Here is a 224,570-nt window from a genome sequence, read left to right on the forward strand (position 1 = left end):
ATTGGAATAATGCTGCCATGGACACCTGTGTACAAGTTTTTGCGTGGATGTACGTTTTCATCTATCTTGGGTATATACCTGAGGAGTAGAATTGCTAGGTCAAATGGTACTGTATGTTTAACTTTTTGAGCGACTACTAGACTGTTTTCCCAAGTGGCAGCACCATTTTACATTCCCACTAGCAATAACTGAGGCTTCCAGTTTCTCCACACCCTTGTTAGCACTTACCATCTTATTATAGCCATCCTACTGGGTGTGAAGCGGTACCTCATTATTGATTTCCATTTCCCTGATAACTAATGACATTGAGCTTTTTTTTTTTTTCCTGAGGAAGATTAGCCCTGAGCTAACTACTGCCAGTCCTCCTCTTTTTGCTGAGGAAGCCTGGCCCTGAGCCAACATCGTGCCCATCTTCCTCTACTTTATATGTGGGATGAACAACACGGCATGGCGTGCCAAGCAGTGCCATGTCCGCACCCGGGATCCGAACTGGCGAACCCCGGGCCGCTGACAAGCGGAACATGGGAACTTAACCGCTGCGCCACCGGGCCAGCCCCCCTGAGCATCTTTTTGTGTACTTATTGGCCATTTGTATGTTATCTTCAGAGAAATATCTAATCAGATCTCTTGGCCATTTTTTTGTGTTGTCTTTTTATTGTTGAGCTGTAAGAATTCTTTATATATTCTGGACACTGGATTTTCTTTCTTAATCCTCAATCACCCTGCCAAAGCAGGTAGATCTATCTCTGTTTTACAGATGAAGAGACCAGAGCCTGAGGGTTTTAGTAAGAGGCATGATTGCTTCTACATCCGAGTCTCCAAAGCCCATGCTCTTTCCACTACTCTACACTGCTTCTTGGTGACGGAGTAGTTTTAACTGATGATGAGGTTTAGAGAGTGGCTATACTAGTGGGTAGTTAACACAAAGATGAATGTCATTGGAATTGAGGCCAAGGTGTTAGAAACATTATCAACTGATTGCTGAAGTCAATGGTGGCAGGCCTCAAAGTCACATATAAAATTAAAAATTTGGATTATATGATCTCCAAGATTCCTTCTTACTCTGAAATTCTATGATTTAATAAGACTTTTTGTTTTGCCCAGCATCAAAACAGCAGTAATCATGAAAAGCCAGTTCCTTAAGTGTTGGACGAAAGGAAGAACCATCCACTTATGCACATCCCTCTAAAGCCCAGGACTGGGCCCTGTAAGAACTCCAGTCCCAGTTTATTGTGAAAAAAATCTGACCTGGTGTCACAGGCTTTTTTTTAATTGGCACCTGAGCTACCATCTGTTGCCAATCCTTTTTTTTCTTCTTCTTCACCTTCTTTTCTCCCCAGAGCCCCCCAGGACATAGTTGTATATTCTAGTTGTGGCATGTGGGCCGTCACCTCAGCATGGCCTGATGAGCAGTGCCATGTCCGTGCCCAGGATCCAAACCAGTGAACCCTGGGCTGCCGAAGTGGAGCGCGCGAACTTACCCGCTTGGCCACGGGGCGGCCCCTCTCACAGGCTTCTAAAAAGAAGGCAGCACCTCCTGACAGCACTTCATCCACCACTTTCCTCAACGCAAACACGAAGACGTGAATTCTTCCCTTTGTCCCGGGTAAGTACCAAGCTAAGACCAACTGACTTCTCAGAGGCTGTCCAGGAACACACACAGTTATTTTGCTCCAAATGCATAGCAATTTGCCTAAAAAAGCATATAGATGGAAGAAATGGATAAAGTTTTAGTGCCATCACCTTTGTGCTATCTCTGTTACCTCCAACAGCAGATGAGTTCAATGGATGCAGCTGGGAAACCAGTACTTGTGCAGAACTGCAGACACCAGGGACCAAGTAAGTAAACTCAGTCATTAACAAAGTATAAACGTGGTTTTAACAAGAAATTACAGAAAACTCAAATAGAATATTTTCAATTACTTATTTTATTGAAAATAGTTAATTTAAAATATATACATTATTTTTAAAAAACCATGTTACTGGTATAATAATGAACTTTTTATACAAAGATCATTTAAGTTTCACTCGCTCTTAGCAAAGTGGCACCTTTATCTTCCTAGATGAACATTTTGCTTGAGAGTAGGGTCTCTGGTGCCCTCTGGTGAAACTTCATGAGACTGGTTGTCCCAAAATGTAACTCGGGCCCTACAGCTCACGAACACAGTCACACAGCAGAATGCCTGCCTAGTCACATTTCACAAGCTGTGGTTTGCTGCCTTCCCTCTGCCTGGGAGGAAGGTGAGCTCTGTGGATGCCTTTCTCTCCTCAGGAAAGGTGTTCCCATTGACACTCAGCCAAGCTCACAGAAAAATACTTTCTTCCTAAGTTTTCATCGTCATTGTCTTCTTAAAAAAACAAAAGCTGTCATTATAAATGTGGGAAAATGTCTAACTAATTCAGGTTATAGTCCAGACCAAAACAACTAAAAGGTTAACAGGACAGCAAAAACTATAGATAAAGCTTAACACGCAAGAAAAGCTTTATAAGCAGTCCTGATGCTTCTTCACTCTGTCTCTATAATAACAGATAGCACTATCCCAGGCATCTCTCTGCCTGTAGTTCCTGGGAGAAGACGACATTTTGTTTTCAGATTTCAGGAAGCAGGCCTATTCCAGATGAGAGTCATTTCCAAAAGTAAAGATCAACAGAGTCTAAGTTCATTCTCCAGACCAAATACTTTGGACTTCAGGTTCTTCAGTTCTCCTTGTATCTTATGTGCCCGTCTATTGCTGTCCCGGACCTCACAGAGGATGGCAAGGTCCTGGTTTGCCCGCGCGTTAAGTGTTGCCTAGAGATATGAAAAGAAGAAAAAATGATCATGGCATACGTCAGGGAAGAAAAGTCCATCATAAAGAACAGGCTATGCTGGCTCCTTTTTGAGACTTTTAGTATGCAGAATAATTCGATCCTTAGTCTGTTTAGTGACCAACGAAAAGAAGGGAAATGTAGAGCAGAATTAAAGCAGAAAAAGGAATGAGACTCTCTGCTTTCTCATACAACAGCAAAGGAGTCTTCAGATAGAGCTCGACAAACAGTGAGTAAAAAGCAGAGACCAATATAAACAGTATTGGTAAATCTGCCAAAGAATGAAAGCATCTCTTCTTTTCTACAATTAACCTTTAGGATATGTGGATGACTGGTTAAATCTCTTTAAGAAGGCTCCTGAGGCAACTTGGATTCTAAATACAGCTGAGTCCGATGGGGGAAAATTATTACTCAACTGCTCAGTCGCACTATTTGTGAAACAGACACAGTTCTTTAAATCTACTTCTTGAATTGAGAGGGATAAAAATTTGTTAAGTTTAGCTTTGATGGAAGTATAGTGATGCAGTCATTCAATTATTTCGGTCTATTTTGGTCTTCCCTCTAGCATGTACTTGTTAAACCGATTTCAGTGAGGCTTAAAGGATGGTGATCCATTAGTGTCTACCGTCAGGGAAACACACCTTTCTCCTGAGGAGCCCTCAGGACCATGTTTCCTCACTTGCACCCCTAAACCTCTTGCTAATTCAGGATCAGCACCTACCTTATAGAGCATTTGCTCCAAGTCTTTCAGTTTCTGCCGGAGAGCCTTAATATCCGTCTTAAAGCCTTCTACTTCCAAGACACGCCGATTCTCCAAGGCCTCATAGCGTTTTGTCATTACCTGTAAACGCTTCCCCATCTTGTTGGTGCGATCCTAAATAGAGGGAAACAGGAAGGCATTTGTGAAGATGAGAGAAGCCTCCCGGAGCCATTCGCACTTCCCGCTCCACGGTAAGGGGCAGAGAATTCTGTACCTTGAAGATCTCTCTCCTCACCCCCTCCTCCTCCCGAATTCGGGCAAGTTCTTCTTCCAGGGCAATGCACTGCTCTTGGTACATGCTGGACAGCTTCTTCTCTTGTACTAACTTATCCTTTAGGGACTGCAGGGCAAAAGGAACAACATCCATTACTATTCAGTTCTACAATTTAGGTAACTCAAAGAGCACTTAAAGCAAGAAGGGAAAGGAAGGATTTCCAGAAGTACAAAACGAGTTAAGGAACAAGACAGAAAGGAACTCTGAAGAACATTTGAAAACCTCCTACTTCTAAAGGATTCTCTTAGCCTTTTCTAAAGTGTACACAGTAGAAATTGTTTAAAATAAAACAAATATTTCTAGCTCCAGGAAGAGTCAGATAATGGATCTCAGAATTGTCCCAAGTAAGACATTACAATATATGTTTTGGGACGCATTTCTGAAGTTCTCCTTTAAAGAGAAAGAAACCATCATCAGAACAACAATAATAATGCTTATTATCCATACCCCACTGAGCAGCCAGAATGAGCTTTAAAAACCTTAACCACATCATGTTATTTCCTTGCACACAACGCTTCAAAGACAGAACACCATTGAGAGCTAAATATTCTCACCAAGCATACGAAGGCCCTAGAAAGCCCTCCGTGACTGGCTGCTGCGCGCCCCTCCACCTGCACCCACTTCCTCCTTGCTGACTCCTTTACAAGCACAATGGCACCCTTCCTTCTCCTTCAGGATACTCCAGGGCCTTGCTCTCCCCTCGGCCTGGAATGCTCTTTCCCTAGGTCTATATGGCAAGCTCGGTCCCATTTTTCAGGTCTCAGCAAAAACACCAGACTTAAGAGTGTCCTTGTACTTCCCTACAAAAGTAGACTTCCAGCAACTACATATGATCCTTTTCATTCCTTAAAACCACTTTCCTATAATCTATCATTTTCTTGTTTGTTAATGTTTCTGTTCTTTCTCACCCACTAAAATATAAATGCCATGAAGGCAGATCTGCTCTAGCGCATTTACTCACGTAGCCTCAAAGCCTAGCCCAGAGTATCAGTACAGTAAATATTTGCTACGGTTTTTTTTTTTTTCAAGATTTTATTTTTCCTTTTTTTTTTTTTCTCCCCAAGGCTCCCTGGTACATGGTTGTGTATTTTTAGTGGTGGGTCCTTCCAGTTGTGGCATGTGGGATGCTGCCTCAGCATGGCCTGATAAGCAGTGCCATGTCCTCGCCCAGGATTCAAACTGGCGAAACCTTGGGCCACTGAAGCGGAGCGCACTAACTTAACCACTGGGCCACGGGGCTGGCCCCTAAATACTTGTTGAATGAATGAATGGTTTCATTTTCTAAATCCCCAAACACCATAAGGATGAGCTACTCTTTGAAACCTATTTCTTGAGGTTGCTGCCACAACAGCTTCGTGGACTGAATGGATCTTGCACAACAATTCTTAGGTGTGGTGGCATTCTCTGAATTCCTTCAAGTGTTCCAGAAAAATAACCAATTTCTGTAAGACATAAGGAAACTACCTTAATATATTCGTTTTGGTTATGACGACTCTCATGAACAACTGGCCAAACTTTTCCAATTTTATCTTCTTTCTTCTTAAACTGCACCCTGTACTGCTTAAGCTTTGATATCAAATGATCCTTTTCAAGCATCCATGACTTTTCTTTATTTTGGTTTTCAAATCTGAGTTGCAAAAAGTCTTTGGTGCTCTCATAGAGTAGTTCTTGGGTGTGATGGAGACTATGAAAGAAAGTACACATGTGGACATGAAGATGCTTACACAGCACATATGACATACAGTTATTCCAACAAAGGGAAGATACAGGTTCTTTAAATATTGTGTAATAGATAAGTTCTGTAAAATATTATTAGCAGTTTTAAAAATATACTAATGTGATCACTGACAACCTTACTTTTTTACCAGACAATGCATGATGTATCTATCCATGCTCACTGTTTCAGACTGGTCTTTACAGACATTTTCCGGAGAGCTAATCTCAGGTTATACACTTAGAAGGACTACAGAAATATTTATACACAGCCTGCGTAAGTATGGACTATTTCCAGGCACAACACTTTACAATAAAGAAATAAACCATGGTGTTCTGACTGAGGGTTAACCCAAGTTCTATAACGTCAAAAACAGTTTTGCTTTTGCTTCTGCTGTGCTCCACGTGTAAACTGCCCCATAGCAAATCTCATTCTTGTTTCAAGACCAACCTCCTCTATGAAGTCATCTCGACAACTGTAGCCCATTTAATTTCTCCTTCTCCAAAATACCCTATCAGTTTAAATCTATCAACGTGATACACTACATTAACAAAATGAGAAACAAAAACCACATGATCATCTCAATAGATGCAGAGAAAGCATTCGACAAGATCCAACATCCATTTATGATAAAAACTCTCAATAAAATGGGTATAGAAGGAAACTATCTCAACATAATAAAGGCCATATATGACAAACCCAAAGCCAACATCATACTCAATGGGCAAAAACTGAAAGCCATCCCTCTGAGAACAGGAACAAGACAAGGGTGCCCACTCTCACCACTCTTCTTCAACATAGTACTGGAGGTTTTAGCCAGAGAAATTTGGCAGGAAAAAGAAAAGAAATAAAAGGAATCCAAATAGACAATTAAGAAGTGAAACTCTCGCTGTTTGCAGACTACATGATCTTATATAGAGAAAAAACCCTACAACCATCAAGAAGCTACTAGAAGCAATCAACAATTAAAGCAAAGTTACAGGGTACAAAATCAACTTACGTAAATCAGTTGCATGTTTATACTCTAATAACAAAGTAATAGAAAGAGAACTCAGGAACACAATCCCATTCACAATCACAACAAAAAGTATAAAATATCTTGGAATAGATTTAACCAGGGAAGTGAAAGATTTATACAACGAAAACTACAAGACTTTACTGAAAGAAGTTGATGACGACATAAAGAGATGGAAAGACATTCCATGCACGTGGATTGGAAGAATAAACATAGTTAAAATGTCCATACTACCTAAAGCAATCTACAGATTCAACATCATCCCAATCAGAATCCCAATGACATTCTTTACAGGAATAGAATACTGAATCCTAAAATTCATATGGGGCAACAAAAGACCCTGAATTGCTAAAGCAATCCTGAGAAAAAAGAACAAAGCTGGAGGCATCACAATTCCTGACTTCAAAACATACTACAAAGCTACAGTAATCAAAACAGCATGGTACTGGTACAAAAACAGATGCACAGATCAATGGAACAGAATTGAAAGCCAAGAATCAAAACGACACATCTATGGACGGCTAATCTTTGAAAAAGGAGCTGAGGGCATACATGGAGAAAAGAAAGTCTCTTCAACAAATGGTGCTGGGAAAACTGGACAGCCACATGCAAGAGAATGAAAATTGACCATTCTTTTTTACCATTCACAAAAATAAACTCAAAATGGATCAAAGATCTAAAGATTAGATCTGAAACAATAAGTCTTCTGGAAGAAAATACAGGCAATACACTCTTTGACATCAGTATCAAAAGGATCTTTTCGGACACCATATCTCCTCAGATGAGGGAAACAATAGAAAGAATAAACAAATGGGACTTCATCGGACTAACGACCTTCTTCAAGTCAAGGGAAAACAGGATTGAAACAAAAAAACAACCCACTAGTTGGGAAAAAATATTTACAAGTTATATATCCGACAAAGGGTTAATCCCCATAATATATAAAGAACTCACACAACCAACAACAAAAAATCAAACAACCTGATCAAAAAAATGGGCAGGAGACATGAACAGACATTTCTCCAAAGAAGATATACGGATGGCCAAGAGACACATGACAAGATGCTCATCATCACTGATCATCAGGGAAATGCAAATCAAAACTACACTAAGATATCACCTTACACCTGTTAGAATGGCAAAAATAACCAAAACAAAAAGTGACAAATGTTGGAGAGGTTGTGGAGAAAAAGGAACCCTCATACACTGCTGGTGGGAATGCAAACTGGTGCAGCCACTGTGGAAAACAGTATGGAGATTTCTCAAAAAATTAAAAACAGAAATACCACATGACCCAGCCATCCCACTACTGGGTATCTATCCAAAGAGCTTGAAGTCAGCAATTCCGAAAGTCCCATGCTATAGCCAAGACGTGGAAGCAACCTAAGTGCCCATCAGCTGATGATTGGATAAAGAAGATATGGTATACATATACAATGGAATACTACTCGGCCATAAAAAAGGATAAAATCGTCCCATTCACAACAACATGGATGGACCTTGAGGGTAAATGTTAAGTGAAATCAGCCAGATAGAGAAAGACAATCTCTGTATGATTCCACTCCTATGTGGAAGTTAAACATACAGACAAAGAGAACTGATCGGTGGTTACCAGGGGAAAGAAGGGGGTGGGGGAAGGGCACAAAGGCTGAAGTGGTGCATCTACAACATGACTGACAATAATGTACAACTGAAATTTCACAAGGTTGTAAACTCTCATAATCTCAATAAAAAGTAAAAAAACCCCCAAAAAACAGGCCAATGAAAAGTGAAGATGCTATGCTCAAGTACATAGTTGTTTATTCTAATTGCAGATCCTTCTAGTTCTGCTATGTGGGTCGCTGCCTCAGCATGGCTTGACGGGCAGTGCCATGTCCACGCCCAGGATCCGAACCAGTGAAACACTGGGCCACTGAAGCGGAGTGCATGAACCTAACCACTCAGCCATGGGGCTGGCCCACTGCCCCACTGGGCAGGACCCTGAAAAAGTATTTTTAATGTAGGCTGTTTAACGCAGAGAATAGGCAATAAGATGCAACTTGATAAGGATCATAAAGTAGTCAACAAATGTTTATTATGAGCCTATTTATGCACACAGGCCAAGAGAGAGGCTACAGGAAGACGCAGGGGGGACAAAGACATAATTATAATAGGTAGTGCTAAGAATCATCATAGAGGCATGTGAATCATTATGGGAATGTGCAGGAAGAAAAATTTAATTCTCCCTGGGGAAGTCTGCAGAGAAGGGTGACAGTGCACAGCAAGGTGCCTGCCACACAGCAAGTGTTCCATACAATAGACACTATTAGTCTGGCAGGAGGATGAGGTGAACTACGGGAACAGAGGAGGCGCTGAGACTGAAAAGGTTAATTTGGAGCCAGATGATGAAGCTCCTAATAATTCATGCTAAGGAATCAGAACTTTATCGTAAGATAAATGGGGAGCTATCAAACGTTCTTAGCAGTTGATAACTCCTAATGGAGGAGCTAAGTCATAACAGTGAGGAAGACTGCAAAATACAAAGGGACCAGTGACAGGTCGAACAGTGGCATTACGGTAACCATTTAAACAAGAACATAGCTTTAACCAATGTGGTAAGAATGACAGGGCAGAGAACGGATTTGAGAGGCTTCTCAGGCTTACACTTGATAGGGTTTGGAATGAGGGAATAAGAGAGCGAGGAGTTGAAGATAACCCCGAGGTTTCAAGCTTGGGAAAGTGGATGGTGTGCTGTCATTACACTAAACGAAGAGAAGAATGACGTAGTAGATTGGAGATGGGGGAGGAGGTGATGCTGCGAAAGAAAAACAGTTTGGTTTCATCCATGGTAAATTTGAGGTGTTCAAACATGTTCGTCTGAAGATGTCTTTACAGCACAGATCTGGCCACTGGAACAAGACAGAAGGCAGAGGAGGGTTAGACAGGTAGAAGAATCAAGAAAGACAGAAATCAAGGGAGACGGGGCCGGCCCGTGGCCCAGTGGTTAAGTTCTCGCGCTCTGCTTTGGTGGCCCACGGTTTCACCGGTTCAGTTCCTGGGCGTGGACATGGCACCGCTCATTAGGCCATGTTGAGGCAGCATCCCACATAGCACAACCAGAAGGACCGACAACTACAATATACAACTATGTACTGGGGGTCTTTGGGGAGAAGAAAAAAAAAATTAAAAAGGGAAAACGCCAACAGATGTTAGCTCAGGTGCCAATCTTTAAAAACAAACCACAAAAGACAGAAATCAAGGGAGATTAACTTCAAAGAGAGGGTAATCAGAGGTGCCAAATACAGAGAAATATACTAATTTCAATGAGGACTGTAAAGAGATAATTGATCCCAGAAATTAAGAAGTCAATGATGACCTCAGAAGGGCATGCTTAGTAAAATGATGGGGATGGAATCAGACTGCAGAGAGGCAAGGAAGACAGGCAGGTAAGCAGCAAAAACAGTGAGTCCAGAGACTCAGTGCTTCTTTGGTACAGCTATGTCAAGTTACATGTCTCCATATGCACAAGGGCCAACACAAGAGAAGAGCCTACCACACTGAGCCAAATAACACATTAGTGGATAAAAGAACATTTCTTAACCAATGAGATCAAACTACATCATGAAAATGGGTTAAATAGAGCATATGGAACACTCACCAGCTCTCCAAGAAAAGAATCAACAATATTCCTGGAAAAGCCTGGACACTCACCTACATAGAGGCAGCACTGCCTGATGACGACGATTCTTTCCAGGTCCCTTCAGTCCCAGGATGCTATGCTCAAGCACAGCACCGTTACCTTTCAAACCATTCAGAAAAATTAAAAAGTCTGTTAGGCACAGGTTTCTTGAACACTTACTTTTTGGTAAGCTCTTTGATTTTGTCCTGATTCCTCTGATGATGAACTTGTATCTCTTCAATGCGGATCCGTCTGTCCTCCATGAGCCCTTCAACTTGCTCTCTAGAAAGCTTGGTTTGTTCTTCCATCTGAGCCTGCAGGGCTTCCACCTGGAAAGGCCAAAATGGGGGAGGCATCTGCTTCCATTTATTTCTTACCTCTAAAAGGGAGTCCTTCTGCAGAAAAATTTAAAGAACCCACAAACCAAAAACCAAAAGCACAGCAGCAAAACAAATAGAGAAAGTATCTCAACTATACTCCCCTGTATGTAACATCTTATAAATGGGGTTAGGCGACACAAGAGCAGACTCAGTCCACTCTGAACAGAGCACCTCCATCACATGAAGAAAGCTAGAAAATCCAGTTTCCTCTACCCTAAGATTCTCACCTTTGCACTATCTCCTTTTTTGGACTTTTAAGACTATCTTTCTTTTAAGACTCCCTAATTGCCCAGAAATAGAATGACTCTTTTCTTCATTTTTTAATTTAAAAAGCGGAGCAAAACGAGTATAATGTAGGGGGCTGGCCCCGTGGCCGAGTGGTTAAGTTCGCGAGCTCCGCTTTGGCAGCCCAGGGTTTCGCTGGTTCAGATCCTGGGCGCAGACACAGCACTGCTCATCAGGCCATGTTGAGGCGGCGTCCCACATGCCACAACTAAAAATATACAACTATGTACTGGGGGGATTCGGGGAGATAAAGCAAAAAAGAAAAAAGAGTATAATGTAATTTCCTTCTCCGAGTCTGGGTCTCAGAACTCCAAAAGTGGATACTGGCCAAAGGCAGAAACTGTCATTTAAATCAAGACATCCCACTGATAAGGACATGAACTTGCGTGCAACTAGATGAAAAATCATGCTTGTAGATGATATACAATTACCAGGTGGTAAGAGGATAATTCATTACTTTCCTAGACTTCAGAACACACGCACTAATAAACGGACATACCCCTAAAGCTCTATCTATCAGCAGAGACAGCTGCAACTCTCTGGCATCCCCCAGGCCAACCACGAAAGAACTCTGACTGTGTGCAGACTCGGTTGGGTGGGGCTTTGGAGGTAGGCTGGATGAACTGAAGGTTCGGGACAGCACTTCTAGAACGGCTGAGTACAGAACAATGGTTTTAAAATGGAAGCTCCTGGAAATTAGGAACACCCTCGATTTTATCAATCACACGATGCCTGGATGTAACGTGTATAGAGAGCTACTTCTCACATGATAAGGAAGACATGCTGTGCAAAGCTAAGCTCGGGGACAGAAACTGTTTGGGTCTGCCAAAGCGAATGCTTTACCTGGAGGATAAGAGTTTGTATGTCTCCTTGGTATTGCTCAGAACTCTCCTCCTTCTCTCTCATTGCTGGTTTTCTTTTGCTCACTTTAGAATCTAAAATACGAAACAAAGATTAAGGAAGACCTTTACTCAGCTCTTCTTTCTCCTATTCAAGCATCAGCACTAACTTTGCAGAAGAGTTTGCCTTCATTTACTGAGAAGAGAAGGAAAGGAAGAAAAAGGAAAACATACAATGACTATAGTGTTTAATTTTTCAAACAGGACTCTCCAGGAGGGAACTCTGCTAGGATGTCACTTGGATAAAATATTCATTTTCCTAAAGAATAAACCACTGAATTTTCCTTTGGAGTTGTATCTGTTTTCTTTGTAAATGCGTATTTAATCAGAAAGGGTAAGGAATAAGAAAAACTAAATCTAAACATTTTGATTATGATGTATCGCCCAATTTTCAAAAGACAAGGCTATTTTATTTTATTTTATTTTTGCTGAGGAAGATTCACCCTGAGCTAACATCTGTGCCAATCTTCTTCTATTTTGTATGTGGGATGTTGCCACTGCATGGATGGGGAGTGGTGTAGGTCTGCATCTGGGAACTGAACCTGGGCCACCAAAGCAGAGCACACCAAACTCAACCACTAGTGGGGCTGAGCCCAAAAGACAAGGTTATTTTTAAAATAAGCAACACTAAGATTGCAATGAACAAAACTTAATTTCTTGGATGAAAGAAGCTCAAGCTAAGACAGTAGAGCTTAAAGTTCTTGTCACAAGAAAAAAAACTGTAACTATGTGTGGTGATCGAAGTTAACTAGACTCACTATGGTGATCATTTCGTAGTCAAGACAAACATAGAATCATTATGTTGTATACTTGAACCTATTATAATGTTATATGTAAATTATATCTCAATTAAAAAGAAAAGAAAGTTGGGGCTTGCCCAGTGGCGCAGCGGTTCAGTTCGCACGTTCTGCTCGGCAGCCTGGGGTTTGCTGGTTCGGATCCCCGGGGTGGACATGGCACCACTTGGCAAGCCATGCTGTGCCAGGCGTCCCACATAGAAAGTAGAGGAACATGGGCATGGACGTTAGCTCAGGGCCAGTCTTCCTCAGCAAAAAGAGGATTGCTAGCAGATATTAACTCAGGGGTAATCTTCCTCAAAAAAAAAAAAAAAAAAAAATTAAAAAAAAGAAAGAAAATTGGGATTTTCATTAAAAAAAAGAGAGAGAGAAAGAGAGAGAGAAGGAGATTGAGGCTTAGAGAGGCTAATAACACCCTGTGATTCCAGAAGTTGTGCAAATCTGCTTTATGACTATCACTATAAGCATGTTAATTGTATTTTTTTATTCTATTTCATTAAAACATCATGGAAAGGTTAAAAATAAAAGCAAAGTAAGATCTTAGGCCACTAGAGGCATCATTAAGAACATTCCTTATCACTGTATAGTAGGAAAAAATTTCTAATTATTTGCACTGAGTTTTTTGAATTCTGTAGCAATAAGAATTTCTAGTATTATGGTTAGTACCTGCTCTGAAAGCTGAAGATGCATTCTGTTCACATATATCTACAGCCTGGACAGTCTTTTGGAGAATGCTGACCTGAAGAAGCAAAAAGAAAGGTATAGAAGTAGCTTTCTTATAAATATAACATTTCACTTTTTAGCTTTAGTTCCACAGATCAAAAACTATTCATAAATTAAATTGGTCAAAATGGATATAATCACATAAGGATGTCATACATATGTGAGACCAAAGTGGACAAAGTAACAAATTGGATAAAACTCAGTGTTCCTACGATATAAACTAAAAAAATAAAATTTCAGAGTTACTTAGCAATATCTGCTCAAAAGAAAAAAAAGGTCTTTGACAGGGTCTTTAGAAAAGCAATGGAGATACAGAAGTATGCATATGTAGATACGTACAAAAATGCTCACTGAGGCACTGTTTATAGAGTGAAAAAATGGAAATAGTGTATACACACAAACATTTCTATAAGAATGGAAAAAAGAGTTTTATCTCTGGGGTATAGAATTATGGAACGTGCCACTTTTATGATAGATTGCTGAAACCTGTGTTTGTTTTTAATAAAGACCACACATTACTTTTGTAATCAGTATAAACAAAGATTAAAAAAGAAAGTTGAGGGGTGGTGCCGTGGCCAAGTGGTTAGGTTGGTGCACTCCACTTTGGTGGCTTGGGGTTCACCGGTTCAGATCCTGGGCCCAGACCAGCACACTGCTCATCAAGCCATGCTGTGGCAGCATCCCACATGGAAGAACTAGAAGGACTTATAACCAGGATATACAACTATGTAGTGGGGCTTTGGAGAGAAAAAGCAAAATTGAAAAAAAGGGAAGATTGGCAACAAATGTTAGCCCAAGGCCAATCTTCCTCACCAAAAAAAAGAAAAAAATAAAGAAAAAGAAAAGAAAAGAAAAGAAAAGAAAGTTGAGTATTGAAACCTGCTCCCATACAAGTCTGCTCCTGCTTTCCTCTCTAATCTCATCCAAAACCTCTACTCTGTACCTTAGGTTCCCAAATGGTGAAATGAGGTAAACAATGCTGCTTCCCAAAGTTTTTGAAGAAAAAGAATAAAATGATAAAGTTCTTTATAATTATGGAAAATGCTTTGAAAACTTAGGTAAAAATGGGACTATGATAGCTAATTCTCCTTCTATCTTCTTTAGCAAGTACCACAATGGCTCTAAGGACCTAGCCCATTCTGTAAAAGCCATGCCTACCAGAGATTACTTACTTTGTTGGGAGGCTCCTTATAGAAATAGGTCACCTCTCCAGTGTCTGTTCCCACAAGAGCCAAGAGATTCTGAATCTTTTTCTTGTCTTCTAGCTCCCTGTAATTCTCGGAGAGAGTAAGCACACATTGTGTCCAGAGTAAGTAAATGTTTCTGTTTAAAAGATCTCCCTTCTGACTTAGTTATTTTTAAAATAATGGTAATCTCAAGTTAAAATTGAATAAGACTTATCTAGACCTTAGCTCTAATTTTTAAAACATCGGGTATTTACATCAGGAACTCAGAGAGAAGGGGCCAGAAAATCTGAGTTGGTTCTAGAAAAGACCCACAGTGGTCCTAGGGTACACTGCTCAGATTCTCCTCTTGGGCACTGATGGGCTCACTCCCTCCACTGCCAGCGATGCTGCAGGCCGGGGCTCACCGCTGAACCTCTCTCCACAACTGCCACACCCACCAGTATGCCCAAGGGACAGCCGCACCCAGTGCCTGCTAATGTGGGGGTACAAAAGCCCAATATCTCTGAAGAGCCACCGCAGCGTCAAGGCCCCCGGGCAGTGGTGCAGGCCTGCTGTAATGGAACTGCAGCTCAAGCTCTGCCCTGCCACACCTTCCCTATTCCCTCCCAGGAGGCTCCTCCCGAGAGCGCTCCCCAGAAAACCTCCTGCAACAAACCTCCACCCAGAGTCTGTCCAGGGAACCCAAACTAAGATCGTTGATATCAGAAATGGACCAAGGAAGCAAACTCGAAAACGAGATTTCAGAGCCTGTCACATGCAGATGGTTGACAGCACATAGTGTTCTTAGGAGCAAGACAGACAGGTGGTCAACGGGGTACAGCTTAAACAATTAAAATAAAGGAAAGATGGAGAGAGGCTGAGGGCTGTGTCCTATACAAAATCACAATCTCTGGCCCATTTTCCATACCTCTGACAGTTTTAAAACCCAGAAACTACCACCTGAAGGAGAAGCTAGGTCTCCCAAGAGGTGAGACCCGGTGACACCACAGTAAGTGTACATGGTAATGACTCCCCCAGTCCTTCCCCAAAGGGCCTGTGGCCATTTTTTCAAGTAATTGTACACTGGGGAAAAGGAAATATCCTAGGCATTTCAAGGATTGCTGGATACAGGGTCTGAGTTGACACTGATGCCTGGTGACATGAAGCATTATCATGGTACTGGGGCATAGAGGAACCATGTAATAAAGAGAGGGTCCAGGTCCAGCTCACAGTGGGTCCACTGGATCTAGACCCAATCAATGGTCGTTTCCCCCATCTCCCAATGTATAACTGTGTATTTGGTAGTTGGCAAAACCTCCAAACTGGTTTCTTGGCTTCTGGGTTAAGGCAAGTGGAAGCCTCTGAAACTGCTCCTCCTCATCCCAGCCAAGATGGTAAAAAAAAGACCTAAAACACGTAGGGGAGGAGGTCTCCATCAAACCTCCGTTTAATTCACAAGTGTGATCTATGCAAAACCAGACGGGTAACAGTAAGTCCCAAGTAGGCCCCAATTTCAGTCACTGTGCCAGATGCAACTCTGCTAGAGCAGATTAACTTGGCCTTAGGTACATGGCAGTTCTCATTCACGCTGGGTAAATAACAGTATACTTTTATAGTCTTTCCTTAGAACACGTTAACTCTTCTGCTCTTTATCAAATCAGTCCAAAGGGACCTGGATCCGGCCATTCCACAGATCACATTAGTTCACTATTGATGATATTACATTAAATCAGATTAGATAGACAAGAAATGGCAAGTGCATTAGAACCCTTGGTAAGATACATGTGTTCCAGAGGGTTGGAGGGAAACCTTACAGGGCACATCAGTGAAGTTTCAGGGGTCTGATCTAGGCATGCCAGGACATATCCTTCAAAGTAAAAGAGAAATTATTGCATCTCACACCTATCACCACCAAGAAGGAAGCATACTCCTGGAAGGCGAGCTTTCAGTGTGGCCCAGAGTTGAAAGGAAGTTCTGCATTAGGTCAAGGCTGAAACTATTAAGGAGACTGAATGAGTAATCAAAACCTCCTGACAAAGACAAACCCTGGACCTGATGGCTTCACCGATGGCTGCAATGGTGAACTCAATCCAACATTTAAAGAAGGACTGTGATATTGTGATTTATAAGAAACATATATTTGGTATTCAGATGACCAAAATATATTTCTCATATATATTGGTCTTCCTCCAGTCTGCAGCTCACAGGTCCCAAAACCCTTGGAATTTCCTCAGCGCTGAGAGTAAGAAGAGTGTGTTTTGTTATGTTAATAAGGTGATGTTTGGAAAGCACCTAAGGGTGGGGGCTGGTTGCCAATAGAGCCAACCATGTGATCAGAGGGTTGACCTCTCAGTCCCAGCCCCCAACCCCGGGGTGGGGGTTGGGGGGGGGAGGCTTGAGGCTGAATCAACTGCCAATGGCCAATGACCTAATCAATCAAGACTACATAATGAAGCCTCCATAAAAATTCCAGAGGACAGCTTCTCAGCCCTCTTCCTTTTCAGGGAGCTTCCATGCTGGGGAACCAGAACGCTTCCGTGTGCCACCTCGCCAGGCTCCAAGATCCTAGAGGACAGGAGCTTGTTCAGGACTTTGCCCTATGTATCTCTTCATCTGACTGTTAATTCATATCCTTTGTAATAAACAGGCAATCTAGTGAGTAAACAGGTTTTCTTGAGTTCTGTGAGCCATTCCAGAAAATTAATTGAGGGGCCGGCCCAGTAGCACAGCAGTTAAGTTCACACGTTCCAATTCAGCGGCCCCAGGTTCACCAGTTTGGACCCCAGGTGTGGACGTGGCACCGCCTGTTGAGCCATGCTGTGGCAGGCATCCCACATATAAAGTAGAGGAAGATGGTCACGGATGTTAGCTCAGGCCCAGCCTTCCTCAGCATAAGGAGGAGGATTGGCGGTAGAGTTAGCTCAGGGCTAATCTTCCTCAAAAAAAAAAAAAAAAGAAAAGAAAAGGAAAAAAAGAAAATGAATTGAAACCAGTGGAGGGGGTCATGGGAAACTCTGATTTATAGCCAGTTGGTCAAAAGTTCAGGTAACAATTTGGGCTTATGACTGGCATCTGAAGTGGAGGGTGGTCTTGTGGGACTGAGCCCTTCCCTGTGGAATCTGATTCTATCTACGGGTAGATAGTGTCAGAATTGAGTTGAATCCCCAGACATCCTGCGGGCATCCAAGAACCACTTGTTGGTGTGGGGAAGCCTCCACACACACAGACAACTGAGTTCAGGAACCCTTTGCAAACACTAATACCAATCATTCTCAAACTTTTCCAAAAAGAGAAGAAGAGGCAACACTTCCTAACTCATTCTATGAGGCCAGCACTGACCTGACACCAAAGCCAAAGACACTACAAGAAAACTAGACAAACCAGCATCCCTTGTGAACACTGATGCAAAAGTCCTCAACAAAATTCTAGCAAACCAAATGCAGCAGCAGGGGCTGGCCCAGTGGCACAGCAGTTAAGTGCCCACATTCTGCTTCGGCAGCCCGGGGTTCGCCAATTCGCATCCCAGGTATGGACATGGCACCACTTGGCAAGCCATGCTGTGGCAGGCGTCCCACATATAAAGTAGAGGAAGATGGGCATGGATGTTAGCTCAGGGCCAGTCTTCCTCAGCAAAAAGAGGAGGATTCCCAGCAGATGTTGGCTCAGGGCTAATCTTCCTCAGAAAAAAAAAAAGGCTTATATACCATGATTAAGTAGAATTTATTCCTGGAACACAAGCATAGTTTAACGTATGGAAATCGATCAATGTCATACACTACATTAACAGAATGGAGGAAAAAAACACACCATCAGCAATTGATACAGAAAATACATTTGACATTTTACGTCAACACCTTTTTTATGGTAAAAACATTGAAAGTTTTCCTCTAAGATCAAGAACAAGACAAAGATGCCCACTTTCACAACTTCTATTTAACACAGTATCACAAGTCCCAGCCAGAGCAAGTAGGCAAGAAAACAGACATCCAAATTGGAAAGAGAGAAGTAAAATTATCTTTGTTCACAGATGTCATGATCTTATATGTGGAAAACCCTAAGGGTTTCACAGAAAAAAGAAAAAGGAAAGTGTTGTTAGAACTGATAAGTGAATTCAATAAAGTAGCAGAAGACAAATTCAACATGCAAATCAGTTCCATTTTTATACACCAACAATGAACAATTTGAAAAGGACATTAAGAAAAGAATTCAACTTACAATAGCATCAAAAGGAACAAAATACTTAGGAATTAATTTAACCATGGAAGTCAATGACTTGTACACTGAAAACACTGCTGAAAGAAAAGAACACATAAACAAATGGAAAGACATCCCGTGTCCACGAACTGGAAGCCTTCATACTGAGATGTCAATACTACCCAAAGCAATCTACAGGTTCAGTGCAACTGCTATGAAAATCTCAATGATATTTTTGCAGAAACAGAAAAATCCATCCTAAAATTCATACAGAATCTTAAGGGACTCCAAATAGTCAAAATGATCTGGAAAAAGAACAAGGTTGGAGGACTCATATTCCTTGATTTCAAAATGTACTGAAAAGCTACGGTAATCACAAGAGTGGTACTGACATGGTGACGACATACGGACCAACAGAGGAGAACAGAGAGCCCAGGGAGAAGTCTGCAGATATGGTCAAATGATTTTCAACTTTCAATGGGGAAAAGATAGTCTTTTCAACAAATGGTGCTAGGAAAACCAGATATCCACATGCAAAAGAACGAAGTCAGACCCTTAACTAATACCATCCACAAAAATTAACTCAAAATGAACTAAAGACCTAAATGTAAGAGCTAAAACCATAAGACTCTTAGAAGAAAACATAGTGATATTGGATTTGGCAATGATTTCTTGAATACAACACCAAAAGCAGAAGCCACAAAAGAAAAAATATACAAACTGGACTTTATGAAAATTAAAACTTCTGTGTATCAAAGGACACTATCAACAGAGTAAAATGGCAATCCTCAGAATGAGAAAACATTTGCAAATCACTTATCTGATAAGGGATTAGTATTCAGAATATTTAAAGAACTCCTAAAACTAAACAACAACAAAAACCAAAAAACCCAATTTAAAAATGGGCAAAGGACTTGAATAGATATTTCTCTAAAGAAAATATACAAATGACCAACAAGCACGTGAAAAAATGCTCAGCATCACTAATCATTAGGCAATGGAAATCAAAACAATGAGATATGACTTCATATCCATTAGGATGGCTACTATTAAAGAATTTCAAAAAAATAAATAAAAAACAGATGCCTGTCCAGTGGCATAGTGGTTAAGTTTGCAGCCCAGGATTTGTGGGTTCAGATCCCAGGCATGAACCTAGCACTACTCGTCAAGCCACGCTGTGGTGGCATCCCATATAAAAGACAGGAAGATTGGCACAGATGTTAGCTCAGCAACAATCTTCCTTGAGCAAAAAGGAAGATTGGCAACAGATGTTAGCTCAGGGCCAGTCTTCCTCACAAAAAAATAAAAAATAAAAAACAAGTGTTGTTATGCATGTGAAGAAACTAAAACCCTTGTGCATTGCTAGTATTAATGTAAAATGGTGGTTCTTCAAAATAAAATTAAATATAGAATTAACATTTGATACAGCAATTTCACTTCTGGGTATGTACACAAAAGAACTGAAAGCAGGGACTCGAACAGGTTTTTGCACACCAGTGTTCACAGCAGCATTACAATAGTGAGAAGGTGGAAACAACGCAAGTGTCCATCAACAGATGAGTTTATCCATTTAAGCATTCACCAACAAAATGTAGTATGTATATACAATAGAATATTATTTGGTCTTAAAAAGGAATAAAATTCTGATTTTATTTTACAACACGGATAAATCTTGAAAACAATATGCTAAGTGAAAAATACTAGAGACAAAAGGACAAATACTTTATGATTCTACTTATATGAGGTAGCTAGAATAGTCAAATATGTAGAGACAGAAAGGAGAAGAGTGGTTACTAGGGGCTAGGAGGAGACGGGAATGGGGAGTTACCTATGGACGCAGAGTTTATGTGTGGGATGAAGAAAAAGTTCTGCAGATGAATAGTGCTATGGCTGCAAAATAATGTGAATGTATTTAATGCCACTGAACTATACACTTAAAAGTGACTAAAATGGTGAATTTTATGTTAAGTGTATTTTACCACAATTTAAAAAAAAAAAATAGAAGAAGCGTACTATAGCGGATGCTGTGGAACACTGCTCAGATGCCGCCTTCAGGATCATGACACTCACCCCCCAGGAGCTGAGTCCTTCTCCAAGAACTGCCCTTAGCTGAAGGGGGCTGCCTCTCCCAAGCTTACACCTACCCCACCGCCCCCCAGTGGCAGTCTAAATCCAATGGCTGATCATTGGGTGGGCACAGAAGTCTGACTCCTTTGCCTCTGAAAGGCCCTCCTAGCCTCCGAGCTCCCTGTGGGGTCAGCTAAAGCCTGTTACCACTGTATCACAGTTCAGTTCTCTCTCTGCCCAAATCTGCTCACAGGTGTTATTCCTGAGAGTCTCCCTACGCAGCACCCCGCAGGCAAATCTGCATCTTGGAGTCTGTTTCCTGGGGATACACACTGAGACAAGGCCAGAGAAACTCATCTTGTTTAGTGTAACTTTTAACTAGAAGGCCACAATTTCCCTTCTCCCACCTGGTACCTGATTCTCAGCCGGTCATTTTCTGAGTAGAGGCGTAAAACATGTTCCCTCTCCTGGAAGAGGCAGACCTGCATATCGCTTAGAGCTTTCTGCAATTCAGCAATCTCTTCCTCCCTCTGCTGCAAATCCCACTCTAGTTTATGCTGGAAAAAAAAAAGGTATTGGGCTTCATAGGAGTGTCTCTTATTGGATATGGAGGAGTCAGTTCATGTAGAAATATTACAAAGTGAACGGTTTCACCAGTACAGAATTCAAATAATGACAACAGCTTGCATAGACTTGAGTTTAAAAGCTACAGGGTGCATGTAATGTTTGCACATGAGGTCAAAGCTCTCCTATCTTCCTTACAGACTACAGAACCCAGAACGCCATATGACTCACCTGCTCCAGTCACACTTTTTTTTAATGCTTTCTATGTAATAAGCATTATGAAAGTTGGGAAACACAGATGAAAAGATACGACTCCTGCCTACGGAGCTGAGGAATTTTGTGGGGAGACAGACATACAAACAATTAAAATAAAATAATTATTTCATGGAGGAGCATGCCTGGTAACTGGTGGAGGGGGAAGTGCAGAAGGAGTAAGATCTTGGAAGCCTTTCTGGGAAGTGAGAGACCACCACCAAAAAGCTGAACCTTGAAGGATGGAGACTGCTAGAGACAAGCAGAGTCGAGGCACTCTCAGGAAAGACAGTAGTAAATACGGAACCATCAGAGCCTTAAATGTTTGGACAACTACAAACATTTCAATATTATTGCAATGCAAAGTGGGAGGCAGACTGGAGAGGTATGAGGCTGCAGGCCATTCTAAGAGTTCAGGGGAGAGACAATGAGAGTTTGAACCAGTGTTGTGGCAACAGTGATGAAGTTGTTGGAATAAATAAAGCGATATTTAGGAAGCAGAACCAACAGGACTTACCAAACGACTGAACGTAGGGGCTGGGCAGAATTGTAGACAATGATACCATTTACTAAGACACAGAATAAAGGAAAAGTACAGAGACGAGGAATGGAGGGAGGGGAACAGTAGTGGTATACGTGTATGTGTGGGTAGGGTAGAAAAAGGAGATTAATTCAGATATGGACATATTAACGGGAAGCTCAGGAGAAAAGTCAGTCAGCATTAGTTATTTGGATGTCATCATCCCATGTGTAGTAGTATAACGCATGGATAAAATGAGACATTTACAGTGGAATCTGGAAGAATTTGACATTTAAGACTAAGGAAGGGGAACTGCTAGTGGAAACTGAGAACTGGTCAAAGAGGTGAGACAGACACTGGGAAAGAAAAATGACACAGAAATCAAGAAAGGAAGAGAGTTTTCAGAAAGGAGAAGTCAATAGTGACAAATTCTTCAAAGGCCACAAAGAGAAGAGAGAATTTTGGCAAACAGATATTGGACACCACAGGAGGTACAGGTTTAGTGGAACAGTGAGGAAAGAGACCAAACTGCAGTCACTGAGTCAACGACTGGGTGATGAAGCCAACTATTCAGAAGTGTGGTTGAGAAAAGAGAGCCGTGCATATGAGCGCAGCTGGAGGGGGAAACACAACGAAAGAAAGGTGCTCTTTTATTTATTTATTTATTTTTTAAGATTTTATCTTTCCTCCTTCTCCCCAAAGCCCCCCAGTCCATAGTCACATATTTTTAATTGTGGGTCCTTCTAGTTGTGGCATGTGGGATGCTACCTCAGCATGGCCTGATGAGTGGTGCCATGTCCGCGCCCAGGATCCAAACCAGCGAAACCCCGGGCCACTGAAGCGGAGCTCGAGAACTTAACCACTCGGCCACAAGGCCGGCCCAACGGTGCTCTTTTAAGTTGGGAAAGACTTGAGTATGTCTATATACTGAGGAAAAAAAGCCAATGTTAAGCAAGAGGCTAAAAATAGAACACAAAGAGGAAGGAGAAGATGAAGCGCGGTTTCTTAGGAGGAAAAAGGGATGGCCAGGGAGAGTGTTGCATCAATGCAGCCTGAATAGGCAGAGACATCCTGTCCCTGAAGCAGTAAGAAGGAAGAGAGATGGAGACAGACGTAGGTACCTGTGTGTGGATGGGCAGGAAGGGAATTCATGCATGACTGCTGGTATTCCCTCTGTGGTCTAGGAAGGGAGACTGCCTGATGAGAGAGGAGGGCTAAGAAGCAGTTGCAGGCTGGAGGAGAGCAGTGAAGGTATGGCACAGATGTGCAGGGAGAGCGAACCAATTATGGATAGGTAAGAAAACTGCTGTGTAGTGACTGAGGATACATATGAACTTGTTTACCATGAATTTATTCTGTAATGATTTCTGACCTTTCTAGAGCAGCAGTTCTCAACTGGGGGGCAATTTTGCCTATGCCCCCAACAGAAATTTGGCAATGTCTACAGGTATTTTTTTTTTTTTGAAAGATTTTATTTGTTTTCCTTTTTCTCCCCAAAGCCCCCCGGTACATAGTTGTGTATTCTTCGTTGTGGGTTCCTCTAGTTGTGGCATGTGGGACGCTGCCTCAGCGTGGTCTGACAAGCAGTGCCATGTCCGCGCCCAGGATTCGAACTGACGAAACACTGGGCCGCCTGCAGCGGAGCGCGCGAACTTAACCACTCAGCCACGGGGCCAGCCCCGTCTACAGGTATTTTTGATGGTCACAACTAGTGGTGGAGTAGCGGGCAGTGTGCTACTGGTATCTAGTGAGTAGAGGCCAAGGATGCTGCCAAACAGCACACAAGGCACAGGATAATCCTCACAACAAAGAATTACCAAGCCCCAAATGTCAATAATGCCAAGATTAAGAACTTGTGTTCCAGGAGAATAGATGGTTAGAGAAATAGACTAAGTTATAGCTCAGGTTTTTGCCATGCAAGTGGAACAAACAATAAGCAAGGGGCCAAGCAACTGTACAGGCAGCACAGTTATTACCAAGGTGACACATGACGGGCTTCAGGTTAGAAAAGAAGGACATGATGTCAGACGCTGACATGCAACACTTAGAAAATGAACAGTCAAGGAACTACAGAGGTAACGATGCAGTTAAATGAAGTCAGGCTTAACGGGCTGAAAGAACTAGAAGTATGAGACTGAAATGTATGAGTTTAAGATTTTAGGGGCCAGCCCGGTGGCACAGTGGTTAAGTGCGCATGTTCTGCTCCTGCGGCCCGGGGTTCGCTGGTTCAGGTCCCGGGTGTGGACATGGCACTGCTTGGCAAGCCATGCTGTGGTAGGCGTCCCACATATAAAGTAGAGGAAGATGGGCACAGAGGTAAGCTCAGGGCCAGTCTCACTCAGCAAAAAGAGGAGGATTGGCAGCAGTTAGCTCACGGCAAACCTTCCTCAAACAAAAAAAAAAAAAGAGAGAGATTTTAGAGGAGGAGCCATTTGGGGGGATTATGATCCACTGAGGGATCCAAAGGGTGGGTAGCTAGGCTGGGGTAGAAGGGAGTCAAAAAATAATATTTTTTATAAAATATCTGCTTGGGATACAAGCCAGCACTTCCAGATCTTCCCTTAGTAACGAATAACTTAATCTGAGTCCTAAAAGGGCTTGCATAATCTCTTTACCTGGCCGTCACAAGCTTCTCTGTAGAGTTCCAGTTTCTTCAATAGGTCCTCATTTTCTGCCTCACATTCAGCCATTTTCTTTTGATAATATTCTAGAAGCTCCTGAGAAGGGCAGAGGATGGCCAGACGATCTTCGACGGAAGGCAAGGGAGTTGACTCCATTGCCTCTGAGAAAGACACTCCCCTCCACCTGGGAGAACCACTGAAGCCACCGGAAACACCACGTCTGAAGACAGTTGTCAGCCCATGTGAAATTTGAAAGGACATATTCATTAAACTGTCTGAACATTTATGAGACATTATGGTTTCTTAAATAAAAAAGGGGTTTATGTTCTTAAAGTGCTTATAATTAAGGTGCTCGCAAACCTGGAAAGTTTGATGTTACAGGTTAGTGAATAATCTTATGAACTGCTTTCCAAGTATTAAAGGCTTAAAGCTGGTTTCAAAATACATGTTAGAGAATAAAGAGATCATTAAAAAAAAACAGAGGAGCCGGCCCAGTGGCAAAGTGGCTAAGCTCGCACAGTCTGCTTTGGCGGCCTGGAGTTTGCAGGTTTGGATCCTGGGTGCAGACCTCCACACAGCTCATCAAGCCATGCTCTGGCGGCATCCCACATACAAAGTAGAGGAAGACTGGCACAGATGTTAGCTCAGGGCCAATCTTCCTCACCCCGCCCCCCGCCAAAAAAAAGAAACAGAAACTAAGTAAGACCAGATAGTAACAGAAAATACTATAAGACATATAGCAATAGGGGCCGGCCCAGTGATGCAGCAGTTAAGTGCACACGTTCTGCTTTGGCAGCCCAGGTTTTGCTGGTTCGGATCCTGGGTGTGGACATGGCACCACTTGGCAAGCCATGCTGTGGCAGGTGCGTCCCACATAGAAAGCAGAGGAACATGGGCATGGATGTTAGCTCAGGGCCAGTCTTCCTTAGCAAAAAGAGGAGGATTCCCAGCAGATGTTAGCTCAGGGGTAATCTTCCTCAAAAAAAAAAAAAAAAAAGACATATAGCAACAGGAACACATATGCTGCTGGTGGAGTGTAACTTGGTGAAACTACTGACAGTTAATTAGCAGAATTTAGTAAAAGCTGCAATTCCTTTTGTCCTAGAGAAACTCATGCACATATGAACAAGGTTACAGATATGAAAATGTTCATAGTAACATTATTTGTAATAACAAAACAGTAAACTTTCCAATGTCCATTCAACAGGATAATGGATAAACTGTGGTATATTGATACAATGGAACACTATTCAGAGTTATTAGAAACTATGAATTAGAGATACATATACAAACATGAAAAAATCATCCAAATGATATTAAGTGGAAAACTGTATGTAGATGCATATACAGAAGATATTACCATTTATTTAAGATTGGAACTTGCAAATTAAAACAGTTTATTTTTAGTGATAGGTTTATAAGTAGTAAAATTATTAAGGAAGGGAATGATAAATCTAAGATTCAGCATTAGAAAATGTAGCCTAGTTAGTAACCACACGACCACACCAGACCCTAATCTCTAGCACTGCAGGCATTTCAATTACACAGACCAACACCAGACAAGATCAAAGGCTGGACAAGAAGTCTGTCTGTTTGCTTTTAGCAAACAAGAGACTTGAGCAAAAACAATGAAAGCTAGAAAACAAGTGATGCAGAAGCAGAAAAACTCTCAAATGAAAATTAATCCACTTTGGCTAACTGCCAGCAATTTACAACATAACAATTAGCAGAGTGAAGAAACCTTATACCAGAAGCCCAGTGTTGTAGTTAATGAAGGTTATGGCCGGCACTTTCAATAAACGAGCATGTATAGAAGAGAATTAAAATTCACTTTCAGGTAGCAGGAAGAAAAAACAATCTAATCTTGTCTCAGTCATTAAAAGTTCACGATGGAAATACTGTTTCACTTAAGGTTTCATGTTTTCAAAGTGCCTTATAACGACCCTGGGAAATAGGTTAAGAGATGAACTAAGAGGTATCTCTGAGACTTTGTAGATGAGAGTCGTGGCAGTGAGGATGAGGATGGTGTGTTCTGCAGCAAGCTGACGGCAGAACCAGAGCTGAAAGTGCCCTGTGTTTGTGTGTTGGTTGTTTCCACTCTAATCCAGGATTCACAGGCACTGTCTGAGGCCCACCTAAACTGCCTGGATTCTGGTATTAACATTCAACGTGTCCTAATTTTTAATCTAAATCCAACATAGTAAGAATAGAGAAATGAGGTCTAACATAGCCCCGATCCAGAGTCTGGAAGCACGCTTCCAAATCCCCGCTAGTTCCTAGCGTAACTTACACTAAGGCTACAGAAGTCTTGATTCTTTAACAACTCAAAAATAAGCAAATGTCTTACTTTCTGCAGACAGGGGTATGTGTCGGCGTAAAGTTCATGCTGTCTTTTTCACACCTGTCAAATAGACAAAAATTCAGAATGAGGGGTCAGGTATAGAAAAAAACAGTAGAGGACGTAGACTAGTTCCTTCTGCAGCATCATCAGATGCGCCTGTTGGTGAGAGGGTGGTGTTTTAAAATGTAGTATTCTTTAAAGTAATTCCACACCCTGAAGTTCTATGACTTGTGGATTTTTTATTTATTTTTTATTTTATTAATGATTGGCCCTGAGCTAACATCTGTTGTCAATCTTTATTTTTTCCCTTCGTCTGCCCAAAGTCCCCCCAGCACAAAGTTGTATATTCTCGTTTTAGGTCCTTCTAATTGTGCTATGTGCTCTGTGGGACGTTGCCTCAGCATGGCTCAATGAGCGGTGCTGGGGCCACATCCAGGATCTGAACTGGCAAAATCCTGGGCCACCGAAAAGGAGCACTCGAACTTAACCACTTGGCCACGGGGTGGTTCCCTGACTTTTGGATTTTGATAACGCATTCTTCCTCACTGTTTTCAAACAAAATCAGAATGGCATTTATATTTTGATGGATAAGCACAAACAAAGAAAAGACTCCTTAGTATGAAGGTTATCTACAACAACGCAAAACAAAATTACAATCTTTTCACTGAAATTATAGAAGAGGAAGATGCAGAGAAGTTTCTTCTTCTTTTTTTTTTTTTGAGGAAGATTAGCCCTGAGCTAACTTAGCTGAGAAAGACTGGTCCTGAGCTAACATCCATGCCCATCTTCCTCTACTTTATATGTGGGACGCCTACCACAGCATGGCGTACCAAGCGGTGCCATGTCCACATCCAGGATCTGAACCGGTGAACCCCAGGCCTCCGAGATGCAGAACGTGTGAAATGCGGAACGTGTGAACTTAACCGCTGAGCCACTGAGTGGCCCCATGCAGAGAAGTTTCTAACAAGCAAGAGACAGTAAGTGGAAAGTAAGGTAGAGGACCCATTATGCTAAATTTAAGATAAATACAAAGCCACTGATATTATCTTTTTTGGTGTGCGGTATCTACTGTTTTATCTTAGGGAAAGAAAAATAATTACTTATAAGCTTTAAAAGGTTCACTCACAAATCTTCCAATTGATAACAGAGATCTTGAATTCCTCTACTTTGAACAATCTTATCACAGAATTTTCAAGAAGATAAATGTGACAGTCAGGGAGGGAATGCCATGTTATATGAGGGAGGGAGGGAAGTTGAAGGGGAAAAAGGGAGGGAAAAAAGGAGAGAGAGGAAAGGAGGAGGGGCAAAGGAGGAAAAGGGAGAGGAGAGGAGGGGCAGAAAGAGAAGGGGAGAGGGCGAGTTTTTTTTACTAGATTTGAAGAAAGCTCTCTTATCAAGCATGCTTTGTTAACCCATGCTGATTTTGAGCAAGTTGAGAGATGATGTAATGTTCTGTTCTTGAGTTCTCCTACCTGGTATATATCTGCTTAAAATCTGGAGTCCTTTGGGGAAGAATTTTGTGACAAAGAGTGAAAAGAGGTCATCACAGTTGTTAACTCTGCATACCATTCTCCGGCTCAGAACCCAGAGTGCCTCTGCCCTCCTTCTCGAGCTCTCTCTTCTTCTGGCTTCCAGGACACCACATGCTCCTGGCTTTCCTCCCTCCTCACAGGTCATTAGTTTTCAGTCACTGCTGGTTCTTCTTCACCTTTACCTATACTTTTGCCCTGGTGACCTCCTCAAGTCTCACAGTTTTAAATACCATATACACACTAATAGTTTTCCAATTTGCATCTCTAGTCCTGACTCTGCGCTCCACCCCAGATTCACACATATCTGACTGCCTACTCCATATCTCCACTTAGATGTCTAACAGGTCTCTCAGGCACCTAACAAGTTCAAAACTGAGCTCCTGATGTATACCTCCTACCGCCAAAACCTGCTCTTCTCTCAGAATTCTACGTTCCAGTAATCAGTGACTCTATCCTGCCAGTTGCTCATGACAAAAAACTTGGTTGGAGAAATTTTACTCCTCTCTTTGCCTTACATGCTACACTCAACCCATTAGCAAATCCTATTGGCTCTACCATCTAAATATCTAAAACCTGACAACCACTCGTGCCAATCTCTCCCTGTTTCAATCCGCTGTAATTTCTTACCTGGCTGACTACAATAGCCTCTTAACTGGTCTCTCTGCTTCCACTCTCCACCTCATCCCCTGCAGCCTATTCTCAACACAGCAGTTAGAGAGATGATTTAAAATACAAGTCAAAACACAAGACTCCTCTGCTCAATAGCCTTCAGCGACCTTTCATTTTACTCAGAGAACCAAGGTCATTAATACGGCCTACGAGGTCCTACAAGACCCGGCTACTCCATTACTTCTGTAACCTCACCTCTACTCTCCCCCTTGCTCACTGCTCCAACAACACTGGCCTCTTTGCTGTCCTTCACACACGCCAGGCAAACTACTTCAGAGCCACTGCACTTGCAGGTCTCTCTGCTGTGACGTTCTTTGCCCATGCATCTACATGGCTTGCTCCCTCTCCCGCAAGGTGAGACTGTCACTTCGGTGAAGTCTTCCCTGACCACTCTAGCACCCCCTTATCCATCTTCTCCACAACACTTATCACCATTTGACATATTTCATTCATTTATTGACTCCCCACACGGGAACATGGCAACTCACTAAGGCCAGGCATTTCTTATCTATTGTGTTCACTGCTGCATCCCTAACGAAACTAGGAACTAAAAAAGTGCCTGGTTCAGAGTTGGTGCTCAATAAAATTTTTTTTAATTCTCAATATGAATTTGAAAGGCTCTATTAAACATCTTTTCTTCTACTGGCAGTCTATACAATCTGGCTAGAAAATCTGTTCCTGCTGTCATTCCATCTGTTTTCTTTTACCAGCCAACTCTTCAAATATGCCATTTCTCTCTAATTCTCTTTTTTCTGCTTTTTCTCCCCAAAGCCCCCCAGTACGTAGTTGTGTATTTTTAGTTGTGGCATGTGGGACGCCGCCTCAGCATGGCCTGACAAGCGGTGCCACGTCTGTGCCCAGGATCCGAACCGGCGAAACCCTGGGCCGCCAAAGCAGAGTACGCGAACTTAACCACTTGGCCACGGGGCCGGCCCCTAATTCTCTCCTTTAAAAGTGACTACTCTCCTCCTTCAAACTCACGTCCTTCCACAAAACTTCTCCAAATTGGGCCAATTTCCTCTTATAAAAAGTAACCTAGAAAATAAAACTGGTAATTGGGTTGGTATGGTACGCTCATGGGTGACTTTTTTTTTTTTTGGAGGAAGATTAGCCCTGAGCTAACATCCACTGCCAATCCTCTTTTTGCTGAGGAAGACTGTCCCTGAGCTAACAACTGTGCCTGTCTTCCTCATTTTATATGTGGGACGCCTGTCACAGTGTGGCTTGACAAGCGTGCATAGGTCCATACCCAGGATACAAACTGGCAAAACCCGGGCTGCCAAAGCAGAGCGCGCAAACTTAACTGCTGCGCCACCGGGCTGGCCACGGGTGACATTTTTTTAAACAACTTTATTGAGATATAATTCACATTCCATACAATTCACTCATTTAAAGTATACAACTCAATGATTTTAGTATATTCACAGATACGTGCAATCATCACCACAGTCAATTGTAGAAGATTTTCATCACTTCAAGAAATCCTATATCCTTTAGCTATCACTCTTGTACTCTAGCCCTAATCAACCACTAATCTACTTTCTGTTTCTATAGATCTCCCTCCCTGTTCTGGACTTTCATATGAATAGGATATTGTATGCAATCTTTTTTTTTTTTTTTTTGGTGAGGAAGATTGACCCTGAGCTAACATCCATTGTCAATATTTTTGCTTGAGGAAGACTGTCCCCAAGCTAACATCTGTGCCAATCTTCCTCTATTTTGTATGTGGGATGCCACCACAGCATGGCTTGATGAGTGGTGTGCAGGTCCACGCCCAGGATCCAAACCTGTTAACCCTGGACCACTGAAGCAGAGCATGCGAACTTAACCACTACACCACGGGGCCGGCCCATGTGTCTGGCCTTAGATGCCCAGCTTCTTTCACTTAGCATGATGTTTTCAAGGTTCATCCATGTTATAGCATGTATTAGTACTTCATTCCTTTTTATAGCCAAGCAACATTCCATTTTATGAATATGGGTGACATCTTTAAGATAAATTTCACTGTTCTAAAACTATTTAAGGGCAACTTGGAACTTTAAAAGAGGCTTCTAACAACCTGCAACCTCTCTTCTCCCTCATAGTGAGTGACTGTCCTCACTCCTTCTCCTTCCGAAGATTACTGCACATCTATAAAGAACGATCTATGCTCATGTCTCATTTAGTTTTACAACCTCTAACAATCTGATTTCTAATACAACATCTGAACTGAAGTTGCCCTTCTTGGTCAGCAGACATTCACATTAATAAATTTAATTGCTCTTTTGGGTTCCCATCCTTCTCCATCCAAGTCACTCCTTGATCTGTATGCTTAATTTGACAGTATTGACCACCTTTTAAAAAAAATATATTGCTTTATAGTTGAGAGCATGGGCTCTGAAATAAAGCACATTTGGGTTTGAGTCAAAGCTCTGTCCTTTATTAGCTGTGTGACCTCAGGCAAGCTATTTAACCTCTCTAAACTTCAGTGAGTTATCAGAAAAATGGGAAGAATAAGAGTATATATACTATAGGTTGGTGTAAGGATTAAATGAAATAATGAATAAAAGGGCTGAGCAGTGTCTGACACACATAAGCACAAAATAAATACGGATTGTTTTTTTACTGAAAATTTTACTCCCTTGGTTCAAAAGGTTCTGTCTTCAACTTTCCTTACTACTTCTTCTATCCATTCATTTGGGAACATCATTATTCCTACTGCTCTTATGGTTACCTCTATCATCTAAAACACTACCTGGCACAGAGTAACTAACAACTACTTCTTGAATGAATAAAGGACATCTCTTTCAATCTCCTGTTGAATTTCCACTTATGTAGTGGACATTTTCACCTATATGTTCCATTGGAACTTGAAATGTGTAACTTAAAAAAAAATCACTCATGTCACTTATTTTTTAACACCTCAAAGCTAATACTTCCCAAACCTAATACATCATCTTTTTCATCCAAACATGCTCCTTCTGACTTTCCTATATTAGTTACTGATTCCCCATCTTCCAAGTAACCTAGATTTGAACATTTAAATCCATCATTTGAGTACTCCTTCTCTTGACTCTCCCATCCAACCATATGAAAATCCTGTATATTCTTTATGAACAACGACCATGTTAATTCAGGATCTCCATATTTTCTTACCCATTCTGCTACAATGACTCAACTATCTACCCACTCTTTGTCTCCCTGGACCATCTTCTTAAAAATCAGTAGCTTCTCATAGCCTAACCCATCAAATCAAACTCAGCCTAGACATCACACCTTTCTGTTTAAGGACCTAAACTATTTCTCCTGCCTTATTTCCCTCTCCTCCCTTAAATGTACCTTCAGTGTCCGCATAGCTTTTTCACCTCCATGCCTTTGTTCACGAGCCTCCCTCCTGCTAGAACATAACTCCTTCCGCTCTCGTAACTTCACTTAATGAAACCCAGTCTGTACATAAAAACTCCCCCCTTATGTCCTTCCTGAGTCTCTCTATACAAAATGGTTTGTCAAAATGACCTAACTGCAAAAGAATTGCATTTGTAATTCTCTAAAATTTAACATATTAGAGTTCTTTGTTGCTATCATTTCCTCCTTGATACCGTATGTTCCTTGCATACAGAAACTGTCTTACTCATCAGTGCTTCTCCCAAAGGAATAACACCCTTGTTGATAGATAACTTAATGGGTTTCAGCTAGCTTCTATTCTTCCATCTCTGTGACATCCTTGCTTAGGTATATTCTTTTATAGCTTGTCTACTTACAATTAACATTGCTAAGCACTTTGATATTTATTTTATTTACCCCTACAACAACTCTGTGAAGTATTTTTATTATCCCTTAATTTTGTAAATGAGGAAATTGAGGCTTAGACTAGCGTGGAGGGGAGGGAATACCGGAAACCATCTCCAAGACGTCCAAATTCTGTACTCCTCTTTCCATTTCATCCCGTTCTTGACTCCTTCATTGCTACAGCTCCCCAACCCTCCAGCACCCCTGAAATCTCTCCCTTTGCAGATTCTAACTGTCCTCTTCCGGTCCCCAGCCCTCCTAACGACCCCCATACGTCAGGCTCACATCCCTCTCTGCCGCACTCTTTCTGCACGTACTTCTCTCTCAGCAGGTTTTTTCTCCTCCCAAGGCCCCCTCCCTATCCCCCTCACCCGAAACCCCATACTCACGCCACACGCAGCCGCAGAATCAGACAATCCAACCGAAAAACAAAAATTAAATCAGGGAGCGGCGCGGCGCCACTGAGCGTGCCCGAATCCGTCCAATCGCCCACAAGTTTACAAGGCCCTTCGGATTGCGCACCAATAGGAAGGCTATTCACACAGAAGCACGCCACATTCCCGCCCTCCCTTGCTCCGCGTCTTACCGCGCAGAGATCGCCGGGAAATGTAGTTCTATTTTTGCACACAGCTTTCTAGGCGGAGCCTATAACCCGGCTACAAACCAGCTCATCCCAGTACTGGTAGTGCGATTTGGGGGATCAGAACGCACTGGTTCTGGGTACACCAAGTTTACACTTGCTCAACTACTTTGTTTTCATGAAAAATGATGCAGAACCGCGATGCACAATCATGGAATGGATCACAGGATTATTTGGTTGTAATTTACAAGCTTACCTCAACAAGGTGAAGATTCTAAGAAGATAGTTTCTCCTTCAGTAACCTGGTGGCGTAGAGCCAAGATAGGAGCTGCAGTTCAATTTCTACAGAGGATTATTTATATAAATGCTACTATTTTTGTCAGATAGTAGACACCACTTGCTTTTCCTAAGAGGTATGAGAAATTGGCTTTAATCTAACATAAGCTAGTTCAAAATCCAGTTGTGATCTTATCTTTCCAGAAACGCAAGAGGTAGGGGTAAAGGGAAAGGCACTTTAGTCTCAGAGCTGCAGCTACTGCTATGGAAAAGCTGGGACTCTTCCCTGGTAGACCTAAGGATGTCCAAAAGGAACTTGCTGTCTTCTCCTAAACTTGCTTTTTTCCCTCTTGTGATTTTCTCCGTTACGTCAAGATCTTCCAAGACACCTTGGCTCAGAATTTTTGTCTCTCTTTTGGCCCCTACATGTTTTTAAACCAACTCATGCAGATCTTATCTTCATACTGGTTCTCAAATATATATCTTCCTATTTATTTCCACTCTGAGTCTCATTACCTTTCACTTGGAATACTACAATAAGTTTCTAACTGGTATTTTTGCCTCAAAAGTTTTTCCTTCTCCAATTCAGTCTATAAAAAGGTGATTATTTTTTTAAAGCACAGTTCTGGACATGTCACACTCCTGCTCATAAACTTTTGGTGACTCCCCACAGAGTAGAGAATGAAGTCCAGGTAGTAATCCGGCATTCAAACACTGCCACTGTCTGACCCCACTTATCTCTATTATAATAAATAACTAGTTATTTTCTTAATGTAGCATGCACTTTCCACCTTTGGCTCACATTCTTCGTTTTATCTGGATTGACCCTTTTCATGAATCTTCACTGATAAAATTCCTCCAAGGGCAACACAAATACCATCTCCTTAATTGGAAGTAATTCCTTCTGCTTTGATATTCATTTAGTAAAATGTTATTATATTTTTATAGTATAACTTCTATTCAAATGTCATCAGTCTTGAGCCCTTCTCTGACTACCCTATCCCCTCCTTACCACTCTCCCACTCCCTCCCTTCTCTGCTTTTTAAAAGACCTTAGCACCACCTAAAATAGTATATATTTATTTGCTTGAGCTTATTATTTTGTCTTCTCTCCTCACTAAGCTCTGTGAGGACAGATATTTTGTCTTTTTGTTGTGGTGGTGGTTCATTGTCATATATCCAGCATCTAGAAGAGTGCCTGGCACATAGCAGATGCTCAGTAATTGTTAGTGAATGCATGAATGTATGTATAACATTCCTCCCTACACGTACGTTGCCTCTCCTGTTAGACTGCTCTTCTTCTTCCATTCTGTATTTGGGTTAATGCATCATCATTCACTCAAATGTCCAAAGGTTATTCTCAACCCATCCCTCTCTTGAAATCACCCAACATTAGGTTGATAATTTAAAAAAAATCACTCTAGTGGTAGAGGATCAATTAAGAACAATGCTTGAGGGGGCTGGCCCGGTGGCGCAGCAGTTAAGTTCGCACATTCTGCTTCTTGGTGGCCCGGGGTTTGCTGGTTCAGATCCCAGGTGTGGACATGGCACCACTTGGCATGCCATGCTGTGGTAGGCACCCCACATATAAAGTAGAGGAAGATGGGCACGATGTTAGCTCAGGGCCAGGCTTCCTCAGCAAAAAGAGGAGGATTGGCAGCAGATGTTAGCTCAGGGCTAATCTTCCTCAAAAAAAAGAAACTGTGCTGAACTTGCTGACTTGCCAAAAGGGAGATATTGCTAAGAAAGGATTTTCTGAAGGACTGTGCAAAAATATACTTTTGTGGTAACAAGAGTCCTTGAGTAAGCCAATGAACTGTAACATAAATCCACTCTCTATTCATAAATCTTAACAAACAACTGAGGTAATTGTTCTGGGCTCTCCTTTTTGCTAATAAAAACAACTGACTTTTACTCCTCAGGGGGATACTTTTCTGGCTGCTGCAGGAGCCTGTGTTCCCTGAATTGCAATTCTGAGACTCCAAATAAGCACTCTCTTTTGTTTTGCAGTTGCCTCTTTCTTCTAAGTTGACAGTCTCATCTTCCTGTACCTCACCTTTTCCTCCACAACCAAGAATCTGGAATCTATGCTTGGCTTCTTTACTTCACCTCTCATTCACTTTGCAATTCACTAGAAACTGGATTTCGACTCCATAACTTTATCGAAATTGCTCTATGACCTACTAACTGCTAAGTTTAATAATCACTTCTTGTTTTTTCTCACATGATCTCTTTCTGGCATTTTATACTGGCCAATTTTCACCTTTTGTCCAAGTTTTACTCACTTGCTGACTCTGAAAACACTCAAATCTCTCCATTCATTCTTTTTTTTTTTTTTAAAGATTGGCACCTGAGCTAACAACTGTTGCCAATCTTTTTTTTCCTTTTGCTTTTTCTCCCCAACTCGCCTCAGTACATAGTTGTGTATTCTAGTTGTAGGTCCCTATAGTTGTGGCATGTGGGACACCACCTCAGCGTGGCCTGATGAGCGGTGCCATGTCCGCGCCAAGGACCCGAACTAGCGAAACCCCGGGCCCCCGAAGCAGAGCTCGAAAACTGGGCCATGGAGCCAGCCCCTCTCCATTCATTCTTTTTTTCTTTTATAAAGATTTTATTTTTTTCCTTTTTCTCCCCAAAGCCCCCCGGTACATAGTTGTATATTCTTCGTTGTGGGTCCATGTAGTTGTGGCATGTGGGACGCTGCCTCAGCGTGGTTTGATGAGCAGTGCCATGTCCGCGCCCAGGATTCGAACCAATGAAACGCTGGGCCGCCTGCAGCGGAGCGCATGAACTTAACCACTCGGCCACGGGGCCAGCCCCCTCTCCATTCATTCTTAACATCATGTACTGATTTTTCTTTTTCTAGTGAAAGAACTATTACCTTCCCGGAAAGATTAACTTTTGATTAGCTCAGTACAAGTAACTGAAGAGTTAACTCTGGCTTCTTTTACTTGTGCTGGAAAAATCACAGGCTTCACAGCAATAATATATCTCAAAGTAAGAATCAACATAATTGAAGGTAGCAAATAATAAAGAAGGAGTTTGGAGTTGTTGAGTTTGGAGATGAAAAGTGACAAGATGAACTCTGGATTTTAGACAAAGCAATCTGACAACTGAGTGGAGAGGGATTTGACAGGGAGCAAGAAACGTGCTGTTATCACAGCTCAGGTGAGAGAGAACTTAAATTAGGATAGTGATAATGAGGATGGAGAGACAAGGGTGGATTGAAGATTTTTAGGTGATAGAATTTCCAGACTTGACACACGATTATGCATGAGTAGTAAGGCAGCAGGAGTTAAGGATTATTTCTAGACTTCTGGCTTTGGCGACTGAGTAGATACATGAAGTCATTCATGGAAACTGGAAACACTGAAACAAGAGTGGGGAACTAGTGAAAGAACTATTACTTTCCTGGAAAAATTAACGTTTAATTAATTAATTGAGGTACTTTGAGTTTACCAAGGGGAGTTGTCCAGTGGGTAGCTAGATGTACTGCAACTGTAACTCGAGAGAAATCTAGGCTGAAAATACAGATTTGGGAGGCATCAGCCATAGGTTGGCAATTTAGGTCCTGAGGGTAGCTGAGATTGCACAGGGTGTGAGAACAAGCCTTGGGAAGTAAGTCTTCCTTCCAATAAATATTTAAACTAAGAACTACCCTTTCATGGTTTCTTCTTTAGTCCTTTCTATGTTATTCTCCATGATTTGGAGGAAGCGGAGATGGACACCGGCATAGAGCTTTTCAGTGAGCACGGTCCGAACAGTCGCCATAGATTTTACAGCAAATTGAGAAAGTCTTACGGAACGTGGTGCCAGAGGAAAGGCGTTGCTGTTGAGACGACGTGGGGGTTGTCACTTGTTGGAAAAGCAAGGTCAAGAGCCCTTGCTTCTAAATTGCTTCGAAAAACAATTTCTGGATGGTGGCTAAGGCCTGCCAGCAGGATTTGGGACATGGGTTCCACCCGAATTTGTCGTCATGGAGATGGAGCGGCTTTAAAGTGGCCGAGTCAGATTATTCAAGACACTAACAATCAAAAGACTGAAAAGAGAGATGCTGAAAACCTTAGTTACTTGAAATAAGACAGACATGTAAGTTAAAACAAGCCGTAAGACACCCAGCACCGAGGTGGGCCGGCTGAGATTACGCCCGGCTCCTTCTCGCGTCCATTTATACACAAAAGGAAACCGGGCTCTCCTCGCCGGAAGGAGAACCTCTGCCCTCTGGAGCATTACACATTCCTCCGCGCCGGAAGAGTTCGTCTTGCTTCCTGGCCGCCTGCTTCCCCCACCCTTACCTCTCCTGGAGGGGAGATCGCGGGGCCTTTAGGGTGTGCCGCTTTAAGTCGTCCGACAGCGCGGAACTTTCGCGGACAAGGAGACCAGGAACGAAGCTGGGCTGCCTGGAAAGGGAGGAAGAGGAAAGGTCGTATAACAAGGCGTCGCGTTGCTGCGGAGGGATTCTGTTTCTTGGGGGTGCGGAGGGATTTGACAGTACGTTAACTTCCGGAAAAGTCCTGGCCCTGAGAGGAAAAGCCCCGAAGGAAACAATAACAAACGAGAGGAGGAAGCGATTCTGGGGTTCCCGTCTTGAGCACTTCTTGTTCGAGAAGATGAGCTTCGGTCCCTGTCAGGGGACGTGAAAGGGGTCGGTGGGCTTGAGCCAGCGTTTCTCCAACTGTCCCCTCACGGGGGTCCCCTGGGTGTTGCCATGGCGGGCGTGGGGCCGGGGGGCTATGCGGCGGAGTTCGTGCCCCCTCCGGAGTGCCCAGTCTTTGAACCCAGCTGGGAGGAGTTCACAGACCCGCTCAGCTTCATCGGCCGCATCCGGCCTCTGGCAGAGAAGACCGGCATCTGCAAAATCCGACCGCCCAAGGTACCGAATCTCAGGAGAGAGGGGGAGACGAGAGTGGGGAGGTGGATACGCTTGGTTTAGCTTTATTTTTCCCGTCCTTGTTTTCATATTTACTCTCCCTCATTTCTCAACAACTAGAAGCTAAGTTTCTGGATGTTTTTGCCTTGGTTTCTTTTGCGGTCTTATGTAGGCTGGAAAGCGGAGTCCCCGGGGCCTTTCCGCCTAGAACTTGGGAACTGATACTGTGAGTTGTGGGCAAGCGTAACAAAAAGCTTTAGGTCAGTAAGGTGTTTGAAGTATTATGATACGATGTGACATGTCGTACACTCGTGTACAATGCTTATTAAGGTGCGATAGTAAAAACTGCCCTTCCGTCGGCTATTTGTTTAATCCAAGTCCTATCGATGCTTAATTTATTAAATATTTGCAGGCCTCATCTTAGGCCTGAGGTTTCTTAAACGGTAATTTGAGCACTAGTTGTCCCCCACGATGGTATCACTAAACAAGAACCCCACACTGATTACTGCTGCAATGAAAAGGTCTTCCAAGGGGAAGAGAAGGAACAGCATTTATTTTTAAAATTTAGAGGTTTAGGAATAGTTTGTCAATAATGAAAGTGGCAGAAAACTTTGGAATCTTTTGATATAAGGAACCACGGATCAAAGATTTACGAATCGCAGTTATTGCAAATAACTAGGTTTGCCTATAGGTTGATTATAATTCTCAATCTTACTGCCCCTTGTTTGAGGAAATTAGTGCCCCAAGAGGGTGAGTGATTTGTTCAAGGTCGAAAGATTTTTTTCTTTACCCATTAGATGTTTCTGGTCTACCTGCACCAGGATCAGCCCGATGCTTGTTGGAATGCAGATTCCTAGGCCTCATTCCCAGACTACAATCAATTTCTGGATGTGGAAGTTCTAGAATCTGCTTTTCTAGCAAGTACTCTTAGATGATTCCTAATGCACATTAGAGTTTGTGATCCACTGCCTTAGTGCTTCTTAAAGAGACACCTTGCTTTATGTTTTGTCTGCCAGTAATAAAAGTATTAAGTACTCTTTTACCCATGTTGCGTTTTAAAAAGCATCTGCTCACAGCACAGACTACCACAGTGGTGTGAGCCACGGTGAATAAAAAGAGCTTAGATGGGAGCAAGAAGGAGGAGCTAGTTTAGCATCTACGGATTATTTCATTTAATATTCTTTTAAGCCCTTGTAGGTAAATAAAATATCATTTTACGGATAAGGCAAGTCTGAATGAGTTAAATAACTTGTCAAATGTATGATGTTCGGCCAAGTGGCAAAGTAGATGTTGAATCTAAATTAATCTGTTTCATTCTAAAACCCAGGCATGCTCCTCCCATTATGCTTAGTGAATTTAAGATTAGAGACTGTCAATTGCAAGCAAAGGATTAACAGATAATTGCTATGATGAATGATGATATATGCATTGTCACCCTCCAAAACCTTTACTTAACTCTTTTTCAATCAAAATTACATAATATTGATAAAATCTTAAGCACTAAAGTTTTCTCTAAACCATAGTTTCATCTACTCTATTGCCTTTATGAATTAGAAATTCTAGTAAAGGTTCCTTTTGGTGAAAAAAATAGTAACTTTTTTTATTACTTAAAAAAAGGTTGAAATAATATGCCTTCACTTTGTATGTCCTGTTATTATTGAAAATGCATCTTGTTTGCAAGCAGAATTTAATTTCAGTATTGGTGGATTTCTTTAGTTTCCAAGGTAAGATTTTTTTTACTACTCACATTTTTAAATAGATTTAGTAGTATTTAGGCCAAATCAAACTATATCTCTGAACCCTACTTGAAATGTGTTATCCCATTTAAGTTATACCACATCTCCAATCTGGAAATTGTCCTTGTTCTGTAGGTTTACTTACTTTTTTTAAAAAAAATATTTGGGTGACCAGAAGCTGGGCTTTGAACAAAATGTTTATATAACATAGACTGTAAAGTGCTGTGTCACATTACACATGAATGAAAAAACATATTCAATTATGTAAGTACTTTTACAAAATTATTTCAATTTTTCCTCTTTTGTTTCTTTCAAATTCCGGTTTTTTTAATTTGGTAATTTGGTAAACTTGGATGTTTGTTAGACACTGTATTGAGATACATGAGCTCATTGCATTCCACTTGAGTAGGTGGGGAAAGCATAATTGTGGGATGTACGTACTGGGACTAGTGAGAGTTGGGGAGGATTTATAGATAAGATAATTTTTGTATTACTTAGAATATTAGAGATAAGTAATTGGAGATAAGTAATATTAAGATTATTTCATCTAAAATGTATTACTCTGTCTCTGCAATAAAGAGGACTTATAAACTGATCTGTTGTCACATGATTTGTGGCAACTCACATTTTATATTAAAGCAATGAATAATGCATTCCTTGTTTATATACCAATATGTTTTTTTAAAAAATTCTATTTAGGATTGGCAACCTCCATTTGCGTGTGAAGTAAAAAGCTTTCGTTTCACCCCCAGAGTCCAGCGCCTGAATGAACTTGAGGTGAGTGTTGTATCACCATTTCTGCTTCCTGATTCATTCTTTTTTTTTTTTTTTAAGATTTTATTTTTCCTTTCTCTCCCCAAAGACCCCCTGGTACATAGTTGTGTATTTTAGTTGTGGGTCCTTCTGGTTGTGGCATGTGGTACGCCGCCTCAGCGTGGCTTGCTGAGCCGTGCCATGTCGCGCCCAGGAACTGAACCGGCGAAACTCGGGGCCACCCAAAGCAGAGCGCACGAACTTAACCACTCGGCCATGGGGCCGGCCCCCTCTTCAGCACTTATTATTCTACTAAAATTGTTTATTAATGTTGGAAGATTCTGTCTCCTGTGGTCTTTGGAAAATAGTTTTTAAAATACTATCAAAGAACCTAGTTTTCAAAGTTGTTTTTTAGTTTTAAGAGAACTTTTCTAGGACTGTTAATCGGGTTTATTAAAATCTCCTATTAAATATTACTGATCTCTCTCTGAAGTTTTCTTAATTGAAGTCTGTTTAAATATTGTTCTTCCTGTCTGCCAGATTTTCATAAGATTCTTTAGTGCAATTGAAAACTGTTTCAGAGTACAAAAGAGGAGTCTTAGATAGGTAAGGCTTAATATGTCATGCTGAGGTTTTCTTTCCTTCATGCTCCTAAGACATTTATTTTCTGAGATTTTGTTAAATATTTTTTTCCTTTAGTGTCTTGTCATTAGATGCTTGATGAAGGATGTTAATATCAGTGAGGTAGAGAGCTGGTGTACCTGGAGTATGCATATTACCTACAGATGAAATGACAGACTTAGGATACTTACAAACAGAATAATCTGATTTACTAAATTTTCTGGATAGCCTAAAATTAAGCCAACTTTTACAAAAAAAATGGCTTTGGTTGATAATATGAGAACTTTTCACATATTTTAGAGTAACTTTTTTGCCTTAATGAATAAAGTTTATTAGAAGTATTTTACCTCTTTATTATTGACTTATTTTATGGGGTTGGACTAAGCAATAATGAAAAAGTCTTTAAATTTTTTTTAGAGAAATTAGTACCTTTGTTAAGAAAACCTCATTTATTTTCAGCTATAACTTAGTTCCTGTTTCTTATTTCTATATTTTAATAATCTTAGGCAATGACCAGAGTGAGACTAGACTTCTTGGATCAACTAGCAAAATTTTGGGAACTTCAAGGATCTACTTTGAAGATCCCTGTGGTGGAGAGAAAAATCCTGGATCTGTATGCTTTGAGCAAGGTGAGGCTTAGTTGGTTTAGAAATTGGAGTAGAGGCTGGTGAATTGGTGAAAGTAGGAATTTCAGATAAACTTGATGGAAGACATTGCTTCCTCTGTAGGATTTGTTTGACAATGAAATGCAAACGTGAATAAATGGAAATGACAGATCTCAAAGGTGTCTTTAAAATCTATTTTATAATTTGTTGTGAGATTAACATTTAGTGACTCGCTCAGGTTAGTAGGCTCTGTGATACACAATATACAAAATAAATGACACCAGTCTACACCAGTCTGCTTTGGGATACACCATATGCAAAAGAAATGACACATTTTATCTTGTGTTGAGGGTATAATATCCTTTGTTAAGCTTGTCGTCTTTTTTTCTACTACTTGACTGAAAATTTGATATATTAAAGAGATTCGTGTTACTCACCATTCTCGTGTGTGGTACCTATCAGTTGTATTGGTATCTGTAAGTATTGTTAATGGTTAACTGAGGTTAGCATTATACAGTACGATGAATAATAGCTTGAAAACTTAAAGGTGAAGAGTTTAGACTAATTTTTGCCTAAACTTAACGTTTGTAATGTTACATTCTGTAATGTGAAAAAAGCCAGTTGATTTGCAACAGGGTTTATAATAATTACCTTGAAAACAGGTTTTGTTAATACAATAATCTCTGCTTGCTCTGAGTTAGGAGTGAAGACAGCTTGATTATCTGAGGAATTTTGTAGAACAACTTATTTTTGTGGCTGTTCATATCCTATGATTGATGCACTGTTTTGAAATAGAAATTTGTTCTCATGTAAGTCGCAGAGTTAATTATGGAAGATTTCACTTTCAAGGGAAAAAGAGTAATCATTTAAATTATTTCTTATACACTTGAAAATTAATGTCAGATCAGAATTCTCTAAAATTTTTATTCTATACTAAAAATTTCAGGAAGTGTAGTCTTATGGTAAAATACAGCTCTAGGCTTGTTTATCAGTCGGGTAATGATGTCGGTAATTGAGCACCGTTCTGAGAATTATCTAGTGCAGTTGTATGAAAACCTGTGAGACCAAAGGGCAAATTACTGTGTATTTGAGGGGTGGGTTTGTGTTCTGTAGGGAACCATTAGGATAAAAAGTTTGTTTTAAGAATACTGTTTTTTGACATTTTTATTTGGTGAAAATCTGTCCACTAACTTTTACTATGTGGTGCTGTTTAAGGTTCTGAATATGTTTGGTTTGAGATATGTAGCTTAAATAAAATATAAAATTCTTTTCAAAAATTATTTAATCATTAATAACAGTAGTTGTGGTAATCTTCAGCCAAAACTCATTCCACGTACCTCAGTTTTATTTTTATAAATATGCCCTAGGGAATTTGCTAAAGTACATATTTTATATAAGCAAATCATCTATTAAATTGAAATTGTTCTTGTACCAATAATTTTCCAGTTAAAAGGTAAACATTAGGTTTAATCCAGTGGTAAATTAGATTGCATTCTTGGTTTTACAGAGTTGTAGGATTTCAAAATTAGGAAGGGGCTTTAGAGGAACCTAATCTGATTACCTAGTTCACAAGTCTGTGTAACATTTGTCATCTGGACTGTAACTCCATTTTGAGAAACCGAAATCCTTTTTGTGCAAAGAGAGAATCTACTAGTAAAGTATGTCTTGTTTAGCTACTTAGAGAATGTTTGCAAATATGTTGTGATTAAAGTTTAAGTTCGATTGTCCTGAGGTTATTAGAGTCTTTAAGTCCCCGTGGTCATCCCTTTCCCCTAACCTTTTGAGAATGCTTATAAAACAGATTTAAAGCTAAAAGGCAGGCATGTTTTGATTTGTAGTTATTTTGTTTATACTTCTGGTTTTATTTATTTATTTATTTATTTTGAGGAAGATTAACCCTGAGCTAACTACTGCCAATCCTCCTCTTTTTGCTGAGGAAGACTGGCCCTGAGCTAACATCCATGCGCATCTTCCTCTGCTTTATACGTGGGACGCCTACCACAGCATGCCTTTTGCCAAGCAGTGCCATGTCCGCACCTGGGATCCGAACTGGTGAGCCCCAGGCCGCTGAGAAGCAGAGCGTGCGCATGTAACTGCTGCGCCACCAGGCCGGCCCCCTATACTTCTATTTTTTAAATGTCATAGTGAGATTGCTGCTTTTTACCACACAATCTTTTTTTATTTACCTTGAGGTGTAACTTAGAGTGCAATGCTCAAATCTTAAATGTAACAGTTGGATAAATCTTTTCTGTGTGCACTCATGTAACCACCACCCAGATCAAGGTATAGAATATTTACAGTCCTCCAGCGGGCTCCTTCATCTCTCTCCCAGTCGCTACTTCTCCCCAAAGGTAACTTCTGTTCTGATCTCTTATAATTAGATGAGTATTTTGTTAGTGTGACATTTTACTTTCTAGCAAGAGGCTCAGGCTGAAAACTGCAGAAAATACTGAGAATTCTAATATTTTTAGGTTGTTAGCTATGCCCTTTAAAAAAAAAAAGATTATTTTTGACTGACAGCTGATGAGTATCTCTTGAGTTTTTCTTATAGACATGATTTTGAAACACTTTGGTTCCCACCACTTTTTAATGGGTAGCAAAATTTCAGTCTTCTGAGTCATTAAATTGTCACTGTGATGGTTTCCTGTTTTAATTAAATCACTTTGTCTTTCTTCCTGGTAGTTATTTTTGATACTAAGAAGTGTCAGTTGGAATGTCTATAGTTGAATGGAGTTTTACATGAACAATTACTGTTTATAATCAGTACAGCAAGGAGCGTTCATTCCAACCCTTTTTAAAAAGAAATTTTTTTGTCAAAGTAATACTGTTTTTTAAAGTAAGGCTTAAAATGAAAACCAGCATTCTCCCTTCTCCACCTTTCCTCTCCTGTTCCCACTCTTCAGAGCTAATCACCTTGAATTCTTTTAGCTGTTTCTGATTTTTATCTCCATATTTCCAAATAATATGCTCATTATTGCCATTTCTTCATATTTCAGTTTTAAATGTTCTATGCTGATTTTCTACTTTTAGAGATGGGGAATGGGTATAAGAAATCTAAATCCTTATGTATTTCAGGCCCCCCATCTCATTCTAGTGTAGTTAGATCATTTTTTAATTAGTCAAAAATTATTACTGTGACTGTGTAAATACAAATATTATTTGTACCTGAGCCTTGTAGTGTGCTATGATTCTATTTCCTTGTACCAATTTTTATTTTCCTTGGAGTTAATAATCCCCTCTGTTTTTTCAGTTGGTAAGTTTTCTTTGTAACTATCAAAAATTTATTTTCAGATTTTCCAGCAGAAGTATAATCTCCCAGTTATGCTTTTACCCATCAGATATCTGTCAGTTTCCTTTTCTTCTTGGAGCCATTCTTCTGGAGTTGTCTTTCCTGCTCCTAAGCAGATTGGTTGTTTTTTAAGGTCAGCTGTCAGCCTGGAACTTCCTTTCACTATTATCATTCTGGGAATTCCCTTTGCCTCTCTCTTTGTTTCAAGTCTGTCTATTCCTTGATTTACTCCTAGTTTGGTGAAACATTTCTTCTCCTACTTTCATGAGCAAGAGGGTAAATGTGATATATGTTTTTTGCTTGTATAAAAATGTTCTACTCTTAAAGTTTATTGGTAGTTTGGTGGGGTTTAGAATTGTAAATTTACAATTGTCAATTATAAATTGAAATTGTAAATCATTTTACTTCAATATTTTGAAAGTTTTACTCCATAATCTTCTAGCTTCCAGTGTTGCTCTTGATGCTATGTTAGTTCTTGTTTCTTTATATATAACTTTTTTTTCTTGAAGACAGAATCTAATCTTTATTTCCAGTGCTTTGAGATTTCACAGGGATATGCATTGGTATGTGTTTATTTTCATTCAGTATTTTTACTGCACTTGATAATCTTTCTAATCTGAACTCATATCTCCGAGTTCTTGTAACTTTCCTTGTACAGGCATACCTCGTTTTATTGTGCTTCACCTTATTGTGCTTCGCAGATACTGTGTTTTTTCACAAGATGTTCCACCAGCAAAAAGCTTACAACTCACTTAAGGCTCAATGATGGTTACCATTTTTTAGCAATAAAGTTTTTTTAAATTAAGGTATGTACATTGTTTTTTAGATATAATGCTGTTGCACACTTGACTACAGTGTAGTGTAAGCATAACTCTTCTATGCCCTGGGAAACCAAAAAATTCTTGTGACTTGCTTTATTGCGATATTAACTTTAATGGCAGTGGTCTGGAACTGAACCCGCAATATCTCTGAGGTATGCCTTTGTTAATTCTTTGACAATTTCTTCCACTTATCTTTTCTCTCTTTTTGAACTCTTAGTAGTTGGATGTTAGACTAGTAAGCCAGATGTGAGACTGTTAGGCTGATTAGACTGTTAGAGTGATCCTCTAGTTTACTTACCTATTTCTTTCTTACGTTAGAGTCTCTTCTTTTCAAACTCTCCTTAGACTGAATTTGCAGCCTCCTGGGGTTGGAGGGATAGTTGCCTGGCTATGCTGACTGAAGGAGGTCTAATTGCTTTTATACAGGTTTTCAGCCAATCCTGTTCTCTCTTTGTTGCCATCTCTAGTTTTAAAGGTACTGGTGCTTCCATTTCTTAAGCCTTTCCAGGGTCTATGTTGCAAAAGTTTCTTCTTGGCTTTCTTCTATTGCAGGTGCTTGTTTGTTTTTTGCTTACTGAATTATCACTCAGACGTCTGCTATGTCTTGGTCTATTTGTCCTCTGGGGAGTATGCCTTTTTGTTCCTTTACTGTCCTCTTAGTGGAGTTTGGAGAGTGACCTTTTAAGTAGAAGACTGCGACTACTTTATGTCTGTTAAAATTGTCTCTTGCTGGCCAGACTTAGTTTTTCATTGGTTTGAAATTTTGGCCTTGATTGACATTACTCTTTGGTCGCACTTTGGTTAAGTGCTTGTCTTCATTGTGTTCAATTTAAGTACATGCCAGGTATCTTTTTGTAGGGGATGGTTCATAAGTGATATTTTCCTGGTGGCAGTGCTGTGATATATTGCATGGCACATGTTTGGAATAAATGGTTTATGTTTTGAAATTATCCATGATAATCCTTGAATCTGTCAGCTGAAGAAAAACAAGTGTAAGATTTGTGTGTATTTATAGTATTAGGCCCAGTTAGATTGTGGAGTATTGTATACATGGACCCAAAATCATGGTTTTGATTTCTTTGTGAGATAGTTTTGTTTTATTTCTTGGCCATACCCTTACTGTGCTGGCTGTCATTTTCACAGCTGTGTGCCAGTCGTTGTCAGAACTGGATAGGAAGGTGTGACTGAAACCATGCAGATATGTAATGGCTAATGGAAGTTTAGCGTAAAGTGCTTTGAATACAAAGCAGATTATTATGTAATAGTGATAATTGTATTGGATGGTAAAGATTACTGAGAGGGCTTCTGTTTCCTTTCTGACCTCCTTTACTATTCATTCCCAATTGCTTCAGCCACGTTGACTTCCTTATTTTTCTTCAAACACTCTAGGCATGCTTCTACTTGGGGCCTTTGTTCTGCCTATTCCTCATATATCTGCTTGGGTAACTGCTTCACCTTATTTATGTGTACTCAGATTTCACCTTTTTATAAGGAGGGTTTTTGTGACTGTTTTAATACTTCAGTTTACCCTCATTCTGCTACTTGTGAGGCCTATTAACTACCCTTTTAATTTCTTTCACAGGATTTATCACTTCAAAATTTACGTATTATGTTTGTTGCCTGTCTTCTCCCACTAGAATGTGGGCTCCATGAGGGCAAGGATCTTTGTTTTATTCACAGATGTAACTCAAGCACCTAGAACTGTAGCCGACGGTATAGAAGCACTGGAAAGATTGGAATGAAAGGTGTTCTAATTCATCATTTGCTTCCAGACAGCCCTCTATCTAAACCACTCTCATTGTGTCCTCTTCTATACTACAAAATTTGAAAAACAAATTTTTTCTTTTTATAATTTTCCCCTGGTTAGTTCTTATTAACAGAAGGAGGTTCTCTGAGGGTGTGATAAGAGAAACTGAAGAATTATAGATGTGTGCAACCCTTGTTCACATGAGCTTATGTGTTTCTACCAAGTTTTCAGATATTTTCTAGAGGAAAATTTTGCTTTGATTGTAGGTTCATCTTTGTCTGTAATAGCATCCTAGAGCACAAGAGTTGAAAACATTTCCTTCACTTATTTATAGCATATACACCCCTCCCCCACTGTGCCGCCCACTTGCCCACACACAGACATTTATAGTACAGCTAACACTGATATTGTGCTTACTTTGTCCTGGTGCTTTTCCACATTTATTTCATTTGTCTTCACAACAGCCTTATAATGAGGTATAGGTACTGTTACCATTGCTGTTTTGATAATAATGAGGAATCTGAGATGCAAATTATTTAACATAATTACTTTAGGTCATACAACTCTTAAGTAGCAGAGCTGGAATTTGAGCTCTGGTACTCTGGCTCCAGAATCCATGCTCTTAGCCTTTTTAAAGAAAATTGTGGTAAATTATACATAACGTAAAATTTACCATTTTTAAGTGTACATTTAATGGCATTAAGTACATTCAGCATGTTGTACAACCATCACTGCTATCCGTTTCTAGAACTTCCACTCTGCCTTTTGCTCCTGGTAACACCTCTGTTGTATTTTCTTTCTTTATGAATTTGCTTATTCTAGGTATCTCATATGAGTGGAATTATACAGTATTCATCCTTTTGTGTTTGGTTTATTTTCACTTAGCATAATGTTTTCAAGGTTAATCCATGTTGTCGCTTGTATCAGTATTTCATTCCTTTTTAAGGCTGAATAATATTCCGTTGTGTGTATATACCACATTTTGTTTATCCATTGATCTCTTGTTGGACATTTGGGTGTTTTTCACCTTTTGGCTATTGTGAGTAACGCTGCAGTGAACATTGGTATGCAGGTATCCCTGTTCAGTTCTTTTGGTTATATACCTAGGGGTAGAGTTGCTGGATCACATGGTAATGTTTAATTTTTCTGTTTAATTTTCTCTTAACTTTTTTGATATAGTAAAATAGAGTAGTGTATAATCAAAGCGGAAAATTTTCTTGTGTTCAAATAACTGTCATAGTCCTCTTTATTTTGTCATTGGTGAAACTTGAAAACTGCGTATATTGTAAAGTGTGAGAGATGTACAGTATTATCTTCTGGAAGGTAGGGGGCCTTGATGCATGAATAGTCTCTACAATGCCTAGTTTCTTGTGGGTGTTCAGCCAGATTAGCTAATTTATCTCATTGCTTCCTAAGCTTACTAAAGTCTGTGCTGCATTCTAGTAAATCTACTGTAATCTGATCTTTCCCCATCATTCCTTCATAATATTCCATATAAAACTTTTCTCCTTTTGAAAAATTATAGCCGTTTTCAAAATATCCTATGAATTCATTGCTTGCTTGACATTTTTGTTAAATTCTATAGGTTATTTGTTACGTTTTCTAATTTCAAGATGTATGTTTATTCTGTACTATATGTAACTTATGCTTATTCTTATGTCTATTTTTTATCTGTTTTTAACTCTTAGTTTATATTTTGAGTTCCTTGTGGCTATAGAGTATGTATATGTGTTTAGTTTTCTCCAGGAGCATACTGTTGAAAGTATAAATTCGTTAATTTTTTTGAATGCTTGGTTCATTGAAGGTAGGCACAAAAGCATTAATTAAATAATAAAGTTGAAAACTTCCAAAAATCGTCGTCTCTATTCCATACTTTAAATGTTGACAAGTTTCAGTTTTGTCAGATACTTGTTGAAAGGAAATTTGAAATCTAGGCCCAGAATAGTTTTTGTATTTAGCAGACAAGATGTAGAATTAGAATACATGAATCTACCTTCTGTCCCTAAATAATTTTTACGTTTTTTTTTTTCAGATTGTTGCCAGCAAAGGAGGTTTTGAAATGGTCACCAAAGAGAAGAAATGGTCTAAAGTGGGTAGCCGCCTGGGATATCTGCCAGGAAAAGGAACTGGGTCTCTTCTGAAGTCACACTATGAAAGAATTCTCTACCCATATGAGCTTTTCCAGTCTGGTGTCAGCCTTATGGTGAGCTGCATCATTTTTCTTAGGAGTAGATAAATCCAGTCTGCCAAGTATAAACTTTAGGCTATATTCAACATAACAAGTTAGTAGTTGGCTATGCATAGCAAGTTGAAAAAGATTTCTCTAGGTGCCAAAAGTTGGGAGAGCAAGGTGTAGTTTAAAAATCACAGCTGTTTTGGTGGTTTGTAAGATAAAAGCTAATGAGAATGAAGGATGTTTCCTTATTTATTTGAAATGAATCCTTGTGACTTAAGCTTTTTTCTTTTTTAAAGATTTTATTTATTTGCTTTTTCTCCCCAAAGTCCCCCGGTACATAGTTTCATATTTTTAGCTGTGGGTCCTTCTAGTTGTGGCGTGTGGGATGCCGCCTCAGCATGGCTTGATGAGCAATGCGATGCCCGTGCCCAGGATCCAAACCAGTGGAAATCCTGGGTCACCGAAGTGGAGCACGCGAACTTAACTACTCGGCCATGGGGCTGGCCCCGACTTAAGCTTTTTGAAAAATTCCTCCTCTTTGTTTCATGTATTTTTTTAACAGCTTTATTGAGGTATAATTCACATACCGTATAATTCACCCATTGTAGGTACATAATCAATAAACCTTAATAAATTGTGCACTTATGCTACAATCACCATAGTCCAGTTTTAGAACACTTCCGTCAGCCCAAAAAGTTCCTTTGTGTTCATTTGTAGTTGGTTCCTGCTCCTATCCCCAAACCCAGACAACTCATGATCTGCTTTCTGGCATTATAGTTTTGCCTTTTCTAGAACTTTCGCATAGACAGACATATACAATATGATTTTATATCTGGCTTCTTTCACTTAGCATAATGTTTTCAATGTTCATCCATGTTTTAGCATGTATTAGTACTTCATTCCTTTTTTTATGGCTGAATATTCCATTATGTGGATATACCACATTTGTTTATCTGTTTAACCAGTTGATGGACGGTTGGACCAGTTTATGGCTATTATGAATAATGCTATGAATATTCATTTAAAAGTCTTTGTGTGGACATATGTTTTCAGTTCTCTTGGGTAGATACCTAGGAGTGGAATTGCTGGGTTATATGGTAAGTTTATGTTTAACTTTTTAAGAAACTGCCAAGCTGTTTTCCAAAGTGGCTGAATCATTTTACATCCCCACCAGTAATATAGAGGCTTCCAGTTTCTGCACGTCTTTACCAACCCTTGGTGTTACCAGTTCTTTCGCTTATAGCTATTCTAGTGGTATGTAGTGGGATCTCATTGTAGTTTTAATTTTCATTTCTCTAATGACTGATGGTGTTGTGTATCTTTTCATGTGCATATTAGTCATGTGTCTATCTTCCTTGATGAAGTGTCCGTTCAGATCTTTTTTTATTGGGTTGTCATCTTATACTTGTTTTAAGAGTTTGCCATATATTCTGGATAGAAGTCCCTTATCAGATACATGATTTTATGGATATTTTCTCCTAGTCTGTGCTTTATCTTTTTATTTTTATAATGGTATCTGTTTGAAGAGTAATTTCTCAATTTTTCCCACCTTTTGTGGATTGTGCTGCTGTCGTCATATCTAAGAAATCATTCCCTAACCTAAGGCCCACAAAGATTTTCTTTGTTTTCATCAAGAAGTTTTATAGTTTTAGCTTTTATTTTTAGGTCTGTGATTCATTTTGAGTTATTTTTTGTGTATAGTATGAGTAGTGTGAGGTAAAGGTATAAGTTCATTTTTTGGGGGAGGGGAAGGGTATATGAATATCCAGTTATTCCACCACCATTTGTTTAAAAGACTACCCTTTTCACCTTGTTTTACCTTGGCATCTTTACTGAAAGTTAGCTGACTGTAAATCTGTGGGTTTGTTTCTGGTCTCTCTTGTTCTTGATCTGTGTATTTACCCTGGCATCAGTACTGTGCTGCCTTGAGTGCTGCGGCTTCATAGTAAGGTTCGATACAGTAAGTTTGGATCTAAGTCCTCCAGTGGTGGTCTTTTTTTTCCTTCAAAATTTCCAAACAATTTGCATTTCCACATAAAGTTTAGGATCAGCTTCTCAGTTTCTATAGCAAAACCTTGCCAGGATTTTGATAGGGATTGTCTTGAATCTATGCGTCAGTTTGGTGGAGAGTTGTCAACTGGTTTCATGTAGTTTTAGGGATTTATTGGAAATTTGTTATTTTCCCCTTGATTCTCAAATCTGATTTCTTATCAGTGAATCTGCTCTCTCTCTGTGCTCTGATTCTTTAGGGTGTACAAATGCCTAATTTAGATCTTAAAGAAAAAGTGGAGCCTGAGGTTCTTGGCACTGACGTCCAAACTTCCCCAGAGGCGGGCACAAGAATGAACATTTTGCCAAAGAGAACAAGACGTGTCAAGTCTCAGGTATCAATTTCCACGGGCCATTTTTCACCAGGAGTTTGAAGTGCACTGACTGTGCAGAACAGTTATCTGGTTATGGAAGGTCGTTCACATACTGTTGTTTAAAACTTGAAGAGACATAGCTTTCATTTACCTTTAAGATGGATGGGCAAGAAATTACTAAATTCAGTCTGATTTGATTTAGAAAGCTCTTTGTTAACTCTGAAAAGTTTTTGACAAGGATGACAAATCAGAGGATGACTCTGGATACTGTAGGGCCAGTTTCATAGACATGCTGATAAATGCTGGTACATTTTATTTTCACGGTTAGCAGAAGTGAGAGGAGTAGGAAAGAGTAGTTTTATTTTTCTCTCATCATTCCTTTAAAAACCAGAGTATAAATTTCTTAGTGTCTGAACCATTCCAGTGTCACTTCTGTAGTGTTCGTGTAACCTAAAATAATTTCAAAGCCTAGTGAATGCACCAAAAGAAAAATGCCCTAATTTTTTTTTGTCTGCCTGCCACCCCCTTTTCCTATTCCTATTTCTTTGTGGTTCTCAAAGTTGTATTTTTTAAGGTTTTTGGTAAAGACAAGTCTGTAGCCTGGGACATTGAGGTATCTTTAGAACTCTGAGATGTGGTCCATTTAAATTAACATATGGGTGAACTGAAATAGCAACTTAACTGGATCCTAATCATTGACTTTAACTTATCTGAAGAAACAACGTGTTATAAGAATGGAAATAGTTCACATTGAAAGTAGAAATCGAAGGAAGGTAGTCCACGACTAACAAGAGACACTGGATCTGGGGTTGTGAGGAGTCCTGTCAGTGGAGAGGCAGGCTAGTGGTACTTCATCTGGCTTTTCTAGAGGTCAGGGGATATCTCTCTCTCAGCCATGTCTGCTTTCCTTGTTCTGAGTTTATGCCCACTAAATAATCTCCTGATTAGTAATGTAGTTTCTTAGATATTTTGATAGCAGAAAGGTAGGTGTTTTGGATAGGGAATGTGAATTTCATGGAAATTCATTGGAAAGTGATAGCTCCATCATAAGTTAGTAAACTCTGGTTTCGTCATTAAGTGATTTTTATTACTGTGGCTGATCTCAGAAGTTCTGATCATCTTTGGGTATATAGTGATGATTCTGTTTCAAGACCTGAAACACTTGAAGACTAGTCTCTTTTTTTTTTTGTGAGTAAGATTAGCCCTGAACTAACTGCTGCCAATCCTCCTCTTTTTGCTGAGGAAGACTGGCCCTGAGCTAACATCCATGCCCATCTTTCTCTACTTTATATGTGTGACGCCTGCCACAGCACGGCTTGCTGAACACTGCCGTGTCCGCACCTGGGATCCAATGTGGCGAACCCGGGACTGCCGAAGCAGAATGCGCGCACTTAACCGCTGCGCCACCGGGCCGGCCTCTACCACCTTTTCTAAATCTGTTTTTGCTTTAATATGTTCTATCTTGGTGATAGTGACAAGCATAGCCTTCTAACAGTCTCTCAAACAAAAAATAGAAGTTATGAAAATTATCCTCCTCCCCTGTCCTATCACGTCACTTGCTGTACTCTGTTGTAGTAGTGTTTTCATCTGCAACCTTACTAGAGTGAGTTCCTTGAAAGCTGGGATTGCAGTTTGTCTATATCAAAAATTATCAAACCCTTAACACATTTATACATTAGAATGAAGCTGATACTGCCAATATGTCTCATTATTGGTGACACTTAAGTTTGAGCCAGATTTCTCCATTATAAAGTACTTGTTCTCTTTGTAATAAAAGTAATCAGAGTAAACTGTGAGACAGTATGAATTACCCATTTTCCAGTTATGTTTTACCCAGTAGTTTTAACATTCATTGATGATCCTTGCCTGAATTAGTTATTATGTTGGTGGTTGCGAACTGAATGATTTTCTAATCCTGTCATTCCTTCTACATTTATTAATTAGCATCTTTCTTTAAAGAAGAACTCTTACTCCACACTTTTTCTTGAAATATATTTTTCATACAGTAAAATGTGTATATCTTAAGTGTATAGTTGATGGATTTTGGTGAATGTATATACCTGTGGAATCATGACTGACACCTTCCCCTTGCTTTTAGTATCACTGTAGATCATGTTTTTTTCTGTTACAATGTCTTATAATGTATTCCTTTTTGATAATCAGATTGTTCCAAATTTGGCTAATGGGAGCCCCTTCAAGCTGGTTCATGTGTTGTTTTCACATGTCTCCATCAGTTTTTGAGCACATACTTTCTAGTACTAAAAGGCTAGTCATCTTCTTGTCCTGCCTTAGACCCAGAAACAGCCATTTCTCCAAGGAATCCGGGTTCATTTTAGTGGGAAATGATATTTAGAAAGCAAGATCTGAGCACAAGGTATGCTTGTTCCTACTGGGATAGCATTGCTTGTAGGCCCTTCTAGTTTTAGTGGTCAGGGCTGGGAAATAAATTTAAAAAAAATTAGGACTTTATGTTTTCAGTTTGTACTGATAATTCCACTTCTAATACAGCATCACAGAGTACTTTTGGTTTGTATTGTAGTTTTTTTGCTAGCATTTTGAATTGGGTATTTAATTTATTTCTATAATTTGTTCCAGAGATTTTAATACATAGTTTTTATATGATCATTTTTTAGTGGAGAGTTAACAAATTTCTAGGAGGAAGGGCCTTTTGATTTTTCATTTTATTTCTAGTTTTATTCCAATAAGATCAGAGAATGTTGTTTTATTATTTCTACTTTTTGGAACTTTATTGCCTTTCTGAAAAGGTTGTTGTAAGGATTAATTGTTTAAAATACTTTGATTTATCACCTACTATGTACTCAATATATATCAGCTTTTATTATTATGTACTTTGATTTAACAGTGGTAAAGAATGTGTAGTGTTATGTTTATCATTGGACTGATTTTAGACGTTGACTAGTATAACCAAATCAATCTACTAAAGATTAAAGATAAATTTTGAACTGCTGTTTTGGTTGGTTTGGTTCTCATATGGCCTTTTATTAGTCCAGGCTGCCTGCATAGCTCAGTTGTTATGTAGCCATAGGCTTATAAAGTAGTCTATATTTTATCCTGGTTTATTTTTATTCTTATCGACTAAGTATATTTTAAATAAATTTTGGTTGTTTACTTAGTCTACTTTCAGATATTAGGTCCATCTAAATTCAAGATGTAGCAGTGCTGTCAGGATGCTCTCATCTTCAAGTATACTAGAATGCCAAACGACAGTAGCTTAAACATTTACAACACAATTTTCACATAAGGACATGTTTTTCACATAAGGTTTTCAGAGATAGGTAGTTCTAGGATTGGTACAGCAACCTCACATTGTCATCAAGGGCTCAGACTCTTTTCAGGCTCTTTGAGAAGCTTTCTCTTTTATCAGAAAATATTTCCCAGATGCTTCTGGCAGACCTTTTCCTTATGTCTTATTGGCTAGACCAGGATAACAGTCCACTCCTCACTAAATCATCACCGACAAAGAGAAATGGCATTGACACGATTGGCTTAGGACAATCATTCATCTCCTAGGATGGGCATATTGCCCTCTAATCAAAGATGGGTGTCCACTAGAAAGTTAGAAGTGGAGATTTCTATTGAGTTATGACCAGTATTATACAAGTTATTCCAGTAGTGTCTGTCTCTATACAGAACCTAATGACAGCTATGCTTTTCTGAAAAAGAGATTTTTTTTTGTGGAAAGCAATCTGGATGTTGCCTAGTGCTTTTTTGACCATTCAACTGTTGTAATGAGGCAGTGAGTGGATTTAGAGAGAAGAAATCAAATAATTTTTTCCTCATTTTGAAGAGGATCTTGAAACTTTTTTTGGGTAAGAAAATAGATGTATGAATCAGAATAATTAGACTAAATGAATTTTGTTTGTTTTTTCCAGTCAGAATCTGGAGAAGTAAATAGAAACACAGAACTGAAGAAACTTCGAATTTTTGGGGCTGGGCCTAAAGTTGTGGGTCTGGCGATGGGAGCAAAAGAAAAAGAAGGTAAAATCTGTTATTTGATCATGAAAAGAAACAAGTTACAATGGTATGGTTTTCATAAGATTCAAATGATAATTGAATTGAAATCTCCCTTTGGATTTTCTTAAGAATTGTAAACTTGCAACATGGTTCTTAGACAAATCGTCTTTTTCTGGGCAGATAATCTTAAATTTAATGTGCGAGGAGCCATATTCTGTTGAATTTTTATAATATTTTGGAAGAGAGAAATTTTCCTCCTCCGTATCTAATATGTGACACAGAAATTAATTGTTGTTTCTAAAGACTAGCTTATGAGAGATTGGCAAAATTAATGGTTCTCACCTGGTGATCTAAAGCTTACAACTTTTTTTTTGTGAGGAAGATTCACCCTGAGCTAACATGTGTGCCAGTCTTCCTCTATTTTGTATGTGGGATGCCTCCACAGCTTGGCTGATGAGTGGAGTAGGTCTGCCCCTGGGATCCAAACCCATGAACCTGGGCCACCGAAGTGGAGCGTGTGTAACTTTAACCACTTGGCCACAGGGCCGGCCACAAAAGCTTACAACTTTTAAATTCAAAAAGAAATAGAGAATTCTCTGATCTTTAGTATCAAAATATACTGGGGAGAGCTTATGACTTAAATTCTAAATATAATTCTGATATTTTTTTATAATTGCCTTGATGTGACACTTCATTTAAATAAAGTGTGTTTGAGGAAAGCCTAGTACTCTGAACTTAACATGTTTGAAACATTTTGTGAGGAAAATTGCTAATGCAAAGGTCAAGTTCCATTATTCTCTTTATGTACATGTTGGTTTTAAAACTCAATTTAACAAAGATTGTGTTGGATATGTTTTTACTGTATAAGAATTTAGTGAAATGCTATAGTCATGTCATATTAGTTATGTGTTTTATGATATGAATAATTAAGTCATAGTTCAGGTTGTGGACTGAACTTTGGAGGATCAGATAATACTGTTCCGTCACTCTCAAAACATTCAGTGTGAAAGGACTTACTAAATACATTATAATATTTATTATTACCCTTTTAAGAATTAAGTACTGATTATCTTTTTCATCCTTGTAATTATTGTGTTGGCTGGCAGTGATCTTAAAACTAGTCTCAACTTAGTCCCTGATAAGTACTATATACAGACAGTATAGAATTAGTAGTTAAACTCTCTAGTGCTTGTCTATCTAGATTAGAATCCCAAAACTGCCACTGACGGGCGGTGTGTTTGGGCAGGTTATCTAACTTCACTATACTTCAGATTCTTTATGTTCAATGGGTATAATAGTGTATCTACCTCATGGTGTTGTGAGATTTTAACTAACTTAAAATATTTAAATAGTGTCTGGTCCATAGTAAGTTCTCAACATTAGTTTTTACTATTATTATTTAACTATTTTTATTTCAAGATGAGGTCTCCCGAAGACGAAAAGTTACCAGCAGGTCAGACGTATTTAACATGCAAATGAGACAACGGAAAGGAACTCTCTCTGTTAACTTTGTAAGTGTTCTGAGATGTGTCAGGAGGGAAAGGATTTATTTTTATTTTAGTTTTGCACTTTTTATTTTACTATACCTTGGTATGCCATTTATTTAGCTCATTTGGTTAGAAGATTTGATGGTGAATCTAAAGTTGCAGCTTTGGTTTATGTAATGTTAACCTTGTTTTGTCCCATATATGTGAAGTGTTCCCCTAAGGCATAAATCTTGTGAGTAACTAAGTGAAAGAATGAATATAAATTTGTCAATCCTTGAGCTGTATTATAGACAGTCCTCAGTATGCATTCTTTACCGAAGAGTGTTTCTGTGTAGGAAGGATGACATGGTATATTTTATTTATATAAGTTAACTTTCAGGTTCCCTAGATTTGTAGTCTGTCTTTATTCTAATAACTTGATGTGCTTTTATTAACTTGCCTGTAGAAACTCTGAGGAAATGTAGGAAGTTTTATGAAAAGCTGTTTAAATACAATTATTTAAAATAAATATTCAGGGTTTAAGTTATGCTTACTTTTTAATGTACATTATTTTGTTTGTTTCAATTAAGGAGTTCCTGGTAAAAATTTAATGTTGTTAATTATAGAAAATATACTTTCATTTTGTTTGTTTTTCACAGGTTGATCTCTATGTTTGTATGTTTTGTGGTCGGGGAAATAACGAAGATAAATTACTTTTGTGTGATGGATGTGATGACAGCTATCATACATTTTGTTTAATTCCCCCCCTGCCTGATGTGCCCAAAGGAGACTGGAGGTGTCCTAAATGTGTTGCGGAGGTACAGGCCTAACCTTAACGGATCCTTTTTTAACTAAGAACAATAATGCACACATACAGACATAGAGTAATCACATTCCCTAAAGCTGCTTCTACTCTCTGTTCTTCAATGTTTAAAATCTCCAGAATTTTTTAAGAGTGATATTGTATGGAAATGTAGCAATTGTGTTGACTCAGCTTGCCTTTCAAAAGTTCTTTTTCTGACTGTTGGTTAAATACTTCTGTTTATTGATGCGGATGAATGGGACTTTTCCTCACAATATTCGTATTCCTGGAAAACAATAAGAATGAAGAAAAGCTGTTGGTTATTTGTTTTTTCTTTTCTAATTTAAAAAAAAGTAAAAATCAGACATGAAGAGCTAGAACTTAGGATTTATGCATTCAGTTTTCATGCTACCAAGTAAACTGATGGCATCTATTAGTTTATTTAAATTTTGACTTGGTTGTACTAAATTATTGTTTTTAATTGAAGTATAGTTGACATACTAAATTATTCTTATTGAAAGATCATAATGTCATTATCATGAAATGCATACTCTACATATTTTGACAAAATGTTGTGATAGGACATTGAAGGGAAGGAGTTGGTTGGGTGTATCTAGATGTATTCAAAGGTTTTTTATGGCCTTTGAATTATTATAATAATTCAATAAATACTATCATTCTCAAGGTTAGGTGATTCAGAAGCAGTTCTACACCGAGTATTTGTGTTAAGATATTGGTCATGGTGATTGATACTGTGAAAAAACCATTCTTCTAGCTAGATATCCTAGCAATCCAGTGGATATCTCTTTATCCATTACCTTTTCTTCTGCCATGAACATTTATTTTCTCCATAGCTAAATCCACTGATAATACTGAGAATGGTAGGCATCCCTGGGCTTGATTTCAAGTTAGTAGTCCTCCAGATGTTTGTCTTGGTGCTAGAGCTTAATGCCAACTCCAAAGTCTAAAGCTGTCTCATAACTACCTTCCTACTGGAAGGCTGTGAAAATGCAGTTGAGGTTCTAAGATATTATTTCCTGATTCCATATTGAAGTAATTAATACTTGTTTCACTGTGTAGGGTTGATTGGTTTGCTTTACCTAGGGAAATGATCGAAGAAGGTAGTACCTGAGAGCTTAATACTTTATTCATTTCATTTCCGTGAGTTGATCTTAGATATTTTTTCTTCCCAGGAATGTAATAAACCTCGAGAAGCCTTTGGGTTTGAACAAGCTGTACGAGAGTATACACTTCAGAGCTTTGGAGAGATGGCAGATAATTTTAAGTCCGATTATTTCAATATGCCAGTCCATGTGAGTATCTATCTTTTAGATCACTTTGGGGAGGTATGAAGATTTATCTGAGTCCAAAGCTTTTGGTTTGCTTTTTACTTTCATTCTTTTGTAGAAAACAAGGACAGTAATGAAAAAGATGATAGAATATCATATCCAAATATTAGGGGCCTGGCATCTGTTTCTATTTCTTTCACTCTCTAATGTGGCAGCGTGCATGCTCGTGTTGAGAAATCTGCTTTGATTTTTGAATTGTTTATTTGCCCAATCCTTTATAGAAAAGCATGAAGTATTAGCAGTTACTGCTTTTGTTTAGTTTTTTGTAATATGAGATTTGCTTCTTTTCCTAGCAGATCTTAGACTTTTTAAAATCACTATCAGAAAAATTTGCCAAAACCGTTAAAATTCAGCCCTGATTTTTGCATTTCCATTTTCCTCCTTGAGGTCCTGGGTCATCTTTATCTTTCTTAGTTTGGAAGTAGCTTGCAGAAAAAGGCAGTTCAAGTTCATTATGTTTTTCTGAATATCCTCAGTGGAAAAAGCCAGGACCCCAGTCTTTTCAGTTCTTGGAAATGAGAAGATTTTCTATTTTGTCATGGGTTTCTGTTCACTTGACCTGTGTATTATGTTACAGTGGGCTAGGGTTACAGTGAGTTAGTAATCTGTAATCTTTGTTTTCCCTGTTTAGATGGTTCCCACAGAACTAGTAGAAAAGGAATTCTGGCGGCTGGTGAGCAGCATTGAAGAAGATGTTATTGTCGAGTATGGAGCTGATATCTCTTCAAAAGACTTTGGGAGTGGATTTCCTGTGAAGGATGGTCGGAGAAAGATGCTGCCAGAAGAAGAGGTGCAGAACAGATATTAGTATCCAAACTTCTGCTTACCCCCAAGCTGATTTAGCCTTTGCATAGTAGAGAACTGTCTTCCTCTAATCTTAGGGACTATGTTCATTCAAAATATTAAATATGTAGGATTTGGTCAATATAAATAATGTTCAGTTTTAAAAATAATAAATTCAAAGTACCTTTAAAAATTATTTAACTTTGCATTTTAAAACCAATTGAATTAGTTTAAAACTTTAACTCCAGTTAAAAAACTTTGCCTAGGGGCCGTCCCAGTGGCTCAGCAGTTAAGTGCGCACGTTCCACTTCGGCGGCCCGGGGTTTGCCGGTTTGGATCCCGGGTGCAGACATGGCACCACTTGGCAGGCCATGGTGTGGTAGGCATCCCACATATAAAGTAGAGGAGGATGGGCATGGATGTTAGCTCAGGGCCAGTCTTCCTCAGCAAAAAGAGGAGGATTGGCAGTAGTTAGCTCAGGGCTAATCTTCCTTGGGGAAAAAAACAAAACCAACTTTGCCTAGCTCTTTCTGTTTAAAAATCTAGAAAGTGATTTAAGATTTTTAAAAAGTTATATTTCATTGTTAGGTCAAGAATTAAGTTTCCTTCAACACTTGAGCAGGTAGGTTTTCAAATATGCATTTAAACTGTAACATATAATGAAGTCCTGTCACATAGAAGATGACCTCTATGTGTAAAGCTGAATTAAGATGATTATTCCTTTCTTTTTATCTTTACTTTGGTTCTTGTCACTTTTTCTTTCCCTCTATAATTGACAGTGATTAAGAGTTTTATCTCCTATTAAAAGAGTTACACATGGTAAAAAAAAAAAAAAGATTACGTAGTGTGGAAGTGTGTACAATTAAAAGTACAGTCATTCATCACTTAATGACGGAGCTACATTCTGAGAAATGCATCGTTAGGTGATTTTGTTGTTTTGTGAACATCATGGAGTGTACTTACACAAACCTAGATGGTATAGCCTACTACATACCTAGGCCATATGGTACTTGTTTGATGGGACCACCATTGTATGTGCAGTTTGTCGTTGATTGAAATGTTATGTTATGCATGACTAAGTAGCCACTCTAGCTCTCTTAAGGTTACTGTTGTCATGGTATATCTTTCTCCATTATTTTTCTTTAAAGCTGTCTGTATTTTGGAATCTGAAGTGGGTCTTTTGTAGGCAGCATATGATTGGATCTTGCTTTTAATCTAGCCTGACAGGTGTCTTTTGTTTGGAGTGTTTAGTCCATTTACATTTATTATAATTATTGATATGGTTGATTTATGTCGACCATTTTGCTATTTTCTATGTCTCATGTCTTTTTTTCCCCACTATTTCTCCTTATGGTCTTCTTTGGGTGTTGGAAGGTATATGTGGTCAGTATCACTAAGTTAAACCTGGTTTGTCTAAGTATAAAGAAATGTATCAATGTGAGTTTCTTCTTATCCTTCCATTGGCAAATGGTAGGCAATTATTTAATTATTGGGAAGAGACTTCCTTTTATAGCTCTTGCCTTCTTCTCAATTTTGTTTCTGTTCTGAACTTTTTTTTTTATTGAGTTAATGATAGGTTACAATCTTGTGTGATTTCAGTTGTACATTAATGTTTGTCATTCGTGTTGTAGGTGCACCACTTCACCCTTTGTGCTCACCCCCCACCCCACCTTTCCCCTGGTAGCCACTAATCTGTTCTCTTTGTCCACATTTTTAAATTCCTCATATGAGTGGAGTCATGCACAGATTATCCTTCTCTAACTGGCTTATTTCGCTTAACATAATTCCCTCAAGGTCCATCCATGTTGTTGCAAATGGGATGATTTTGTTCTGTTTTGCAGCTGAGTAGTATTCCATTGTATATATATATATACCACAACTTCTTTATCCATTCATCTGTTGATGGGCACTTAGGTTGCTTCCATGTCTTGGCTATTGTAAATAATGCTGCAGTGAACATTGGGGTGCATGGGACTTTTGGAATTGCTGACTTCAAGCTCTTTGAATAGATACCCAGTAGTGTAATGGCTGGATCGTATGATAGTTCTATTTTTAATTTTTTGAGGAATCTCCATACTGTTTTCCATAGTGGCTGCACTAGTTTGCATTCCCACCAGCAGTGTATGAGGGTTCCATTCTCTCCACCACCTCTCCAACATTTGTTACTATTAGATTTAGATATTTTTGTCATTCTAATAGGTGTAAGGTGATATCTTAGTGTAGTTTTGATTTGCATTTCCCTGATGATCAGCGATGATGAGCATCTTTTCATGTGCGTATTGGCCATCCGTATATCTTCTTTGGAGAAATGTCTGTTCATGTCTCCAGCCCATTTTTTGATCGGGTCGTTTGATTTTTGTTGAGTTGTGAGAGTTCTTTATATATTATGGATATCAAGCCTTTGTCAGATATATGACTTGCAAATATTTTTTCCCAGTTAGTGGGTTGTTTTTTTGTTTCAATCCTGTTTTCATTTGCCTTGAAGAGGCTCTTTAGTCTGATGAAGTCCCATTTGTTTATTCTTTCTATTGTCTCCCTTCTCTGAGAAGACATGGTGTCTGAAAAGATCCTTTTAATACGGATGTCAAAGAATGTACTGCCTACATTTTCTTCTAGAAGCCTTATGGTTTCAGGTCTCACCTTTAGGTCTTTGATCCATTTTGAGTTTATTTTGGTGAATGGTGAAAAAGAATGGTCAATTTTCATTCTTTTACATATGGCTTTCCAGTTTTCCCTGCACCATTTGTTGAAAAGACTGTCTTTTCTCCATTGTATGCACTCTGCTCCTTTGTCGAAGATGAGCTGTCCATAGATGTGTGGTTTTATTTCTGGGCTTTCACTTCTGTTCCATTGATCTGTGCACCTGTTTTTGTAGCAGATGCTCTTTTGATTACTGTAGCTTTGTAGTAAGTTTTGAAGTCAGGGTTGTAATGCCTCCCGTTTTGTTCTTTTTTCTCAGGATTGCTTGAGCAATTCGGGGTCTTTTGGTGCCCCATATAAATTTTAGGATTCTTTGTTCTAATTCTGTAAAGAATGTCATTGGGATTCTGATTGGGATAGCGTTGAATCTGTAGATTGCTTTAGGTAGAATGGACATTTTAACTATGTTTATTCTTCCAATCCATGTACATGGAATGTCTTTCCATCTCCTTATGTCGTCATCCAATTCTCTCAGAAAGGCCTTGTAATTTTCATTATATAGGTCCTTCACTTCCTTAGTTACATTTACCCCAAGGAATTTTATTCTTTTTGTTGCTATTGTGAATGGTATTGTGCTCTTGAGTTCTTTTTCTGTTAGTTCTTTGTTAGAATATAGAAATGCTACTGATTTATGCAACTTGATTTTATACCCTGCAACTTTGCTGTAGTTGTTGATTACTTCTAAGAGTTTTCCACTGGATTCTTTGGGGTTTTCTATATATAAGATCAGGTCGTCTGCAAACAGTGAGAGTTTCACTTCTTCCCTCCCTATTTGGATTCCTTTTATTCCTTTATCTTGCCTGATTGCTCTGGCCAGGACCTCCAGTACTATGTTAAATAAGAGTGGTGATAGAGGGCATCCTTGTCTCGTTCCTGTTTTCAGGGGGATGGCGCTCAGTTTTTGCCCATTGAGTATGATGTTGGCTGTGGGCTTGTGATATATGGCCTTTATTATGTTGAGGTAGTTCCCTTCTATGCCCATTTTGTTCAGAGTTTTTATCATAAATGGCTGTTGGATCTTGTCAAATGCTTTCTCTGCATCTATTGAGGTGATCATGTGGTTTTTATTCCTCAATTTGTTGATGTGGTGTATCATGTTGATTGATTTGCGGATGTTGAACCATCCCTGTGTCCCTGGTATGAATCCCACCTGATCATGATGTATGATCCTTTTGATGAATTGCTGAATTCTGGTGGCCAAAATTTTGTTCAGAATTTTTGCATCTATGTTCGTCAGTGATATTGGCCTGTAGTTCTCTTTTTTCGTGGTGTCCTTGTCTGGCTTTGGTGTCAGTGTGATGTTGGCCTCATAGAATGTGTTAGGAAGTGTTCCATCTTCCCTAATTTTTTGGAATAGCTTGAAAAGGATAGGTGTTAAATCCTCTTTGAAAGTTTGGTAGAATTCCCCAGGGAAGCCATCTGGTCCTGGGGTTTTATTCTTTGGGGTGTTTTTGATGGCTGTTTCAATCTCTTTCCTTGTGATTGGTCTGTTCAAATTGTCTCCTTCTTCTTCAGTGAGCTTTGGGAGATTGTAGGAGTCCAAGAATTTATCCATTTCCTCTAGGTTATCCATTCTGTTAGCATAGAGTTTTTCGTAGTATTCTCTTATAATCCGTTGTATTTCTGCAGAGTCTGTTGTTATTTCTCCTCTTTCATTTCTGATTTTGTTTATTTGAGCTTTCTCCCGTTTTTTCTTTGTAAGTCTGGCTAGGGTTTTGTCAATTTTATTTATCTTCTCAAAGAACCAGCTCTTTGTTTCATTGATCCTTTCTACCGCCTTTTTCGTTTCAATAGTATTTATTTCTGCTCTGATTTTTATTATTTCTCTCCTTCTGCTGCCTTTGGGCTTTATTTGTTCTTCTTTCTCTAGTTCAGTTAGGTGTAGTTTAAGATTGCTTATTTGGGATTTTTCTTGTTTGTTAAGATGTACCTGTATTGCAATGAATTTTCCTCTTAATACAGCTTTTGCTGTATCCCATATGCGTTGGTATGGCGTGTTATTTTCATTAGTTTCCAGATATTTTTTGATTTCTTCTTTAATTTCTTCAATGATCCATTGCTTGTTCAGTAGTGTATTGTTTAGTCTCCACATCTTTGTGCCTTTCTCAGCTTTTTTCTTGTAATTAATTTCTAGCCTTATAGCATTATGATCAGAGAAGATGCTTGTTATTATTTCCATTTTTTTAAATTTGTAGAGGCTTGCCTTGTTTCCCAGCATATGGTCTGTCCTTGAGAATGTTCCATGTGCACTTGAGAAGAATGTGTATTCTGCTTTTTTAGGATGAAGTGATCTATATATGTCTATTAAGTCCAATTGTTTTACTTTTTCATTTACCTCCACTATTTTCTTGTTGATTTTCTGTCTGGATGATCTGTCCATTGATGTGAGTGGGGTGTTGAGGTCCCCTACTATTATTGTGTTGTTTTTAACATCTTCCTTTAGGTCTGTTAATAGTTGCTTTATGAACCTTGGTGCTCCTGTGTTGGGTGTATAGATATTTATAAGCGTTATTTCTTCTTGATGAAGTGTCCCTTTGATCATTATATATTGTCCCTGTGTGTCTCTCTTTACCTGTCTTATTTTGAAATCCACTTTGTCTGATATAAGAATTGCAAGACCTGCTTTTTTTCTCTTGCTATTAGCTTGAAGTATGGACCTCCACCCCTTCACTCTGAGTCTGTGTTTGTCCTTGGGGCTGAGGTGTGTTTCCTGGAGGCAACAAATTGTTGGATCTTGTTCTTTAATCCATTTTGCCACTGTGTGTCTTTTTATTGGAGAGTTCAATCCGTTTACATTGAGAGTGATTATTGATGCATGTGGACTTAATGCTGTCAGTCTGTTGCTCATTATCTGGCTTTCCTGCTTTTCTCTTCCTGTGTTTTATCCTACCCATTTGATACTGCAGTTTCTTATGCTGGGTTTCTTAGATTTTTGCTTATTTATGTTTTGTGGCTCTGTTCTGTTGTTTAGTTTAGTGTCTACCCTGAAGTTTGTATTTAGAATCTCGTGTATAATATAGTCTATTCTCTGGTGGTCTCTTACTTCCTTGGCCTAGACTAATTTAGTCCCTTTGCACTTCCCCTCCTAAATTATTATTTTCACTTCTTGTTCCAACTTGTGTTATGAGTTTGTAGTTAGAGTGATAAGATCATCTTTGCTTTGGTAGTTTCCTTATCTTTATCCTAATGCTATAGTTGAATATTTGCTATCCTATTCTCGTTCTATTTATCTGTCTCCCTACTCTGTGGTTTATGACCCCTTTCTCCCTTTTTTCTTTTTTCAGGAATGAGAGCCTTCCTGAGGATTTCTTGTAGTGGAGGACTTTTGGTTACAAATTCCTTTAACTTTTGTTTGTCTGGAAAAGATTTAATTTCTCCCTCATATCTGAAGAATATTCTTGCTGGATAGAGTATTCTTGGCTGAAGATTTTTATCTTTTAAAGCTTTGAATATGTCACTCCATTCTCTCCTAGCTTGTAAGGTTTCTGCAGAGAAATCCGCTGACAGTCTGATAGGGGCTCCCTTGTAGGTAATTCTCTTATTTCGTGCAGCCCTGAGTCTTCTTTCTTTGTCATTACTTTTTGCCAATTTTACTACTATATCCCTTTCAGTAGGTCTTTTTACATTGACAAATCTAGGAGATCTGAAAGCTTCCTCTACACACATTTCTCCCTCAATCCCTAGATTTGGGAAGTTCTCTTCTATAATTTCATTAAGCACACTTTCTGCTCCATTTTCCTAATCTACGTTCTCGGGAATTCCTATGATCCTTAAATTGTTTCTGCTCATTGAATCTGCTGTCTCTCTAATACTTTCCTCATTCCTTTTAATCCTTAGTTCTCTTTCTTCCTCTGTCTGGAGCACTTCAGCCTGTCTATCTTCGATTATGCTAATTTGCTCTTCTCTGGAGTCTACCCGGGCATTCAGGGAATCCATATTCTGTGTTATCTGGTCCACTGTGTTTTTCATCTCTAGTAATTCTGTTTGATTCTTGTTTATAATTTCAATCTCTCTTGTGAAGTAGCTCCAGAACTCGGCTTGTTTCTCTTTCTCTCTACCTCATTGAGTTTTTTGATTATAGCTGCTCTGAACTCATTTTCATTTAGTTTACCTAATTCCAAGTCCTCCTGACTTAATTCTGTGTTTTTATTGTTTTCCTTCTGGTCTGGGGCTTTTATAAATTGCTGGATGGTAGAGGAGGAGTTTTTTCACATGGTGGTAGAATTCGTTTGCAGTTACCGTCTCTCGCCACTAGATGGGGGTCGAGAGCCGCGTGTTCTGAGCTCTCCACCTTCGGGCAAGATGGCTGTGCCCTGTGCGCTTTGCCGGGCGGGGCTGGGAGCGGTTTCTCTCATGCACCGCTCTGGATTCGATCAGTTCTGTTCTCTGGTCTCCTGTCCTGCGTTTATGGGGTCCCCGCGCCCGGAAGCTTTCCCCTGTCAGCAGGTTTCCACAGTACCGGCGGCAGGAGTCCTAGACGATGCCCTGGTCGCGCGGCCCCTCCCCCACTCCTTCCCGGATGCTCGCGGCCAGCCCGGTTTCTAGGGGATGGAGCAATGTTCTCTCTTACCCAGTTCCAGCTCCTCCGAGGCGGGCAGTAGGGGCTCCGTCTTCTGTCTTTTGAGACTGTAGGTCTCTGAGTCCTGGCATTAGGTTCATCAGCTGAAACTCAGGGGGTTTTTTGTTTTCTTTTTTTTCTTCCCAGTCTTTTGTTGTACTTTGGAGGGGACAGAGTCCCGGGTCAGCTCACCTGCCATTTTGTTCCACAGCCTCTGTTCTGAACTTTTAAGTTGTTCTTAAACAGAAATATCTTCTAATCTTAGAGATAAGGTCACACAGTTCTTTTTTTTTTTTTAAAGATTTTATGTTTTTCCTTTTTTCTCCCAAAGCCCTCTGGTACATAGTTCTTTTATGTTGTGGGTATTTTTAGTTGTGGGTTCTTCTAGTTGTGGCATGTGGGATACTGCCTCAGCATGGCCTGATGAGCGGTGCCAAGTCTGCGCACAGGATTCAAACTAGCGAAACCCTGTGCCACGGAAGCAGAGCACGTGATCTTAACCACTCTGCCATGGGGCTGGCCCCAAGTCACACAGTTCTTAAAGATTAAGTGTCAACCCTAAGTAACTAATGTTACTAATATAACTATTAATCCTTCTCTATGTTTGAATTTTGTATGAATATCCGTTTATCTATTTCTGCTTTTGCTTCATTCACCTTGATGTAAGAATGTGGAGAAATGCTGGACTTTAAAGCTTTCAATCATAGTATGAAGAGACAGGTGATAGTGCCTTTTTTTCTAGACTGCGTCACAGATTTGCTGTTTATTTTCTAAGCAGTTATGTTTTACTCAGGATTCTGTTTTTGTGCAGTCATGTTTTACTCAGGATTCTGTGTTATGTACCGTAAGATGGACAGAGAACTCATTTATCACAGAAGGATTTTAAGGACTAATTAGACACCATGTATAAAACCTTCAGACTCTTTATACTTGAATTTTGTAGTTTGTTACTCTCCTCTGAAAGTTACTCTTTTAGAATAGTAGATAACTACTAGCTTTTCACCAGGAATTGTGTATTTGTGTTGAAATTCTGTCTGAGTTGTCCTCTTGGTATCTGATAGCACACTTCTCTGGTATCATAGCTTAGTGGAAAAGTACTTCTGAAGTTAATACATTTGTCTTATGAGTACAATGTGTTCTACAAACAGGACTTCTGAGGAATAAAGATAGGCTTAAAATTTGAAACTTTGGAAGTGTTTTTTTCTTCTTCTTGTCCTCACTCCATGTAAATCATTGAGTGTATCACGTTAGTTCATTTTTCATTATTTTCTGTAGTATTGTCCTCTTTTCATTCCCACTACTACCATCCTTGTGTCGGTTGTATCACATCTTTTTGGGATGATTACCATGGTCTTACATAATGATCACTTGTGTTGGGAGCCCCCAAGACGGTCTCCAAGTTCAGTGATTTTCTATGAGGATTCATGGCTATGGTTTATTACAGTGAAAGGATACAAAGCAAAATCATCAAAGGGAAAGGATGCATGGTCAAAGTCCAGAGAAGACTACGTGCAAGCTTCTAAGAGTCCTCTCCCAGTGGTGTCACTCAGAATGCACTTAGTTACTCCAGTATCAAATTGACAACATGTGTGAAGTGTTGTCTATCAGAGGAGCTTATTAGAGACTCAGGTTTTTATTGGGGACTGGTGACATAGGCAGCCTCTGCCTAACCTGTACCAAAATTCCAGACTCCCAAAAGGAAAGCAGGTATGCGGGTAAACTACATTGTACAGTCTAGGCACTGTGAGCCACTCTGTATCAGTGTAGGGAATTGTTTACCATCCAAGTTTCCAGATGCTAGCCAAGGGCCAAACTTTAAGCAGGCCTTTTGCAGATTAGCAGTCTTAGGGCTGCTATGTTAACTGTTTCTGCTCACTGCTTCTCTCTGTAGTCTTTCTCATGCATTGCTTTCATTTAAAATTTTAAGATTGATGAGTCTTTGGGAGTTCATTATTCAATTCTGTCTTGTTTATATTTGAAATTTTCCATAATTGGAAATTTCAAAGTATTTGATAGTATGTTTATCATATTGTTTCATTTTTCAAAACCTGTCTTATTTCCCTTTTGAATATAGGATAAGATCTAAGCTTCTTAGTTTGAAATTTAAGATGAAAGTTCCAGTCTTCTTTTCTACTCTGTATTTGTGAGTATGACTATTCCACTCTGCCCCTTCACCAGCCAGACCAGTATATTCTGTCTCTTATTTACCTTTAAATCTTATCTATCCTTCCAAGGCCTACTTAGTGTCTTCTTTTTCTGTCAGGTTTTCTTTACAATCCAAACCCGTGTGCTCTTTTGAAGAACTATAGAATTTATTCATTTATCTGTTTTGGAGTTTATGTTGCCTTAACTTGAAACTTTTTGTACGTAGGTCTTGTCTCTTCAACTAGCTTCATGATTTTTTCAGCCAACCAGCTGACCAACCAACTAAAGAATGTATTGAGTAGTATTTTTTTGAAAGCCTCTTTTTTTTTTTTTTTTTTAAAAAAAAAGCCTACAGAGGTTAGGAATCATATCTCCTCTTTATTTCTTATTGGAATTCCTACTTAAAATATTAGACTTTCTTATTCTATCCTCTGTGACTCTTAACTACACTTTTATAGTTTCCATTTCTCTGTGCTGTGTTACAGATCATAACCTCAAATCTCTTCTAGTTCACACATTCTCTCTTCAGCTTTGTCATTGGCTGTTTAACTGATTACTTTGAGAGTTTTATGTTTAGACTGTCTATTATAGAAAGTTTCAAATGTGTAAAGTTAAACATAATAATGAACTTCCCTCCCTCTCCATACCTGGGCATCCAGGTTCGACAGTTAAGCCTTCTAATAGAATGCAGTTGGATTCTCTTGTCTCTTTCTACCTTTGGTCTGTTTTGATATTAATGTGTCACATATCCTCTGGAAGACTCACACTATGTTCCTGCAAGAATGAGAGTGAGAAAAGCAAATAACATCTTAGAATTACTATGAAAATAGTTTGATGTTGCAAATCCCCTGAAATAGTCCTGGGCTCCCTACAGCCCACTTTGAGAACTGCTGTTCACAAGGATGATAAGCACTTTAAATCTCTACCTCATGTGGTTTCAGGGGTGGGTGTTTGAAACTCAGTGTCCAGTGCTTGTATCCTGTTAGAAACTTCTGTGAAAACTCAGACAGCAACTTTCCTTTTTCATTCTGGCTTTGCTTCCTCTCCTTGTTTCTGGAAACTGAGAATTTTTCTTTTTTTTTAGTTCATCTATGAAACAAATGTTTTTCTTGTTATAATTTATCTAATATTTCTAGATGTGTTTGTAGTGGCGGGGTGACTTTCTGCATCATCTTATTCTTCGGTTTTGCCACAAATTCAGGATTATGTATCTTATTATGTTTTCACAATATCTGGCACCATTCTATAAATATAATGATAAACATTTTGGAAAGTTATGCTACTGGGGATAAAGTAGAAATATAATAGCTACCTATTAAAATGAGTCTCACAGTGTTTTCCTGGTAAGCTGAGTGGGAGTAATAAAAAGCCTTGCTTCTGTGCTTCACAATAAACGAGAGGCATCTAAGATAATTAAAGGGAACTCTAAATACCAGATAGGAGATAGGATTAGGTATTTAGGTGTATGTAGTAGAGTACAGAGAGCACAGATTCTATGGACTAGATTATTGTAAATGTTATACAATTTTTACCTTTTTTTTTTTAGGACTCCCTTGAGATTTCTTTTGGGCACTTATTTCTTATCTCTCATTTACGTTTTTTTCTTTATAGGAATATGCTCTTTCTGGTTGGAACTTGAATAACATGCCTGTCCTAGAGCAATCTGTTCTTGCACATATTAACGTAGACATTTCTGGTATGAAGGTGCCATGGCTTTATGTGGGAATGTGTTTCTCTTCTTTTTGTTGGCACATTGAAGATCATTGGAGTTATTCCATCAACTACTTGCACTGGTATGTACAATCTTTGTTAACAGCATACTTACTTAGTAACCTTTTTAAAAGTGTAATAATGTTAGGTAATACGTTAGGGAAAGCTGACTTTACAAGTATTTCCTTCCCAAATGTAGGATAATATATTGAGAAGTGTAGAGGTCTAAGGGTACAACGTCTCAGACGGCTGCCCTTTTAAAGTATGTGCGTGCAGCAGAACCTAGAGTTTTAGACCAAATGATACTTGTTTGGTATACATGAAAAGTAGTTTTGATATGCAAGGTAGGATATTTAAAGTTTATATAATTAAGATCTGACTAAACTTTCAGTATTTGAAATTTTCAAATGATTTTTTCCTTTTTAAAAATATTTTCCCTAAATATTTTTATATTATTTTATATTATATATTATACCTGGTACATGTGTATTAAGTTCTTTTGCGGAATTTTTTTTATCTCACCCACAGCTTTTATTTACTTAGATAGTTTCTTGTCCAGTATTATGATCTTAACTAAATGATGTTTTTCCCTTCATTAGAAGATACTGCTCAAATCATGCTATGCAGTGAAAACTCTAGTGATTTTCTTTCTCTGCTTCATTGCTGTGCTGTGTAATATGATAGCTGCTACTCATGTGTGGCTATATAAATTAGTTAAGATTAAGTAAAATTAGAAATTTGCACTCCTCGGTTGCACTAACCACATTTCAGGTCCTGTATAGTCACATGTGACTAGGGGACCCTCTATTGGCTAGCACAGATATAGAACATTTTCATCATCACAGTAAGTTCTATTAGAGACAGCACTGTGAATTGTGTTAGGATTAAGAAATTTAGCTAGTCTATAAATTGCATGACTCATTAAATCCATTTTCTAGGAGTACATTATAAATGAACTTAGTCCACTAAAGTCTAGTGTATTAATGGTGCCAAGTTTTTGGTCCTTAAGATTTATAGATAGAATTCTATTCAAGTTTTCAAAAATTTCTAGCCTTGGCTTATTTCCTTGGATAGTAAAAATGAACTCAATGAAGTTATGCAAAGGTACTCTTGTGAGAGCATTGACTTTTACTTTGATCATTGAAGCAATAATTGGACTGTCCAGTGGACCTGTGAATCAAGTAGTATGTCAGTAGCCTTTCGCACAGTACTTACTTTTCACGTAGTGTCTTTCCTGTTTGAATGTAGTGTTTGCTCATCCACCTTAAAGAGTTCATGTACTTTGAATTGCTTTTCTTATAGTAGTCAGTATGGATCTACCTATCCATATACTCTTGCCTTGCCTTCTATTATGAACAATAGCACAGATTGATGAGATAGTTACCAGGATTCAGGGCATATAATCTGTGGCCATGTAACAAGACAAAGTTAATTATCATTTAGTAGATTTGAGTTAGACACCCTGGCCTCATTGGCATCATGCTCTACCTAGCTAAACAGTTATTTCTTTTGCTAGGGGGGAGCCAAAGACATGGTATGGTGTGCCGTCTCATGCTGCAGAACAACTGGAGGAGGTGATGAGGGAGCTGGCCCCTGAGTTATTTGAATCTCAGCCTGATCTGCTGCATCAGTTAGTCACCATCATGAACCCCAATGTGCTGATGGAGCACGGTGTGCCTGTGAGTCTTTTTGTGTCTCCCTACAGTATTTTAATTTAAGGTTATATTAGCTTTTGATTAGATAGAGTCACAATATATGCTTTGTTTTGTAATTGGAAGTAAAAGATCATATTTATCTTCTAGCCAAATTAGAATTTATACTCTGAAGGGAACAACATTTATTTGATTAAGAAAGGAGTATTTTAGAGCCAGCCCTCATGGCCTAGTGGTTAAAGTTTGGCGCGCTCTGCTTCAGTGGCCCGGGTTTGGTTCCCGGGTATGGAACCACAACACTCATCTGTCAGTAGCCATGCTGTGGTGGCGGCTCACCTAGAAGGACTAGAAGGACTTAAAGTAGAGTATACAACCGTGTCCTGGGGCTTTGGGGAGAAAAAAAAAAAAGGGGAAGATTGGCAACAGGTGTTAGCTCAGGGTGAATCTTTCCCAGCACAAAAAAGAAAGAAGTGTTTTAAAGTATGAAATTACACTTTATGTATAGCTACCTATTAAAATAGCCTTCTGTTTTCAGTAAAACATTATATCCTGGTTTTAACAAAAATCTTATTTTCTTTATTATCCCTGTGTAACCGAAGTGTGGGTATTTTAAATGGTAGTTCTAATAATTAATGCTTATCATTTTGGAGATGATATTTCATATAAAGATTGCATGGTTTTTTTTTTTCCTCACGTGAGATAATGAAGTAAAAACATACTGCAAGTACTTTTTCTGCTTTTCAGTCTTGTTTTGGGAATGACTATTAGAGTTAAGCTAACACTTGATAAAGTGTAAATTTAATAAGTTTGCTGTTACATGTAGTCAAATAGTCCTCATAACCTTAATGAGAAAGTAGATTGAGTAATAGTAGTGTTACTTTGTCTTTAAAGAATTTATACTAGAATCTGGGAGTTTTCAAAAGACATATAGTAGTATCATAAAACAGTGAGATTCAGGAAAACTGATTTTTGGGATATCTCCATATTATATATGAGCTAATTAATTACTTTCCAAAAAATTATACAAAAGTAGGAGAAAATTCCATCTTTAAACACTGTTTTCAACACAAGAATAAAAGGAATAAAAGAAAAGTTCTCGTAATTGTAAATTTTATCAAGTTAGGAAACTAGTAGCTTGGGGGATAACATTTTTTCTTTGAGAATTTCTTTGGCTGCTAATTCTTGTGGTGAATTATTATAATTTGTTATCAGTGACTATTTTAAGAAGGTGGAATTCTGGCTGCTGCTTAAACCCTGATATTATTTTCTGATATGTGTAGGTTAATGCTTTATTGTTTTCAATTTTAGGAAATGCTTCTGAAACTGATAAAATCTGTCTCCCTTTTTTGTTGTTTTTATTTTGTTTTGTTTTGTTTATATTCCTGTTCCCAATTTGCATTTAGGTGTACAGGACCAATCAGTGTGCTGGCGAATTTGTTGTGACATTTCCTCGTGCCTATCATTCTGGATTTAATCAGGGCTACAACTTCGCTGAAGCTGTGAACTTCTGTACTGCTGACTGGGTCTGTTCTATAGCAAGTAGCTGTTGTACATCTGCTAACACCCCTGGAAAATGCATCTTAGTTGCCATATTTGCTTAGCTGGAGAGGGTAGGGTTCATGAATATTTCTGTAGAGACTGGAGTAGCTGTTGTAATTTACAAAGTTCAGTTAGTTTCCATTGCAGTTTTTATTTGGAAGATTTTATAGTTCTTTACTTCTCGTCTGTTCATTATTTTCCCCATTCTGTTTAAATTTTAATTGGGTGGTTGATATTTTCTGGATCTTTCTTTTCTGAAGGAATATGGTTCTTTTACTCTTTACTTTCTCTGAGCACTTTTGGATTTTATAAAAATGACCAGATCTTTTCAATAATTAGTTCTATCGTATTTTCAAGTATATAGCTCTGTGATTTTTATTTCCAAATATTCGTTTATTATTTTCCTTCTGATAGACAATTAGGTGGATTTTATTCTTCCTGCTATTTTATGTTTTCTGTACTCCTTTTTGTAAAAGTTTATTTTAAAGAGTAACTATAATATTGAGGTCTCTATGAGCTGTACATTTGTGTAAATGATAGTGCCAGTGATTGCTGTTTTTTTTTGTTATGAGGTAGCTATCAGAAAATAATTAGTTATGATTACATCATGTTGGTTAGGAAAAAACTGCCAATTTATAATACACTCTTTGACTTTATTTTTCCTTTAGTGATGCTGTTTTTTGGTCACCTCTCAACATTTTGGGGGATATTCTTTAGTAATATCAGATCTTACATTTTCTTTGGGCACGTTAATTTATTAAATTTCTTGATTAACCATTTTTGTTTCCTTGGCTAATGACAATCTTATTTGATCTAGTAATTTTAAATTTCTTAGGAAATTTAGGCTTAGAAAGCAGCAAGAGCAAGAGCAGGCTTAGGACTTTGCCTTGGGCTTGAGCTCTGTTTTCACAAATTCAACTAACATTTATTGAATGTTTATGATTTGCTTGCTCCTTGGCTAGGTGTAGGGTGGGAAATGGAGATGATTCAGAGAAAAGTTAGAGATGTGCTCACGTTACTGATGTTTGACCTTGGACAGCTCTTTTAATTTCTCTGGGTCTAAGTTTTTTACCTGGTATGTAAAGGTGAATGCTAAGATTCACTTAGTAATCTCAAACAAATGAGGTGATATATGTGGAAAGCCCTTGATACTCTTTAGAAGAAGGATGTGATATAAATGAAAAGTGATAGCAGCTTTATATCTGGAATAAAGTGATAGCACTCATTTCTATAAGCTACGGTGGATAATCAGTTTTATTTTATTTGATGACTTCCTTGCATATTGTAGTAGTTAAGAGCTACTAATCCCACAGTTTTATTTTTCTTCCTCTTGCTCTGACATTAAGGCTATATGAGAAAGCTTTGAGTAAATATTTAAAAATTAAGAAATGAAAGAATTGTATATTTTTAATAGACAAGATAATTGCTAATCATAAGTTCAATATATGTATTTTCTTGGTAAAGATTGTTTCTTTGGAAGAGCATGGAAATAATGCTTGGGTCAGAGATAGTCTCATACTCTCAAACTGTGATTCCTATGATTCTCTTCTGCCTTTCTCAAAATGAAAGTAAATTCTAAAAGGTTCTTAAAGTTTGATTTTCTTATTTTTGTCTTTTGTATTACAGTTTCAAATACAAACAAAAACTCCACTTAGCTATCCAAGTTTTCCCACTTGAGTGTCAGAAAGAAGTTAGAGAGAGAGTCTGCATGTGTGTGTGTGTGTAGTATAGCTAGTATCATAATTTGGTTTAAAGCTTGATAGTTAAAGAAATTTTCCAAATTTATCTTAAAGAGTGTACCTGTTGATTTATGAAAAGTCATCATGTAGTGATTTGTTTATTTCACTTAGGGAAAATAAAGTATATAATCTCATGATTTTCCTTTGAATTCTCTTTAGACCAGAGTGGTTGTTTTTAAAAGAATTTCTAAATCCTAAAATCTAAAATCATCTTTTGCTTTGGTTCTTATAAAAAAAATTAAAAGTCCGTCCATGTGAATTGCTTAAGTAGTGCTTCCCCTCTTCCTCTCTCTCTCTCTATTTTTTTTTTTTTTTTACTTCTAATAACATCTATTCTTTTTGTTCTGTGGAAACTGCAATACTGAATTTGTCCACTTAATCTTTCACAGCCTGAGTTTTTCTCTTTTTTTCCTATAAGGGCAGCCTCATGTTAGACTGGTCTAAAAGAGTTTGCTGCCTCATTTATATATCAAGGAACTCACATCTCTTGATGTACATAATGAGTAGAAAATCAGCAGCTTAGGCCAGAATCTCAGCATCTCAAATTGAGGATTTTCTGTGGGAAGGCCTTTGAAATTCCTGCTGGGCCCTAAAGGTTTAATATTTACAGTTACTTCTACATTCAAATGGAGTTTGTTATTCTGTCTATAATAAAAGAGAGGATCTGGAGGATAAATAGTGGTTCTGTTCTGGAATGCGTTATAAGAAATTTAATTTGAGAACCTTGTCTTGATTACAGTTGCCCATTGGACGTCAGTGTGTCAGTCATTACCGACGGCTGAGGCGCCATTGTGTCTTTTCACATGAGGAACTCATTTTCAAGATGGCAGCAGATCCAGAATGTTTAGATGTGGGGCTGGCTGCCATGGTGTGCAAAGAATTGACTCTCATGACTGAAGAAGAGACACGGTTAAGGGAGGCTGTTGTACAAATGGTGAGTGTGCTGGGCACATTTCCTATATTTGATACTGCTTATGGAATATACTAAAAATTGAACCAGTAGAAAGGATCCATTTTCATCTTTGATCCCTTTAGAAGTTGAACACAAAAATCACTAGTTAGGAGAAGGTTTCATATTCTTATACTTGACACTTTGGTTTCTTGAAGGTGAAAAAGGTGGGAATCCTGATGTCTTCATGTCTAGATTTTTAAAAACAGAATCCTATCAGGTAGAATTTCTTAGGTATCTATCTTATTTTTAAAAGTTCCTGTGTATAGTATTATTTCTTTAAACAAGAAAGTGCAGGGGGCTGGCCCCATGGCCTAGTGGTTAAATTTGGTGTGCTCCACTTCACAGCCCGGGTTGGGTTCCCGCAAACGGACCTACACCACTCATTGGCAGCCATGCTGTGGTGGTGACCCACATACAAAATAGAGGAAGATTGGCACAGATGTTAGCTCTGGGTGAATCTTCCTCAAACAAAAAGTTTAGGATTGGCAACAGATGTTAACTCAGGGCGAATCTTCCTCAGCAAAACAAAAAGTTCAAATCCTTTTTTTCTTTGAGCTTTTAATTGAATAAAAGTTATGTTTCTGGTGATTGCAGACTGTCAGAGTGAATTAATCTGTCTTTTTTCCCTCCTTCATAGTGTTTTAATGATTAGGAAGGACTGAATAACCAAGGGTTGGGATTTTGAATGCTTAGAATAAACATTTCTCACATTGAAATGGGAAATATATGAGAAAAATCTGTGTCTCCAGCATCGTCTTGGCCCGTTCTCCCTAACCCTCCCTACTTAGCTAGCCTCACTGGATTTATACCGTGCTTTCTTCTGCTCTTATACAGCCTACTCTGTTCTGTTTTTTAAACAGCTTTGTAATTGACATATAATAAACCACGCATGTTTATAGTGTATAATTTGGTAAGTGTGATTCTGCATATACCCATGAAACCTTTGTCACAATTAAAGTAATGAACATACCACCTTCAAAAGTTTCCATATGCCCTTTTATGATCTTTCTTTCTATCCCACCTCCTCACTTCCAGGAAAGCACTAATCTACTTTCTTTAGTTGGCCTTTTTTCTTTTTTAGTGAGGAAGGTTGGCCCTGAACTAACATCTCTGGTAGTCTTCCTCTATTTTGTATGTTTGTTTGTGGGATGCTGCCCACAGCATGGCTTGATGGGTGGTATGTAGGTCTGTGCCCCAGATGCCCCAGATCTGAACCTGTGAACCCCGGGCCACTGAAGGAGAGTGCACAAACTCAACCACTATGCCACTGGGCTGGCCCTCTGCCCTCTTTTTTTTTTTTTTAACATTTTATTTTTCCTTTTTCTCCCAAAGCCCCCCAGTACATAGTTGTGCATTTTTAGTTGTGGGTACTTCTAGTTGTGGCATGTGGGATGGCACCTTAGCATGGCTTGATGAGCAGTGCCATGTCCATGCCCAGGATTCGAACCGGCGAAACCCTGGACTGCTGAAGCAGAGCATGTGAACTTAACCACTCGGCCATGGGGCCGGCCCCTGCCTTTTTTGTTTTTTTTTGAAAGGTTTTATCTAAATTGAATTATACAATTCATACTTTTTTTTGTCTAGTTTCATTCACCTAGTGTAATTACTTTGAGATTCGTCCATGTTGTTGCGTGTATTAATAGTTTATTTCTTTTTATTGCCAAGTAGTATTCCATTGCATGGATATACCACAGTTTGTTTATTCATTCACTTGTGAATGTATATTTTAACTGTTTCCAGTTTTTGCCTGTTATGAATTAATCTCTTCTGAAAATTTCTGTACAAGTTTTTATATCAACATATGCTTTCATTATTCTTGGGTAAATACTAGGAGTGGAGTGGCTGGGTCATATGCTATGTGTACTTTTTGTAAAAAGCTGCTAAACTGTATTCCAAAGCATTTGTACCATTTTACATTTCCACAAGCAGTCTGTGAAGAGTTCATTTGTCCTACGTTCTTACTGACACTTCGTATGGTTAGTCTTTTTAATTTTAGATACTCTTATAGGTTTGTAGTGGTATTTCATTATGGTTTTGACTGTAATGAGTAATGATGTTGAACACCTAAATGTTATTACAAAATATTTAGGGGCCAGCTCAGTGGCGCAGCAGTTAAGTGGACGTTCTGCTTCGGCAGCCCAGGGTTCGCCGATTCGCATCCCGGGTGTGGACATGGCACCCCTTGGCAAGCCATGCTGTGGTAGGCGTCCCACATATAAAGTAGAGGAAGATGGGCATGGATGTTAGCTCAGGGCCAGTCTTCCTCAGCAAAAAGAGGAGGACTGGCAGCAGACGTTAGCTCAGGGCTAATCTTCCTCAAAATAAATAAATAAATAAATAAAGCTGGTTTTTTTAAGAATTTAGGTTAACTTAGAAATAAGAATTTTTACTAAATAGTTAGATTTCTTTTTCTAGTTGTTTGAATTACCTGTGATAGAAACAAAAAAGAATGAGATACAAGTGAATCTTAATTTCTTTTTAATTTTACTTCTTGAGATATGTGAATGTATGATCTGATAATATTCTTTTTTTTTTTGATAATTAATATTCTTACTTTATACCTCTATTCTTTTTTTTTTTTTTTTTTTTTCCCTTTTCTCCATAAAGCCCCCGGTACATAGTTGTGTATTTTTTTAGTTGTGGGTCCTTCTAGTTGTGGCATGTGGGATGCCACCCCAGCATGACTTAATGACTGGTGCCATGTCTGCACCCAGGATCCGAACTGAGCCCTGGGCCGCTGAAGCAGAGCTGGCAAACTTAACCACTTGGCCACGGGGCCAACCCCCTATACTTCTATTCTTTTTTTTTTTTGAGGAAGATTAGCCCTGAGCTAACTACTGCCAGTCCTCCTCTTTTTGCTGAGGTAGCCTGGCCCTGAGCTAACATCCATGCCCATCTTCTTCTACTTTTTATATGTGGGATGCCTACCACAGCATGGCATGCCAAGTGGTGCCATGTCCACGCCTGGGATCTGAACCAGTGAACCACGGGCCACTGAGAAGCAGAACATGCGAACTTAACTGCCGTACCACCGGGCCGGCCCCCCCATACCTCTATTCTTAACAAGTCTTGTTTTGATTATTTTTTTATTAGCCTTTTGATTTTATTATTTTTTTATAAAACTTTGTTTTTTGGGAGTAGTTGAGAGTTCACAGCAAAGTGAGGGGAGGGTACAGTGATTTCCCATATATCTCCTGCCCCTACACATTCATGGCCTCCTGTGTTATCAACATCCCCTACCAGAGTGGTGCATTTGTTACAGTTGACAAACCTACCTTGACACATCATAATCACCCAAAGTCCATCATTTATGTTATGGTTCACTCTTGGTGTTGTGTATTCTATAGATGCGCATGAGTATTAATGACATGTATCTATCATTATGGTGTCATTTCACTTACCTAGAAGTCCTCTGTGTTCCACCTTTTCATCCCCTGTCCCCACCCCCCAAAAAACCCTGGCAAACACTGATCTTTTTACTGTATGGTTTTGCCTTTTCCAGTATGTCATATGTTTGAAATCATACAGGGTGTAGTCTTTTCAGATTGCCTGCTTTCACTTAGTAATATTTGTTTGATCCCTCCCTGTCTTTTCATGGCTTGATAGCTCATTTCTTTTTGGCTCTGAATAATAGTCCATTGTGGATGTACCACAGTTTTTAAACATTCACCAATGAAGGACATCTTGGTTGCTTCCAAGTTTTGGTAATTATGAATAAAGCTACTATAAATATCTGTCTGCAGGATTTTGGGGTTTTTTTGGTGAAGAAGATGGGCCCTGAGCTGACGTCTATTGCCAGTCTTCCTCTTTTTGCTTGAGGAAAATTGTCATTGAGCTAACATCTGTTCCAGGCTCCTCTATTTTGTATGTGGGATGCTGCCACAGCATGGCTTGATGAGCAGTGTGTAGGTCTGTGCCTGGGATCCAAACCCGCAAACCCCAGGCCGTCAAAGTAGAGTGTGCGAACTTAACCACTATGCCGCTGAGCTGGCCCCTGTGTGCAGGTTTTTGTGTAGACATAATTTTTTCAACTCCTTTGGGTAAATACCTAGGGCCACAATTGCTGGACTGTATGGTCAGAACATGTTTAGTTTTGTAAGAAAAGCTGCCAAACTTTCTTCCAACATGGCTGTATCATTTTGCGTTCCCACCAGCAATGAATGTGTTTCTGTTGCTCCACATTCTCGTCAGCATTTGGTGTTCTCAGTGTTTTGGATTTTGGCCATTTTAATAGGTGTGTAGTGGTATCACATTGATGTTTTAATTTTCATTTTCTTGACGACATACGATATGGAGCATCTTTTCATATGCTTACTTGCCATCAATGTATCTTTTAAGGTCTTTGGCCCAGTTTTTAATTAGGTTGTTTGTTGTCGAGTTTTAAGAATTCTTTGTCTGTTTTGAATAACAGTCCTATATCAAATGTATCTTTTGCAAAGGTTTTCTCCCAGTCTGTAACTTGTGTTCCCATTCTCTTGATAAGTGAGTTTTGCAGAGCAAAGGATTTTACTTATAATGAAGTCCAGTTTATCAATTGTTTCTTTTATGGATTGTGCCCTTGGTGTTCTATCTGAAAAGTCATTGCCAAGGTCATCTAGGTTTTCTCTTATGTTATCCTCTAGAGACATAGTTTTGCATTTTACATTTAGATCTGCAATACATCTTGAGTTGATTTTTTGGAAAGGTGTAAGGTCTGCTAGATTCATATTTTTGCGTGTGGATACCCAGTTGTTCTGGCATCATTTGTTGAGAAGCCTATCCTTGCTCCATTGTATTGCCTTTGCTCCTTTGTCAAAGATCATTTGACTATACTTATGTGGGTCTCTTTCTGGGCTTTCTCTTATGTTCCATTGATCAGTTTGTCTATTCTTTTGTCAATACCGTACTGTCTTGATTACAAGTATAGCTTTATAGTAAGCCTTAAGTACTGTCAGTCCTCCAACTTTATTCTTCAATATTGAGTTGGAAACTATGAGTCTTTTGCCTCTGCATATAAACTTTATAATCAATTTGTTGACATCCATAAAATAACTTGCTGGGATATAGATTGAGGTTGCATTGAATCTATAGATTAAGTTGGGAAGAACTGACATCTTGACAATATTGGGTCTCCCTATCTAGGAATATGGAATATCTCTCAATTAATTAGTTCTTCTTTGATTTCATTCATCAGAGTTTTGTAGTTTTCCTCCTTGTACATGTTTTGTTAGATACCTAAGTATTTCTCTTTTGGGGGTGCTAATGTAAATGGTAATGCGTTTTTAATTTTAAGTTCCACTTGTTCATTACTGGTATATAGGAAAGAGATTCACTTTTGTATATTAAACAATCTTGTATCCTATGACCTTGCTGTAATTGCTTATTAGTTCTAGGAGTGTTTTTGTCAGTTCTTTCAGATTTTCTACATAGATAATCTTGTCACCAGTGAACAAAAATGGTTTTGTTTCTTCTTTCCCCATCTGTACACTTTTTATTTCCTTTTCTTTTCTTATTGCATTAGCTAGGACTTCTAGTATGAGGTTGAAAAAGAGTAGTGGGAGGGGACGTCCTTGCCTTGTACCTGATCTTATTGGGAAAGTTTCTCGCCATTAAGTGTGATGTTAACCCTAGGTGTTTTGTTTGTGTGTGTTTGTTTTTGAGGAAGATTAGCCCTGAGCTAATGTCTGCTGCCAATCCTCCTCCTTTTTGCTGAGGAAGACTGGCCCTGAGCTAACATCTGTGCCCATCTTCCTCCACCTTATATGTGGGACGCTTGCCACAGCATGGCTTGACAAGCAGTGAGTAGGTCCACACCTGGGATCCGAACCTGCAAACCCTAGACCACTGAAGCGAAACGTGCAAACTTAAACGCTGTGCCACCAGGCCAGCCCCAACCCTAGGTTTTTTGTAGATATTCTTTATCAAGTTGGAGGAGTTCTTCTCTATTCCTAGTTTATTCAGAGTTTTTATGTGGAATGGGTGTTGGATTTTGTCAAATGCTTTTTCTTCATCTATTGATATGATGACGTGATTTTTCTTCTTTAGCCTGTTGATGTGATGGATTATTTTAATCAACTTTTGAATGTTGAACCAGCATTGCATGCCTGAGTTGAATCCCACTTGGTCATGGTGTATAATTCTTTTTATTCATTGTTGGATTTAGTTTACTAATATTTTATTGAGGATTTTTGCGTCTATGTTCATGAGAGATATTGGCCTCTAGTTTTCTTGTCTTGTAATGAATTTGCCTGGTTTTGGTATTAGGGTAATGCTGGCCTCACAGAATGAGTTAAGTATTTCCTCTGCCTGTCCTCTGAAAGAGATTATAGAGCATTAGTATAATTTCTTCCATTAATCTTTGGTAGAATTCGTCAGTCAACCCATCTGGGCCTGATGCTTTCTGTTCTGGAAGGTTATTAATTATTGATTGAATTTCTTTAATGGATATAGACCTATTCAGGTTGTCTTTTTCTTTTGTGAGTTTTGACAGCTTGTATATTTCAAGGATTTGGTCCATTTCATCTAATTTATGAAATTTGTGGGCATGGAGTTGTTTGTAGAATTCCTTTATTATCCTTTTACTGTCCATGGGACCTGTAGTGTGATGTCCCCCTCTTTATTTCTTATCATAGTAATTTGTATCCTCTTTATTTTCTTCTTGATTAGCCTGGCTAGAGGCTTACCAATTTAACCTTTTCAAAGAACCAGCTTTTAGTTTCATTGACTTTTGTCTGTTGATTTCCTGTTTTCAATTTCATTGATTTCTGCTCTAATTATATTGTTTCTTTTCTTCTGCTTACTTTGGACTTAACTTGCTCTTCTTTTTCTAGTTTCCTAAAGTGGAAACTTAGATTATTCATTTTATATATGTTTATTTAAAATGGAATTCCTTTTCCCATTGCCTAGAGTCTGTCTTTTGACATTTGAAATTTAAGTACAGTGGTAGAGACTCATGAAGTAAGTTTTTCTGGTATAGTTTTGTATTTCAAACTTAACCTGTATCATTAATGGAGCACTCTTTTTCCTTATTCTGCAATAATTTGAATATCACATCTCCTGATGACCTTATTTATGGTGCTTTGATCAGATTTCTCTATGGACTCTCTTCCTTTAAACTTACCTTTTTCCTGTGCCCTTATTTCCAGATACTTTTCTCTGCTCTTACTTTGCATTATGCACTTGTCTTTCCTATCTTGAGGTAAGTTTTCACTTTATCTCATCCTAAAAAACTTCTTGGGTGGTTTTTCTGTGGTCAGTGCCCTCATTTCCTCTTTATCCCTTCATCATCACTGTCATTCTGAAATTCTCAAAGTGTGCTAGTGACACCTTTGTTGTCAACTCCAGTTGATGTTTTTCTTTTATCCCACGACCTCTCTATTGCACTATATATTGCTTCCTTGGTTTCTTTCCCTAACACTTGCTCTACTCTTTCTTCACCTTCTGATGATACTTGCCAGTCACTTCTGGTTTTCATTTCCTCATCTTCCTCAACTTGTCAGTGTTGCAGATTTCAGCCTTTGACCTTTTGTTGTTTTCCTCTTTGCTAGTTTGCAAGGATTTCTTAGCCATGCTAAGGATTTCAACTTTCTTTCAGCTGTTACCTTCTGGTTTCGTTTCTCACCTCTGGATGTTTTCTCCTATTGTATGCAAATGCAAGAATTATTGTCACTTTGAAAGAGGTGATATGTCTAGTCACCCATTTGTAATCCACCTCTCTGTGTGGTCACTCTACGTTTCTGTTTAGATTTTTGTTATCTCAGTTTCAGCATCTAAAATAGAAAATCAAAAAAAAAAATCAGAGGCTGCCCCTGTGGCTGAGTGGTTAAAGTTCCGCACGCTCCACTTTGGTGGCCCGGGTTCTCAGGTTCAGATCCCCGGCAGGGACCTGATTGGCACAGATGTTAGCTCAGAGCAAATCTTCCTCACCAAAAAAATAAATAAAAACTAAAATAGAATATCATCCTCTCTCCCTCTGTCCTTTCAAAAGCCGTTTTCCTTTCCTAATTGCCTATCTCAGTAAGTGCCAGGATCATTATATAACAACTTAGTGTGCTCCTTGACTCATCCATCTCCTTGTAATTTTCAGTATTTGTTGTCTTTTTTATTTTGGCACTATCTGTCATCGCTCTCCCTTTCTGCCCTTTTTTCTTTATTGCTACCATTCTGTTTCTTACTTTTCTCACCTGAATTATTTTCAAATAGCCTTTTAATTTATGTTTCTGACTTTTTTCTTCTTCCCATTTGCTCCTGATAATTTGTGTTTTTCAAAAGTGTATTCTCAGGAATAGAAGCTATATAATATGTTAGAATGCACTACAAGAAAAAATTGTTCTATGATAATAAAAGTTTGGGAAATGGTGAGTTAAGAAAAAATAAATGGGATTCTTTGCTGTAAAACTTCTCTGATCCTTTAATATGCTGGTGTTCATTATTAATCTCTAAGTTGAGAGGGATATAATACACAGCATTTCCTCAAAAATAATTAATTTTTTTGCAGAATATCTTGTAGAATTAGTGGTCCTTGGAGTACACTTTGGGAAATGGTATGAAGTTTCTTGAAGCTGCCAGAACTTTGTTAGTTGATGCATTAGCGTCTCCTGAAGCTGTGTAAATTCTTGTAAACTAAGAAACACTTGCAATATATTTTGGAATCATCTTTGCATAAAAATCATTTTTAAAGAAAATGTTGACTACTAATATGAGAAAATGGAAAGATATGAGAGTATAGTCAGGATATGTCTAGATTAAACCAATAGCAAAACCAAAATATATGTTGAAAGAACAAGACTGTGTCTGCCAGTGAAGAACACTTGCTGTCTTAGTGCAATTAGGTTTCTAAGTGCCTTGCTCAAGTAAGTAGAAACTGTAGAGCCCTTGTATGTTAAATGGCAGTCTTTGTAAAATGCACTTCAAATGCTCTTATTTTCTTAAACTGGCATGCTGAATTTGATTGACTTTCTTTTAGATAGCTTGCTGAAGTAGGTTATATTTTGATTTGCATAGTTTGAATAATTTTATACTTCTTTATCCTTGCATATGTTTGTTCGTATCAGTGTTATTTTCAGATCACAGATTACTGATAAATCTGGTTCAAGGGTGTATTATCCCTGGGACAGTAATCTTTTTTTTTTAATTAATCTTTTTCTTGTTTTAAAGAGAAGACAAAAACACATAAAAGGAATATTATTGCTTCATGAATTATTATGTGGTAAACTTTGCTGTCTTCACAGTTCTGGTCAAGAAATAGAACTTTGTCAGCCATCCCAAAAGTACCTCCCAGTTACAACCTTCTTTTATTCCCCTCAAAAAAATGACTATTTTGACCTTTTTTGTAATCACTTCTTTGCATTTTTAAAATAGCTTTATCAGTCAAATGTGCATTCTTAGACACCAAGGTTTAGTCTTGCCTATATTTTAAAAATTAGTAATGATTAGTTTTAGAAAGTATTTTGATGATGTGCCATGTTTATATCTTAAATCAGAGATTAGGAAAAATATTTAATAATAAGTTCTTGAATGCTTGAAAGACTAGAAAGACTTGGTCCAGTGACATGAATTCTATTTCAGGGTGTCCTGATGTCAGAAGAAGAAGTGTTTGAACTTGTTCCTGATGATGAGCGACAGTGTTCGGCATGCAGAACCACGTGTTTTCTCTCAGCTCTCACATGCTCCTGTAATCCAGAGCGGCTTGTGTGTCTCTACCATCCAACTGATCTGTGCCCTTGCCCCATGCAGAAGAAATGTCTTAGGTATCAAGAAGTTTCTTGTAAAAATTATGTTCCATTCTTTTAAACCAAGTGTTAATGTTGTTCTTTGTAATTCCCATTCCCCTGGCCATTGTACTTTTCTTAAGCTGATTGTACTGAAAATTTCATTTATTTTCAACTTGTTGGTTTGTGAAGTTTTTATTTCTGTTTTTTTAGATATCGCTACCCGTTAGAGGACCTCCCTTCTCTGCTATATGGTGTGAAAGTCAGGGCACAGTCCTATGATACTTGGGTCAGTCGTGTTACAGAAGCATTGTCTGCTAACTTCAACCACAAGAAAGGTTAAATATCCTCCTTTTGTATGCATACACTGAAATTGTTGTCACTTTGAAGAGGCCTTGTTTTTTTTTTTTTCATATTTTTCCTTCATTCTAGGCTTCATATGAGATTTCAGACTAATGGGTTGGTTGGCTATAGACTTAATTTTCTATTTGAGAATCTTCTTTAAAATGAAAAAGTTGTTGTAAAATGGGACAGATAGCTCACTTGCAGTAGATAGATATTTTGTGTAGCCATATTACCAGTGGACTAAAATTAAAGGCATATTGAAAAAGAGAAATTGCCTTACCTACAAGGATTAGGAATGAGTACCTAGTCATAAACTTTTGTGGCATTGGTGAGATTTTCATAGCTGTGGTAATTTTCTGCTAATAGGCTGATGAATCATTTGAGACATTGGTAAATATTTTTAAATGGCTTTTTATGTCGTTATAGTATATTGGCTTTTTGTTTATTTTTACAGATTTGATTGAATTACGAGTAATGCTGGAAGATGCTGAGGATAGGAAATACCCAGAGAATGACCTCTTTCGAAAACTCAGGGATGCTGTAAAAGAAGCTGAGACATGTGCTTCTGTGGCTCAGCTGCTTCTGAGCAAAAAGCAGAAGCACAGGTAAGCCTAAGAAGAGTTGAATTCTATAGTGGTTTTCTGTTTTCTTTTGTTTTTTTTCAGAATAAAAGCCAAAATTTTGACTGGCCTATGAGGCTCTCCATTATCTTTGACCTCTTGTGGCCATGTCCCTCCTGCCTCCAATAATGCCTTAATTGTATCTCCGACTGCTCCTCCCTCCTTCCTGCTTCACTCCCGTCCTCTCCCCCTTACTGTTCTTCTTACACACCAGGCGCATTCCTGCTTGGGGCCTTCACACTCGCTCTTCCTTCTGCTTGGAGCTCTCTGTCCCTGATAGCCAGGAGGCTTGTTCTGTCACTTCTTTGATTCAGGTTTTTTCAAATGTCACATTCTTGAAGATGCCTTCTCTGACAACCTTGTATAAAATTACAACCTTCTTATTGTTCTTTCTTTATTTTTCTTGTAGCCTTGTCACCTCTGATATACTAATTTACTTATTTTATTTATTGTCTTTCTCCTTCCTTTCCCAAACCCACTGGAATGTATGCTAGACTATAATGTCAGGGGTTTTTATCCTTTTTTCATTGCTATATTTCTTGTGCTTAGAACAATGCCTGGCATAGTAGGTGTGCAATAAATATTTGTAAATCAATAAATGATACTGCAGGCTTAAGGCAGGTGGCAGCAAAAAGTAACTGATGAATGAAGAGGAGGCTATTATTAAGGAGCATAGAAGTATGCACCCTTAATTTAAAGTAACTCACATGTGTTAAATTTTCTATGGTATTTTTTCATATTCATTCCAACACATTCCCTATATATGAATGGCTTTTTCTATAGCAGTTTACATTGAGTTTTAAATTACTTTGTAAATTTTTATTTACTATTTTATCAGAGAACCTTTCTTAGAGACATTGATCTGTGAATTTTCACCCGTCGTTGCGTCACTGACACCTTTGGAGAATCTAGTGAAGGCATAGAGACCCTTTTCTAAGAAAAATGCACATATGCAAAATTTTCCATCAATTTCAGAGGATTTGTTGTCTCTTAAGCCAGGTTAAAGGCCCTTGTTCCACATCTCAAGCTTCTTGAGATAGAGGATTTAGTTTTATCAGTGAACTTAGTATTTTACTGTGAGGAATTTATTGAATGTTGAAAGTGTTTAATAACTGTAAGATTGCAGAAACTGTGACTTGGAGAGTTGAATCTTTGAGTCGTTAACTAAAGAGCTAAAAAACTAATTTGGAAGTGCTCACCATTGCAGTGGAATCCCTCAAACGGTAGTATTCTGAGATTACTTGGTTGGAATTCTAAGGAGACTAGAAGCCCCTTTGATAGCAGACTGACTGAATTTTTCTTACTTATGTCTCAATATTATTTCACATCAGGCAGAGTCCAGATAGTGGGAGGACTCGGACCAAACTGACAGTGGAAGAATTGAAGGCCTTTGTCCAACAACTTTTTAGTCTTCCATGTGTCATCAGCCAAGCTCGACAAGTAAAGGTGGAGTATTACACTTTTTTTTTCTTGGGTGATATCCTTTGCACCGTCATGCGCCGCATAGTGACATTTTGCTCAATGACTGACTGCATGTCAACAGTGAGTCCCATAAGATTAGTCCCATATCGCCTAGGTGTGTAGTAGGCTATATCATCTGGGTTGTTTAAGTACAGTGTATGATGTTCACACAATGATGAAATCATCTAACTTCTCAGTTAGAAAATGGACACATTTCTCAGTGTATCGCTGTTGTTAAGTGATGTATGACTATAGTGTGGGCTACTGTTTTGGGTGAACAGAATAGTGTGTCTAGACTAGTTTTGGTTTTTGGGTGTTTTTTTGTTTTCTGTGTTTTTTTTGGTGAGAAAGATTGGCCCTGAGCTAACACCTATGCCAATCTTCCTCTATTTCGTATGTGGGATGCCACCATGCATGCCTTGATGAGCAATTTGGAGGTCCACGCCCTGGATCTGAACCTGTGAATGCGAGGCCACTGAAGCAGAGTGCTTAAACTTAACCAGTACGCCACTGGGCTGGCCCCTAGACTAGTTTTTTGATCTGTTTTTATTCTCATACATGTGCTGCTGTTTAAGATTTTTAGTAGACAGTAAGAATCTCTTGGTTTTGTTCTTAGCCTTCAATTCCCCCTTTAAAAATTCTAAAACTAAGGCTAGTTTGGAATTATTTTTTTCTATATTAATTTTAGTTCAGAACTCCCACTTAACATGGATGTAATTGAAATGCAAGAAATTGGTTAAAAGAATCAAAATGTATCAGTGAGTTATTAGTTTATGAGCTTTTAAAAATGCAGAGCTCTGAAATTACCAGAGCCCTGATGGTTTAATGAACATTTAAAATACCAAAAGTATATATCAAATATATTAATCTGCATAGTTCATAATCTTTTGATAGTTTTTGGTTTGTTTTTGTGATTTGGCTCTGGGTAGGGTATCTATGGTTTTTATCAAGGTTATCAACTTGTGAAATCTACTATCAATTGTGTTTTTGTCTTACTCCATTTCATAAGAGCATTTTGATAGTTGACCATACTTTCCTTCCTGACTTTCTTCTCTAAACATCTGTGATACCACACTCTTCGGTTTTCTTAGCTCATTCACAATTCCTTTTCTTTAGTCTTCTTTGCTGTTTGTTTTCTTCTTGACTTCTCTTCTAAGTGTTGGAGTATATTAGGAGTCTAAGCCCTCTCTTTACTCCAGGTCCTGATATCTTCTTATTTGTCCAGTGATGTTAAATATCATCCCCTTATCCTGTTGATTTCCAAACCTCCTGCTCTGACTGCCTTTTTTCTTTTCTACAGGCTTGAATATCCACTTGCGTATTCTAAATTTCCCTTTGGCAGACTAAAAGGCATCTCAGAAGCCTTCTCAGAAGCCTTTTAATGAATCGAAATCCTTGATTCGTGTATTTCCTTTATACCCCACATCCAGTCTCTAAACTAGTGCTGCTATTCTCTCCAAAAAGTATCCCAAAGTGTGAACCATTTGTCCTGGTTTCCGTTGCTTAAACTGTGCTCTGGACTGTTAGAACCTGTCCTTAGACTACTGCAACAGCCTCTTATCTGTTCTCCCTTCTTCTACTCTTTCCCTGAGTTTATTTTGCATTCAGTAGCCAGAGTGACCAGGTAAAATATAAATCAAATCATATCACTTCCCTCTCGTTAAAATTTTCCAGTGGTTCCCCAAAGTCATTAGAATGAAATCCAAACTCATTATAATCTACAAGGCACTGTGTAATCTGACCTCCGCTTATTCTTTAACTACGTTTCCCTTGTCCACTTTGCTTCCTGTCAATTCCTCTTTAAAAGCTTTTGCGCTTATTATTTCCCCTTTCCGAACTGCTCTTCCTCCACCTCCTCTTTTTGGTTTATCTGCCTTCTGTGACCACTATTGTAGAGTAATATACACGCCACCTGCTCTGATCTTTCTCTGTTATGTTGCCCTACTTAATTTTCATATGACGTAAAACTAACTGAAACATTTTATTCATGTATTCAGTGTCTGACCACTTATGTTAAAATGTGTATTCCTTGAAGATAAGAACTTTGTATGTTTTGTTTAATGCTGTGTACCTAGAACAGTGCCTGCAGCTAAGCCAGCAGTCATTAAATATCTTTTGAATGAATTAATCATATTTTTAAGGTAGGAATATGTAACTAATTACAGAGAAGCATATTTATGCCTTTATCATATTTATCTGGTGCCATATTGGTGAGATTATTAGATGGTCTAGTATTTGATAGCTTGCCTGAATTATGTCTATTCCATACTCATTTTGTGTCTTTTAGATTTTTTTATTTTTATTCTCTTGACCTTTTCAGAATCTGCTGGATGATGTGGAAGAGTTTCATGAACGCGCTCAAGAGGCCATGATGGACGAAACCCCAGATTCTTCCAAACTCCAGATGTTGATAGACATGGGCTCTAGTCTCTATGTGGAGCTACCTGAATTAGCCCGACTGAAGCAAGAGCTGCAGCAGGCTCGATGGTTGGATGAAGTAAGACTGACCCTATCAGATCCACAACAAGTCACTTTGGATGTCATGAAGAAATTGATAGACTCTGGCGTGGGTTTGGCACCCCACCATGCTGTGGAGAAAGCAATGGCTGAACTACAGGAGCTCCTTACAGTCTCTGAGCGATGGGAAGAAAAGGCTAAGGTCTGCCTACAGGCAAGGTGAACACATATATTGGTGACTGCTGCCTCTTTAATAACTAAATCAGAGAGAAGAATGGCAGGAGAAACATAAGGGTCTATAATTAAATGTTTTGTGCCTTCCTTGATCAGTCACTAAGTTATCAAATGGGTCTGCATATAGGCAGTTTCAAATATGGTGTGCACACTATGTGCAGAGTACTTTAAATGATATGAAGTAATATTTTATTTATTCCATTACTGATATAGTTAGAAGCTAAGAAATATAAAGCTCATTGCAGTACATTGTTATTAATTGAGAGGTACGGAAAAATGCTATAGGAATCAGGAGGAGAAATGATTGTTAGTTTGAATGGTCAGAAGAGAAGCTTGAGACAAGAATAAGAACTTAGGTAGAACCTCGAAGAATGAGTAGGATTGAAGTGCAAGGGGGGAAGTAGGAGAAATGCCATAGGCTAAGTTTAAGGAAAACGTAGGGTGCTTTTAGGTGACAGTTAAATGGGCTTTACTGGAGTGGAGGATTTATGCAGGAAAGTAGTGGAAGATGAGAATCAGGCATGAGAATGTTAAGCAGTTGCATTAGCATTGGCACCCCATTGGTTTAGTGAGATTTAAGTAAAGTATTAATCATGTTTGACTGTCTATCAACTAATTTGACTCTGATGTTCTTTATGAAAATATTTCTTCAGCTAAGATGATAATATTTATATAATTTCTGTTGTGAGGATGAGGAAACTGGGATGCTTAGAGAGATCACGTAGTTGTTAAATAACAGAGCTCAAATTTAAAGCCTTTCCACTTCATTCCAAAGTCTCCATGTATTTTTACTACTTTGTCAGCCACTTACTTTGCATACATTTGGTAGGAAAAGCCTTAGATGATTTAATTAACACAGTCCTGCTCAGCCAAAGAGGTTCCGTGTATGGTTGACATTTTGCTCTTCAGATGCCGTGGAGGATACATACTAAAATTCATATATAGCTTTATCTAAAATATTTGGATTACCCTGTGTCTTCAGATTCATGACAATTCCAGGAGGTGGGAGCATATTAAATGAGAAAAGCTAAATAACTTTGGAATGCAAAACTATGATTTAGTGTACCTGATGCAACTGATAATAGTCTACCAAATGAAATTTTGTTGGTAGTAATATTTGAAAACTTTTTCACATTTTCCTACATTTAATCAATACTAAGTTTTGGTGATTTTTGCCTCTGAAGTGTCTTTCATAACTATGTTCTTCAACTCCATTGTCACTTACCTAATTATAGTGGTACTCATATTTTCCCTTGATCTTTGCAATTCGGTAAGTATTTACCGAGTACCTTCTGGGCTGTTAACTTATTTTTAAATGTTTCTCCAGGTCTTTGTTCATTATATTCCTGGGGTTTTTTTCTTTAACCTTTCGCTTGACAAAAATCACACTTCCTTTTTCTTGGTGAGGACGATTGGCCCTGAGCATGCATCTGTTGCCAGTTTTCCTCTTTTTTTTTTTTTTGATTGGCACCTGAGCTAACAACTGTTGCCAATCTTTTTTTTTTTTCCCCGCCTGCTTTTTCTCCCCAAACCCCCCAGTACATAGTTGTATATCCTAGCTGCAGGTCCCTCTAGTTGTGGGATGTGGGACACTGCCTCAGTGTGGCTGACGAGTAGTGCCATGTCCGCGCCCGGGATCCAAACCCTGGGCCGCCACAGCGGAGTGCGTGAACTTAACCACTCAGCCACAGAGCTGGCCCCAGTTTTCCTCTTTTTGCTTGAGGAAGGTTGCCCCTGAACTACTGTCTGTGCCAGTCTTCGTCTGTTTTGTATGTGGGATGCTGCCACAGCATTGCTTGACAAGTGGTGTGTAGGTCCATGCCTGGGATCCAAATCTGCAAACCCTGGCTGCTAAAGCAGAGAGCATGAACTTAACCACTACGCCACTGCGCCGGGCCCCACACTTCTTTAAAGCCTAGCTCAAAGCCCTTCTCAACTCTCCTGTGCAGAATTAATCACTACCTCCCATAGTAGTGAGCCTGTAGTAATTTATTCTTAGTTACCAGTACAGGTGTAATTCTTGTATGCTGATAGTTGAGGATAAGGTCTATGTTTCATTCATCTTTGTGTAACTAGGTATTAATGAATGTGGTTGAATTAAATGTACATGGTCAACATTAATGGAATTCTAGACTGTTGCTTTCTACATTGCTAATGCATCTCGGACAATTTCAGATGTTGTGGAGAACTAAAATAGAGGCAATTTAGTGTAGTGAAAAGAACATGGGATCTGAGACTCATTGAATCAGTATTTCAGGTGTGCCGTTTACTACGTTAAGTGACTCTGGGGAAAATAATTGATCTTCTTTGAGTTAAAGTTTTCTTGAAATATGGAAATAAAGATAATAGCTGCTTTGCCTCTTTTATAGGATTGTGGTAAGAATTAAATGAAATCATGTATATGAAAGTTCTCTGAACATTGTGAAATGTTATTTAAATGTTGGTAGCAGTTTGACTTTTCCTCGTGCATCCACCGTAATTTTGTCTTCTTTTTAGACCACGGCATAGTGTGGCAAGTTTAGAAAGTATCGTGAACGAAGCTAAGAACATTCCAGCCTTTCTACCCAATGTGTTGTCCCTAAAAGAAGCCTTACAAAAGGCTCGAGAATGGACGACTAAAGTGGAAGCTATTCAGGTAAGGAGCCTTTTGAATTGTCCTCCCATTCAGATGATACTGTCTCACAGATGAGTCCTTTAAGCCTTTAATTCTTTAGAATAGAATAACCGTAATATAGTTTTGGTACTTAAAAATTCACTTATTCTTCCATCTGATTTTGCAGTTCAAAATAAATATTACCTATGTAAACATTTCTTGTTTCTGTTGACTTCCTGCTATGAAAGATGATGGAATTAACCTATTTAATTCTTAGCATTAGGGAGTTTCTTCCATTCTGTATTCTTTTAATTTTTTACCATGTGCAACAATTACTTTTAAAATAAGAGGCAGAAAAAGAAAGTGAAACTACCATTTACTGAACACGACAATACTCATCTTACTAGTTTAGTTGTTTGGGAGCAGAAATATGAGGGAATGATGTAAAGATAGGACCCTGACCCTCGAAAAAGCATAATCTCTAATTGGAAAGACATATATAGTATAGATCTGTAATTCAAACTAAATGAATTAAGTGGTAGATAGAGATGATTATGTATTATGCTTGAATACATAATATTTCTTCTGAATTATAAAAACCATTATGCAGCATTTACAGTATTGCATATATAGACTCTTTCTTATAAAACTATACTCAAAGAAAAAAGAAACCACCTCTCTTCTATTAAGTTGCTGCCGCCAGAAAGAACATATTCTAGGTGTCAAGTTCTAGTGACTTCTATTTTACTTTTATTTTCAGTTGACTTTTTCTAAGGTCTGCTTGACTGCCACTCTTTCTGTTCTGTTTTTTTAAATCATCTCTGTTTTCATCAGGACACTTCCTCTGTTTCTTTCTTCTTTGACCTGTTTGAGGCAGTTAGTTGTCCTCAAATGTCTGATAATCCTTAGTTGTCTGTTTATTTGTGATTGAAGGACTGAATCGGCATGTATGAGTAGCTGTCCTGTGTTTGAATTACTCTGTAATTTTGAAGGACTTTTCCTCCACTAAGCCCTTCCCTTCAGTGGGAGGACTGGATTGTAGGCTCTACGTAAGTGGACAGCTTGTGTTGACAAGCAAACTCTTCTTTAAGATACATACCTTGGGGGACCAGGCCTGTGACCGAGTGGTTAAGTTCCCACACTCTGCTTTGGTGAGCCAGGGTTTCACTGGTTTAGATCCTGGGCATGGACCCTAGTACCTGTCATTAAGCCACGCTGAGGTGATGTCCCACATAGCAGAGCCAGAAGGACCTACAACTAGAATGTACAACTATGTACTGGGGAGCTTTGGAGAGAAGAAGAAGAAGAAGGAAAAAAAGAAGGTTGACAACAGATGTTAGCTCAGGTGCCAGTCTTTAAAACAAATTTTTTTAAAAAAGGATACATAGCTTGGTAGCAGGCTATGTCTAGGCTTAGCCAGAAGGTGTTCTGTAGTCAGATGGCTATAGTTGATCACAAGAAGGAGTAGTAGTAAAAATGGTATTTCTTGGGGCTGGCCTGGTGGTGCAGTGGTTAAGTTTGCACATTCTGCTTTGGCAGCCCGGGGTTTGCCACTTCGGATGCTGGGTGTGGACCTGTGCACCGCTTGTCAAGCCACGCTGTGGCAGGTGTCCCACATATAAAGTAGAGGAAGATGGGCGTGGATGTTAGCTCAGGGCCAGTCTTCCTCAGCAAAAACAGAGGAGGATCGGCAGAAAATGTTAGCTCAGGGCTAATCTTCCTGAAAAAAAAAAAAAAAAAGTATTTCTTGACCCTGTCTATATCTGAGCTTTCTTTTCTCCTCCAGTTAGCTGTGTATTCTTTTCCTAGTACTACAGTGATTTAATTATACCATTATAATATCTCTTAGGGCTAGAACCTTCTCATTCTTTTTAAAAATTCACTTAAGGGGCCAGCCGTGTGGCCAAGTGGTTAAGTTCACATGCTCCACTTCGGCGGCCCAGGGTTTTCACAGGTTTGGATCCTGGATGTGGACATGGCACCACTTGCCAGGCCATGCTGAAGTGGCGTGCCACGTGCCACAACCAGAGGCACTCACAAGTAGAATATACAACTATGTACTGGGGGCTTTAGGGAGGAGAAGAAGAAAAAAAAGATTGGCAATAGATGTTAGCTCAGCTGCCAGTCTTTAAAAAAAGAAAGAAAGAAAGAAAGAAACACACTTGTTGGGCTTCTGTGTATTAAAAAAAAATTAAATTAAAAAAATATATTTATTTATTTATTTTGTGTAAGGAAGATTGGCCCTGAGCTAACGTTTGTTGCCATTCTTTCTCTTTTTGCTTGAGAAAGGTTGTTGCTGAGCTAACATCTATGCCAGTCTTCCTCTATCTTATATGGGGTGCTACCACAGCATGGCTTGACAAATAGTGCTAGGTCCAAACTCAGGATCCGAACCTGAGAACCCTGGGCTGCCAAAGTGGAGCACTCAAACTTAACCACTAGGCCATCGGGTCAGCTGGAAAGATTCACTTAAGTTTTTTAGCTTGTCTATTTTTCCAGATGTTTCATAACTTTCCAAATGAATTTATAGGCAAATGAGTCACTTAATACATGGGAAATAACCTTTTGTTGGAATGTCAGTATTTAGCACGTGACACTATGCCTTTCCTTCATAGCCTGTGACTAACAGTGAATGTCTGGGATATATACAGTTTCTTACAGGAATGGTTACATTTCTGTCTGCTAGGAGATTCATTCAGTCCAAGGAATCACTCTGAATTATTGTCTACAGGCTTCTGACTTCCTTGAGGTGTTCTTGCTGAGTCCCTGGACTGGATTACTTATCAACCCTCTCATCTCCTGTAATGATTCAGTTATTTAGTAAATTTAAAGCAGTGTATAAGTTCTAAAAATAATAATGATTTCATTACATAGAAATATTGAAACATTGTGACTTAGAAGGAAAAGATCCATTCTCACCTGTGTTTGTATAAAATAAAATGGAGGTGATTTCAGAACTAAAATACTGCTTTGTAGTTGCTGGAAAAATTGTGAAGGCAAGAGAGATTACTGGATGTCTTTTCAGTGGGATACTGGATGTTGTCTGCTGAGCCTTCCAGGGTTATCTGATTCTGGGAGTGCATTCCTTAGATTTTCTTTGACCAAGCTATTTTACAACCCTGTCAGTTATTAAAAAGTGATAGTCATACAAATGAATTTTGTCCATAGAAAAGCAATTAAATTTGTCTGTAATGGAACAGTTGATTTTCACACTGTAGAAAAGATGATTCCCTTGTCCTGTATGATATTAAACATCTGTTTCCATCTATTAGCAGATTCCTTTCTTCATTCCTAATTGCATTTATATATGTCTGTTATTTAGATTGTCCTTTGAATTGGTTTTTACATCTTACTTATTCCCTTATTAATTAATAAAATAAAAATCTTTGACAACATGGGAGTTGGCCCAGTGGTGTAGTGGTTAGGTTTGCGCAATCTACTTTGGCAACCCAGGTTCAAGGATTCACTTCCTGGGTGCAGACCTACACACTGCTCATCAAGCCATGCTGAGGCAGCATCCCATATACAAAATAGAGGAAGATCGGCACAGATGTTAGCTTAGTGACAATCTTCCTCAAGCAAAAAGAGGAAGACTGGCTACACATGTTAGTTCAGGGCCAATCTTTCTCACCAAAAAAACAAAAAGGAAAGAAAGAAAGAAAGAGGGGCCTACCCCGTGGCCGAGTGGTTAAGTTCATGTGCTCCACTTTGGCGGCCCAGCATTTCACTGGTTCAAATCCTGGGTGCCGACATGGCACCGCTCATCAAGCTATGCTGAGGTGGCGTCCTACATGTCACAGCTAGAAGGACCCACAACTGAAAATACACAACTATGTACTGGGGGGCTTTGGGGAGAAAAGGAAAAATAAAATCTTAAAAAAGAAAAGGAAGAAAAAAAAATTTTTGACTCAACGAATTTACACAATCTTTTTTTAAAGGGTATTGGGAGCTCTATTAATTCAGGAGACGCAATTAGGTTTAAAGAATAATGTTTAATAAAAAAATTAACATTAAACTCTTTATAAAGTCTCTTGACAATATATTGCCAGACTCCATAAGAGAATGCAAATTATATGAGAATGTACTTTTATTTTTCAGAGTGGCAGCAATTATGCTTACTTGGAGCAGCTGGAGAGTTTATCTGCTAAAGGGCGCCCTATCCCTGTGCGTCTTGATGCATTGCCCCAAGTGGAATCACAGGTAGCAGCAGCACGGGCATGGAGAGAGAGGACTGGGCGGACCTTCCTTAAGAAGAATTCTAGCCATACATTGTTACAGGTGAAGAGTAGTTTACTTTATGGATGCGTATGTTAGCACTTCGTCAGAAGCTGATAATTTAACACCTATAGGTGGTGGTAGTATTGGTGAGGGTTGTTTCCAGTTTAACTGGTTATGGTTATACAAATGGTTCCCATTAGGTAATACTAAATGTTGACCAGAAATCTGGGGCCTTAGGCAGACTTATTTCTGGTCCACCTTGTGTTGTGTCCAGAAAAATGCAATCAATCTGGATCTTATCTCTATTGTTAAGGGACCCCGTCACTGAAAGATCTTATTTTTCGGAAACATAAATTTAGATATTCATTACCCATTTCATCTTGAGCAGTTGAACGTAGTAGTTAGGAGCATAGGCTTTGGAATAAGATAGTTTCATGTTTGAGGATGGGCCTCCTAATTACTAACTCTGTGTCCTTGGGCCAGTTGTTTCCTTTCTGAGCCTCAGTTTCCCTTGTTTGTAAAATACGAATAATACTACCTACTTTGGAGGGTTGTTGTGAGGATTGAATTAGATAATGTGTATAAAATTTATAAGAAAGTGTCTAGGGCATGGTGAGTGGTCAATAAATGGTTCCTTTTATTATTTTCAGTTTTAAGATTTTTTTAAATTTAAAAAAATTTTTATTTTTTTATTGAGTTCATAATAGTTTATACCATAATAGTTTATACCATTGTGAATTTCACTTGCACATTATTTCTTGTCCATCACCATAAAAGTGCTCCCCTTCACCCCCTGTACGCACTCCCCAGCACCCTTCCCCTGGTAACCACTGAATTGTTCTCTTTGTCCATGTGTGTGTTTGTCTTCCGCTTATGAGTGAAATCATATGGTGTTTGTCTTTCTCAGTCTGGCTTATTTCACTTAGCATAATACCCTCCAGGTCCATCCATGTTGTTGCAAATGGGATGATTCTGTCTTTTTTATGGCTGAGTAGTATTCCATTGTGTGGAATGCTGTATATATTCCATATATACACACACCACATCTTCTTTTTCCAGTCATCAGTCAGTGAGCACTTAGGTTGCTTCCATGTCTTGGCTATTGTGAATAGTGCTGCAATGAAATAGGGGTACATAGGTCACTTTGGATTCTTGATTTCAAGTTGTTTGGATAGATAGCCAGTAGTGGGGTAGCCGGATCATATGGTATTTCTATTTTTAGTTTTTTTGAGAAATCTCCATACTGTTTTCCATAGTGGCTGACCCAGTTTGCTTCCCATCAGCAGTGTTTGAGGGTTCCCTTTTCTCCAAACCCTCTCCAACATTGTTATTTTTAGTCTTAGTGATTATAAGCATTTTAACAAGTGTAAGGTGGTATCTTAGTGTAGTTTTGATTTGCATTTCTCTGATGATTAGTGATGTTGAGCATCTTTTCATGTGCCTGTTGGCCATCTATATATCTTCTTTGGAAAAATGTCTGCTCATATCCTCTGCCTATATTTTGATCTGGCTGTTTGTTTTTTTGTTGTTCAGTTGTGTGAGTTCTTTATATGTTATGGAGGTTAACCACTTGTTGGATATGTGGTTTGCAAATATTTTCTCCCAATTGGTGGGGTGTCTTTTTGTTTTGATCCTAATTTGCTTTGCCTTGCAGAAGCTCTTTAGTCTGATGAAGTCCCACTTATTTTTTCTTTTGTTTCCTTTGTCCAAGAAGACGTGGTATTCAAAAAGATCCTTTGAAGTTCTGTGTCAAAGAGTGTGCTACCTATATTTTCTTCCAGAAGTTTCACGGTTTCAGGTCTTCAAGTCTTTGATCTATTTTGAGTTTATTTTTGTGTATGGCATGAGAATAATGGTCTACTTTCATTCTTTCGCAAGTAGTTATCCAGATTCTCCAACACCATTTATTGAAGAGACTATCTTTTCTCCATTGTATGTTCTTGGCACCTTTGTTGAAGATTAGCTGTCCATAGATGTGTGGTTTTATTTCTGGGCTTTTAGTTAGTGCTGCTATTTTATCATTCGTTTTCGGTTCTCCTGCATTTCCTTGGTTTCTCATCCTGCGTATTTCAGCCTACCAATTAGGTTATGTAGTTTTTTATGCTCGGTTTCCTAGTTCTCTCCTTATTTATTATTTGTGTCTCTGTTCTGCTTTTTTGTTTAGTGGTTACCATGAGGTTTGTATGAAAAATATCATAGGTAAAATAGTGCATTTTCTGATGGCCTCTTGTTTCCGTAGGCTAAACTGATTCAGTCCCTTTTCTCTTCCCCTCCTCTGTTGTTTTTGTCATGTCTTATTCCATCTTGTGTTGTGAATTTGTGGTTAAAATGACAAGATTATCTTTGTTTTTGGTGTTTTCCCTTCCCTTTATCTTTAATGTCATAGTTGAGTATTTGCTAGCCTGCTCTGATTTATAGCTACAATTTTATGATTTTATGTACCGATTTATCTCCTTACTCTGGGCTTTGTAACCCCTTTCTTCCTCCTTTTTCCCCTAGGTATGAGGGCCTTCTTGAGGATTTCTTGTAGGGAGAGTCTTGTGGCTATGAACTCCCTTAGCTTTTGTTTATCTGGAAAAGTTTTTATTGTTCCATCATATCTGAAGGATATTTTTGCTGGATAGAGTATTCTTGGCTGAAAGTTTTTGTCCTTCAAAGATTAGAATGTATCGTTCTAGTCTCTCCTCGCCTATAAGGTTTCTGTTGAGAAATCTGCTGAAAGCCTGGTAGGGATTCCTTTGTAAGTTATTTTTTTCTGCCTTGCTGCCCTTAGTATTTTTTCCTTGTCATTGACTTTTCCAGTTTCACTACTATCTGCCTTGCAGTAGGTCTTTTTACATTGACATATTTAGGAGATCTGGTAGCCTCTTTCACTTGGATTTCCATCTCTTTCCCCAGGTTTGGGAAGTTCTCCACTATTATTTCTTTGAACAAGCTTTCTGCTCCATTCTCCTCTTCTCCCTGTGGAATACCTGTAATTCTTCTGTTGCATTTCCTAATTGAGTTGGATATTTCTTGGAGACTTTCTTCATTTCTTTTCAGTCTTAGTTCTCTCTCCTCTATCTGGAGCATCAACATGTCTATCCTCAATTGTGCTGATTGGCTCCTTGATGATGTCAGCTCTAGCGTTCAGGGAATCCGTATTTTGTTTTATCTCATCCATCGTGTCTTTCATCTCCGATATTTCTGATTGATTGATTCTTTATAACTTCAATCTCTTTTGTGAAGTAGCTCCTGAACTCATTAAGTTGTTTCTCTGCATTCTCTTTTAACTCACTGAGTTTTTTGATGATAGATATTTTGAACTTTCTGTCATTTAGATTATATATTTCTCTGTCTTCAGGATTGATTTCTGGGTACTTGTCATTTTCCTTCTGGTCTGGTGATTTAATAGAATTTTTGATACTACTAGAGGATGTGGCTCTGTTCTTCAGCACTGTGGTATTGTTTGGTTGCTGTATTCAACTGTAACCACTGAGTGGGAGTCAAGAACTGCCTATCCTGAGCCCTCTGTGTTCTGCCGGGATCTCAGGTGCTGGAACCAGGTGGTGGGTGGTTGAGGGGAGGGGCGCTTTCTTCTCTGTGCTCTTGGAGGCTTCTCACTCTCCCGTCACACTCTGCTTTCCTGGGGTGTTGGCTTGATGAAGACACCCCCATGATAGCTAGTCACTTCAGTAGGGGGCTTCCCCCAGGCTGCAAGGGACCATGGGGATCTATGATGTTCTCACAAAGGGGCGCCCCCTCCCCCTTTCCTTCCCTCTTGGAGGCCATGCACAAGCCCAGAATTGCGGTCTTTTGGGGAGGGAGCGAAGCTTCCTCTTACTCCATTCCACCTCCTCCGCCGGGGCTCCAGCACCTCTGCTTCCTGACATATGGCTGCGTGGGTCTCTCAGACATCTTTTTTGTGTTGTGGATGTCCTCTCTTGGAATATGAATGTCCTTTTAGTTGTGTCTTGGAGGTGAGAGTTCACTGGGAGAGCTCACTCTACCATGATGCTGACGTCACCCAGTTTTAAGATTTTTTTAAGACCAGAGCTCAATATTTGGTTTTATTTTTGTAGGTGCTGAGTCCCCGGACTGACATTGGTATATATGGGAGTGGTAAAAACAGAAGGAAAAAAGTAAAAGAGCTAATAGAAAAAGAAAAAGAAAAGGATCTGGACCTTGATCCTCTGAGTGATCTGGAGGAAGGATTGGAGGAAACCAGAGATACAGCCATGGTGGTAAGGCATTATGTAAAGTATCTTGAGTTTGCTTGGTGAATACAAAATTCTGTGAAGATATTAGCAGATTCACTCTTTATATATTCTTAACTATTATTTCTGTGTAGTTTTTTGTCTGGCTTTATGGTGATGCATATTTCACATAGTTTTAAATATTTCTAATCAAAGTATGTAAAAAGTTTACTATTCTTCTCTCTCCCTAAAATTGGCTTTTTCATATTGCTCTTTGTTTTTTTAATAGTTGTCTAATATTCCTTCAAATTATCCATAATTTGCTGAGTACTTTTCTGATAATGAACATTTTGGCAGTTACTAAGTGTTGGCTCTTATGGATAGTAATAAAGTGAACCTCCTTTATAGGCTTTTCCTTTTCTCGAATTATTTTCCTACACTTGACTCTTACAATCAGATTAAATGATTGGCATTTAATAGCATGTTTGATGCTTAATACAATTGTGCTTTTGAAAGGAATTCTGTCAGCTTACTGATACCAGCTGCTATTTAAAATATGTTCCTTATCGGGGCCAGCCCGGTGGAGCAGTGGTTAAGTTCTCACCTTCTGCTTCTCGGCAGCCCGGGGTTCACTGATTTGGATCCCGGGTGTGGACATGGCACCACTTGGCAAAAGCCACGTTGTGGTAGGCATCCCACGTATAAAGTGAAAGAAGATGGGCATGGATGTTAGCTCAGGGCCAGTCTTCCTCAGCAAAAAGAGGAGGATTGGCAGTAGTTAGCTCAGGGCTAATCTTCCTCAAAAAACAAAAAGCAAAAATAGATTAAAATATTTTCCTTCTCTTAGTAACATTCAGCAGTATAGTGAGGGCTGGATAAAATATTTATAGCTAATTAGAATTATGGGATATTTTTTGGAGAGTAGGAAGAATGTGTTAAAATTATAAGGATCCTGAGGAAGTAGAGAGAAAATAAAAATGAGTTTGGGCAATACGCAATACTAGGGAATTGCATACATTAAGTAACTTAATACGGCTGTTTCTGCCTACAAATGATCCTGTTTTGAGGCCAGTGGATATGATTTCTCATTAGAGAGCCTGCCTAACAAGTCAGTCTCGCCAGACAAGTAGGACTGGAAATTATTTCAAAATCGTTTCAAAGCTACCAGAGTTTAGAAAGAAAATACACTGTCAGTGCTCATGATAATTAAATTTTGTTTACTTTTATATAGTTTTCTGAAATGAGTTACATAAAACCTTGTTATACTTAGTCATCAGGCTTTGTTATTCTACTTCTGCACAAGTGGAGGCCTTCTAGAAAGAGATAGAAATGGACCTGTATATAACTTGCCCCCAGAGAATGAATTACAAGGGGATGGGGAACTAATATTTGTTGAGTGTTAACCTTGTCCCAGGTACCAAGTTAAGCACTTTCAGGTGTGTTATTTTCTTTAATCCTTAAAAAATAAATGAGGTTAGTGATATCCTCAGTTTTCAGAAAACTAAGATTCAGAAAACTTGTGCCCCAGATCAACAGCCTGTACAACATTAAGTACAAGAGCCAGGCTTCATACCCAGGTTGCTTGACTTCAGGGCATACTATCTTTCTGCTGCCCCCTACATAAAAATTCAGAGTACTCTGCTCATATGAATGGTCAAATATAAATTTTCCCATTTCACAGATAAGGAATGTTTGCATGGAAACTGTCAGGCTGCCCCTAATTTTAGGAAATGACTGACAACTGATTTGTTTTTAAAGGACAGTGCTTTGTCACCGTGAGGCCACAACTTGGAGACAATCCCTCAACCTTGAGGGTCTGGTATTTTTGGAGTGTTTTATAGTGATTCCTTTTAATTAAATGTTTGTTGTATACAGGTGGCCGTTTTCAAAGAACGGGAGCAAAAAGAGATTGAAGCCATGCACACCCTCCGAGCAGCCAACCTAGCCAAGATGACAATGGTGGACCGCATAGAAGAAGTAAAATTTTGCATTTGCCGCAAGACAGCCAGTGGGTTTATGCTACAGTGTGAGCTCTGCAAAGACTGGTTCCATAACAGCTGTGTTCCACTTCCTAAGTCAAGTTCCCAGAAAAAAGGGTCTAGCTGGCAGGCTAAAGAAGTAAAATTCCTTTGCCCTCTTTGTATGCGGTCTCGAAGGCCAAGGCTAGAAACTATTCTCTCACTCCTGGTATCACTTCAGAAGTTGCCTGTACGGTTGCCTGAAGGAGAGGCCCTACAGTGTTTGACAGAACGTGCTATGTGTTGGCAAGATAGAGCACGGCAGGCCCTAGCAACAGATGAACTATCCTCTGCTCTGGCCAAACTGTCTGTGTTGAGCCAGCGTATGGTGGAGCAGGCAGCTCGAGAAAAAACTGAGAAGATTATCAGTGCAGAACTCCAGAAAGCAGCTGCCAATCCAGACTTACAGGCAAGTTTAGGATTTTCTTTCTTTTTCTATTTCTTAGGATAGTGTTTGTCAGTGTGTAAATAGTAAATCAAATCTATCTTACCAGTTGGTTAGGAAAAGAACACTAAGTTACCAGCAGCTATATTTTCATAATGTCTTCTTTCATACACCAATAGGATTTTTCTTTGGTTGTATACGTAGGTTATTTTAGTGAAATATTACCTGGAAATATCATTCAGGTGAACCTTGGCATTGTAGTAAAATAATGTGATCTTTAGTAACTGTTGAAGTCAGTTAGCGATTTTGCAAGTTCCTTACATTTTGGTAGTCTTAAGCACATATGAATTACCTATGTTTGTTTAGTATGTCTCTCTGTTCATCTTGGGATTGTTTGTTGTTTAGGGACACTTACCTAGTTTCCAGCAGTCTGCTTTTAACCGGGTGGCGAGCAGTGTGTCTTCTTCCCCTCGACAAACGATGGACTACGATGATGAAGAAACAGATTCTGATGAAGACATTCGAGAGGCGTATGGCTATGATGTCAAGGTAGTTCTGACAGACTGTGGCTACATACCTCATCACTGGGTTTGCTAAAAAGCTGTTGAGCACCAACATCTGAGGCCTGAAAGTGGGAGAGAAAGCTGGTTATCTATCTGTCCTGAGTTTATGGTGGTAGGATTTTTTTCAGAGCTCCAAAAATTGAAACAATTTTTTTAAAGGATGGAATTTTTTAAAAATCTGTATTTTTCTTACCTTGTAACTCCTTAGGGCTTAGAGGGACTAGAAAAATTATGCATTTAAGTTACCGAAAGCTTTCATGGCTGATTTCAATATTTTTTTCTTTGGGTTGTTAAAAAAGTCTGTGTAGTTACGTTTTAAGCATCTCACTCCAGCTGTGCTTTGATTCTTTTCCTCTGATCTCTCATCTGGATGGTGCTAAGTAGAATATCATATTCAGAGATGGGTTATACTTGGGCCCACGGTTCAAATTTGCAGAATTATAGTTACAGTTAGAACAAATGATTTGTTCTCAGTATGATTATTTTGATAATGACACCACACTGGTGATGAAGAGAAGGTTTTGGCAAGTTTGTTTTCTGTTGGGTCCTTTTGGTCTTTTGTTGTCATTTCATGTCAGGCCCAAGTCCTTTGTCTTTTACCTAGTAATAACATTATAATCTAGGCAGAGACCCTGCCAAGTTACAGTTAATCCATTGATCTGTTTTATATTATTCTTTGTTGATCTGTTTAGAATCTATACCTGTAACCAGGGAGTTTGTACTCTGTCTTTTCAGCATTAGAGCATGAATACCACTAGCATTAAAACTCCCAGGATGTAAAATTAAAGCCATCCCTCGTAGATGCTTGTAAATTACCTGCTGGAAAATACTTTTCTCAAGATAAAAATGGATCTAGGCGATCTTTTAATGAGGGAATTTTTTTTTTTTAAGATTTTATTTTTCCTCCTTCTCCCCAAAGCCCCCTGGTGCATAGTTGTATATATTTTTATATACAACTTCTAGGAGGACACAACTGGGTCCTTCTAGTTGTGGCCTGTGGGACGCCGCCTCAGCATGGCTTGATGAGCAGTTCTAGGTCCGCACCCAAGATCCGAACCTGTGAAATCCTGGCCTGCTGAAGCAGAGCACACGAACTTAACCACTTGGCCATAGGGCCAGCCCCCCTCCCCCTTTTTTTTTTTAAAGGTTAGAGAATTTTTAGTTATATGAATTAAAGACTTGAGAAAAGTTTAAACTTGATTTAGCCTGTTAAAATAAGGTTCTGAGCACCTTGCTACCCTGAAGTTCATGACCTTTTTTGTTTATAAAGTTGTATAGGATGACCAGGAGCAGCTGAAAGGGAATGCAGCCCATTCTATGTATAAGTTAGTTAGCTAATACTAGAATTGCCTTTTGCCATAGCAGACCCAGCCCAATACTTGGGTTATTATCTTCCTAGCACATTAAGGATCAAGCGGTTCCCTGGAACTACTAGACAGCCTGGACTTCACTTGGAAGCAGATCGGTAACCTATAAAAACAAAGCATCACAAGTATTATATGATTTCAGGGCTGGAGATTGATATGGCTGTATGCAATAGTCCTTTTCTGCAATATTTACACAGGGGACTTAGCTTACAGTCTCTTCTTTGGTAGAGCGTATTGGCAGGATAGAAAAGAAATGATGGATTTTAGAGTGTTAATATATTTGATATCTTAGAAGAGAAGAACATTGGCAAGACTTAGGGTAATTCAAGGTTAAATTTACCTTGATGTTGGTATCTTTGCGTTAAAAAAAATTATACTTGCATATTTTCCCATAGAGCAAGCACTTACTGTATAATGAAAATTTTATTTGCCAATTTATGTGCAATTGGCTTGGTGATTTTTCTCTTTGTTTGGTGTCCCCTGATTGTGACCACGAATTAGTCCTTAAAATAGTTTGAATTTAACATCTTTGCTTGAGGAAGAGGTCCCTACTGGTTTAGGAAGAATGGGTAATTATATAGAAAAATAAAATCAGTCATTTGATCTTAGTATTTATTAGTATAGCATTTAAATGTTTAAAACAGATGGTTTGTGCTTTGCGCTGTTTGATTATTTTGCATCTAATATCCTATGATCACCACTAAAATACTCAGAGCAGCAATTCAAGAAAATCATTACTTAGGAAAATACATTTTTTTTTTTTTTTTTAAAGATTTTTTTTTTTTTTTTTTCCTTTTTCTCCCCAAAGCCCCCCAGTACATAGTTGTGTATTCTTCGTTGTGGGTTCTTCTAGTTGTGGCATGTGGGATGCTGCCTCAGCGTGGTCTGATGAGCAGGGCCATGTCCGCGCCCAGGATTCGAACTAACGAAACACTGGGCCGCCTGCAGCGGAGCGCGCGAACGTAACCACTCGGCCACGGGGCCAGCCCCAGGAAAATACATATTTAATGAAGAAAAGTCTGTCATGAATCTTTTGTGATTGTGTCTGGGATAAGCTTCTTTCAAATATTCATATGGTTATTTGCTTTTAAAGCATATTGTTTGCTTTTACTGAAACTCTCCATCCATATTACAGTTTATATTTTGCAAATGCATATATGTGTAGAATTACCTCAGAAAGGAGAGTATAAAATAGTAGTAACTGTTATCTCCCAGGAAGGTCTTTTATATATTCCAATAATTGCTTATTTTAGAGAAAGGCAAGTTAGATTCTTTCATTTTTTTCTTCTGCACCCTCGTTAATGCTTGAGTGGCTTGAGCTTTTTTGGAAATAGAGTAGATTTGTCTGAGATTTTAGTCTCACCTAACACCAGATAAGGTGGAGTGACAGATCTGTATATAAAACACATTTCGCACTGTGAGGCCATTCCGCTTTTCCTGCTGTTTGCCATTAGTGGGACTGAAATGTAATTCTCCTCCTTAGGGAGAGAATTTGTTTAAGCTTGCTGTCTATCAATCCTTTTACTTTCATCATATCTGTGTTTTATATTTAAAATGTATCTCTTGTAGACAGCATATATAGTAGGGTCCTTTCTGGTCTGTAATTCTGCCTATATGTTTTGTAAAATGTATGGTTAAGTCTTGTTTTTGTTGGTTTTTTTTTTTTTTTTCTTTTGAGGAAGATCAGCCCTGAGCTAATATCCATGCCCATCTTCCTCTACTTTTTATGTGGGACGCCTGCCACAGCTCGCCTTGATGAGTGGTGCCATGGTCTGCACCTGGGATCCGAACTGGAGGACCCCAGGCCGCCAAAGCAGAACATGCTTTTACTTAACTCCTGCTCCACTGGGCTGGCCTCTGTTTTATTTTTTAAGTAATACATTCATGTGCCACGTAATGATGTTTAAATCAACAATGGACTGCATATACAATGGTGGTCCCGTAAGATGTGTGGTAGGCTATACCATCTAGGTTTGTGTAAGTACTGTAGGGGAGGAAGAAATTTTCCTGTACTCTTCTGTATTCTTCTGGCTGGTCAAGGATTAAATTGACGTGAGACAGATTAACAGGAGAAATACAAAAGTTTAATAACATGTATACGTGGGAGAAATCCAGGAAAACCGAGTAACTTACAAAAATGCCCAAAGTCCTCACCTTAAATACTATGCTCAGCTAAAAGACAAAGATGGTGGGAGTAGGGAGAGTCAGTGACTTCAGAGGAAAGGAAGGCAATTCACAGGTAGCTGAAAAGGAGCAACCATTTGGAAAACAATTGTTTGGCCACGCAGAAACAGAAGAACACAGAGGGAGCCCATCAAACAGGCTTTTCTTGGTTCCCCTCTGTCTGCCGCCTGGTTCATGTTACACTGAGGTGATAGCTCTCTTCCTGAAACAGGTTTTTTAATCTCAGTTCTTTTAGGCGGTCAAGGGGGAGGTAATAAGAAAACTTTCAGTCTTTTCTTTCTTAACAATAATCAGCCTAAAATAATCCTTATTTAGAGAGATACATTTTGGGGTGGCACATTTTGTTCCCCTTCAGTTTACTCTGTTGCACAATGAAATTGCCTAATGATGCATTTCCCAGAATGTATCCCTGTCATTACGTGATACATGACTGTGTAGCAATCTCTGTCTTTTGATTGGGGGTGTTTAGTCCATTTACATTTGATGTAATTGTTGACATGGTTGGATTTAAATTGACTATCTTGCTATTTATTTTTTATTAATCTCTCTCTCTTTTTTTTTTTAAAGATTGGCACCTGAGCTGACATCTGTTGCCAATCTTTTTTTCTTTTTCTTCTTCTTCTCCCCAAAGCCCCCCAGTACACAGTTGTATATTCTAGTTGCAGGTCCTGCTAGTTGTGCTGTGTGGGATGCTGCCTCAGCATGGCTTGATGAGCGGTACCATGTCCACACTCAGGATCCGAACTGGTGAAACCCCTGGCTACCAAAGTGGAAGACACGAACTTAACCACTCAGCCACCAGGCTGGCCCCAACATCTTTTGTTTTTTGTTTCTTGTTCCTCAGTTGCTCTTTTCCTGCCTTCTTTTGGGTTAATGGCAATTTTTTTTTAATGCTTCATTTTATTTCCTTTATTGGCTTCTTACCTGTGCCTCTTTTTATTTTGTATTTTTCGGTGATTGCTCTGGGACTGAAAATGCATCTTTAACTTAAGACAGTCAATATTGTATCTCTTCACGTTTAGGGAAGTAGTTTTTTTAAAAATGTGTTTTTAGGGGCTGGCCCAGTGGTGCAGCTGTTGGGTGCGCACATTCCGCTTTGGGGGCCTGGGGTTCACTGGTTCGGATCCCAGGTGGGGACATGGCACCACATGGCATGCCATGCTGTGGTAGGCATCCCATACATAAAAAGTGGAGGAGGATGGGCATGGATGTTAGCTCAGGGCCACTCTTCCTCAGCAAAAGGAGGAGGATTGACAGCAGTTAGCTCAGGGCTAATCTTCCTCAAAAAAATAAAGAAAAATGTTTTTACCTATTATTACTTTCCATCATTATTTTCTAATCGCTGACCTTTCCATTCCGAAAGCCTAATAGAAGGTTCCCTATGTAAGTTACAATGAAATGAGTAGAGTCAAGGTCAGAAAAGACAATTCCAGTAAGTGATAAGAAGTATCTGGGAATTAAAGTAGGAGAGTACTAAAGTACTCCCCGATCTGTTGCTTCTTAGGACTTAAAAATTCTTCAATAGGGAAGACGACTATGAACTGCGATTCCTAAATTCTCAGTGAGTGGCATTGTCTTCAGATCCTCTTATAAAACCTTTTAAGTATCTTGTTTAATTAAGGGTAGTCTCACGATAACAGTAGATCTTCCTCTCATGCGCCCTACAAAGAGAATCAGGTGTTGCATTAGTCGTTAAGCTATTCTCTCATTTCCTAACCACTCTTTTATACTGTGCTTTGTGATGCTGGGGCTGGGACTCTACTCCAGCGGTTTGTATACGTTTTCTGTAAAGTAATATATATATATAAATAAACACTAATGTATATTAATACTATATAATATTATATATAATGATGCATAGTAAATATTTTAGGCTCTGCAAGCCACATATGGTCTCTATTGCATATATATATGTATATGTATATTTTTTCACAACTCTGAAAATGTGAAAACTATTCTTAGCTCACACGCCATACAAAAAACAGGCTGCCTACTGGGTTTGGCCCACAGCCTATAGTTTGCCAACCACTGCTCTACACATTTGTCCTTTGCCTGCTGCCTCCTTTTTGCCAATAGAGGGCATTAGAGAAAATTTAAAGGCTTGAATAGTGAGAAGGGACTTGATCTTTTCCAGTTTATTCTCCCTGCCTGTCATTATCTGAACTGCATGCTGTTTTGTCTTTTTCTTAACCCTCACAGTCGCAGCTGGTTCCAATTTCTAGTTGTTTTTTTCACACCCCTGACACCAGCTCCTTCGTGTTCTTTTAGAGATAGCCGAACTAACTGGCCAGTGCTTCTTCCACAGAGGTCACAGTCCCCCCCCAACAAGGCCCCTTCTCTGAGCTTTTAGGTTCTGGTAACTCCCCTTCTTTTCTCTGTTATCTCAAGCTCTAGGAGTAGCAACTCTTTCTTGCAGTTATCTTGGTATGACTTCGATGTTTTCATTTTGCCTTTTCAAGCCTTTAATTTACATTTGACCAGTTCACTTTGTTAAATCGTTTGTTGAAATACCTATGATTTCTGTCTTCCTGATGCACTCTGACCATTAAAGCCATACATGTGAGCTTATGGAAACTAACTGCAGGGGAGAATTATCTAAGACCTAATCAGAGCTGTCATAATTGTATAATTTGAATTATATCCATCAGACTCTTCATTGTATTCATAGCAGTTGGTAAGCTTCTAGGTTTGAAAACCTTCAGAGAGGATTAAATGATTTGTGTCCTTCAGGTGCTACATCTAAACCTTTCTTCTCCTCCTAAGTCCATTTGATGTTTTTTTTAAAGTGTTAAAGTTCCTTAACTTGTGGGTATAGGAGTTTTTATGAATTGTAGACTGTAGAAGGTAGATTTTGTTGTTAGTGCCATGGAGTCAGTTCTGACTCCTAGCAACCCTGTGTCCAGCAGAGCGGAACCTGCCGGTCTTCTTGTACCATCCTCTCATCTTCTGGCGCTCTGTCAGACAATGCTCTGCTGCTGTTCACAGGGTTTCCATGGCCAGTTTTTCAGAAGTGGGTGGCCAGGTCCTTCTCCCTAGTCTGTGTAGTCTGGAAGCTCCGCTGAAACCTGTCCACCGTGGGTGACCCTGCTGGTATTTGAAATACCAGTGGCAGAGATTTCATCATCGCAGCAACATGCAGCCACCACAGTATGACAACCAACAGGTGTGTGGTGTGGTTCCCTGACTGAGAAATGAACCTGGGCCTTGGCAGTGAGAGTGCCAAACCTACCACTAGATCACAGAGATTAGATTACTTAATGGTAATTTTCTTGTAGGTTCATTGTCTCTCTGGATTATTTTTGAGCTTCACTCTTTCTCTTTTGGCTTGAAACTGTGGTGATTACTGTTTTCCCCCCAGTGGACATTTTTACTTATTTAATACCATGTATTTAATTTTAAGGTCATGGTTTTAGTATGTTGTATTAGAAGCTTTAACCTGAAAGCCTGCATTTAGATCTCGTCAGAGAATGAGTTAAGTGGTTCTAATTCTGAATACGGCTCTTTGTTTCTTCTTTAGGACACAGCCAGCGTGAAGTCCTCTAGTAGTCTGGAACCCAATCTTTTTTGTGATGAAGAGATTCCCATCAAGTCTGAGGAGGTGGTCACTCACATGTGGACGGCACCTTCATTCTGTGCAGAACATGCTTATTCTTCTGCTTCTAAGAGTTGTTCTCAAGGTATTAACCTTTAAAACAATGTGGTGAAGATAAGCCTCAAACCAGTGAGAAAAAACATTGTAATTAATTAGACTGAATTCCTCTTAAATACAAATCCTGGCCATGAAATGCTAATAGAACCTGAAAATGCAATTTTGATCAGGAAAAGCCACTCCCTCTGTGTGTTTTCTGTCATTAGGTGATAACCTGAAAACTTAAACAGAATTATTGATTCCTAATCAGAAGAACTTTAGAGGCCATCTAGTCTCATCTCTTATTTATAGAAAATCCCTGATAGGTAGTCATTTAGCCTCTGTTTGTTCATTACCAGTTGTTGAGGAACATGCTGCTTTTTAAGAGTATTCATTCTAGTTTTGGAAAGCTTTAATTGTCAGCAAGTTCTTCCTTTCCTTGGTAGATAATTTCTCTATTATGGTCACTTTTCCTTTTTCCCCATGAAAATAAGTCACACTGCTTTAAGTCATATCTCTGGAAAATGGAGGATGTTTTTCTCTTCAGAGTAAAATTCAAGATTTTATGGAGTAGTATGTTATTGTCTGTTCGTTAGGAAGATAGCTGCTTATTTATATAAGGCAACTGTGTGCTTAATCTTTTGGTATTCTCTAAAATGGAGAGAACATGAGTTAAGAGATTCTTTCCATTCCCCTTCCCTTCCAGTCACAGGATAAAGAATCAGTAAGGAGAGCCAGCCCGGTAGCACAGTGGTTAAGTGCACATGTTCCGCTTTGGCAGCCTGGGGTTCACCAGTTCAGATCCCAGGTGCGGACATGGCACCGCTTGACAAGCCGTGCTGTGGCAGGCGTCCCACATAAAATAGAGGAAGATGGGCACGGATGTTAGCTCAGGGCCAGTCTTCCTCAGCAAAAAAGAGGAGGGTTGGCGGCAGATGTTAGCTCAGGGCTAATCTTCCTCAAAAACAACAACAAAAAACAACAAACAAAAAAATGACTACCTAAAAGCTTGGTTAAAATTGAAAAAAAAAAAAAAGGAATCAAGGAACCAGTTTTTTTACTCTAAATCGGTTTTTTACAGTATACATTAGAATTCTAGATCTTTTTGTTCTACATTTGTTTTTAGTTTCATTTTCGCTTTCGTACTGATGCAGTGAATCCACATATCTAACGTAAATATTGGGGGAGGAGGGACCATTCCTCCCCCAACATTATGGTTTTTTTCTGTAGTTTGCATTTTTTTGTTTTGTCTTACATTTCCTTGGAAAGGTTCTAGCACCCCAAGGAAACAACCTCGGAAGAGCCCTTTGGTGCCCCGAAGTTTAGAACCTCCAGTGTTGGAGTTGTCACCTGGAGCCAAAGCCCAGCTAGAAGAACTTATGATGGTTGGAGATCTCCTAGAAGTGTCTCTGGACGAGACTCAACACATATGGCGAATTTTGCAGGCCACACACCCACCCTCTGAAGACAGATTCTTGCATATCATGGAGGTATGGATTTAAAGCTTACTTACACAGTGGTTTTAAAACTATTTAGAATGCCCAAGTTCCTTGGAGGTACCACAAATACCGGCAAGGGGATGGCCGAGTGGGTAACACTCTGGCTGTCCTACATTCCCATTAAGCCAAAGTTTTCTTTATTGAGATTTTATGTAATATTTAATTTGGAAAAAAAAGACCATTTCAGCTAAAAAAGAAAAGGTGGGTACTGGAAACCAGAAGTTTAGAACAACTTCCTTAGCCTGGTCTCCCACTGTTGGAAGGCCCAAAAGTTAGGCAGGAGAATATATAGTGGTTAAAAAGAAGCAGCAAGGGAATGGTTAAATAGAAGTGGTTAAAATAGATTGGAGTGGGAGGGAGAGTCTACATTCGTATATTACACTTGTGTAGCATTTGTAATTTATACAACTTTTTTATATCCATGATCTCACTTGATCTTTACCATAATCCTGAAAGGGAGAGGGGAAAGAATAGACAGGGCAAGTATTTAGCCCATTCTGCATATGAAGAAATTAAAAATCAGAGATGTGGAAACTTGTCTGAGGTCCACATCTAGTAAAAACAAGGAGAGCTGGATTCCTACTCTGACATTTGACTCCTAGTATTCTTTTCATTATTCTTTTCCATTACTTGTTTCCGTGTAATGGAATGGTGCAATGTCACCAACAGTTGATACAGATATGCTTAGCATACTGCAGTTTGTTTTTGGTTTGGAAGTCGGATTGAAGGTAGCCTAATTTAGATAGTATTTTCCAGTTTACAAAGCATTTTCTTCACATCCATTGTCTCATGATCCTCTTTATTTTATATATAAGGAGAAACACAAAGTATTGAGAGGTTAAATATCTTGTTCAAGATGTGATAGACTTAAGGCACTTATAATGCATTGTTCTTTTGGATTCTGCAGATTTTTAGGTTCCTGTCAAAGATTTCCAGTCTCAAATCTGTGGAAAAATGAATTCTCAAATGTTGGTTCTTAAGTAATTATCAAGCTTATGTTTTTCAGTGTTTGTTTCTGTTAGTAGACATACTTTTACTGTTAAAATTTTTAATGCTTATTACATTCACACATAATAGGAACAATATTAGCAAGTTGGAAAGAAAAATGACAAATTTTTTTGCTTTGTCACATCAGTTATTTTCTGGCCCTTGCCAAAGTCACTGCATACACTTTGTAATGAGATCATGCATACGATTTTATATGTTTTGCCGACATTTTTGATACCTTCTTAACCACCAGGAATTTATTAGTTGAGGTAATAATAAACTTTAATAGTGGTAAATGAAGTCCAAAAAAGTTAGGACGTAATTTAGTGTACATTTTAGTACATTTCATTTTCTGTGTACGTTTTCACCTCAAACAGAGATGCTACAGATTATATTAATATATGCTAACAATTAACTTTTTTGCCCTCTTTCCCTCTGGTAAGCTATAAGTCAGATTTTTTATTTAGAGCTTGCCATTTTTTTCTACTGTTATCTTCATTGACTATTATATTTGCCTTCTTAAAATGTCTTTTGAATATCTTTAGAATATTTATTGTATAATGTACACAACATAAAATTTACAATCTTAATCTTTTTTAAGCATACAATTAGTTATATTAATTACATTTACAGTGTTATGCAGCTGTGATTACTATCCATTTCCAGAATTTTGTAATCCTCCCAAACAGAAACTCTGTACCCATTTAAACAATAAATCCCATTTTCTCCTCCCTGCAGCCCTTGGTAACCTCTCTTCTACTTTCTATCTCTATGAATTTGCCTATTCTCAGTACTTCATAGAAGAGAATAAAACTTTCTAAATATCTGGTTTTATAATTGTTTCTAATTTTATATTTTTGAAGGATGACAGCATGGAAGAGAAACCATTAAAAATAAAAGGAAAGGACTCTTCAGAGAAGAAACGGAAACGGAAGCTAGAAAAAGTAGAGCAGCTTTTTGGAGAAGGAAAACAGAAGTCCAAGGAGTTAAAGAAAATGGATAAACCTAAAAAGAAGAAGTTAAAATTAAGTGCAGAAAAATCAAAAGAGCTGAACAAACTGGCCAAGAAACTCGCAAAAGAAGAAGAGAGAAAGAAAAAGAAGGAGAAGGCTGCTGCAGCCAAAGTTGAACTTGTGAAAGAGAATACTGAGAAGAAGAGAGAGAAAAAAGTGCTGGACATCCCCTCCAAGTATGACTGGTCAGGAGCAGAGGAATCTGACGATGAGAACGCTGTGTGTGCAGCACAGAACTGCCAAAGGCCCTGCAAGGACAAGGTGAGTTCCACTCTGTAGTCAGGTGTGAGAGGACGAAGAACAACGGTTGTGGAGAAATGTGTTTGATATCTTAATAGTCTGATTTTGATGCCAGGATTTAGGCTTCCAACATAGTATGTTTTCTATAGTTTTTATAGACTTTTTTGAATTATGAGGCTCTTAAGTCAGTGTGCTTAATAGAAGAAGTATTGTGTTTTAAAAATCATATACTTAGTGAACATGATGAGGCAAGAGCAGGGGGAGCTATGTGATAACCCGGGGCTGCAGTGTATTTCATATGCGTTGGCATAACAAGTTTCAAAATAGTCTTGTGCCTTTCATATAGGATGACTTGGAGAACTAATACCTTGTCAGGTACCCACAATGGCCTGAAAAAAATCCTGGGCCACTAGTCTAAGAGTTTTGGCAAATTGAGTTAAAATTTGTTCTAAAGACCTGAAACTAAGGGATTAATCTTCCCTTTTGGTCTGTGTCTTATCCACACTTGGGCCTTGGTGCACTCTCCTAAAGGAACTATAATTTTTTTCAAATCCTTTGCAAAAAATAATTGAGACTTTTAAAGGTATTATTTTAAAATTTTAAGCCCTAAATTTTAAGTATAGTAAGTATATGATGGCCATTCTTTAGGTAATATTAACATTGTGAACTTCTGAGAAAGACTGATGGAGTTTATGAAAAATCTCAGTTCATTAAAATGACTGGAGGCACATACTATGGTTCCCACCAAGATTATTAGTAATTTCATAGTTTTAATTTTATTTTGCTCATTATACCACTTGATATTCAGAATTTTAATAGCTCCTTAGTTTGAATATATGAACAGAATAAATACAACTGTGTCGTTATTCCCTTACTTCCCTCCTCAGTCAAATACTTGGTAGAGCTTGAAGAGGTCACCTTGTCCAGGCTCTTAATTTTACAAATGATGAAACCAGGACTCAGTGAAGATAAATGGTTGTAACCAAAGTCACGGAGCTAATTAGTGGCAAAACCAAAAGTAGAACCCTGGTTCCCTGGCTTCCAGACCAGATTCTGTCACTAATATCCCCACCCCACCAATAATTGAGATGTAAGTACAAAACATAGTTGAAAACTAGATGGTGCTTACATTTAAATTATACTTAATAAAAACTTTCCACTCATTTTTAAAAGATGAATATATAGTTAAATGTATATCCCATAGTGTAACCTACCAAGGACAGCAGCTGTAAATATTGTAATGCATTTCCTTCCAATCCTTTTTCTATATAGATTGTTTTATATCTTGTCATACTGTCTATTCATTTTGTATCTTGCTTTGCTAATATCATAGGCATTTTTCTATATTATAAACATTTTAAAGCAGTTTAATAGATACGTTAGCTATGTGTATATATTATTTTTATCTTTCATTTGAATTTATTCTCGTCTGAACTTGTTTATTAAAGAGGCTGATGAAAGGTTAACTGTTTCTCTTTGGATACTGAAATAGTGGCACTTCAGTGTTTGGCAGAATCATCTCCCTTTTCTTTCTTTAATTGTATGGCAGTTTCAGGACTGGCAGTAAGACATGGTGTTTCTTTCTCAGGCTTTCCTGTTGTCCTTCCTACAAGGTTTATAACCATCATGAACCTTTTACGTTCTCTTTTTTTCTCCTTTTCACTTAACAATTTCTCCCCTCTCCTCTGCTCAGCATTTTAAATATGGTTTGGTTCATCTGTTATTCCTGTTATCTTCCTGTAGCATGTAAACACTACAGGCAGTTTTTTCTTCATCTGCTATGAAATTAAGTTAACACATGCCCTGCTTACTCTCAGGGTTATGAGGCTAGGGAGAGAGACTCTATATGAAAGCACTTGTTAACCAAAGATGCAATGTAAGTGTTAATATGTGATCATTATTTTTAAATGAGCCCTGAGATTTGCTCCTAACGTTATAGGTATTTTAAAAAAATTTAGAAGGTTGTCATCTATGTTTTGATGGAGCAAAAGGACTAACTGACTATTCAGAGAAAATGTCTATTTTAAACTGTTAAAACACGTACAAAGGTAAGCAATGTGTGCCTTAACCTGTCATTAGCTTACGTAAAAGAAACTTAGTAAATGCTGTATTTCTATAAAATGTTTAATTTTAAACAGAAATTACTTTAGATTGTAAACATTTTTCCTGTTTTGCAGTTTTTACGGTTCTCCAAGTTTGTTCCTGACACTAGTTTTACTAAATAAAAAGTGTGTTTCTTTCAAAGCTTTGTAAAGAATTTTATAACTTTCTCAATTTGAAGTATGGTGTTGTGTTCTCTAGGAAAACCAAATTAATGCATCGCACATATCTTCAAAACAAAATGATGACAGGAAAAGATTGATTTTTAGGGAAGTCTGTGTTCTTTAAAATATCATGCAGCAAAAAATAACTTGTAGGGTTCATTCATATTTAGGTAAATGTACATTTACCATTTTTCTAACTAGTAATTACCTTTCCCCAAAAATGTGCAGATTGAGAAAACTTTAAAGGATTACTTAAATGCGCCTCGCCTCAATTTCAAGATGTTTTAGAAAAAGAAAAATGCTATCAGAATAATGTAGAAAAAAGGTTTTTTAAAAAACTCTTGGGGCCGGCCTGGTGGCTCAGTGGTTAAGTGCGCACATTCCACTTCGGCGGCCCGGGGTTCACCGGTTTGGATCCTGGGTGCAGACATGGCACCATTTGACAGGCCATGCTGTGGTAGGCGTCCCAAATATAAAGTAGAGGAAGATGGGCACAGATGTTAGCTCAGGGCCAGTCTTCCTCAGCAAAAAGAGGAGGATTGGCAGCAGTTAGCTCAGGGCTAATCTTCCTCAAAAAAAAAAAAAACAAAACCCTCTCTCTTCCATCATTATCAAATTAACTTCAAACTGAAATTTATTTTGAAAATAATGAACTATTTTCAAAAAATTAATTTTAAGGTTCAGAATCTTTTTCTCCCTGAACTCTGTCCCTTTCAATCTAATTGGTACCAAGAGTAAAACAAGTTAACCTGAAGGAGCAAATTCTTTCAAGCTAATATTTAAGTAACATCTTTTTCTGTATTAGAATAAATATTTAATCATCTTACTTGTAAAAAAAAATAGACTTTTTTCCCTTTACCTTTTTTACCCTCTTACTGTGGGCCTTTTCCTTACCTGTTACTACTTCCATAAGAAGTTTGGCTTGGTAAATAAAGAGAGAAAGTTTATACACTTCTCCCTCTCGCTTCTATTATTTGTTAGTCACTCTGATTTTAAAAGCTTTTTAAAAATACTGTTGTCTCTGCCAAAGTAGTTACATTGTCAGTGGCTTTATCAGTTTATATCTCCTGTTAGCACAGATAATCAAAGGCTAGATTACCTAAATGAGTGAGCACACAAACAAGCCATGGTGATGTTGAGATAGGGTGACCAGCTGTCCCAATTTGCCTATGACTTTCCTAGTTTTAGCACTGAAATTCCTGAGTCTTGGAAAATCCATCAGACGGGCTGACTGAGAGGGTTGGTGGTTGGTCACTTAATGTTGAGAACACCAAAAAAATATATACAAGGATTCTGAACATATGTTATATTGTACTTCATTAAGTGCATTGTTTTAATTTTTCAAATCTGGATTTTGCAAGGAACCTTGGTGCAAAAGAGATTGAATGCCAAAATAACAAAAGCGCAGTCAAGTAACTGAGCTAAGAATATCACTAAATTATCAGGCCTTCTTTTTTCCCAGCGCAATAATATGCTCTAAGAAGTGAAGAAAATAGAATATGCCAAATATTTTTTCTTGTGTAAATATGAAACCATATAGCAGGACACGAAATGTCAAACTAGCATTATTTCCTCTTTAATATATTTCTCTTTTAAACACACATTTCCCCAAATCCAAACCCTACAGTAACCTATTTGTACTGTAATGTTAAATCTTGGGCTGGCCTGGTGACACAGCGGTTAAGTTCGCCTGTTCCACTTCGGCGGCCTAGGGTTCACTAGTTTGGATCCCGGGTGCACACATTTGCACCACTTGACAAGCCGTGCTGTGGCAGGCATCCCACATATAAAGTAGAGGAAGATGGGCATGGATGTTAGCTTAGGGCCAGTCTTCCTCAGCGAAAAAAAAGAGGAGGATTGGCAGCATATGTTAGCTCAGGGCTAATCTTCCTTAAAAAAATAAACAAATAAAAATGTATATTTTTTAGAAAGTTAAATCTTTTATCAGTATATATTTGAACAGCTTGTAGCTGCAGAGTTTTTTAATAATTATTTTTGTGATTTGGTAAGTACATCTCCCAGAAATAATGAGAGGAGGGAAATAACTATTAGAACTTAATATGCAGTTAGCCAGTTCTGTGTTCTTAACTTTCCAGGCTACTGCATAGTCTTTTCCTCCTGTGTCAAAATCTTCTGTGGATTCAGTTGACATTCTAAACTTTAGTTTGCTTTTTGATCCAGTGAGCCTTTTCAAACAAAAGTAGAACTGGAGTTTCATTGTTAGTGGATGAACATGATAAAAAAGATTAGAAGGAGGAGGACTGTTTTTTTCTTGCTAGATTACCAGGGTTAAATTGTTATATAGTCTATAGGCTGGGGTAGAATCTGTGTACCGATGAAGATCTCAAGAAAACTTCTATACTCTTTTGGAATGGTGAGAAAGCTAGGTTTAGGAATCGACCTCTAGCCAAAATCACAAAAGGGAAAATGTTGTCTTCCTTATTTGAAAGACAGTGATAAATTTAATTTGAAGCTGGAAGCCAGTGAGTATAGTGCAGAATTAGATTTTAAGAGACATGGGACCACTTTTCTTGGCAGCAAATACTGATAAATTGGTAACTTTCTTATCCTCTAGATTAGCGTGAATGGTGACTGGACTGGATTAAGAGGATTGGAAGTAGGAGTAGAGTTGTCTGTTGGTTCAGGGGTGGCATCACAAATAGGCTGATATCTCAAATCTGGACAGCCCAAAGAAACACAGTTCATTTTCCCAATTCCCTTTACCAGCTCCCAAAACACTTATCTTGAGTTCACCTACTATCGGATTAGCACTTTATAAATTTTCTCCTTCTTGTAGTACCTTTATTTTTACTTTTGTTGCACAGAAGTTATCTCCCTTTTCTGTCTTCGATATAGTTTGCTACAGTAGGAACATTTTGATCAATTATTTTCTTTACTGCCCATACTTCAGAAGCTAAATATTACACAGAACAGAAACAACTTATTTTAGGAAGGAATTAAGTAGCTCTGAATTTACAGAAGGCGATATCATAAGGTTTCAGTGATGATCTAATTTAGAATATATGAGAATTACTTGGGAGCTGATTAAAAATGTAGGCTTCTTAGTTTTTACCCCCAAGATACTTTCAGTCTGTAGGTTTGGGATGGGTCTCAGCTACACCTTTAACAGAGAGAACAGGTAATTCTGATGTAAGTGGCCTGCACATTTTGGGAAGCAGTGCTGCAGGCAGTTATTTCAAGATGCAAAATATTTTGTGTATAGTAGGATATAGTCATGAGGCTGTGATCTTAAAAAGTGCCTTCAGTGTCTCAGGCAGTGAACCAGGTGTTCTGCCGTGCACTATAGTCATGCACCGCATAATGACATTTCAGTCAGTGTCAGTCTGAACATACAATGGTGGTCCCATAAGATTAGTACCTTATAGTCTAGGTGTGTAGTAGGCTATACTACCTAGGTTTGTGTAAGTATAGTCTGTGATGTTCAAACAATGACAGAATTGCCTAACACATTTCTTAGAAGGTATTCCCCTCGTTAAGCGATGCATAACTGTATTTCATTTGATCCTCTATATAATCCTATAAACAAGAAGTTATCTCCATTTTACAGATGAGATGAAATGACTTGCCTCAAATTATACACGTCAGCACTCAGAACTTCTGCCTGAATTCAGTAATCTTTATACTACACATCGTCTCTTAAGATCTAGAACTCTAGAATAGGAACAGTGAAAGCAGAAAGATTATTTTAACAAATGATTTCTCCCATCCTTTATTATGACCCTAAAATTACTAACCTGTCGTGGTTTTGATAATTTTTATAGTACATGAAAACTAATTTTGAAAACCACTTTCCCTGAAACTCATTTATCTAGCCAAAACTTCCTTCCTCTGTTCTTTCTCATAAGCTGTACTGAGGTACTTATTTGATCCCTTCATACTTCTTACTTTGCTCTAATATCTGGCAAAGCTCATTGTTTTAAGTGCTTCCTATGTTGCCAGTGAAATGATCAACTTTTGTACTAGGGAGAGGAAGAGAGTAGTAGCTCTTTTAATCTTAAAGGTTCTCACCTACCATGGCATCAGCTATAAAAACTACCACAAGTCACCCAAATATAAAAGCCAGAAATCACCTATTGTTAACTCGAGGCCCAAGGCTTAAAGTCACCAAACTACAGTTCCTTTCTAGCCTCCTGTAATCACAGTACTCTCTGAAGGGTCACTGTTTGCCTGGCATCTGCCACTGACCTATCAGTTATCCAGACTTTGATTTTAAACCCCAGAGTGATCTATTGACCTGTGTCTTTGACTGTTTTAATTGGTTAATTTGTAAGATTTGACCTCTGATATTTGCTAACTTTTTATAGGGAGTTGTATTTGTAACGGAAGAAGAGAAGAATAAAAAATATTAGTTTTAAAAGTGGCCTATGTGACTGCTTTTCTAAAAAGGTATTTAATGTTCTTAGTATTTTGGCTTATCTCTTTGAAATAAAGCTAATACACAGGATTACCTTCACATTGTTGTACTCTTCCTTTCTTGATTGATAATTGCATTGTCTTAGAGCCTAGAAATTGTTAATATTAGCTAAAACTACTTGGCTGCTCTATTAGAAGTTCCTTTTTTGTCAAGTTTTTCTCAAACATGTTTCTGCCTCACAAGGAGCCCCAGGTATTTATGAGGTCATGGAGTACCTAAGAGGCCTAATTTTGTGGACATATTATGGTAAAATATAATTTGGGGGTATTAACTTCCTAGCTTCTTTCTTTAAAAAATAACCCCATAAGAAGTCGTTGTCTGTCTCTGGACATCCCAATTATTTGCTATCATTTAAGCCAAGAAAGCTCTTTGGTTTGCTTTTATTCTAGGCTTAACGTTTATGTAACCTAAACATTCCCCAATCTTGTCTCCTACAGGTAGACTGGGTACAATGTGATGGTGGCTGTGATGAGTGGTTTCATCAAGTTTGTGTGGGTGTATCTCCAGAAATGGCTGAAAATGAAGATTACATCTGTATAAACTGTGCAAAGAAGCAGGGGCCAGATAGCCCAGGTCAAGCACCACCTCCTTCCTTCATAATGAGCTACAAACTACCAATGGAGGATCTTAAGGAGACCAGTTAGCAGATGCTGGGTTAGTTTGGGACATGGGGGAAAATGGACCACATTGAGACCTTAGTCATCAAGTAGTGGTTTAGATCCACTCGAAATGTTGCTTCCAAAGACGAATGGCCTTCAGAGAAAGTCCTGTTAGCTGACTTCCTCTTTGCATGGACTGTGTGATCTACATTCTCTATCAACACATCTATGCAGAGGGTGTCTTCTTTGGTTCAGCAGCCAATATTTCAGTTGATGTCTCCTCTGAGGATGGTTTGTTACATTAGGGCCAGACATTTGATTGAGCTCTAGGGTGGCTGGTTGGCATTAATACATTGGTGTGTATTACAAGCAGAGCATGTAGGTTGTGGCTTATGGCCAGTTGATATTAGTTAGAGGTTTACAACCTAGGGGCAGCACCATCTGGAGGTGCTGATTACTTGGATCTCCTTGGTTAGGATACTTGCAGAGGAGTCAAGAGTACCACTTTCCTACCACCATTACTTGGCATTTAATGCCCTACAGATACAACTAGGAGAGGAACAGGGCCGAAGTCACTCCTGTGAGAAGTCATGGGATAGTAGCACAGTCTGTAGACCTCAGCTGCTTATGTTCGTTTGTACCAAGAAGAAAACCTCAAATGAGAGGCAGATCATCTTCTCTTCTTAAGGAAGAGGATGTCATCTAGTTCAGAAATCTGACTAGATTGGATTCTGGGAAGAAGAGCTTTTCTTATTTCAAGGCGAGGAGCCTTTTTTGGCTTTGAGAAGTCTTGCTGTCTTGAGTCTACATTTTAGAGAAGAGCAGGTACATGGATCCAGGCTTCTGCAAAAGAAGAGAAGACAAGTCAGAATGTTTTACTGAGCCTCAGTGATGCATGCTTTTCCGGGAAACCTTCATTCACAAGTATACCAGATACCACCAGGCTTCAGGCATGGCCGTGAGCAAGACCAGCAAATAACAGCTTTTTGCCTTGCAGCCCCAACCCCAATGTCTGCTGTTCCAATACTGGCACTTCTGATTGTGGCCCACAGCAGATGCTGTTGAATAACACCATGGCTTCATCAGGATGGGGGGGTTGTAGTACCTCTGGGTGATGAGGTGGTTTTAGTAAATCCATTTTTAAAAAAAGAAAAAAGGACTTGTTTTTACTTTTTTCTAAGTGTCTCTGACTACTGACTGTTCTATAAATAGATTATTTTTCCTTTTTTAATATACATATATGAATATATAAATATATATATTTACTGTTACCAGCAGCTATGACAGTTTCAGCATCAAAAATCCGTTTGGGGGCTTGCTTTCTCTTTTTTGCTTTGTAATAATGAAATCCCATTCCTTCCTTGTAGCACAAGAAGTTAGCACTTCCTTCTCCATCTTAGCCTGACCAGATCTTCCATCTCATTTTTGTTCAAATAGATAATTATATTTCCTTTGTATGTTGGGACTTAATCCCCGTCTGTTGGGAAAGTTGGTCTTACTGTATCTGTGCTGGCTGTTTTGTTTTGTTTTGTTTTTGTATGTCAATGTTTGAAACTATGGTGCTGTGTCCTCTTCCCTTCTGTTGTGTTCTCTATTCTTGTTAAGGTATTAGGTAAGCTGTATGGAAACTATTACTAGAAGGGGACTAATTTTTTTTTAAGGACGAAAAAGAAAAAACTCACTAAAAATAGTGTTTTGTCTTCACTATCCTGTGTCTCTTTATTTTGGGTTAAAAATCTGTGTTTTGACTTAAATTCATCAGTTTTCCTTTTCAAAGGGGGAAGCAGGGTGGACCTAGAGAACCGCGTATGGTCTCTTCCCTTTTTGCCCTAATCTCTTTTAAAGAAGTCTTCTAGTAACTAGAAGTGAAATGTACTGTCCAGTTACAGTTTGAGTGGGTATGAGATTTAACTCAAAAGGCATCTGACTGAAAAAAAAGCAAAAGCTGTCCAGTTTCTGTAAGTGCTTTCTCTGTGGTTCATACTACCTATTTTTCAGTCACTCTTCCCTCAATATTATGTAACATTTTGTGTGTTAAAGAGGTTCGTAAGCATTGCTGTGCATGTGTCTTGAGATATTATCTCAAGTGTGTGTATGATTTAAGATTTCAATGGATATTGCAAGGTGTAACTAATTAACCAATTTCATAAGTTTTCATTTTTCCACATTATGTAAAGATATTACTTAGTTAAAAATTTTATCTGGTTGATGTTACAGAAGAAAGCACAATATTTTTTGCCTTTTGGTCTTCTCTGTAAAAATCTTCAAATACTTTTGGGTTAAAAATTCGATGCAATTTTAAGTCATGGCTGCCTGGGACACGTTCAAAACTATTTTATTTTTTCTTCTTAGTCACCTATTAACTACTCGACCATTAGTGGAGAGGCACAAGGATGCTGAGAAAGATGGCTAAGGTGCTTTGCTTCTTGGAGTATGGTGGATGGACATAGGTGGCTGTTGAGGGAATAATTTATATCCTTAATGTGGTATTTGCCTGCTGGAGATGGGAGAGAAAAATGCAAGGCAGTCTCCAACCATGAATAGCTTCTTGTTTATCTTTGGACATTTTGAAACTTAGATAAATCATTTAATTTATACTGTGGGATTTTCTGTATTTATTTGAAAGTCAGAGAGGTTTGGTCTGACTCACAATCATAGATTTAGACCAAAGTTGAGAAGAACAGATAAGAATAATTAGTAAAAAAAGAAAAGAAAAATTAAAATACACAAATCTACAATTTTGGAATTAATGAACTAAGATTCATCTGTTTAAAGAAATGCTGATATTCTAATATAGCACATTGTTTTCAATTAGAGGAAGTTACTTATTTACAACTTACTCCATTCTTCAATATTGTGACATTTTATGTTAAAACTTGATTTAAAATGTTTCTTTACCCTTTCTAACTCCTCAAAGTTGCACTTCTTCACCATTAGTATTTTAACTTATGTATTAATTCTTTCAAAGGTATTTCTTACCACCTTCATTGTAAACAGTTTTGGCAAAGGTTGTAGAAAAAATGAGAAAATGGTAGGTCTTTGATAAATTTCAAAGGGTAGGTCATTAGAACTATGTGAGTCCCAAGTTTCTAAGTACAACTATAGTATTAGTAGTTAGCTTTCTTGTTGAGGGGGAGGGGACATTTTCCTCCCACAAGTGTTTCTTTACTTCCTGGTAGTTACTGCAAGAGAGCCATGTTGAGATGTAGGTGCTAGGCTCCCTTACTAAGCTGCTGCCAATTAGCTTTGCGTTGCATGATTCAAATTTGTGCCTCAATAAATTACAAATTACTGTATGTATTTTTTTTGAATAATTGAAAAGGCAAACATTAAATCTGTAATTGCCCACAACATACTTTAGTAGTGAAAACCCTAAAAAAGGCTAACGGACCTTTGAGATTGGAACAGTTTTATCTGTACTCACTTGTGTTCTTCTCTGCTTTTGTCTTTAAGCGTCCAAGAAATGTCAGTTTATTTGTTTTTCTTAATTTTTAGATTCTGGCTGCAATTTGGTGCACATGAAAAAAATTCCCTTCTTGTCAGTATATTAATTCTATAGTATATTTGTGTGAATATCAGCCAGTACTAAAGTAGGAGGATAAAAGGAAAACTTGAGAAAGCTCTTCTTTCAAATGGTAGGATTATCCACTTTTTAAAGGAGAAAGTGACAATATGGAGTAGGATTTGAAAATTGTAAATTGCAGGAAAATTAAGCTGTTAAAGTCCCACATATAACCAGGTTCAATAAAGGTTTACATATGAACTAGCTTCATATGTGTGTAGAGTTGATTTTGCAGTAAATCCTTAAGTACACATTTTAAAAAGCAGGCAGTCAATTTGCCTTTTTACCTTTTAGAATCCTCCTTTTTTTTTTTTTTTTTTTTAATTTAAAGCATATCATTGCTTCTTTGGATATGGATGTGCCAAGTGGTATTTACAGCATGAGAAGGAAAGAATGGATGGTAATGTATTTTGGAATTGCAGTCTTCTCTTGGCCTGGGTCATATCCAGTCACCACTATGCAACGAATGATGTGCATCAGGAAAGGACAGGACGGGTTTTTAAAGATGCATCCTGCTTAGTACTTTTGCAGTACTCCAAGATGTCTGAACAGGAATGTCTTTTGTAAACCTCAAGACCCTCTATTGATTATTCCCTTGCATATTTATTTACCTGTTGGTGAGACACAAATATAATATGGACTCTAATTTACCAGGGTTTTTGATGGTGCCTTATGAAAAAGTATAACTTGATTTCTTGTTTTTTGAGCATGTTTTGTGTTTCTTTTGTTTTTTGAAAGAATGCCAGATATGGTTATTTGCATTACATCTAAAAAATAAAAAAAATTGTGTGTGCTCGGGTTCCCGCCACTCCGTCATTTACATTAGTGGCAACTCTAAATGGTAACCATATAAAATAGGTAAATTTTGGCAATGAGTATTGATGATCCTGAAGAAAATTAGTAAGTATACGAGAGCCCCTTTTAACCTGTGCCAGAGCAGTTCCTAATATTGCATTTGCTCTCTATAAAATAAAGAACTGGCCTCAAATAATTGCATAAGTGGTGTGATGAGCATATTACGTTGCTGGGATAGTGTTTTCAGAAAGTGTAAAGTGGAAGAAGTGATTCCTGAAGGTTTTACCTGTCCCTCTGTTTTCAGCAAGAATCCAGCGATGACCAACAGACATTTCCCCACCTTTGATTCTTGAGCGGTTTATTCTTTGCAGTGAATGAGTAATAGCAGGGAAAATGAAGACAGACTTTCCTTTGGCCTCCTAATACTTAAAACTAGTTCAAACTGTAACTTCTTACAAGTAAATAGCCCTTTTTTCTCATTGCCGGAGTTACCAGGTCATGCAGGCATTGCTGAAGATGTTAAGGTTCTGCTTGCAGTGAGATCGGCCTCAAACATGAAGTGTGTGACTGTCACTGTGTGTCTTGGGGAGAACTTAGTGGGAAGAAAGAGGGAAAAATCTGGTTATCTCTTAACCTTGGCAAAGAATTTTCTTGCCAACAAAAAAAAGACACCCAAAATTTCATAAGGTGAGAAATTCTTCTTTTAAAAAATTTTGTGGGAGGCTCCCAGTTTAGATTAAGTATTTCTTGAGGCCTTGGTGGTGTGATTGATACCAATAAATTGAATATCCAGAATCTCTTTATGGAAAGCTTAGCTGTGAATTGGGAAGTCACACATGATATAAGTAGAAAACAATACAATCAAACACTATGTGAATAAACAGAGTGATTTTGGAATTTCTTTTCTCATCTGTTTGCTCTTTAAAGTGTATATCTATTCTACTTTTAATAGGAGGAAAGGAGATTTAATTAATATTTCCATACAGTAAAGTTCCATGAAATTTCTTTACTAGGCAAGGATTTTCTCTAACCTTGTCTTTTGGAGCTAGATTGTGTATCTTGTTAACGGAAAAAAGGGCACCACAGAAACCTTAAGAATGACTTAGTGGTTCTGTCTGGTGATGCCTGTGTTAAGGAACTCTGATGAGTTGCCAGGGGTATAAGGATGAAGTCAGAATTTTCTGTAGTCAAAAAAAAAAAACCTTCAAAAGCCAAGATGAGGACTTTAGGATTACATAAGGTAAAGAAACACTGGATTTAGGAATCAAATAATCTTGAGTTTTAGCTCTATGTATGACCTTATGTTAGCTCTTTTGAGTCTCAGTTTCCTACCGTGTATGGGTTAGTTCGTGTGGACAGGAAGACGTTTAAGTTACAGGCCCTCTCCTTGAGAGAGAGTAAGACATAATGATGATTTTTAAGGATGTTTTTTACTAAAACTTTTATAGAATTTAAAGAGGAAGATAGTAAAAGAATTTTGGACGTGTAGTCCAAATCCCCATTTAATGATAGAAAAATCTATTCATTACTCCCAAAGAGGGAACATACTGGGGCCAGCCCGGTGGTGCAGCAGTTAAGTTCTCACGTTCCACTTTGGCAGCCCGGGGTTCACCGGTTCAGATCCCAGGTGTGGACATGGCACTGCTTGTCAGGCCATCCTGTGGCAGGCGTCCCACGTATAAAGTAGAGGAGGATGGGCATGGATGTTAGCTCAGGGCCAGTCTTCCTCAGCAAAAAAGAGGAGGCTTGGCAGCAGATGTCAGCTCAGGGTTAATCTTCCTTAAAAAAAAAGGAACATACAACCTATATTGAATAGCTATCCTATTTTTAGAAAATGTAAGTATTGGTCACTTAACATCCATATGAGAGCTTACCCATAGTTTTCCCTTCGTTTGGTCTGAATTTTGCAGAGTTCTTTGTGCACTTATGTATGCTTCAAGACTGGCATCTTGCCATTCTATCTAGTGCCGAACTCTGTGGAGATGGGCAAGGATATCAGACATTTTGACATACCTAACTATGCCAGTCCCTCCTGAATTGGTACCTGGACCTCGTGAGTAATATTTTTTCCCCCAGTCAAAGTATAGGCCCCTCTTCTCTCCATACTAAGCTGCATTCTGCTGAAACCAATAGGCCATCTGAGCACTGGCAGCATTAGTCTTCCTTCTGGCCTAACCCTGCCATCTTCTATACTTAGGGCTAAACTTTGTTGAGACACAAAACAGATTATCATTAATGTTACTTCTGGAACCCAGAACAATTCAAGCACATTTAAGTCTTGGTCAGTGCCTAGTGCCTATGTTTATTTTGTCATAGAAACTTTGCTCCAGAGTTCCAGTTGGAACATTGAGGCTGGTTTAGTTCACTTTGCTTCTTGTCCCTGTAATTCTTTGTGGCCATCTAAAATAGAAGCCCATCCAGTCATCAGTCGTTTCTCCTCATATTCCTGTGCTGTTACCTGCTATGTTCAATTCATTTTCCCATTCCTGCCCTTCCTGCCAATTCTTTGCATTCTACGAGACACTTGTTTCTATATCCTTTGTACATAAACTTTCCTATTTTTTCATTAACTGGAACCTGGCTCTCCCTCAGCCGTATTTATGTTGGGGCTATTTCAAATGAAGGATGCTCATTTTCTCACTTTACTACTACAAGGTGTGAACTGGTGGATTATAGGGGCTTTTGCCCCTGTATTCCTGATTTTTCTTACCACACTTTGAGGCCTCTGCTATTCAGCTGTACCGTCCATCCTCATCACTGTCATCTCTGGTTACTCTTTTACATTCATTGAGGACTTTGATGGTTCATGGTGTCTCTGCCCCAGCCGTGCCATTATTCTGGGCAATATCGTTGGTCATGGATGACCTTACAGTTTCTGGACCTCCACCTCCAATAATCATTTTCACACCATTTAACAAATCAATTTCAAGGCCATACCTTGTACTCTGTCAAAATTTCTGAAATGTTAAATTCTAGGATCCTGTTCATACTAATTTTTAATATGTTGTCCTTTGATCTCTTCCTCTCAGTATGTTTACTCTTTGACTGCAATTCCTTAGTCACTTTTTTCTTCCGTTCTGTCAGTTCACTCTGGATTCACCCCCTTTCTTCTCCATTTAGCGTAGACTGTGTGGCCCATTGCTCACTCATGATCTGTTGTTTCCCAATCTCTCTGGCCCTGCAGAACCTTGTCCCTGGATCATTTTAGCCATCTGACTCTTGCTCTCATGATCTGCTGAATACTACTGAGTGGCATCACAAATTGACCCAAGTAGGTGGCTCTCAAAGCAGTTCAGCAGCCCGAATGATCCAGCAACCTCTTCAGTTCTTAAAGACTATTTCAGAATTTCGTCTCCCCATCCCACTACCTCTCTACCCTCAGCAGAGGCCTACCTCCTAACACTGAAGAAATTGAAGGTTACTAGGAGAGCTCTAGGCTTTCCTGGTCACCTCTACCAACAACGTCCTCATCTGTCTCAGGAGAGGTGTCTGTTCTCTGGCCAACACTGAATGTGTAGGCAAATGAGCAAGTCAGTGAATCCCATCCCATGTTAACTACTTAGGAGACCTTATTCCATCAGTCACCTCCTCTCTTCTTTATCTTCAGTGTCTCCTCTCTCTCCCTTATTTAGCATATAAGTGTGCTCAAGTCTCTCCTATGTTAATATTCTTCCTTGAACCTATCTCACTTCTGCTCTCTTTTTACCTTCTTTCTTTTGTGGCCAAGCCCCATTTGTTCTCTCTACTTCACTTTCAGTTCATTTCTCAGTCTATTGTAATCTGGATTCTACCCTCAACATTCCACTGAAATTACTCTTACTAAAGTCATCAACTAAATACATATTGCTAAGTCCAGTGGACACATCAATTCTTGACCTCTCTTCAGCATTTGACACTGTTGTCCATTCGCTTTTTAAAACTCCTCCGTTGGCTTCTTGGTCACAATTTTTTCCTAATTTTTCTTCTCTCTAGCTGCTCTTTAATCAGCCTCTTTTCCTGTTTACCCCCTTAAAATGGTGTCGTCAGAGGCTCTTCTCTATATACTCATCCTCAATTGCCAGTTTTATTTATGTTTCCCAAATCAATGTCACCTGCCCATGCTCGCTCTTTGCTCTTTAATCAACCAGTAAACATTTCCACTTGTATTTGTTTTAAAAACTCATTGTGTAAAAGCCCAAACTTGCCTCCTTACCACACTGACACCACTTCCTTTCTAGAATAGCTAGTTGCCCAAGCCAAAATTCTGTGAACCACCTTATATTCTTTCTGCCCACTCACTTCCTGTATGCAATTAGATCACTCAATCCTTTAGATTCACTAGTCTTATCTTTATCTCCATCTCCTCTGTTCCCATTGTGATGCATTAGTTCAAGCCCTTATCACTTTTCACCTAGATTTCTATGCTAGTCTTTAGTCTAGTCGATCTCTAGTTTATATTCCAAATTACTACCAGAATGAACTATCTAAAGAGCCAATCTGGGGCCGGCCCAGTGGTGCAGTGGTTAAGTGGGCACGTTCTGCTTTGGTGGCCTGGGGTTCACCGGTTCAGATCCCAGGTGTGGGCGTGGCACTGTTCATCCAGCCATGCTGTGGCAGGCGTCCTACATAGCAAGTAGAGGAAGATGGGCACGGATGTTAGCTCAGGGCCAGTCTTCCTCAGCAAAAAGAGGAGGATTGGCAGATGTTAGCTCAGGGCTGATCTTCCTCAAAAAAAATTTAAAAACAGCCAGTCTGTTCATTACATTGTCCTATGGAATCTGCCTCTGTTTACCTTTCTAAGCTCCTCTGCTTCCACAGACATCCTCAGTCACTGTGCTCAGACACACAGATTTTCGTTTCCTTATACATGCTAAGCTCTGTCTGGAATGCTCTTCTAGCTCTTTCGTTCTTGAGGTGTCAGTTTAAATGCTGCCTCTTCAGAGGCCTTGTTGTCTTTCACAACAGCTTCTTCTACTCCCTGTGGGACTTTGCAGTATGTGATGTATTTGTTTATGAGTTCTATGAGGGCCGGAACTTTGTTTCCTTTCTCTCTCTCTTCCCAGCAATTAGAACAATACTCTGCGTATAGTAAACAGTCAATAAATAACTTGAATGAATGCTGTTTCATGCCTTTGCTCCTCGCTGTATATTGTCCCTCTCAATTTATTGTTCTCTATGTTTGACTGCCATGCCCTCCTCTACCCTTTTACTACCTTCTCTTTCTTCAAAATTCAGCTCATCCCCAAAACTCTTCTGAGAAGTCTTTCAGGTTACTCATGTCCTCGTAATCTGATTCAGATGTCGTTTCACGGAGCTCTGATAGCATTTAGATTATAAAATAGTCCTCAAAGTGTGGTCTCCAGATCAGCAGCACAGGGGAATTTGTTAGAAATGCAAATTCTTGGGCCCCACCTGAGACATCCTGAATCAGAAACTCTGGGGCGGGGCCAACAACCTGCATTTTAATAAGCCCTCCAGGTGACTGTGATGCATGCTGAAGTTTGAGAACCACCAGACTGTATTCTAGCCACTTCATTTATATCTCCAGAAGCTAGCACAGTACCTCACACAAGATTATTGTAAAGATCTTCCCTACAAAGAACTGAAATCCATCTTCCTGTAGACTCATGTGTCAATCCTGATTCTTTTGAGGATATGAAAAACTAGTTCAACTGCCCTCTGTTTGGCAGCCTTTCAATATTTGACAATAGCCATTATTTGTACCTCCCAAACCCTCATTTCAATCTTCTGATTTAATATTATTCTTTTTCATGTGCTGTGACTTTGAGTCCCTTCAAACTCAAGCTCGTTGAATTTTTCTGAACTAATAGCTTACTTCATATCCATCTTAAATATATATTCAGAGCATCCTTTTAGCTTTCAGGCTGCAATTCTAAAGGTGGAACTATATGTCTGTATAGTCACCCCAACAAGATAGAGTTCACAATGAATATGAATAGTATTCCATTTGTACAGTTGTAGATGTACAGTGGAAACCAAAAGTGGTCTGAAACCCTGAATATTCTCTCTCTCAAAGAGCCTGGTCTTTGTAACATGAAAGTAATTTTGTAAAGTGGTTTCATATAACTGAATTGGTGGTTCTCAGCCCTGGTGGCATGTTAGAATCATCTGGAGAGCTTTAAAAAACCATCCCTACCATTCCCACCCCAGACCAATTGAATCAGAGTATCTCAGAGTAGAGCGCAAGGACCAGTATTTTTTTTTTTTAACAGCTTTATTGAGGTGTAATACCACAAAATTCACTCATTTTAATATGAGTCAATGATTTTTAGTAAATTTACAGAATTGTGCAACCATCACCACAATCTAATTTTAGAATGTTCCCATTACCCCAAAAAGAATGTCCGTGCCCATTCGTAGTCACTCCCTGTTTCCACTCCCAACCCCCTGTGGCCATGAATCTACTTATGTCTCTCTAGATTTGCCTTTTCTAGACCAAAGCATTAGGATTTTTTAAAAAGCTTCCAGGTGATGTTCATAATGCAGCCAGAGTTGAGAACCACAGTTCTAAATGCATTATAAAGAATCTTAATGGTTTTTAAGAGCTGTGTATAATTAGGACATCTTGCATATTTTCCAATTTGTGCTTCCCACCTTTGCCAGTGCATGCAACCATCACCAGTATGACAAGATCATTAATTTGGTAATGGAACTTAATAGACCATTCCGTTATTTTACTCTCTATACCTTTTAGTATCATATTCAAAGTTGCCCCCATTTTTTCCCCAAGCTATTTTAAAACATCTCTAGTCTGCTTTTTTCCCTTCAGCTCGTAAATTATCAGCAATGGAAATTATCTCAGGAGCATTCTCCCTGACATAATTTAGTCTCCAGGAATGATCGCAACTTGCTGGTGTTGATCCCATCTATAAAGTTATTTTAAGTGTCTTTCACATTGGTGTTTCTTCACTTGGTGTTTCTTTTCCTTTTTGGTGGGGGTGGGTGGTGAGGAAGGTAGGCCCTGAGCCAACATTCATTGCCAATCCTTCTCTTTTCACTTGAGCAAGATTGTCACTGAGCTAACGTTTGTACCAAGCTTTCTCTATTTTATATGTGAGACACTGCCACAGTACGGCCTGACGAGTGGTGTGCAGGTCTATGCCCAGGATCCAAACCTGGGACTCCTGGGCTGCTGAATTGGAGCACGCAAACTTAACCACTATGCCACTGGGCCATCCCCTCACTTGGTGTTTCTTCCCTAGATGTTTTGCAGTCTGACTAACCTCTCTGCCAAATATAGATTTCTGCTTTATAAATACACTAATATTTCTAAAGCATTTTGGGGAAAATATATTTCTTTTTTTTTTAAATAATACATGGACATTTGTTTAAAAAAATACTAAAAGTAAATAAATAAAAAATCATCCTCCACCAAAAAATGACCACTAAGATTTAACCAAATTTCTTTCAGCTATCCATGCATATTTATTATGCATATATACAAATATGTACACCTTTACATAACTGAGGTCACACTCTATGTACTGCTTTGTAACTTGCTTCTTTTACTTGAGAATGTTTGTATAAGATAATAAATATAGATTTGTATTGTTTTTAATGGCTATATAGTTTTGCATTAAATGGAATCTTAATGATTTTTAAGAGCTATGTATATTGAAGACATTATTTCTTTGTCTTGTGTTGCAAATTTTTGACCACCTTGTTATCAGTCTTTTAACCTTATTTATATATTTTTCTTTATAGAAGTTATTAAATTTTATGATGTAAACTTAACCTCTTTAATTTTTATATTTCCTGGTTTTCTTCATATGCTTAGAATGACCTTCTCCTCTACAGGATAATAAAAATACCTCCATAATTTTGCTTAATACTTTTATAGTTTTATTCTCTATACTAAATCTTTGTTCCATTAATTGGTGTGAGGGATGCTTTTTCTTTAGATTATTCCTCTCTTGACTACATTTGTTAAGTTTCTTACAGCTTACTCATTCACTTTTTTTTTTTTTAAGATTTTATTTTTTCCTTTTTCTCCCCAAAGCCCCCTGGTACATAGTTGTATATTTTCAGTTGTGGGTCCTTCTAGTTGTGGCATGTGGGACGCCGCCTCAGCATGGCTTGATGAGTAGTGCCATGTGCACGCCCAGGATCTGAACCGGGGAGACCCTGGGCCGCCAACTCGGAGTGCACGAACTTAACCACTCGGGGGTCGTCCCCCGCCCCCCGTCCCCCCCCCCCCCCCCCCCCCCCCGCGCTGGCCCCTCATTCACTCTTGAAAGTATCTGAGCATCTGCCTTGCATTTCCATGCATGTGTAAATATAGTCATTCCAAAACCTTTCATATGCAAACACAACTTTCCATATGTGTATACATTCAGGATATTCACTGCATTAGTTATCTATTGCTGTGTAACAATATTACCACAAATTTAGCAGCTGAAAAACAACGAACATTACCTCACAATGTCTGTGGATTGGGAATTAGGGCACAGCTTTTCTGGGTCTTCTGCTTCGGGGTCACAACGTGGTGGTCAAGGTGATCTCAGTTGCAGCTTGGCTGGGGAAGAATCTCTCCCAAGCTCGTGTGGTGGTTGTAGCATTTAGTTCCTTGTGTGTTGCCAAACTGAGGGCCTCAGTTTTTTCTTGGCCACCTGCCAGAGGCCATCCTCCATTCCTTGGCTTGTGAGCTTTCCCAGCATGGCCACTTGTTTCTTCAAAGCCAGCAAGGGAAAGGGTCTCCTAGTGAGAGAGATGTTACAATCTTATATAACATAATCATGGACACATACATCATGTCACCTTTGCCATATTCTATTGGTTGGAAGTAAGTCACAGGTCCTGGTCACACTCAAGGGGAGGAGATCACCAAGGGTCTGAACAAGAAGCAGGGACCATGGGGGACCACTTTAGAGACGGTCTGCCAACTCACACAATGTGAGTAGTATGCTGCATCAGATTAAGATTGAAGTGCCTGAGAAAAGGTAACTTCTTCAGGCCTTACAAAATTCACTCTGTCCATGCTTTCCTATTCAAGTTAGATTGAAAAAGAGAAGTGTAATAGCTTTGTTTTTCTATGTTCATGAGAAGGAAAGCAGTGGCTTTTCTCGTTTGGGCTAAACTTTTATCAGACTGCCGCAGTTTGGGGAAATTATAACCACGCTTTGGCCAAAGCTGTCCTGCGTTCAACGGGGCAAATCTTTGCTGCTGCTTAGAGAAATAGAAATCTCCAAATCTCATCAAGTCTATTTCTATGTGACCTGATTTCCTTGATCCTACTGTTCAGTTGTCTTCTGAACACACTCCAAATTGTTCATATCCTTTTTAATGTCTATGCAAAGCATTCTTTTGATCTTTAAATGACAATTCTGGATGAAGGAGTCAGATCTCCCTGAATTTTTTAATTCAGAAGATTTATAGTATGCATAGTTAAGAGTCTTTGCAATTTGTTTTCTCTCTGTACATTTTTTTTTCTTCTGTAGCCTCATGCTTTTGGAGGCTGTCAGGAAAAATTGCTGTATTTTTCCATTCTCAACTTCCATTCACAGATATGGAAATGTGAAGATTCCCTTATCATTGAAATTACTATCTTCTTATCTTTCCCATGCATCCTGAGAATTTCTATTTTGTTTCTAGGGATGGATAAATTGGGAGTTTAGTAAATTGATTTCTTGATACGTAGTAAGCAAGGATAGGAGGCAAGAGAAGAAACTGGAAGCAGAATTGAGAGTTTTAAAGCATCTCACGCTGAGTTTGTAAACTAATGATAATTCCTTTCCAAGGTAATAAGATTGCTATCTCTGCTACTGATGGGCAATTTCCATATATCCACTTGTCTACAGGCTTATTTACACCTCAGCAAGGACATGAGTCAGTGCTGGCTTTGTGTGTTTGTTTTGCAGTTCTTTTCTGGGGTATATTTAATATTCTATTGCTCTAGGTTCTATCGATAATACATGTCTTAGAATTACATAGCCCTAAGATTTCCGTGCATCCTAATGTCAACTTTTCCATGCTTCTGCTGCCAATAGGATAGTGTCTAAACCATCCTAAAAGATGACTAATTATGGGGCCAGCCTGGTGGCACAGAAGTTGAGTGCGCACGTTCTGCTTCAGTGGCCCAGGGTTTGCCGGTTCGGATCCCGGGTGCGGACATGGCACCGTTCATCAAGCCATGCTGTGGCAGGTGTCCCACATATAAAGTAGAGGAAGACGGGCACGGATGTTAGCTCAGGGCCAGTCTTCCTCAGCAAAAAGAGGCGTCTTGGCAGCAGATGTTAGCTCAGGGCTAATCTTCCTCAAAAAAAAAAAAAAAGATGGCTCATGCTTGCATGAAAAATGTGTCTGGGAAATATTCTGTATAAATAGCCTAATTCCGTCTTGTTTTTTTTAATATTACTGATTCAGCTACCATTGTACAATAAATATTTGGTTACCGAGCAAGGATTTTTCTGATTTGTGAGATGGCTGTAGTTATGTGGGAGGTATTGGGACTAAGGGAGGTGATGAGTGGATAGGTGGTGAGAGAAGATGTTCTGAGTTTACATGAAATTCCCAGTTCCCAAGATATTCCTCTGCTAAACTATGTTTTTCCAAAGTTGTATCTGCACCCTCTCTGGTTTGCAGAGAGGGAAGGAAAGAGGGAAAATTTGTCTTAATCTAAAGAAGAACAGGGATCCGATAACTAAGGTCGACATGAAGGGAAGGAACAGTAGATAAAAAATAGGGTTAGAATATTTTGATGGAGTTATAGAAGAAGCTAGAATGAAATGTGAAAAATTCTGGTATTAGGACCTATCTAATGGAAATTGAAGTATAAAATGCTCCCCCGCCCTCTTTTCAAGTCATTTCTTTCCACGTGGTCAACAAGCATTGCCTTTATGGCTATAAAGAGCAGCTGAGGTCCAATACCCAAGCAGCTGCAGGCTCTGGTCCAAAGAGCAGACTGTGCAAGAGGCAGCAGGATGGGCAGAGCAGTCATTACTACACGTCAAGCGAAGGCTAGAGATCTACGCAAACCAGAACTGAAGGCATGCCTCAGGACGAAACTCACTTTAGCAGTCCTGCCACAGGGAGAGAGGGAATCCAGACTGCCATGGGAGAAGCATACCTTGGGTACAAAGTAACAGTGGGAAAAGAACGAACAGTGAGTGATCCATGTCACATGGCACAGGGTGAAACCTTACTTGATTATTTCTTTAAAGTAGCAGCATAGATTCCCAGAGCAGAAAGCCAGCAAGGATTCCTCTTGAATTTGTGTTTAAAAAAATGCCCTCAGACTGAAATTACTAAACAGGGTAGTGCTTATGTTCACTTGGGAAGCTTGTTCAGGGGTGGATCTAGGTTTTGTAGGACTTGAAGTTTAGACAGTTGCAGGGGTCCTCTTTATGAAAAATAGTGCAAAATTAGAAATTCAACACTAGATACAGAGGATTGGAAGGCACCTATGCAAGCGAGGGGCTCTGGAACGTAAGCTTTATTAACTTCGCGGTATTTTACCTCTGCTGGGTGAAGCAGAAGAATCTGGGGGAGACCTGAATTCCAATCCTGTGTTACTTAGTTGCTTTGGAATCTCCGGTAATTTACTTCTGTCTGAAGCTGCAGTTTCTTACCTATACAACAGGGATAATGCTAATCTTTCTGGGTTGTCAATAAAGACTAAAGAAGAGAATGGATGTTAAAGTGCCTGGCACAGTGCCATAACCGTTAATATTGGTGACTTATTGTGGTGCTAAGTTTTGGTAGGTATTATAGTTGTTGATGAAGAGGTGAACGCTAATTATTCTGGTCATTACTGTTTAGAGCTCTAATTCTTGGAGACTGAGGAAAATATCTTTAACTCATATAAATGTTCTGAGTGTCTGCTGAGTGGACTGAGTACTCCCAGATGTTTTTCTATGTTCAGAAGACGGCATTGGACTGACTTAAAGATGCCTCCTTTCTAGTGGTGCTCGGTCTGGACTATAATCATTGACTGTCAGAACTGGGAAAATAGTAACTCTTGGAATGACTAGAGTATCCAGGAGAAAGAATTACGGGCAGATCAAGTAAAAGGGGAATGATCAGACTGGCTCCCGTTTTCTCTTGCAGCCTGAGATGAGCTGTGGAAGACTCAGAACTCAAGTGAAACCTAGCGATGACCCAGTCTTGCTCTCCTATTTTACGTATGAAAAACGGAGGCCTAGAAAGGTGAAATGGATTGCCAAGGTTATGTGGTTAATTAGGATCGTATCCAGGACTAGATTTTAGTGTTCTGCCTCCCAGGTTATCCATTTTTTCCATCACACTGAAATTTGCTCTTGCCTCATTCTCCATTTATACCCTTTCTTTTTCGCCTTTATTTTTTTTTTCTCCATTGGTCATCTTGCGGAACTCACCACCGTATTCCAATAGTCACTTCTTTAGGCTTCTGCCTCTTAGTCTGCTGGTCTGTTTGTAGAGTTCTTCAGTTGCTGAATTTCGTGATTGGTGGAAATGAAGAATTCAGTCAGCAAGGCAGAGCCATTGTTGAAGCAAACACGACACTAGCCAGTCAACAGGAATACGGCATGGAGGAATCATGAGGAAATTCTGGACACTCCAGCGTGATAGGGATGTTAAGACCCTGGAGAGCATCCAGAGGAGAGCAATGAAAACAGTGGGTGGGGTAAGAAACACGCACTTTTAGGAAAGATGAAAGGATTTGTGATTATTTATCTTGGAGAGGAAAAGGCTGAGGGTGGCTTTCAAAAACAGTTTCAAATATAAGACCAGCTGTGGTACATCTTCCCTGAGGACAGAATGAGAAATAAGATAGCAGTAAGAGGATTTAGGCTACAGAGGTTTTTGACTTTAGCTGCCCATTAGAGTCATCCAGGGAGCTTTTTTAAAAAAAAAATTCAAGGTCCAAGCCATACTTCAGAGCAATTAAGTATTTAGGGTTGGGAACCAAGTGTTAGTAATTTTTTTAATGTTTCCCCAATGATTTCAATGGGCAACTGAGGTTGAGAACCTAGGCTAAGTGTGAAGATAAAAGCTCCCTAATTGCTAAGGATTATGTGATTTGGGAAAGGACACTGAGTGGGGTGTACCATCTTCCTACTTGGAAATGATTTAAGTATATAATAGACTCTTAGCTTCTTGGGGCATTTAGGCTAGCGTCTGAGACAGGTTTTGATACGGTAGCCTTCTTCAGATGCAGGAGTTCTCAACCCTGCTTGTGCATCAGGATCATGTGTGTGAGAACTAGGATCACATTGTGGAGCTCTAAAAATTTAGAGATATCTGGGCCCCTCCCCAGAGATGAACCAAAATCTCTTACGTGGGGCCCAAACTATAAATGTATATATGTTATATATAATATATATGTATAACTAGCTAGGTAGATATAGGTAGTTATATATAGCTATTGTAGGGGAGGAAGACATTTCCTCTACCCTCTCTGGGTCCTTCTGGCCAGAGAACAAATTAAATTCACGTGAGACAGAATAACAGGAGAAAACTAAACAAAGTTTTATAACATGTATACATGGGAGAGCCTCAGGCAAACTGAGCAACTCGCCAAAATGGCTGAAACTACCACCTTAAATATCATCTTCAGCTGAAGACAAAGGAGGATGTTGGGGGTGGGGGGAGTCAGTTATGGGAGGTTACCAGACAAGTACAGTAAATAAGAGTAAGGTTATTATGCAGATTTAAGTCCTTGCCTTCCACATTGATTAAGAGTTTCTAGAGATAAGGTCATCCCCCCTTCTTCCTGGTACAGAGAGGGAGACACCTTTAAAGATGGAGATTTCCTTTACAATGTAAATGTCTCTTAACAAAGGGTAAGTAAATTCTACTTTTCAGAGTTTCTTTCCTGTCTGCAGTTTTTTAAAAGTAACCAGCCCAAAATATTCCTCATGCCAAAGAGACGTATCTTGGGGTGGCCAATTCTAGCCCCCACGCTATCTATACATTTATAGAGCTCTGTAGGTGATTCTGATGCACAGTTTTGGGAATCACTTTCTAGGGGAGGATCACGTACTCGTGATTTCCCAATTTAGCTGCATCACTCATTAACATCCACTCTGTAAAAGGCATTGCAGATTTTTTTTTTTTTGAGGAAGATTAGCCCTGAGCTAACTACTGCCAATCCTCCTCTTTTTGCTGAGGAAGACTGGCCCTGAGCTAACATCCGTGCCCATCTTCCTCTACTTTATACATGGGATGCCTACCACAGCATAGCTTTTGCCAAGCGGTTCCACGTCTGCATCTGGGATCTGAACTGGCGAGCCCTGGGCTGCCGAGAATCAGAACGTGTGCACTTAACTGCTGTGCCACTGCGCCAGCCCTGGCATTGCAGATTTTGACAGCATTAATTTTGCCTTGAAAAGTAGTGTGAGCTGTATACCTGGGAAGAAATGCACAGTCACCTCTACTTCCCTCCTGTCTTAGTACACACTTAGATGCTAACCTGAGGTGGAAGCCTGACACCAATCAATTAGCACCTACTATATGTTCAGCGCTATTGTATTCCTTGACAAGAAGGAAACCTAAGATTTTTTTTCCCCCTTAAGGAGTTCACAAACTCCTGCATTGGAAGCAATTAGAAAACAACACAGAGGGACTGTGAAGTTAAATGGTACGACTGCCCCAGAAGTTCAGTTGAGAGGGAGACCAGCAGGGGCTGAAATTACTGGTGGCAACTTATCGGGAAGTGTGGGATTGCAGCTGAGTCTTGAAGAACAGCTAGGGTTTGAAAAGAGAGTGAGTGAAGGAGGGCATGCCAGCTGAGGCAGAAACGACATAGGCATAGGACATCTTTGGGGGACCTCGAGGAAAAGAGTCTGGAGAGGAGGAATATGTTGGAGAGTAGAGGGAGGTAAAGTGGCAGGGCGGATTGGGCCAGATTGTCATGTGCGGGACCATCAGCCATAATTTAAAAAGTTCTTAATAAAGCAGGTGACTTGCTGAAACAGTGAGATATTAGTGTAAAAGAAGGGTTGCAACACCTTAAAGAGGTCATTCTCTTACAATTCTTTCTTTCCTGGTTGATACAAGGTCCACTAAAACAAGGTTTCCTCCAGACTCCCCATTAATGCTTTGTGATTCTGATTCAGAAAATTTTGCATTTTAATCTTATGGAAGAATTGAGAGGAAAATGGCCCAATGATGTCAATCTGTTCTACAAATTTTTTCTTTTTTTAATGAAGGGAGCAGGAGTAAGATGTAACAAGAAAGAGTGGAGTAAATTGGGATTGAGATTAGTTTGAAGCGTGGAGAATATAGGAAATAGGAAGTGAACACCTGTGGCCAAGGCCTTGAGAGTAAATTTAGGTTTCTTTTTCTCCCAAGAGTCACCACCTTCCATGATCTCAGTGCAGTTCTCTGAGTGTGTGTGGCTATTATGGCTGAGAAAGAGAAAAGATGCCCCTGACAGCCAGAAACTGAACTGACACTATCAATTAGGCCTTGGTATCGCTAGGAGCTAGCTTGGCACAGTTGGGCCTGGTGTTGTCCTGTTGGACATAAACCATTGCACACATCAACATCAGACAAGGCCACTTTGTGATCATGATGGCTCAAGACAGAAAGAAGACCATTCTGTGATCATGTATGACAAAGACAAAAACATCAACATTGTCCAAACCACACAATGACCAAACATTCCCCTATGCTGGCTAACATGAGTGACTGCTGCTTTCTCACCAATTCCAATTTTTAGCTTCACTTCATTTTACCTGCTTTCTAGATGATTCATTAAGAAGTCCGATCATAAAATTATCCCTGCTTCCTAATAGCACCCAATCCAGAGCAAAGCCCTGGTTCCTGAACCCTCCTTAAAATCAGTTAACACACATTGATCTTATAATATACCCTTTTCTAACATCCTCTTGCTGAGACACCCCACAATTCTCCTCTGTTGCAATGAGTAGTAAGCCCAACTTGTTTAACAACAGGTGTTTTCCTGGTGCTCTTTAATTGGTGGGCACTGACAGACACAACACAGTTTGAGTGGGGCCTGTCTGGTTTTTTCTTGTTTGAGGGAGCCAGGACAGAGGAGAACCATATAGTTATCACTCCCTTTTAGGTCCCCGCTCCCTCTTTGCACTGAGAATAGTCATCAGCCATGAGGAATGAGATATAGACGGCACCTTGAGTTCCACATCAGTCAGCTAAGTGATGTTTAAAAATGTTTAGGATAAGGGGCCGGCCCGGTGGCGCAGCGGTTAAGTTCGCACGTTCCGCTTCTCGGCGGCCCGGGGTTCGCTGGTCCGGATCCCGGGTGCGGACATGGCACTGCTTGGCAGCCATGCTGTGGTAGGCGTCCCACGTATAAACTAGAGGAAGATGGGCACAGATGTTAGCTCAGAGCCAGGCTTCCTCAGCAAAAAGAGGAGGACTGGCAGTAGTTAGCTGAGGGCTAATCTTCCTCCAAAAAAAAAAAAAAAAAATGTTTAGGATAAAAGACTGTCAACCATTGAAGTTGCTGTTTTTACATGTTGTTGCTCTGCCCAAAACCCTCGCCATAGCTCTGGGCTGTAGTGTCAGGGTGTGGGAGCCGTGCTGAGAATTTCTGCATCCGCTCAGAGCCCCTGATCACTTAATCCACCACGAGCTTCCTGCTGAGACGAGTCACATAGATGTTGCAAACTCTCCTCTCTCTGTACTCTGAGAATCAGACAGGAAATCAGGAAAAAGGGATCAGAAGAAACTGGACACAATTGGAAAAGAACTGCAATTAACTTTCTGGAGTTCAAGAGGAAAGGTATAATTTTCCTTCCTTGACAGGGAGGCCAGAGTAGCGGGGGAGGATTGTAAAACATCGGATAGGGAAGAGAGACTTCTAATTACGTTTTAAAAATATTCTTCAGGTCTGATGAAATTTTCTGTGAAAGCAACATTTTTCTCGTCATTTCCTTACTCACCTCTTTCCTGAGAAAGTTATGTTTAATCCCATGGGCCAGCAATAGCCCAAATAAACCCAGTTCTAGAGTTGTGCTTGTTAGGCTTTTTCTTGTCTTTTTCCCCTCTGGAGTTAAAGCGTGGCATCGTGGTTAGAAAGAATGGACTTTGGAATCCAACAAGCCTGAGTCCAAGTTCTGGCTCTACCCATTTCTGGTTATGTGACCTTAAGCAAGTTGTTTAACTCTCTCTAAGCCTCTGTTTTCTCATCTTTAACGTGGTCATAGTAGCCATCCTTGTTTCACAGGTGTGTTCTGAGGGGGAAGTGAGAGGGTGCCTGTGCAGCACAGTGCCGGCACCGTAACGGTGATGAGTGATGTTATTAGTATGCTTTGTCATAAATTTTATTTCTTTAAGACCTTGAGCTTATGGAATTCAGGCTAATTTTCCTATGCGGAGTCAAACACAGTATAAGAGAAGAGTCATCGAAGTGTTCAGTAGCACCTATGGTTCTTGAATGTAATATCCCCGAGCTTTTCACAGCAGGGTCAAGTACTTGGACTGCAATAACCAGGCGCAAATCATAACCTTTAAATAAAAACTTTTTATTTTAAACTAATTTTAGACTTACAGAAATGTTGCAAAAATAATACAGAGTTTCCATATATCTTTCACCCAGCTTCTCCTAATGTTAACATCTTACATAGCCATGGTGCGTTTGTCAGAACCAGGAAATTAACATTGGTAGAGTACAATTAAACTAAACTAAAGACCTTATTCAGATTTCACCAGTTTTTACATTAATGTCCCTTTTCTTTCTTTTTTTTCTTGAGGAAGGTTAGCCCTGAGCTAACTGCTGACAATCCTCCTCTTTTTGCTGAGGAAGACTGGCCCTGAGCTGATATCCGTGCCCATCTTCCTCTAGTTTATACGTGGGATGCCTACCACAGCATGGCTTTTGCCAAGTGGTGCCACGTCCACACCCAGGATCTGAACCGGCGAACCCTGGGCCGCCAAGAAGCGGAACATGCAAATTTAACCAAGCTGGCCCCTAATGTTCCTTTTGTGTTCTAGCATCCTGGCTAGGATCCTAGCCAGGATCACACATTGGATTTAGTTGCTATTTTCCCTTAGTCTTCTGCAGCCTAAAACAGTTCCTCAGTCTCCTTGTCTTTCACGACTTTCACACTTTTGAAAAGTAGTGATCAGTTATTTTGTCCATCATCTCACATGGTTCATGATGTGGATATTGATAAGTCTTATTGCTGGTGATGTTGACCTTGGTAACGTGGTTAAGGTGGTTTCTGCCTGGTTTTTCTACTGTGAAGTTACTATCTTTCTCTTTGTACGTAATAAATATCTTGGGGGAGATACTTTGAGATTATGTAAACTGTTCTTCCTCAAATTTTCATCCACTAATTTTAGCATTCATTGGTGGATTTGGTTTACAACAATTATTACAGTGGTATTTATCTAATGGTGATTATCTAGTTCTCTCTTTCCTTCTAGATTTGTTAATTAGAATTCTCCTGCATGGAAGAGCTGTCCTTTCTCCCCAATTTATTCATTTAATTGATTATTTATTTGTATTATCATGAACTCATGAAGGTATTTTATTCTCTGGGTTATAATCTGATACTATTATTATTCATTTTCTTGCTCAAATTATTCCGGTTTTAGCAAACCATAAGTTGTTCAGTTTGTTCTACGTGCTCCTTTCTTCCCTTTCAGTGTAATATTCGAAAAAAGATCAAAAAGGTCAACATGTTCCTGACCCCCATATTTGAATGGAACTATGCCTGTTAATTCAGAGACGCCCAGAGGGGAGGCGCCGCCCCTTCCTTCACCCCCCCATTCCAACATGGAAACTGATATTGCTCAGAAACATTATTTTTGAAATGAACTATGCTCCTTTTAAAGTTTGTTTGCTCTTGTTCCACTCCTAGCAGAGGCAAGAAATTGTCAGGAGAGTATATCATGGCATATTGGCATTTAAATATGCCCAGGGTCAACTTGATAGAAACCAAGACCTCTGAGGCCTGCTTTCTCCATGGTTCACTTTGTTTCATACATCCTGTTTTGGAAGCATCGCCTTTTGTTATCCTCGCTAAGAATCTCAGATGAGTCTTAAAACTTCAGCAGTTTCTTAAGTAAGAACTCTTGAATACTGATTCTAGTATTACCTGTTTCCAGTTTTCCTGACCCTGCACCCAGGAGACCAAAGGAGGATGGTGACATGAGGAGGATGCAAGGCTAATCCTGCCTGATTTGTGCTCAACACAGACAGGGAGTTGTGAGGGACTGTCACTAACACTCATCTCCCAGTGGTTCTCAAACTTTTTTTTTTGGTGAGGAAGATTAGCCCTAGGCTAACATCTGTTGTCAATCTTCCTCTTTTTGCTTGAGGAAAATTGCCGCTGAGCTAACATCTGTGCCAATCTTCCTCTATTTTGTATGTGGGACACTGCCACAGCATGGCTTGATGAGCAGTGTGTAGGTCCATACCCAGGATCTGAACCTGTGAACCCTAGGCTGTTGAAGTGGAATGTGCAAACTTAACCACTACGCTACTGGGCCAGCCCCTCAAATTTTTTTTTTTTTAAGGAAGATTGGCCCTGGGCTAACATCTGCTGTCAACCCTCCTCTTTTTGCTGAGGAAGACTGGCCCTGAGCTAACATCCATGCCCATCTTCCTCTACTTTATACGTGGGATGCCTACCACAGCATGGCTTGCCACGCGGTGCCATGTCCACACCCAGGATCCGAACTGGCAAACCCCGGGCCGTTGAAGCGGAATATGCAAACTTAACCACTGTGCCACCGGGCCAGCCCCCAACCTTTTTTTTAACTTTGGTCAATCTAGGCAGGGCAGAAGTCCTACTGTGTCCATTCCTACTTGATAGAGAAATAGAAATTAGGTATAATAAAGATTTGCAGAGGAATAAAATAGTAATCAAAATGGTAATATGGCAGCAGTTATATAAAAACAAAAGGATCAACAAGTAAAACCAAACATTCCTTAATACAAGAGCAGCAACTCAAAATCACTCAGGATGATCCTGATGATGCCCTAATCACAGAGAGTCTTTCCTGGAAATTGCTTATTCCAATCATTTGCCTGTATGAGGACACAGGGAAGCCTGTGCAACATTGCCAAAGGCTGCGTGGTACGCCAACTTCTTAGAGTACTGCATTTGAGTCCTCAGTAAACTCCAGTTATCTGGTAATTTTAGATTACAAACGCCAGGGTTTCCAATGCTTAGATGCTCAGTTAATAGGTCATTAGTAAGTACCACTCAATGATAAGTAATAGTAGCATGATCTTTGAAGATGAACATTTTTGCATGAGTTTGCAGCCTCTCCCAGAGGACCCTTTTGGTCCGTTGCTTTTTTTTAAAAAATTATTTTATTGAGGTCATATGGTTTATAACATTGTGTAAACTTCAGGTGTACGTTATTATATATCAGTTTCTGTATAGACTGCATCATGTTTACCACCGATAGTCTAGTTTTTATCCATCATCATACATATGTGGGCCTTTACCCTTTTGCCCTCCCCCAACCCCTTTCCCCTCCAGTAACCACGAATCTGTTCTCCTTATCCATGTGTTTATCTTCCACATATAAGTGAAATCATATTGTATTTGTCTTTCTCTGTCTGGCTTATTTTCTTAGCATAATATGCTCAAGGTCCACCCATGTTGTCACAAATGGAACGATTTTGTCTTTTTTATGGCTGAGTAGTATTCCACCGTGTGTGTGTGTGTGTGTGTGTGTGTGTGTGTGTGTGTGTGTGTGTGTATCACATCTTCTTTATCCATTCAGCTATTGATGGGCACTTGGGTTGCTTCCACATTTTGGCTATTGTGAATAATACTGTGATATAGGGATACATAAATCTCTTTGAATTGTTGATTTCATGTTCTTTGGATAAATATCCAGTAGTGGGATATGGTATTTCTGGATCATATGGTGTTTCTATCTTTAACTTTTTGAGGAATCTCCATACTGTTTTCCATAATGGCTGCAGCAGTCTGCATTCCCATCAGCAATGTGTGAGGGTTATCTTTTCTCCACATCCTCTCCAACATTTGTTATTTCTTGTCTTGTTAATTATAGCCATTCTGAAGGGTGTAAGGTGAAATATTGTAGTTTTGATTTGCTTTTCCCTAATAATTGGTGATGGTGAACATCTTTTCACGTTCCTGTTGGCCATCTGTATATCTTCTTTAGAAAAATATCTGTTCACATCCTCACCCATTCTTTGATCAGGATTGTTTTTTTGTTGTTGAGTTGTATGTGTTCTTTACATATTTTGGAAATTAATCCCTCGTGAGATATATGATTTGCAAATATTTTCTCCCAGTTGATGGCTGTCTTTTCGTTTTGTTCATGGCTTCCTTTGCTTTACAGAAGATTTTCAGTCAGATGTAGTCCCATTTGCTTATTTTTAATTTTGTTTCCCTTGCCAGAGTAGACATGGTATTTGAAAAGATACTGCTAAGAGTGATGTCAAAGAGTGTACTGCCTATATTTTCTACTAGGAGTTTTATGGTTTCAGGTCTTAGCTTCAAGTCTTTAATCCATTTTGAGTTAATTTTTGTGTATGGTGTAAGAAAATGGTTTACTTTCATTCTTTTGCATGTGGCTGTCCAGTTTTCCCAACACCATTTATTGAAGAGACTTTCCTTTCTCCATTGTATGTTCTTGGCTCCTTTGTCGAAAATTAGCTGTCTGTAGATGTGTGGTTTTATTTCTGGGCCTTCAATTCTGTTCCATTGATCTGAGTGTCTGCTTTTGTGCCAGTACCATGCCGTTTATATATAAAAATATAGCTTTGTAGTATATTTTTAAGTCAGGGATTGTGATGCCTGCAGCTTTGTTCTTTTTTCTCAGGATTGCTTTGGCTACTCGGGGTCTTTTGTTGTTCCATATAAATTTTAGGATTCTTTGTTCTATTTCCGTGAAGAATGTCATTGGGATTCTAATTGGGATTGCATTGAATCTGTGGATTGCTTCAGGCAACATGGACATTTTAACTAAGTTTATTCTTCCAATCCATGAGCATGGAATATCTTTCCATTTCTGTATGTCATCATTTATTTCTTTCAATAACATCTTATAGTTTTCTTTGTATAGGTCTCTCACCTCCTTTGCTAAATTTATGCCTAGATTTTTTTTTTTTTTTGAGGAAGATTAGCCCTCAGCTAACATCTGCTGCCAATCCTCCTCTTTTTGCTGAGGAAGACTGGCCCTGAGCTAACATCCATGCCCGTCTTCCTCTACTTTATATGTGGGATGCCTGCCACAGCATGGCTTGCCAAGTGGTGCCATGTCTGCACCCGGGATCCGAACCGGCAAACCCCAGGCTGCTGAAGCGGAACGTGCAAACCCAACCACTGCGCAACTGGGCCGGCCCCACTCCTAGATATTTTATTCTTTTTCTTGCCACTGTAAATGGGATTGTATGCTTGACTTTTCTTTCGGCTAGTTTGTTATTAGTGCATAGAAATGCAACTTATGGGGCTGGCCCCATGGCTGAGTGGTTAAGTTCTCACGCTCTGCTTTGGTGGCCAAGGGTTTTGCTGGTTCAAATCCTGGGTGCGGACATGGCACTGCTCATTAAGCCATGCTGAGGCGGCATCCCACATGCCACAACTAGAAGGACCCACAACTAAAAATACACAACTATGTACCAGGGGGCTTTGGGAGAAAAAGGAAAAATAAAATCTTTTTTTTTTTTTTTGAGGAAGATTAGCCCTCAGCTAACATCTGCTGCCAATCCTCCTCTTTTTGCTGAGGAAGACTGGCCCTGAGCTAACATCCATGCCCGTCTTCCTCTACTTTATATGTGGGATGCCTGCCACAGCATGGCTTGCCAAGTGGTGCCATGTCTGCACCCAGGATCTGAACCAGTGAATCCTGGGCCGCCAAAGCGGAACATGTGCGCTTAACTGTTGCGCCACCAGGCCGGCCCCAGGAAAAATAAAAATCTTAAAAAAAAAGAAAAAAGAAACAAAAGAAGTGCAACTTATTTTTATATGTTGATTTTGTACCCTGCAACTTTGCTGTAGTTGTTGATTATTTCTAATAGTTTTCTGGTGGATTCTTTAGGGTTTTCTATATCTAGAATCATGTCATCCACAAACAGTGAGAGTTTTACTCCTTCCTTTCCAATTTGGATCCTTTTTATTTCTTTTTCTTGCCTGATTGCACTAGCCAACACTTCCAGTACTATGTTGAATAAGAGTGGTGAGAGTGGGCACCCTTGTCTTGTTCCTGTTCTCGGAGGGATGGCTTTCAATTTTTCACCATTGAGTATGATGTTGGCTGTGGGCCTGTCATATATGGCCTTTATTATATTGAAGTACTTTCCTTCTATACCTATTTTATTGAGAGGTTTTTTTTTTTTTTATCATAAATGGATGTTGGATCTTGTCAAATGCTTTCTCTGCATCTATTGAGACAATCCTGTGATTTTTTGTTTTGTATTATTATTTTTAAAAATTTTTCCTTCTTCTCTCCAAAGCCCCCCAGTACATAGCTGTATATTTTTTAGTAGTGGGTCCTTCTAGTTATGGAATGTGGGACACCACCTCAGCATGGCCTGATGAGCAGTGCCATGTCCACAGCCAGGATCTGAACTGGCAAAACCCTGGCTGCAGAAGCAGAGTGTGCAAACTGGGCCAGCCCGATCCTGTGTTTTTTATTCCTCATTTTGTGAATGTGCTGTATCACATTGATTGATTTGCAGATGTTGAACCATCCTGCATCCCTGGAATAAATCCCATTTGATTCTGGCGTATGATTCTTTTAATGTATTGTTGTATTCGATTTGCTAACATTTTGTTGAGGATTTTTCCATCTATGTTCATCAGTGATATTGGCCTTTTTTGTGTTGTCCTTGTCTGGCTTTGGTATCAGGGTGATGCTGGCCTCATAGAATGAGTTAGGAAGCTTCCAGTCTTCTTCAAGCTTCAGAATAGTTTGATAAGGATAGGTGTTAAATCTTCTTTGAATGTTTGGTAGAATTCTCCAGAGACGCTATCTAATCCTGGACTTTTGTATTTGGGAGGTTTTTGATTACTGGTTCAATCTCTTTATTTGTGATTGGTCTGTTCAGATTGTCAGGTTCCTGGGTTGTCTTGGGGTGCTGGTTGCACAGGTGCCAGGGGTGCTGGGCGCATGGGTGTTGGTGTCACTGGCAGGAGGCCTGGGGACCCCAGGATTTGTATACATCCCTCGCTGCTGGTGGAGCTGGTGTCGGGTCGCGAGGTCACCTTCTGTGGTTCCTGCTGTTTCCGGAAGCAGATTCCACCTTCCACCACCCTTTTTAGGGGGCTGGGGGGCTGGGAGGAGGCTGCTCTTTTGCTCCAGCCGGCTGGGTGTGCGGCCGGCTCTGCGGCCGGCGGGCGGGGTATCTCCCCGCGGGGCGCCGGGGTCGCCGGGAGCTGCGGCCGCGGGCGGCGCTCGCACGTAGGCGCTCGCGGGCGGGCTCGGCCGCTGGGCAGACGTTCGCGCCGCCGCCCCGCCTCCGCTGCCTTCGCGCCGCGGCCGAGGGAGGCTGGCCGGCCTGGGTCGCTGCCGGGAGTGGGGCCGCTGCCCCAGTTCCGCTGCTCCCCTCGGGCCCGGTCTGCCCACCTTCAGCTGTATAGCCGCATGGGCATCCTGTTGTGCTGTGTAGGGAATCCTCTGCTGGTTAATAGACGTCCCTTTAGTTGTCACTTAGAGGGGAGAGACCAAGGGAACGACTCGCTCCGCCATGATGCTGACGTCACTCCGTGGTCTGTTGCTTTACGCAGTTAAATCAGACGGATGGATGGTTAGAAGGGGCGAGGAAGACGGGCAGCTGAAATGTAAGAATAATGATGTCCACCAGGCTCTCTCGCTGTTGTCACGATGTGTTTCCCCGCCACTGCTTCAACGCCCTTGAGGCGGATGAAGGATGAGAGAAATAGAAACTTCCTTAGAATCTGATTTACCCTCCTTTCCATTCCTCTTGGTCCTTTCAGGCACATCTTTATGATCTCATTCAGCACCCCACCCCCACCGCCTGATTCATTCTTACTGTCTCGTCGGACCCCTAGTTTCAGGGGTCTCTCATACCCACCCCTTTCAAGACAACGCCCCTGCTCACTGTGAATAATTCCTTAAAGATAAATAATAGCTACTGTTTGAGGGCTTGCTATGCATTAGCCCTTTACATATACACATTATTTCCGGAAACCTCACACAACCTTGCAAGGTAAGGAATATTCTCCCCTTTTTATAGATGAGAAAACAAGACTTTCTGAAGTTGAATACTTGCTCAAGGCCACAAACTGGAAAGTGATAGAAGCAGGACTCAGACCCTGGACCATCTGGCTTCAAAGCCACAGCCGCTTTCCGCTGCACAGCACTGCGCTTCATTCAGCACGTGGCTGAGCGGGGACCCCGCCCCTGGCCCTTGGAGCCGACTCCGAGCTGAATGAATGATCCTCCACTCGCCACAGCTGCCTCGCTGGGCTGTTCCTGCCTCAAAACAAAGCTCCCGTGACGGCCTCTGCCTCCTCTTCGCAACCAGCTCCTTCACTTATGACAGATTTAGGGCTTTGCTTTCTTTTAAACCTTGGCACTTCCTTTTCTTTATTGATTTAAGAAATTATTTTAAAAAAATCAACTCTAGCACATTATTTAAAAATTCAAACAAAACTGAAGCTTAAAAATAGAAGTGAATGTCTCTCTACTACATCTGCTGGCTCCAACCCTACTCTCCTAATGTAACTACTATTAACTGTTCAGTGAATATTTTTTCAGACTTTTCTATATGTGTATAAATGTGTGTGTGTGTTTAGGAAGTTTTCCTGACTTCTCAGAATTCTATAATCTGTATGTCTTTATTCTAAATCATTGTCCATTCCAAATTGTAAGCTGCAAAAGGGTAAGATAAATGTATTTTAAATTAATCTACACAGCATCTGACCAAAGAAACACCTATTCTTGATGGATTTATAGGAGCACCTGAGTTGGAGAAAGGGGTGGAAGGCAGGACCCTTCTAGAAAGACCCTGAGGTCACCAAGAGGGAGGAGCACGTGAGCTACAGGGAGGAGAGCGTGCTGGCCGCCGATAAGCTCACAAGCAACTGGCCTGACCTGCCAGGGTGTGCACACACTCCCCGGGCTGTGAAGTCACTCAAGTGTGAGTTGTCTGGTGCCCGAGGGGAGGGGAGAACAGGGGAGTGGGGAGGCAGGAGGGCGGAATGTGGGCTGGGCCAAGTTTAGAATTACAAATGCAGCGGAGGAGTTGGAATCACACTTTAAATAGCCAGCACCTTCCCCTTCCCCCTTAGATTATCCTTCTCCCCCCGACTGGACCTCTGGCAGCAACTGCACGAAGGTTGGTAACATTCTTCTCTTCTTTTTCTGTTTCCGAGACTCAGACTATAGGTTGGTGGGATCCGTAGGACTTAAAACCAAAGGGTTTTTTTTTATCCTTCCCTAGAAAATGCTCCTGCCATTTCTGTGTGCATATGCAAAGACTATATGCTGTTTTCTCAACTTTCTGAAACTTCAGTGGCTTTTGACTTAAGGGACAATGTGATTTGGAGAAAGAGAACCCTAGGCAGAGAGGAAAGATGTTTGGGTTTAATTCTAAGAAAAGGAAGACTTTCTTCTCTGTGAAATGAGACAATATTGAGACTTGAAAGAACTTAAAAATTTTGACAGGATTAAAAGAAATAAAAATACAAGTGCCTGTTATCCTACCAAGTGCTTTCATATATATAAAACATCATTTGCTATATAATATCTAAGTATATGGAATAAGTAGTAAGTATATATAATAAGTCATATCTAAGTATATGTGTACATTTAAGTATAATGATAGGATAGCTAAGTATATTCTATCATTCTCACTTTTACAGATGAGCAAACTAAGGCTCAGAGTAATTAACTTCCCTGAGGTCAGGCAGTGGTGTGGCCACAGCTGAGGTTTGAACCCTGGCCTGTCTGACTCTACAGCTCAAGTCCTTTCTTCTGCACGATGCCACATTTGAGATGGTACCCTAATGAGGCTAGGGGACCCAGGATAGGGCTACTGTTTCTTCTAGGGTCTGAGAGGATGAAGAAGTGAAGGGAGACGGTGTTCCATCATTGGAAGACATCCTTCAGATGCTAAAGGGAGGCCCAGAAGCGGCACAAGCGTTAGACAATCTTCTCAAAAGGACCGAGGAAACTTCTTGGGACCAGCTGCTTGGGTTTCTCCTTCTTAGCCCACAAACAATCTTTGGAGCCCATTCCCTAATTTATTAAGTAAGCAAAAGTGACTAGTGTTCTCTGACTTTCTCTGACTTTCTGGATCCCTTGGGTAGCTCAGCTGGGGAGGCAGAGCCACAAGAGAGTCTCTGGCCAGATGGGGCTCCCTCTGAGAAAGTTCTGTTAACATGAACTTTTTTTGAGGTATAGAAAAAGTCCTTCTACCCACTTCTCCAGAAAAAGGGCCACTGTAAAAAGTCAGGGAGGAGGCATTAGAAGATGCTTATATTAGGCATGCTGATAAATCTCGGCAGCCGAGGGAATCAAGAGAGGGAGTTAAAAGAGCGGGGACAGAGGGGATTCAAGTCCTGGCTGTGCTGTTTACTAGCTCTGCGGCAGCAGATCTATTATTTTACCTCTCTGAGCTGCAGCTTCCTTATTTACAAAGTGGAAATTCGTCACCAAAAGGAAAAGAGCCCATACTTCACCTTTTTCTTATGCTGATTTCGGAGAGAGATGAAGGGAGTAGCTGGACTCATCTTGTTCAGAGACCCTGGGCTCACTCACCCTCTCATTCCTTTGGAATACTTTTTTAAAAACTAGCTTTTATTTTCATATTACAAAATAAAACGACATGCTCTTTGACAAAAATGTAGGAAATATAGATAAGGAAAATATTCCCATAATCCAACTACCGAGAGAAACATTTTGGCACATAGCCTAATCTTTCAATGCATGCAAATACTTTATGAAATGTTTTTCAAGCATAATCATATTGTATGTGCTATTTTATAGCTATTTTCACTTCACATATTATGAACACTTTTTCATTTCATTACACTTTCTTCTGCTATACAATTTTTAATGATTATATAGTATTTGTATGTGCCAAATTTGTTAACCTATTTACCGTTTCTGAACATCTATGTACTTTCTCATTTTTTGCTGTTATAAACACTGAACATCCTCAATGCCAAATCTGTACCCACAGTCACAATTATTTCCTTAGAGTAAATGCCTGCAAGGAAAATTGGTGGCTCTGAGCATGTATAAAAATCCCACCCTTTCACCTGTCCCAAGCATAGAGAATGGGGAAAACTGAAGCACGTGCTACTACAGACAAGGATAGTTGTAGGATGGCAGGGAGAACTTAGACAACCCAGGGGCTATGTGAATTCTTCCACTGCTACAAGCCCCAACCCAGGAGAACCTGCTTGATGGAAGCAGTGTCTGTATGTCAGTGTCAGTGCTTTCTTCCTGAAACAGGAAAGGAACCTTTATTCTCAGCAGCTGTTATCCACCTTTACCAATAATAGACGTTAAGGAGGACATGGGTCTATAGACAAGGGAGTAGGAATTCATCTCTTCCAGTGTATTTATTCCCTTGGGAATTTGCTGGTGAAGAAAGGGGGAAGGCTTTCCTTCCAGGGTTCTAACAGTAACAGAGCGCCCTGCTTGTTTTCCAGGTGGGATGGATAGCAGGGTCTCAGGCACAACCAGTAATGGAGAGACAAAACCAGTGTACCCAGTTGTGGAAAAGGCGGAGGATGGCAACCTGGAACGGGGGCAGTGGAACAACAAGATGGAGTTTGTGCTGTCAGTGGCCGGGGAGATCATTGGCCTAGGCAACGTCTGGAGGTTTCCCTATCTCTGCTACAAAAATGGGGGAGGTGAGAGCCATTGCGCCACCCCAGCCACCCCTGCAAGGAGGACATCTCCATCTCCTCACCTTCTGCCCCTCCAGAGAGTCCCATAGACACACAGAATGCTGGAATTGGAAAGACCCTTAGAAGTCATTAAGGACATTGCATGAGACTGAGACCTAGACAGCTCATCTGACTTCTCCAGGGGGTTTTCTATTGTAGGGTGGCATCATAGAAATATGAATATAGCCTTGGAACCAGATGGATCACAGTTTGGATTCTGGCTTTGCTACTGATTCTCTGTGTAATCTTGGGCAAGTTAGTTAAGCCCTCAGAGCCTCAATTGCTGCTCCTGTAAATTGAGATAGTAATGCCTACCCTTCAAGGTTGTTGTAAGGATTAGAGATAGTGTATGTAAAGTGCTTAAATGGTAGATGTTGAAGATGATGTTGATACCAAACTGTCCTGTCGTCTTGAGACCCCTAAGCCATGGCTTTGTGTCTTCCCCCTCCTCTGCTGGCACCATGACATTCCCTAAGCCGTTCATTACCCGACTCCCACCAGTGTCATAACCTTTGATACTAGTGGCTCTTCCTTTGAAAATTTTCCACTGAAAATACGTGTGGGGAGCATTGACTCTAACTCTTTACTAGGTCTTTACTGGCTTCTCAACCCTCCATTCTAGGCCCCTGGGGTAACTGCTACCCCCACAGCAGTGGTGGTAATTTTCCTACAACTAACTCCCCTTCAAGGAATCCCAGATCTTTGTGGGAAGCCCCAGAGGGACTTCCCAGATCCTAAAGTGTTTTGGCTGGGCAGGTTAGGAAGATCTCCTTGTTGGTGGGTAAAGCTTATAGAGGTTGGGGCTCCTAGGTGTGGTTTTGAAGTGAGGCTGCAGTCTAAGTGGGAAGAAAGGGGAATGCAGAGGTAGGTCATGGGGGAAAATTCTGAGTGGAGTGGTAATTTCACGGTCACAAATGTTGGAGGGCACCCTAGTGCAACCCCTATCCTTTCGCAGGTGAGCAGGAGCCTCCACATGCATTAAGCTCAGTCTCACAATAGTTTTGGAAAGAGAAAGCACATGACACAGAGTGGAGGTGGGTGGACAGAGAGATGCTCTGAGCCATGGAGTCTTATTCTCAGTACTGCAGCATTTAGGGATTGGCCTTGGAGTTGGAAATTATGTTTTTCCAGAGGGGTGGGAATGGGCTGATATGTCCTTTCTCACCAGGAATTTCTGGCCAGCAGCCTGAAATCACAGGACTTTGCTCAGTCTGCACTGTGAGGGAAAGAAGGAGGTCTTCCCACTTTGAAACTAGCTCTGGACACCCCACATGCTTGTTTAGGAGTTTAGGCCTGAAATCTCGCCCTTCAAAGCACTGGGTGAAGGGATGGGGCTGGTCCAGGGAGGAGAAGGAGTCTGGGGCCTAAGCTGGGCATTGGGACCCTGTATCTGGAACCTAGTAACCAGCTTAGCTTCTCACGTGGCAGAAAGATTAAGAGATGAACCGCTTTCCCCAAGCCTCTCTGGAATTGGGTAAAGGTTGGTGTAGGAATTAGCAGGAAAGGCACAAAGAGGTGGGAGAGAGTGATTTCCAGGTCTACTTCAAACCTACTGGGCTGAAGAAAGGGAAGTAAAAGGGAGCAGTGACAGGAGCAGGGGGACCGTGGGACTTACTCTGTTGAGGTGAGGCTGTCTGGCCATATTTGGGTCTGAGCTCTGCCTCAGGGCGCTGTGGTAAATTGGTGCAGGCATGGAAATGTGTGACTATGTCTGGGTGGAAATGCAGGCCCGGGAAGAAAAGAGCATCTGTGGCCCTTGTTTTTTCACATGGGTGCTTGTAGGGGAAGCTGGAGGCAGGAGGGTGGATGCTGTGGCTTCTTCCTCCCTGGATAGAGCCTGCCTACCAGCACTGCTGATCCCAGTTGATAGTGGAGACATTTTTAGGGGTCCTGGATCCTGTCAAGTTCTCTTTATTTAGTCCGTACACCACCACCCATAATCTCCTCCTTGATCAAGCTCAGGGCCTTAGAATGCCTCTTCTCTTTTCCTTGATGGACAACAGCAGCTGGAGGGAAGTGTTTCTGAGGGGCTCTGGAGCTGGAGGCTAATGCCCAGGTTTGCTCTGAAGGGCATGTCATCCAGGGCCACTGGGTGAATTAATGGAAACGTTCCTTTGCCAAGGTAAGGGGGACTAACCAAAGATACGTATGGTCATTAGAGGAACCTAGACATACCTATTTTTCTGTTTTTTGGTGTTCCCAGTGGTTTAAGCCTTCTGTCGACATTTAACTCCCCTCGCCTCCCAAGGAAAACAAGCTCCTACAGAGAATGGGCCCTAACACTTCATCTTGTCATCTGTCTCTTTGTCAAAGAAGAGACTGAAGCATCTTTATGATAGGATCCTTTGCTGCTAATGTGGGGAAGGAGGGTGAGGACAATGGAGACCAGTTAGATTGGTTTGACCCTTTTCCTCCCTGGCTAGTCATTTTATTTAAACCCGTGTTTCTCAGATTGGGGCTTGGACTCCTCGGGGATGAGAGAAATACTCTGAGCGAGTTCTGGAGAACGATGCTGGGCTGCTCTGGGTGTACAATGCTCAGGTCACGTATGCTGTCAGCCTGCTCATGGGCCCTCTCTCTAGCTTCATAGCTTTGAATAGCCACTTTTGTGCTTGGGGTGAGGTGGGGTTGGGATAAGCTGGGACTTTATTATTGTTAATATTTGTTCAACGGCAAGGTCAGAGATGAAAAAGTCCCCAAAGTGTAATTTTAGTTTCAAACTAAAGTTACAAGTGATGTCTTCTTTGGTTCCTTCCAGCTTTTACATTTGGCAGATCTAGTTTAAAGTGAGTTCCAGTGCAGGGAAAGGGCTGAGGCAAGAATATGACGGAAGAACAGGCAACAGTTGAACATTATAGTTGAAAACCAGAGAAGCTGAGAAGGTGGTGCAAAGAAGCCCATTCAAAATCAGGTGCAACTGGTAGGCTTTTTAGGGAGATGGATGGGAGGGACGCGGCCTCAATCATCTCCTAGGTAAATACCCTCCCTGCTGTCCAGGACCTGTGGCCAGTCCACCACAAGCACCTTCCTCATCCTGATGGCTTTCTAGAGTGTCCAGTGTCAGTCAGTGGCCCCAGCATGGGGCCAACCAAGTCCTGCCCCTGACTGTGTCATTCAACAACAACTACATACTGAGGGCCTACCATGTGCCAGAAATTATCGTAAGTGGTTGGGATACACCTATAAACGAAACAGACCAGTTCCCTGTCCTCTTGGGACTTACATTCTAAAAAAGAGAGACAGCCAATAAACAATAAATATAGTAAATAGGAAAATTATATAATGTATCAGAAGCTAATAAGTGCTATGGAAGAAAACCGAGTAGAGGTGGGTAAAGGGGATCAAGAGTGAGAGGAGGGCCGTCACGTTGAGAACATTTGAGCAAAGCCTTGCCAGGAGTGAGGATGCTGACCAAGTAGACAATGGGGGTGAAAGTGCTCCAGGCAGACGAAACAAAAAGCTTAATGGTCCTAAAGCAAGAGGCTGACTGGCTTCTTAGCCGAGCTGCCAGGAGGGCAGTAAGTGGAAGGTGAGGTGAGAGAAGTAAATAGGGTGGCAGTGGCAGATCATGTGGGTCCTGGTCAGCTACGGGAAGACTTTGGCTTTTACTCTAGTGATGAGGGGAGTCACAGCAGGGTTTTGAGAAGGAGTGGCATGATCTTAGATTCTAAAATAATCTCTATGGCTTCTATGTTGAGAACTGACAGTAGAGGAGTAAGGGCAGAGGAGACCAGCTACAAGGCTAAAAATCTCAGAGTCATCCTTGATTCGCTTCTTTCTGTCATAACTGTTGGCTCTACCCACATACCCAGATCCTGGGTCCTGTAGAACATGGGCCTTCGGCTGGACCCTCTCCAGCTGCCTGGACCCTGACTGCCAATGGAATGAATTCCTCCACACCCAGAATATCTCGGACTGGAGACCCCACGTGAAATATGCAGAATCTGACACTTCTCATCACCTCCACTGCTACCACTTGGTCTAAGCAATCCAAGGATTTTAGCCTGAGCAGGTAGTAGGAAGGAGTTGCTGTTTGTTGAGATGTGAAAGTCTATGAGAGGTGCAGGTTTTAGGAGGAAAATAAGGAGCTGAGTTTTGGGAACGTTGAGTTGAGACATCTATCAGATATCCAAGTAGAGCTGTCAGCTAGGCAGTCGTGTGTGTGAGTCCAGAGTTTGTGAGAGAGATCTGGACTGGAGATATAAGCTTGAAAGTCATTGGATTTTGATGGTATAAGAAAAGAGATCAAGGAGCTTAAAACATCTGGGAGAGGGGCCGGCCCGGTGGCGCAGTGGTTAAGTGCACGCGTTCTGCTTCGGCGGCCCGGGATTCCCCGGTTTGGATCCGGGTGCAGACGTGGCACCGCTTGGCAAGCCATGCTGTGGTAGGCGTCCCACATATAAAGTAGAGGAAGATGTGTATGGGTGTTAGCTCAGGGCCAGTCTTCCTCAGCAAAAAGAGGAGGATTGGCAGCAGTCAGCTCAGGGTTAATCTTCCTCAAAAAAAAAAAGAAAAAAGATCTGGGAGAAGGGGAGGAACCAGCAAAATAGACAGAGGGAGAGAAACCAGTAAAGTAGGATGAAAACCAAGAGAATGGGGTATTTGGAAGGCAAGTAAAGCAATGGTATCAGGGAGGAGGGAGAGATAACTACATCAACTGCTGCTGAAAGGTTAAGAAAGACGAGGAATGAGAATTGATCGTTGGGTTTAGCAGCATTGGTGACATTGTAAGAGCAGTTGCAGTAGCGTGCTGGGGCAAAGACTGGTTGCAATAAGTTTAAGATAATGCAGGAGGGAAAGATTGGAAATAGGGAAATATATATGGGCAAAACTCAGGAGTGGATGAAATTCATCTCTTCTTTCTGTATTCTCCCTCTGGAGTGGAAATAAGCAACGTGAGTGCTGCATGGTAGTATAGTGCCCAGTGTGTCCAGCGATGTTGGGGATAGGTCTCATGACTGGTGAAGTTGCTAAAGAAGCTGCACATTTGAACTCTTTCCCCAGCTCTCCACCCTCAACTCCCAGGAGGGAGAGCAAACCTGGTCTTTCTCCAGGGCCTGTCCAGCTAAAGCGCTAGCTGTGGGGATGAGGAGACTGGGTAAGCTGAGAGGCATGATGCAGGAGAAGGTGGTAGGAGGGGGTTTCGGCAATAGGATGCAACTCTGCCAGGAGGGAATTTAAGTGAGTTGCCTGCCAGTCTCAGCCCAGACAAAACAGATCATCTGCCAATCATTTTATACTTCATTTCTAAATCGGTTGTTGAAAACTGGGGGCGGAGGTCACCTATGCTGAGAATCTTTGGTTTCTGCCAGTCTTAGAACAGCAGCTAGAGACCGCCTTGTGTGACCACCGATGCTCCTTTCTTCCCTGTCCTGTCCAAGCCCTCCTCCCTTCTGATCTTCAGTCTCCAAACACCCAGATCCTGGTGCTTCAGAACACGGGCTTCCAGATGACACCCCTCCAGCTCCTTGGAACCTGGCTGCTGACAGACTGAGTTCCTCAACACCCAGAATACCTGGGACTGGAGACTCCATGAGTGTAGCACAGCTGGACCTCTCAGAAATAGGGATCTTAGAGGGGAAGGACTGTGGGGGAAGGGCAGCAACACAGTAAAACTCAGCTCCAGACTGTAGGGAGAGAGCGCATAGACACCAATGTAAAGGGGAGAAATGGCACCTGGCATCACGGAAGACTCTTCCCCTTGATGCTATTTGTAGGTGCTAAAGAACAAAGAGAAACGAGGAGCGCTTTTCTTCGTATGAGAGTAATACTTATTTTAGTAGCGCGTGACCATTTGTTACTGTTTTTGGTTAATTACTCAGTGCCCAGTATTGGTCAGATTAGTGTTGATTAGAGCATATAACTGTTCATGTATGCTCACTGCTGTGTTGCTCATGTGGACTATCATTAGTTTGTGTCTTAAAAAATGTCACCTGGAACATTACAGGTGACATTACACAGTGTGCTCCTTTTAAGAAGAGTGGCCAGCAGAATGATTCCTTCTAGGATGGGCATGTGGTCTCTCCCATTCTGTAGGGAAAAATGCCGGGACATTTTAGAATTGTGGGGAAGAGACTAACGTGGGGCATACGCGGGAGCAGGTAACTGTGAACTCCATCCTTCATCTCCAGGACTAACTCCATTTTTCAGTGGTGGCGCCTGGGGCTTGGGTGGGAAAAGAGGCAGACTGCCCTATAGGACTCCCCAGTCTGCACCTGGGTCCTTGGGTTCCATTCTGCCCCTCACAACTTCCCCACTTTTAGGCCAGTGGCCCTGCCTGGTGGATGTGGACCTTGTCCCTTGTGGCATGCTGCCCAGGTGCTCAAAGAGGGAGAGAAGGAGGGGAACAGAGCTGACCATAGGACCCAGTGCTGTTAAACATTGGCTTGGTTTGTTGGGAAAGAGCAAGGAGCATACAGATGTGGAGGAGAGGCTTGACCTAGGCGGAAAACTCAGTTCGCTCTCTATCCTGTCTCTCTCTTTTATCCTCTCTTCTCTCTTTCTTTTCTCTCTCTCTCTCCGTTACTGCAATGTTTCCAACCCTCATCAGTGACTGTTCACATAAGCTATGGGGCTCTCTCTTCCCTAATTTTCCACTCCTGCCCAAAAAGTCTTGGATTGACTTATGCACTTATTAGCCTGCATTGTTTACGATCTTTATTTCTTTCTCCTTGAGGTAATCAAGTGTTTCCCTCAGTGCCTGAATTATGGATGTGTGGACTACATGCCAGAGGTTTGGAAGGTGAAGAACTAGAGAACGCTAGACCCCATTAACTTTTGCTTGAAACAGTTTTTTTTTTTTTTTGAGGAAGATTAACCCTGAGCTGACATCTGCCGCCAATCCTCCTTTTTACTGAGGAAGACTGGCCCTGAGCTCACATCCGTGCCCATCTTCCTCTACTTTACATGTGGGATGCCTACCACAGCATGGCTTGCCAAGTGGTGCCATGTCCACACCCGGGATCCAAACTGGTGAACCCCAGGCCGCCAAAGTGGAATGTGTACACTTAACCGCTGTGCCACCGGGTGGCCCGTGAAACAGTTTTATTAAGATATAATTGACTTACAGGGGCTGGCCCCGTGGCCGAGTGGTTAAGTTTGCACGCTCCGCTGCAGGCGGCCCAGTGTTTCGTTAGTTCGAATCCTGGGCGCGGACATGGCACTGCTCATCAGACCACGCTGAGGCAGCGTCCCACATGCCACAACTAGAAGAACCCACAACGAAGAATACACAACTATGTACCGGGGGGCTTTGGGGATAAAAAGAAAAAATAAAATCTTTAAAAAAAAAAAAAAAGATATAATTGACGTACAATAAATTGCACATATTTAAAGTGTACAATTTAGTAAATTTTGACATATCTATACACCCTTGAAACCATTGCCTCAAGATAATGAACATATCTGTCACTTCACAAAATTTCCTCCTGTTCCTTTATTTCAACTCTGACCTCTGCTACCCCATCCCAATGCAACCACAGACCTGTTTTTTTGAAATATATATATATTACAGCTTTATTGGTATGTTATTGATATATAATATAAGTTTAAGGTGTACAATGTGATGATTTAATACACTCACATATTGTGAAATGATTACCACAATAAGGTTAGTTAACACTTCTGTTCCCTCACATAATTACCATTTTGTGTGTGTGTGGTGATAACATTTAAGATCTACTCTCTTAACTTTCAAGTGTATAGTACAGTATAATTCACTATAGTCACCAAGCTGTACATTAGATCCCCAGAACTTACTCATCTTAATGGCTGGAAGTTTATAGCCTTTGACCAGTATCTCCCCATTTCTCCCACCCCCTAGCCTCTGACAACCACCGTCCTACTCTCTATTTCCATGAGTTTGGCTTTTTTAGAGTCTACATGTAAGTGAGATCATATAGTATTTCTCTTTCTCTGACTTATTTTACTTAGAATAATGCCCTTGAGGTCTTTCTCTGTTGTCTCAAAAGGCAGAATTTCCTTCTTTTTTTATGACAAAATAGTATTTCATTGTGTGTATGTGTGTGTATATATATCTCTATACACGTGTATATGTATATCTATACATGTGCATCTATCTATCTATATATATGCCCCCACATTTTCTTTATCCATGCACCTGTTGACCAATGCTTAGGTTATTTTCTGTCGCTGCACATTAGTTTGCATTTCTTAGAATTTTATATAAATGGAATCTTGCTGTATGTACTTTATCTGGATTCTTTCGCTCAGCATAATTATTTTGAGATTTTTTGAGTATCAGTAGTTCGTTCCTTGTTATTACTGAGTAGTGTTCCCTTATGTGGGTATACTACAATTGGTTTATCTGTTCTCTTGTTGATGGACATTTGGATTGCTTCCAGGTTTTAGCTGTTACAGATAAAACCACTGAGAACATCTGGACACAAGTCTTTGTATAAATACATGCTTTCATTTCCCTTGAGTAGATACTAGGAGTGGAATGACTGGTTTACATCGTAGGTGCGCTTTTAGCTTTTTAAGAAACCGCCAAACACTTTTCCAAAATGGTTGCACCATTTTACATTCCTGCCAGCAGTGGATGCAAGTGCCAGTTTTTCCACATCCTCACCAATACTTGGTCAGTCTTTTTAATTTTAACTTCTCAAATTGGTGTGTAATATTATCTCATTGTCATTTTAATTTGTATTTCCCTAATGACTAATGATGTTGAGCATCTTTTCATGTGCTTATTTGCAACCCATATATCTTCTTTGGTGAAAACCTGTTCAAATTTTTTGACCATTTAAAAAAATGGGTTGTTTGTTTTCTTACACTGAATTTTGAGAGTTCTTTATAAATTCTGAGTACAAGTCTTTTATCAAATATGCATTTTGCAAATATTTTTTCTCATTCTGTCTTATATTTTTCCTTTTCTTTACTTTTTTTTTTTTTTTAAGATTGGCACCTGGGCTAACAACTGTTGCCAATCTTTTTTTTTCTGCTTTATTTCCCAACCCCCCCCCCCACCCCCAACCCCGCCCAGGTGCATAGTTGTATATCTTAGTTGCAGGTCCTTCTAGTTGTGGGATGTGGGACGCCGCCTCAACGTGGCCTGACGAGCGGTGCCATGTCCAGGATCCGAACCCTGGGCCACCGCAGCGGAGCGCACAAACTTAACCACTCGGCCACGGAGCCGGCCCATATTTTTCATTTTCTTAGCAGAGTTCTTTTGAAGAGCAGCAGTTTTAAATTTTGATAAAGTCCAGTTTATCAATTTATTCTTTTATGGATCATGCTTTTGGTGTCACATGAAAGAAATCTTTGCTTAACTGAAGGTCTCATACATTTCCCTCCAGAAGTTTTGTAGTTTTAGGTTTTACATTTAGGTCTGTGATCCATTTTGGGTTAATTTTTATATATAATGAAGGTATTAATTGAAGTGCATTTTTTCGTGTATATGGATATCCAGTTGTTCCAGCATAATTTTTTGAAAAAACTATCTTTTCTCCAATGAATTACCTTTATACCTTTGTTGAAAATCAGTCGTCCATAAATGTGTGGGCCTGTTGCTGGACTCTGTTCTGTTCTATTGTTCTATTTGTTTGTTTTGACACCAAAACCACACTGTCTTAATTACTGTAGCTTTATAATAATATAAAAATAAGGTGGGGTTAAGCCTACAATTTAGTTCTTTTTCAAAGTTGTTTGGCTCTTTTAGGTCGTTTGCATTTTCATATGTATTTTAGAATCAGTTTGTCAATTTCTACTAAAAAGTCTGGAATTTTGACTGGGATTGCTGTGAATATGTAGATCAATTTGGGAAGAATTGACTCTTAGTAACATTGAGCCTTCTGACCCATGAACGTGATACCCCTCACCGTTTATTTAGTCTTCTTTAATTTCTCTCAGCAATGTTTTGCAGTTGTGGGTGTGCATATCTTTCATCAGATTTATTCCTAAGTACTTGATGTTTTTTGATGCTATTATGAATGGTACTATTTCTTACATTGTAATTTATGATTGTTGCTACCGTATGGAAATAAAATTGGTTTTTGTGTGCTGGTCTGGTATCCTGCAATCTTACTAAACTAACTTATTGGTCTCCTGGCTCTTTGGTACATTCCAAAGGGTTTTCTTTTCTTTTCTTTTCTTTTTAGAAACTTTATTGAGGCATTATTGACATACAAAAAGCTGTAAATTTTTAATGTATACAACTTGATGAGTTTGGAGGTAAATATACACTTGTGAAACCATTACCTCAATCCATGCCATAAACATGTCTCTCACCTCCAAAAGTTTCCTTCTGCCCTCTTTTTTATTTTAATTTTTTGGTGATAAGAACACTTAGTGTAAGATTTTCCTTAGAAAATTTTAAAGAAAACAATACGATATTATTAACTATAGGCACTGTGGTGTACAGTAGATCCCTAGGACTTACTCTTTTTGCATAACTGAAACTGTGTGCACTTTGACCAACAGCTTCCCATTTCCCTTCCTCAGCCCCTGGGAACCACTATTCTACTCTCTGCTTCTATGAGTTTGACTATCTTAGATTCCAAAGAATTTTCTATGGAGACTACCATGTCATTTGTGAATAAGGCAGTTTTATTTCTTATTTTCCAATCTGAATAACTTTTAATTCCTTTTCTTACCTTATTGCCTTGGTTAGAATCAATATTGATAGGAAAACTTTTGAATAGAAGTGGTAAGAATAGACACCCTTGTCTTGATCTTGATCTTGATCTTAGGGGTTAAAAAGCCTTTTACCACTAAGTATGATGTTATCTATACGTTTTTTGTAGATTCACTTTATCAGGTTGAAGAATTTTCCTTCTATTCATCATTTGCTGAGAGTTTTTATCAGAAATGCTGTTAGATTTGGTTGAATACTTTTTCTGCATTTATCGAAATGATCATATGGTCCTTCTTTTTAAATTTATTAATGTAATAAATTACATTGATTGAGTTTTTGAATGTTAAAACAACCTTGTCTTCCTGGATAACCCCCACTACACATTGTATTATCTTTTTTATATATTGTTGGATTTGATTTGCTTACATTTTGTTTAGAAATTTTGCATCTATGTTCATGAAACATATTGGTCTGTAGTTTTCTTTTCTTGTAGTGTCTCTGTCTGCCTTTGTTATTAGAGTAATGCTGGCTTTATAGAATGAGTTGGGAAGGCTTCCTTCCTCTTAAATTTTCTGGAAGAGTTTGTGTAGAATTGGTGTTATTTCTTCCTTAAATGTTTGGGCAATTCACCAGGAAAGTCATTGGGCCCTGGAGTTTTCTTTGTGAGAAGGTTTTTAAACAATAACAAAAAATTTCTTTAATAGAAAAAGGACTGTTCAGGTTATCTGTTTCTTCTTGAGTGAGCTTTGGTAGTTTGTATTTTTCAAGGAAATTGTCTATTTTACCTAAATTGTTGCATTTATTGACATAAAGTTGTTCATATATTTTCCTATTATCCTTTTACTATCTATAGAATCTGTACTGATGATACCGCCCTCATTTGTCATACAAGTAATTTGTATCTCCTAGAGGTTTATCACTTTTATTGATTATCTCAAAGAACCAGCTTTGGTTTCATTGATTTTCTCTATTGTTTTCCTATTTTCCATTTCATTGATTCCCATCTGATTTTTAAAATTTCCTTTGACTTACTTTGGGTCTAATTTATTTTTATTTTATTCATTCTTAAGGTAGAAGCTGAAATCATTGATTTGAGACTTTCCTTCTTTTATAATAATAGGTGTTTGTTGCTAAAAATCTCCCCCTAAGTATTACTTTAGCAGTATCCTACAGATCTTGATAAATTGTGTTTTCATTTGATTCAATTCAAAATACTTTTTAATTTCCCTTTTGATTACTTCTTTGACACATGGGTTATTTAGAAGTGTTACCTAATTTCTAAATATTTAAGGCTTTTCCAAGGTCATTTCTTTTCTTTTTTTTTTTTTTTAAAGATTGGCACCTGGGCTAACAACTGTTGCCAATCTTTTTTTTTTCTTTCTGCTCTATCTCCCCAACCCCCCCACTGTACACAGTTGTATATCTTAGTTGCAGGTCCTTCTAGTTGTGGGATGTGGGACGCTGCCTCAACGTGGCCTGACGAGCGGCGCCGTGTCCGTGCCCAGGATCCGAACCCTGGGCCACCGCAGCGGAGCGCTCCAACTTAACCACTCGGCCACGGAGCCAGCCCCTCCAAGGTCATTTCTTTTGTTGATTCCTAATTTAGTCAAAGAACATACTTTGTATGACTTGAATTTTTTGAAACTTAATGAGATTTGTTTTGTGGCCCAGAATACGTCTATCTTGGCAAATATTTGTTGTGTAGTTGAAAAAATTTGCTCTATTTCTCTCTGCAGTTCTGTCATTTTTGCTTCATATTTTGAGGCTCTTATTAGGTGCACATGCATTTAGGCTTATTATGTCCTCTTGATGAATCAACCCCTTTATCATTATGAAATGACCTTCTTTACCTCTGGTAATGTTTTTTGCTCTGAAATCTACAGTGTGTTATGTTAGGATAAACATTCCGACTTTCTTTTGATTAGGATTAGCATGGCATATCTTTTCCCATCCTTTTACTTTTAACCTATTCCTGTCTTGATATTTAAAGTGCATTTCTTTTAATCAACATATAGCTGAGTCTTGCTAGTTTTTTTTAAACCAATCTGACCACCTCTACCTTTTATTTGGGATAGTTAGCCTACTTACATTTCAGGCAGTTATCCGTATGATGAAGTTTAAGTCTGTCATCTTACTATTTGTTTTCTATTTGTCCCATCAGTTCCTTGTTCCCCTTTTCCTCTCCTTCTGCCTTTTTTTAGATTAATGGGATATTTTTTATTATTCCATTGTTGGCTTTCTTCTTTGTTGGCTTATTAGCCCTAACTCTTTGTTGTATTAGTTTCGAGATTGTTTTCAGTTTTGTGGCATACATCTTTAACTTAGCATAATTTGCCTTCAAGTGACATTGTATCACTTTACATAAAAGAACCTTACAATAATACACTTCCATTTCTCTCCTCCCAACTTTTGTGCTCTTGTTGTCATACATTTTATTTCTTCATTTATTATAAACTCCGTATTATATTGTTATTTTGTGTGTTTGTTATTGAGTTCATAATAGTTTACATCAATGTGAGATTTCAGTTGTACATTATTTCTTGTCTGTCACCACGTAAGTGCTCCCCTTCACCCCCTGTGCCCACCCCCCAGCCCCCTTCCCCTGGTAACCACTGAACTGATTTCTTTGTTCCAGTACTTGTTTATATTCCACATCTGGTGTTTGTCTTTCTCAGTCTGGCTGATTTCAGTTGGCATAATATATTGTTATTATTTTTGTTTAACCAGTCAATTATCTTTCAAAGAGATTTGAATAAGAAAAACTTGTTACATGCTTACCTGTGTATGTAGTTACCATTTTTAACATTGCTCATTCCTTTGTGTGGATTCATATTTCTCTCTGGCATCATCATTCCTCTCTGCCTGATTGATTATGATGTGCCTTGTTCTAGTGTTCATTATGTTTCTTATCTTAGGGCTCATTGAGTTTCTTGGATCTGTGGATTTCTAGTTTTCATCAAATTTGAAAAAAATTTAGCCATTATTCGAATTTTTTTCTGGCCCTTCTCCCTCTTTTATATCCTTCAGGGACTCCACCTACAATTATATCAGGTTGTTTGAAATTGTCCCACAGCTCACTGACACCTGTTGTTGTTTTTTTAGCTCTTTTTTCTCTTTGTGTTTTATTTTGGATAGCTTCAACTTTATGGTTCAAGATCACTGTTCTTTTCTTCTGCTATTAATCTACCGTCAGTCCCATCCAGCGTATCTCACACGTTGTGGTTTTCATCTCTAGAAGTTTGATTTGTGTCTTTTTCAATATCTCCCATGTCGCTGTCTGACTTTTTGAACATATGGAATACAGTTATAATAACTATTTTAATGTCCTCATCTGCTTATTCTAACGTGTAAGTTATGGGTTGGGTTCAATTGATTGATTTGTCTACTCATTATGAGTAATATTTTCCTGCTTCTTTGTTTTCCTGGTAATTTTTGATTGGATGCCATACCTGGCGATTTTTTCCTTATTGGTTGCTGAGTATTTTTGTATTTCTATAAATATTGTTGAGCTTTTTCCTGGGACCAGTGAAGTTATTTGATCCTTTTGGGTTTTACTTTTAAGATTTGTTAGGCAGAACCAGAGTTGTGCTCAATCTGGGGCTAAATATTCCCCACTATGAGGAAACACCTTCTTTTCCCAATGCCCTGTGAATCCTGAGATGATCCAGTCTGGCTGGTGGGAACGGGCACTCTTCTCTGCCCTGTCTGAGCACCCTTACTCTCAATCTTTTTGAATAGCTCTTTCCCTTACTTTGGGTAGTTTCCTCACACACATGTGCTGACCAGTACGCAGTTGAAAGACTCTGCCAGTATTTGGACCTTCCTGTCTGTGTAGTTCTCTCCTTCTGGTGCTCTGTGAACTCCCCTGTATGCTTTGGCAGCAGATAGAGTCCATGGTGGAGAAAACACCAGCATTTCTGGCATTGGTAGACTTGTCTCAGCCAATGATTGTGAAAACAGAAGCAGAAAGGATTACTAAAGGGAAATCTGATTTCAGCCTGCTAAAAGTCCCTATCTAACATTGAGAGCAGTCATTGCCTTGAAAAGAATTACAGTCTGTGGGCTGGGTTAATGCTCCTGGACATCCACGACTCAATGAACGCCTTGCTGTTGCCGCAGCTGTGTGTTATCTAGGCAGTAATTGATGTTCCATGGGGGCGAAGCTGGGTAGGTATAGATTGAAACTTCAGAGTGAAAACAGGGACTGGTTAGGTCCTAGGTAACTTGGTGACTCTTGATCTCTGCTATGGTTCCAGACATCTGGACAGATGTCCCCTGCAGTTTGGCATGTCCCCCACCCCTGGGATTCTGACTGGCAGTACGGGGTGGTAATGGGAGGAGACGAATGTGGACCATGAGGAGGCTAGTGCCAGGTAATGGACAGTCTGTTTCCCACCCACAGGTGCCTTTTTCATCCCCTACCTCATCTTCCTCTTTACCTGTGGCATTCCTGTCTTCCTCTTGGAGACAGCACTGGGCCAGTATACTAGCCAGGGAAGCATCACAGCCTGGAGAAAGATCTGCCCCATCTTTGAGGGTGAGTAGCTCTATCTGATTCAAGGGTATCTGCACTAGTGGTTATAAACGTTGATCAGAATGACTGGGTGGCTTAGCTGCAGTGCTGGTTGAGATAAGGCCCTGTGTCTTTATGTTAACCCCTCCACTGTGAGCTAATCACCCAGTCCATCAGAGAATGGAGGAGAAGATGAGGATGAGGATGGGGCAACGGCTTTAGCTTAAATAAGTAGAGTGCGAAGCTATTTTAGCGATATATTTAAAATATACATATAACAATGATTTTGTAGTTTTCTTTTTTAAAATTTATTTATTTTTTAAAGATTGGTACCTGAGCTAACAACTTTTGCCAAGCTCCTTTTTTGTTTTTCCTTCTTTTTCTCCCCAAAGCTCCCCAGTACACAGCTGTATGTTTTTTAGTTCTGGATCCTTCTAGTTGTGGCGTGTGGGATGCTGCCTCAGCATGGCCTGATGAGGGGTGCCATGTCCACATCCAGGATCCGAACCAGCGAAACCCCGGGCTGCCAAAGTGGAGCACACGAACTTAACCACTCAGCCTCAGGGCCAGCCCTTATGTTTTTTATTGCAGTAACATTGGATTATAACATATAACTTTCAGGTGTACATCGTAATATATTTCAAATTCTGTGTAGATTACATCATGTTCATCACCCAGAGACTAATTACAATCCATGTATTTTTCAAAACATATGTAATCAATTATAAAACATTTTAGAATAGAATTTTAAATGAGAAAAAATATCATTAATAATTCTACCATCTTGACACAATAGCTGTTTAAAATTTAGAATATTTTATTTCAATATTTCTCTATAGGGTTTTCTTTAAGTTTCTATTTTGAAATAATTATATATCCACAGAAAGTTGCAAAAATAGTACAGGGAGGTCACATGTACCTTTCATCCAGTTTTTGCCATGGTAACATCTTACATGAGTATAGAACAATATCAAAACCCGGAAATGACGTTGGTACTCTCCACAGATCTTATTCAGATTTCACCAGTGTGCATGGACACCCATGTGTGTTATGTATAACTCTGTGTAATTTTATCACACCTGTAGATTTGTGTAACTACCATCACAACCAAGATACAGAATTGTTCATCACCACAAAGATCTCTCTCATGCTGCCCCTTTATAGTCACACCAACCCTCCCCTCCCCAACCCTAACCTCTGGCAACCACTAATTTTTTCTCTATCACTATAATTTTGCCATTTTGAGAATGTTATATAAATGAAAGCATTCAATGTAAAACATTTTGAGATTGGCTTTTTCGCTCAGCATGATGCCCTTGAGATCCATCCAGCTTGTTCTCACATCAATAGCTCATTATTTTTTATTGCTGAGTACTATTCCATGGTGTGGTTATACCACAGTTCATTTATTAATTCACCCACTGAAGAATGTTTGGATTGTTTCCAGTTTTGGGGATTTTATTTCATTCATTCATTCTCTCTCTGTAGAGTTTATATATCCACTATATGGAATATATACAGTGTATTTTTCTGTTTTCAGTTAGTATTATTTTCCATTTTCTACACAACAATCATTTAATGATTGCATGAACTTCCGTCAAGTAGATATATCATAATTTACTTAACAGTTCCCTGTTTTGGGCTTCTTGCTTATATTCAATTACTTATAAAATTGCTATATTCTGCTATCGTGTATTTGTTGAGATAGCTTTTCCCCCCTTTTTGGGAATTATTTCTTTAGGATAAATTCCCAGGATTAGGATCATTGCATCAAATGGACAATCAAATTGATGTCTCTTGATCTAGCTTATTATATTCCCCTTGGAAGTGTACTGACTTACATGTCACTAGACATGAGTAAGCATCTTTCCCCCATATCTTAACAACTCTGAGTCATCCATGGTTCCCAAAATTGTCTGCACTTTGGAACCACCCAGGGACCTTCAAAACATCCTGAGGCCTGTACCCCACCCCCAGAGATTGTGATTTAGTTGGTCTGGGGTCTGGTCTGGGCTTTGGAATTTTTAAATATCCCCAGGTAGTTCTAATATGCAGACAAGTTTGGAAATCACTGTTACATCATTTGTAAGAAGTTTCACCAGGGCTGTAGGCGCAGAATGGTACCTCATTATTGTTTCATTTTGCACACCTGCAGTTATTAGGGAGGCTCTATTTGCATTCTCTCCTATGTGAATTGTCTGTTCCTGCTCTTAACATGTTTTTTTATTTCAGAAACCTATCAGACTAATTCCAGGGTATATTGTCTATTGGAATCTTGAAGTTTAGTCTTACACATTTAAAAAGTAACTTTGAATCAGTGAACTTTCAGAACTAATCACGATGGAAGTGCACAGGCAGCTGGGTAGTGCAGCAGAAGCAGGGAGGAAAGTCCTCTCCCGACCTGAGGAGGGCTATTGGTGCTGCCGCACACTCCTGGCTCCTGGAGAGGGAGCAGGGAGCCAAAGCCGAGGCCCCAGCACTTCTTGTTTTAGGGCACAGACAACGTGTGCAAAGCCTCTCCTAAACAGGGATGGGTAGTGTGTTCGGTCCCCGGCCCAGTTCTGTCGTCTCCCTCCGCAGGCATCGGCTACTCCTCCCAGGTGATCGTCGTCCTCCTCAACACCTACTACATCGTCGTTCTGGCCTGGGCCCTCTTCTACCTCTTCAACAGCTTTGCCGTGGACCTGCCCTGGGGAAGCTGCCGCCACGAGTGGAACACGGGTAAGGCCATCTGCAGAGATCCGTTTCCTCCTGTTGCTCTGCTGCGCTAACCAGGAGTGGGATTGTCCCCGTGTCCCGGGCAGCCCAGCACCGGCTTAAACTTGGGACTCACTAGGAATCTGCCAAGTCGATCGTGGAGATCTTATATCAAGGATAAGAGCGAGATTTCACCAGCATCACCTGCAAAATGTCAGAGACTTTTTAAAAGAAAATTCATGTGTTTGGGGCTGTCCCAGGGGCGGAGTGGTTAAGTTTTAGGCCCTCTGCTTCAGTGGCCCAGGGTTCGCGGGTTCAGATCCCAGGACGGACCTACACACCACTCATCAAACCATGCTGTGGGGGCCTCCCACATACAAAATAGAGGAAGACCGGCACAGATGTTAGCTCAGCGACAGTCTTCCTCAAGCAAAGAGAAAAAAAGAGTGAGATTGGCAACAAATGTTAGCTCAGGGCCAATCTTCCTCACATACGCACACAATCGTGTATTCAATTATTCAATACATGTATGAATTCATGTATTATGCAAGTAGAACTGACTTCTTTTTATGTAGTTTAGCCATTTATTTATTTTCATTTGAAATGTGGTTAGTTTGATATATGTGTATATTTTTTGTTCATTTATTTATTTCTCATGTCTTCTTTCTGATGCTCTTTTAGGTCTTTCCAGCTCACAATTCACCTGGATTTAACCAGGGCATAAACTGTTTTGTATGTCAGCAATATAATTTATAACAGCAGTTAATTTTCTCCTGTGTTTATAAGACTATATGCGATTCTCTTATAAGACTGCAAGAGCTACCTATGGCCATGGAACTACTGAGTCTAATGCATTGAAAGTAACAAAAATTAAAAATACCTAGGGTAGTACTCAGGCAAATTTTCCTTCTTGACATTTTTGACATTTCTCCTAGTGAGTCTGATTTTCCTCAGAGCCTAGCATCTTGAATAGTATAGGACATCCTGTCAAGATGAAACAGCACTTTTCTGGGGGTGCTGAAGCTTCAAGGAAAGTGATATGGTTTAGAGACAAGAGCACTCAGCTGGCAGTCAATCATTCAAGGGATATTCATTGAGCTCCTGGTAAACGCCAGGCTCTGTTCTGAGCGCCAGGGAAGTAGTCATGCACGAAAAGGAAGTTCCCAGTGCCCTTGTGCAGTTTCCGTTCTAGCAGCGAGAGAGAGAGAGACAGAGACAGAGAGAGACAGTGAGAGAGAGAGAGACAGAGACAGAGACAGCGAGAGACAGCGAGAGACAGAGAGAGACAGCGAGAGAGAGAGAGCGCGAGAGTGAGCGAGAGAGAGCGTAAGCAAGATGAGGGAGTAAAATGCGTCGTGTTAGAAGAAGTGCTGTGGAGAAAAACAAATCAGGGAGGAGGGACTGGTAATTTTAGGGGTGTACGGGTGTACTTTAAATAGGGTCATCAGGGAGGGTGTTACTGAGAAGAGGCGCTGGAGTAATGCTCTGAAGGCGGAGAGAGAGTGAGCCATTGAGGGTGCAGGGGGCAAACACCAAGTGCAAAGGCCCTGAAGCAGTGCTGTCCTGTAGCATCCAGGGAACGGCAAGGCTGGAGGAGCTAGAAAGGAGTGAAAAAGCAGTGAGAGACAGGGTCACAGGCCATGGGGTAGATTGAATAGGGCCATGGAGGTGATTATAGGGGTTTGGGCTTTTTTCTCCGAGTGGGATAGGAAACCTGTCAGAGAGTTTCAAACCAGGCGTGACATAAAGTGACTTAAATGTTAACAAAATCACTCTGGGCACTGTCTGGAGATTTGGCTAGGGAGGCAAGAGTAGAAACTGGAGGCCAGTTAGGGAGACATGAGATGGTGGTGGCTGCCTCGGGGTGGTGGTAGAGGCTCTAAGGAGAAAGTTCAGGTTCTAGGTATTTTGAAGGTAAAACATACCCAATTTGCTGAATTGGATTCTAGCCCTCACTTAGTCACTTATAAGCTAGGACAGGCCATTTCTAAGAAGATTTACTTTTTCACATGTACAATGGGAAAAACACTATCCATCTTAATATTTCCCAAGACTGTTGTACTAATAAAATGTAAAAAAAGAATGTGAACACTGTTTGTGAAACTCCAAAGTCATATACAGATAATTAAGAGCCATTACTTATTGAGTACTTTACAGACATATTTTCATTTAATCCCCTTCTCAATCCTACAAATGTGCATTCTTTTATTTATTTATTTATTTTTTGCTGAGGAAGATTAGCCCTGAACTAACATCTGTGCCAATCTTCCTCTACTTTATATGTAGGTCACCACCACAGCATGGCTGATGAGTGGTATAAGTCCATTCCCTGGGATCCAAACCCGCAAACCTGGGCCGCCGAAACAGAGCATGCCTAACTTAACCACTGTGCCCTGGGGCCAGCCCCCAAATGTACATTCTTGTGTACATTTTAGAGATGGGAGAAGTGAGGCTTAAAGAGTCACATGGTGAATAACCAGAAGGTCAGGATTCAAGCCAGAGCCTCCTGACCTTGAACCTCTGCTCTTAGCAACTCTGTCACATCACTTCCCAGGAGGGCATTCTCACTATCCCTCAAAGGCTGTGACTTTCTACAGGACAGTTACCTAGAAATATGTGTGTTTTTTGAACCAGATGACATGCAGAGCATCTTTTCTGATGCTATCTGATCATGCTTTAATAAGAGTATGTACCCAAATGTTTATAAACCCATGTGAGAACGTGTGTGAGAGAGGGTGAGGTGGGTTTGTTGAGGTTATTTTATGTCTGAGGATGTTTTGTATAGACAACTTCCGCCCAGTTCCTTTCAGATACTTTGCTTCCCATTCTCCCCAAATTTCCCTCCACTCTCTCCAGTCATGTCAGGTATTGACTAATGATCCTTCTCTTTCTTCTTACCCTGGGACCCATGGGCAGAACACTGTGTGGAGTTCAAGAAGACCAATGGCTCCCTGAATGTGACCTTTGAGAATGCCACCTCTCCTGTCATCGAGTTCTGGGAGTAAGTGAGGCCGTTTCCCCGCCCCGGTGTGGGCTGTGTGTTTGAAAGAAGGGCCTGGGGATGGGTTCAGGCAGTGATGACTCTCAATGGACACCAAGGGAAGAATTCCCGTCTCCTTCTTTGGTGGCTCTTTCACCTAAGTGGCTTTTTTCTGTTGTGCCTATATTTGTGGTTAATGCAGAACTGGTTTCAGAGATGGGAATTTTGCAACTGTTCTCAGGCTGTGCCTGCCTTTCTTCTCCCATGTGCCCACCCACATGTTAGATAGTGCACATGCATGTGTGTCCACATTCCTAACCTACCCTCCTCACTTCAGCTGCTTATACATTGCCTCTTGTCTGCCCCTCCTCCAAATATTGATATTCATCTAGGGCATGATTCCTCATATTGAAACATCCTAAAACCCTGGTTGAGAAAATATGTGTTTGCACCTTCTTCTCTAGGTTAAATTGGTACTCAGCTTCCCAGAGCAAACTTACCTGGGAACAGTTTCTATTTGCCTCCTTTTATATCTATCCCTATCTCTGGGCAAAGGAGAGCCTCATGGATCTGAGTGAGAAGAGCTGAGAAGCTTCTGGACAAGACCCTGGAGGCATGGTTCCACTGCCCGAGACACGTGGGCTACAAAATTGAGGCTGACAGCAAAAGTGGAGCCCGGCTCAACCTTCTTTCCTCAGGAGGCGGGTCCTGAGGATCTCTGATGGCATCCACCACCTGGGGTCCCTGAACTGGGAGCTGGCCTTGTGCCTCCTGCTTGCCTGGGTCATCTGCTACTTCTGCGTCTGGAAGGGGGTCAAGTCCGCGGGCAAGGTCCGTGTTGGAGAGCTCCTGGCACCTCCCATCCCAGGACTCCCTGCCTCACTGGGGGCTCAGTCACTTAGGAGTGCCCTAAGTTGTAGCCTGGTCAGGGATGGGAGGGAATGACCCAGCAAAGATTTTATGTGACCCCTGTCCTTGATTCTGTGCCTCTCCTAGATTCAAACCCACGTCCTTCTGGTATTTGGGGAATTAAATGGAAGAGTGAGAGAGAGAGAGAAAGGCAGGAAGGACGCTTCCAGAGGAATTCAATCTTGGAAATATACCACATGTGTGGGCACATTGCACACTGACCACAGTTCATGGCTCCCTATTTCATGCAACAGTTCTTTGGAAAAAGAATTCCATTGAGACTATCAATCTCAAAATGATTCTCAACCAACCCAAGAACGTGGGGGACTCTTTGCCTTAGAGTGTATGAGGCATTAGAGGGCATTTTGAGTTCTTCTGGACTCTTGCCCTGAGGCCTCTGACAAGGCTTCCTTCCTAATCTGGCTGCCTGGTTGTGCTAAGCTCGTAAGCTCTGTGAGGACAGAGATCATGTGTTACAGATCTTTTCATACCTGACAACCCTTGCCATAATTCCAAGCACACTTGTTGGGAGAATGCCCAAGTTCATTCAGTCACTCAACAAATATTTACTGGGTATGTGTCAAGGGGAGGGTAAGTGCCTTAAGCTGGAGGGAGGAAGGGGAGGTTGTGGCTTCTGGCAGAGGGGAGACGAAACTGAACAGCTGTGGGGTGAGAGGGAGTGAGCCAAAGAGGAACTCCCTTGACCTCTTCTGTAGGTGGGGAGCTCCTGCCTCCTGCCTCTGCTGCTGAGTCTCCAGCTCCCTCCTTCCTAACTCACAAAGTCTTTGTCTCTCATCTGCCCCTTGGTCAGGTGGTGTACTTCACAGCCACATTCCCTTACCTCATGCTGATGGTCCTGTTAATTCGAGGGGTGACACTGCCTGGGGCAGCCCAAGGGATTCGGTTTTACCTGTACCCAGACCCCACACGTCTGGTGGATCCCCAGGTAAGAAGCCACAGATGAGGGAGATCCCGTGGCTCTGGAGGTGCTTGAGCTACAGGCCTTCCTTGTGCTCAGGTCAGGCATCTGCTCCTGGCCAGACCCTGAGGCCTCTGTGGTGTGTGTGGGTCTCCAGACATCTGTTAGCAGCCGTTTCTTGTCTCCCTCCTTGGTTTACAGCTGCCAGGGAACCCTGCCAGGGGGCCCTGAGGCCCTAGTGGTACTTCTCAGGGGCCGCAATATGTCACTAACAGCCTTTTCTCACAGGCTGGACCCCTTTCCCCACATCCACCCAGCCCATTTTTGCGTTTTTTTCTCTTGGCAATCTCATTTCACACTGAGCTTCCTCTATTTCTTGACCCTCCACCAGCCCCCTCTGGTTCCCTCCGTGTGCCCCCGTGGCCCATTCCTGGGCCCCAGTTCCCCAGCACCTCGCAGCAGGGCTGGGCTGGTGTTGAGTTTCCTGTCAGTTGTCCAGAGGTCACTGCCTCTCCTCTCCCCTCCCCTCCGGCCTGTCCTTCACAGTCCACACTCTGTCTGCTACAGCTAGCTTCTTCATGGCCCTGCGCAGGGAGGGGGTGGTGCTACTTGCTGACTGGAGGGGTTGGTAAAACAGGGCCTGAAATAAGAAGCCACTGCCTCTGATGGGTTTCTTATCTTCTCCTGTTTGGCAGCCATTTTGAAAGCTGGCAAAGCCAGGAGGTGTCGAGGGCCGGAGGGGAGCGTGGGTAAGCTCCACCCCAGAGCCCCTAAAATGTGTTACCCAGCTACATGCTCTGTGCCTCCCTGGCACAGAGGTCGCCCTTCCTGGGAGTGTGTGCACAATGTAGAGACCTGCCCTCAGGGGCTGGAGGAGGCTCTCTGTGTCTATAGAAAGGGCCCTGAGGAAACTTCAGGTGGGCGGCTCTGGGCACAGAGAAGACTAACTATTGGATGGCTTTTCAAACATTTTCAGTAGTAAGGCACCAACACATTCGCTGAAATTGCTGAGAGGGAGCGAGAGAAAAGGGAGTGACACACATTTCCACAGTGCCTGGGACTCAGCGCGCGCACAGAGGCGGTGGCTCCCCCTCGGGCAGAACTCAGGGTGATCCAGATGCTAAATTGTCCTCAAGTCTCCCAGCCACCCCTGGCAGAGTTAGGACTTCTTCCTGAGTTCTGCTGGGGCTGCCGTGGCTCCCAGAAGCCAGGCTACTCCTGCTGAGAAGCTTCCCCACGCAGTCACGTAGCCTTGGTCCTCAGTACTTCTCAGTGATCTTCTGGTGGGCTGCGAGCCTATCCTTCCCCTCTCCCATTTCTTACACATGATAGAGATACGGATGGCTGCTGCATCGTCTCTACAGGGTGCACAGGGGCTGCTGTCAGCCTCTGGAGGCAAACTGGAGAGCCAAGCTGTTGAAGCTAGAAGGACCCCAGAGATTATCCAGTGCAAACTCCTCATTGCACAGATGAGCAACCGAGGTCCAAGGTCACGCAGCAAGTCAGTGGCAGGCCAGATAAAGCGTATTTTTACTTTGTGAATCATAAGCCCCTGGACTTATCTGGAACAAGGGGTTGTGATGGGGAGTAGGTAGCAAGCAGGAGGTTGTGGGGGCAGGAGGCTTGAGGGAAGGCTTTCAAGGCAGGTGTGGAGTTTGGCTTGGATCTCCTATGCGAGAGGGAGCCGTTGTGGTTCTGGAGCAGCAGAGATACGACCCAGTGGCTAAGCTACCAAACCTGCCTTTGGTTGGGGATCAGGCTGGGAAGGAGGGGACACGTTCAGGCAGGGGGACAGGCAGGTAGGCTGGAAGAGAAAAAGAAGAGAAGGGCCCAGTATTTCTGGAACTGATTTATGGCTTCTGTGATCAATGCCTTGTTTGTCCTGATCAGCCGTTTATCGAGTGCTCACTCTGTCCCTGGCATTGTTAAGAGGTTTACATGCGTTATTTCAGCTAATCCTCACAGCAGATCAGCGAGGTTTCCCCACTTTACAGATAGGAAGTTAAGGCCTAGAGAGTTTAAAGAATTTCCTGTCTTCACCCCTGCAGCTGGAATCCAGGTCTGAATGATGACCAATCCCACATACTTTGTGGTCTCTCGAAGGCAAAGTCCCCATCTGCTCATCTTTGTTTTTCTCACAGCTCATTCATTCAGCAAACATTTGTCCAGCATCTATTGTGTGCCAGGCCCCTGCTAGGTGTGGGTTTGTTATATAAACTTCCACAAATATGAAGAAGGGGGACTGGATAGCCTTCAACTCTGAGAGTTAATACGGCTGTAATTCTGGGTCTGCGTTACTGCAGGAACAAAACCTCTTTTTATCTGCTCTCCAGGATTCCATCTTTCTAACCCCAGCCAGCTGTCGGCTGTGCAGGGAGCATACGTCTTCTAAGTCCTCTGAGGCCCTGGTGAGGGAGATGTTTCAAGAGCAAGCTTGGTCCTGAGCTTCCAAGCAGCCTTGTTAGCTGCCTGGTCCTGGTCTCATATTGAAGCAAGGCCTTTGTTGTCAGGAACAGAGCAACACCTGCAGGGTGGGATGCCCCTGCCAGAGCCCTAATTGAGTGTAGTTGGCACTCCCCAGAAAGCGTGATAATTCCAGCTAGCATTTGCCTGGCACTTGAGAAAGGTACAAAATGCCTGCTAGGCAACACAAAGACCAAAGACACCTCTCTCTGCCAAGCCCTCAGTCTGGGAGCAGGGAGCCAGGCCGAGATAATGCTGGGTGTATCTCGCTCCCTGCTCCCCTTCTGCCAGGCGTGCTGTGTGGTGGGCAGGTGGCAGCCTCTCTTGGTGTGCCCCAGGGCTCGTCTCTTTCACGCTGGGGCATGGCCCCTGGAAGCTCAGGATTATACTGGTGCCCTGTGTGCTTTATCTGGGAGCTCATTTCTCTCCCTCGTCCTGGCCCTCTGCCTTGTTCTACTGCACTTTGCTAGATGGATAAGGGCAGGGGGTAGGGGGTAGGGGAGCCTCCCTGAGTCCAAAGGGCCCTTGTTGAAGCTTTTAAGTCTCTATGTTAAGCTATTCTAACAAAGGGTTTGTTTAGGGAGGAGGTTGGAACCATTGATTAGAATGAGTCCTTTTATTTTGATATCGTATGTTGAAATCTGTGGGACCTTTCTATCCCTGGAAGGTAAGTTGCTTTTTTAGAATAATAGCAACAACAAACAGCAGCAACAGTGGACATGTTCACTGTGTGCTTATCACTGCCAGGCCCTTTACTGAGCGCACTGACCCCCAGGACTTAGGGCTTAGCCTCTTTTTACAGACAAAGAAACTGAAGCTTAGAAAACTTAAGAAATTTGACCCGAACCAAAAAACCAGCATGTGGGGGAGCTTAGGTTTCATCCCAAGTATTGTTTTGGAGTCTGCTGTCTTAATCACCATGATAGACATTTTCCAAAGAATATGAATTATTTGAGAGTTTTAAGGGCTGCTTTTTATTATTCCAGAATTATTCTCAAAGGTGGGATAGGGAACTAATATTTATTTATTTGTTAGCCATTTTACATACATTATTTTATTTGTTATTATACCCATTTTTCTGATGAGAAAAATGAGGTTCAGAGAGGTTAAGTGACTGTGCCTAAGATCACACAGCTAGTAATTAATGGAGTTGGGAATTGAACCAGTTCAGTTTGACTCCAAAGGCCAGGCTTTTTCCATTACACACTATTGCCTTCCTAAAAATAGTGAATATAATAATCCTTGGGTTTGGACTCAAGGTTGAAAACATATTTCCTGGATCTTCCAGAGGTCTCTCTCTCCCTCTGGCCCCCAAAGACCTCTTCTTTCACCCACACTCCACCAAGTGTTTTTCACGCTTATTTTATTCTGGTCAGTCTTCTGCCCAGTCAGACACACTGGAGCTTTGTTCTAGAAACCAGGGCTCCTGGAATGGTCAGGGAGTGGGTCGCCTGTGGTGGGGAACAGAACAGCTTGCTCTGCTTGTTCTTTCAGCCTCCTCTGACCCCACTCCTTTCCCCGATCCCAGCAGGCTTGTCAGGCAGCAGCTGTGCAGAGAGCTGAGGCTTGCCAAGCTCCCAGTGAGGGGGCTTTAGTCAAAGTCACCGTATCTGACCTTTGCACTCTGAACTCTCGGCCCTCCTGCTGCATTTCCTTCTGTTCTCTTTAACTTCTCCTTCCAACTCAGTCTTAGTCTGTCCCCCTCAGGGTGAGGTGAACTGCCAAGTCACAGATTTTCTTATTTTTTCTTCCCAAGCCCAACTTTGCAAAACTTCGCAACCATAGGATTTGCGCCCCCTGCCTGCATGTGGGCAGCCACAGAATGTCTCTGGGCACTTGGGAGTTTCCCTGTTAACTGTGGGTCACTGCTAGGCACAGGAAGCAAACACCCAAGGCCTGAGGCAGGGCAGGCCCTTGGGCCATATCCTGGATGACCTGCTTGGGAGAGATCACTTGGTCTCATGACCCAGAAGTGCCTGTAAGCCCTGAGGCATAGGCATATGGCATCTTTCCCCAGCCCTTACATCCCTGAGCCTGGGTAAATCCTTTCTGGGTAAGCTCAGAGCCTCTGGCTGCTCTTGAAGCCACTCATAACCTACTGAGTGAGGCAGGAACGAAGCAGAGCAGAGGGACCCTCAGACCAGCGGTCACTGAGTCTTCCTGAGATATCGTCCTCATCGTGTCTGTGCGGCAGAGTTTTAGAAAAGGATTTGAAGCATATTGAAGGAGCAAACAGACTCCCCAAGGCATCTCCTCCAACTTTTGTGGCTTCACACTGAATTTTGTCAGCACTCTCCTTCTTATCCTCGGGTCCTTTCTTCGTGCTTACCCTGCCCTTCTCTAGCTTTTGCAATAAATCCTGAAACCCCCTCTCCTTTCCCCGTTATAACTTTCCCTCAAGTTGCGAAGTTTCCCTTGTGTTTCCGTCTTTGCATGCCATTTCCTTGCTAGCCCTGGCTCCTCTGGATCTTCCTCTGTGCTCCTTGCCACTGAGCTCTTTTCCCTGGTGGCAACTCCTGCCCTGGGGATGGGATTCACAGTAAGCAGAAGGGACAGAAAGCTGGAGGCATTCTCCCCTTTTCTTTACCATCTTCCCCGCTCTGTCTGCATTCCTGCAGAAATGGAGCTATAACGAGAAGAGTGAGTGAGTGCCCTGGTGGATCCCCGGTGCCACTTCTTGGAGCCGTAGGGCAGTGATGCCCACATCTGCTGTTCATTAGGATCACCCAGATGCTTGGAAAATACTGCTGATTTCTGGGTTCTCCTTCAGGCCTAAAGAGTCAGTGTCTCAACTGGGGATGCTGGCTGAGGAATCGTGTGGTTCTGATGTAGTCAGCTTGCCAGTGGGTTCCTTGCACCCACTCCAAGCTGAGGAAAATGGGCGCTCTGCTGGGTCTGAGTATGATGAGAGAGCAAGGGAGGCTGAGGGCGGTGGCAGTGGTTAGGGAGGCAGGGAGAGACAGGTAAGGGACTGAAGAGCTTTGCACAGAGAGAAGCTGAGGCTTTGGCGTGTGTGGACGCGGGAGCTTGACATTAGTGAGAGGAAAGCAGCGATCTGTTTGGGGGCTCCTGGGGCAGAGCTAGGCAAAAGATAAGAAATGGGGGCCACAGAAGTGTCAGGACGCTGCCTGGCAATGTCTGCCTCCATAGTTGGGAGTGCTCACGGCCTCTGAAGGCAGGAGGCGCCTGGGGAGAGTCTGTAGCCCCAGGACCCTGCCTCCTACAGATCTGCAGCTTGCCTTGTCCTGTTCGCCTTGATGCTCTTTCTCTTTGGGATGTTATTCTAGCTGTCCAATCTAAATCATAACATGCACAGGCTGGGGCAGCCAGCTGAGATAATAACAGTAACAGCCATGCTCTGTGTTTAGCTGTAGAGCTGTGCTCCCCCAGGAGTCCAGAGCCCGTTACAGATGCATTCTGTTCATCCTCTTGACTTTTCGTGAGCTGGGGATTATTCCTGCTGTTTTTCAGACAGAGGATTTTGAGGCATGAGGGGCAAAGCTACATGCTTGTGACGGCACTGATATTAAGCCCATATCCCCAGGGATCCTGTCCCTGGATTCCTCCCACACTGGCCATGCTGCCAGGACAGCCTGGGACAGAGGAAAGTGGAGGCAGAACTCAGGGCTTTGTTTCCATTATAAAAATTGGGGGCCAGGCCTAGCTTAGGCCTAGAGCACCCTCTTGCCCTCCCACCCACCTCCACCGTGGGTCCTTTAGTCTTCTTCTGCGAATGCCTAATGCCTATGCCATCCTGGTGGTACCCGAGAAACTCCATCTAGGGGCCCAGGAAGTAGAGCCCATTGGGATGGCCGGGCCACAGGGGTGCCTGCACTGGCTGAGAGCAGGCTTCTCGTCATCCCTAGCCAGCACCTGCTCAGCCATGGGCCCGTGTGCTCCCATGGAGCCCAGATGGTCTTGCTTTCCGGAGGTGCAGCTTTCTTGCCTTTTCCCTGTGTAGGTGTGGATGGACGCGGGCACCCAGATCTTCTTCTCCTTCGCCATCTGTCTAGGGTGCCTGACAGCCCTGGGCAGCTACAACAAGTACCACAACAACTGCTACAGGTGAATGGGAGGTGGGGCCAGAGCCACAAACCACCCATCTCTACTGTCCTTCTAGCCATGCTAGATCAGGGGTGACTGGGAGGGTGCCCCGGCTCATGCATTTGCCTGCTCCATACCCATCTTCACCCAACTTTCTAATGCCCCAGAGCTACCAGTGCTGAAAGGAGCCCACTGCAGCATGGGCAGGGGGATTGCTTCCAAAAGGATGGGATGGTTGTGGTTGGCTGGGAAACCACAGCAGGAGCCCAGCCCCCTGGCTAATTTAGAGGTTAGTGGGCTCAGGAGGGTAGGCAAGCTTGAGAAGCGTTAATAATGTCGTGCAGTGGAGCCTCAGTCTTGCCTCTTTGTACGTTTGCCCAGCGAACATTGAATCCTTACCCATTTTTATTCTCCTCTCCCCCATCTCATGTCCCCTCCCAATGGTTCCTTCCGGTCTTACCTGGTTCATATCAGAGAATTTAAGCCAATTTTAATATTAGCAAAAAAAAAAAAAATCATATCATGCATTTCAAAATCAAATTTAGGTGACTAAGAATTATTTGGTGCTTGGGATTATCCACACCCATATCCTCTACATTCACATGCCAGACTGAATTGTGTCAGAGTGGTAGTGTCCCAAGAGGTGTGGTGGCGGTATTGTGGGGAGGGAGGCTGTGTAGCCTTTTAAATTTTTAGGTTAATATTTTACTTCCTTAGAGCTCCCTTCTTTTAGAACTACCTTGATTTGTCCCAAGTCTGAGCTAATGGAGTAGCAGGGAACCAACCCTTGAAGGCTCACCTTAATTCTGCCAGGCAGCCCCTCTGTGAAGGGCTGGGACAAGTGTCTGCCTGTCTGCCTTGAGGGGCAGTGCTTCCCTGGGGTTTCTGTTGGCTCCAGACAGGAGGCCTGAGGCCCTGGCAGCCCCTTTCTGATCCCGCCTGTTTCCACCTCCCCCTCCCGCCCCGCAGGGACTGCATAGCCCTCTGCTTCCTCAACAGTGGCACCAGCTTTGTGGCTGGGTTTGCCATCTTCTCCATCCTGGGCTTCATGTCTCAGGAGCAGGGGCTGCCGATCTCTGAGGTGGCTGAGTCGGGTGAGTACTGCCGGGGAGGGCTGTGGCAGTGGGTTCCAGGAGCTTCGCTTGACCCTTTGCCACTGGGATCTAGAGTGTTTCTATTGTCACCTACACCATGGGTGAACTGTAGTCTCCTCTCAGTGGGTGCGTCTAGGACTTAAACAGCAATTCCAGCTTCAAAGGGTTAATGGGTATCCAGTGAACATTTTTCTTCCCATCCCTGGCCTCCAGTTCCTTGTCCTGGAGGCAACCAATGCCATCAGATTCATGTTTGTCCTTCCAGAAATAGTTTAGGCATATGTGAGGAAAAAAAACCCCCACACGTATGTATTCATACAGATTCATACATATTACTATTTCTATTCCTTACCCACCTTTTTAAAAAACCAATTGCTAACATCCTACATACACTGTTCTGATCTTGCCTTGTTTGGTTCACTTTAAAATGTAGCTCAGAGATGAGTTTCTATTGGCACATAGAGTGTCCTCCTTTTTTAAGTGACTGCCTTTCTACCATGCAGTGTCATTGTTGCTTTTAAGTAAAATCAAGGACTGATGCCCCGAATGGGTAAGCTAGAAAGTTTTCTCATGCTCTTCTCCTGTTCTTGCAGACCACCCACTTACACTCTGTAACAAGATAATTTTTTATCACAGCATTCACAAGCACACTCCTGTTACGTTACACACAGTGCCAAGCACTGAGCAACTAACATCACTGATTCTTATTAAAAATGATAATTTTTCGCTTTTATTGAGTACTTACTAGATGCCAGGCACTGTGGGAGCATTCTGCCTGTACCAGGCAGTGGAAAGCTGTGAGGCAGCAGTGGCATTACCCCGTCTCATCAATGTGGGAAGCAGGGCTTTGTCCAGGGCACACGGTCCTACCCTTTTCTTCAAAGGAAGCTTCCTGTGGAGGCATCCAGGCACTGGCATTTGAATCTGTTCCTGCTATTTGCTGAGAGGAACATTAATTTATTTGAGAGGATGTATGTCAGTGGTATTCCAAAATGAATGCCAGTTCACTCATTGTAGGGTGACAGAAAAGGCTCCAGGTGCAGAGACGACAAACTGGTGGCCGCAGGCCCAATCTAGTCTTGGAGGTATTTTCTTTGGAACCACCTATTTTGTAGAAACAACACAGTGATTGCCTCAGTGGGGGCATGATGTCCGGGTCTCGTCAGGCCCTGCTTCTTCCTCATTTTACACTGGGTCCACTTCACAGATGGGCACAGCCTGCCTGGCTCCTGAGCTCTGTTTAAGTTTGAAACCTCTGGTTTGGGGCCATAGATCTGGAGAATGAGCCCTGAGGACTTAGGGTGGATATAACCTCTTTCTATTTTCCACAGCCCTTTACACCCACAGACGCTAGGTTTGTTCCTGCCCATGAGAATACAGTGGGGGGTACCTTGGAAATTTGGGGACCAGGGAGAGGTTTTGGTGGCGTATACTGGGTGAGGATGGTGGTGGTGGTAACTTTGGGGTGCAGTTTCCTTTGGCTCCTATGGCTCTGCGGCCCCACACTGGGAAGCCTTGGGCCGGCACATGGTCTGGAGCTGGCCAGGCACTGGGCTGTTCTCCTCTGCTCCTTGCTGCAGGCCCTGGCCTGGCTTTCATCGCTTACCCTCGGGCTGTGGTGATGCTGCCCTTCTCTCCTTTGTGGGCCTTCTGCTTCTTCTTCATGATTGTCCTCCTGGGACTGGATAGCCAGGTATTAAGACGTGGCCACTCAGAGCCTGAGAGACAAGTGTGTGTGGGCTGGGGGAGGGGAGCAGTGAGCATGAGGTTGAGCTTGATGCCCTGAGGGGCCTTAAAACAGTTGGAGACTGGGTGATTGTCAGCAGTTGATGCCCTTCCAGGGACCAAGAGGAGTTTTGAAGGGTGGGTCCAGACCTAACCATGCAAGGGCAGCTCCTGGGACTTGAGACAGGGAGGCTGGCTGAGATAGGGCTGACCCTGGGAGCAAGAAGCCAGAGCTAGTTGATGGACCTTATTTTGGGAGCTCTCTTTCCCTCCAATTCTTTTGCCCTCTCATCCAGTTTGTGTGCGTAGAAAGCCTGGTGACGGCGCTGGTGGACCTGAACCCCGAGATGTTCCGCAAGAAGAACCGGAGGGAGTTCCTCATCCTTGGAGTGTCTGTCTTCTCCTTCCTTGTTGGGCTGGTCATGCTCACAGAGGTGAGGATCTGGGAGGCTTGAAATTGGGGACCACGTGAGGAGGAGGAGCCAGTGGACAACTGTGGCCAGGCGGGTGGAGCAGGCTGCTGTGGTTTCAGGCTGCAGGGCAGGCCCTCCAGGCTTCAGGGCACCGGGACTCCCTCCTTTCCCCGCCACAGGAAGGACAAAGTAGACAAGTCCCTCTTCTGGCCTTTGGGCATTGACCCACCTCCCTTTGGGGACAGGCAAGGGGTAATTTGTCTCCACAGTAAGCTAAGGAGTATGAAAAGAATGGTTAAAAATTCTTGGACTAGGAAAAACTGCCTCTCCAGCAAGATCCCATGATTTCCCCAGCAGCTGAACCAAGTTCCAGGGATGAACTTCAAGGGAAGAAAGGGAGCCCTGGGGGTGGGTGGTATTTTGTGTGATGTCTCAAGGGAGAGGGAAGGAAATGGAACTTGTCAGCTTGATAATACTAATGACAGTCCCTATCCTGATCCTTCGCCAAAAATGTGCACACTGTGATTTGGGCTTCTGGGTCAATCCTGAAATGTTCTCGGGGATAAGCTAACAATAGCTGTGTATTTCATCTATCTTTCTTCCAAAGACAATAATAAAAAATCATTATTGTCTCATGTCTGCCTAGTGCCTTACAGCTCACAAACTGTATTCTGTTTTAATATCTATTTCCTGTGGTCCTTACCAGCTCTGCCCTGTGACCCAAGGGTGTGAGGCTGGCAGGCATGGGGTCAATCTGTCTGTTTCCTCTGGATAAAGTTCTGGTTTTTATCTCTTCCTGGGCAGGGCGGTATGTACGTGTTTCAGGTCTTTGACTACTATGCAGCCAGCGGCATGTCCCTCCTGTTCGTGGCCATCTTTGAGTCCATCTGTGTGGCTTGGGTCTATGGTGAGTAACTTTTCCCCTGGGTCCTAACACCAGTACTCACCTCTACCCCATGGCCGTTAGACAAAAGAGAGACATCCACTGCTCACATCCACCTTTTCCTGGGGCTCCTCCCCTTCTAACTTCAAAAATCTCAAGAATCCTAAATTGCTACCAGTGTAAGGGCCCTCCAGAGGTTGCGGCTACACCCAGACCACCCAGGTGGGCCCATATCCTGTCCTATCCACACTTTTTCAGCCTTTAACAACTTTGATAATCAGAATGTTATTGCCTTTGCCTAAGCCAAATTCTGCCCACAGCCTATGAATTCTGGGGAAGAGTTCTCTCTTAGCAACGATTTGAAAAGACAACCATGATATCTTTATTTATTGATCCTTGCCCATCCTGATCTTGGTGGTCCTGGTCCTGATGCTTTCGATGCTAAAGAATGTCCTTTCTCCCCCTTCCTTCCTTCTCTTCATGGTAGGAGCTGGGCGCTTCTATGACAACCTTGAAGACATGATTGGGTACAGGCCATGGCCTCTAATCAAATATTGTTGGGTCTTCCTCACACCAGCTGTGTGCACAGTAAGACAACCTTCAAAGGGTAAAGCCAGATGAAGGGATAGAGAGATGGTGGTGGCAGGAGGGTAGATAGGCGGTTAGCCCTAGAAGGGACTTCTCCATGAGGATTGAAAATTATTTTAGATTTCCATTCATCCTCCTGTTGGATTCTAGGAAATGACAGCAAGATAGATTCTTCCTTTCCATTTCACAGAAGGATAAACTGAGGTCCAGAGCTGTCAGACAGTTTGACCAGCATCACAATGTGAGTCTGATGTCACAGGCAGAACTGAAACCCAAGTGCATGGGGCTGCTCATAATAATATTAGTAATCACAGCGGTAATAATAGCAGCAGGCTTAGAGCACTGACTCTGTGCTGGACACAAAGTGCTTCACACATTTTAACCCATTTAATCCTCACAAGAACCCCATGGAGAAAGAGTTACCATTATATTCATTTTACAGGTGAAACTGAAGGTAAAGAGGTTAGCGATTTACCCAAGCTAGAAAGTCGCAGAGAGCTAGAATTCCAACCTAGGCAGCTCAGCCGCAGAGTCTGAGCCATAAACCACCGTGTGCTGCATCCTCTGGCTTTATCTGTGTCAGTAGTTCCCCTGAGCACCGCTGCATGCAGGATATACATGGGGCCCAGGGGCAAGGAGGCATGACCCCCTCCCTTGAGGGGGGGTCACAGCCCCACCTGATAGTGCAGGAGACTTAAACACCTGAAAGCACCGGCAGGCACATAACTGTCTCCTAATTGAGGGCCAACCATGTGTCGAGGTGCCCAGGGGCATGGGGTCCCCGGAGGGACAGGGTGGGTATCTGGAAAACACCTGTTTTGGGGTGTGGATTTTGGGCAGAATTGGATGGGGATTGGAAGCTGACTGGCCCAGATGAGCCTGAAGGCAATTCCAGGCTGGGAGCGTGACTGATCTCCGCCAGCTCTTCTGGGGGGCGCTGAGGGCACAGGGCCCCTGCTCGCGCAGCCCCTTTCTCTTCTGCTCTCACCCTCAGGCCACCTTCCTCTTCTCCTTGATCAAGTACACCCCACTGACCTACAACAAGAAGTACACCTACCCGTGGTGGGGCCATGCCCTGGGCTGGCTCCTGGCTCTGTCCTCCATGGTCTGCATTCCCACCTGGATCGTCTACAAGCTCAGCACCTCCAAGGGCCCCTTGAGAGAGGTAGGGAGTTAGTTGGGAGAAAAGTAGTCGGAGAGCGTAGGAATCCTAGTGGATGAGGTAGGGTCCCCTTGATGGTAGGCGGCTGCCTGCCAGGGTCCACAGGAGGGCTGGTGAGCCTGGGGTGGGTACTGGGGAGGGACAGGGTGAGTGCTTAGAAGTCTCAGACGGAGACTGGATGCTCCAAGACACAGACGGTGATGATAGGGTTGCACCTGGGGGGCATGTTTGTGTATGGGGCAGGCAGACCTCAGCGATGAGGGAAGCTGGCAGACTTGCCCTCCCTCCACCTCGTGACAGCCACCTCCACTCTCCTTGCAGAGAATTCGCCAGCTTGTGTGCCCAGCTCAAGACGTGCCCAAACAGAACCGAGCAGAACCCTCTTCCCCTACCACGCCCAGGACATCACGGTTCAGACTCACAGAGCTAGAGTCTCACTGCTAGGGGGCAGGCCCTGCGATGGCACCTGTGAGCCTGGCTGTGGGGACAGCTGCGGAGGGGGTGGGAGGAACCAGCCCCGCTGTGCTTCTCTGCCCCTATGTGGTGTAGATAAGACAAAAGGGGGTATTTTGGAATCCACCTTGTGAGCTGGGGCCTCCAACCCCAACTTTCCTGTGCCAGGGCTGGCTGAACAGCTGTGAAATGCCAGTATCAAGAGCTTCCCATTTGAGATGGGCCTTGGGGAGCTGGGTGAGGATGGGGGGAAAGCTCTGTTCGGCTTCTGGGCCCTCTTACCCTTCATTCCATTAAACCCAAGTTCTTCCGACTGACTGCTAGCCGTGCCTCCTGATTTCTGCCCCTCTGCCTTGACCACCTCCTCACTTTAGAGCTGTGGCTTTAGAACCCCCCACGCCCTCCCCAGCTGGCTTTCCCATCATCGAGTTCTCCTTGTGGACCATGAGCAGAGGGCATTGCTGGGGGGAGAAGGGTGACGGGGCCCGGCTGAGACCCTCCGTCAGCAGACACTCCTCCGTCCATGCTTCCCTTAAAGAGCCCTCCTCCTTCACTCTGGAATGAGAAAGGCAGCTGAGGGGAGAATAAGCCGTAGCTGGAGGGAGGAAGGAAAAGAGTGGTCGGGCTGCTTCTTGCCCACGCTTCCCTTGCCGGGCCCTTGCCCGACTCTGCTTACCAAATCTGTGTGTGACTACCCAGGGCCTGGTTCCGGGGTATAAGAGAGGACAGCAGTGACAGGACAACAGACCTGAGGCAGCAGGTACGGGAAGCCCTGGCAGAGCAGGGCACTACCCCAGCACAGCCAGCAGAGGGACCCTGCTTCCTCAGGACCACCTCGTTCTTCAGCCTCTGCTGAAAAGAGTAGGTGCCGGATGCGGTCGCCTCCACGAGGGGTGGGACTGCCATGACCACAGCCCCGCTGTCAGGGCCTGAGCTGCACAGATGAACTCTTGGGGTTAGGCTGCAAAGAGGATTCAGGTGGAAGGCAAAGTGTGTCCTACCTCAGGGTCCGCAGCTGCGGCTCCAGGTGTGTCTCTGCAGCTGTACCTCCGAGCGGGTGTGTGGAGCAGGGCCACACGTATCTGTGTGTGTGTGTCTGTTCAGATGGTTCTTCCGGTGCTGTTCCAGGATAGCATCCGGTGATCCTAAGAGCTGCAGACTAAGGGCACACAGTGTTCCCTGGGTGATTTTCTTAGTTTTTTCACAAGTCAGTGAGTGGGAAAATGCACTGAAATCTTTACTAGTCTTCAGCTTTTGATTTCTTGGTGTTGGGAGAGTTTCTAAAGATTAGTGCTAGTGGCCCTACTGTGTGTTGGCCTTGGCTGCTCCTTCCCGGTCACTGAACAGTTGGGAGTCCCCCATGTGTGCCAGGCTCAATCACAGTCCTAAGATGGGAGAAATAGACCTGCCAAAACTTGAGATACCACCCACATGACATCTGACAGTTTTTCCAGAACACCTACTATGTGGTGCTGTGCTATGCTCATGACACATGAGGAGCAAAAAGATACGACTTCTTAAACGACAGATTGTGGCAAATGCTATGAAAGAAAAGCAAAGTGCTATGAGAGAGAATAATGGGGGTGTGGGAAGGAAGCTGATGACTTAGGTTGGTGGTCTGGAAGGCTGTTCTGAGGGTGTGCTGTCTCTCTCTCTGTCCATCCCTTGGATCCGCCAGACTCTGCGAGGCCCAGGAAGGGGCGTAGGCAGTCTGATAATGGTGACTCACGTTCTATTTAGGAGATTCATTAATGGTGGAATATGGTGTGAAAATAATCCATTAGCATAAGAAGCAGGAGATATGGGTTCTAGTCCTGACCTGCCTCTAACTTGCTGTGTTTCTCTGTGGAAGTTACTTGGAATTCGGGTCTTCATTGTTTTCAGACGGAGATAATACTGCCCACTCCACCCACACACAGGTTTGTTGTAAGGTTCAAATGAGGTAAGGCATGTGAGAGCCCTTTCAGAAATGTGGTGCCAAATGGTGTGAAGACATTGAACCAGTTGGGGTGGATGAAGGAGCTGCTCTAACAAGCCAGGGCTGACAGGCAGACAGGTGAGAGAAGCTGCTGGCCCGGGTCAGTCAGGGAGAGGGAGCAGGGACCCCTGGACTCGGCTTCAGCCAAGGGAGCAAAGAGATGTGGGGGCAGGGCGCTTTCAGTCCCATTGCTTTCTCTGCCTGGAAGGGTGATATGAATCCTGCAGTTCTCAGAGGAAGAAGACACAGGCGCCGGCCCCGTGGCCTAGTGGTTAAGTTCAGTGTGCTCTACTTCAGTGGCCCGGGTTCGGTTCCTGGGCGTGGACCTATACCACTCGTCGGTGGCCATGCTGTGGTGGCAGCCCACATACAAAATAGAGGAAGATTGGCATGGATCTTCCTCAGCAAAAAAAAAAAAAAAGAAGGCACAAAAGGGAGGGAAGCCCTCTCTTGTCTAGAGGCCACACCTGTTGGAGAAGAAAGGCAGAGGAAGAACGGCTGGCAGAGACAGCCTTGGGGCAAGTGATAGCTGAGTGGAGAGAGCAGGTGACTGGAGAGTTACAGACTACAGCCCATAGAGGTAGGGAAGAAACTGGTTAGGCCCTGAGCCCACCGGGCTGCCTTGGGGCCTCGGATCTCATGCCTGAGACCTTGCACACAAGTACACCTAGGTCTCAGATCCGTACATGCGCACACACACACATAGTCCCTCCTCGTCCTCAGATAAGTGTGCACAAACTCAGAGACGCGGCAGTCTGCCAAGCACACGCCTTTACAGAGGCCTGCAGTCCTGGCTTGGGTCTTACTTACTAGCTATGTGACCTTGGGTAAGTTAACCTCTCTGATCCTCAATTTTCTGCTCTATACAGTGGTAATAATAATACTTACATCACTGTGTTGTTGGCGTCCAGTGGAAGGTGAAGGGAGAGTTGCCTTGGGGACACATTTCAAGCAAACCCACCCTATTTCCCATGACTCCAGTGCCCTCACATTGGGCTGCCAATGGAACAGAAAAGCCCAAGAAGAGTTCTGAGACCTCTTTGCTGTCCCCGGCTTCCCCAGCCCCAGGCATCAGGTTGCATTGGGCCCCAGAAAGAAGGCTACCTGTTTATTAGCTAAGCATGTTTGCTAGGAGGCAGGGGAGAGGTAGCTCAGAAATACCCCTGCATCTTGTGGCCCGAGGGTCCTGCTCAGCAGCACTATTGTCCAAGAAGAGCAGGACCTGAGTCCTCCAAGCCCTAGTCTACATCCCCTGGCTGCGGGAGAGCAACGCCCCCCCAGAAAAGGGAAGACTGGCATCATTTTTCCCTCAAGTTGTATCCATCCATCCATCCATCTGATGAACATTGAGTGCCTCTGAGCCAGCGCTGTAGTAAATGCTAGAGGCAGAAATAAAGAATTGTGAAGTATGACCCCTGCCCTTTAGATGTTCATGGTCTGGGAAACAGTTTGCTGCAGTAGGACAAACATAGATTTTTGGACCCAGGAGGCCCAGGTTCAAATCGCAGCTCCCTCATTTACTAGTGTATGGCCTTAGGATACACTACTTAGCTCTATTCATCCAAATTTTCTCATCTGTAAAATGGGGCTAATAATTCCTACATTTCGAGGCTGTTGTGAGGATTAAGTGAGGTAACATATAAAGCACCTAGCCTGAGTTAGATGCTCAGGAAATAGGTCCCATGCCAGGCCCTCTAAAAGCATGCGGGGGGCTAGAGGATGAGGGTGGTGACAAGGACATTCTCTGGGGTTTAATGGTTTTCACTGAGCAAGATACCTGATTTATTTGACCACAGTTCGTCTGGACTCTGGGCCCTCCCCAGTGTGGACACAGCCCAATCTCAGGCTTTCCAGGTCACTTAGGGATCCCTACATGTTGCAAAGATGGAGGTCTCCGGCCTCCAGGAGTTTGCCAAATGGTCTCAATATCTCTTGGGGACAGGAAGCTGCGGGTATTGGGGTAGACTTGACTAAGGGAGGGTTCAGAGTTAAAGGGAGGGCCAGGTCAAACAAGCCAGCTGTTCTCCTACAAGGTGAAGTTGAGGCAAGAAGACTGCTGGACTGTATGTATCCCCAGGTCCTCACAGAAAGCCTGACACATTGTAGGCACGAAATAAAATTTCTGAATGAACCATCGAGCTAGGACATTCACCCTCTGCCCAGCCTGATTCTCTTCCCTCTCACTCCCCTTCATGGAGAGGCTGTGTCTTCTGTTCTGGAATAGCTGCAGCTAGGTAATCTCATGGACTTTGATGTCCCCTCTGCAGTAAACTCTGTGGTTGACACATGGTGGACCTGACATGGGGGACAGGGCAGACGCAGTAGGGCAGGCCACACCATCCTAGCAGAGCACAGCGTAACTGGAGTGTGATTTCTGGCTGAGACCATGCCCTACTCTCCAGAGTGACCCCAAGCTTGACTGCTGGCTTCACAGAGGCCAAGGGTCTGAGAAGTGAGACTCACTCTGGCTTTCTCCTGATGGGGAACCCCACAGGAGGTGCTGAGAGGAGCCTGAGAGACACTGAGTGGGGGTGCTTGATGGAAAACTACAGACTGAGATTCTCACTTCACACCCAGCCCTTCGGGGAAGTCCTAAAACACGAAGGGGAAGCACATGCAAATGGAAATTTCCCTTTCTCCCCACAACTTCCCCTCCCTCCACAGCCCCTGGGGCTAAAGAAGCATCTCTGTTGTCTTGAAGGAGGCAGTGGCTATTCTGAATGAAGGCTGTGGGACAGTCCTGTGCCCGGCACGGCACCACGAGGACACACTCAGGAACAGTGATGAGGACCCTGTTCTGGAGACGCTCGCCGGACACTAGTGTGGGACACACACCTTTGCTCAACAAATACCAATTCAACACTGATGAATTGCCCAGCAATGCCAGGCAACCAGACAAGTCCCAGCTATGGGCCTGAGTGCTGAGCGGTCGCTAGAGCATTATTATTGCTACCTGGGACCAGACACTCCACCATCCCAGTCCCCGCTCCCACGGCACCCACAACGAACACCAACAAATCCCTTAAGCACCGATGATATGCTAAGCGATTGACCATACTGTCTTTAGCCCTCTCGGCAACCCTGCAGAGTAGGGATCGGGAGCAGACATTCCCTTTACAGATCGGGAACAGGCTCAGATCCTTGTCTCGCTGATGTGACTGGGAAATGACAGAGGACAGGTCCAGAGCCAGGTCTGCTTGACTGCAAACCTGCGTCCTTTCTAGATTATGCTCCTTGAGGTACGCTCTGGGCACCTTCTCTAGGAAAATCCCGAGGAAAAGGGCAGTGGTTGTGAAATTCAGAGCCTTGCCTTGAAACCACAGAGGGCAGGTACTTAGTGGAAAACTCCAGGGCATGATTCACCCTCCTGCTGTGCCCTCGTCAGCGAGGCCAGCTCCCCTCCTGAGGTGCTCGGTGTCCAGCCTGGGAGGTGGTGGCTCCCGTCCTGCTGCTCTGTCCCCTGCCCTGAACATCCTCATCCCTCTTCCCTCACAAGGAGCTTGTACTGGGAGGGGGCAAGGTGAGAAGGGGGAGGGCGAGGGCCAAGGAGCAAAATGGGGAGAGATGCAGTTAGATGTGTCTCTGAGCCCAAGAGGGTGGTCTTGGGTCAGCGGCCACTGGGCGAGCACTGATCCTGAGGGAGGGGTGAGCAGTGGGAGTGGGGTGGGGGAGGGGGACCGGGAACAGAGGACTTGACTTCCTGAGGTTAGATGTTGTAATCCTGGTTCACAGACTTTTGGCTTCAGTCCCTCCTGCTGCTTGTGGTGTTTCTCTGCTCCTTCACTGCCCAATACATTGGTGCACGCACACACACGCACGCACACACACAGAGTTGCTTTCTGCCTGGGAGTCCCTGGACAATGGCACCAATGACTCAGATGGGATTCTGAGCTGGAACGAACAGGAGAAAGAGTGAAGGTGGAGGACAGTTTCCCTTTCAGGTCCCATCTCTCTTGGCTTTCTCCTAAGCAGCCTCTCTGGGACTGTCCTGGGCATCTGAGCGCGGAGCTGAGTGGATCACAGGAGCCAGGCTCGGGGACTGAGGTGAGCCGGAAGGGGAGGGCTGGATCTGTCCTCGCAGTCTCTGAGAGCTGCCTCAGAGGGGTGGAGGGCTGAGGCCTGCGAGGCAAGACTGTGTCAAGAACTGTGTGTGTCTGTGGAGCAATAAACTGGGACCTGAGGAAAGCCTGATGTTTGGGAATCTTAGGACAGGGGTGTCACCCCAGCTTCTCCCTCACCCTCCACAGCATCTGAGTTGCTCAGGGACAAGCCTGGAAAGCAGGAAAGTCCATAGACGGGGGGCTGGCCACAGGGAGAGGGTGAAAGAGGCGGTGATTACCTGCCTGAAAGGGAGGGGGAAACAGACAGTGCCCAGTGAGGTGGGAAGGAAGAGAGGACGGGAGAAACCTCAGGGCATTCCTGAAGGCCTGTGACCTGCGTTTAGTGATTGCAGGTGAGGGGCTCCAGTCCTCCCTCTACCAGTCGAGCGTGGTGGGCTGGGGGCCAAGCGTCTCCCAGAAGAAGGGAGCTGCCCCTCCTCAGGGGTGGTGGGGCCCAAGGCAGGCAATGAGGGAGCCGACGGAAGGTGCAGGCAGCTGCCAGCTGAGCCCAGCAGCCCATGGGTTGTGAAGGACTGGACAGGAGTCAGGTTTTGGTGCCATGCACACAGGTATGTGTGTGCAAATGGACGTGACGGGAATGGCACCAGTGTGTGTACAGGAATGAGAACTGGTATGTGGGGGTTGGCTGGAGCAGGGGCTGGGCCACTCCTGTGCTGGATTTGGGGGTGCAATGGGACTGAGCTGGGGTCCCAGCAGCATGTGGGAGCAGCACTTCTACACTTGTCTGCTCCTCTGCTAGACCCTGGCGAGGCCTCTGGCCACATGCCCAGTTTCTAAGAGCAAAGTTAATTTTGGACCTTCTCGCCTCTTGAAGATTTCCTCGATGGGCAGCACTGAGCCCAGTGTGGGTGTAGGTATCTTTGCTTCAGGAGGGCATGGACATATGGTGAGGTCCACTCTGTGCCTCCGTACCGTGCCGCAGCTCAGCAAAGCAGGTGGGCACCTGGGGAGGTGATGTTAGGGGCTGAAGAGGTGACCAAGCTGGGGTAGACCGTTGGGAAAGGGAGACATCTCAGAAGTCATTGTGACTGTGGATAACACTGTTGTATGGCTATTCCTAGCAAATGGGCTGGGGCAGCAGGGCACAGACAGGGCCGGTGAGGGTGGCAGGAGGGTGGGGTGTACTGTTTTTTGGCTTTTAAAAGTAACCCCAAAAGGAGAGCTCTGTACAACTTGTACTCCTGGACATTTCTTCCCTGAGTCTAATTGAGTCCCGCTTCCTGCAGTTTGAGCCTGTTTCCCCTTGACTTGCCATGGCTTGGGCCAGCTTTCCTTTTCACATGCTTATGTTTTCATTCTGCCATTCCAGTTTTTCATTCTTATCCATAAATTATCCTCCTCCCAATAGTCTTTTTTTTAAACGTGTCACATCAGTGTCCGTTTATCAGTTCATGTTCTCTTCTCTTTCCTCCCCCATCCCCGATATAACCCAAATCCTGTGCCCAAGCTGGGCTCTAAGATCTGCTTCCCCATCCCATGCTCTCCTCTGGTTTTCCCTTCATTTACTCCTTTTCCCCACCAGGTCTCCCCTCCTCGAACTGCTGAGGACATGTTGGCCCTGAAATAGCAGCCTCTGGTCTGGGAACAGGAAGGCTTGTCTCCTGACTGCCCCCTTGGTGACCCTTGGGCTTGAGCTTGCCCTGAGCTGAGCTCCCCTATGGTTTGGCAAGCAGAGGCAATAATCTCTCCTTGTCTCTTATGGACCTCATTTTTTATCGCCAAGCCTCCTAACACACATGTTGAGCAGAGGTCATTCTGTCTTCCAGGGGTACTTAAAGCCCAGAGCGGAGGTGTGATTTGCCTAAGGTCACCCAGGAAGTTAGAGACTCAGCTCCACCACTTATTGTATTGGTAAGTTTATTCTAACCATTAAAAAATGGTTTTACTGAGCACCTGCTGGGCGTCAGTTCCTGTTCCTTAATCTCTCTGTGCTTCATTTCCTCCCTTATAAAATGGAGTTAATAGTAATACCTACTTCAGAGATTTTTATGAAGGTGAACTTTAACAATGTATATAAAGAGGTGCATGTTTTTAGTACTTTGCTTACTCAAATGTTGACTGTTATTGTTATTATTAGCTAAATCTGGACTGGAACCTGGGTTTCCTGTCTGGTGCTTTTCATCAATGTTTTGAGCTCATTCATTCATTTGTTTGATAACGATTCGGGGGTCGTTCCTCAGGGTGGCGGCCCCAGTTCTGTAGAAGATACACAGTTGGTTTAGGTATCAGGAACTTTTCCCTGGAAACCAGTCTGCCCTGTTCTTCCAACCTGAGGCTCTGGTTCTCAAAGCCCCCCTGGGGCCTGGCCGATCACTCTGAACCTGGAGCTCTTTTCCCTGCTTCCCCTCCTCCTCCCTTAGATCAGAGGCTGAAGGCCTTTGACTCCACTGGGTACCTCTCTCCTCATCTTCCCTCCTGGGCTGAGCTTAAGCTCCCAGTACCAGAATCTCACCCCGATGTGCTTTCCCATTCCTGGGGTGACCTGCACCCTCCGAGTCACCTTCAAAACTTTCCACAACCTCGAGTGGCTCCTGCTGTGCTTTTCTGACGGACTGGGACTTGGGCTGCTGCCTGGTTAGAAGGACCAACAAATCAACACAGACTCTTCTTTCAATAAAAAGAATCCTTGTGTTTCTCCAGAGCCTCGAAGCAGCGTGGAACAGTGGGTAGCTCCAGGTCGCTTTGATTCCCCAACATTCCTTGGAGGCAAGGGGCAGTGGGGCGCTTCCCCCTGCAGCCTGGGCGCCTCGTCCTGGCAGCTCACTGGAAGCACGGGCGAGGTGGCCTCAGGGTGATTGTGTGTGGGGAGGGAAGGGCAAACAAGAATTCTGGAGGCAGCACCACGATGCTGCAATGAGAGGGACACAGTAAACCTGTGAGTGGCCCACATCATTTTTCTGGAAATCCCGGGACCTTTGGGCTCTTTAGGAGGACAGGGAGTTGGGAAGGGCAACGACCGGTGACGTCAGGCAGCCACTTCTGGGTCTCCCTTGAGGGACCCACTCTGATCTGGAGATTACTACCACCCAAGTAAGGATCACTCTAGTCACCCCTTCTGCCACCAGGCCCCCAGCCTGTTCTCAGACAGAGGGATGGCCTGGAGAAAAAGAACCAGAGTTCCCTTGGAGCCCTACACTTGGCCCTGGCACCAATCCCGGTCTTCATCGGCCTTGTTCAGAGGCCTTGCTTTCTCCTCTCTCCTCCCAATCAGATGCCCAGAGTTAGTTGGCTCCCATGTTTACCCTGGTTGATCAATCACCTTGGCACAGAGATGAGCACACAATTGGCCAGGGGAAGACCATGCGGTCACCTTCACCACACCTGCCCTTGGCCCCCTGTCATCCCTGGCAGTCTTTGATCCCTTCTGGCCTGGAGGCCAGAGCCTGGGCTGGTGCCACTCGCTGGACGCTGAGGAGCGGGGGCAGATGGGCCAATGGGGTTGGTGGCTGACTATAAAGAGCAAAAGGGACTTGGAATAAAAGACCCCAGGCCTGAGTTTTAATCCCAGCCTACTCCTGAACGGTTTTAGGCAAGTCACTTCATCTGTCAAGGCCTGGGTTTTCCCATCTGTAAAATGGGCAAATAAGATTTGCTCCGTATTTGTTCCTAGAGTCATAAGAGCAAAGTGTAACTTTAGGTGTAAACGTCCCTGAGAGTTTGGGAAGAAAATCAATAGTCCGACAACTTTAAACAATATTCCAACAATATTAACTATTAAAGCAATATTCCAGCAATATAAAAGATTAGGACACGGAGCGCAGAGATGGGGGAGCGTGTGTTGGGGTTGTACAGCTCACTCCTTCTCCTCCCACCAGGCCGTGCCTTCTCACCTTCCTGCCCCACTCCCAGCTCTGTGGACTCCCAACCCATTGCATGGCTATGGAGAGCAAAGTGGCAGTCCACAAGGATGGGCCTCCTGTGGTCTTCTGGGTCCCTGAGGAGGGAGAGAAGCTGGACCAGGAAGGTGGAGACCAGGTGAAGGATCGGGGCCAGTGGACCAACAAGATGGAGTTTGTGCTGTCAGTGGCCGGGGAGATCATTGGGCTGGGCAATGTCTGGAGGTTCCCCTATCTCTGCTACAAAAATGGAGGTGGTGAGTTCACTTGGAGGTAGGCGTGATGGGGAGTGCTGTGCCCTGACAGCCGGGCTGCGCCTGCCTGGACGCCTCCTGGCTGGGCAACGGGTAAAATGGAAGGAGGCTGGAATGGAGTGGGAGGACTTGAGCTTGAGTTCTAGCTCCACCATGAGCCTCAGTGTCCCCCTCTGTGAAATGGGATGACACCCCACAGGGCTACTGTGAAGATTAAATGAGGCAAAGGGCAGGACCGAGGAATCCAAGTTTTTGATAAGCTCCTTCATTACTCTACACAATGTCAGCTGTTGATAGAGGTCATTTATTCATTCAACTAATATTGTGGGCCTACCATGTGCCACGCACTGTTCTAGATGCAAAACAGAACATATTCCTGGTGTGTGATAGTCTAGTGAAGGGTAGAAGATTACGGACAAAACATGTGGTGTGTGAGACGGTGGTGAGCGGAATGGCAAGAAGCAGACCAGGGAAGAGGGCTGGGGAATGCCAGGTCACAGGGTGGGGAGTGGATTGCGAAATAAGGTAACCAGGAAAGGTTTTGTTGAGGAGGTGACATGTGAGCAAAGACTTCAGGTGAAGCACATTCCAAAAAGAGCGAAGGGCAAGTGCAAAGGTCCTGGGGGGAAAGTGCAACTGGCACGTTTGAGGAACAGCAGAGAGGGGGGTGGCAGATGGGGGAAGACTAGGAGAGGAGGTCAGAGAGGTAAGAGGGCTCAGATCTTGTAGGCTCTGCTCCGAGTGAGATTGGAGCCACTGAAGAGTTTTGATCCGAGAAACAATATTATCTTATCTGTGGTTTTTTTAAACTAAAAAACATAATTTTATTACTTTTCAGCACTGGTAGTAAAAATGAGCAGAGCCATGGTGGGGAGGGGCCCAATTCATATTTTTTTTTTTTTTGAGGAAGATTAGCCCCGAGCTAACTACTGCCAATCCCCCTCTTTTTGCTGAGGAAGCCTGGCCCTGAGCTAACATCCATGCCCATCTTCCTCTACTTTATATGTGGGACGCCTACCACAGCATGGCTTGCCAAGCAGTGCTGTGTCTGCACCCAGGATCCAAACCAGTGAACCCCGGGCCGCCGAGAAGCAGAACGTGAGAACTTAACCACTGCGCCACCAGGCCGGCCCCCTGATTCATCTTTTTAAATGTACAATGAAATGCTTTTTAGTATATTCATAGAATTGTGCAACCATCACCACAGTTGATTTAGAACATTCGCATCATTCCCCAAAGAAGCCCTGTACCCATTAGCCGTCGCTCCCCCTTCCCTCTTCCTGCCAGCTCTTGGCAACCACTAATCTGCCTTCTGTGGCCTTGGGTTTACCTACATGAAATATTTCACATAAATGGAATAATTCATTTATGTGCATTTATTTGTGAAAGCCAGATTCATTTTTGCCTTTTGAAAATACCTTTATCTTTTTGTGGAAATGATATGTTGTGAATATTAGAAACATTCTAGAAAGGTAAGAAAAAGAAACATTCCCATTTAAAGATAACCATTGTTTGGAAAATCCTTCTTTTTTTTTTTGAGGAAGATTAGCCCTGAGCTAACTACTACCAGTCCTCTTCTTTTTGCTGAGGAAGCCTGGCCCTGAGCTAACATCCGTGCCCATCTTCCTCTACTTTATATGTGGGACGCCTACCACAGCATGGCATGCCAAGCGGTGCCATGTCCGCACCTGGCATCCGAACTGGGAAACCCTGGGCCACCGAGAAGCGGAACATGCGAACTTAACCACTGCGCCACCGGGCTGGCCCCAGAAAATCCTTCTAAATGCTATTTATATTTAATTTGACAAACATTTATTAAGCATCTGCCATGTATCTTGCTCTGCGACTTAAAACTTAGAGTTATCATTGCAAGCTGCTTGAAGTGATGACTCCAAAGAAAACAGAAATGGGATTTCCTGGGTGGGTCAGGACTATGGAGCCCAGACTGGGAGTGGGGGACTAGTGCTGGGCTTGAGATTAGGGGAGGCAGGAAGAAGTGGTAGGAGTGGTAGCTTATTTCTTTGTCCTGGGCCACAGTTTCTTGGACATATAGGATGTTAGAGCTTGAGCTAAAGATGACCCAGTCTGAGCTCTCCTCTCACAGGGGAGGATGCGGGAGCTCAGAGAGTTCAGCAACTTGCCCAAGACCACAGAGCTAGTTGGTAGCAGCAGGCCCTGGGAGCCAGGGGCTCCCCCTCCGTAAGCATCTGGCCCCATCATCTAAAAGGAGGGAGAACGAGGGCCCAGGAAACAGGGCTTGGGGTTCTGATGCTCTCCCTGCCTCTGCCCTGCCCAGTGGCTATGGCTGTAGCCTCTGTACTGGCATGGGCTGGGGTGGAGAGACCAGTACCTGTGACAGCATGCAATGACACTGGGCTGAGCCTGGGCCATCTGTGAAATGGCAGGACCAGAGTAGGTGGCATCACATTTACTGTGTCCTCTCTGTGACTTGCGTTCTTACTTTAGCTCTGTCCCAACCTAACTATTGGGAAAGACATGGTGCCATTCCTCTCTCTTCTTCCGTCATCTTTAACATGAGGGGCTACACAAGGTCAGGGGTCCCAATCCGGGGTCCCTGGTCTCTGGGGGTCTAAGGAGGAAGTAATGAAGGTCTAGGAATTAGTTTCCTTATTTCAGACAACTTAACAATGGATTTATGTAGGAACACGACTTCACAGTTTAACCCAAATGTCCATTTTTCACTCTAGGCTAAGATTGTACTAATTCATTGTGGCAATAGGGTTTATCTCAAGCTGACCATAAATAAGCCCTGGTTGGCAGTTAAATATGGTTTTTATTAATACATGCAGATAAATTAATTGTTAGTGACTAAACACAGTTCTATAGAGAAAAATCATTCAAAAGGGATGAAAAATAATAATAATGTAATAATGGTCTAATAACATCTTTGGTTACGAAAAAGCAGGGAGCCACTAAACTAGATTATCCTTAAGATATGGTACCCTCCGAAAGAGAACTTCGTGAAATTCTGAGTTTCCAGACTGTCAGCGTCTCAGGAAGGAGCACTGGGCAGGGGTAGCAAGGCATGCCTTGGAGCCGAGGGAGGGAGGTTAAACAAGCCTCAAGTCGCCCTGCCTCCACAGATCCCTGTGGGGCAGCACCAGGCTGCTTGTGCCCACAGCCTGGGCACACACCAAGAGAATCGTGGGCTGGGTCACCCTCCCAAAGCGAGGGTTCTGAGAAGTTCATTTGAGGGAGGGTGTTTGCAGTGATAGCGTGCTGGAAACCCAGGGAGAAGGCCAAGGATGGAGGCTGCCCTCTGATTGGTCCAGAACCACCCACCGCCCACTGCTCCCAGTGCCCCAGGCCAAGCACTGCCCTTTCAGGGTGGACTCGGCCTGAGTCCTGGGGTCCAGGCCTCCTGAGGGCACCCCAGCTTCCGTGGGGCTGACATCGACATTCCAAGAATAGAACTGAAGCCATCTGCTGTATCAGAGGGACCACCTCCACACAGCCCGTGGGAAGGAGCCTATGGGTCATGTGCCCCCACAAGCTTCCCATAACATGTCCTCTGGGAGAGTCCCCCAGCCACATCTTTTCTCCTGAACACTGTCCCTCAGCCTAGCCCCTGCAACCATCCAAGCCACCGAAGCCAGGGTCAGCGGTGCTGTTGGCCCTAGGTTGACTAACACTCTAGCATTAGTCAGGATGTAAAGGCAATACAGAGTTTAAAAGGACTTCAGGACTTGGTGGAGAGGTACTGGCTTGCTGTGGCTCCCTATATGTTATGTGTATCTTACCACATGCACACACAAAAACATACATAACTTCCTACCCAGCAATTCCTCCCCTGAAAATTTATACTAACGAGCAAATTAGACAAGTGCACAAGGATGTGGGCACAGTCCCCATCCCAGCAGTGTGTAATGAGACAACCATGAAGGCCAGTGACAGTACTGTGACTTAGACTAGGATAGCTGCCTACGGGGGGCGTAGGACTCTACCGCCACCAGCATGATGATGGAGATATGTATTTGACATGAAAAGAGATTCATGATGCATATTTTAAAATGCTTATAAGTAATATATAGTAGGTTCTCATTTTTGCAAAAAAAAAAAAATGTGTGTTAAGAGAATTAGAAGACTATGAAATGCTTTTTCCTTTCTTTCCCTTTGTACTTTCTACTTTTTCTACAAAGTAATATGGATTATTTGAGAGGCATTATAATATAGTGGTTAAGGGCACAGACTCAGGATCAGACCACCTGGGTTTGTGCCTCAGTTTCCTCCCCTCTGCCTCAGCTTTTGAATCGTCAAACTGGCCTCAGTGTTCACATCTGTAAAATGGGGGTAACAACAGTACCTCCCCCATGGGCAGTTGTTTTGTGAGGTTTCTGACATTAGTGAGGCATTTAGATGAGTGCCTTATGCACAGTAAGCACAAAGTATGTGTCAGGGTTATTACTATGCACTAGACAATAATTCCTTCACCCATGGATATGCGTCTGAGGTGAGGCGTGTGCCTTAGTGACTGCAGTGGGCACTGTGGGCTCAGGGCATCTTCACATTCCATTTGCATGTGATTTGCTGGATGTCTTTTAGGCCTGGTCTCCCATTGGGGCCTGTAAGTCAGTACCTGATCCAATGGCACCTGCGAGCCCAGCTCCTGAGGATCTCCCTGAGTGAGGAATGGCCCCCTCTGCTGGGAGCCTGGTTCAGATCAGAGCCTGGTGGAGGGAAAAAACCCTCTGAAAATTGTTAGAGGGAAAATAATTTTTCCAAGGTGTTTTTGTTTGTTTTTCTCTAAAATGTAACAAACAGTAATTTAATAAGCATATCAAAATATACAGAACACATGTTTTTGTTCCAAAAATAATAAGTTGACTACATTTGTGAAACACACTGAGAAAATAAATAGTGCATATATTAGGATTTCCACCTAAATTTCCATTTATTTCCCCTCAAAGGTCTTTCCTCAGCTGAGCAGGGTTCAGACTGGAAAATTTCCGCCTGTCCCTGCTTGCAGACAGGAGGGAACCGTTAGGCTGTGAGGAGGGAGATGAAGGATGGCAGGGCGGGCGCTGGAGCACAGCTCTGGGAGGGGCCCTGGGCTGGAAGCCTCAGCCTCTGCCTCCCTCTCCTCCGCAGGAGCCTTCTTCATCCCCTACTTCATCTTCTTCTTCACCTGCGGCATCCCAGTGTTCTTCTTGGAGGTGGCACTGGGCCAGTATACCAGCCAGGGCAGCGTCACGGCCTGGAGGAAGATCTGTCCCCTTCTCCAGGGTGAGTGTTCTCGGTCCCCCTCCTGCCCTCCTCTCGGGCCAGCATCACGCCTCGCCCCTCCCCTTTTCCTCCCGTTCACTGCCTCCTTCATTCATCCCCTCTCATCCTTGCTAAGTGTTGCAGGAGACAGAGGAAGTATAATCAGGCTTTGTGGGGCCCAAAGCTTATACATCCTGGGGAGGAAGGTGTTCCTCAAGAAAGACAATACAAAATTACAAATGCAAAATTAGGTACAGAGCCTTGGAAAGGGCCCTTGCAAGTGAGGAACCCTGAAGCTTGATCTTTATCAGCTTCATGGAAAATATGTTCCTGAGTATATGGCATGGTCCCAGACATAGCTCCAAAGTATATAATAACAGTGATGATAATGATGATGATGTCTAGCATCTCTTGCGCCCTACTATATGTCAGGGCTCATGGAAGCACTTTACGTGCATTTCCTCATCTAATCCTCCAGTAATAACTCTATTAACCTCATTTTGTAGATGAGAAAAAGGAGGCACTCACTAAGGATTTGGACCCGGGTCTCCCTGAGCCGGAAGTCCGCGTTCCTTCCTGTGTTAGGGATTGTGTTAGGGATAGCTCCCGCCCCTCTCTCTAGGGATCTGTTGGCACTAATGTGAGCAGTTTGTGGTGTCCTTCCACCACTCCATCTTTACTGATTGGGCCAGTCCCCTGGAGGCCAGAGGGAAACCCAAGGGGTCTCCTTGTCCCTGAGAGGTTCCTTGCATATTTGAAATGGAGAGAGGGCTCTTCTCCCCCACGTTAGTCCCCAAGGGAGCCCCAGAGACTAGACTATCTGGGGTTGCCACCAAACTTAGTAGGTTGGACAGAGGTGGGCATGGTGGGAAAACGCTGTCTCCTGAGAAGGCTGGAAACCTGACCACTGAGAGTCCAGCGCGTCCCGGCGCAAGGGGTCTGCGGGCGGCTGCGCGCTCTAAACATCCCGCCCGCCGCCGCCCCCCGGGGTCCTCCCGCCCTCAGCAGCCCCAGCCGCCGCCCTCCCGCGGCCTAGCCCGAGGCTGCCGGTCCCCACGCGGGAAAGCCCGCCTGCCTCGGTCGCCCGGCGATAGGAACCATCGGGTGGGCTCGCCGGGCGCAGGGGGTGCTTTGTGGACAGTCAGCACTGATTTTCGGACCAGCCCTCCGACGTCCTACCCGGTGGCTCTCCACCAGTCCTTCGTTTAATAGTTCTTGGGCATCGACTTCCCGGGACGGCCTCGGGGACGCAGGACAAACGGGCGGGTCCTAACCCGGCCGAGTCCCGGCCCCACTCCTCCGGGCTGGCTTTCAGACCCCGGGACCGCCAGCCGCCCTGGCAGCGTGCTGCTTTCAAAATCACCGAGGGAAAGCTCCCACTTTGGTAGGACTGGGGGGCCGGCTGGGGGACAGACTCCGGGGGCTCGGCTGCGGAGCCTGCAGGCGCGGCGGGTCCGGGCGCGGCCTTCGGACAGCCACCGCGGCGCTCGTCCCTGCTGGTGGCTTCTGGGCTTTGCTCCTATTTTGAGACTGATTCTTGCCAAATTTTCCCTTTGTTCTTCCTGCCGCTTTTCATCTCACAAGTAATGCATGATTGTAATAGGAAAAGCTACAAAATACAGATAGGCAAAAAGAGAAAAAAACTTTAAAAGGTGAACTGAAACCCTATCACCTGGAGAACCACTTGTTAGCTTTCTGATGACGATCCTTCCAGAGTTTTCTCCGTGAAAAAGAAAAAGCTGTACGTTCAAAAATATGTTATAAAAATGGGAGAGTGAATAGGATAGTGTTGTGTAACCTGCTTTTCTTATTTAAAAATATGCTGTAAATGGCTTCTCATGCCAATAAATGAACCCTGGTGGTTCTTTTTATATAGCGCCCAGTACCCTTCTAGCCACAACTGGCAGCTTCCACGTGACTTTTGTTGGCTAATGCTGATGTCTTGGATTCTCTTGTTGCTCCCACCCCTCCCCTGCTGCGCTCCCGAAGGCATTGGTACGGCATCTGTGGTCATCGAGTCCTATTTGAACATCTACTACATCGTCATCCTTGCCTGGGCTCTCTTCTACCTGTTCAGCTCCTTTACCTCCGAGCTGCCCTGGACCACTTGTACCCATAACTGGAACACAGGTATGTGTCGTTTGAGCCCCTGGAACGGGGCCTCTCCCTAGGGCTGGTCTCGTGGTTGCTGGTGATTGGCAAACAGTAACGGAGCGCATGGTGGGACTTGCCTCAAAGCTAAGCTAAGTGAGCTCTGGCGCCAGTGCTGCCACTGAGCCTTTTGTGGGACTTTAGATCAGCCACTAGGAGAACTGAGAACCCAGTGGGACTGTGAATGTGTCATGCAACTGCAAGGGCTTAGCACCACTCCCTCATCCATTCAGTTAACAAATATCTATCGTGCACCTGCTGTGTGCCAAGCACTGTGCTGGGTGCTAGGAGTCAAGGGTGAACAAGAGCAGCGTGGACCCAGCCCTCGCTGAGCGTACAGCCTGGGGGTAGAAACAAGCAAATTAACAAAACAGTTGCAGATGGTGATGGGCGAAAGACACAGTGCAGTGACTGTATCCTGACGGAGGGAGAAGTGCTGGTTGAGGGCTGAAGCAAGGAGAAAGCCTGCCGTGTGAGTGGCGTCCTAGGCCGGGGAAGGGCAGGCGCGGGGATTCAGTCCGTTTATCTATCGAGTGGAGACAGGCTGGGCGAGTCAGGAGAGTGCTGTCCATACGTGGGGCTGAGTGGATCTGAAGTCTGGATTGTGTCAGAGGTTGGCGGGGTGGCCAGAGGGGCAACCAGAGTCACTGGAACAGGAGTAATGCAGGGTACGTGCGGCGGGGGGCTGGTCCCATGGACCACCCGAGCAGTCAACTCCTGACACTCTGGAAGGTACGGGCTCCAAAGGAAGCTTTGGGACTGGGAATGAGGGGGACTGCCAGGCTGCAAGGCCAGAGGCTCAGGGGACTAGGGTGTGTGGGCACCTCTCCCCGTCTCATCCCTAGCTGATACGCACCCACCTTGTCCCCAACAGAGCATTGCATGGACTTTCTGAACCACTCGGGAGCCAGCACAGAGACCCCCTCTGAGAACTTCACCTCCCCTGTCATGGAATTCTGGGAGTAAGTGCTGGGCCTGGATGCCACGTGCCAGGGGGCCCCAAGCAGAGGAAATCTAAATGTCTGAGGCCTAGGACTTGGGGTGCAAGTTTAAGCGTCCCTGTGCATGCTTTCTAGCACTTACCATCCTCCCATCCTCCCACCCCACACATCGCTGAGAGATGAGGGAACACTCACATCTACCCACACTGTCCACCTACACCCTTACCCCAAATCTGCCTGTGTCCAGCTAGACTCACACTTTATCCATGTCGACTTGCACTCCCACACATGCCTACCTACACCCTCACATCCCCCTGCACCCCACACACCCACCTACACTTACACATCTACCCACACATGTCCAGTGGTGTCTGGCAAACAGTCTGAACCAGCTTAGGAGAACTGACTGTGCACATCTCTTCCCAACTTTGTGATCAGTGATGTCATGTTGGTAGCTTGAAATTGGCCAAGGTGGGAGTATTTATACCACAGAAAGTGGCAAAACCTACGCTCACACATCCACTCTCCCACATGACTACTTACATCCTTACATCCACCCATGCCCACGTGTCCACCTTCTTACACACTTACCTAAAACCGACACTTATTCACCAACACTCTCACCTGTCTACCTACACTCTCACACACACACATTTAAATCACCCCCATATGCATCTTTAGATACTAACACACATTCAGCCTGTCCATTTGATACCCATATACTTGCTCATCAACTTGCAAATATAAATATCAACTCTCCATATACTCATTCATACATTCCTCACCACCTTCACTCACTTTCTCTCTCTCCCTCTCTCTCTCTCTCTGTACAACAGAGAAAGCTGGATGAGTTAGAAAGACAAAGATACCTATGGGATTACGTGATTTGGTCTTCTAACAGCCAGGGGCATGCAGACCACAGGTGGGAACGTGGTATGCCACGGGGCAGGTGGAGTGGGATAGGGGTGGGGGAAGCCTGGAATATGAGATCTGTGGAGTCAGCTCTAAAATCAGGAGACTTGATGACAGAGGCAAGTTGTCCTCTCTAGTCCTTCTGCTGGTTATTAATTTTTCCCAATCCATCAGGAGACGAACCCTGGGCATCACCTCGGGCATCCACGACCTGGGGGCCCTGCGCTGGGAGCTGGCCCTGTGCCTCCTGCTTGCCTGGGTCGTCTGCTACTTCTGCATCTGGAAGGGGGTCAAGATCACAGGCAAGGTGAGGTGTTCTGGCTCTTGGTAAGCTCTCTGTGGCCCCCGGAGTCCATAGGGACACTCCCAGGGGTCTCTCTGGAGAACTGAAAGAAAGATTCTTTAAGGGAGAGGCATAGTGAGAACAGGGGAAGTCTGTAGATTTCAGCTCAGTATAAGCCAAGACTTTCTTTTTCAATATGACTTTAAAAGACCTGTTTACGTAAGTAATGTCGAGAGCAAGGTAAGAAACATGGAAGCACTCCGTCGCAGCCATCAGTGCAGAGCACCAGCATGACGGCAGGTTGGATCCGCTCATCCTGGCCACTTCTTGCTGGGCAGCCTTCTGGTTCCTTTTTTATGTATGCATGTGTGTATCAGTGTCTATTAAGTGTGTATATTACACAATTAGGATCATACACTCTTGTGACTTGCTTTTTGTATTTAACAACGCATCAAGACAATGTTTAGTATGGACCAGCAAACAGAGCTGTCTTTGAGGTGGTGAGTCTCCAGTCTTTGGAGGGGTTGTAGCTAAGAACGGACAACAGTGGCTTGTTGTATGCTTAGAGAGAGTTCAGACTTGAGCATTAATTCCAACCCAGAGAATCTGAGACTGATGTTTCATGCTTTGTGAGGCTGGAATAGACAGGATCCCGACTCCTCTCGTTATCCTGTTCCTGCAGCAGCCTCCCTTCCCAGATTGTTGTAAGGGTAATGTGATCGTAATGATGAAAACAGTTAATAGGAATAGAACAGAGAGTGCCGCCGCCTCTGGTGAGGGCTGAGCTTGGTCAAGGCAGAATGGGGCCCCCTCTGTGCATCTCCAGATTCCTGAGGTCAGGCCACTGCTGCTTCCCCAGCCTTAAGCCTGGAAAATAGAGTTTAAACTTCCCCACAGAGCACTGAACAAATCTGCTCCTCCTCCCTGTGGCGAAGGGGAATCCCACCCTCGCCAGGGTCCTGGGGAGAACAGCCAGGATAAGGGGTTAAGGGAGACCAGATTCTGGATTTAAAGAGTCTTTGAAATGTTATGGCTGGAAACCTGCGCCCCTGCCTGTCCTTCCTCCTTCCCCCTGGCCCTGCTGGTGTGCATCTCGCACCCTGCCGCGGAGCCTAGACCCACTGGAATGCATCCAGGAAGGTGTGGGAAGTTTCATGCGCTCGCCCCCACTCAGCTGTCTCTAAGAACGTGCTGGACACTGAGCTGGGCATGGCTGTGCTGCCTGGGGAGGGGTGACAGGAGGACCACCGCAACTCCTGTCGCCTCCTGGCTGCTGTGTCCCCACCGGGAGTGACCTTGGCCTGCTTCCCCTCCAGGTGGTGTATTTCACAGCCACCTTTCCCTACCTGATGCTGGTCATCCTGTTGGTCCGCGGCGTCACCCTGCCCGGAGCCTACGAGGGCATCATCTATTACCTGAAGCCAGATTTGTTTCGCCTCAAGGACCCCCAGGTGGGTACGGTGCTGGGGACCATCTCCCCAGACGTCTCCCACCCTAAGTCAGATCTGCACTTCTGAAAATCTTTGATTGGTCTTTTCTTGGTTTAAAGGCAATAGATGTCACTAGAGAAAAATTAGATTATATGGAAGAAAATATGAAAAAGAAACTAAAAATCTTTTGTAATCCCACCACTCAGCTGTAATCTCTGTTAGCATTTTAGTACATTTCCTTCCGACATTTTCTTCTACGTGGTGTGTGTGTGTCTGTGTTTTAACGTAGTTGAGGTAATTATATAGAGACAAATACCTTTTTTTTCACTTTAGTCATATTGTAAGCATTTCCCATATTATTAATTTGTAAATGTCATTTTTAACCTTGCATAATTTTCCTCCATAATCCATTCATTCATTCATTCATTCAACCAAATGTGCTGAGGACCTGTAAGTGCCCAGTCCAGCTCTTGTGCTGGTGATGGGCTGTGTGCCCAGCAGACCAGGACCCGCGCCCTCTGAGTGCTCACACCTGGGGCCAGTGTCGTCATTTACTCAAGTCTCCCTCTGTTCTGGGACATTTAGGTCATGTGTTTTTCTAATTTATGATTGTATATACAGCTGCAATGAACACCTTGCCTTTAAATCAGTGACCACACCTCTGATTATTTCCTGACTGCAGTTAGACATGGGGTCACTAAGGCCAACAGTGCGCACGTTTTAAGGTTCTTGACGTGTACCAGCCTAGAGCGATGGAGGCTCCCACTGCCCATGTCAGGGGGCCCTTCTTTCTGCAGGCCGCAAGAGGTTCAATCATAATTTATTTTCATCTTTGATAACTTGATTGGTCAAAACAGTATCATTTTGTTTTTCACTTAACTTTTTTTAGTACTGTGAGGTTGGACATTTCCCCACGTTTATTGGCCGTTTCTATTTCCTCTTGTCCTCCATAGAGTCCTGGTGGGTTTTTCTTTATATTTGAATGGAGCAGCCCCTTCACCCCACCGGGGCTGCACAGTCTGTTTGTTGAGTGAGTGCAGGTGCCTCTTGGCTCGCCCTGCAGGCAGGCCTGCCAGCTCTGGGCCACAGCCGTGGGGTGTGGACTCCACCTAAGAAATTCAAGTTACGCACTGTGTTTGGTGCTTACTAAGTGCTCACAGAGCCAGATTAAAAGTAGGCCCTGCCTGTGAGCAGACGAGGACTGTTAATGGAGAGCTGGGATGGACACGATTCTCAGGGAACCCCCGAGGGGCCAGGCCAGCTCCGTGGGGGAATGGGTTGGGTCTCTGATCAGCTGGCCCCAGGCCCTGGCAGGCTCCCTCCTGCTCTCCCTGCACCACTGTCTTGGGGTCTCACGTAGGTGTGGATGGACGCCGGCACCCAGATCTTCTTCTCCTTCGCCATCTGCCAGGGGTGCCTGACAGCCCTGGGCAGCTACAACAAGTACCACAACAACTGCTACAGGTAGGGACGGCGGCTGGGGCCTCTGAGGACCCTGCCTACCTGTGGTCCAAGGAGGGCGGGGTCCTGGATGAGACTCAGTCAGGGCGCCCAGGCCTTCCTCCTTTGTTTTCAGGGAGTTACAAGCTGTGTCAGACTGACATCGCAGTTCCTCTCCCAGACTGAATGTCTTTTCTCCTCCCTTTTCTCCCTCCCTTCCCTCTCTCACCTTCTGACACCTCATCTTTGTCTTTTTCTCCTCTCTTTACCCTCTTACTGTTGTTTGATCTGTCCTCCACTATGGATCTTTCTCCCTTTTCCTTCCTGTCTTGCCTGTCTTCACCCCGCCCCGCAGGGACTGCATTGCCCTCTGCTTCCTAAACAGTGCCACCAGCTTTGCAGCCGGGTTTGTGGTCTTCTCCATCCTGGGCTTCATGTCCCAAGAGCAGGGGGTGCCCATTTCTGAAGTGGCTGAGTCAGGTAGGTGCTACTTTGCTGTCTGGGACCTGCGGGGAAGGCGGGTCAGAGCACACAGATCCCTCCTACAGAAAGGCAGTGTTCCAGAAGCTGGGTGGTGGACCTCTTAGCATCTGGGGGCATGCTTGGCACAGGGTGGGGCCTCCATAACTGGGGTGGGGGGAGGGAGAGGGGAATGGATGGGTTACTTGCATGGATGGAGGAAGAGCATGCTCCCCAGCACCTAGGAAGAGCGAAATAATGGGCGGAATCACCCTGACCTCTTGAACAGTCCCAGACACGTACACTCACTCATGCACACCCACACACCGCACCTCCGGACAGGGCTCTTCCCTAGGGCAGCGAGAGCGCACTCCCCTGATTGTGCTGTGTGTGGGCAGGTCCTGGTCTGGCCTTCATCGCATTCCCCAAGGCTGTGACTATGATGCCCTTGTCCCAGCTGTGGTCCTGCCTTTTCTTCATCATGCTCATCTTCCTCGGGCTGGACAGTCAGGTTCGTCACCCCCGTGCAGCCCCTCCCTGACCTGGTGGCCCTCTTGCCAGCTCCTGCATTTCCTTCCCCCAAACCCCTCTCCCCTGACCGTACATTCTGGGCCCCCTCCACTGTCCAGGGCTTATCCTTGCGGTTGGTTGGGTGACCCCCGCCCTGAAACCCTCTTCTGGGAGGGGGCTTCCTGCGTTGTTTCCCCGGGCCTGACCCTTCCCCAAACATGGACACCCCTCCCAAACGTCCCTCCAGTCTCCCTCCAGCTGCCCAGCCCTGCGCCCGAGCCGTGGGGACAGAGCATATCTCCCCCCCAACTCTCACTGCTGGGAGCCTCTTGGAGATGTGCCCAAGGGCAGGGCTGGCCTCACCTCAGGGCACTCCCACTTCTGCCCGTTGCACCCTTCCTTGCACTGCTGTGTGAGGCTGTGCCACAGACGGTCCAAGGGCTGTGGCCCCTCTCACCCCGACTTCCCTCCTGCCCACAGTTTGTCTGTATGGAGTGCCTGGTGACGGCCTTCGTGGACATGTTCCCCAGGCAGCTCCGGAAGAGTGGGCGGCGAGAGCTCCTCATCCTCGCCATCTCTGTCACGTGCTACCTGATAGGGCTCTTCCTGGTCACCGAGGTGAGCAGGGGCGTGCGGCCTGCAGGCTGGGCTCCAGGGTGAGGGAGCCATGGGGGACACCACTGACCCTTCTCAGAGCCCTTACCTCATTTGCTAAATGGGGGTGTTGACACCAGCCCTTCCTCCCTCATAGCATGGTTATAGGCACCACACCGTGGAACATACCTGTATTCGTTAGTTCTCTTTTGGCTTCAGGTAACAGAAACCAAATGCAAGCTGGCTTAAGCAGAAAGGGGAATTTTGGGGTCAGGAAACTGAAAAGTCTAGAGCTATTTTGGTTTCAGGCATGGCTGGATCCAGTTGCTCTAATGACATCGTCATAAATGCTCCTCTCTATCTCCTGGCTCCCCTTTCCTCTAGTAACTTCATTCCTAGCCAGATTTCCCTCTTGATGTTAAAGAAGGCTGGCGCAGCTTCAGACTTCCCTTCTGCCACCCGATCAGCCCCAGAGGAAAGAGAGCGCAGCCAGTGTCTGGCCGTGACTCTTCTGCAGGCCTGGAGCAGGGAGAGGAGCACACCTAGAGTGAGGTAGTGTCAACTTCCAGAAGATGGGGTGCCAGGCAGACAAAACAGTGTGTGTCCCCCCGTTCCCTGTGTCCTTGCAGACGTCTGAGATTGTTGTCCTAATGTTAAAAGAGGGGCCTGAAGGCAGGGCCAGGCAGGGCAAACTCCTTTTAGATGCAAGGAATGACTTCCCATGGGCTGGGCAGGTTGGCACCCCGATGGGTGTTGGCCTCTACCTTTGGGCAGAACGTGGCCCTGTCTCCACTGGCCAAGGCCCAGCTCCCCTTCCTTCTCCGCAGGGCGGGATGTACATCTTCCAGCTGTTTGATTATTACGCTTGCAGTGGCACATGCCTGCTCTTCCTTGCAGTGTTTGAAGTAATCTGCATCGGCTGGGTGTATGGTGAGTGGGGTGGGGGCAGTGGGGAAATGGGGGTGGGGAGGAGGTGCTGCTGGGGCCCAGCTAAGGGCAGATTTGCCCAGGATGAGATGGGGTGTGCTGGTCCCTGTTCCCACAAGTCTTTGTATTGCTGTCTTGGTTCTTTTCACCCGGGGAGTTTATCCACTGCTGGGAACCCGAGAGTTTCTCATCGCGGCAGGTGGAGCTGTGATAATGACAAACCCCATCTCCTTGAATAGTGAGTGTAAATAACAATGCACAGAGAGAGGCCCCCAGGCCCTTCACGGTGGGCATCCTACTCAGAAGGGAGCTTCAGGGCCATTTAGTCTGACCGTCCACAGACTCCTACATTCCCTTTCAAAGCTATCACCAGACTGTGCCTGGACACTTGCATGGACAGGACGCTCATTGCTGTGCTTTTGAGGTGGGCTTTTCCACTGTGGCTGTTATGCATTTCTTTCTTGTATTGGTTGAATTCTGCCTTCCACTGACTTCCACCAACAGCCCTGGCCCCCTAACAGAGCTAGCTAAGCGGTGGTGCTGAATGCCGTGGTGCCCACGCCGTTATTGTCCCTGTTATAATAGGGGAGAAACCTTCAGTTACTGAGCCAACACACTACTGTGTGCCAAGCACTGTGCTGGTTGTGTCACTTGCTTTCTCACAATCGGCACAACAGCCCTTTACAGAGGGAAAGTGAGGCTCAGAGAGGTTAGGTCTCTTGCCTAAGCTCACACAGCTAGTGAGGAGCCATCATCACACCCCAGGTCCGTCTGGCTTCACTGTACCAGGTTAGGGGAACACATCACCACTGTCATGAGGCGTAGGGCAGGGAGGGTAAGTGGGTGCCACATGGGAGGGCCTCAGGACAAGTCATGAGTAGGAAAGTTTTTATTTTTGCTACCGTAAGCCTTCCTATTTGGGGTCCTTTCCTCTTCCTGGAAACGTCTCCTACCTACCCACTCAAGCATGTCCTGTCTTCCTGAGTCCCCTACAGCTTTTCAAAGCTCGTTCTCAGACAGGATCTGATAAATTCAATCACAGTGAGGTATAAATGGCGATAAGCCTTAACATGTCACACCTACCGAGCTAGAATCTGGTTTTTAACTGGGGAGAAATTTAGGAGCCACAGGAATGACTCTTTAATGGTCATTTCACACATCAGGGGTCAGTAGGAAGGTACTTTTCAGTGAGGGGAGGTCAGAGGGCCTTCCAGTGTCTTGACCAATCAGAGGATACAGCAGATGTGGAAACCTAAGGACATTAAACAAAACGGGACAAAACCAGTCAGTGTGCTCACACACATGAACTAGCCCTCTCCCCGTGCTCTACTCGGATGCACACGGGTTCCTGGAACCTGGCCTCTGGACTGGTGTTCGTTCCCATAGCTGTCTGGCCCTGGATTGAGTTTAGCATGCTCTGCTTGAACAGTGGCACCCTGGCTGTTTCGCTGTTTTTGACTTGAAACTGAATTCGTCTCTGCTACACAGATAAACAAGCATTTGTCCCGCTGCTGAGCCCCATTTTAGGCTCCTGCCTCCTCTGTTGTTAGCATGGTGGGGTGTTCATCCCTAGACAGGGACACAAGAGGAAGCACAGGGAGGTCAGGGGACTCTCAAGGGCCCCAGCTTGTTGGCAGCAGCCCCTTCTCTCTCCCCACTCCCTGTGCTGTGGCTGGTGTGCCAGGGCCCCACCTCGTTTATGTGCCCTATCCAGGCTCCCTGCACAGGGTGGGAGGAAGGGCACAAAGCCAGGTCCCAAATCCCCACGAGCTGTTCCCACCTCCTGTCCTCACCCTCTTTCCCCAATGTTCTGGGCAGGAGCCGACCGTTTCTATGACAATGTTGAGGACATGATTGGCTACCGGCCATGGCCCCTGGTGAAGATCTCCTGGCTTTTCCTGACCCCTGGACTTTGCCTGGTATGTGCCCACCCAGCTACCCTGCTCTTCCTTCCTGCCTTCAGCAGACTTGGGGAGATGAGGAACAGGAAGCCTGAGCTCTGGGGCTCTTTCCCTGCCTGTCCAGTCTACCTCGGGAGACTGGTCCATTCCCTCTTCTGTGTTGGTTCCTCTGCCCTCTTTTGTGGGCCATCTCATCCAGCTCTTTGCTTTACCGTCGCTGTCATCTATTCCTGCTCCTGCTCCATGCCTTTCTCATTGCACCTCCATCCATCTGTCTGATTTCTCAGTTGTTGGTCTGTCTGTCTGTCTGTCTGTCTGCTTGGGGCTCCTGCATCCCTCCTCCTTCCTTTACATCCACTCCTGTCTCAGTCTTCAACGTGAGTGATGCCTTGGCTCATAATTTGCAATGGCTTTTACTACCCACCTCATAGATGCACCACAGTGTAGTTACCTTGTCCTCTGTCACTGGATAGTTAAGTAGCTGAGGAAAGGGTTTCAGTGCTCTCCATCTCATCTGTTTCTCCCCCTCCCTCTTTCCAGGCCACTTTCCTCTTCTCCTTGAGCAAGTACACACCCCTCAAATACAACAACATCTACGTGTACCCTCTCTGGGGGTACTTCATTGGCTGGTTCCTGGCTCTCTCCTCCATGGTCTGCGTCCCACTCTTCATCATCATCACCCTCCTGAAGACTCAGGGTTCCTTCAAGAAGGTACGGGGCTGGGGGAGGTGACGCATTAAAGGAGGGTGCTGACAGGGTGGACACCCTGGCTGGGGCTGGCTCCGAGTGGGCAGCAGCCCTTCAGTCCAGGGAACCTTAAAGAGAGGGTCTTTGAAGACCAGTCCAGTGGTTTCATTTTCAGAAATGTTCCAAAGTCCTAGATTCCCACACCTTCAGAATCCAACTTCCAGCAGCTCATCTGGGCAGGTTAACCAAGGGCAAACTGTTAAAGGGTAGGGGAAACAAGGAACAGACGAAAACAAATGGGCCCAGACACAGAAGTTTATAGAGCCCAGAGTCCTTGATCTCGGGAAACCGATAACCGGTTATCACGGTTCATTGCACAGTCTCCTGGCTTCTTCTCTTCACCCTGGCTGGGGAGCCACAAGCAAAAGGCTCCCGGTTTAGAGTTTGGGACATGCCTTCCTGGAAGGGGATATAGCTTGTGTCCCACAAAGACATTACATCTGTAGAAATCCATCTGGCCTACAAGTAACAGAAAACCCAACCTGCAATAAGCAAATAGACTTATTTTTTTCTTACATGTCAAGAAGACCAGAGACAGAGGTTTCCGGCATTTGGTTCAGCTGCTTAAAGAGGCCCTTAGAGCCAGCCTCTTCCTATCTTTTTGCACTTCCCTCATGAGCATGTTGTCTTTTCATCATCATGCTCATGACCTCATGGTCACGAGAAGGTGGCTGTGATTCCAGTCATCACACTGGCAGTCAAGCCAAGAAGGAGCAGGAGGAGATGGCACCAATAACACCAATAATGACAGTAACAGTAGTGCTACCAAGAATAAGAAAAAAATAGATACTTATTAAGCATATAATAAGAAGAAGAACAAACAAAGACACTTATTGATCACTTACCCTGGGCCAGGCCCTGCTCTCAGAGGTGTGACTGTCATCCTGCTCAGTGTACAGATGAGGCCTGCAGGGCTAAGCGGGTTGCCTAAGACTGCACAGGTCGTCGGTGCAGAGCCGCAACTGAGACCAGGCAGTTCACACGCTTAATCTCCACCTCATTGCCTCTTCTCTCTTCTCAAGATATTCAGTCGTTTATTCACCTGTGTTCGACTGAGCCGCCCCCTGTGCCTGGCTCTGCCGGCCCCTGGGGACACAGACACGAGGACACATGTCTGCCTCTCTCCCCAATACCACCTACTCACCCCCTCTTCTCTCCACAGCGCCTGAGACAGCTCATCGCCCCTGACCCCAGCCTGCCAAAACCCCAGCAACACCTGTATCTGGATGGTGGCGCAGACCAGGCCTGCAGGCCCTCCCCAACGAAGGAGGGGCTGATATCTGGGGAGAAAGAGACCCACTTGTAGGATGTGGCTGGAAGCTGAGTGGCTACTGAGCCAGGAACCTCGGTCAGGGCCACTCACTAACTTCCAATGGACAGCCTTCGCCTCTGTCCCCTACCACAGTCCTGCTGAGAACCTTTCAATGTCCCTGGGGACCCCCAGTGGGACGCCAGCCTCCTCTCCTCTCCTCAGCTGCAGCAGCTCTTCCTGACGGGCTAAAGGTGGTCCCCCTGGGACGTGCCATGCTATGAAGCGACTCCCTGTCGGAACACACCATCTTATTATAAAGGAGGGTGGGCTGATTCTAACACATATTGTGAGGGAACTCCCACTGCAGGGATGTTTCCTGTTCGAGCTTACTGTATACCATGATCTGATTCAGAGAGCCCAATGGAACATACCGCGTTGGAAGTGGCAACTGAACACACCACACTGGATTCTGACATTCCATTAAACAGGGTCCTTCATGAGGCTTAGCATTCTGGAGTTCATGGCGAAGGAACTAGAGAAACGGCCAGGAGGCAAACCTTCACATGCCACCATTGTCTTGAGTTTAACTGGAGGTGGTCTCTCAAGGTGTTCCTAGCTCCAGCTTCAGTTCCACACTCTTGCAATGCTGTCATCAACTCATTGGAATGGAAGGGACTTAGACACAATCCCTTGACTTTGCAAATACACAGCACATATGTCTCTATGGGCCCCTGCCCAAAAAAAGACATTGCTAATCCATCACAGGTCCTTTCCCACCTCAATCCTTGTAGATATAGTGCTTCAGGCAGTCCATTTGCCATCCTGCTTTTGTTCAACCCCCTGACTCCATGGATGAGGAAACTGAGGACCAAAGAGACAAAGAGACCTTTTCAAGTTCACACAGCTCCCCAGGCCAGATGTACAACTAAAACCTGGTCACCTTGTTCTCAGGCCAGTGTTCTCCCCGTTACAGCCTCCTGCCTTAGTTAACAAGCACGTATGGATCGCCTGCCGCCGTGTGCTAGCCTTCTTTACCGCTCCCCATTTCTGCTCCATTCTGTAGTGCTTGGGTAGGAGGGAGGGGGGTCCCCTCTGTGAAGGCCATGAGCAGTTCTCCCCAGATTGGTGCCCCACCTCGGTATTCTTTCTGCCAGCCCATACTCATCTGACCAGATGTCCTCTGGACCCTTTGTTCTTGCCATGTTCTGTCTCCCTTCCCCCAGCGGAGGCCTTGGCGTCTGCAAAGCCCCCTGGTCTCCCACAGAGACGGGGGTGTGTGTTGAGGGTGCTTCTCTCCCCATGTCCCTACCAAATCACCAGACCCTTCCCTGGCTGGAGAAGGCTTCCTGGAGGAGGAAGGCAGGGCTGGATAAGTTCCACGTTCTTGTGTTCAGAAGGGAAGCCAGGAGAGGGATGGGAGTGGGGTAGGGGGAATGGTGCATAGGTACATGTCTGCCCAGTGGACAGAGTGAAAATCTGGCCAGGGTGAGTTCCATCCTGACAGCCCCAGGCCATCCTCAGAGTATCCATCATCCTTTGCCCAGACATGTAGGCTTCTCAGCTGGTGAGAACAAGTTCGTTGGCACACTGGCCACAAGCAGATGTCCAGACTCCTGGGTTCTGGCAGTCCCGTTCTGCCTTCCTCTGGACCGCTCCGTGCACCTGTGCTCACCCTTCTTAGACTAGTTAGTGGGGAAAGAAGGAGGCACCGGAGAAGGGGATGGAGAGAGGGATGGAGAGAAACTGCCTCAGCCAGATTGCTCTCATTTGTGAGACCAGGGAACCTGTCCGAAGGAGGCGCGGGCCAGGCATGGTGCTCTCTGCTGCCGCCTGGTGGGAGGCAGGAGCAGTGCCGCCTCCGACCTCCCGA

At 42.1% G+C, this 224,570-nt stretch overlaps 4 protein-coding genes and 1 long non-coding RNA gene across 27 annotated transcripts; 3 read left to right on the plus strand and 2 right to left on the minus strand.

The window, feature by feature from the left end:
• Nucleotides 1-1,910: 1,910 nt before the first annotated feature.
• CCDC77 (coiled-coil domain containing 77) lies at nt 1,911-38,317 on the minus strand. 3 transcript variants are annotated; one of them, XM_008508641.2, is made up of 12 exons: nt 38,158-38,317; nt 27,045-27,098; nt 24,692-24,917; nt 21,155-21,297; nt 14,486-14,582; nt 13,257-13,329; nt 11,738-11,829; nt 10,410-10,558; nt 5,307-5,526; nt 3,783-3,908; nt 3,530-3,682; nt 1,911-2,791 (listed from the first exon to the last, which is right to left on the minus strand). In XM_008508641.2, exons 2-12 carry the CDS (start codon nt 27,080-27,082, stop codon nt 2,645-2,647), a joined length of 1,464 nt encoding a protein of 487 aa, XP_008506863.1. In that variant the 5' UTR covers nt 27,083-27,098; nt 38,158-38,317; the 3' UTR covers nt 1,911-2,644. The 3 variants fall into 3 exon arrangements, with proteins under 3 accessions (XP_008506863.1, XP_008506862.1, XP_070476566.1); XM_008508640.2 differs by lacking the exon at nt 38,158-38,317 and adding an exon at nt 33,397-33,503; XM_070620465.1 differs by lacking the exons at nt 14,486-14,582; nt 21,155-21,297; nt 38,158-38,317 and adding an exon at nt 33,397-33,485.
• Nucleotides 38,165-155,488, plus strand: KDM5A (lysine demethylase 5A). Of its 4 annotated transcripts, none has more exons than XM_070620431.1 (28): nt 38,165-38,735; nt 41,168-41,245; nt 42,349-42,471; nt 50,337-50,507; nt 52,730-52,864; nt 56,737-56,842; nt 58,238-58,329; nt 58,944-59,102; nt 60,280-60,399; nt 61,067-61,225; nt 72,233-72,414; nt 73,848-74,010; nt 75,387-75,506; nt 78,001-78,195; nt 87,760-87,941; nt 88,116-88,240; nt 88,702-88,852; nt 90,199-90,313; nt 92,649-93,004; nt 95,516-95,654; nt 99,711-99,890; nt 103,892-104,053; nt 105,881-106,432; nt 106,814-106,957; nt 114,040-114,199; nt 115,420-115,640; nt 117,500-117,910; nt 155,360-155,488. In XM_070620431.1, the coding sequence occupies exons 1-28, from the start codon at nt 38,571-38,573 to the stop codon at nt 155,402-155,404; spliced, it is 4,911 nt and encodes a 1,636-aa protein (XP_070476532.1). In that variant the 5' UTR covers nt 38,165-38,570; the 3' UTR covers nt 155,405-155,488. The 4 variants fall into 4 exon arrangements, with proteins under 4 accessions (XP_070476532.1, XP_070476529.1, XP_070476533.1 ...); XM_070620428.1 differs by lacking the exon at nt 155,360-155,488 and adding an exon at nt 125,026-127,904; XM_070620432.1 differs by lacking the exon at nt 155,360-155,488 and adding an exon at nt 118,777-120,744.
• LOC139083490 (uncharacterized) lies at nt 129,886-146,528 on the minus strand. 2 transcript variants are annotated; one of them, XR_011540250.1, is made up of 5 exons: nt 146,389-146,528; nt 141,877-142,103; nt 137,960-138,241; nt 131,419-131,518; nt 129,889-131,323 (listed from the first exon to the last, which is right to left on the minus strand). It is a non-coding gene; the product is annotated as an uncharacterized lncRNA (long non-coding RNA). The 2 variants fall into 2 exon arrangements; XR_011540249.1 differs by lacking the exon at nt 131,419-131,518 and having other exon boundaries at nt 129,886-131,323.
• Nucleotides 155,411-194,058, plus strand: SLC6A13 (solute carrier family 6 member 13). 13 transcript variants are annotated; one of them, XR_011540245.1, is made up of 19 exons: nt 155,411-155,543; nt 155,695-155,741; nt 156,454-156,655; nt 158,065-158,268; nt 164,981-165,046; nt 173,301-173,435; nt 175,992-176,132; nt 179,025-179,109; nt 179,787-179,919; nt 180,809-180,943; nt 187,341-187,444; nt 188,393-188,517; nt 190,098-190,210; nt 190,539-190,676; nt 191,460-191,562; nt 192,026-192,126; nt 192,277-192,367; nt 193,121-193,291; nt 193,610-194,058. XR_011540245.1 is itself a non-coding variant. In XM_070620457.1 (19 exons), exons 4-19 carry the CDS (start codon nt 158,070-158,072, stop codon nt 193,730-193,732), a joined length of 1,923 nt encoding a protein of 640 aa, XP_070476558.1. In that variant the 5' UTR covers nt 155,411-155,543; nt 155,695-155,741; nt 156,454-156,655; nt 158,065-158,069; the 3' UTR covers nt 193,733-194,058. The 13 variants fall into 13 exon arrangements, 11 of the variants coding, with proteins under 11 accessions (XP_070476558.1, XP_008541771.1, XP_070476560.1 ...); XM_070620457.1 differs by having other exon boundaries at nt 192,317-192,367; XR_011540246.1 differs by lacking the exon at nt 164,981-165,046.
• A 5,022-nt stretch (nt 194,059-199,080) lies between these two features.
• On the plus strand, nt 199,081-223,200 carry SLC6A12 (solute carrier family 6 member 12). Of its 5 annotated transcripts, XM_070620456.1 has the most exons (17): nt 199,081-199,239; nt 199,692-199,763; nt 201,607-201,691; nt 203,656-203,933; nt 209,040-209,174; nt 211,143-211,283; nt 212,179-212,266; nt 213,332-213,464; nt 214,757-214,891; nt 216,231-216,334; nt 216,666-216,790; nt 217,168-217,280; nt 217,760-217,897; nt 218,701-218,803; nt 220,619-220,719; nt 221,242-221,412; nt 222,611-223,200. In XM_070620456.1, the coding sequence occupies exons 4-17, from the start codon at nt 203,714-203,716 to the stop codon at nt 222,752-222,754; spliced, it is 1,851 nt and encodes a 616-aa protein (XP_070476557.1). In that variant the 5' UTR covers nt 199,081-199,239; nt 199,692-199,763; nt 201,607-201,691; nt 203,656-203,713; the 3' UTR covers nt 222,755-223,200. The 5 variants fall into 5 exon arrangements, with proteins under 5 accessions (XP_070476557.1, XP_070476556.1, XP_008541770.2 ...); XM_070620455.1 differs by lacking the exon at nt 199,081-199,239 and having other exon boundaries at nt 199,437-199,763; XM_008543548.2 differs by lacking the exons at nt 199,081-199,239; nt 199,692-199,763 and adding an exon at nt 199,803-200,775.
• Nucleotides 223,201-224,570: the final 1,370 nt, after the last annotated feature.

This window comes from Equus przewalskii, chromosome 5, assembly GCF_037783145.1.
Source record: "Equus przewalskii isolate Varuska chromosome 5, EquPr2, whole genome shotgun sequence".
NCBI lineage: Eukaryota > Metazoa > Chordata > Mammalia > Perissodactyla > Equidae > Equus > Equus przewalskii.

Bases quoted from the DNA above. Each gene is read 5' to 3' on its own strand.
- CCDC77 (XM_008508641.2), bottom strand. From the start codon at position 27,082: ATGAACTTTACGCCGACACATACCCCTGTCTGCAGAAA. The intron at 13,330-14,485 runs GTAAGTAATCTC...TTGCTTCTTCAG, and splicing joins ATAAGGAGCCTCCCAACAAA to GTCAGCATTCTCCAAAAGAC. The intron at 11,830-13,256 runs GTACTAACCATA...TTCGTATTTTAG, and splicing joins ATCTTCAGCTTTCAGAGCAG to ATTCTAAAGTGAGCAAAAGA.
- KDM5A (XM_070620428.1), top strand. From the start codon at position 38,571: ATGGCGGGCGTGGGGCCGGGGGGCTATGCGGCGGAGTTCGTGCCCCCT. The intron at 59,103-60,279 runs GTACAGGCCTAA...TTTTCTTCCCAG, and splicing joins GTCCTAAATGTGTTGCGGAG to GAATGTAATAAACCTCGAGA. The intron at 99,891-103,891 runs GTGAAGAGTAGT...TTATTTTTGTAG, and splicing joins CTAGCCATACATTGTTACAG to GTGCTGAGTCCCCGGACTGA.
- SLC6A13 (XM_070620457.1), top strand. From the start codon at position 158,070: ATGGATAGCAGGGTCTCAGGCACAACCAGTAATGGAGAGACAAAACCA. The intron at 176,133-179,024 runs GTAAGGCCATCT...ACCCATGGGCAG, and splicing joins CCGCCACGAGTGGAACACGG to AACACTGTGTGGAGTTCAAG. The intron at 179,110-179,786 runs GTAAGTGAGGCC...TTCTTTCCTCAG, and splicing joins CCTGTCATCGAGTTCTGGGA to GAGGCGGGTCCTGAGGATCT.
- SLC6A12 (XM_008543548.2), top strand. From the start codon at position 200,664: ATGGGCAGCACTGAGCCCAGTGTGGGTGTAGGTATCTTTGCTTCAGGA. The intron at 211,284-212,178 runs GTATGTGTCGTT...TGTCCCCAACAG, and splicing joins TACCCATAACTGGAACACAG to AGCATTGCATGGACTTTCTG. The intron at 220,720-221,241 runs GTATGTGCCCAC...CCCTCTTTCCAG, and splicing joins TGACCCCTGGACTTTGCCTG to GCCACTTTCCTCTTCTCCTT.